Source organism: Saccoglossus kowalevskii, chromosome 10, assembly GCF_978046115.1.
Source record: "Saccoglossus kowalevskii chromosome 10, keSacKowa6.1, whole genome shotgun sequence".
Lineage (NCBI taxonomy): Eukaryota > Metazoa > Hemichordata > Enteropneusta > Harrimaniidae > Saccoglossus > Saccoglossus kowalevskii.
This window is the reverse complement of record NC_140650.1, coordinates 4,003,318-4,291,675: the sequence shown is the minus strand read 5'-3', so window position 1 is coordinate 4,291,675 and position 288,358 is coordinate 4,003,318. Positions and strand designations below refer to the sequence as shown.

Genomic DNA, 288,358 nt, shown 5'->3' with positions numbered 1-288,358 from the left:
ATTAGTTTTAGGGCAAATAATTGTGCATATTAATTAACTAATTGGCATAATTAATTTTCAGCTTTTCTACTGATATCTAAAGTACTAATCATCACATTTCAATGAATCTAGAATTATGCAGACCCAATTAGTTTCCGGTAAATATTTGTGCATATTAATCACCTAATTTGCATAAATAACCAACTTTCACACTGATATCTCAGGTACTAAACATCACATATCAATGAATGTACATGGATGCTGTAGGACAATAGACAGACCTGGATAATTGTGGGTTAAAATCTGTACATATTAATTACCTAATTTGCATAATTAACCAATTTTAAGCTTTCACACTGATATCTAAAGTACTAATTATTCCATTTCAATGAAACTTAGTACAAAGATGCTCTAGTACAATGTACAAACCTAATTAGTTTGGGGTAAAAATCTGTTCATATTAATTCCCTAATAAGCATAATAATTCATAATTTTTTGGTTCTAATCACATTTCAATTAAACTTGGAAACATAGATTTTCTGTTACATTGCGCAGACCTCATTAGTTTTACACTCAAATCTGTTCATATTAATTTTCTGATTTGCATAATTAGTTTTCAGCTAAGTAATTTCGAATTATATTTAATGTGTCTCCAATACTCTCAGCACATGGGAGTTCTTTCTAAGCTTTCTTTGATTACATTTGATTTCACTCATAACATGAGGTCTGCTTTATTCGTCACCCCAGGATCAGATGTCACTGAATATATGGGTTAATTACATACAGGTACTAATAATTGAATCAATAAGTAATACACAGTGCAGTTGCCAACTATTGTTGCCATTCATAAACTTTTAAGCACACGTTTCAATCAGATACTGAACAATTTTCATTTTCTCACCTGCCTAGTAGTATCGTGTGTATTGTATCAGTCTAGGTCTGGATTTTGACAAATCTGTATTCAATATGCAATCTCATTTCACTGGACCTTACTCTGACCAGTCTCTTTCTATATGTCCATTGAACTCTCTGCAATGTATACTGTAAATTCATTAATTATTCACTGTTATAATTTTACGTTTTTTTCTCTGATAAATATGAGGGTGCAATAAGCATTTAACAAACTTTCCCTGTTCTGTAAGTTCTGAATCTCGCATTGTGAAATGACATGACACATTGTAAAATTGCAATTCAAATACTGGAATCTCGCATTGTGGAATTACATGACACATTGTGAAATTGCAATTCAAATACTTGAATGTCGCATTGTGAAATGACATGACACATTGTGAAATTGCAATTCAAATACTTGAATGTCGCATTGTGAAATGACATGACACATTGTGAAATTGCATTTCAAATACACGAATCTTGCATTGTGGAATGACATGACAACTTGTGAAATTGCAATTCAAATACTTGAATCTCACATTGTGGAATGACATGACAACTTGTGAAATTGCAATTCAAATACTCAAATCTTGCATTGTGGAATAACATGACTATTCGTGAAATTTCAATTCAAATACTTGAATCTCACATTGTGGAATGACATGACGCATTGTAAAATTGCAATTCAAATACTCAAATCTTGCATTGTGGAATGACATGACACATTGTAAAATTTCAATTCAAATACTCAAATCTTGCATTGTGGAATGACATGACACATTGTAAAATTGCAATTCAAATACTTGAATCTCACATTGTGGAATGACATGACAACTTGTGAAATTGCAATTCAAATACTCAAATCTTGCATTGTGGAATGACATGACTATTCGTGAAATTTCAATTCAAATACTTGAATCTCACATTGTGGAATGACATGACGCATTGTAAAATTGCAATTCAAATACTCAAATCTTGCATTGTGGAATGACATGACACATTGTGAAATTTCAATTCAAATACTCAAATCTTGCATTGTGGAATGACATGACACATTGTAAAATTGCAATTCAAATACTCAAATCTCACATTGTGGAATGACACGACACATTGTAAAATTTCAATTCAAATACTCAAATCTTGCATTGTGGAATGACATGACACATTGTAAAATTGCAATTCAAATACTTGAATCTCACATTGTGGAATGACACGACACATTGTAAAATTTCAATTCAAATACTCAAATCTTGCATTGTGGAATGACATGACACATTGTAAAATTGCAATTCAAATACTTGAATCTCACATTGTGGAATGACACGACACATTGTAAAATTTCAATTCAAATACTCAAATCTCGCATTGTGGAATGACATGACACATTGTGAAATTGCAATTTAAATACTCAAATGTCCTATTGTGGAATGGCATGACGCATTGTAAAATTGCAATTCAAATACTCGATTCTTGCATTGTAGAATGACATGACACATTGTGAAATGACATGACACATTGTGAAATTGCAATTCAAATACACGAATCTCACATTGTAGAATGACATGACACATTGTGAAATTGCAATTCAAATACACGAATCTTGCATTGTGGAATGACATGTTTATGGCATCAAATCGCATAGCATACCATTAAATGGCATATTCTAATTTTGGCAGGAATACGACACCATAGACGGACAGATACTCACCGAAATTTTGTTAAGCTCATTCTTTATTTTTAGTATCATCCAAATAAATCTCATAATGAAATTTTCTTTTAAATAATTCACTTTATCGCTGTATTCTTTGTTAATGATTTTTTGCCGTTCATCATGGTAGATTCGCTCAGTTTACTTTTAAATAATTCATTGACGTTACTAATATTAAATTCGAATTAGTGAGTTGTAAAACTTGTAAAAGATTTTGAACAAAACTGTACCAATTATCCAATTCTGAGTTTTTACAATATTCAAAAGCTGCATACAAATCTACATTATTAGTTTAATAATAACCGTTGATAATATTTATTATTATACATCTGTCACCGTATCGCCATAAGTTACAGCGTGCCGTAATTTTGCGGTATTGCACTTGGTAATTTCTTCCTACCATATAAGGAAATGCGAATTCCAAATATGGAACGATTACGCACGTAGGCGTCCTCTAATAAAAACAAACATGGCAGCCACCAGGGTTTGACCGGACCCCACACAAAGAAGTTCGCTCAATCTCTTCTAAACTTTTCGTATTTCGTCATTCCAATGATGTATAATTGAGAGAAACAGATGAATAATAGTAAGGTTATTATGAGGACACCGAAAAGTATGCACGAAGACAGTGCAGCAGGAGTATCGACCGACGCACAGCCATATGTGAATAACAGCCAAGTTCACTCCAGCATATTGAGTCTTTTTCTGAGTCATATAATTTTAATATTGCCAAGTTAAATTTGCCACTTGTTTGGATAAAAACAGCTAAAATAGTTAAATGAATTAACACACTCTAGTTCAATTTCATTTAAATAAAACTGAAAAGTATATATGAGACATGAAATTGAACAAAGCGCCCTCTTGTGGCGATTTTTGGTAATTCTGATATTTTTCTGTGAAATGATTTTTCTGACTTTGTGAAGTGCCCAATTTTTATGGTTTTATTATTTTTGATAATACAATGATTAGATTTAATAAGTTTACTGTGTGGATTCCCGAAATAAAAGAAGAGAATATGGCATTGAACTCTACCACTTTGTGTTTGTGTAATATTCCTGGGCGTTACGTGTGCTTAGGATTGTTACCCTTTCCATTGAAAACAATAACTTTAGATTTATTAATATTGACTTTTAGTTTCCAATCGTCTCAGTATTTTTTGATGGCATCGATGACGTTTTGCAGTTTCCCCAGTGACTTGTTGAAAGAAGCAATGAATCATTTGCATTAGTTGCAAGTGAAATTAATCTCAAATTGTTCGATGGTTGTAGAATCAGAATAAGTTATGTAATTGGAATATCAGCGCCATGTCATTCAAGAAGCCACAATTGAATAAATGTTATTGAAATTATCCAATAGGCGCCCGATGATGCAGTGCTTCTACAACAAGTGTCTGGGCTTCAAGTGGTTCTATAGATTTGTCACACTAATTGTAGACAATGAAAAAATACCCATGGAATCGAAAAGCTGTTGCTGGTGAAGTCATTGAAAATGTAAAAGAATTTCAGAACGTAGACCATATGCGACTACAAAAAGTAGTCTTTTATCCAAGCCAGAACGTCAAGTAACCACAGCATGTCTTGGACAGATTACTGAGTAATGTAGATTAGGAAGCAACAAATTTACTAAAGATTATCTACATCGGAAAAACAAATACACATAAGTTCTTGGGCGTTGATATATTTTTAAGAGAATGGTTGAAGTACGGGTATAAAAAAAGCCATGTACATATGTATAAAATTTCGAAAACAAGTTCTCAGTAATTGTGATCTTTGAAAACAAACGATCACCATTGTAAGATTGCGAGAAGCTCATATTTGAAGTCAATACGAAGCCACTTATACGATTGTACGTGATTGGCTACCCAATCAGAGAGGATATCGTTTGTTGCTAGGCTTCTTAATATTGGCGTATCAAATTCCGCCTTGTATATATTCTTTGTCTCAACTGTAATCTTGTACACGACCCAGTGATCACCGGACGATTCTGTGCCATTTGATATTGCAAGTACAAAATGTATTCATGTATCCGTTAATTAGTTTATAACTCAAGTTTATATGAGTACAAAAAACAAACATAAATATTCCCTGCCATGTAAAATAAATATTGCCAGTCTGCTGAAGGGATAAAGTGAGCACCTGGCTATACTTATCCATATATTAAATGAGTTGATTAATACGTGCCATGTCACCAACAATCATCTTGGATTAGCATTCGGTCTCTGTAACAAGATATTTTTGGTTGATAGGTTTTTGAAAAAACGTAAACATATATCTTTATGAAAGTTCCATGAACCATAATATTCGCAATATTAAGCCTGTCGTGTGTGGAAATGCATATAGTAAAGTCCCTGGATGTAATCTGAATATATTTTTTACATCAATGAATCATGGACAAATACTGCGGCCATGTGCATCTATTCTCATGCTGAGACTTGGATAAACAATTGGTAGACACCGGCTAGAAGATATTATAATCAAAGTTGGAAGTGCGCCCTCCAACATCAACAAACTATTTATATTGTCTACGACTTTGGTTATGCGCGATGTAGAAGGCGTACTACTCGATTGTTACACGTTTCACGCATTTCAATGAAATGTGAATAAAATATTAAATTTACGAACACTTACATACTGACTATCTTCGTAAGAGAAATAAAGCTTCCTGATAATTAATAATACGGCGTGGAAAGCATTAATACTAGCCCGATTGCCATACAAATCAAACTAAATACCATCAAAAACAAAGCACGTTTATTTTATGTTCTAACTTTTGTGTAATAAACCTCCTGTCCTCCGCCGTTAAACATTTCATCGAAAAAACTCACATTTGTGCAAAGAGAAAACTATTTCTCAGGCAAGTATTATCCGAGATATCAAACAAATATATAAATCCCACGCAGAATGGTTAGATCGCCACCCAGCTATAATTTAAAGTAAAACTAATCACTACTTCATGACCGGAGTTCAACAATATGGCGGTATTCCAGAGTACACCTCGCTTATTAAACGTCAGTTTCATTGTGCAAAAAACAGAACATTGCTGCAATGTAGTATGTACTGGTTTTATTGGTTATTGAAATGATGGTTTTCGACTTTCCAGCTAATTCCCCCCCCCCCCACATTGCAACTCATTTTTCGTCTTTCCACACAACTTTATTCTATTTTCCAGATTACTTCTTCAACGTATTTTACGACTTTCCATCCAACATTTGTGACTTTGCAGCGAACCTATGCCACTCGCACTTTGACTTTTCAAATAACTTCAAAGCTGACTACTGCAACTATTTTCTAATTTCCATACACGTTTCACAACATTCAAACCAATTCTTATGCATTTCAATTTGCAGAATATCAATAAGAATTTAACATATATTAAATATGTTTGACGCTGAGTTGATTCACTCTCTAGCACGGTGATCAAAGTTGTAAAGCTCTGTATCAAACAAATTATGCTAAATTGATATTCCGGCTATACATATTTTAGTTTGTATTTGTTAGGTATAATATCTAAGTTATTCTGGTATGTATTATATTTTGGTGTAACTGTTCTATAAAAGTGTACATTGTAGGTCATCCTCGTGCCACGGACCTACACAGCATAGAAGTCATTCATAACTTGTCTTATTAATTATGTATACAATTCTTTCGAGATCTAGTATTATTGTCTCATCAAACTCAGATAACATTTTAATGATTAATTGCTGACTAGGATTTGTATCATGATGGTCAAATAACCCGAACGATGCGACAATGTAGAAAAAACAACGTTTTTAAGGTATGCAAACATTCAAACGCAATACATGTAACTATCAAACGCAGTCTTAATCGAAGTAGGCATCGCTATTTGTCATAACCTTGACAAATATATGACCTTAGTTGTTGGCATATAGAAACGCGCAGTTGTAAAGTCGGTAAATTTAATAAAAGCCAGTTGAAAGCAGCCTATAGATGTTCACGTGAGTTGACTATAAAATATTAAAAAACAGCGTGCAAAGTTGGAAAAAAACGATGGAAATGTTGGCGGAGTTCCTTGTATATATTCAAGTAAAGTCATTATCATGACAACCCCGCAGTTAAATTTCGAAAACATTAAGTAAATATTCCGAGAATGCCTCATATATAGGCAGATTATCACAACAGTCAACCGAAAAATTGACAACAAACTGCTTACAAAGTTATGAAAAGCTATTCAAAAGTTGGTAGTTTCTTTCGGGATTGTTACCTGTCATATCATATTAACAAGTCCCATAGTTGACCATGAGAAAATGTGAATAAATATTTTGTAAATTGCTGTTAAATTACCGTAGTGTTACGCCAACTATGTAGAGGTCATAGGTCAGTCTAGAAGGTACTTGTGCAAGAGATATCGATTTGAAGCATCCAAAAACATGAATTAGCCGTCAATTTGGCCTAAGTTCAAATAATCCGTCGGGCGACAAATATTCAAAATAAATCACAATGCGGCCTGGTTAGTAATTGCATGGAAGACTTTTTGAGTAAACGACTCGTTGACATGGAAAAGATATACGTCAACGTTCCTGCATTTTTTTTAATCATTTATAGTCGAAAATATTGGCATTTTTGTAACTTATTTAATTAATGGAAAGTTTTCAAATTCTTTCTAATTTTCACGAACAAGTTGTTAATGCTGTCGACACATAGTGGGTTTTACGCTGTTAACGCACCGTGCAAAGTGATTGCAAAGTTGGTAGATGTATTTGTATATATGATCTAAGTTGTTGGCATATAGAAACGTGCAGTCGTCAAATTTAATAAAAGCCAGTTGAAAGCAGCCTATAGATGTTCACGTGAGCTGACTGTAAAATGTTAGAAAACAGCGTGCAAAATTGTAAAAAAAAAACAACGAAGAAAATGTTCGCAGAGTTGCTTATATATTTAACCTAAGTCACAAGACACTTCGCGATGAGCGTCTTTTGCGGTCAGTAATATTTACGAACATTTTTGTTCACTATTGGCGATCCGTTCTGCTAGGATTGCCCTTAAAATCAATTTTGTGTTTCTGAGTGTGTGGTTTCCGGTGTTTTCACGTATTAATTCTTCTGTGATTGTTTTGGCTTGGCCTATTTCCCTCAAACTTGACAGGCAGGTCACACCATCACCCTAGTTATTAGGTAAAATCTGAAGAAAAATATTGGCCTATCGTTGCCATAGTAACAGCCAAAAAAACTGGATAGCTTCGTGCTAAATGAATCTCCTCCTACAAATTTAGGATAAAACTCTTCAGACATAGCTCATTCTACTCAGCTTGAGTGTGGGCACTAAGTTACTATTTGAATTTTTGATATCTATTTTCATTACCGACAAATTTGACTCTTCTGTGATATTTTTGGCTGGGCCGTTTGGTTCAAACTTGGCGGGCAAGTCACACCTTCACTTTAGTTACGTTGTAAAATCTGAAAACAAATTCTCGCGCACCGCTGCCATAGCAACAGCCAAAAACTGATTTTTGAATACTTTCGCCCCAAATTTATTACCTCCTACCAGTCTTTATATTATTATAAATAGCAGTGTTTATATGATCATGTTTTTGTTTTTTTTATTTTGGCTACGTTGCGCACTGGTTAGAGATCACCGGCGCCAACATTGTTACACTCTATCAACGTAATCCCAACGCAACATTAAACTATGAATGAACTGTAAATGCTGCCTTCAATCATGGAGCTTTTTGCCTCCATGTTTCAATCTAGAATATACTATCGCAAAACGGTTGGAAATAATAAATTTAACAGCAGAATACGTCCTAGCAATAAAATAAAGTGACTTCTAAAGACTGAACGTTTTTTTGCGAACCTTGTATACGGGGCCCGGTTTTAGTTATAAACCGACGTTAGCTGCACGTTCATGTCCTACCATGGCAACAGCCGAAAACATTATACTTGTTTTTGAGCGGAGCGGATGCCAACCAGCCTACCGGCTTGTTTTATAAACTGGCTTGGTAATTCCCACCACCAATAGTAGACCATGTCACAGCATTTCAAGTACTTTTCCAACAAATCCAAAATCACTCGATAATTTTGTTTACTTTACATTTGTACTATGATTACATTTTAGGTTTTGATAATTTTATGGATACATGTACACTCACAAAAATACACCCAAAATAAGTGAATTTTACGATGGCCGATACGGTTCATCACTATTCAAAATTCTGAATTCAAATTTTGTAATTCAAAATTCGTCATTCAAAACACATTTTTTCAAAATGCATAATTCAATATTCAAAAGTGATAAGAAGTAAGAAGAACAACCATTTTATCCAGGTCCTCATGGCGTGGGTAAGTTTTTTTTCCATTTATTTCATACTAGTAATCAATCAAAGACTATAGAGAAGAATAGTCTTTGAATCAATGTTTTTGGATATCATGTTGTATGTTAATGTTTTTAACTAGCAGCATTTTCTCTCATAACTACTACTAATACCAACGATACTTGATTTATAATCTAGATGTTTTTTCTTTCTATTTATCCCAGAGACTGCTAGAATACACTCCAGCTTTGGGACATCACCCACAAGATAGAAATTATCTAATTTATTGGTATTTCTCCCTTATTTACACACATGAAGAAATAATACATGCATTATTTCTGAATCATGGTTTTGTGTTGGGTATATCCCAACTTACGAGAATTCTACATCGCAATGGAATGGTTAGAAGACATGGGAATAATGCAGCATCAATGGGTGACATAATAGAAGCAATTCGAGCTGAACAAAACGGAAGCTCCGAGTGTCTGGGATATAGATCAATGTGGAAGAGACTAGTTCATGACCACGGTATGAAAGTGAGCAGAGATACTGTAATGCAAGCCATGAGGATATGTGATCCAGAAGGTGTAGTTCGAAGAAAAAAACATCGGTTGCTCAGGCGAGAATATGTGAATCCTGGATCGAATTTTTCATGGCACATTGATGGTTATGATAAGTTAAAACCGTATGGTTTCTGTATTCATGGTGGTATTTGTGGATTTAGCCGTAGGATCTTATGGCTTGAAGTAGCATCCACAAACAATGATCCTACAGTTATCGCTTCTTATTTCCTGACTTACATCGATCACTTTGGACATGTGCCTCGTGTCATAAGAGTTGACTATGGAACCGAAAACAGTACGATAGAACAGATGCAAATATATTTTCGGTATAATTCAACTGATTCTCTGTCAGGTGAAAAAAGCTTCATGTATGGAAAAAGCACATCCAATCAGCGCATTGAAGCCTGGTGGAGTATATTACGTAGGCAGGGGGCTGATTGGTGGATACGTCTGTTTAAAGACCTTCAGGACAAAGGGATGTTTGATTAAAATGACCCAGTACATGTAGAATGTCTACGATTTTGCTTTATGGATATACTGCGTAAAGAGATGGAAAAAGTGGCATCATTGTGGAACATCCATCACATTACCTGCAAGAAGAATGCTGAGAGTTTAAGTGGCAAGCCAGATGTATTGTACTTTCAACCTGAAACAGTTGGATGTTGTGATTATAAAGTACCAATTGATAATGATGACGTGGCCACCCTGAAGGAAATATATCCACGTGATCCTTCACCATACGGTTGCTCACCTGAATGTTTAGAGTTGATTGATACTTTGGTTCCGGGAGTGAAAATGCCCACAAATGTTGAGGATGCCTTAATACTATATTTAACATTAGTCGAACAAATTAAAGAATACCACGACAACTAGTGTAATTAAGACACAATATTTAAAATAAATCTGAATAGTCTATTATTCGCATCAAAACATAACTCCCTCTCTCTATAATGCAATGATAGTAAAAACAGTCTCCATGGAACTTTTAAACTGAGATTATATAGGTTGATAAGACAAGTTGCAGGCACTGTTTGCATTGTATATACATATATAACAACAAACAGATATTGTACCAAAATGATTTATTAGAAAACAACTAATAATACAAATGGTTAACAATAAACAGTAATTCAAACTACAACAGCAAGGCTTTCTTTTAAATTTGAGTATTCCTCTATGTGAACCAATTCAATGTTCAATCAATAACAGTGGATACTTGCTAGCAATACTACAGTTTGCAGTTGTCTTCATTTACAATGTTTTTTTGAGTCTCCATAAGTTGCTGTAAATCCTTTTCAAACAAACTGCTTTCTGGCATTATAGTATAACTTGTATTGTTGAAACCAGGAAATGATCAATTTTATAAAAAATATAAAACAGTACAACTTTAACAATTACTAGCAGAAAGTAACTAATACAGTGGTGTTACTTTATCAACTTGATGTTTTAGCATATACCCCCATTGACTGGTGTAGCAATTTAAAAAGCAGATGTTTTCATACTTCAGATCTAAATGATTGCTTAAAATGATAGCCGTGAAAATTTTTTAAAAAAAGTTATAAAAAATGTATGTACTATAAGGACAATAGGAGATGCTGCAGGTCACAGTTTGGTAAGAAGTAAATGAAAAATATAACTCGGGGGGATCAGTATAGGAAGCAGTACAGGGGAGTGAATATCATTTGAAGATAATATGCAAATTTGGCAATTAGCATAATACAATAGTACCAACTAATCAGATCTTGCATCCCCATAGTGTTTGTGTACCATGTATCATCCCAATCGCTTTTAGATATTTCAGTGATTTTGCACAGATGGACAAGAATCAAGAATAATAATACCAAAATGTATTGTGAAACTAAGACTACGAATCCTAGTGATCCTTGCCCCATTTTGTTTTAAAAGTGCATGTAATATGAAAACAAACAGACTGTTCTATTATATGAGATAAAATGTATCTAATATCACACCAGTATAAGAAACATGTAATAAAACACTTCTTTAGACTGCACAGGGTTCTTTTACAAACTGTCATGTTCAAATAATAAATGTGATTTTGACAAATTTTGACCTGAAGCATTAAAATCATACTAAGCATAATACACTTCATATGCATAATATAATAGTTTTGAGCATGAACTGAAAACATGATGCTTTGTCACATTTAAACAAAATACATTACATATAATTTTTAGTTAGAAATTGTTGTTAATGGTTGTTAGAGAAATTATTGACCATTTTATTTACCACCAAAACAAAGTTACATTAAGCAAGTTATTTTGCGGTTGATAATCTTAAACATGTCCAGTGGAAAAACCACTCTGCAAAATGCTCATGATATATATAGTAGAGCAATATAAAGATATGTATGTTTTTTCCTGTTCCATGACCCAGAGCATATAATGGATAACTATTATATTAGACTTGTGTAAAAATAAATAATTAACACACATGGTTTCATCCTAAGTATTATCATTTCAAAACTCAAAATTCACAACTCAAAATTCAGAATTTCTAAAAACTTGCCCAAAATATTATGAAAGTTATGAAAGATTCAATTTGGAGCATGAAACTTTTATATAACAAAATACTTGACATTATTATGCATCTGTCACTGTAACGCCATAAGTTACAGCGTGCCTTAATTTTGCGGTACCATATTAGGAAATGTGAATTCCAAATATGGAATGATTACGCACGTAAGCATCCTCTAATAATAAAAACAAACATGTCCACCATCGGGGTTTGACCAGACTTCACACAAAGAAGTTCACTATTTCTGTTTTAAACCATGGTGTATACTTGGAACGAAAAGATGTATAATAATGAAGTTTTTACGAGAATACCTCAAAGTATGCACTCATACAGTATGCCACGCATCAAGCTCTGCTGTACTGTCTTTGTGCATACTTTGAGGCATTCTCGTAATAACCTCATATTTTACTCAATTATGGATCCGTTAAATAAAACATAAACCATATAATGCTGATTAGAATCAGTAGAATGAAATGTCTTCTTAGTCATAATAGCACTATATATGCAGCCTTAATGTGTTACTATAAATCGCTGAATGGCTAGACTGACAACAAAACAATTAACTGTTATTTATGCAGCTAATATGGATTGAAACAATAACAATAATTCAAAACACAATTACTGAAACGCTGACAAGACTTCAATCACTGAAGGACGCACTGATGAAACATATTAAACGCATCTGTTTAGTATATTATAGTGGTTCATGGAATCCTTTATATGGGGTTTTCTTTTATCACTCATCATCTGTAGTATTATGGTTAAAGGATCTTCAACCTCATCATCATCAATATTCCAAGCATCTTGTTCTGTCATAAATTCAATAAGAGTCATACCTACAGACCATACATCAGAGGCAGTCTTGGCTTTTTCTTTATGGAGAAGGCATTCTGGTGCCATGTAAGATGGGGTACCAGCACAATAGCCAACCATAGTGTTTGAGGTGACACTTTGAATGGATTTTACCTTATCCATGCCCATATCACATATTTTAGTGAGATAAGTGGCTGCTGCAATCACAACATTTGCTGGTTTAATATCCTGGTGAACTATAGGAGGCTTTAGTGTATGAAGGTATGCCAACTCTTGCAAACATTGCTTGGCAATGTTGTTCTTGTTTTCTGTTGAAAGTTTCATTATTTTTTTGATATCATCATCAAATGCACAATCTTCCACATTATATCCTTCAATATATTCTGATAAAAGATATATTCCAGAAGGCTCATAGCACACTGAAATCAACTGAACAATATTTGGATGGCGAATTCTCTCATTTACTTTGATTTCATTCTTCACAATTTTCAGCATCTGCCTTTTCATGCGTTTTATTTGCATGTATTTAATTGCAACTGGAGTCCCTGTCCATTCACCTTGGTAAACTGTGCCAAAAGCACCACGACCAATTTCACCAGTCATCACAAATTCTTCTCGTGTAATTTCAGGAATAGCTCCATTATCAGTAGATGTGTCTGCTGAACATGTATCCATTGTATAGCTGCCACTGCATGATCGTTTATAGGGTTGTTTGAATTCCACTATCTGGATTGGTTTTGATATGTCAGCTACATTTTCCTCACCTTCGCCAATGGTGATCTTGCACTGATAGACTCCTGGATTATGTACTGCAATAACACACAGATGTTGTCCATACTGCATCAGTTGACCATCTCTATACCATGAGTACATTACGTCATCTCTACCATGGTTGTTTGTTACTATGCCTACAATGAATTCATTCCCATCATAACCAAATATCTCATTAGGATGGTGAAGAACTATATCATCTTTAATATTATGTGCCGGATAGGAGGTATAAATGTGACATTCATCATAAGCGGCATCTAGATATGTAGTCTGTCCAATTCCAATTACTATGTGTGTAACCCTGAATCCATAGTTCATGGGATCATACTTATTGAAATCCTTGAGAGCAGGACAGTTAACTTCAGTAAACTCTCGACAGGCATCGTCCGCCTGCACGGTGTTGTTCCGTTCGGACATTCCTCCCTCTACAACACCGTGCGGTAAATCTATTCACAACCGTGTATGTCACGTGGTTGCGCGATAGAAAATTTACCGACCAATAGAAAGCTTTGTTACAATGACTGCCAGAAAGCGCCTCGACGTCTAAGCCAACACAGCTACCACTGTGTGCAGCGACATTTATTCTCGGGTCAGGCATTTTCACCGCCTGGCAACCATCATGGTGAAAACAAAGGGTGTGCTTAAACCGAAGAACGAAGAATGTATATGTTATGATTAAACAGCATGAACGATGAGTGCATGTAAATGTATTAAACTGTTATGATTAAACAGTATGAATATTCTGTCTTCGTTCTTTGTTTTTCGTTCTTCGGTTTAAACACACCCGACAACAAATTTTCGGAAAACGGTATTTTGGGATGGTTGTTGACACCCCCCTGAACAGTGTAACAAGATTACCCCTACATATGCAACATATTTAAATTTGGTGGTTTAGGATGTCTTCAAAGTTTGTGCAGTTTTCTCGATTTTAGCTATTTTCACCGGCTTTTCGACCGGTGTTTCACAGCAGCTCACCCGGCAGCTCGCACAGAGCCCATATAAATACAATGTAGAGTGGTGCGCGTCTTAAATAGCAACGTTGAGCGTCTCGTGAATTAGTTCCGCCTCGAAGATTTTGATAGCTTGGCCAAGCGCGTTGAAGAAAGAAGCAATATGATTGGCTGTTGGTAAACTGATTCTAAACTGTGAGGGCATTGTCACATACACGTAGTCCTAATGAAATACTTCAAGGTGATAGTGGAGTGCTTCGCCGGAACATTCACCTTGAAAATTCAAGATGCTCGACAGGATGATCGCTGAAAACAGTTTAGTGTAACTACTTTATCACTATATCTTGACTCATTTGTTGTGGAATACCTGATGTGGAGAATACTGTTGTTATCAATTATTTTACCTTCAGTTGATAATGGAAACAAATGGTGTGAATTGCTATCCAAATTACCTTCTTTGGTACTGCAACCACTATCTGTGAGCTCTCTTACATCAGTACCACCTGCTCCAGGTAGACTTTGCTCCTCTGCACCTATACCAGTAATAGTTTCAGCCACATTTGTTTTGCCTTCATCTACACCAATACATCCAATAAGGCTATGTATCTCTGTACCTATACCAGTATTAGCTTCGGACTTGCTAATCTCTTATTCATCTACACCAGTACATTCAATAAGGTTTTGCATCTCTGCACCTATAACAGAGTTAGTTTCAGCCACACTTGTTTCTCCTATAACTCCACAAATACCACTACTGAGATTTTGTACCTCTGTACCTATACCAGTATTAGCTTCAGCCATGCTAATATATCCTTCATTTACACCAGTACCTCCACTAAGGCTTTGTACTTCAGCACTTACACCAGTATTAGTTACTCTGACATCTGACTCTGCTTCTCCAGTCTTCTGAGAGTCATCTATGTCTTCATCTGCCTCCTTAGACTTGGTCATCAAATACATAGTATTTCTCGAAGTGAACAACCCATGCACTTTTAAGTAATCATTATATGTGCCTGGCCCACCATCCTGGTCGACAAACATGCTAATTTTTCTACCACAAAAATCGCCCAAGACATACTCCATATCATCAATCTTTCCAAAAGTTGAAATTCCATTTGGAAAAAATACCTCAATAGATGCTTTTAGTATCATTTCTAATTTCTAATGAAGGCATTTCAATATCACGTGTCCCCCCATCTTCCCGCATGTAAATCTGTTTGTATGCTGAGTTGTACTTTGTCTTCTTGTAGTGTTTCCAACCTACTCGTATTCTGGCACTTTTTTTTCTTGCAATACTTGATTGTATATTTTCTACCTGTGAAAAAATGTGCAAATATATTATTTTGTAACAAACAATGAGATGTGAGAGCTTACATTAGATTTAACATCAAAATCAATAACAGCGACCTCTCTAGTCATGTCGCAAACTTCTAGATTACACACTTATTTAATGTATATATATTGTTACTGTTATGTAATGCACTTTTAATACTCCTGTGTTGTTGAATAGTAATTGGTCAAAGTGTTGCATACTGAATAGATTTCCAGTTCAATATTTAAAGTTGTATTATCTTCTATATTTAGTTGAATCCAGCAATTTGCAACATTTGCAAGAAATCCAGGGAAAAGTGTATGGGTTTTGCCCTATAAGTGGCAATAAAGTTAATCTTATTCCATAATGCAACTTAGAGTCAGGTTGCACATTAAAATATGGAAAAATGACAGCAATACACCAGTTCAAAGTTGACTCTTGGTTTGAGACCCCCTACGTTGCTAAGAACTCTATATTTTAAAACCGACGGTTTTCAGGCATTATACCAGTAGAACATATATTTTTTTAAAAACAAGCATTGTTAATGCATACTGTAATCCCCGTTCAGTATTAGCTGTAGTCGAAGTAAATGTTCAGTATAAGTGACATGTAAAAATGAAAGATCAATGTTTTTTAACACTAACACAGATTATAGATTGTGTTACTGTCAGTATAGTACCTACGTGGAAACTGAATTGCTTTGAACTGAATTGAACTATATCTTATAGAGGAAATAGCGTGAAAATTAAAACACAGTCAGTCGGGTATTGTTGTTCAAGTATCTCCAAAAGAAATATGGCTTGCATTGTAACCTAATATGTAAGGTCATCATACAAAGTTTGATTGAAAATGTCCTATACAGCTTTGAACTGAATCATGCCATATTGCCTTGTTCAGCTCCAAGAAACAGTTCCGGACATATTACAGAATATGATTTTACGTTTTTTTGACAAAATGGCCACCATTTCGACAAATTTGATCAAATCTCAAGACAAAACATGTTATTGTGTTACCTTGCAGTATACTACCTATGTACAAACTTTTTACTGAATCAGGAGATATCTTTCAGAGGAATCAGCACAAAAAGGGAAAAAAACAAAATGGCAGTGAGTCGGCCATCTTGGACCGAATCTCGAAGAAAAAAGTGACGTGCACCTATAACCCAATATGCATGATTACCATAAAAAATTTGATTGAAATCACCCTGTACAGCTCCGAGAAACTGTTCCGTACACGTTATAGACTGTGATTTTATAATATTAAACAAAATGGCCGCCATTTCGACAAATTTGATCAAATCTCAAAACAAAACATGGTGTTGTGTTATTTATATACAAACTTTGAACTGAATCAGGCCACATCTTATGGAGGAATCAGCATGACAACGGAAAAAAACAAACAAAATGGCTGCCAGTCGGACATCTTGGACCTAATCTTGAAAAAAAAGTGACGTGCACCTATACCTATGCATGATCACCATACAAAGTTTGATTGAAATCACCCGAGAAACAGTTACGGACATGTTTAAATGTCAGATTTTAGCAAATTTGAGGGACAAAATGGCTGCCAGTCAGCCATATTTAAACGAATCATAATGAAAATCGGCCAGCATATGTAGGTCATCATACATTGTCTGTATGCCAAGTTTGATTGGTCCGAGAAATGGCTCTAGATGGATGCACAGACCGACGAACAGAACCCAAATTAATAGTCCCCGCTTTTTGACTTCGTCTGAACGGGGACTAAAAAATAGAAGAAAATACAACTTTAAGTTAAACATTGTTTAGTTTATTAAAGTTACAGGTATACTTACTTTATTTACACTTGCTACTTTGTTATATTTGCTTTGGCATGTACATTTTGATTTATTCTTTTTCTCCCTTATGGATTTGAGTAATTCTCTGAATCTCTCAGTAGACTTCTTTTTCTCTGTAATATGTGATTATTACATATTATACGTCTGTGTGACATTGTAAATGGATCATAACATTATATTCATATTGTCTGGGGATGAGATATTCAGTCAAACATAGTTCACATATTTACAAGTTTACAAGTTTTCTAATTTAATTCATTAAAATATAGTTTTTTCATTCTCTTTGTATATGATAAATTTGCAACCATGCACGGCACATTTATTGCATAATTACCTTTAAGAACCAAGTAGGTCCTTCCACTCTTGTTCCAACCTCCTGGAGGTTCACAGAATTTCCCATCTTCTAGGATCATCACAGTTCCAACTTTATCACCTGGGTCATGATAAGTCAACCCACTAGTTTCAGGAAACACTTGTTCTAATATACACGAAAAACAATACATAACAACAGTTTTATGTGAATATGGACATCATCATTAGGAAAATGTGCAAACATTGTATGCCATATTGACATGCTATATAATATGTCTATGTGGATAACACTGGAATGTCAGTTGTATTTAAATCAAATTACATGTAATACCATAACTATAACCATGTTGTCAAAGTTCATGAGTCAGAATTACACCAGGCTTCACACACCCCTCCCCTACAGTCATGCAAAACAGGGACAATACTCACTCACTAGGGTCATTCCTACTTTTCCATCTACTATTGGTAATGCCATTTTCTCACCATCACTATCACTAATGCACACTGTTTGGGACATACTGTCAGTTTAAACCACTATGTTTAAACAGGTCTGTAGAGGAATGAGAAATTCAGGTTGTAAATTATTCTGTTATCATAGCTGTAGGTCAATTTCATGGTAAAGTTGCCTTTCCACCAATTTTTCAAACTTAATTGGCTATCAAATCATACCCAAGAATGAAGTATATAACATCTCTACTATCTAAAGCTATCCCATTTTATGTTTTTGGTAAAAGAAAAACTATAAAAATAACCATGTTTCATTTTTCTTGTCACTTTTATCATACTATTAGTAATTTAATTTAAGACCTCAGAGCACTGCACTTTGACATGCTAGACTGCAGAATTTGTTGCTGTATTTAGTACCTGTGTCTAATTTGCCCTGAATATGACGTGGCAATGATGTCCCATAAGTCACAACTATTAGGGATTTGTTTACTGTGTATGTAAATTATACATGTTTCTAGAAGGAGTTTTTGTTCTTGCTATCTAGTAGAGTGTTCAACTTCATCAGAGACCAATATAGTGTTTGAGTTTCATTTCAATTGTTTCTTCTGTGCTACCCAAGAATTTTGTCCTATAAGTCACAAAAATTGTATTTGAACTGTAAGATGTCAATAAAAGGTGGCACCAAGAGACAAAGGAGAAGGCAAGCATGGTTGGAAAATATGGGAAAACACAAAGAATGTAAGAAAAAAACAGCCACAATACCATAGGCACTATGAGGGGAAGAAGAAATGGCAATGTTCTTAAAAGAGAGAAAAGATAAAAAAAAGAATATGAATCAGAAAACTAGCATGATATGACACTTAATGCAACTGATGGCTAATAACAAATTAAATGCTTTAAACTAATCAGTCAGGCAAATCATAATCTTATAATGAGAAAAAGACATAATTTGGTACAGTAAGGACAAAATCAAGTTATTTTTCATACTTTTTTTCCCTAAATAGGACAGTTGACAGTAAAGTCTTTAGTAGTCATGGTATTTCTACATTTCTACATTTACTAATCTTGTCTGATTGAATTAAATGTTAATGCCTATAAATGTATTAATTATAAATTTGTGTGCAATGATTTAGTACAAAATTCAGCAAATTGGAAGAGATAGCATTTTTATGATTTTGTGGGGATAGCGTTCCATCAGTCACGTTGTTTTGTTCTATCGGTCACACAGAAAAACTTGATAATATTAGAACCAGAAAGAGTTATTTTTCTCAAAATTAGTATTCCTGCTGAGCTAAACCTACTAGCTTGTGAATTGGCTAAAAACCAAAGCCACATTCCTTGAACTGAGATAGCATTCACATAATCAGTGGACTCAAATAACCTGGTCCGTAAATGTCCTATAGTCACAATAGGATTCTGGGCATGCTCCAAAAATATGAATAATTTACCACTATACAATTTTGGAAATATTGATCAAATGTCCCATAAGTCACAGTGAAAGTGACCTGTACAGTACACATATAGCATAACCTGTCGCGTAGTATTGCGTACTTTGTAGAGCAATGAATTTAATGCCACAATAAAGCTACAAGTATGCAACAATGACGCGATATTGAAGCCACCTGTTATGCTATATGTGTACTGTAGTTATGATCACCCCATAGTTACCAAGTTTTCTAAAAACAAATATCTGTGAAACCCAAAACATACCATGAAAGTCAAATGCCTAAAAATCATTGTGTAGGCAGGCGAAGAAAATGTTTCAATTCGAGGACTGTTTCAATGTTACTGATTAGGACCAAGATAAAGTAGTGTGTAGCGCTATATATCATAATAAAAACTTTTGTTGAATTTAAGGGTTTAAGTTTGAGGTATTTTGATTTACCAGTTTCACGCCTAATCCGTTAGAGTTGGCAACTTTACCACTCACAGCTTATGGTTTCAGCAATTCACCTCACTGCCGAAACCTTACACCTCCGTCCCCCCGGCCCGTCCCACACTCAAAAACCTAACACACACTTATTTAGAATATCCGACTTTGTCAGATAGCATTTTACTGCAATCTGATTGACTCTCACAAAATGTTGCTTATGGTACACAAGCAGACGACTGTCTCAACATGATTTATACCGAAAATCAAAAGAATACACAAGTGTAGAACAAGAAAACCTTATAGTTACTTACCAATTTTGTTAAATTCACGTTATATTTTAGCGTGGCACTCCTCCTTTAGTAGATCTGTAAAGCTTGCACTCCGGGCTTTCACTGCGTGAATGCAACGCTATCAGTCACATGTGTGCTAGTGAAGCGCCCTCTTACGGATAATTACAAAATGTTTGAATTCTGAATAATGAATTCTGAATTTTGAATGATGAGTTTTGAAATCAGAATTTTGAATAGTGATGAACCATATCGGCCATCGTAGAATTTAGTATATAGCCTTGACAAAAAAAGCATAATTTTTTTGTCTTAATATTGCATATTTTTTTTCTATCTGTGTAACTTCATGTGGATTGTGGGGTTATGATTCGTGACTGGGTTATATCCAAAATAAGTAAGAAATGCCAGGCTATGCAAACAAATCAATCACAGGAAACGAATACGTAAGTAATAAACGCGTAAAAGTAGTTTATTACATCAATACAGTATATCCACTGATACACCGGAGAATTTACCATAAAGAGCTATGTAAACAAATTTTGAACGCAACAACGTGGTAAAGACAAGCGCTAAAACACTTGCGCGTCCTATTTATAGGCTCGGTGGGATTCTGAACCCTAGGCGGGAATGTCCCTCATTGGTCGAAAGTTACCATTATAGAAATGGGTAATAAAGTGGTGTTTTCTATCACGTTCGCACTTGTGTCACCAACATTTCTATTTATAGACGTGGTTTAAGACAAAAATGGTGCATGTAATCAAATATATAAAAGTACTCAAACACAGTATTTAAGAAACTTCGATAATACAATAATCAGTGTTTTCAATAATAACGATCAAATGCTTAACACGACATGGATACCCTGATGAGATTTAAAGTTCAGTTCACAACTAACGGTTTTGCAATATTAGAGGCTGTGAACTTGTCCATGGAGGCTGCAAATTATTAAATATTGTATTCACTGACATTTATTTTGTATTTACATTTGCAATGAGTTCCACAGTATCTTTTTCTTACTGGTGTTTCTACAGTCACTGTGTAATGTTTTTGTTTTGTCGATTGTTGTCAGTTGTTTGTTTTGTGTTCTTGGAATTTTGTACAAAAATCAACAGCGGTTAGATAGGTATGTTATTTCCATTATATAGTATATTGTAGACAGTACTTGTATATTTTGTTATCCAGCATAAATATCAGATTGTTCGGAAGCATGAAATTGTAATGTAAATTTCGTTCATTAATGTTGTAAGATGGCGCTTTCTCCGGGGCCTTCAGAGTCCCACTGGCATGTTGACTATGTTCCGGCCCGTTTACTTACTTGTTGTCAGTGTCTGAGTGGTATATACGTATATACAAAATACGACCAAGTGAACGTCAGAATATCAAAAAAACAGAAACCTAAAAATCAGTTGCCCATGCCAAGAGAGCCGCAGAACCAAAACAATCTGTCAGCCGTCGCCGTCCACAGCAGCGATATGATTTTACACATCGAAATTGAGAATCGCAGGTGTAGACAATATGCATAGAAATGAACACTAAATACATCTATCCCGGCCAGCAATTGAATCATCATGAGTGACGTAACTGGCATTTCCATCTATTTGCTTCTATTCCCACTATCCTAAAACGCTCAAGTGAATGTTGTCAAATTCGCGAGTGTGCGTATTTTCGTACAGTGGCGTAAACATTGCCACAATCAAAGACGCACTGAACAGAAAGTCAATTCTGGGCTAGTACCATTGTCAAATTCTGGGGAGTACAGGACTATTTATATGGGAGACGTTACAATAAGGAACTATTAAAATTGTTTGATTTGCATATCAAAATCCTTTATTGGAACAGAGCATATTCTATATTTACCAAAAAACAAAGTTATTATGTTTCTAGACACACAACAGACTCGAAACAATAGAAACCGTCCGATCCGAGCGACCTGCGTTCTTGAAAATCGAGTCTTATCGCCCTTGCGTTTCCGAGCAAAAAAATGTTTAGGCCAAAAACGACCGATTTTCGCCCAATCTTGTATGAATTTTTCATAATTCAGCTAATTCAGTCCAGCGGTTAGATAGAGTATTTATTAGAGACGCCCAGAGAACCAACATTTGGGACGTGAATCGCTCCGGCGACGAAAAATCTGCGAAAATAGCCAAGGGGGTAAGGGACTGCATTTCAAAAACATATTTTATATATAGGGTATATAATTATCCCTCAGTGGATTATCCCTCGTTGTGCGTTTGCATAATACTGGCAACCATGTCTCTCGAACGCTACAGCAGTACGGAACTGAGCCGTTTTCTTCAATTTCGCACTCGCACTTGAAATTATTCGTTATCTGACACGCTCAATGGATTCTATGATATCAGTGGTTAATAGTTTGGCCATTCTTAGTGTATGTTTATAATAATACAGCAAATCTGCAGTGTTTTATTATCCAACACTGTTTTTCGTGTTTTTCTCGAGATTAAGTTTTGATTCAGTATGGCTCATTGGAACCACCCTCAAATCAAATGCGATCGGGCTATGACATTCAAACTTGCACTTATAATTTTTTTAAGTAAAAGCTTTGTCACCGAATCTGTTAAAAGTATGAAATAATCAGGGGACAAAAAAAATCGCTCGTTAAAACTAAGATAATTTGGAAGAAACGACCGGAAAAAATTCAACAGAATTGCGTCTACATTATATGAGCCTTGTAATCTGTATACTGTATATAACATCAGCACGTTCACGCAATATATTCCCATTCACACACACAAGCACACACAATACAGTGTGCAGTGCCCGGGGGAGCTACTTGCATAGAAGTGCAATATGGGTATGTGCCGCCCGACTGGGGTGCCATTTTACGTTATTTTGTTTAGAAGTGGGTAGTCATTTATCAATGTTTTGGTTTAGAAGTGTGTAGCACTTATTTACTTTTTCACAGGTCCTTATATTCAAAGCCAAATACCGGAGAAGTCTGAATGCATTGCCGGGTGCGCTCACTGGTTGCGAAAGTTGTGAGCTGGGTGTGTTTTTTTTCGCTGAAAACACTTGTGTTTAAAAGTGGGTATATAAATAGAAAAAAAAATGGTTTAGAAGTGAGTATGGTTTACGAGAGGTGGGCTTCACAACCTCACCCACTTAATGTGGAAGTAGCCCCACAGCGGTCATTTCAACATAACACGTATACAAAAAATAGACAAACTTGGAACTCCCTATTCTACATGTGTCGGGGATGGGTTCGAATGATCATTTATTTCCATTCAATATTGCTTTAGTTACATTTATTGCGTGTTACGCGACTCTTCGCTTACGAGTACATTAATATTTCGTGCGTCCGTGTTGGCGCCTGAGCGTTGTTACATTGTTTAAAATTTCTAGTTGGTCGCGTGCGGCACACTCTCTCTCTTTTCTGTCTCATCTTAGCAGCAGTGTATTTTGACGTGTACGTTTCACCGCTGAATAAAGATCCATTGATAATAGATCTGCTTCCTATCTATTTCGGGAAACCATCAAGTGTTTTGTGGGACACACTCAAGCTTATATATTTTCTCAACCACAAAATTGGTGCCGAGACCAGGATTCAACCTGAATTCAACGGTTTCCGCGAAATAGACCAGAATTTCTCAAGTCAGCGTTTTCAACCAGTTTGCACCACCTCGTCATTTCGACTCAGCAACTATGGTTAAATTACAAAGTTTACGGAACAAACGGAACAAGGCAAAGATAATTCTACTCAAGGCGATAGAACCCACGGAGGCGATGATTCACGAACATGGACAACAACGAGATCCACAACTCGATTACGGGGAAATCGCCGATTCTCAAGCTCACATCAAACGACTCCTAGACCTCCTCATAGCAGCCGATGAAAACGTCATCGACGTAATCGATCCTTCCGATGATGCTTTCAACGAAATCACAGATTTTCAAACGGATATTGCCAAAAGATATGCACGAATCGCGAGGTTCATCGAAGACTTCAAGATGAAACAACGGCACTCGGCAGTCGCGACATGGACGAAAACTAGCCAACCCGACGCTACTTCGCAACCCCGTCTAAAAACGGTACAACTTCCGCGCCTGGAAATGAAAGAGTTCAACGGCGATCCTCTCAAGTGGAGTGAGTTTAACGACGGATTTAAGGCAACAATTGACTCTAACCCACAGATCAGTGAAATACAAAAATTCACTTATCTACGGTCTCTCGTCACTGATGAAGCCAAACGACTAATCGATGGTTATCAGACTACTGAAGCAAACTACAAGTCAGCCTACGCTCTATTAGAGAAACGCTACGGTGATACACAATTAATTGTACAAGCACATATGGAATCATTGTGGTCTCATCCAGCACCGAGTTATAATGCGACATCGCTTAAAGACTTCCACGATAGCCTTGAAACCACTGTGCGATCGCTCAGAGCTCTGGGAAAGCCTGAATCTGGATACGAAGAGCTACTAATTCCCCTTCTACTCAAAAAGTTACCTGCCCAATTTCGACGTGACCTTGCTCGATCAAACGGTGATCAAACATGGACATTGGCAACTTTCAGCATAGCGATGATACGCGAGATACGCGTACTCGAAGTCGGGCTGGACGAGGACGATGTTGACGATACATCATACCCTTCATCTATCTCTGCATTTACTACCAGCAGTCAAACTACTGGAGGTAACCAAATAGCAACAGTGCAAGGTAATGATCAATACAAATCGAAAAACAAATCGAAATATAACCGACACAATGCTGCTACACGATACAATGACCGACGACAGACATCACAGCGTGCGTCCAAACCGCCACACTGCATATACTGTAGAGGTAAACACTACACAACTGACTGCCATGTTTTAAGCTCTCGACCCGACAGATTCAACTTTATACACGAAAATAAACTATGTTATAACTGTCTTGGCTCACATCTAGCGCGTGAATGTCGCTCTCAGTGGACATGTCGCACCTGCAAGAAAAAACACCATTCCTCTATACATTCGGACTCCTCGACCAGCGCAGCGCAAAAAACTTCTGAAACTCACGTAAACTTTGCGCATGCTAATTCATATCGGCGACCGTTTCTCGACGGGCCGTCAAAAACGGACCCAGCGCCACCTCCGCGCGTGCTTCTCAAAACAGCTCGAATTACTACTATTGGTAATGGTAATTCTCAGGTCGCCACAGTCCTATTTGACGAAGGGGCTGACAGGAGTTTTATAACCACTAAGTTCGCTGCCTCGATTAAAGCGGACACTAACTATTTGGAGACCCTAAATCTCAAGGCATTTTCGAATAGCAAAACTGGGTATAAAACCATACCACGAACTACAGTCCCTCTCCTACAACGAGACGGCTACAAAAGTCCCATTGACTTGCTCATCGTTGATGAGATTTCTGATAATCTTGACAATAACGTTACTGGTGACCTACGTAACATACCACACTTACGAAACCTACCTCTAGCGCATCCAATCACAAGTGACACCACACTGACTATAGATGTACTTATTGGTGCGGATCGGTATTGGGACTACGTAGGAAACCACATTATAAGGGGAACCAGTCCTGTAGCAGTTTCCTCTGCCTTTGGTTATTTATTTTCGGGACCAGTCTATTCAACTAAGAGAAGAGGCCATAATACGAATACATTTCATATTTCCTCGATCAAAACACCAGACCCCGAGCTCGATAAACTTGTCGCCAACTACTGGGACCTCGAAACGGTAGGCATCCATGACACCATCAAAGTAAGCGAAACCAAAGCCACCCATGATGAACAACATCGCCAATTTGTTGATAATTGCTTGTCCAGCAAGGACGGAAGGTATATCGCTAAGTTACCATGGCGACTAGATCATGATATTTTGCCGACAAACTTACAGTCAGCCACCTCACGCACCAGAAATATGATCAACAAATTGCCAAGCGAACTTGTGAAAGTTTACGACACCATCATACAAGATCAACTTAAGCAGGGCTTCATCGAGGAAGTCACCGACGACGATCGAGAAATCGGACACTACCTGCCTCATCGATCGGTCTCGAAGGACAGCGAGTCCACTCCGATCAGAATCGTATATGATTGTTCAGCAACTTCAAAACGGGATCAACCCAGTTTAAATCAATGTTTAGTCACCGGACCGCCACTGCACAACTCGCTGACGTCGATACTAATTCGATTTCGCTCAAACCCAATAGCTATGACGGCAGACATTGAGAAGGCATTTCTGCAGATACAGCTGGATGAATCCGACAGAAAATTCACTAAATTTCTGTGGTTAAGCGACCCGACTGACATTGCTAGTCCCTTCAAGACGTACCAATTTAAGGCAATATTGTTCGGCGCAACCAGTTCACCTTTTATTTTAAACGCGGCACTGCGACATCTGACCGATTCATATTCCGATAATCCTACTGCAATTAATTTGCAAAAGAATTTATATGTGGACGACGTGGTTACTGGCTGTGATACACCAATGCAAGCGTTGCAGTTTTACGAACAATCCACTGAAATGCTCGCTACACGTAAGTTTAACTTACGATCATGGAGTACAAATGACACCCTCTTAAAGAAAACTACGAAAATCGACGGTCGTTCAAGTGACAAAGAAACAGTCTCAATTCTCGGTATTCTATGGAATTCCAGTTCCGATTATCTTCAGGTAAAGAAAATGAAATCTCCCGATTTTGGAAAGTTTACTACCAAACGAGACGTCACCTCTTACAGCGCGAGTTTATGTGATAGGTATTTTTGATGGTTAAAAACCTTTCACTTAGGTAACCGGGATTCGGTCGTTTCCACGCTAGGCTGACAAAAGACACACACAAGCTTCGTTCATGTTCCCAAAACGATTCTCTGCCAAGTCCCTGGTTTTTCACCCGAGACAGCATTAAATCCATCTTTATTTCTTGTCACCCCTTAACCAATTACAATCAGTATAAGAGACTCCAAGGCCTTGCCTTCCAACAAACAACCAATCACATGAAAGTTTTACACATCACAATCAATTAATTACTCGTCAAGCTGTCTAGAGAAAACATTTCTATACATTGTCAACACTAACTAATATTGATGGGGTAATAATCTCGCACTAACATTCCATCAAGGTACTACCTTTTTTAAACTCGCAAACAACATTGGTTTAGAATTACAGCTACTGTCTTGTATCTTAAAAACTGCAGAGTCATAAGATGTTTTTGGTTGATTTCGACCAGCTCGCCATCTGGTCTTGTCATTAACCTTTATCAGTATATGTCATGACAACCACTGTCAAACTGACTGAAATATAAATCATGATATTTATACGATCCATTGGGATTGTATTCTCCGGTTCACGTCCGAGCAAAACTACTTATTCAAGCCCTATGGTTAAACAACAGTGATTGGGACCAAGCCATCGATTCTAAATTTCTCCTACAATGGCAAGGCATCGCAGCGGATCTCTATCAAGTAACAAAGAACAGCGAAATTCCACGTAAGTACTTTACAATACAACCTAAGAATGTCGAAATTCATGTTTTCGCAGACGCCTCAGAACGTGCTTACGGTGCTTCAGTATACTTGGTCTCTGAACACGAATCTACACTTGTTATCGCGAAGACACGTGTCACTCCCATTGGTAAACAAGCGTTGACATTACCACGACTCGAGTTGATGGGAGCATTGATCGGAACACGGCTTGGCCAGTTTGTATCTGAATCCCTTAAAGACAATTTCAATATTACCAAACGCCTTCTGTGGTCGGACAATCAGATAACACTACACTGGTTGAACGGGCGAGGGAGACAAGATGTCTTTACTAAAAACCGCGTTTTGGAAATCACATCCCACCATCAAGAGTACCGCTACGTACCCACTTCACAGAACCCAGCTGATCTCTTAACCAGGGGAATTTCTCCGCGTCAACTGAGTGAGTCTCGTGTTTGGTGGTTTGGCCCCGATTGGTTAACTAATAGCGCATTATGGCCGAAATGTGAATTGTTTCCTATCGAAATAACCGAAAGTGTCAACGAACAATTGGATCCTGCGACTGCGCCAAAATGTCTCACAGAAACTGCGATACATCATATGTCAACTGTCACTAAGCCAACTTTGCTGCAAACAGAATTCGGTGACATACTACCCGCTACAAATATGCGTGATACTCCAGTGAATACTGACAATTTTCCGCGCCAAGTTGGATTCAGTATTGACAGTATATTTCAAGTCAATAATTATCGCGATCTCTCTCATTTATTACGAATTACGGCTCTTGTACTACGTTTCGTACATAATATTAAAGCAAAGCTAACTCGACGGCCATTGAACATTTCTAGTCTCAATGGAAACGCACCAACTGCGTCCGAGATCAATGACGCTGAGCACAGGTGGTTGAAAGCTGTTCAACACATTCACTACTCGGACGAAATACTCTATTTACAGCGCCAGGCGAAACAAGTTGGACCACTTTGTAATCAACTCAAGTTATTTCTCGATGATGACGGGATTCTACGAGCAGGAGGCCGACTCCAGAACACATCCCTTCCCTATGATAGTATCCATCCAATTTTACTACCAGGGAAACACGCTTTCACGTCAGCGGTCATACGTGATACCCACCGTCGTTTACAACATGCAGGACCAAATGCAACCGCAACCAGTATACGCGAACGCTATTGGATTATATCCATTCGCCGATATGTGAACATAGAACTCAATAAATGTGTGGTGTGTAAGCGAGTAGATGGGCCAGCCTATTCCAAACCGATCCCCGCTCCACTTCCTACTTTCCGAGTTCAAGAAGCAGACCCCTTTTCCGTGTGCGGTATCGACTATACAGGACATTTATTCGTCAAAGATCCTATCTCAAAATCAGTTGTGAAAACCTATATTTGTCTGTTTACGTGTGCGATAACACGAGCAGTTCACTTGGAGCTTGTGCCAGACTTAACAACAACATCATTTATTCAAGCCCTCCGACGTTTTTCAGCTAGACGTAGTACTCCTAAATTAATTGTTTCGGACAACGCCACTACGTTTGTATCGGCCGCCAATGAACTCAAAACCCTGATATCCGATCCTGCAGTTCAGCGATACCTGACAAATCACCGAATCAACTGGAAATTTACTCCCAAGCGATCTCCTTGGAATGGGGGATTTTTCGAGCGCATGATAGCCATCACTAAGACTAGTCTAAAGAAAATTCTCGGTCGCGCCTGTGTAACTTATATCGAAATGGAAACGATTGTGACGGAGATCGAGTCAGCAATCAACGATCGTCCCCTTACACATCTTTCTACTGACGACAACGATTTAAATCCACTTACGCCCTCCCACCTGGTCAACGGAAGAAATATTTGCTGTTTACCAAGGCAAACAGTCATCAATCCTAACTCCAATTTCGCCACAGATCACCAGTCAGCCAACCGGCGCTATGCGTATTTAACTACCTTGCTAACCGCATTTTGGAAAAGATGGTCTAACGAATATATCGTTTCACTGCGAGAACGACACCTTAATCAACACAGAGGAGTTAAAATCAACACTGTACGGGTCGGCGACATAGTACTTATTCACAACGATGTGCGTAAGCGGGTACATTGGCGTATGGGCCGTGTGACAAAGTTGTTACCGGGAGCCGACGGTATAGTTCGTGCTGTGGAACTAGCAACCAAAAACGGTTCCACAAATCGATCTATAACTCGACTGATTCCATTGGAATTGTCTACTGAATCTGAGACCGAATCACATCTAACCCGAGATTTGATGATTTCGAAACCCAATATGAATATTGATCAACGAGATGAACAAGCCGGGAGAAGGTCACACACAAGCAGTCCCGCCGGGGACGGTGACCAAAGACCACACGCAAGTAGCTCCAATGGGAGCGGTGGTGAATCCATCCAGCCACGACGATCGAAAAGGGCGACGGCTCGCATAGCTGAACGAAGAATTGAAAATCTGATCCAGCGTGATCTTGTGTGACATTAATAATAATAACTTTTATTTTATAATCGACTTTATGATGTACTTTCGTTCAAACTGCTTTGTATGTAAACTATATATTTGCGTTATTCATGCACATTGTTATTATCTTTATCGCTTTATTATCACGGAAATGAAACGTGTCTCATTCGAAAATTATGCTAGACGCATCTTTCGCGGCGGGAGTATGTCGGGGATGGGTTCGAATGATCATTTATTTCCATTCAATATTGCTTTAGTTACATTTATTGCGTGTTACGCGACTCTTCGCTTACGAGTACATGAATATTTCGTGCGTCCGTGTTGGCGCCTGAGCGTTGTTACATTGTTTAAAATTTCTAGTTGGTCGCGTGCCGGTCGCGTGCGGCACACTCTCTCTCTTTTCTGTCTCATCTTAGCAGCAGTGTATTTTGACGTGTACGTTTCACCGCTGAATAAAGATCCATTGATAATAGATCTGCTTCCTATCTATTTCGGGAAACCATCAAGTGTTTTGTGGGACACACTCAAGCTTATATATTTTCTCAACCACAAAATTGGTGCCGAGACCAGGATTCAACCTGAATTCAACGGTTTCCGCGAAATAGACCAGAATTTCTCAAGTCAGCGTTTTCAACCAGTTTGCACCACCTCGTCATTTCGACTCAGCAACTATGGTTAAATTACAAAGTTTACGGAACAAACGGAACAAGGCAAAGATAATTCTACTCAAGGCGATAGAACCCACGGAGGCGATGATTCACGAACATGGACAACAACGAGATCCACAACTCGATTACGGGGAAATCGCCGATTCTCAAGCTCACATCAAACGACTCCTAGACCTCCTCATAGCAGCCGATGAAAACGTCATCGACGTAATCGATCCTTCCGCTGATGCTTTCAACGAAATCACAGATTTTCAAACGGATATTGCCAAAAGATATGCACGAATCGCGAGGTTCATCGAAGACTTCAAGATGAAACAATGGCACTCGGCAGTCGCGACATGGACGAAAACTAGCCAACCCGACGCTACTTCGCAACCCCGTCTAAAAACGGTACAACTTCCGCGCCTGGAAATGAAAGAGTTCAACGGCGATCCTCTCAAGTGGAGTGAGTTTAACGACGGATTTAAGGCAACAATTGACTCTAACCCACAGATCAGTGAAATACAAAAATTCACTTATCTACGGTCTCTCGTCACTGATGAAGCCAAACGACTAATCGATGGTTATCAGACTACTGAAGCAAACTACAAGTCAGCCTACGCTCTATTAGAGAAACGCTACGGTGATACACAATTAATTGTACAAGCACATATGGAATCATTGTGGTCTCATCCAGCACCGAGTTATAATGCGACATCGCTTAAAGACTTCCACGATAGCCTTGAAACCACTGTGCGATCGCTCAGAGCTCTGGGAAAGCCTGAATCTGGATACGAAGAGCTACTAATTCCCCTTCTACTCAAAAAGTTACCTGCCCAATTTCGACGTGACCTTGCTCGATCAAACGGTGATCAAACATGGACATTGGCAACTTTCAGCATAGCGATGATACGCGAGATACGCGTACTCGAAGTCGGGCTGGACGAGGACGATGTTGACGATACATCATACCCTTCATCTATCTCTGCATTTACTACCAGCAGTCAAACTACTGGAGGTAACCAAATAGCAACAGTGCAAGGTAATGATCAATACAAATCGAAAAACAAATCGAAATATAACCGACACAATGCTGCTACACGATACAATGACCGACGACAGACATCACAGCGTGCGTCCAAACCGCCACACTGCATATACTGTAGAGGTAAACACTACACAACTGACTGCCATGTTTTAAGCTCTCGACCCGACAGATTCAACTTTATACACGAAAATAAACTATGTTATAACTGTCTTGGCTCACATCTAGCGCGTGAATGTCGCTCTCAGTGGACATGTCGCACCTGCAAGAAAAAACACCATTCCTCTATACATTCGGACTCCTCGACCAGCGCAGCGCAAAAAACTTCTGAAACTCACGTAAACTTTGCGCATGCTAATTCATATCGGCGACCGTTTCTCGACGGGCCGTCAAAAACGGACCCAGCGCCACCTCCGCGCGTGCTTCTCAAAACAGCTCGAATTACTACTATTGGTAATGGTAATTCTCAGGTCGCCACAGTCCTATTTGACGAAGGGGCTGACAGGAGTTTTATAACCACTAAGTTCGCTGCCTCGATTAAAGCGGACACTAACTATTTGGAGACCCTAAATCTCAAGGCATTTTCGAATAGCAAAACTGGGTATAAAACCATACCACGAACTACAGTCGCTCTCCTACAACGAGACGGCTACAAAAGTCCCATTGACTTGCTCATCGTTGATGAGATTTCTGATAATCTTGACAATAACGTTACTGGTGACCTACGTAACATACCACACTTACGAAACCTACCTCTAGCGCATCCAATCACAAGTGACACCACACTGACTATAGATGTACTTATTGGTGCGGATCGGTATTGGGACTACGTAGGAAACCACATTATAAGGGGAACCAGTCCTGTAGCAGTTTCCTCTGCCTTTGGTTATTTATTTTCGGGACCAGTCTATTCAACTAAGAGAAGAGGCCATAATACGAATACATTTCATATTTCCTCGATCAAAACACCAGACCCCGAGCTCGATAAACTTGTCGCCAACTACTGGGACCTCGAAACGGTAGGCATCCATGACACCATCAAAGTAAGCGAAACCAAAGCCACCCATGATGAACAACATCGCCAATTTGTTGATAATTGCTTGTCCAGCAAGGACGGAAGGTATATCGCTTAGCATACCATCGCTAAGATCATGATATTTTGCCGACAAACTTACAGTCAGCCACCTCACGCACCAGAAATATGATCAACAAATTGCCAAGCGAACTTGTGAAAGTTTACGACACCATCATACAAGATCAACTTAAGCAGGGCTTCATCGAGGAAGTCACCGACGACGATCGAGAAATCGGACACTACCTGCCTCATCGATCGGTCTCGAAGGACAGCGAGTCCACTCCGATCAGAATCGTATATGATTGTTCAGCAACTTCAAAACGGGATCAACCCAGTTTAAATCAATGTTTAGTCACCGGACCGCCACTGCACAACTCGCTGACGTCGATACTAATTCGATTTCGCTCAAACCCAATAGCTATGACGGCAGACATTGAGAAGGCATTTCTGCAGATACAGCTGGATGAATCCGACAGAAAATTCACTAAATTTCTGTGGTTAAGCGACCCGACTGACATTGCTAGTCCCTTCAAGACGTACCAATTTAAGGCAATATTGTTCGGCGCAACCAGTTCACCTTTTACTTTAAACGCGGCACTGCGACATCTGACCGATTCATATTCCGATAATCCTACTGCAATTAATTTGCAAAAGAATTTATATGTGGACGACGTGGTTACTGGCTGTGATACACCAATGCAAGCGTTGCAGTTTTACGAACAATCCACTGAAATGCTCGCTACACGTAAGTTTAACTTACGATCATGGAGTACAAATGACACCCTCTTAAAAAAAACTACGAAAATCGACGGTCGTTCAAGTGACAAAGAAACAGTCTCAATTCTCGGTATTCTATGGAATTCCAGTTCCGATTATCTTCAGGTAAAGAAAATGAAATCTCCCGATTTTGGAAAGTTTACTACCAAACGAGACGTCACCTCTTACAGCGCGAGTTTATGTGATAGGTATTTTTGATGGTTAAAAACCTTTCACTTAGGTAACCGGGATTCGGTCGTTTCCACGCTAGGCTGACAAAAGACACACACAAGCTTCGTTCATGTTCCCAAAACGATTCTCTGCCAAGTCCCTGGTTTTTCACCCGAGACAGCATTAAATCCATCTTTATTTCTTGTCACCCCTTAACCAATTACAATCAGTATAAGAGACTCCAAGGCCTTGCCTTCCAACAAACAACCAATCACATGAAAGTTTTACACATCACAATCAATTAATTACTCGTCAAGCTGTCTAGAGAAAACATTTCTATACATTGTCAACACTAACTAATATTGATGGGGTAATAATCTCGCACTAACATTCCATCAAGATACTACCTTTTTTAAACTCGCAAACAACATTGGTTTAGAATTACAGCTACTGTCTTGTATCTTAAAAACTGCAGAGTCATAAGATGTTTTTGGTTGATTTCGACCAGCTCGCCATCTGGTCTTGTCATTAACCTTTATCAGTATATGTCATGACAACCACTGTCAAACTGACTGAAATATAAATCATGATATTTATACGATCCATTGGGATTGTATTCTCCGGTTCACGTCCGAGCAAAACTACTTATTCAAGCCCTATGGTTAAACAACAGTGATTGGGACCAAGCCATCGATTCTAAATTTCTCCTACAATGGCAAGGCATCGCAGCGGATCTCTATCAAGTAACAAAGAACAGCGAAATTCCACGTAAGTACTTTACAATACAACCTCAGAATGTCGAAATTCATGTTTTCGCAGACGTCTCAGAACGTGCTTACGGTGCTTCAGTATACTTGGTCTCTGAACACGAATCTACACTTGTTATCGCGAAGACACGTGTCACTCCCATTGGTAAACAAGCGTTGACATTACCACGACTCGAGTTGATGGGAGCATTGATCGGAACACGGCTTGGCCAGTTTGTATCTGAATCCCTTAAAGACAATTTCAATATTACCAAACGCCTTCTGTGGTCGGACAATCAGATAACACTACACTGGTTGAACGGGCGAGGGAGACAAGATGTCTTTACTAAAAACCGCGTTTTGGAAATCACATCCCACCATCAAGAGTACCGCTACGTACCCACTTCACAGAACCCAGCTGATCTCTTAACCAGGGGAATTTCTCCGCGTCAACTGAGTGAGTCTCGTGTTTGGTGGTTTGGCCCCGATTGGTTAACTAATAGCGCATTATGGCCGAAATGTGAATTGTTTCCTATCGAAATAACCGAAAGTGTCAACGAACAATTGGATCCTGCGACTGCGCCAAAATGTCTCACAGAAACTGCGATACATCATATGTCAACTGTCACTAAGCCAACTTTGCTGCAAACAGAATTCGGTGACATACTACCCGCTACAAATATGCGTGATACTCCAGTGAATACTGACAATTTTCCGCGCCAAGTTGGATTCAGTATTGACAGTATATTTCAAGTCAATAATTATCGCGATCTCTCTCATTTATTACGAATTACGGCTCTTGTACTACGTTTCGTACATAATATTAAAGCAAAGCTAACTCGACGGCCATTGAACATTTCTAGTCTCAATGGAAACGCACCAACTGCGTCCGAGATCAATGACGCTGAGCACAGGTGGTTGAAAGCTGTTCAACACATTCACTACTCGGACGAAATACTCTATTTACAGCGCCAGGCGAAACAAGTTGGACCACTTTGTAATCAACTCAAGTTATTTCTCGATGATGACGGGATTCTACGAGCAGGAGGCCGACTCCAGAACACATCCCTTCCCTATGATAGTATCCATCCAATTTTACTACCAGGGAAACACGCTTTCACGTCAGCGGTCATACGTGATACCCACCGTCGTTTACAACATGCAGGACCAAATGCAACCGCAACCAGTATACGCGAACGCTATTGGATTATATCCATTCGCCGATATGTGAACATAGAACTCAATAAATGTGTGGTGTGTAAGCGAGTAGATGGGCCAGCCTATTCCAAACCGATCCCCGCTCCACTTCCTACTTTCCGAGTTCAAGAAGCAGACCCCTTTTCCGTGTGCGGTATCGACTATACAGGACATTTATTCGTCAAAGATCCTATCTCAAAATCAGTTGTGAAAACCTATATTTGTCTGTTTACGTGTGCGATAACACGAGCAGTTCACTTGGAGCTTGTGCCAGACTTAACAACAACATCATTTATTCAAGCCCTCCGACGTTTTTCAGCTAGACGTAGTACTCCTAAATTAATTGTTTCGGACAACGCCACTACGTTTGTATCGGCCGCCAATGAACTCAAAACCCTGATATCCGATCCTGCAGTTCAGCGATACCTGACAAATCACCGAATCAACTGGAAATTTACTCCCAAGCGATCTCCTTGGAATGGGGGATTTTTCGAGCGTATGATAGCCATCACTAAGACTAGTCTAAAGAAAATTCTCGGTCGCGCCTGTGTAACTTATATCGAAATGGAAACGATTGTGACGGAGATCGAGTCAGCAATCAACGATCGTCCCCTTACACATCTTTCTACTGACGACAACGATTTAAATCCACTTACGCCCTCCCACCTGGTCAACGGAAGAAATATTTGCTGTTTACCAAGGCAAACAGTCATCAATCCTAACTCCAATTTCGCCACAGATCACCAGTCAGCCAACCGGCGCTATGCGTATTTAACTACCTTGCTAACCGCATTTTGGAAAAGATGGTCTAACGAATATATCGTTTCACTGCGAGAACGACACCTTAATCAACACAGAGGAGTTAAAATCAACACTGTACGGGTCGGCGACATAGTACTTATTCACAACGATGTGCGTAAGCGGGTACATTGGCGTATGGGCCGTGTGACAAAGTTGTTACCGGGAGCCGACGGTATAGTTCGTGCTGTGGAACTAGCAACCAAAAACGGTTCCACAAATCGATCTATAACTCGACTGATTCCATTGGAATTGTCTACTGAATCTGAGACCGAATCACATCTAACCCGAGATTTGATGATTTCGAAACCCAATATGAATATTGATCAACGAGATGAACAAGCCGGGAGAAGGTCACACACAAGCAGTCCCGCCGGGGACGGTGACCAAAGACCACACGCAAGTAGCTCCAATGGGAGCGGTGGTGGTTCCCACTATCCTAAAACGCTCAAGTGAATGTTGTCAAATTCGCGAGTGTGCGTATTTTCGTACAGTGGCGTAAACATTGCCACAATCAAAGACGCACTGAACAGAAAGTCAATTCTGGGCTAGTACCATTGTCAAATTCTGGGGAGTACAGGACTATTTATATGGGAGACGTTACAATAAGGAACTATTAAAATTGTTTGATTTGCATATCAAAATCCTTTATTGGAACAGAGCATATTCTATATTTACCAAAAAACAAAGTTATTATGTTTCTAGACACACAACAGACTCGAAACAATAGAAACCGTCCGATCCGAGTGACCTGCGTTCTTGAAAATCGAGTCTTATCGCCCTTGCGTTTCCGAGCAAAAAAATGTTTAGGCCAAAACGACCGATTTTCGCCCAATCTTGTATGAATTTTTCATAATTCAGCTAATTCAGTCCAGCGGTTAGATAGAGTATTTATTAGAGACGCCCAGAGAACCAACATTTGGGACGTGAATCGCTCCGGCGACGAAAAATCTGCGAAAATAGCCAAGGGGGTAAGGGACTGCATTTCAAAAACATATTTTATATATAGGGTATATAATTATCCCTCAGTGGATTATCCCTCGTTGTGCGTTTGCATAATACTGGCAACCATGTCTCTCGAACGCTACAGCAGTACGGAACTGAGCCGTTTTCTTCAATTTCGCACTCGCACTTGAAATTATTCGTTATCTGACACGCTCAATGGATTCTATGATATCAGTGGTTAATAGTTTGGCCATTCTTAGTGTATGTTTATAATAATACAGCAAATCTGCAGTGTTTTATTATCCAACACTGTTTTTCGTGTTTTTCTCGAGATTAAGTTTTGATTCAGTATGGCTCATTGGAACCACCCTCAAATCAAATGCGATCGGGCTATGACATTCAAACTTGCACTTATAATTTTTTTAAGTAAAAGCTTTGTCACCGAATCTGTTAAAAGTATGAAATAATCAGGGGACAAAAAAAATCGCTCGTTAAAACTAAGATAATTTGGAAGAAACGACCGGAAAAAATTCAACAGAATTGCGTCTACATTATATGAGCCTTGTAATCTGTATACTGTATATAACATCAGCACGTTCACGCAATATATTCCCATTCACACACACAAGCACACACAATACAGTGTGCAGTGCCCGGGGGAGCTACTTGCATAGAAGTGCAATATGGGTATGTGCCGCCCGACTGGGGTGCCATTTTACGTTATTTTGTTTAGAAGTGGGTAGTCATTTATCAATGTTTTGGTTTAGAAGTGTGTAGCACTTATTTACTTTTTCACAGGTCCTTATATTCAAAGCCAAATACCGGAGAAGTCTGAATGCATTGCCGGGTGCGCTCACTGGTTGCGAAAGTTGTGAGCTGGGTGTGTTTTTTTTCGCTGAAAACACTTGTGTTTAAAAGTGGGTATATAAATAGAAAAAAAAATGGTTTAGAAGTGAGTATGGTTTACGAGAGGTGGGCTTCACAACCTCACCCACTTAATGTGGAAGTAGCCCCACAGCGGTCATTTCAACATAACACGTATACAAAAAATAGACAAACTTGGAACTCCCTATTCTACATGTGTCGGGGATGGGTTCGAATGATCATTTATTTCCATTCAATATTGCTTTAGTTACATTTATTGCGTGTTACGCGACTCTTCGCTTACGAGTACATTAATATTTCGTGCGTCCGTGTTGGCGCCTGAGCGTTGTTACATTGTTTAAAATTTCTAGTTGGTCGCGTGCCGGTCGCGTGCGGCACACTCTCTCTCTTTTCTGTCTCACCTTAGCAGCAGTGTATTTTGACGTGTACGTTTCACCGCTGAATAAAGATCCATTGATAATAGATCTGCTTCCTATCTATTTCGGGAAACCATCAAGTGTTTTGTGGGACACACTCAAGCTTATATATTTTCTCAACCACAAAATTGGTGCCGAGACCAGGATTCAACCTGAATTCAACGGTTTCCGCGAAATAGACCAGAATTTCTCAAGTCAGCGTTTTCAACCAGTTTGCACCACCTCGTCATTTCGACTCAGCAACTATGGTTAAATTACAAAGTTTACGGAACAAACGGAACAAGGCAAAGATAATTCTACTCAAGGCGATAGAACCCACGGAGGCGATGATTCACGAACATGGACAACAACGAGATCCACAACTCGATTACGGGGAAATCGCCGATTCTCAAGCTCACATCAAACGACTCCTAGACCTCCTCATAGCAGCCGATGAAAACGTCATCGACGTAATCGATCCTTCCGATGATGCTTTCAACGAAATCACAGATTTTCAAACGGATATTGTCAAAAGATATGCACGAATCGCGAGGTTCATCGAAGACTTCAAGATGAAACAACGGCACTCGGCAGTCGCGACATGGACGAAAACTAGCCAACCCGACGCTACTTCGCAACCCCGTCTAAAAACGGTACAACTTCCGCGCCTGGAAATGAAAGAGTTCAACGGCGATCCTCTCAAGTGGAGTGAGTTTAACGACGGATTTAAGGCAACAATTGACTCTAACCCACAGATCAGTGAAATACAAAAATTCACTTATCTACGGTCTCTCGTCACTGATGAAGCCAAACGACTAATCGATGGTTATCAGACTACTGAAGCAAACTACAAGTCAGCCTACGCTCTATTAGAGAAACGCTACGGTGATACACAATTAATTGTACAAGCACATATGGAATCATTGTGGTCTCATCCAGCACCGAGTTATAATGCGACATCGCTTAAAGACTTCCACGATAGCCTTGAAACCACTGTGCGATCGCTCAGAGCTCTGGGAAAGCCTGAATCTGGATACGAAGAGCTACTAATTCCCCTTCTACTCAAAAAGTTACCTGCCCAATTTCGACGTGACCTTGCTCGATCAAACGGTGATCAAACATGGACATTGGCAACTTTCAGCATAGCGATGATACGCGAGATACGCGTACTCGAAGTCGGGCTGGACGAGGACGATGTTGACGATACATCATACCCTTCATCTATCTCTGCATTTACTACCAGCAGTCAAACTACTGGAGGTAACCAAATAGCAACAGTGCAAGGTAATGATCAATACAAATCGAAAAACAAATCGAAATATAACCGACACAATGCTGCTACACGATACAATGACCGACGACAGACATCACAGCGTGCGTCCAAACCGCCACACTGCATATACTGTAGAGGTAAACACTACACAACTGACTGCCATGTTTTAAGCTCTCGACCCGACAGATTCAACTTTATACACGAAAATAAACTATGTTATAACTGTCTTGGCTCACATCTAGCGCGTGAATGTCGCTCTCAGTGGACATGTCGCACCTGCAAGAAAAAACACCATTCCTCTATACATTCGGACTCCTCGACCAGCGCAGCGCAAAAAACTTCTGAAACTCACGTAAACTTTGCGCATGCTAATTCATATCGGCGACCGTTTCTCGACGGGCCGTCAAAAACGGACCCAGCGCCACCTCCGCGCGTGCTTCTCAAAACAGCTCGAATTACTACTATTGGTAATGGTAATTCTCAGGTCGCCACAGTCCTATTTGATGAAGGGGCTGACAGGAGTTTTATAACCACTAAGTTCGCTGCCTCGATTAAAGCGGACACTAACTATTTGGAGACCCTAAATCTCAAGGCATTTTCGAATAGCAAAACTGGGTATAAAACCATACCACGAACTACAGTCACTCTCCTACAACGAGACGGCTACAAAAGTCCCATTGACTTGCTCATCGTTGATGAGATTTCTGATAATCTTGACAATAACGTTACTGGTGACCTACGTAACATACCACACTTACGAAACCTACCTCTAGCGCATCCAATCACAAGTGACACCACACTGACTATAGATGTACTTATTGGTGCGGATCGGTATTGGGACTACGTAGGAAACCACATTATAAGGGGAACCAGTCCTGTAGCAGTTTCCTCTGCCTTTGGTTATTTATTTTCGGGACCAGTCTATTCAACTAAGAGAAGAGGCCATAATACGAATACATTTCATATTTCCTCGATCAAAACACCAGACCCCGAGCTCGATAAACTTGTCGCCAACTACTGGGACCTCGAAACGGTAGGCATCCATGACACCATCAAAGTAAGCGAAACCAAAGCCACCCATGATGAACAACATCGCCAATTTGTTGATAATTGCTTGTCCAGCAAGGACGGAAGGTATATCGCTTAGCATACCATCGCTAAGATCATGATATTTTGCCGACAAACTTACAGTCAGCCACCTCACGCACCAGAAATATGATCAACAAATTGCCAAGCGAACTTGTGAAAGTTTACGACACCATCATACAAGATCAACTTAAGCAGGGCTTCATCGAGGAAGTCACCGACGACGATCGAGAAATCGGACACTACCTGCCTCATCGATCGGTCTCGAAGGACAGCGAGTCCACTCCGATCAGAATCGTATATGATTGTTCAGCAACTTCAAAACGGGATCAACCCAGTTTAAATCAATGTTTAGTCACCGGACCGCCACTGCACAACTCGCTGACGTCGATACTAATTCGATTTCGCTCAAACCCAATAGCTATGACGGCAGACATTGAGAAGGCATTTCTGCAGATACAGCTGGATGAATCCGACAGAAAATTCACTAAATTTCTGTGGTTAAGCGACCCGACTGACATTGCTAGTCCCTTCAAGACGTACCAATTTAAGGCAATATTGTTCGGCGCAACCAGTTCACCTTTTACTTTAAACGCGGCACTGCGACATCTGACCGATTCATATTCCGATAATCCTACTGCAATTAATTTGCAAAAGAATTTATATGTGGACGACGTGGTTACTGGCTGTGATACACCAATGCAAGCGTTGCAGTTTTACGAACAATCCACTGAAATGCTCGCTACACGTAAGTTTAACTTACGATCATGGAGTACAAATGACACCCTCTTAAAAAAAACTACGAAAATCGACGGTCGTTCAAGTGACAAAGAAACAGTCTCAATTCTCGGTATTCTATGGAATTCCAGTTCCGATTATCTTCAGGTAAAGAAAATGAAATCTCCCGATTTTGGAAAGTTTACTACCAAACGAGACGTCACCTCTTACAGCGCGAGTTTATGTGATAGGTATTTTTGATGGTTAAAAACCTTTCACTTAGGTAACCGGGATTCGGTCGTTTCCACGCTAGGCTGACAAAAGACACACACAAGCTTCGTTCATGTTCCCAAAACGATTCTCTGCCAAGTCCCTGGTTTTTCACCCGAGACAGCATTAAATCCATCTTTATTTCTTGTCACCCCTTAACCAATTACAATCAGTATAAGAGACTCCAAGGCCTTGCCTTCCAACAAACAACCAATCACATGAAAGTTTTACACATCACAATCAATTAATTACTCGTCAAGCTGTCTAGAGAAAACATTTCTATACATTGTCAACACTAACTAATATTGATGGGGTAATAATCTCGCACTAACATTCCATCAAGATACTACCTTTTTTAAACTCGCAAACAACATTGGTTTAGAATTACAGCTACTGTCTTGTATCTTAAAAACTGCAGAGTCATAAGATGTTTTTGGTTGATTTCGACCAGCTCGCCATCTGGTCTTGTCATTAACCTTTATCAGTATATGTCATGACAACCACTGTCAAACTGACTGAAATATAAATCATGATATTTATACGATCCATTGGGATTGTATTCTCCGGTTCACGTCCGAGCAAAACTACTTATTCAAGCCCTATGGTTAAACAACAGTGATTGGGACCAAGCCATCGATTCTAAATTTCTCCTACAATGGCAAGGCATCGCAGCGGATCTCTATCAAGTAACAAAGAACAGCGAAATTCCACGTAAGTACTTTACAATACAACCTCAGAATGTCGAAATTCATGTTTTCGCAGACGTCTCAGAACGTGCTTACGGTGCTTCAGTATACTTGGTCTCTGAACACGAATCTACACTTGTTATCGCGAAGACACGTGTCACTCCCATTGGTAAACAAGCGTTGACATTACCACGACTCGAGTTGATGGGAGCATTGATCGGAACACGGCTTGGCCAGTTTGTATCTGAATCCCTTAAAGACAATTTCAATATTACCAAACGCCTTCTGTGGTCGGACAATCAGATAACACTACACTGGTTGAACGGGCGAGGGAGACAAGATGTCTTTACTAAAAACCGCGTTTTGGAAATCACATCCCACCATCAAGAGTACCGCTACGTACCCACTTCACAGAACCCAGCTGATCTCTTAACCAGGGGAATTTCTCCGCGTCAACTGAGTGAGTCTCGTGTTTGGTGGTTTGGCCCCGATTGGTTAACTAATAGCGCATTATGGCCGAAATGTGAATTGTTTCCTATCGAAATAACCGAAAGTGTCAACGAACAATTGGATCCTGCGACTGCGCCAAAATGTCTCACAGAAACTGCGATACATCATATGTCAACTGTCACTAAGCCAACTTTGCTGCAAACAGAATTCGGTGACATACTACCCGCTACAAATATGCGTGATACTCCAGTGAATACTGACAATTTTCCGCGCCAAGTTGGATTCAGTATTGACAGTATATTTCAAGTCAATAATTATCGCGATCTCTCTCATTTATTACGAATTACGGCTCTTGTACTACGTTTCGTACATAATATTAAAGCAAAGCTAACTCGACGGCCATTGAACATTTCTAGTCTCAATGGAAACGCACCAACTGCGTCCGAGATCAATGACGCTGAGCACAGGTGGTTGAAAGCTGTTCAACACATTCACTACTCGGACGAAATACTCTATTTACAGCGCCAGGCGAAACAAGTTGGACCACTTTGTAATCAACTCAAGTTATTTCTCGATGATGACGGGATTCTACGAGCAGGAGGCCGACTCCAGAACACATCCCTTCCCTATGATAGTATCCATCCAATTTTACTACCAGGGAAACACGCTTTCACGTCAGCGGTCATACGTGATACCCACCGTCGTTTACAACATGCAGGACCAAATGCAACCGCAACCAGTATACGCGAACGCTATTGGATTATATCCATTCGCCGATATGTGAACATAGAACTCAATAAATGTGTGGTGTGTAAGCGAGTAGATGGGCCAGCCTATTCCAAACCGATCCCCGCTCCACTTCCTACTTTCCGAGTTCAAGAAGCAGACCCCTTTTCCGTGTGCGGTATCGACTATACAGGACATTTATTCGTCAAAGATCCTATCTCAAAATCAGTTGTGAAAACCTATATTTGTCTGTTTACGTGTGCGATAACACGAGCAGTTCACTTGGAGCTTGTGCCAGACTTAACAACAACATCATTTATTCAAGCCCTCCGACGTTTTTCAGCTAGACGTAGTACTCCTAAATTAATTGTTTCGGACAACGCCACTACGTTTGTATCGGCCGCCAATGAACTCAAAACCCTGATATCCGATCCTGCAGTTCAGCGATACCTGACAAATCACCGAATCAACTGGAAATTTACTCCCAAGCGGTCTCCTTGGAATGGGGGATTTTTCGAGCGTATGATAGCCATCACTAAGACTAGTCTAAAGAAAATTCTCGGTCGCGCCTGTGTAACTTATATCGAAATGGAAACGATTGTGACGGAGATCGAGTCAGCAATCAACGATCGTCCCCTTACACATCTTTCTACTGACGACAACGATTTAAATCCACTTACGCCCTCCCACCTGGTCAACGGAAGAAATATTTGCTGTTTACCAAGGCAAACAGTCATCAATCCTAACTCCAATTTCGCCACAGATCACCAGTCAGCCAACCGGCGCTATGCGTATTTAACTACCTTGCTAACCGCATTTTGGAAAAGATGGTCTAACGAATATATCGTTTCACTGCGAGAACGACACCTTAATCAACACAGAGGAGTTAAAATCAACACTGTACGGGTCGGCGACATAGTACTTATTCACAACGATGTGCGTAAGCGGGTACATTGGCGTATGGGCCGTGTGACAAAGTTGTTACCGGGAGCCGACGGTATAGTTCGTGCTGTGGAACTAGCAACCAAAAACGGTTCCACAAATCGATCTATAACTCGACTGATTCCATTGGAATTGTCTACTGAATCTGAGACCGAATCACATCTAACCCGAGATTTGATGATTTCGAAACCCAATATGAATATTGATCAACGAGATGAACAAGCCGGGAGAAGGTCACACACAAGCAGTCCCGCCGGGGACGGTGACCAAAGACCACACGCAAGTAGCTCCAATGGGAGCGGTGGTGAATCCATCCAGCCACGACGATCGAAAAGGGCGACGGCTCGCATAGCTGAACGAAGAATTGAAAATCTGATCCAGCGTGATCTTGTGTGACATTAATAATAATAACTTTTATTTTATAATCGACTTTATGATGTACTTTCGTTCAAACTGCTTTGTATGTAAACTATATATTTGCGTTATTCATGCACATTGTTATTATCTTTATCGCTTTATTATCACGGAAATGAAACGTGTCTCATTCGAAAATTATGCTAGACGCATCTTTCGCGGCGGGAGTATGTCGGGGATGGGTTCGAATGATCATTTATTTCCATTCAATATTGCTTTAGTTACATTTATTGCGTGTTACGCGACTCTTCGCTTACGAGTACATTAATATTTCGTGCGTCCGTGTTGGCGCCTGAGCGTTGTTACATTGTTTAAAATTTCTAGTTGGTCGCGTGCCGGTCGCGTGCGGCACACTCTCTCTCTTTTCTGTCTCATCTTAGCAGCAGTGTATTTTGACGTGTACGTTTCACCGCTGAATAAAGATCCATTGATAATAGATCTGCTTCCTATCTATTTCGGGAAACCATCAAGTGTTTTGTGGGACACACTCAAGCTTATATATTTTCTCAACCACAACATGAATAATTTTGCGATAATCGGGGTGAGGGGGGGGGGCAGTGATGTGTCGATGGATTGAAGCTCGTAAACCAGACAGCGACGGCTTGCTGTACTGCACCCCATCTTGTTTGCGAGCTGTAGCGTAAAATTCCCAGTAGCAAGTCGGCGAGCTCAACGACAGGAAGGTCTTCAAAATATTGTTGGCGCATGCCCCTTGTATTCAAGCCATTCTAGCAAGAAAACACATACTCCCCATTTAGTCTGCTGTGAAGTATTTTTTTTCATTTTCGAGCACATTTAACTGGAATTCATCGACATCGATAAAACGGATCATCGTGTTTGCCTTTGGTGAGCTACGTTTATTTACGCGTTTGACGTCGTTATGGCGGGAATGACATTTTTCATGTAAACTAAGAACAAATAATTATTTTTCATATAGCTCAGAGTTATTCACTTTCAGTTTTGATTTTAATCATTTCACCCCATAATTTCCCTTAATATTAAATTCCAGTCTCTTTATTTGTTTTCCGAACTCAACATTCTATTCCTATGCATGATACAGGGCCTTGATGCTCAATAATGCAATACATTATCGCGAATAATCTGTGGCAATGACGTCATACAATTCGCTGGTATTGACAATGTTATAATATAATATTTAATAATTTGGTTCACTTTATTCAAATTTGATATAGTTCCTCACTGTATTTTTGATAGCACTTATTTACGTTCTGATTGCCAAGTGGTGGTTCTTATTTTTTATACATGCAACATATATAATCTCTGTAGTTTGTTTAGACATCTAAGATTCTACATGCACAATGCCTGAGATTACACCAGTAAAGGTTTATATGAGAGAAATTTGTCATGCATTTACTTTTTAAACTCATAATAATGCAAATACTTTTTTTGACTCCCATGTGCGAAGCACAAAATGGGAGTCTTTGCAGTTAGTGTGTCTGTATGTGTGTGTGTATGTGTGTATGTGTGTATGTGTGTATGTGTGTGTGTGTGTATGTGTGTCCGACTGTTCCACTGCTATCTCAAGAACCATACATCGGTTTTTGATGAAACTTGGTGCATAGATGCTCTGGGCCAATGCGCAGATTTGATTAGGTTTTGGTAAAAATCCATGCTCGTTAATTACCTAATTTGCATGATAATTAGCTAATTTTTAGCTGTTCTATGACTGTTCCACTGATATCTAAAGAACCACTCATTGGATTTTGATGAAACTTGGTACATAGATGCTCTGAACATATGCGCAGATTTGATTAATTTTTGGTAAAAATCCGTGCATATTAATTACCTAATTTGCATGATAATTAGCTATTTTTTAGTGGTTCCATGACTGTTCCACTGATATCTAAACAACCACTCATTGGATTTTGATGAAACTTGGTACATAGATGCTCTGAACTAATGCTAGGTTTTGATTAGTTTTTGGTAATAATCCGTGGATACTAATTACCTAATTTGCATAATGATTAGTCAATCTTCGGTTTTTCCACTGATATCTCAAGTACTAATCATCACATTTCAATGAAACTTGGTACATAGATGTCATACGACACTGCACAGACCTGATAGTTTTTAAGGTAATATCAGTACATATTAATTACCTAATTTGCATAATTAATTAATTTTCAGCATTTGATATAAGTAGTTAGCATTACATTTCAATGAAACTTGGTACTTACATACTCAAGGACTATGCAGAGATTGATTGTTTTCGATAAATATTTGTGCATATTAATCACCTAATTTGCATAATTAGTTAATTTTCAGCTTTTCCACAGGTATCTCAAGTACTAATCATCGCATTTCAATGAAACTTGGTACATAGATCCTTTAGGACTATGCAGAGACCTGATTTGTTTTAGGGTAAATAATTGTGCATATTAATTACCTAATTTGCATAATTAATTTTCAGCTTTTCTACTGATATCTAAAGTACTAATCATCACATTTCAATGAATCTAGAATTATGCAGACCCAATTAGTTTCCGGTAAATATTTGTGCATATTAATCACCTAATTTGCATAATTAACCAACTTTCACACTGATATCTCAGGTACTATACATCACATATCAATGAATGTACATGGATGCTGTAGGACAATAGACAGACCTGAATAATTGTGGGTTAAAATCTGTACATATTAATTACCTAATTTGCATAATTAACCAATTTTAAGCTTTCACACTGATATCTAAAGTACCGTAAAAACTCCAAAATTTCGACCGGTTTTAAATAATTGGTGTTCGATATGTGACGTGTTTTTATAGTCAAAATTAAGGTGCATTTTCGGACGGTCGAATTTTTCAGAATAGAAATCAGCAAATGAAAAAATGGGATGATAGACAGTGTGCTTCATTAGTTTTTAAAAAATGCAATGTCCGTCAATTGACGTAAACTTCCTCATGTTTCACGGTAAAAGCAAAGGTCGTGGCCGAGTTGTAACTCAAAATCTAAACAAAGTCATCAATCAGTGAGTATTATGACAAGCAAAACAAAACATCAAGACGCGGAGAAGAGGTCAGCACAAAACTAATAGGTCAAAAGACAAAGCTGTCTCGCACTACCTAGAAAAACTTGCGAATGTTCGAAGTACAGGTACCCATTGGACAAAAGATGCATGGAAGTTTAGCAAACTATCTCCCCGACCCAGTGCAATGTATCCGGTTAGAATCAAAGCTCACGTGTCCCTTATTTGAGGGACCAAATTCTGCCGTAAATTCGCCCTTGGATTAAAAAATAAAATGGGATTTAAGAAAATAAAATGGGACTTTTAAGGTGTATTTTGGCGTCATTTTTCGGACATTTCAATCAATCCTGCCGGCTAAAATAGAGTCTAAGTTTTACCGTAGTCATTGACGTTTGTCTATTCAAGAGTACACGTGTATGATTTTTATCTAGCCCTGAGTACAGTCCTGTAGGTTGGCCTCCTTCCGTTGATCATTCGGCCCCCACAGTCCTGAGAAGTCGCATAGACCGGGGATTCGACACTATTGTGAAAGAGTGTATCGGGCGATTTAGGAGGCATTCAGCTTTGCAGTTAAAAAATAAGCAGGTCGATACGTCTAACTATTCTAAATACCTTAACTGGAAGCGAAATTACATAAGATTTCCCACTAGGGTTGATCAAATCGACATTTTCCAACGTCAACCGAAAATATACGCCGCCATCTTGTTCTTGACGCATTCATAAACAAAACGTTGTTTCGTTGCGTAAAACTTGCTTTCGCCAACGTTCCAGTGCTGTAGGTTCATTTTTCGGCCACAAAAAAGGTATTTGTGATCGCTAGATTAGTCGATAGATGTTTTAGCTGGTTACAATCATGAAAACTGCAGAACGATTCTCCGCCATAAATTTGTAGGCGGGTGTCGAATCCCCGGTCTATGCGACTTCTCAGGACTGTGGGGGCCGAATGATCAACGGAAGGAGGCCAACCTACAGGACTGTACTCAGGGCTAGATTTTTATCGTGACTAGCGTGAGCGGGTAAGCTTCCTTTCGAGAATGAGCTGTTATCACTGTGAACAATGTTAAATTATTCTTCAGATGACCAGTTTATTTTTTAAAAACAACTAATTTTTTTATTTAAAAAAAATCATGCCGTTTTCGCATCAAAATCCAAGCCAAAATATCGTACTACAACACCAATTTCTTCCGCATTGCGTTCAATAACATTAACATATTTAAATAAGCTATGGTAATTTGAACACGTTGGCATCATCCAGCTTTTTGATTGGTTAATTAGCGATTTGACCTATTTGACCTAAGAGAACATGGCGGATATCCTACAGCATCAAACGTTTATACGAGACCGGAATCATTCGCTTACGATAAAACTAAGTTGACTTTTATTTGTATTTCATAACCATTCAACAAATTTATTTTGTGTACATTATTATAATCACTACTGAGTACAGTAATAATCAACAATTCAGAAACGCAGCATGCCGAGATTTTTGTGTTCGTTTTTATTTGAAACTTCGTTTATTTAGAATATATTTTCGTTACCAATAAAATAAAAATCTCTCAGTCAATCAGAAACCCGGATTCATGCCTTCGAGGAAGGTCCCGCTTGAACGCTCACATCGTTTTTTTTTTCGTTTGGGGGAAAACTAAAACTGGTCGCAATTTTCGAATAAGAATGAGTCGGCAATTTTTAGTGGAGTCGAAAATTTGTAGGTAAATAAAACACAGAAACCGGCAAATAAATAGGCGATCGAATTTTTAGAGGGGTCGAAATTTTGGAGTTTTCACGGTACTAATTATTCCATTTCAATGAAACTTAATATAAAGATGCTCTAGGACAATGTACAAACCTAATTAGTTTTGGGTAAAAATCTGTTCATATTAATTCCCTAATAAGCATAATAATTCATAATTTTTTGGTTCTAATCACATTTCAATTAAACTTGGAGACATAGATTTTCTGTTACATTGCGCAGAACTCATTAGTTTTACACTCAAATCTGGTCATATTAATTTTCTGATTTGCATAATTAGTTTTCAGCTAAATAATTTCGAATTATATTTAATGTGTCTCCAATACTCTCAGCACATGGGAGTTCTTTCTAAGCTTTCTTTGATTCTTTTTGGAAAAACACTGTAGCGGGCAAGACCTCTTTAACTTGAGCATACAATCACAATTACCAATCATTGGATGGAATATAAAGTATTTTTGAATTCCGTAAAATCTGTATTAGAAGCCGCATCCCTAATAGAAGCCGCATCCATAATAGAAGCCGCATCCCTAATAGAAGCCGCATCCCTAATAGAAGCCGCATCCCTAATAGAAGCCGCATCCCTAATAGAAGCCGCATCCCTAATAGAAGTCGCACCCATTTTTTTTGAACAATTTAGAACAAAACATTCACCATTTCTCATATGTGAAGATGCTCTAATAGAAATTACACTCCCTCTGTTGCATTGTAACATTTTAATAGAAGCCGCGTTTTCTAATACAGATTTCACAGTACATGGTTACAACTTTGCTGAAGTCTTGGAACATATGTAATAATAGCAGAAGGTCATGTCTTTGCATGAATATTTTTTACTAGGCTGTCTTAGGCATGTGTCAGCAGTGTTGGTTACTTATTTGTGTACTGAAACGTAATGTATTGTAGCCATTCTATTATGTGAACATAACACTAATATACTGCATCACTTGTGAAGATAACTTCTATACCTTACAAATGTAATGGTATTCTTCCATAATGTGCAAATCACTTAATTAATTGGTAAAAGTTAATAAACAACAAGACTAGAGAAAGGGCCTCAGAATTTAATTATTTTGTTACAGCATATATTCATAAAGTACTTAATTGGTAAAAGTGCAATATACAACACAGTGGCACTCACCGATTACCTTATGGTAATATGTTGTTCGTATCACTGATTCCTAGTGTGTTGTATACAATATTTCCATCCACTGCATATATCTGTAGAATTATTTGACAATATATGTTGTTGAATTCCCTTCAGATACAAACAAGAGATAGAGCGACTACGTTGAATGCTTGGAATGAACCAAAATGATAGAGAATTCATTCATGATTCGTATCGAGAAGTGAGAGCCAGATGGAAACACAAGAGATGATTGAGTAGATGGATTTCTGCTGGTTTATGTTGAACAGTACTGTTATTTCTATGTAACTACGACAACAGAGAAATACAGTGGAAATAATAATATAAACATGAATTCAAATGTTGATATTCAATATGAATATATATATATATATATATATATATATATATTAATGTTCTGATGCAACAATAATTATGGTTTAATTCTTTTATAGAGACATTTAAGTATGACGTGTCAATATGTTGGCATTTAAACTGAAATGAAATTTGTATAATAATGATTTTAAACAATTATTCAATTTCATAAGAAAAACAATTTTCAGACCATATGATGTGAGCTGCTCACCTATGTAATGATAACCCAACCCTTTGCTATGATCTTCCCACACTATGCTATGAACTTCCCACACTATGCAGTGATCTTCCGACCATATGCTATGATCTGCCCCACCTATGCAATAATATCTACACCCTATGCTATGATCTTCCCACACTAAGCAGTGATCTTCAGACCATATACCGTGAGCTGCCCACCTATGTAATGATAGCCCAGCCCTATACTATGAACTTCCCACACTATGCAGTGATCTTCCGACCATATGCTATGATCTGCCCCACCTATGCAATGATATCTCCACCCTATGCTATGATCTTCCCACACTATGCAGTGATCTTCAGACCATATACTGTGAGCTGCCCACCTATGTAATGATAGCCCAACCCTATGCTATGAACTTCCCACACTATGCAGTGATCATCAGATCATATGTTGTGATCTCCCCCACCTATGTAATGATATCCTCACCCTATGCTATGATCTTCCCACGCTATGCTGTGATCCTCTGAGCCTCTGCCGACCTCTCTGCACCACCACAACCGACCTCTCGGTACTGCATCTGCCGACGTATCTGTACCGCATCACCCAACCTCCCTGCTCACCACACCAGTCCTCCCTGTACCACCTCTCCCGACCTCCATGCACCGCCTCTCACGACCTCCCTGTACCGCCTCTCCCGACCTCCCTGCACCGCCACACAGGCGTCCCAGCACCGCCACATCTACTCTCTGTATCTCTATGGTGCACACCGCCTCTCACGACCTCCCAGCACTGCAACAGCAGACTTCTCTGTACCGCATCTCCTGACCTCTCAGCTCCGCCACACCAGACCTCCCAGCACCGCGTCTCTCGAACTCCTTGCACCGCCACACCCAACCTCTCAGGACCGTCCCTGCCGACCTCTCTGTACAGCATCAACCAACCTCCCTGCATGCCACACCAGACCTCCCTGTACCGCCTCTCCCCACGTCCCTGTGTTGTCTCTCCCGACCTTCCTGCACTGCCTCTCCCGAACTTCCTGCACTGCCACACCAACCTCCCTGCACTGGCGCTCCCGACCTCTCTGCAATGCCTCATCCGAATTACCTGCACCACCTCTCCCGACCTCTTTGCACCGCCTATCCCGACCTCCCTACACCACCTCTCCCGAACTTCCTGCACTGCCACATCTACTCTCTGTACCTCTGTGGTGCACACTGCCTCTCATGACCTCTTTGCACTGCAACACCATACGGTACTTCTCTGTACCATATCTCCCGACCTTCCAGCTCCGCCACACCCGGCCTCTTTGCACCGCTTCTCCCGGCCTCCCTGCACCGCCTCTCTTGACCTCTTTGCACCACCACACCCGATATCTTGGTACCGCCCCTGCCGACCTCTCTGTGCCGCATCTCAAGACCTCCCTGCTCTGCAAGACCAGTCCTCCCTGTACTGCCTCTCCCGACCTTTCTGCATCACCTCTTCCGACCTCCCTGCACCACCACACTCAAACTCTCGGTACCGCCTCTCCCGACCTTCATTCACTACCATTCTCAACATCAATTCAACGCTATAACTCAAATTCTCGGCACCGCCTCTCCCGACCTCACTGCACCGCCACACCCGAACTCTCTGCATCGCCTCTCCCTGCTTCACCACACCCGACCTCCTGCACCGCCTCTCCCAACCTCCCTGCACCGTCACACACACACCCTGTATCTCCGCGGTGCACATCGCCTCCTCCGACCTCCCTGCAGGCCACACTCGACCTCTCGGTACCGCATCTCTGTCGACCTCTCTGCACCGCACCTCCCGACCTCCTTGCACTGCCTATCTCGACCTCCCTGCACCACCACACCCGACCTCCTTGCCCCGCCTTTCTCGACCTCTCCGATCCACCACATCGGACCTCCCAGCACCGCCACACCCGACCTCACTGCACCGCCTCTCCCGACCTCTTTGGACCGCCACATCTGATCTCTTGGTACTGCCTCTTCCGACCTCCCTTTACCGCCACACCCGACCTCCTTGCGCCGCCGCTCCCGACCTCTCTGCACCGCCACACCTGACCTCTCGGTACCGCCTATCTCGACCTCCCTGCATTGCCACACCCGACCTCTCGTTACCGCCTCTCCCGACCTCGCTGTACCTTATCTCCCGACCTCCAGCACCGCCTCACTCGACCTCCCTGCAGCGCCACACCAGACCTCTCTGCACTGCCTCTCTCAACCTCCATGCACCGACTCACCCGGCCTTCCTCACCGCCACACCCGACACACCGCCTCTCCTGACCTCCCTGCACCGCCTTTCCCGACCTCCCTGCACCGCTATACCCTACCTCTCAGTACCACCTCTCGGTACCGCCTCTCCCGACCTTCCAGCACCGCCTCTCCCGACCTCACTGCACCACCTCTCCCGACTTCCCTGCACTGCCACACCCTACCTCTCAGTACCGCCTCTCCCGATCTGTCTGCACTGCCTCTCTCGACCTCCCTGCATCGCCAGACCCGACCTCTTGGTACTGCCTCTCTCGACCTCCCTCCACTGCCTCTATCAACCTCCTAGCACCGCCACACACGACCACTCTGCACCACCTCTCCCGACCTCTCTGCACCGCCACACCAGACCACTCAGTACCGCCTCTCCCGACCTCCCTTTACCGCCACACCCGACCTTCCTGCACCGCCACACTCAACCTCTTGGTACCACCTATCCCGACGTCTCTGCAACGCCACACCCGACCTCTCTGCACTGCCTCTCCAGACCTCTCTGCACTGCCACACCCGACCTCTCGCTACCGCCTCTCCCGACCTTCCTTTACCGCCACACTCGACCTCTAAGTACCGCGCCTCCCGACCTACCTTTACCACATCTCCCGCCTTCTTATGACCGACTCTCTTGACCTCCCTACACCACCACAACCGACCTGAGTAAACTGGCTGGTGAAACACTTTTTCTTGCTTTCGTCACAAACATGAAAAAAAACATAAAACATTTTTTGTGTATTTTATTCTAGTGATGTCACGCATCTATAGTACAAAGCGTGCTTATTCGTTTCTTTTTTTAAGTTTATATAATGTTTTAAAATTGGCACGTATTTTTGATGTACGAATGACTTTGTGGTCGGCACATAATGGATGTAAAGTATTAAAACGGCGTACAAAGTTGTGCAAAGTGAGTGCAAAGTTGAATGATTTGCGTGTATATTTCAATTAACTTTTTGTCATATCTAACCATGAAGTTATAAAGTAAGAAAAGTGAATAAATGCAAGTTAACGTCCCGTATATTAGCAGAATGCCAGATGAGCTGAGCGATATATGTTCTAAAACAGCTGACTAAAAAGATATGCGAAACATTTGTACAGTTGGTGTGTTTGCTAATATATTTGACCTAAGTCATTGTTATATCGACCCCGCAGTTAAAAATATAGAAAAAATGAGCCAATGTGTTGGAAAAGCCCTTTATATTAGAAAGCGTAATAATGTTGGCGGATTTGATTGTATATTTATCCTAAGTCATTATCATGACAACCCCGCAGTTAACATTAATTAAATGTTCCTCATATATAAGTAGATTATCACCACAGTCAGCCGGAAAATCGACAACAAACTGCTTACAAAGTTGTGAAAAGCGATTGCAATGTTGGTAGTTTCATTCGGGATTGTTACCTGTGATATCATATAAACAAGTCCCATAGTTGAACATTCGAAAATGTGAATAAATATTTCGTAAATTGCTGTTAGCTTACCGTAGTGTTACTCAAATTATGTAGAGGTCATAGGTCAATCTTCAAGGTACTTGTGCAAGCGATATCGAAAAACATGTAATAGCCGCCAATTCCGCTTATTTTCAAATAATCCATGCAGATGTGTTGATAGGTGCCCGACAAATGTTTACAGTAAAGCACAATCGGATGTGGTTAGTACTTGCATGGAAGGCTTCCTGAGTAAACGACCTGTTTAATTTATTTTGATTTTGTTTCATCACACACATGGAAAAGATAAAAGGCAATGTCCCTGCAATATTTTTTACTGTGATGTCAATCATTTATAGTAGAAAATCGTGGCATTTTTGTAACTTTTTTAATTAATGAAAAGTTTAAATTCCTTCTAATTTTCACGAACATGTTGTTGATGCTGTCGGCACGTAATGGGTTTTACGCTGTTAACGCTCAGTGCAAAGTTGTTCACAGAGATTGCAAATTTGTGCGAAGTTTTTGCAAAGTTGGTAAATGTATTCGTATATATGACCTAAGTTGTTGGCATATAGAAACGCGCAGTTGTAAAGTCGGCAATTTAATAAAAGCCACATGAAAGCAGTCTATATATGTTCACATGATCTGAATGTAAAATGTTAGAAAACAGTGTGCAAAGTTGGAAAAGCCTCTGCAGTTAAATTTGGACGACAAACTGCCTACAAAGTTGTCAAAAGCGATTGCAAAGTTGGTAGTTTTATTCGGGATTGTTACCTGTGATATCATATTAACAAGTTCCATAGTTGAACATTCGAAAATGTGAATAAATATTTCGTAAATTGCTGTTAAATTACCCTAGTGCTACTCCAAGTATGTAGAGGTCATAGTTCAATCTAGAAGGTACTTGTGCAAGTGATATTAATTTAAAACATCAAAAAACATGAAATAGACGCAAATCCAGCTTAATTTCAAATAATCCATGCATCTGTGTTGTTAGGTGCCCGACAAATGTTTAAAGTAAAGCACAATCGGCGTGGTTAGTACTTGCATGGAAGTCTTCCTGAGTAAACGACCTGTTGAATTTATTTTGATTTTGTTTCATCACACACATGGAAAAGATAAAAGGCAATGTCCCTGCAATATTTTTTACTGTGATGTCAATCATTTATGGTGGAAAATCGTGGCATTTTTGTAACTTTTTTAATTAATGGAAAGTTTTTAAATTCCTTCTGATTTTCACGAACATGTTGTTGATGCTGTCGGTACGTAATGGGTTTTACGCTGTTAACGCACGTGCAAAGTTGTTCACAGTGATTGCAAATTTGTGCGAAGTGATTGCAAAGTTGGTAAATGTATTCGTATATATGACCTAAGTTGTCGGCATATAGAAACGCGCAGTTGTAAAGTTGGCAAGTTTAATAAAAGCCAGTTGAAAGCAGCCTATAGATGTTCACATGAGATGAATGTAAAATGTAAGAAAACGAATGAAATGCCAAAAAACATAAAGTAAACGTCTCGAAAATACCTCATATATTAGCAGATTGTCACAATAGCGAGCCGAAATATAGACGACGACCAACTGCTTACAAAGTTAGTACAATCATTTGTTATAGTTACCTGTGATAACAAGTACCAAAGTTAAAAGTTCGAAAAAGTGAATAAATACTTTGTAAATTGGCTTTAAATTACCGTAGTGTTACTCGGAGCATGTAGAGGTCATAGATCAATTCTAGAAAGCGCTTGTGCAAGTGATACCAATTTTAAAACATTCCAAAACATGAAATAGCCGCCAATTCGACGCAATTTTAAATAATTCTTGCAGCTGTGGTTAGGTGGTCGCCCAATGTCAAAATTAAAGCACAATCGGGCGTGGTTAGTACTTGCATGGGAGATTCCCTGAGTAAACCAGGTGTTTTAATTTTTTTCCTTTTTGCTTCATCACACACATGGAAAAGATATAAGGCAACGTTCCTACATTCGTTTTTACTGTGATGTCAATCCTTTATCGTATAGAATCTCAGAACTGTTGTAATTTTTTTAAATTAATGGAAAGTTTTCAAATTCCTAATAATTTCCAGAACAAATTGTAGATGCCGTCGGCACGTACTGAGATTTAAGCTGTTAACGCACCTTGCAATGTTGTGCAAACTGATTGCAGGGTTGATACATGTATTTGTATATATGACCTAAGTTGTTGTTTATTTAATAAAAGCCAGTTGAAAACAGCCTATATTAGCAGATGTTCACAGCGTGCAAAGTTGGAAAAAGCGATTGAAATTTTGGCGGAGATGCTTGTATATTTAACCTAAGACATTGTCATGACAACCCCACAGTTAAATTTCGAAAACATTAAGTAAACGTCCCGTAAATGCCTCATATATAAGCATTTCCTAATGTGAATTAGGAAAAACAAGATACAGACCCGATATAATTTGCTTGGCCTAAAGTCGTGTACGAAGTAGACGGTCCAATTAAAGTTCGGAAGTTTGCACAAATGGCTTAAATTGCCTAGACTACCTAGAGTACAGCTTGTTGGTGGGACAAGCTTATGTCTACACAGTTTTATCTCCGTGTCGTGAAGACATGTGCAAGCAACCTCTGACCTCCACGTGTAGCCCTAAACACGACGTCAACAAGCGAATTTGTGTAAATAATTTACGCTTGTTATACGCTTACTTTCATGTGATCACTTTATAATTTTCCTTTAACTTATATTATAACGTTAATGGTAGCAATAACGTAGTGAGTCATTTATGTAAACACTGCATTAAATCAACAGCTGAAGACAGTATTTTAAATGAAATGTTAAAAACAAATTGTCTGCTAATTCCATGTATACAGAAATTATTCAATTTTAGTTTAGAGAGTGGCACCTATCCAACAAGTTGGTAATCCGCCATCTTATTACCACTGCACAAATCAGGCGACAGGTCAAACCCAGCCAATTATAGAGCAATTGATATATCCAGCTGTCTGTCAAAATTATTCACAGTCATTATGAATCTCAGATTGACAAACCACTTGGAGAAACACAAATTAATGAATGAGGTACATTTCGAAAAAAACAGACGCACAAGTGATGCAATCTTTCTTCTTAAGACAGCAGTGGAAAAAATACTGTATGGAAAAAAGAAACGGGTGCTAAGTGTAAAAGAGTATACAGCTGTTTCGTAGACCTAATTAAAGCATTTGACAGTGTCTCAAATGATGCTTTATTTCTAAAACTACAAAACACTGACATAAATGGCAATTTCTACAACATAATAAAATCAATGTACACTGATCAAGAATATAAAGTAAAGCTAAATAGTGGTATCACAGAGGGATTTCATCCAACAAGTGGTGTCAAACAAGGGTCCAAAATGACACCAATGCTTTTTAACATTTTCATGAATGACCTCCCTGGTATATTCGGTGAGAATGTAGATAACCCTATCATGATTGACACTTTTCCCCTAAATTGCATTCAGTTTGCGGATGACCTGGCAATTATTTTGACGGTCTACAAAACTGTCTGAACAAACTAAATGATTACTGTACAAAATGTACTAAAGTGATGATATTTAACAATGAATAGAAATCGTTTAATAAAAAATATATATTTCAAAATAAATAATGAAGAGATAACATCTGTTAAGGAGTTTTGTTATTTAGAAACCATTTTCACATCAAATTGTAAATTTAAAATAAATCAGTCAAACCTAAACGTCACACTATACTAAATCATAAAATGATCTCTACAAAACTAAGCCTTAAACTTTTTTATCAACTCATCTCTCCAATTTTGTTATATGGGTCAGAGATTTGGACCAATGAAATTACGAATAAAAACAATTACTTGGAGCAAGCATGCAACCACTTTTACCGGTTTATTTTAGGTGTTAGTAAAGTAACACCATTGATTGGCATAAAAGGCGAAATTGGTAGAATTCCTATAAGGATTAAGGCAACTTTATCGCTAATTAAATATTGGCACAGATTGTCATTGTTACCTGAAAATCATATTCTAAAAAGTGCACTAAAAGAAACAGTGTCCTCAAACTCAAGCTGGATAAAACATGTTAAAACAATTCTTGGACATGCTGACTTATCTGAAGTAAAGAAAATATATAATGTGGGAAACATCACTGAATTAACATAATTGTTGTAAGAAAAAATAATATATACAAATATGGAATCAGCAACTTTGTCATGTCCCAAAAAACAGGAATTCAGGACAAACATTAAGAACATATAATTTGTATAAAATGGAATATGAATTTGAAGGAGATTCAGGACATCAATTTGAGAAGAATGGTTACAAAGTTTCGACTTAGTGACCATAATTTGGAAATATAAATAATTTCCCATACAGGGTTATTCACTCACAGTTTATAGTTCAGTTCTATTTCATGTCCTCCTTATCTGGTTCAACAAAAATGCACTTTGACTGGTTCATAATTTTCATCCGATCTCTTCTAATGTCTTCATCACAACCGTCGCATACTCTCGACCTTTCTTTATTCCGAGTTGCTTCCAGCTTCCCCAATTAACTCTCACGGCGGGCGCCAACCGTGACATCTCTTCCCATTTTGGTCTGATTCTGCATGCCTTCACCCTCTTTACTGGACCTATTTCCGCATCAGCCGTCTGGGCTTCCTTTATCTGATCACTGCTCACCTTAGGTTGAATTCTGACAGCCCGTACCTGGGTCTCTATTTCCGCTTCCACCATCCTGGTGTCCACTATTCCTTTTCCCATATTCACCTTTTCTGTGTCCCTCATGCAAGTGGGAGTATCCTGCAATGAACTGCTATACTCTCCGGCCCTGGAAATCACAGCGCTATGTTTCCCCTGCCAACCACATTTCCCGCATGGTCTCCTTATAACCCGTCAGTTTTCCCGTGGATTTTCCCTGGTCTATAACCTTATACTCGGATTCCCCAAGGACTTCGATCCACCTGGCGAGTTTTCCTCCTGGACACTTAAAACTCAACAACCACCTTAGAGCTGCATGATCAGTCCTGATGGTGAATTTCCTACAGTACAAGTACTGCCTGTAGTATCTCACGAAATTCACCAATACCAGTAATTCTTTCCTTGTGACGCAATAATTCCTTTCCGCTTTACTCAGCGACCTGCTGCCATACCCTATCACCTTTTCCTTTTCATCCTGGATCTGTGATAAGACAGCACCAATACCTGTTTCACTTGCGTCTGTATCCAGCACATACATGTATCTCCTGTTTCCTGTGGATACGCTAGTACAGGGGCAGACATCAGACACTCCTTTAATACCTGGAAAGCAATCTCGCATTCTGTATCCCAGTTAAACACTTCATTTTTCTCCGTTAATCTGTGCAAAGGTACTGCTATTTTGGCAAATCCTTGTACATATCGGCAGTAGTAGGACGCCATCCCCAAGAAACTTCTTACATTCTTCACACTTTTTGGCGTTGGCCACTCCTTTATGGTTCTCTCGCTTTGTCTGGATTCGTCGCTACACCATCTTTTGACACTATATGACCCGAATACATTACACTGGTTCTGCACAGGTCACATTTCTTTGGCTTGAGTCTTAACCCGGCTACCAGCAATCTGTTCAATACTTCTTCCAAACGCTCTAACTTCTCATATACATCTCTGCCGTACATAATAATATCGTCTAAGGTCTAGGAACTACAACTTGGTTCAATAATACTGGCTTTTAGCATCTTTCTACTTCCAATGCAGGTCTCTGCACCACCTGTTGATATTGTTTTCTTGACAGCAGTGTTTCTGATGCCCCAGTATCTATTAACAATATCTTTGCAATCCACCTCCTTTGTCTGCCGCAAATATCCGGCCTGTCGCCCTAGTATAGTCATTTATGGTAGGGAGGGGTCTACTTTCCTTTCCTGGGGGGTCCCTGTATCTGGTTCCTCTAGTTTCTTTTCCCCTTGCTGTGTACCCTGCCCCTCCTTCTCTGCACCATTTTTACTGCTTATTGGGGTTGCCTGGGCCTGTCTGCATTTCCGACCCAGCCCTGGTCCCTGGGGTTAGTTTTGATGCATTTCCAGCGTATCTTCTTGGTGGGGTGGTACAGTTTCTCTTTATATGCCTCCGTCCACCACATCTGTAACACTCAATTTCTATCAGGCGCCACCTTTCTGGTCCTTCTGGTCCCCCACTGCATGGCTGTTCTGCTATCAGGCTTGGTTGAAATTGTCCTACCCCATTTCTTTCATTCCTTCATTCAGCTCCATCACCTCCGAGTCACAATCAGCATTCAGCACTCTGCTAAATTTGGGGTACTGCTCAGCTAGGCTTTGTTTCTCTGACATCACGTGTGACTCAGTCTCCAATGCAGCCTGTATCGCCTGGTCAAATGTTTTTGGATTTACTCTAAATATACCGTCTCCTATTTTTTTCTCAGGGATTGCATTTTTGAAATACTGCCTGCCCAGCCTTTCTTGGGAAGCAGGGTCCATACCTGGGTAGGTCATCTCTGTTAAATCACGTACAGCTTCACCCAATTTTTGCAAACATTCATCTTTCTTCCGCTGCCTAGACCGTAGTTCTGCCGCATAGGTATCTGCTTGCCCACCAGAACCAAATCTCCTCCTGTCCAATCCTGTGACTAACTCTTGGTATGGTATTTCTCCACCATCTGTTTCTCGGGTCAGCACTTTCTGCGCCAAACTGGACAAACTCACTGCTAAATACCTGAACTTGTGTACCATATCCCAAATATTTACAATTGCACTTTGCTCAAAATAGTCTTTGTAATATCTCCATGGCGTTTCACCTTTAAATTTTTCTGGAATTATGCTAGGCTTTGTCACAGGATACATGCCCCTCTGATGGAAAGCCTCCTCTCCTTTCAGTGCTTTTTCTTTGGTCTAACTACCAGCTCTGGATCCTCTTTTACCTCCTCAAATAAATCTGAGGTGGGGTTTGTCAGCCATCTGCCAGTTGATTGTGCCCGGGGGCCCAAGCCATAAGTCATCTGCTCTGTCAGCTGGTCTCCCTCTCAATGCTGATCGGTACCGTGATGTGGCTGTATCCAGCCTCCATGGTATATCTGTTTTCTCTGCTACTGCTGATTCACTCCGCTTTTCCGCTGTAACTCTACTGCTAGTCAACAGGTCAGCTTTACTCATTTCTTGGGTCCCATAGCCAGAGGTTGGTGTCACCTGTGGTGGCAGCTCCTCTGCTTTACCCTCTGACTGCACAACCCCCTCTTTTTCAGTCTCCACTGGATCTTTAAGCTCTGCAGTATCACCAGCTGCTGCCTGTGCAAACTGTATTTCTCTTAATGTATCAACAAAAATTTGCCGATAATTTCTTTGCTCTGTATCAGCTACTGGTTCAATCTGGATACTCTCTACCGCAATCGGCTTTGCCATTTCTGGATCTGCTACTGGTTCAGTCTGGATACTTTCTACTGGAATCTTTCTCTGCCATTTCTTGATCTGTAACTTGAGTCGCCTTGATCTGCTTTCTCTGGTTCACCTCCTCTGCACCAGTTGTATCCCACCGCTGCCACCAATGTGACGTTAAATGCGGGGGGCCTTTATGGGGCTACACCGTATTCAGGATCGGGGAGCTTGTCTTTAATACCGGTCTAATAGTCTTTGTCTTTGGTAGCGTGCTTATCTTATAAGTCTCCTCCCTCTCAGCTCGTCCGCTGTCACAGGGTGGGGATCGTTTGGTGAATGTATATCACCACAACTGAGACTGTGCAGAGAAAGAAATATACCAGTAACGATTATAACAAATTAACACAACACAATATATACGGTTTCCTGTACTTTAATAAACAAATAACAGGGATGCTGGTCACTGGAACCAGCAAGGAGGGGGATACACTGTAAAATAAAATAAATTAGAGACTTGATCGATGCTGCAGGGAACACTCCACTCTCCATTGGACAGCAATGTGCAATGTTGCGTTCCTTCGTATCTGGCACACTGTCGAAGCAGCTGCACTACAATTTAAACTCGTGCTCTGTGTCCAGGGAGTATCGGCAACTGCACTGCTATCTGCTGCTACTTGTAGCACTGGTACAACGGGAGTAGTTCAGGCAGTGAGCTTCAGTGGTTCCTGTTGATCAGCAGGGATTACTGCACAGCACGTCTGCATATGTACCCCTGTATAGGGTACAGCTCACTGGAGTCAGGAATCAGCATCACAAGATGTTACAGGATCAGGTCACCTTCCTGACTAAAGATTTTCCCTTATGTCTCAACTTAAATACCCTAGCTAATTTATGGCCATGCAAATAATAAAATGTATATAGCCGACAAATCAGTGTACAGAGGATGCCAATTTTGGTAGTGGAATAAACTACTCTTAATCCAAGCTCTACCAATTTAAAGTAGGAGACTCGGGTCAATGATGTCATATCTATTTTCATTGCCAACAACACTGGGTTCAGCACATTCCAAGGTATTTCACAATCACCATGTCACTGTCTGAACCATACCATTATGCCACAGGGAGAGACAGAATGTATGTATCTCAAATTCTGCTGACAACACAATCCAATGACTGTATCAGCAGTCTTAAAAATAAACATGTGCAATGGGTTGTTGCAAAGTATCCAAACATGTGCGCTTTTCATTCACACAGCCAGGGCTCTGTACTTTTAACTTACAATTTATGTCACATTATATATTACAGGACTGAGTTCGATATGACAACAACCATGACTTAAAATCTTTTAATCACTTTTTACGACTTTGTCCGCTATTTCTCAACATTATATGTTGAGGGCGTATTGAGTTTTAACCCGACTTTTGACTATTTTTTTAACGTTTGCGTAGTTTTGTAGGACAACCTCTTACGTCAAATTTATAATCACATCTACCAACTTTTCATTCACAGCTTTGCACTCTATTTTATTAACATATTGCGATTGGCTGGTATAACGATTTGCTCAAAGTAGCATTCACACGACTTCTAATCGCGTTTTCTAACATTTCGTTCGATATGACAACAACTTAGGTCAAAATTCCAAGCCATTCTAACAAATTTCCAATCGCTTTTCACAACATTCAGTTGTCAGCTGTTTCAAAAAGATTGGAACCTTCTTTTATCGAGTAAAAATATTTTCTTTATTTTAATGCAAATAAAGCTTTTTTTAAAGCAAGGGAGTCGTCATCTGCACATGCGTCAGATGGCCATAGCGTGTCATTGTTTACAAACAAGCGTCTACCCATGAGCCTTTGCTTTTTTAGCGTGTGTTGTTATCATCGCTTGGAGCTCAATTCTCGCGCGTGATGACAAAAAAATAAATAAAAAATGAGTCCAGTTGCTATGCTTTGTTCTAATTGTCTCCCATCAAGAACTTGACCGGCCACTTAATGTTCTAAAATGTTTTTGATAGTTATATCATGAACCTACCAGTCAATTATATCAATTGCAGTTGTATGTTTTGGCAATTGAACTATGACCTAAACTTTCTTATGTAGTATGATAATATAAAGTTATTTTCAAGACTTTTACTTTCGGTTTCGTACTTCACAACATTGCACACTTTTGTATTAACATAGTTTGGTTGGCTCATATGCTACTAAGGGGCATTTACTAGACTTTCAATCGTCTTCAAAATTTAACTCTGGCGCTCGATATGACTTAGGTCAATTTTCCGAACAAATATAACAACTTTTCAATTGCTTTTTATTGTATACGATGTTTTGAGAGATTATGGTCTTTTTATTTATTTTTATTTTTTAGCCGCCTTTATAACAAATGATTTAAATTAGGTGCAAATCTTGAAACTTTTTGAAAACTATTTTCTCTATATATTCGACATGAGTTTTAGTGAAAAAAACAAAAAACATGCATGTGTTGTGACAAAACTCCAAGCACATATACATTCACCCGCAAGTTTGCTTTGGATGTCCACTTTGCAAGGCCCTATGGAGCATCATAACATTTTAGAATGGTCACTTTATCACTCTGCTGTTAGGTGTCAGCTGAATTTTATTCAAATTAGTGCAAGACTTGTGGACACATGTTAACTAAAAATGAACTACTGTGGAATACTTTATTTTCGCTGGAATTAATTTTCACTGAAAAGGCTTTTTGGGCGTTTTGTGTGGAATTTATTTTCACTGATTTTTGATGAGTTTAATGTGAAGTATAGGAAAAAAAAGTATATTCGCTGGATTTTATTTTCACAGAATCATCCCTTCAGCGAAAATAGCGAAAATAAATTCCAAGTGAAAATAAACTATTCTACAGTAACTTTTGCTAGGTTCACATATCATTTTATCGGAACCGAACTATTGTTACTTATATCATGTGCGTTTATGCCTTGAGACTGACCGAACGAGAGCAGAGTTTCACCCAGTTTGTTCAGAGCCAAAGGGAACAGCTATTAGGATTGTACAAACCAGTTTACCTAATCATAGCTACCAGAAAGTCCGTAGAAATAATAAATTCCATTTATTACTCGTTAGGCAGAGTAGCATGCTTACCAAATTGTTTACATAGTGACATACTTTGTGTCCGCCTTATCCATAGGCTCGAAGGGGGTGTCGTAACGCTGTTAGACTAAAGACAAGTCCCAGTCAAGAGGATTAGCTAGCCCCTTAGTGCATGGCCCCTTCGAGCGGAAAGACTAAAACAGTTGTATCATAATAGAACACGAAGCAGTTTCAGATAAAACTGGGAATAAAACTGATCAATATCCAAGAATTGTTGATATAGATTTTCCTTGATCAAAAGTTATAGGGAACAATTGGCTACCTCGCTAATAGAGGGACTGAGATGATCAATCACACCAATCAATGTACGGTCTCCATCTGGATTCGTACAAACGTCTGGTGCAGTCCGACTGTGCCAAAGCAAGGAACTTGGACAACTCTGCAGAAAAGCCTAGTGCTTGCACACGTTTATTGACAGCCTCCACGCATGAATATGGAATAGCGCAGGGCTCATCGGTAGAGTGCCGTCCGGTTGAGACAACAGATCCGGAACATCCGGCAACTCTATGGGTGACTCAACTAGAAGTTCCAGCAACATTGGAAGCCAGACCTTTGCAGGCCAATTGGGCGCCACCCAAGTCAGAAGACAGGTGGGCTTGAGTCATAACTTCTCCAACAATTGGTTGGAAGGGTAGAAAACCGTAAGCGTCCATGAGACTCCAAGAGACCGATAAAGTGTTGCTGGTGAAAGCGCTCGTCTCCAGGAGTAGTCACACGTACGTCAGGAGCTTGGCATTCCAGTGATTCACAAACTGAACTATCTAGGGCCCGTCCCATAGACAAAACGACCAATCCGCCACCCATTGGGGGGTCTGCCACTCAGTGTTCTGGAACTGAATACGTCTCGAGAGGACGCCCGCAGTGCTGTTGCGTATCCATGGGAGGTGGTAAGCAGATAGCTCAACCTGGTTATCCAGGCACCAAAGGAGAATCTCCTCCGCTAGCTTCGACAATGTGGGGGAACGTGTCCCTCCCCTCCTTCTTGATGTACGTCACTACTGAGGTGTTGTCTGTCAGAAGCAGGACATGTGTTGGTGTGCGACTTCCTAGGACAATCTGCAACTCCAATCAATAGATGTGTCAGTCCAAATATGCGGACGGCCACGTCCCCTTGGACCTGAAGGTCCCTCAGATAACTGCCCCATACCTGGGATGACGCATCTGTAATGAGAGTCAGTGAGGGAGTCGTCTGATCTAGTCGCCCAACTCATGGAGGAGAATCTGCATCAACCACACGTGCTCCACTAAAACCTCCCTGTCTCGGTTGTATAATAACCAGTTGTCGAGATATGGGTTCAGATAGACCGACGTCCGGTGTAGCAGCTTGGTACACTGGTGAAGACGTACAGTGTCGTGCACAGACCGAAAAGGAGGGTGGTAAATGGGGGTTCCCCACTAGGTGTATCGCCCATTTCTCCAGAAGGCTTGCTACTTCGGATCGTCCCCGTCTTGACCTCATACCTCGGCCAAAGACCTGAGGGAGGGTGAGGATTCAGAGGAGGAGGAGACCGAAGAGGAATCTGATACCCACGCATTACTACTTTGAGTGTCCAGGGATCGGAAACTCTCCTGCGCCAAGCTGGTGTGCTGCATAAGACGCGATCCCACAGGAAGGAGCAGATGGGGGTTTGGAGCAAGTGATTCCCGAACTCCAGCCTCCAGTAAGGAAGGACGAAGAGGGAGAGACTGAGCCCGAGGACTCCCGGGAAGGAGATCCGGAATCATACCACCATCCATGTCCAGGCAGCTGGCAAAACCTTCAAAGTGACTTCGCGATCCCCTGGTCCCCAGAAGTGTCAGAACGCCCACCACCAACGCCATGTTTCATGGGCTTTCTCTGACTCTTCCTACTACTAGTCTTCTTCTGCCCCTTCCAAGGAGAGCATGTGCACTTTGATCCACGCTGGTTGTGGCCTCGAGCGGAGGACTTACTGCCTCGGCTGCCTTGTGATTTTGGTTTGAACTGTTCACCAGAAGGACTAGTTACCTTGGCCAACAGGGACGATTGTGTCAATTGGATACGCTGATCCTCAGCAACCACCAAACCATTCCCTGCATCCACTAACCGGCCACTAAATAGCCGGTCATGCCTCCAAGACCTTCTCCGCAGGCGATCAAGCTTATCTCCCGCTGGCAGGAACAGGCCCATCTGCCTGAGGATCGAGGTTCGTTGCTGGGTCTAAGTTCAGCCCGTAAAGCCTGATGCACTAGTAGGCACTGGTGCCGGTCAAATGACCATGCAACGTGGCCGATGTGCACTACCCACCTTAACAAAAGTATGGGTATCGGGATCAGGACGAGGAACCCGTGGACACAGCTGTGATACTGCATGAGCGGCCCACACTGAGGACCGATCAACGGTTCGTGTAGCCCCAATGGGGTATCGATTCACCCAACGGAAGGCAATAGATTTGACCGCTCCTAAACCAGGTTCAAGCTGTTTGTCCTTATCTCCCAAAGGGCACCAATCCCGCTTCATCGCCCTCTGCGCCCCCTCCATAGCTTGGCGCCCAGTGGAGTTGGCCAGCAGATGTGGTCTCCACACCCGGCAGTGGGAGAGGAGAGTGCCAATGAAAACGGGTACAAAGGTGACTCCCCCATCCGGGGGGTTTACAACCGGCCCCGTATGAAACAAGAGTCTCGCAGCCATTACTGCCCAGTTCACAAGCTGCGACCTTAACTGCATATTAGCAAGGGACATCTGGGCTTCTGTTGGTTGGGTGTCCTGAGCCTGCCCGGACAAAGTGGGGACGAGAAACGACAAAGTGGTAGCTGCACCCCATAAGGGGGATGGCATACCACCCTGTACAGGAGTACCAACACTGGAGTCCCCTTCCCTCGCAGTCATAAGTGGAGGTACTCTGCACGGCTTGGAAAGACGCAGGAAACAATGCCTGGTCAGCCCGAGTCTGAGGGTGTGTGTGGGGAATACAGAAGAGGACACAAAAGGCGATCCGTTCCAGGGAGAGGGCCCCCTCTATAAAAGAAGTGGACGCTCCCTTTCCCACTGAAGTGAGTTGCCCGAGCCCCCCCCCCCCCCACTGACCCTCTAAAGGAGAGATCACGGGAAGAATGGTACATACCTGACCCTAGCCCTGGTGGTCGAGGGACAGGCAGTATCTCAGCCCGTGCCCCCCCTCACTCACTTGTGCCTCCCCGGTCCACCCGAGTCCTACCTTGAGACTGCAGAAGGGAGCTGACTTTTGAAGCCAGATTACGCATCCACCATGGGAGAACTGGTCACCTTGACTAGTACCGGTAAATGAAGGCAACAGGACCTGTCCCTGTGATTGTGCAATCCACTCCGGCTGCATCAGTACCGATAAAAGTCTCGGTTCAGTCTCTGAAGGCCGTGCCAATTCCACCTCGGAACTCATTGTTGATGTCAGCGCCCCAGTGGGAACCCGCTGTTTATCAACATCGGTCACCGTGGTGACTGGAAACTCCGATCTCCAAGCAAAAGCGTTTGGCGGTGTTGGTTAGCCTCGGTAATATCCAGTGGGGAAACTAACTCCACGTTGGGAGAATTTAGATCCACCGCCAGTGTTCCCGCACTATCGACCGACATCTCTGTTACCTCAACAGTAAACAATTCTGAAGGTTTTGTCTCAATCATCGACCCAGCTACCTCGGGCAGGGAGTCAGATCTTGACAACTCTCCAACAATCTCAGCAAATACCAAGTGGAGGGAGAGACATTACATAGCTAGCTTGCGGCCGGGGATTTCCCCCTTTTATTGCGACTACCAGCTTTCAATCGCTAGCCTTCAGCTTTCCACCTCCCCCAATGCAACTACCTTTTAGGATCCCATCGATTGCCGAGACCCTCTAGGCAATGCCCCAAGTCCCTGACATAAACATTTGTTTAAGGCAGGATGAGCATGTCTTATGTCCCGACTGTTGAATCAGAACATACTTCTTTTTTACGACTTAGGCATATTGCAGTCTGAAAAAATTACGAGAATGAGATAGTGAAAAAACAAGCACGAGAATTCAGAATCAGGTGAATAAAAACTGAGCCAGCTATTCAACTAACACAGGTAAAAAAGGTGGCCCATAATAATGGAAAGCCTTTACCATAATGGAGTTGATCACTAACACTAGATTCCTAGGTAATCTCAGTCATAAAACTGTAACCTGCACTATTGTCCATGCGTCGCAATGGAGCTGAAAAATATCTGTACTCGTTGGTCGCAGAAACAAGAGAGAATGGTCAGATCAGGCCTCACGAGTGTGAGCATTTTGAGGGTGACCCCCTTAAGAGAGGCCTTTTTCTATAGGGAATGCTACCCTAAGGTGTTCTTTGTGAACAGGGTATATTCCTTAATAGTTTCCGATCAGGGTTGTAATCTGTAGTTAAGCCTAACGAGTAATAAATGGAATTTATTATTTCCACGGACTTTCTGGTAGGTGATATAGTATACTCCCTCTATCACTTAACAATATCATATACCAATATTAGTAACATAAAGAGATTTCCACTGAAACCTTGTGAGGTCTGTGAATTGTCACAAAGTATCATTGAAATCGAAAGATTGGTTCTTGAGATTTTGGTAGAACACATACAAATAGACAGATAAATACAGTTACATACACAGATGAAATGCAACAACTCCCATTGCACACAGCAATCAATTACACATCTTTTCATATGCAAATTACTGCACTCGTTGCAGGCAAAGAACATGCTATATAAACAAATACAAAAAAGATGACCAAATGGACCACAGCTCCACTGTCTGTGTAGAGTGTCTTCCTCAAAACAATTTGATAATATTCTATATGGTGATATATTGTCACTTTGTATGGTTATTGCTATGGCTATTTCTAATTGTTAAAAACTTCGTACAAACCAAACCAAGTATCAAAGTAATTAAGCTAGTTTTTTTGAAGAAAACATTGAAAATAGTATTTTTTACTAAAAACGACAAAAATATTTGCTAAAAAAGAGAATAAAAAAAATGGTCACAAAATCAAGAAACCAGAGGTATCAAAGCAAATGAGATGGTATTTTGAAGAAGTTGTCGGGAATAGCATTATTTAGCAAAATGACAAAAATATATTTGCTAAAAATAGAATTTGAAGATATCGCTACAAAATGAACTAAGCTGCCATAAGTTTACCTAAAGTGAAAACATACCTAACATAAAAAAGATGGAGTTGGTAGTTTTCATGAAGTCAAAGATTTTTTGCCAAAAAAACAAAACTGATAAAGGTCAATCCAATACACTACTAATATCAGCACTGTAGATAAATAGTGTCATTTGTTCTAACAAATTTCAGCATTTTAATAGTGTTTAGTACCTAATTGCACAATTCGTGACAGATTTACTTCTCATGAACAAATTCTAAGGCAACAAAAATCAAGTCAAATGGTTCATCATTTTTTTGGAAGTACCGTAAAATCTATATTGGAAAACACACCTATTCTCTTTGAACAATTGAGAACCAAAGATTCTACATTTTTCATATGCTCTAATTCAAACCACATCCCTCTGTTGCATTGTACCATTTTAATGGAAACTGTGGCTTCTAATACACGTTTTACAGTTGTGACCCACATATATTCATTTAGACATCCAGACTGCAGATACAGCATCATCGGTATAGCCCAGTGGCCTTATGATCTGTAGAGCTAAAAATTTTACCAAAAAGTTCATAAAAATAGCTAAACATGCACCAACAAACCACGTGTGATGTTCATATCAAGTTTGGTTGAAATCTGCAACCAGTGCACTGCTGTTGTACATGAATATAGAAAAATTGGTCAATATATACATGTAGGCCTTTTGTTCATGCTTCACACAAATTGGGGCTAATGTATCCAACATTGAAATTCACATGGCAGACTTCAAAACACAATCTACTACTCAATCAGTCTAGTCGAAGCAATTTACAGAACACTACTGGCTGTGAAAAAGAACTGCTTGAAGTCACTGCAACAGTGAATCCAATTTGTATCTGTATATGCTATATCCGCTAAGGTATGTGGATTTATCAAAAGGGGTCACTGGCCAATTATACTCAGTAATAATTCTCCTGTACATAACATGAAAAGTTATCTCCCATAATACATTGCATATATGTGCAGTAACATGCTCAGTAGTGCAAAATTTGAATGCAGCACAATCTAAGAATAATGCTGTGAGTGAATCTGTAAACCTGGCTATCAAGGGTTACAACATGTCAAATAGTTCTACTATGGATTCAATACTAATAACATGTGTCTACATATCAAAGACTTCAAATTCAGAATTATGGTAATATCTTAATTTATTCACACAGAGAATATAATAATAGCATAATATTTATATCTCTCCATAAAGTAGGGTTGAAACTATCAATATTTCATTAAAAATCACATAAATATTTAGTAGGATTTCAAAATTATACAAACTTCTGATAGAAAAATAAAAAATTTTAAAAGTTGGGAAGATTAATATTTCTATCTAGTTCAACATTTGTGCATGATAGATCCAAGATTACAGTGGATGGAAAACCGGTATTTAAAAACTTTGAAATAATAAGTACATTATTCAAAATAGCTCAAATTACATTAAAATTACTGATAGTTGTCAGGGGTTTTTCTATATAAAAAAAATGCAAGAGGGAGCACTGCAATTCAGCGGTGCCACCAAGTGGGGGAGATAGGGTTCTCCCTATCAGGGTGTGGAGTTTTTGATAATTTTCTCCCTATCAGGGTGTGGAATTTTTGATAATTCTAAGTTAAAATGGAGCATTCCATAGCTTACTTGGGGCCAAAATTACTATCAGACAGGTCACAGTTGGAGACTGTGGCCACAATCAGAATTTTATGGTTGCCAGAGGATCTGCTCCCCAGGGTAAGGGGGCGCATGGGCATGGCATGAGGGCGCTGCGCTTCTGTTCCCTTGTTTCCCATTTAATGACAAGATACATCATATCCTGTGTACAGGAGACTAGACAAACATGAGTACTTTACACAACACAACGTTTAAGGAAGGTATATAATAAAACCTGTTTATGAATAAAATATTCCTGAAAATGCTATAACAGTTTTGGATGGATTTAGTGCAGTACATACAGTAATATATGGAGGGAATTGCAGATTTTGAAATACATGGAAGGAATGGTAGATATTGAATACAACTTTATCTGGACAGAATGCATGCAAATGATGCAAAATATTTCAACAAATTAAACAAAAAAACCTGATGCATGTGTACAGAAACAAGTTCATCTTCATTGATCGAATATCACACTCAAAGGTATTGGTTGTGTCATTCTGCAACTAAAAACCACTCTAGTTATTTTTAGTAATATTTATGGTTTTATTTTAAATCTTGCTTCCTGCAGTAACTAAAACATGTGGCATCAGTCAAGTACCAAATCAAAATTCAGCCTTTATAAGTATATTTTTGTAATATATATATAATACATATACACACATTTACATTTCTTAAAGAAAAAAAAAATTATAACAACCATGGAGCTCCATAAAACAAACAAGTTTTTTATATTTGAGACTCAAAGAAATAATTTAATAAAATTATCTTCCGAAAAAATACATAAAATCATCAATTCATCTCTGAATATATACAAATTAAGTCAAGTTTGAATAAAAATATTTATTATTATAAGTATTTGGTGTATGTGTTCCTAACTGACTGCATCCAGTCTATTCTTCTTCCTGTCAATTGTAAATACTACTCGTGAAACTGACATGTAAAACACACACAGGATTATAGAGTACTGTGGAATACTTTATTTTCGCTGGAATTAATTTTCGCTGAAAAGGCTTTTTGGGCGTTTTGTACATGGAATTTATTTTCACTGATTTTTTGATGAGTTTAATTTGAAATATAGGAAAAAAAGTTTATTCGCTGGATTTTATTTTCACGGAAGCATCCTTTCAGCGAAAATAGCGAAAATAAATTCCAAGCGAAAATAAAGTATTCTACAGTAGTTTGAAAAGATAAGTACAACTGCAAGTCAGTGTTTTCATCAGCTGCAGATATAGTCTCATTGTGGACCCCCCTCCCCAAAAGCAACAACAATTCAAAGATATCAACTTTGATTTCTTGGAAAGAAAATATATATGACACACTGTATCAAAGAAACCAAACACTAGTTTATGAGACAGCATCCTCAATGAAAGATACTGTTATATTAAATAACATTGTTTGGTCACATCTTATTTGGTAAAATATTGCTATGGTGACCAATAAAATAATGCTGAGCAAGTCTTGAAATGACTTCAGTACTATGGTTGATGAAAGACTTTAAAGAAAGCAAAGTAGATGAACTACTGCAAGGAAGCTCTGACTTTCTTTAACGCATCATGAAATTTACGACTGCTTTTCTCCCCAGATAAGTGATGGAAATTGGTTGATTGCTGCACCGCTAACAAATGTAAATCCTGATCCTGAAATTCCATTATGCGTTGTCTTAGAAGCAACTGTAATTCTGGGTCAGCCTCAAAAGAGAATCGATGTTCCTTAAATACTCTGATTTGATCAATTAGTCTTGCAATACACCTGGCAAATAATAATCAGTTATATCAGTAAATAGACACATCAATTCTTGTTGTCTGTTAACCAATTGATAAGGTTGAAAATTGTTCTCAACATCTTATGTTGCATATTGTAACTAAACATAGATCTTTAACCCTTATCGGTTAAGTCAATATAAAAGTACATGTACATGCAGCTAGACTGTTATAGTTTGTAAAGCATTTTTAGGTTTGAAAGTGCTGTGCAACAGCATTTGCTCAAACAAAATGGCCACCAATCTGTCATTTTTAATCAAATCCGTGAAACATAATTACATGTATCAAGAATCCATTATGTTTAATATATGTATCAAGTTTCAATGAAATATGTCCATAAACGACAGGATTTGGTTTGATTTTAATTGTTATCAGGGTCTTATGATGGCCATCTTGAATGAGATTGCAAAACAAATACACAAGATGTATGAAGTATGCATGAACGCAATCATTGCAGGCATTTAACAGATACAGATAGGGAAGGATGCACAGAGGTCAATCTATATTGAAATAGGAACACTAATGACTTGATGAACAAGTCATTGAAAATGACACAGTCCCTGTTAAATTAAGTTCTCTTTGTGCTCGTCATATTAAAGCGGAGGGGTTGTCGCGAGCGTGTCCTTGAAACTTGAGTTCCAAGTGGCGTATACAACAGATTGTTTATTTACATCACAACACATGTTCCATGTAGTAATAATATGGCCAAAAATAAAACCAGCCGTTATTCGGCCATCTTTGATCTGATTATGAAACACACTGATATGTATGATGTATGTGCCAAATACGAATGAAAATGGTACATAAATTGTGGAAATATAGTACATGTAGTATTGCCAAAAACTTAGATGACTGTCAATCGGCCATCCTTGACCAGATTTTGAAACAAATTGTCATGGACATGCATCCTAACATGTATATGTATAAAGTACATGTATGTGCCAAATTTGAATGAAAACTGACAGAGCACGTCCAAGATACTAAATAAAAAAAACAAAAACAAAATGCCTGCCAGTCGACCATCTTTGATCCAATTGCAAAATAAATCATCATGGACATGTATCCTAACATGTATAATCCATGTACCAAGTTTGAATGACAACTGACAAAGCATGTCCAAAATACAACATTTTCAAAAAACAAGATGGCTGCCAGTCGGCCATTTTGAATCGAATTGCTAAACCACTGCATGTGCATATGTCCTACATAAAGTACTAGGCACATGAAAAGAATGCACGGAATCGGTCCAAGGGATTCTGAGATACGACTCCGGACCGACACACGAACGCACAGACGAAGGAGACCGAATTATAAAAAGAAAGACTACGTGAAGTAAGCAGCATGTATTGCTTGTATTTGTCAGTATTTCAAATAAACAAATTGTGACACACTCACTTCATTTTAGTCCACTTGTACATTCCATTGGCAAGTGTAAAGCTACCAATCTCTAGCTGCTGTATATGCATCAAAAATAGAAATGTACATGGCAGGGTTGGTTGATCACGATGACTTTCACCTTCAACTAAACACTGATTGTCACTTTGTAGGAACATCTTGGCAGCAATCAATTCCTGCATTATGTTCAAAGCCTTGGATGGAATGTTACGCCAAGCCTGCAACAAAGTAATTTTTGTTTTTTTAAACCCCATTTCTGATCATCAAGCACATCATGTAAACCTTTTTATGATCAGGGTTTTTTTTGTCAAAATTTTAGAAAAATTCAAAATTAAACCACAATTTTGTGACAATTACAATACAGAAACGTTTTTTTCTACTGTTAAACAAGACAACTTTTTAAATTGCAATAAATTTAGATGTCGATTGAAAAACTACAGCCATTTATACTGTAAATACTGGTCTGCAGTAACAATTTCTCTAGCCACAGAGTGTGCCAGGGACTTGCATAACATTTTGTCTTTATGAATTAAGCGATTTACAGTAGTCCATTATTACTTTACTGTCAGGCTAATCACAGCTTAAACATTAGAGCAGGAATACAATATGTTTTATTATTGTATTGTATGGAAAGTTCACACAGAAAGCACATTATGGATGTTCACTATTTTTGAATGCACCAAGTTTAAAACTGATATATAATATTTCTTACCGGTACTTGTCTAACAATAAGGTTTTCTAAGCCATCTAGTATTTGAACTGAAGTATCATAGTTTCTTACATCATAACACATCTTAGCAAGGTAAATAAATTTAGTCACAATTGCAACCTGTGCCTGTAATTAAAAGAGAAATATATTAATAATAGACAAAATAAATTTGTAATTGAAAAGTGATATCTATGCAAGTTTTCAGTGTTATTCCAGTTGTTAGACCAGCATTTGAAGGCGCGAGTGTTCTCACAAAATTTAGACATGATAAACATTTGAGTACTGTAATTCTTGAATATAAATAGATAGTGCATTGTACATTGTTGACTTGTCACATTGCATCACATTCTACAGTAGCACATATGCTGAAAACATCAACTCACTGTCCAGACTTTACAACAAAATAAAGAAAGTTGCATTTCTGATGTAAATTGTCACTGAATTAATTCATACATAGCCGAAATACTATTAAGACAATTACCATGACAATAACCAGTATTTGTCCATGTTGCCACAGCAATAGCAAGCCACATAAAAATTGGTGACAAGCCATGTATAAAACCAGTCAGGAAACATCACATCACATCACTCAGAGCAATAGTTGTATTAATCTATTTTTGCCTTGTCACATTTTGTGTATCACTGTTACTGAATGCAAATTAAAAACATACAATTTAAACAGCGATGACAGCTTGTGAATTAAATACTAGTAGATAAATTTAATAATCCACTAATTAAATAGTTTTTACAGTAGATGACTGACCTTTGTAGAGCTGCAACACAACACCTCAGATGATACCCAATGTGAGACACTTCTAGAATAGTCCAGTAATGTAAGAATCAGGTGACTATCATGTAAATGATCTTTGAATAGATTGCTTAAATTCATCTGATCTCCCTGATCTGTCTGATCCAAATCAACTCGACTACTACTTAATGATTGAGATACTCTTCGGAATGTGAAGTTAGATGTGCTATCCACTCCAACACCATGTGCTCTTGAATTCATGTAATGGATGGGATGAACTTTCCGGAACAATTCCTGAAACACACAGTTTAAACATATCATACAGCAGTAATGTAAACATAAATAAAAAAAATGAAATTTTAAAAACATCAAACATCTCAATCACTGATAACTAGATTATTTGCTGATAAAATGTTTGAACATTTTCTATGACTTTTTCAAACTTTAAGTTTGTTTTTTGGACAAAACAGAATGATAGACTTGAGATCAAGAACTATGATAAATAAACAAAATTATGAGAATAGTTATCTTTAAGATGAACATAACCAATGTACCTGCTGCATAAGTGTGAGTTGATATGCCAAGGACTGAGTGAGATGCTCACTGAGTGAAAACCAATCTTTCTCCATACACTGTGTTGGAAGATACACTCCAGATGCCTGGCCTTTAGTTTTCTCTTTACTCAGACATGATGTCACACCAACTTTACTGCGTTCCTTCTTGGAGATAGACAGTGCTTTCTTTGGCAAGCCCAGAGCAATTCTGAAAGAATGTGCCTGAATATAGAAGCAAATTGAATTATTAATAACATCACTATAAGATATTTATCAAATGCATATTTCCACAGTATGACATGGTGAAATGGCAGTGTTGACAGTGGAACTATTGCTGAATTAACATTGAATACATGTATAAATATATCATTGCGTTGTTGACGCCACGGTGTTCTATTCACCTTGTGTATGCTGTATAAGGATTATGCGATTCATGATATTTGCGGGAGTTCAAGCAAAGATTAATTATCATATAATTTACATTCTGAAAAACACAGCATACAAGAAGACAAGAGTGATGAATGTCTTTTTAAGATTGTGGTTTCTTTCAAACTTACTTTTTTTGGCGGTGTTCTTTCAGCACCTTTCAGCGTCTTATCCACATCACCAACAGAGGAGTCATCAAAAACAAATACACCATCCGTTTTTTCCTCTACTTCATTTTGATGTTTTTCTAACAACTGTAAAAGGAATTCTCCTTGTGGATCCACGGGCACCACCTGTAATAAATCATAGACTATTATGTACCTGTACATATGTAAATCTAGAGGCATGATGGGTAAAGTCTCAGTCTATATGCATGTGTGAAATTTGATAACTAGTGGCCATTTTGAATTCTATCTAGAAAACACACAGAAGGGCATCATAATGTCTAATGTATGTACAAGGTTTGAACAAAATCTGTTTCTATACAACAATATACAGTTCTGGAATGACATAAATGCTTATCAAGCAACAAATATATGTTCATATGTACAACATGATCAGTCAGTGTGGTGATGTATGCATGTATTATCTATAAATAGTACAATATTTATATTGTCTGTAGGGAGTCAATACAAAGCTACTTTCACACTCTAAAACATATTGGTCAGACCAATCAGAGAGCAGCTTGTTTGTTGAAATATCAGATTCCAACTTGTATATATGTATATATGATTTGACTTAACTGAATGTCACATCACTCCATAAGCTCACCTTATATTTGATGAAACTGACTAGTTTTTGTGTAAGTTCAATATCTGGTCTGAAATCCACTTGATAGAAACCTTCAATCCATACCTGTAGGATATCTATAGATCTACAATGTACTTTCATTCTATTGTCTTGTTGTTCCACTGATACACTGTATGTAAATAAACACAATACATTTAAACAACTGTCAATATGTAGCAAAATAGTCAGGTTGCAAAGTAAAAGAAACAAGCACCCTGTCGACTGAGATAGCTCCGCTGCTAGCAATGCACATTTCAATTAAAGAACTGAAGACATCATTAGAAAATGAACAATATGAATAGTATCAATGCAATGGGACTTGCTGTTTTTAACAAGAAGTCGAAAATATCACTTTTTACCAAAAATTACAAAAATATTCACCAAAATTAGAGAATTGAAGATATCATCACAAAATGAACAAATCTGAGAGAGGTCCACATGTAGTACCTATATATGTAATATCAAAGCAATCGGACTTGCGGTTTTTAACAAGAAGTCAAAAATATCACTTTTTACCAAAAATGACAAAAATATTCACCAAAATTAGAGAATTGAAGATATCATCACGAAATAAACAAATCTGAGAGAGGTCCACATGTAGTACCTATATATGTAATATCAAAGCAATTGGACTTGCGGTTTTTAACAAGAAGTCGAAAATATCACTTTTCACCAAAAAATGACAAAAATATTCACCAAAATTAGAGAATTAAAGATATCATTACAAAATGAACAAATCTGAGAGAGGTCCACATGTAGTACCTATATATGTAATATCAAAGCATTTGCACTTGCGGTTTTTAACATGAAGTCGAAAATATCAGTTTTTACCAAAAATGACAAAAATATTCACCAAAATTAGAGAATTAAAGATATCATTACAAAATGAACAAATCTGAGAGAGGTTCACATGTAGTACCTATATATGTAATATCAAAGCAATCGGACTTACAGTTTTCAACAAGAAGTCGAAAATATCACTTTTTACCAAAAATGACAAAAATATTCACCAAAATTAGAGAATTGAAGATATCATCACAAAATGAACAAATCTGAGAGAGGTCCACATGTAGTACCTATATATGTAATATCAAAGCAATCGGACTTGCGGTTTTTAACAAGAAGTCAAAAATATCACTTTTTACCAAAAATGACAAAAATATTCACCAAAATTAGAGAATTGAAGATATCATCACAAAATGAACAAATCTGAGAGAGGTCCACATGTAGTACCTATATATGTAATATCAAAGCAATCGGACTTGCGGTTTTTAACAAGAAGTCAAAAATATCACTTTTTACCAAAAATGACAAAAATATTCACCAAAATTAGAGAATTGAAGATATCATCACGAAATAAACAAATCTGAGAGAGGTCCACATGTAGTACCTATATATGTAATATCAAAGCAATTGGACTTGCGGTTTTTAACAAGAAGTCGAAAATATCACTTTTCACCAAAAAATGACAAAAATATTCACCAAAATTAGAGAATTAAAGATATCATTACAAAATGAACAAATCTGAGAGAGGTCCACATGTAGTACCTATATATGTAATATCAAAGCAATTGCACTTGCGGTTTTTAACAAGAAGTCGAAAATATCAGTTTTTACCAAAAATGACAAAAATATTCACCAAAATTAGAGAATTAAAGATATCAACATAAAATGAACAAACCTAAGAGAGGTCTACCCAAGGTACATATACACCAAGTATCAAAGCATTTAGGCTTGTAGTTTTCAAGAAGAAGTCGAAAAAGTAAAACATTGACACGGACGACGACGACGGACAATCACTCATATGATAAGCTCCGCTCGACAAAGTCGACAGCGGAGCTAAAACCCAGTATGACTTTCTATAACATATATTCTGGCTGCTTTTATCAATCATTAAAAATGTAACTACTGGTCTCACCACTGATATTATTATTTGTAGTATCAGTGTGCATTCTGATACTAACAATACTTGATGAAACTTTGGCTACAAATATGTGGAAGGTTACAATAATTTATACTGGTGGTGGAAAGGTCAACAATGCTGATTGTGTGCCAACTCACCTTAAAGCACTGAGAAATTTGTCAGTGATAAATTTGAATAGATCTTTGGCAGTAGCAAAATAATTATAGGTGTAGAAAAAATGATGTAGATATCCTTCCAATAATGCTTGCCTGAAAACAAAAAAAAATGAATATTTATAAGTAACAAGTTTCAGTCAGCTTTCAGTATGATACTCAATAATAATACATAATTATGATCTTATCAGAGATAATTTCATTATGAAACACTACTACTTTATCAAAACCAGATTCTCAAAAATCATTAATATTAGATGTTTTAATTACTATTTTTTGACATCACAACAATAGCGTTTTAATTTTGTTTCAATGAACTGAATATTGGTTTACACATGGCAGGTATCAGAGTGTTTGTTGCTTTAACCTTTTCACCACCAGACTTTATCACCCAATTTTTTCTGGATATTTTTTTCTTATATTCTTCAATATTTCTGAAAATGAACCCTAATTTTGGAGGCAACCGAAAAAATTTGAGTCAATTTCAAAAGTTTACTTAAAAAAAAAAATGTGTTTATTTTTGTGCAAATCTGCTGAAGGAAAGTGCAGACTATATATGGGACTATTTTGTGAATTTGTGATTAAAAGTGGGAACCGGTGGTGAAAAGAGAGAACTGGTGGTGAAAAGAGGGAACCGGTGGTGAAAAGATAAACATAATGCAGTTTCTATGTAAAACATCAGATGCTGAGATGTCATCCTGTTTGTGGTGTAAATATGTAAATCCAATACTGAAGTACCTACCTTGCAAAGAGAAAAGAAAATAATCCAGATGGTGTACCGGCTTGTAACATTCGTCCTTCTTTTGTTGAGTGGAATACTAATAGTGGATTGTCATCACTTGGCAACAGTTGCATTGGCTGATTACAAGTACTACAAAAAACACATAGTAAGCAACATTTGACAAGTACATTCACAATAATAAAGACATAGAATTGTATTTCCATCAAACACATTGAGGACACAGTGAATAGTAAATGTATGATGCTGTCATATCTTGATCAGAAAAGATATGTATAATATTTTTAAATTATTGACAATATAATGAACAGAAAGGTAGAGCAATAAAACATACACAACACAACTAGGAATGAAAAAAGTAAATATTTCCATAGAAAAGTTTAGTGGTAAAAGCGGTTACCATGGAAAGACTACAATTTATTATTACATAATTATCAATCTTAATAACTAATGAAACTTAAATGGAAATATAGACAACAAAGTGAGTTGGTAAAATCAAAATATTATAACTTTACCAAGTTGCAAATGAGTGGAGTAGTACATGGTCCAATCCCCACTGTTCAGCATACAACATCTCAAGATGACGCTTGGCACTATCCAAGAAATCTATTTTCTTGTTCATCTCAGAAATCTGTTTTCCAACCTTACCAACCATGTTTTTCTGATCATTCCCTAAAGCAGCAAATAGAAGATAATCAGTTCAATCCATAGTAAATGCATGTTTGCTGAATTTAATTGGTGATCTGAACAGAACATGTCATCTACAAAGTGACTTTCTCTCCTGGATATCAAGTAATAAATTCTTCCAGTGTCCAACTGTTGAAACAATAAATTTGTTGAAACAAATAATATGAGACATATGCATAGTGTATTTATATTCAGTTGATTGGTCAAAAACTCTGACACCTGGTGTACATTTATAGTTCAATGTTGACTGTCATCTCACAAATAATAGGATGTGCTTTATGCATAATCTATAAATATGTGCATTTCCAAAATACATGTGTAGATGTTATATTCAGCATAGTGACACTACAAAATATGCACGCACACAACACAGGTGATGTCACTTCATGTAAATCCAATTGGCAAAGACACAAATAATCACACTACAAGTGACTAATAGTACAATATCAGATATAGTCTCATACAATGAAACATTATATGCATCCAAACCAAAGTCATAATATGTTATTTTATTTCTATGATACCAGATCAGTTGATTGGTAGTAATTGATGTATTTAGTATCAGTAAGACAATATCCTAGTTTATCTTAAAGCAGTGGCTGATTGGATGATATATTTAGTATCAGTAAGCCGATTGGATGATATATTTAGTATCAGTAAGCCGATTGGATGATATATTTAACAGTAGCAGCTGAAAGGATGCTTTTTTTTTATTAAAATCCAATATGACTAGATGCCAAAAAATAGATTCAATTACTGTGAAATGTGACAAAACTATTGATAGTAGGTTTTCAGTATAACAAATTCCCAGAGAATACATTGTTTGGACATATAGCAGTAGCTTGGGTATTCTAACACACTGCAATATCACTGCTATTAATGGAACATGGAAGTACATGGAACTGGAAGTACATGGAAGTACATTAAAGTACATGGAACTGGCAGAATAAGGGTTAAAGACATATTTTGATTTTGGCCGAACAGATACATTATGTTTTCACAAGCAGACTGACAGATGATATCATTACATGCAGATTAACTTAAAGTGAAAAGTTGAGAAAATTAAACACACTGCAAAGGTGATGTTGGCAGAAATGACCGTGCAATGGCATATCTGTGCTTCACAATATAAAAATGTAAAAACAGAACAAACCTGGTTCTGTTATTATCCGCAGCAGATAAAAATGAATGGATGGACATGAATAAATATAACATCATTAGTACACAAACAAACATGGCAAATGTATTTAATATTATAAAGCTATCGCCTGATATTACTTGTCTGTACAGCTGGTATATATGAGTAAACTAAAGAGTGATTACAACACCACAAGTAATATCAGGTGATCATCATTTCATCACATGACCAACTCTGAGAACCAAAAAGCCGTCTAAAGCGCATCGATTGACCCACATTTTAAATTACGAATATTACTCGTATATATTGATGGTCATGTGATAACATACAATTTTTATAACATCATTAAGTACAGTAACAAACATGACAAAGACAACAACAAACTTTGAAAGATTACCCTCATAACAAACAGCATTACATGGGTGCGATGCATGGTATATTTTTTATTAAGATTAACCCCAACACTGTTAGCACCTTAATTGGTTCTTTTGTATAATTTGAGAAAAAATTCAATTGAATGTTAGAATAGCAACATTACCATAATGAATGAGAGATTATACCACAATATAATACAAGCATATGTTACAATACACGCACAGAACATAAACAATGTACTGATTTTACCTTTTCCCTTGTGTGATTCAACCAACTTGTTGTAAAATTTCTCTGATTTTGCTTTCATTCTGTACTCCATCATAAGTTGTTGTTCCACTTCCTGTAATGACAAATCACTTCACACTGTAGATGACATACAACACACACAAATGATTACCGGTACTAGTAAGCATCAGAAATTGTTATCAATCTGAGCCGTATTGGGAAAGATATCAAGAAAACAAAAATTACATTGAAAACATTACGTCTTGCACTGGAACCGTATGTATACAAGACTGGTTAAGTGTGGCAGAAAAATTTACGACGCCAGTTGAATATATGTTTATACATGTATCAAAACCCAATTTTGCCTTCATACCATATTTATCCAAAATGGGTTAAACAAGCCATGCATGGCACAGTCCCTGTTAGTTATCGAATTTAAGATATATAGTTTTGTTTATAGTAATATAGCTGGAATATAAACAGGAATATGATTATGATGATTGTTTAACATTTAAATGATTGACATTTGTATCTGATCGTCAAACGAGTATTGAGAGATATTGCTCTGGAACAGCATTAATTAAAACAAAATTAGCCATTTTTAATACATGTATAATGAATATATAAAATTTGAACATAGTCAGTCAAAACATGTCAGAGATATGGCTCTAGAAGCCCATTCATTAAAACAAAATGGCCACTAGTCAGCCATTTTGAATCTGGTCTAAAAAAATAAAATAAAGTGCATCAGGAACCTGTAATGTCTAATATATGTACCAAGTTTGAACAAAATACATCCATAAATGCCAGAAATGCTTGATATTTGATGATTTTTTTAGCACAAAAATGGCCATCATTCGGCCATTTTGAATAGGATCGTCAAACCAATATATCTGTATATCTATGACATGATGTATAATGAATATTTAAAATTTGAACATAATCAATCACAGCAAGTTAAAAATATGGCACTAGAACCACATTCATTAAAACAAAATAGCCGCCAGTAGGCCATTTTGAATCTTATCTGAAAAACAAAATTATATGCATCAAGGTCTTATAATGTCCTACGTATATACCAAGTTTGAACAAAATCCATCTGTAAACAGCAGAGAAATGCTTGATTTTAATAATTTGTTAGTACAACAAGCAGCCTGTCGGCTGAGATAGCTCCGCTGTTAGCAATGCACATGGCAATTAAAGAACAGAAGATATCATTAGAAAATGAACAAATTTGAGAGAGGTCCACATGTAGTACCTATATGTATAATATATCAAAGCAATTGGACTTGCGGTTTTCAACAAGAAGTCGAAAATATCACTTTTTACCAAAAATTACAAAAATATTCATCAAAATTAGAGAATTAAAGATATCATCATGAAATGAACAAATCTGAGAGAGGTCCACATGTAGTACCTATATATGTAATATCAAAGCAATTGGACTTGCGGTTTTCAACAAGAAGTCGAAAATATCACTTTTTACCAAAAATTACAAAAATATTCACCGAAATTAGAGAATTAAAGATATCATTACAAAATGAACAAGTCATTGTCAATGACACGTCCCCGTTCCGTTCATATTTGAGTGACATATACATTCAAAGCAGATCATGACCGAAATGCACCTGCATATGTACAACACATTGTGCTAAATCTGAACAAAATCCATCCATGCATGACTGAGATCCGGTTCTGGAATTGTGAAAATACGTGATTTTGATGCATTTTCGGCCTTAAAATGGCCATCATTCCGCTATTGTTAAGCAGATCATGAAACAAATGCACATATCTATTTGTGACATGATGTACCATGTGTGTGTGAAGTTTGAACTTGATCAATCCAGACATGTCTTGGATACGGATCCAGAACTGAATTCTTTAACAAAATGGCCGCCAGTCGGCCATTTCGAACTTGATCCGAAAAAAAAAAAAGACGTGCATCAAGGTCCTATTATGTTTAATGTATGTACCAAATTTGAACAAAATCCATCCATGCATAACTGAGATATGGGTCCGGAATGGTGAAAATGTGCGATTTCAATGCATTTTCGGCCTTAAAGCGGCCCCCATTTGGCTATCGTTAATGAGATCATGAAACAAATGCACATACATATTTGTGACATGATGTACCTTGTGTGTGTGAAGTTTGAACTTGATCAATCCAGACATGTCTCGGATACGGATCCAGAACTGAATTCTTTAAAACAAAATGGCCGCCAGTCGGCTATTTCGAACTTGATCCGAAAAAAAAAAATGACGTGCATCAAGGTCCTATTATGTTTAATGTATGTACCAAATCTGAACAAAATCCATCCATGCATAACTGAGATATGGGTCCGGAATGGTGAAAATGTGCGATTTCAATGCATTTTCGGCCTTAAAGCGGCCCCCATTTGGCTATCGTTAATGAGATCATGAAACAAATGCACATACATATTTGTGACATGATGTACCTTGTGTGTGTGAAGTTTGAACTTGATCAATCCAGACATGTCTCGGATACGGATCCAGAACTGAATTCTTTAAAACAAAATGGCCGCCAGTCGGCTATTTCGAACTTGATCCGAAAAAAAAAATGACGTGCATCAAGGTTGTATTATGTTTAATGTATGTACCAAATTTGAACAAAATCCATCCATGCATAACTGAGATATGGGTCCGGAATGGTGAAAATGTGCGATTTCAATGCATTTTCGGCCTTAAAGCGGCCCCCATTTGGCTATCGTTAATGAGATCATGAAACAAATGCACATACATATTTGTGACATGATGTACCTTGTGTGTGTGAAGTTTGAACTTGATCAATCCAGACATGTCTCGGATACGGATCCAGAACTGAATTCTTTAAAACAAAATGGCCGCCAGTCGGCTATTTCGAACTTGATCCGAAAAAAAAAAATGACGTGCATCAAGGTCCTATTATGTTTAATGTATGTACCAAATTTGAACAAAATCCATCCATGCATAACTGAGATATGGGTCCGGAATGGTGAAAATGTGCGATTTCAATGCATTTTCGACCTTAAAGCGGCCCCCATTTGGCTATCGTTAATGAGATCATGAAACAAATGCACATACATATTTGTGACATGATGTACCTTGTGTGTGTGAAGTTTGAACTTGATCAATCCAGACATGTCTCGGATACGGATCCAGAACTGAATTCTTTAAAACAAAATGGCCACCAGTCGGCTATTTCGAACTTGATCCGAAAAAAAAAATGACATGCATCAAGGTCCTATTATGTTTAATGTATGTACCAAATTTGAATGAAATCCGTCCATGCATAACTGAGATCCGGGTCCGGAATGGTGAAAATGTGCGATTTCAATGCATTTTCGGCCTTAAAGCGGCTGCCATTTGGCTATCGTTAATGAGATCATGAAACAAATGCACATACATATTTGTGACATGATGTATCTTGTGTGTGTGAAGTTTGAACTCGATCAATCCAAGCATGTCTCAGATACGGATCCAGAACTGAATTCTTTAAAACAAAATGGCCGCCAGTCGGCCATTTCGAACCCGATCCAAAAAAAAAAATGACGTGCATCAAGGTCCTATTATGTTTAATGTATGTACCAAATTTGAACAAAATACGTCCATGCATAACTGAGATCCGGGTCCGGAATGGTGAAAATGTGCGATTTTGATGCATTTTCGGCCTTAAAATGGCCGCTATTCGGCTATCGTTAATCGGATCATGAAAAAAATGCATGTGCATATGTCCCATATAATGTGTGATGTATGAGTGAAGTTTGAACTTAATCGGTCCATGCATGTTCGAGATACAGGTGATCACGGACGCACACAGGGCAAAACATAAGTCCCCGTTTTCGGACTGCGTTCGAACGGGGACTAACAAATCTGAGAGAGGTCCACATGTAGTACCTATATATGTAATATCAAAGCAATTGGACTTGCGGTTTTCAACAAGAAGTCGAAAATATCACTTTTTACCAAAAATTACAAAAATATTCACCGAAATTAGAGAATTAAAGATATCATTACAAAATGAACAAATCTGAGAGAGGTCCACATGTAGTACCTATATATGTAATATCAAAGCAATTGGACTTGCGGTTTTCAACAAGAAGTCGAAAATATCACTTTTTACCAAAAATTACAAAAATATTCACCAAAATTAGAGAATTAAAGATATCATTACAAAATGAACAAATCTGAGAGAGGTCGACATGTAGTACCTATATATGTAAATATCAAAGCAATTGGACTTGCGGTTTTCAACAAGAAGTCGAAAATATCACTTTTTACCAAAAATGACAAAAATATTCACCAAAATTAGAGAATTAAAGATATCATTACAAAATGAACAAATCTGAGAGAGGTCCAAATGTAGTACCTATATATGTAATATCAAAGCAATTGCACTTGCGGTTTTCAACAAGAAGTCGAAAATATCACTTTTTACTAAAAATCACAAAAATATTCACCAAAATTAGAGAATTGAAGATATCATCATGAAATGAACAAATCTGAGAGAGGTCTACCCAAGGTACATATACACCAAGTATCAAAGCATTCAGGCTTGTAGTTTTCAAGAAGAAGTCGAAAAAGTAAAACATTGACACGGACGACGGACGACGACGACGGACGACGACGACGGACAATCACTCATATGATAAGCTCCGCTCGACAAAGTCGACAGCGGAGCTAAAAATGGTCACCATTTGGTCATTTTTAATAGGATCGTCAAACCAATATATCAGTATATCTATGACAATTAAAATTTGAACATAATCAGTCACAGCAAGTCAGAGATATGGCACTAGAACCACATTTATTAAACCAAATGGCCACCAGTCGGCCATTTTGATTCTTATCTGAAAACAAAATGATGTGCATCAAGGTCCTATAATGTCCAACGTATATACCAAGTTTGGACAAAATCCATCTGTAAACAGCCGAGAAATGCTTGATTTTGATGATTTTTAAAACAAAAATGGCCGCCATTTGGCCATCCTGAATCAGATCGTGAAACGAATTGATGTGCATATGTATAATATCATGTATGATGTATGTGTGAAGTTTGATTGTGATTGGTCTAGGCATTTCTAAGATACAGGGATGGACGCACGCACGGACACAGAGGTCAAAACATAAGTCCCTGTTTTCGGACTGCGTCCACGTGTATACAATTACAAATGTATACCATTATATCAATAAAATTGGCCCAGGCAAGTTTGAGAAATAATGTTGAAGACAAAATGTTCCCTAGCCTGTTAAATTCCATCAAAACCTCCTAAATAATTGAAGAAGATGTGTGAAGCAACATGTGTTGCCTTTATTAAACTGTAATTTGAGAATGGGTAGAACAAACTAGAAACAAATGACACAGTTTAAGACATGTCGACTGTCAGGTCACCAAAATGAATTATATCTTGTTTTGTTTGAACGTAATCAGTCCAGGCATGCATAAGAAATGTAATTGAATAGTACACAAACCATATTATTAAAGTCTTTGTTTCAGATATCAATGAGAACCAACTAGCTTGCTGTGATGAGTTGAATGTGAAATATAGGGAAAAAAGCGTATTCGCTGGAAACTATATTCACTGAATTTTACAGTATGTTAACTGTATATATTTAGAGCTATCTGATACTGTTACAAACCCACAGGCCTTTCATTACATGTCACACAAAGTTTAGGTTACAATGGAATGTTGTGGGCTAGCAATGCAAGACTTCTTATAACCAAACACTATTGTCCTAATAGAACTATGCTCTATTTTTTGCAGCTTTCTTGTTACCATTGTTCTCTAGAGACTTCACGATTAACACCTGGACTACAAATTTGCCTGCAGACATCTACATGTATAATGTTATACAGGTTTACTGTTCAACTATTTCACACCTAATTAAAGTAGTAACAGACACTGCCTGTGCCTTCACTGGTATTGCCAAAGATAAGGCAAAATCTTATTATCTAGTTATAATAAATTTTATGCAATCCCAAAGACTTACTTTTTAACAGACGTGAGTACACAATTTTAGTTTCCAGTGACTAAAACAAGCAATATCAAACATAATTTTGTTCTAATAATTAACATCAAAATGAGTGAAAACAAAAAATATGTACATGTACTTTAAGCCAACAAAAATGAAAAATACAAATTCTACTCACAGCAATTTTAGCTTCAATGCTTTGTTGTTTATCACCAGATTCTCCTAACTGACAAGTATAGTCCACTATGAGAGGGTCAACAGCTTCAGTTTCAAAGAATACTGCACTATTAGGCCTTGATTTAGCCATTTCTATTGCCCTGTCTATGCTAGAGCTTGGCAGAGAGGAACTAGACTCATCCGCATTGGCAGCTCCACGGCTTCCTGGTCTGGACATCCCAGATGATGCACTACTACTAGCAGCACTGTTATGTCGAGATATAGTCCGAGAAAAAGCTCGTCGAATTCTTCCTTTCTTAGATCCTGTACTAGAGTCCGAATCACCACAGGAGCTGCTACGGCGGATGGTAGTAGGATTTGCAAGAGGTGATTTTCGGAATCGCCGCTCACTAACCTCTGGAACATTTGGTTCTTCCAGATCAGATCCATCAGAGTGATCGGAAACACTCCTGACCCGGATAAACCTGGGTCCGGAGCTAGTACTATTGAGACTAATGGTGGATTTGTTCAAATCATCAGATTTCATACTATCGTTCAATGCCTGTTCAGCATAGTTGATGTCAGAGTCAACAACACGTTGTCGTGTCAGTGGAGGATTCTCCGATTTTCTATTTTGTGGAGCATCTCTAGGTGATGATTCCTGTGAACTCGGCTCACTTTTACCATCACTCTCAGTTGACAGGCTCTTGATCAAGTCTGATAAGTTTTCTATGGCACTGCTAGATTTCACAACATCATCACCGCTATCCTGATTATCCTCCTCTGTTTCCTTAGCAACAGGAACTTTAGCTTTTTCACTTAACCTTCGTTCTCTCTCACGTGAAAACAACTTGGCATCAGCTACAACTTTAGATTTCATAACAGCACTACAAGTCGACGGTGTTGGCGACACTGAAGGTTCATAATCGCACCCACACAAAAGATCATCTATATCACCATCATTTGAATCAGTATCAAAATCTACATCATCATCATCATCATCGGCATCTTCATCTTTGTTGACATCTCTTGGTGAAGAAGTGGCTGTGACTGAGGCAGTGTTGTCAGATATATGTTCTGTAACTGTTTTGGTCAGCGTTGTTGGTCTTGGACTGTGTGGCCTATGGGAATACAAAATGAGGCATCAAGTTGTAAGCATGCATAGCTCTTGAAGTGAACAATTGAATGATTGGTGTAATTGAAATGATCCTAGGCCAATAAAAACCTTTGTCACAAAAATAAGCTGAAGAAAGAGTAGTTGTTTTCTCATTGTTAAACGGCATAGCACCATGACTGTTGCTAGTGAATGGTGGAGCTGCCAGTGTTTTTTCTCAAAGGGCTTACAACAATACAGCGATGAAAACACCCACTTCATAATAGTGTTATAGTGGCTCTACTGTGTAATAATCTTACCTTTAGTGAATGATAGTTTTTAAGACTCTCATGTGATTGTTTCTGTTCATAGATTAAATAACTTTTGAGGTAAATATACAACACTTCATATTTTAAGATTATGAATCATTGCAGAGCAGCCAAAGAAGCAGTTTTCAAATAATCTCAGTTCTATATCCCAAATAAATTGGCATACTTCCAAGCAAGATTTAAACTGAGTGACTTAATATGATTCTTCTTGGAATATGCCAAGACATGTGGTTAATTTGCATATGTATATGATTACAATAGAAATAATTAATATATCTATAGTCTCTATTGTTATCTTGAAAGTTCAAGCATAGTACTAGCTGGCCCAGTATGGTAATACTACCATGTTTAAAAGTCTGTGTCTTTTTATCTAGCATGTTATTTTAGCTAATTTAGCTAGTCTGTAATTTTGCTAATTCAAACTAAAATAAAAGTAGTATATTCTTACAATGCAATTTGTTTTGACAAATTACAATTATGTTTATTTTGAACTTTGAGCCAAATTTGCTAAAATGGTATGTAGCTATTTCAACGTGTTTTACAGTAGCTGAAAACTACAGGCTGGCATGAACTCCACATGTCCTTAACTTACACAATTTGAACTGGGACTATATTAATTCAAATAAGAGTTGGCGACTAGTCATGAAAATATATATCTACTATTTTACAATTACAATAGAGCTACGTTTATACAATGTACTTGTGCTCTATATTTGTACATTTCTAATATAATATTATACAGTGTACCGGTATATACTAAATATAGTGTCCATTACCTGGACATGAGCCAAGAAGGAGAGGGAGTCAAACCCTGGGTATACAGTAGAGTTATCCAAATTAGTGTGAAAACAGTGAAATACGGCTACAGCTCTGAAATGTGAAAATTTGAAAGTAGTGTATGAACAAAAGAATGACACGCATTCCAAATGAGATGAGAAATTGAAATTACTCAGGGGTAACCTTGGAGGTTGCTTGTAGCCTATGGGTGACAAAAGTCATCAAATAGAAAGCTCTATAGCTATCAAAAATAAAGAGACATCTTTAAAGACACCAATCAGTTGAAATGAATGCAGAAACCCAGCCATGCATGTCTTTCTTTACAAAGTGAATGTGATGATACATGTATAGTCTATATTACCTCCTTGGGTTGATAACTAAGATACATGTACAGTATCTAATTGTAACACAGTAAGCAATATGCAATATTTGCACTGAAACCAATATATCATATGCATTATTTCAAAGTTTTTTACTATATTTTAGTAACACTGAACAAGATAATTAACAATTTAAAATTGATTTCTATAAATGACTCGTCGATTTTAAGTAAGCTTTTTCTTCTGCAATGCACTATATAAATTTCTGTAATAGGTGTTTTTCTGTTGAACTGTGAGATCATGTGTATTGTGTGAAAGGACAAACGCCCGTCCCCCCCCCCAATTTTGATACAATGCAGAAATACGCCCAGGGGGTCTTTTCTACACTTATAATTAAAAATTATTATATTATATTTTTTGGTCGTTGTATTAACAGTTGACTTCTTTGCAGTCTGTTGTGATTCTGATAAAAATCCTTGAAAAATAAATATCGATTGCATAAAATAATGGGTAAGCACAAAATAGTTATGACAGCAAAATAGGTAATTTCACGTTCTGCCTTCAGGGCAGCACGTTCACGCTGTTTAATACGCAATTTACATTTATTTTTAAAGATTTGTTATCAGTCAAAAGTCTTCAAAAATGTATATGTCATGGCCCTGAAAAGGGCCTTTTGGTTTGTGCTTACTTAGAAACGATTCAAGCAAATCTTACAGTATATGGAGAGCTGCGAAGCAAGTGTCGTACGCGTTTGACAATGAAACCAATGTTGCAATATTCTAGAAACCCGTATCCGAGAGAGTGGTTGAAATCCAGTTATTTTAGCTTTATGAAATACTTGGTAGCAGCTTGCGAATCCATAACTGAGGCCAGCAATTTTGAAATGTCACGATGAAGACTGCAAACTTTTTTACCATCTTACATCACAGCTATTGCATTTCTGTCATGATAACTATTCTTCTGTCATTGGAGAATAAAAATTCTTCCTATCTCAAACCCACCGCGATATCCATATAGTGAGACATTCAACTCACTGGAACTTGCTGAATTATAACTTTCACCGAGATTGATGAGCTACTCGTGTGATAAGAAAGCAATGTTGACCTGACCTCTATGATGAAACACTAGTAGTTATGTCATTCTTAGCCAATCAGTAAAGCAGATGCTTAAAGGTCAAAGATGATTGACAGACTGTGTGCATTGTGTGCCATTGTAGCAGTCATGCTAAGTCCAAATTGTGTGGGATGACATCGACGAACTTCAGGATGAAGTTGTAGAGATTTATACGAACATACAAATAGAGATCTGGGAAGTTTTTTTAAAACAACTATGAACTTTCGTAAATTTTTTTGTGTGAATTTGTATGACTGTTGATCCGGTATTTGTCAAAACTGGAAATAATTTTCCACAGTTTAATGGCCGACTGACTACATATGGCTGACAAGATGGCTGACTACATACATATTACTGATGAAAAATTTAATATCTAGAGAATGAAAAGTGATATAAAAAAACTGTAAATTGCATTCTCCTACATTTGTGGAGCTTTTTTCTTTATAGTTCATTATATTGTTTGGATTGATGTTTCCTTTAAAGTAATTAGGCTGATTTGGACTAGAATAAAATAGTTTTTATTCAGAACACATCGTAATCGATCAGGAATATTCTGCGTGGACGCCTAGTGCCGGTGACAGTTATACAAATTAAATTCAGTTTGCATTGTTTACTATAGCTGTTTATAGTGTTTTAATCATTATGATTTACTTATTTTTTTGTTTTGCATCAGGAAAGTACACATTTGTTGAAAATGAAAAAAAAATATTCAATGTAATGACAAAAATTGTAAAATGATGTGGAATCTCTTTTGTAAATAAAAAATATCCTTGTAATTTTCTATTAATAATTTATGGAAGTTAATTTATTGAGCTGTACATGAATTGGTTAGCAAAATTTAATATACAAGAAGATTGCCCGTAGAGTATTTGCTACACTGAAAAGTATGAATTGCAAACACCTTCTGGCACCTCTTCGATACTTGATATTATCCTTGCCACTAATATTTATCGACTTAGTGGTTGTGTGGAATTTGAAATAAAACAGTTCACTGACGAGAATCCAAATTCTCACTGATAATTTGTGAGAATTATCAAAGGGCAATAAAAATTTGCAAGAAAATGCATGGATGAGAACATGAAGTCTTGCCAAAGTGCGAAAAGTATGCGCTTCTCACATTTTAACAATTTGAGGTGCGAGTGGCAGTAATAATACTGAAGTCAATTTAATGTTACTGCAAATCAAGTACGCAATAGTTCAAATAAATTCTTTATGCTGCAGGAATTTAAAATTTGCAGTTGTATTTTTGTGTCAATCGTAGCAGCTGCACCTCCACCATCCCCTCAACAATAATTCCTGCTGGACAGGGCTTCGCGATCGGCAGTCAGCTGCACATTTAGATTGCCGGAGCAATGACGATCAAGATGGTACATGTCTGGCCGTGTTTTGTGCAACTTACAAGAAAATATGGTCAAGAACACGTCAATAAAAGGAAAAATTAAATTAATTTTCCCTCACTTTACATGACAGAACAAGTTTTTTTAGCCATCAAAGGAAATTGAAAAATTTACCGGAGTATCTAACCACCGTTTCCGGGCATTTTCCCTGGCCAACCTTTGATTGAGATAATTGTCTTCAAAATTAAACCCATGCGACGCAACACTACTTTTTTTCTTCTACATTGGAATTGTTTGTTAATTATTTTCTCTAATGAGTACGCCACCGGCCAACATAAAAGGCTAGCTGTGATTGACTGTAGCTTATAGGAATAAAATTTATATAGGAATTGGGTCAGATCCTTGTTTGGCATTCGCAATTACCAAAACTTTAAAAAAATAAAATAAAAACAAAAATAAGAAAAAAATAAAATAAGAAAAATAAAAGTGAAAAGAAAACACTAGGAAATTATTTAAATCAGATTGCACCAGAGGGGGCTATATGCGATGACCAACATATTACCTTTTAGGAATCCTGATTGGTCTTCGTTGATTGACAGCTTCATAGAGTTTCTCCAACAACTCATCCTCCCAATACAAATCACAGAATTTTTCACTGACAGCACTGCTGAATGTGGTCCACTTTAAGTTGGCTAAAGATGTTATATACTCAGCTGTCAACAAAACAACAATACTTGTCACTTTCTCCTATCACATTGTGGATTATGTGAATCATAAGAACATAATGTATAATGTAACTTACTTTATTTATAATGAATCAATGAAAATCAAATCCTCCAAAAATATCTTTTTTTTTATATACAAGAAGTTCACATTTAACTCATCAAAAATCAGTGAAAACAAACATCATGCAATTAATTTTTCAGTGAAAATTAATTCCAGCTGAAATAAATCATTTTACAGTCTTTTTTAAAGAATGTTGATCACCAGAATGAAAACCAATGTAGTCATGTTTTCCACATTATTTCTACTGTTACAAGTAACACAAAATGCAAATAAAATGGTTTAGGGTTAGAGTTAGATTTCAATTAGCAAGATGAAATCTGAATCTCATCTCCTGATTAGTACTTTTTTGGAAGAATTGTTTGCTTTAAAAAGAAGTGCATAAACTTATGTAAATGACAGAGGTGAGTCTATGGTCAAATAAATTTCAATGGTCTAGCATACAACAAATATAATTTTTGGTAAATGTGCAGACTTTCCTATTTCACCAAGATTTATTTATTGTATTAATCTGAAACCAACAATAATATTCATAACCTGCATGGCTTGGTTGACTACACTATACAATTTCTTTTCTAAGAATGTAGAATTAATTCAACAGTTAACACTAACTGTGTGACCAAACACAACGACTCCCAAAGCCAGCTGCTATTGGCTAAAATAATGTGGAAGAACTCTGTTAATCTGCTGACAATAATAAAGCAGTAAACTCACCCATAGCCAAATCTTCAACTCCATTTTCCAAGTATCCATCAAATGCAAAGGCTTCCCTGATACGTTTGATCACTTTTTTCAGAACAGAATTACTGGATAAAACATCCATTAGATGCTGGTCATTAACAGAAGTAATCTCCTCAGCACTGGACAGACTGGCTTGCATGTGTACTCCACTGTCTCTGGAAAGAGACGACATGGATGTTGGTGATGATGGTGAGATGGGTTCAGCTTTAGTGCTTTCAAGTGGTTTGGTATCATCCAATTCCTCAAGGATATCCCTTCTGCTGTGTAATCTGTGTGTTCTGTGTTCAACTCTTTTCCGTGTTCTCTCCTTATCTCCAGATTTCTCTGAACGAGGACTGTCTTTATCTGATATTGATAACTCCTTCTCATCATGTCTTAACTTGTCATGTTTTTGGCGTGGACTTGGTTCACTGCTCTCTGAATCACTAGCAATATGTCCTGTAGATTTAGTTTTTCGATGTTGTTTCTTAGTCTGCGTTCTGTCTTTTTTCTTTCTGCTATATTCCTGATTTTTCATGTCAAATTTTCCACTGCTCTTTAGTTCATTGTCTGAATCCGTGTCTGATGTTGGTGTCAACTTGCTAGTGTTAGCATGACTTTTACTTGTTTGCCCGACAGTGTTTTGTTGTAAATTTTTAAGTCTCTGACTACCCTGACTGTCAGTTGGACTACTAACACTACTAGACACAGCAAATTGTCCAAGCATTGGGTTGAATTGTAAGCCAGTAGGCTGAAATGGCTGCATGCCAGCAATCTGTTGCATTCCAGGGTACTGCTGGTTTGGGTTTGGTTGAAATCCTGGAAAGGGTATCCCCACTGGCACAATGTGGAAGAGACCGCTGATTGGATCCTGCTGTAGCGTCACTTGAAAAGGAAAATTTTGAAACATTCCAGGCATAGGATACTGAGGCGTATTTTGTGCAGGGCTATTTGTCATCTGTCCAGGAATTTGTGCTGGACTGCTCTGTTGGAAATTAGGACTATGTTGAGGTACTACTTGTGGAGGGATAGTTGCAATCTGTGGTACCTGCTTTGGAAGGTTCTCACCAGGTTGTACTGTTTGAGTTGGCAGGTCGTGTTGTGGATTTGTTATTGTCTTTTGAATTGTTGCCTGGCATTCATTCTGGAGTGGTGGTGGATCAGTATGACCACTCTCAGCTACATTTGACAATGTTGAGTGTTCAGCATTATCATTTTCAGGAATCTTCTCAGCTTTCTTGTGTTCTCGCTTTTCCCTGTGTTTTCCGCTATCATCCTTTTTCCGTTTACTTCTTTCTTTCCTGCCATTCCTATCATGTGATGAATCCCTGACCCCAGACTTGGAATGGTGCTTAGGAGACTGTGATCTTGATCTTGACTTCTTTTTCCCTGACCGGTCTTTGGACCCCTTCTCTCTACTGTGATCTGCAGCATCTTTCTCTAGGTCAGACACCAGGCTGGCAGGTGGTCTGGACCGAATTAATTCCATTCTCATGGCTTTCACCATTTTTTGTTTAAACTTATCTGGTGAATTAGATACTTTGCGTCTACTCAATTCTGTTTCTGCTGCAGTGTTGCTATTCTCCTCATGTAAAATAATAGGAGCAAAATGCGTGTTCTGTGATGAGAATGCATTGGGAACATTAAATTCAGGCAATCTAGTCCTACGATTTAAAATTAGACTCTGTGAGTTGGTGAAATCAACAATGCTATTGATCTTTTTATCATCATCAACATTCTCACCAACATTATTGTTTCGTTTACTAGGAATTGGTCCTTGCATGGGTGACAGTGTTCCTTTACTGCTGGATGGTGAAACACTACTATCAGTGGCACTGTCAATCCTCATAAAAGAAGAATCTTTCACCTCCACAAATCCTTTTCTCGGTAATAGAGGACTTTTAAATGCTGAGGGTCTTTCTGGAGATCCCAGATTCTGATACCCCTGTCCTGGCTTCAGAGGTGACACATAATTAACAAACGTTTCTGGGGTCCTTCTTTTTGGTTCTGGTTTTTCAACATTGATCGCCACAAAAGATGATGAATTACTTTCCAATGACATTTCAGACATATTAGATGGAAGGAATCTTGGTAGTGATTTTTCAGGAAATTCCAATGATGGGCCACATGTCTGTAAATGAATGGTTTCTTTCCATAGCTCAAGACAAACTTCTAAAGACTGAACTCCAGTTTCGTCTTCATGTTCATCACATACTTTAAGAACATAGTCAATATCTGGCCTATCATCCGGATCATCCTGAGTCATTCTAACAAACAAGCTCTCCAACTCCTCAGAAATGTCAGGTTGTTCTGTTGCGGGAAGATTCCAATCTGCTGCTGCCCACAACATAGCTGCTACACCAAATAAGCAACTCTGTTTAAAAAACAGAAGAAAAAAAAATACATCACAATCTTCACAGTACAAAAGTATGCCCTCTAGTGGTAAACAAAAGAAAATGTTTATCCAGCAGGAAACAATTACAGACTATACATTTCATCAAATTGTATTGTGTTACAAACATTATTGTGAATTATACTGTAGATAATATTCATTTTTCTCATTTTGAAGCACGATATCTACATTTTTATTACAGACAGAGAAAGAATATAAACAGCCAAAGAAAATCTATAAATCACTCTTTCTTAAAACTAGCATGCATTCACTGATTTTATAAATAGGAAGGCCTTTTAGAAACTACATGTATTTTATTTTGTCCCAAGATATAAAGCTGTATAGTTGATTTGATATGTGGCTTTATCACTGGGCAATATTGTCGGCAAATCAAAACACTTACCTTTTCATTAAGAATTCCTTGGTCTTGTAATTCAGGTGCAAGGAACATAGATTCTAAGCTACTACTGCCCGATATGCTTTGAAATGATACAATACCACAGTCACGAATTATCGTTGATGTCAGTGATATGTATGAAGCTACAACAAAATAAAAATGATAACATTTAGTAGGTAGTCATGATAGTTTCGGTTTCTAAATCAGAAGACCCACAAGGACAAAAAATATGAATATCATTTTGATACACACAAGGACCAGAAACATGAATATCATTTTGATACACACACGGACTAGAAACATGAATATCATTTTGATACACACAAGGACTAGAAACATGAATATCATTTTCATACACACAAGGACTAGAAACATGAATATCATTTTGATACACACAAGGACTAGAAACATGAATATCATTTTGATACACACAAGGACCAGAAACATGAATATCATTTTGATACACACAAGGACCAGAAACATGAATATCATTTTGATACACACAAGGACCAGAAACATGAATATCATTTTGATACACACAAGGACTAGAAACATGAATATCATTTTGATACATACAAGGACCAGAAACATGAATATCATTTTGATACACACAAGGACCAGAAACATGAATATCATTTTGATACACATAAGGACTAGAAACATGAATACATTTACCGTATTACCCCGGGCACGTGCCCCTCCTTGGGCAAGCGCCCACCCCCCTGTTTTCACAAAAGTTACATGTTGGGGACATCCTCGGTTAAACGCCCAGGGTGATTTTTAGCCAAGAACGGGGTCAACAATAAAGTTTTATTTGTCAAAAACGAACACGTTTGGTTTATTTAAATAGTGTGTTTGTTACGGTAGTTCTCTTTTTGAAGTGTGTGGTGGCCCTGAAAAGGGACGTTTTGTTTGTGTTTTTACGTAAAAACTCATTGGAACTTAACGACGTAAGATGAACCATGCAGCATGTGGCGCACACGTTCTGCTTTCTCTTCATTCACGATGAATCCAATATTGCAATAATCCATACCTTGGTGAGTGGTTTGAAGCACTTAGCTTTGGTTTCAAAACGTAGCACTTCGCTAACTGTGAATTCATAACGGAAGAGCATCGCCAGGCGATGGACGCGGGGCTTTTTGGCAACGATCGCAAACGTATCCGTGTCCAGCCATTGGTTGGCCATGTAGAGGTCAAAGTACGCGTTCTATTTTTACGTGTTAAGTTTGGCTCTTCCGTTTCACCCCCTCCGGAATGTTCTACTTTCGCAGCCTAATCGCATGTTTTTCAAAAAACGTCGAAAAAACAAAAGAATTAGTAGAAATGTTCCTCTTTTGGGCAGACTATTGATAGAGAATAATTTCTTTATTGCAAAAATGCTGAAAAACCGCGAGTTTTTTGCTTTAGTTATTTTTTTATTGGCAAAAAACTGCGAACTCGGCAAAATTGGTTGTACAACTTCCCTTTATCATATACACCCAGCGACACCGATGCCAGCTGACTGTGACCATAATGAGACATGCCGACGATGGGAACTTGTTGCATCATAATTTTGTCACATGTGTGGGTGCGTGAATAAATCATGTTAATGAGGACGACCAGAGTTTATTTTCAGTCTGTTTTTTATGTATCGCCATTTGGATATGTTTATGTATTCACAATAGTTTGTAAACATTTCACATCAGTAATAAAAGGTTTATTTGTTTCATAACCCTGTCTGCTATTCTTCAGTAATTACGATGCGATGTATCAATACGTGCGTGAATAAAATTATGCTAATGAGGTCATCGCCATCTTGGATTACAAGCAGTAGTTTTTCCCGGCAGTTTCGACTTGCACTGATCACGGTTACTAAAAAAGTAACCGTGCATTGATTACAATACTTACCATACTTTGTAGCCAATTTCAGTGAGTAATACAACTTCATTCGCTGACGTAAAACAAGTTTTATTCTTGAAATTCGACCCTGTGTCTTAGTGTTCCCACAGTTCTTGACTGAGAGCTCACGTTTATTGAAACCTCGCATAAATCAAGAAATAAGTACGTGTACAAAGTGTACGAAAGCATTCCTTTATTTGACCTTATCATACGATCACAAACACAACTTTTTAAAATCTTTTTTGGGGTGGTCCTCGGGTAAGCGCCCACCCCCAATTTTCCCCGATTTTGTATGTTCAGGCCCCTGGGCGCGTGCCCGGGGTAATACGGTATTTTGATACACACAAGGACCAAAAACATGAATATAATTATTTTTATACATATACACACAAGGACCAGAAACATGAATATGCTTATTTTCATACATATACACACACAAGGACCAGAAACAAATACCAAATACAGTAGACGTGATGGTGGTAGTAAATGGAACACTATTTGGAATTGCATAAACAAGTTCATTGGTTATCTCACTCTCAACAAGATCTTGGTGCAAATATTGAAACATTCTCAGATTGTAAAAAAATATCATAAATCTAACTTTCTGTACTACAAGTTTACATATCACACATGTAATTTACTGAAAACATACAAATTTACATATTTAAATTATCAACATATATTTCCATATAGATCTGTACCTTTATTTTACACAAAAATGTGTCAATATCCAATTTGATCATTCATAAAGCTGACAGGTAATATTTCAAGCACAGCTTGTTAAATACTTACGCAGCACTCCACTGCTTTTCTCTAATGTTATAGCACATTCCCTGCAAAGCGCCCACAGTTCCTCTTCATTTAACGGACCATTTCTGACTTCCAACACACACTTCACAGATTTAGAAAGATCCTTATGTGTAGATTTGAAATGTAATTCTTTATCCAACTTTTCATCAGTGCCAAGTGCATTACTCATTTCCCCTTCATTAAGAGATATGGGCACAAATCCCATGGTGTCCTCTGTTGGTGATAAGTATTGGTCTTTCTGGCTTAAATATGTCTCAGACTGCTTTGGCTTGTCAATACTGTATCTTTTAGGAACAGGAATTTTACTTGATATGTTTTTACCATCCTCAGAATCAATTTTTGAAGTTGTTTTAGTCCTTGTTTTATTCTCACTGCTGTTATCATTATCACTACTGGTTTGACTTCTGGGTGAACTTTCCTCACTTAGATTTCCGTTCACATTCTTTGGCGTGTACAATTTGTTTAAGATTTCCTGGGCTCTTTTGGACAGCTGGTCAAAAGCAGCAAGTGTATTCCCTGAGCTGGCTTGTTCTCCATCTGTTTTCTCTGTATCCTCATCACGGACACACTGTGTATGTGTTCTGGATAGTCTTTCTGGTCTTCTATTATCCATCCTATGTTCTATTACATTGCCTCTTTCTGTTAAATATTCTTCAATATCATCTACTCCATTGAAATTGGCATTAATAAAGTCTTCATTGATATCACCATTCAGTTCAACATCATTTTCTGAAACATAAACAAAATGTGAAGCATATTTTCACTTGTTATCATCATATATTGCCAAAGCAGTGTTAAATATATTATTTACATCTTTCATATGGGACATCCATGTACATGTATACTTTTTGTATGAGTACACAGACATCCATGACGATCAACCCAACAATTCTCCCTAATGCTAGGAGGGAAACACTCTACTATGCCACTCTTCAGAATATTTCATTTTTCTTCAAACTTCCTACATTATTTACAACAGATTACTTTATATTATACATGTATTCTCACTTGGAGTTTATTTTCACTGAAAGGGTATAAATACAATTTATTATTTATTTTTCTTCCGTGGTTTGTATGTAGTTTTATGACAAATGAAATCAAATAATAACTTGTGTCAAAACAAAATTGAGTTTAATGAAAGATGCATGTTTGCTTACCAGAAAAATGTACATTATCCAGTGATTCTATAGACAATATTCGTAATCCAATAGATGATAGTTTGTAGCAGATATGTTGAGCGTCTTGGCCATGTAATTGTTCATCACAAATACGAAGTACTTCATTCAATGTGGGTCTATCTCTGATGAGGTCTAAGCACATACATGTTATTAAATCATTTAGTTCATCGCTGATTTCAAGTTCCAATGTATCAGGTAAATTGTACTCTATCGCTGACCATAAAGTGTTGCCAAGGGAATACAGGTGACCCTGTAAAAAAGAGAAAAAACATTGAAGGATATGCGAATATACTTCACTCCATATGTTGAGATCAGCATATAACACTATAGTTGCAATGACAGACATGTGTTGTTATTGATGGTGAGTCAAATGATTCAATGGCAACCAGTCACATGTTGCAATGACAGACATGTGTTGTTATTGATGGTGAGTCAAATGATTCAATGGCAACCAGTCACATGTTGCAATGACAGACATGTGTTGTTATTGATGGTGAGTCAAATGATTCAATGGCAACCAGTCACATGTTGCAATGACAGACATGTGTTGTTATTGATGGTGAGTCAAATGATTCAATGGCAACCAGTCACATGTTGCAATGACAGACATGTGTTGTTATTGATGGTGAGTCAAATGATTCAATGGCAACCAGTCACATGTTGCAATGACAGACATGTGTTGTTATTGATGGTGAGTCAAATGATTCAATGGCAACCAGTCACATGTTGCAATGACAGACATGTGTTGTTATTGATGGTGAGTCAAATGATTCAATGGCAACCAGTCACATGTTGCAATGACAGACATGTGTTGTTATTGATGGTGAGTCAAATGATTCAATGGCAACCAGTCACATGTTGCAATGACAGACATGTGTTGTTATTGATGGTGAGTCAAATGATTCAATGGCAACCAGTCACATGTTGCAATGACAGACATGTGTTGTTATTGATGGTGAGTCAAATGATTCAATGGCAACCAGTCACATGTTGCAATGACAGACATGTGTTGTTATTGATGGTGAGTCAAATGATTCAATGGCAACCAGTCACATGTTGCAATGACAGACATGTGTTGTTATTGATGGTGAGTCAAATGATTCAATGGCAACCAGTCACATGTTGCAATGACAGACATGTGTTGTTATTGATGGTGAGTCAAATGATTCAATGGCAACCAGTCACATGTTGCAATGACAGACATGTGTTGTTATTGATGGTGAGTCAAATGATTCAATGGCAACCAGTCACATGTTGCAATGACAGACATGTGTTGTTATTGATGGTGAGTCAAATGATTCAATGGCAACCAGTCACATGTTGCAATGACAGACATGTGTTGTTATTGATGGTGAGTCAAATGATTCAATGGCAACCAGTCACATGTTGCAATGACAGACATGTGTTGTTATTGATGGTGAGTCAAATGATTCAATGGCAACCAGTCACATGTTAAACAATAAAGACTTTTAATATTAAATGGTCTGCACTACAAATAACCAAGTATTATGAAAAAAACATTTAATTATGTGTGCCCAGGAAACATGCGACCATATAAAATGAATTGCAACTCAGCAAGAAATTAATTAGAGAATGCGGACAAGTCAAGAAAGGTAATGAGGAATGCAAGAGTTATGGGGTAAACACATTTAATGAGTTTGCTTGAAAGGTGGCTTCCACAATAAGTGTTGGGTATGTTGTCAAAATATTCTCTTTGACCATGCTGAGTTAAATACACCTACTCAAATTTTATAGGAATAGTATTTCAAGAGTACACAGCATGGCATTTATCAGAGTAATGTCACTAAAAGAGACTGTAATCTCAATTGTAAGGCAGAATAGACTTTATACAACACGCATGTCTATAATTTGGATTAATAATTATAATCTGATAGTATAATCTGATTATTTCACTAGTACCAAGGAGATTATTATGTATGCATTAAGCATTACAGTATGCATTTTAAGACATTATAATTCTTGTGTGGACACATTAATTCAATGCACATGCTAGCAATTACATTATGAAGGAAATAGAGAAAATTAAAATATGAACTGGATCACATTTCATTTACTGCAATGTACATGTACATGTACTGTACAAACATACACACATTGTATAATAACTACATGTACTTGAAAAAGTACAAAATTTGTATGTATTCTAGTTTCATTTTTAATTTTGAACCAAATCAACATAGTTTCCATTGACAATTTTTTGGGGGAAAAATATAGAATTAATTATATAAGTATATTTTGTGAATTGTGACAACAAAGTTGACTCTGGGTGTTTTTAGAAAATAGTCATATCACCTATACATTTGTAACCATGGTACACTGTACAAGACAAAACAAAGCTAATATTAAATAGCTCAAGTTCAGCAATATGCAGTACTGAATTTATATTCATGATTGTCCTACAGAAATAATATAATTATGTGTTCAGTAATTGGGTTAATTTTTGTAACAAGCATGTGACAGGCATAATTAGACAGTACACCAAGATGAAACAATTTATTAGTACAAAATATACATGTATGATAAACAATTTTATAAAGGGTTTGATACAGGTATGTTAGGGTTAATAGTGTACTACCTAAAAGGGTTTGATACAGGTATGTTAGGGTTAATAGTGTACTACCTAAAAGGGAACCCAGTAATAGCATACATGACTAAATATGTCAGCCTAATCACGGTTACTAAAAAAGATAAGTAACTGTGGCCTAATTAAGAACGACCGGACCTGACCTGACCTGACCTACTACTATCAATTTGTAAAAACTTATAATCAATATCAACTTGATTTAATACCAGAAACACACAATATTAGACAGATTAATTTTACAGACGTGTTTGACAATACATGGAAATTTCAAGTTCTTTGAGAAACTCCTCAAGAAGGCAGGAATGCGCAACTAAGAACTAGCAGCTTACAAAACAGCCATTGATAAAAGTTACTTGCATCAAGCAGAACACAAAATCCCAAATACAATTAGAGCTTCAATACATTAACCTGCTATTATATTTTCTAAGTGATTCGCCAAGTACAGTGTGCTCTCTTCACACTAAATAGGGATTAAAACCAGGAATAGCTATAGAAATGGTCACATACTTTTCTATTGACACACATCTGTGAATACATTGGTAGTATTATTTTCAGAAGACTCAACTGTAGTTGATTAGTAGTAGTAGTAGTGGGTAGGGTTTACATATGTCAGCCTAAGAGTGGTGCAACACACAGTACAATGCCAGACACACTTTATACACTGATTTATAGGCATTTCAAGTACAGTTCAACTTGATTTATATCCATTTTTATGTTTACAATATCAGCAGTACAAAATACAACAGCAGCTCAGATACTGTTTATTCTTGACACACCTACTTTCATTAGATTTATGATGTTAATAACCTTAGACGAGATTCAAGAGATGTTTTTATGATATTCTTTATTAAAACAGACATACCAGTTAATTGTACTATAATGCTGTAATTTGTCAATGTTCTTTAATCTTTTTTGACACATAAAAATTATATGATACGACACTATGCATGAGTTGAGAGTATCCATGATTTCATGATCTATAAACTACAATGTACAAGTAACACTGCCATTTTCTATGATTTGCCTAATTAATTATTAAACAACTTAAGAAGGTAATTAAAGCTATTACAGTTTGCTTTTTATCAAGTAAAAAAAGGTTGGTAATAAATAACCAAAACAAGAGTTTCAAATCACCAGCCTGTAGTATTCATCACGGTGGATTTATTCAAAACAGTATCATGTAGTGAATACAGTTTATTATAGGACACAAGCATGTATCAGTAGAACAATTGCACATAACTTTATATGTATGTAGATTGTTGTAGTTGAAAACAACTTGACAATCACAGGCATACATGTAGTTACTGTCTTTTACAAAATTCACTCAATCTTGTGCTTGTATGTTATCAAATGCTTTACAAATTATATGTCAGTACCCAGTTAGCTAGTTACAGTTGCAACCTTCCAGATCGTGTTCAAATGACCATCACAAGTTTTCCCATTAGCGTGTTTTTACTGAACTGTTAACCAATCTGCATCGATGATATCAAGTTGCGGTGTGACATCAAAACCCTCGCTTCACGCTACAATGACGACAAAAAAAACGACAACAACCAACCTCACCATTAACGAGCAAACAGCGTTTACCCACAGGCTTTTGTGAAGCAACATTCCCAACTAAATAAGACATACACATTGTTATTTTTTATTAGCAAAGCAGAAAAGAAACATACTTGGCAAGCTTGCTTTGACTAAATACTATTTTAATGATCGCGTCCCTAAACTAGCAAACACATGAAGAAAATTAAAACACACTAAAATCAGGCAAAATAATGTCAATAGAGTTCTATACAATATAATATCACCAAGAATTTATGAGGGTAAGTACACAGCAATTTAAGATTACCAGTAGCTGTATTTACATATTACATGCATATTATATACTATTCAAGTATAAGTGTTATAAATAAGCAAACAATTGAAATATGACAAACAAATTTGATATAACATGTTGAATGTGGTAATGTCTATAATGAATTTCCATCCAACACAAAGACTGCTTTACACATAGGATGTTCTATTATCAAAACATATTATGTAAAGGCAAAGGTGCCTAATGTTTACATCACGTCAATAGTCGCTTACCTGTCAAACTACTTCACACATATACTGGGTACATTGAGATACTGGCATACATGAAGTGTGTAACGGTCAGGAATTCAGACTACACAAGACGTGACAGTTCCCATAGTATGGACATGCACACGTTTTTACTATTGACTACAGCAGAGATCAGGCAGAGTGGGGTCATAGGTCAAACCTCGCCTCATTTGTGCATAATCCAACATACAATAAGAAACATGTCTACAATGATCCCAGACATCGACGCAAAAAAGAACGCAAGTTAATTCTTTTTTTTTTTACCAGAGTGAATTATTTCATGTATGGGCTGTTTTCCAAGAACCATGATAAAAATAACTACTACAGTGTCACAATTAATTACCACATTGAATGCACAATACGTATATCAACATTTGTTAATACCTCTTTCAAAACATGATTGGTACATTCACCTTTTCTGGATTTTTTTATGTGCACTTTTCACATTGTATAAATTTATTAAATTCTTAAAAACACAACACAAATTAAATATAATTTACTTTTATCAATATTTATAAGAACTCAGGAAGACAGTAAAATAGAAACAAGACAGGTGATGAACTATTATTCAAGTTTCATGTATTAAATTAAATATTATAAATACATTTTGTATAATGGCTGCAACTGCAAAATGACCACAGTTTAAACTCATTTCAAGTATAAGAAAAAACTGCCATGTATCAAGCTGTTTAAATACATTGATACAGAAACATACATGTAGTTGATTTGTATCAATTTTACACCCAAAATGAACTTACCCTGTATAACATATGGAAATCAAAACACAATATTTAAAACCAGTATAATACAGACTGTATATGTAGTAGCATACTGCCCAGCCCCTTTTCCCAGCGTTGTAACCAACTTGCATATGAATAGTAATGAATTAGTTTATGAGTATGTTAGTGTGCCCTCTAAGATGAAATGATGCGCCTCTGACGTACATAGATGTGTTATTTGTTATCAGCTGTTTATGCATATTCCCAGGCACACCAAATGATGCAACAAAAAATCATACATTGTGATACAGTAATCTTGAAAAACATCTAACTATAGTAATGGAATTAGATAAAATGAAATTCACATTTTATAAACTAAATAAATGTAGAACACAGGAAACTAAGTGCCACATTTAGTTTGTGCCTTCAGAAGCGCCCCACAACAACATGCCATCTTTATTTTTTCTCTCAAGCAATCATCAAGGTGACTCAACTTGATTTTTGGGATCCCATTTCCAACTCAAGGTCCCTACAAAATCTGTCCAGTTGGAGGACACCCTGCTTACAATGTATTACAATAAATACAATTACCATATCAATAACATCTATTTTGTTCTTTTTGTACAAATGCTCTGAGAAAAACACTGATATATCCAGTCTAGAATTTCACCCCAGAGACCATTCTTTCCTCAACAGGTGTTGATTTCGTTAAGTGTATATATATATACAACATAAACATCTACAATCTGAATGGGTATTCACCAAACGCATTATCGATCAAACATCTTATCCTCAGAAAAGCAAATCATAGAAACATACAAAGACTACAGTTTCCACTCCAATATTGAAAAACAAATGCTTTGGGTGTGAGTCAGATACACAGGACTAATGCGGTGACTGTGTAAAATTTTACAGAGACTGACAGTTTCTTGCCAAACTGGTGAATTTTAATTACAAAGAATATACGCTGGTGATGCAGGATCTAATGATGTAAACAGTATTTGTGTACTGGTGATAGAGAAGGAGCTCATGATGTAAGCATTATTTGTGTGCTGTAGATAGAGGGGCTGATGATGTAAGCAGTATTTGTGTACTGATGATAAAGGACTGGCTCATGATGTAAGCATTATTTGTGTACTGGTGATAGATGAGAAGCTCATGATGTAAGCAGTATTTGTGTACTGATGATAAAGGAGGAGCTCATGATGTAAGCATTATTTGTGTACTGGTGATAGATGAGAAGCTCATGATGTAAGCAGTATTTGTGTGCTGTAGATAAAAGAGGGGCTGATGATGCAGGCAGTATTTGTGTACTGATGATAGAGGAGCTCATGGTGTAAGCAGTATTTGTGTACTGTAGATAGAGGGGCTGATGATGTAAGCAGTATTTGTGTACTGATGATAAAGGAGGAGCACATGATGTAAGCATTATTTGTGTACTGGTGATAGATGAGAAGCTCATGATGTAAGCTGTATTTGTGTGCTGTAGATAGAGCGGCTGATGATGTAAGCAGTATTTGTGTACTGATGATAAAGGAGGAGCACATGATGTAAGCATTATTTGTGTACTGGTGATAGATGAGAAGCTCATGATGTAAGCATTATTTGTGTACTGATGATAAAGGAGGAGCTCATGATGCAAGCAGTATTTGTGTACTGATGATAAAGGAGGAGCTCATGATGCAAGCAGTATTTGTGTACTGGTGATAGAGAAGGAGCTCATGATGTAAGCATTATTTGTGTGCTGTAGATAGAGGGGCTGATGATGTAAGCAGTATTTGTGTACTGATGATAAAGGACTGGCTCATGATGTAAGCATTATTTGTGTACTGGTGATAGAGAAGGAGCTCATGATGTAAGCATTATTTGTGTACTGGTGATAGATGAGAAGCTCATGATGTAAGCAGTATTTGTGTACTAATGATAGAGGAGAAGCTCATGATGTAAGCAGTATTTGTGTGCTGTAGATAAAAGAGGGGCTGATGATGCAGGCAGTATTTGTGTACTGATGATAGAGGAGCTCATGGTGTAAGCAGTATTTGTGTACTGTAGATAGAGGGGCTGATGATGTAAGCAGTATTTGTGTACTGATGATAAAGGAGGAGCACATGATGTAAGCATTATTTGTGTACTGGTGATAGATGAGAAGCTCATGATGTAAGCAGTATTTGTGTACTGGTGATAGATGAGAAGCTTATGATGTAAGCATTATTTGTGTGCTGTAGATAGAGGAGGAGCTGATGATATAAGCAGTATTTGTGTACTGGTGATAGATGAGAAGCTCATGATGTAAGCATTTTTTGTGTACTGGTGATAGAGGAGGAGCTGATGATGTAAGCTGTATTTGTGTACTGGTGATAGATGAGAAGCTCATGATGTAAGCATTATTTGTGTGCTGTAGATAGAGGAGGAGCTGATGATATAAGCAGTATTTGTGTACTGGTGATAGATGAGAAGCTCATGATGTAAGCATTATTTGTGTACTGGTGATAGATGAGAAGCTCATGATGTAAGCAGTATTTGTGTGCTGTAGATAGAGGAGGAGCTGATGATGTAAGCAGTATTTGTGTGCTGTAGATAGAGGGGCTGATGATGTAAGCATTATTTGTGTACTGGTGATAGATGAGAAGCTGATGATGTAAGCAGTATTTGTGTGCTGTAGATAGAGGAGGAGCTGATGATGTAAGCAGCAAATGCATTGTATTTGGAGGAGTGTTCTACTTACATGTATGGTACAGACTGTACATACATGTAATTATATACATGTACTCAATAATTATTAGGAAATAATAATTTATATTCAACATTTAAGCACAAGCGCTTGAGGAAATATGGCATATTGAATGGACTGAAAATCCCAATACAGAATTCATATCAAACATGTAAATAGTGAAAGAAAGATTGCTTGGCATTTATATGAACTGTAATAGTGGTTAGATCAATCATTTTGACTCTGTGAAATACCGTCAACCTGTCACGGAATATTATTATATTGTAATAAAATTCATATTATTCAAATGATTTAGGAAAACAGATTGAGTTAAGAACTCTCATTTATAAGGTAATAAAATATTTAGTGATGCATGTTGTCCACCGGTAGGATAATAAAAATATAACATTAAAAGTCAAATTATACAGTATATATTTGTTCACATGTAGAGTGAACATTTGAATATTGAAAACTCTGACAGAAAGGATATTGAGTTATGATTAAGGAGTGCTTGGATAATGCCACCTCCTGTGGTCATGTATTGGTGGGCATGGGTAGATACTTTACTGTCTAACACAAGCTGATTGATAAGTATAAATTATAGAATGACAAACAACCTACACAAGGTGTTAAGTTCATGAAGCGTGAGGCCAGTGACATGAAAATCTAGTTTAGTGTGTTTCTATAAACAGCTTTTAACATGGATGGCTTCATGCAAAGTAAGGTGTATTCCTTGAGGACTTTGTCAATCATAATCAATCATGTCATTAATGCTGTTACCAGTATTTTTAGCATTAGTGTAGATTTTGATAATTAACATAACCTTTGTTACGAATAGAACAATAGAATAAAGTTCTATGCCTTCCATTATCAGTTCCGAATAGTTATACTTTATTCTATACTTGTACAATGTATATCCTGGACCTGATTGGAAGAAACAGCCCAGCTAAGTTAGGAATATACAATAGATACAATTTCAGTATTTTGTGTGTAAACTTCTTTCATAACCTTCTATTGGTACTTGTCACCCAGTGTTAATTTATGTCAAAACAAATATTGGTATAATATTCATCCTCACTCAACCCAATGTAGTGATTGTCCATATAATTACTGATGTGATAAGTATTTTTATCCCATATGAATTGAATGTTTACTCAATTTCTATATCTTGTACAAGTAAACTGATTTTTTTCTTGTGTGCAAACAAATGGCAAAGTTTTTGTTCATCCAGTGTACACCCAACTAGTGCATCTCATTAATATGCATGGTTTACAAACATAACTGAACTGGGGGTAAATAGTTTTAAGTTGAGCCACTTTCTTTATTTGCTATTTACAAACAGTTTACACACAGCTGATAAGATGTGTGCACTGCTGCCTTTCTAGACAGGAAGTACAGCAAAGACAAAAAAATCGTTTTTGAACAACAAATTTTGAATAAACAAAAAAGTACATGAATGTACCACTTCAATGTAATTATATGTTAACAGAATAAAAACTTACAATAAATTTCTGTAATATATTTTCTTGGCTTTGTCATTGAAAGGTGTCTGACCACGGGGTTACTTTCCTAGTCCAGAAGTAATGCAGTTACATTGGAGGAGGGGGCTCCCTTTTACAAAATATGGTTGCAAACAATAAAATACGGTCATTAGTGGTGGCTATGCATTGCATGAAAATTCTGGTAACAGGCCACAAACTACATGTAAAGGTTGATCAATGATAAGAATATGCTTGGACCTGGTTTATATAATCCATTTTTCAGAGGAGTTTTCACCAAGTAGGCATACTTGCATGCTTAGGTTTTTCTAAATTCGTAAATTATGTTACATGTAATAAATCTGTCTAAATACTTGGTTGTTTTATCTAATGTGCTCATGCGAACAAAATGCACGGCAACGAAATAGTAGCGTGCCCCCCCCCCCCCGAGCCGACGTCTTGACATCGGATAGTGGGCCAGTGTTTCACGCAAGGCAAGGGTTGACTTTTTCGTACGACTTCGGTAAAAAATAAAAGTATCATCTAAAATCTAGGTAGTTTTTATAGATGATAACAGTGAGTCCGGTTACAATTAAATTTTGAAGAGATTCATCTACAAGTATAAGACCGGAGGTTACTGCGACGGTAAAACTCTGTTTTGCGGGATTTGATTTTTAATAGCACAGGAAATGCTACATGCCGGCATACATCACTGGGTCACATTTTACAATTATTCTATTCACACCAATTAAAAAACAGGGCAGCTTCCTTCATTAATGTGCAAAATATGCAAAGAAGGAGAGGGTTGTCAGTAATTCTTTAGTTTAGTTGTCATTCACTAATTATGGACGAGATAGTAAGCACGCGAAAATTTCCAAGAAAAAGAAAGCGAGGAAGAAAGAAGAAAAACGTCAAAAGAATGATCACTCCTGTCAAAAAAGAAAGAGACGATGCTGGGTTCGTACAGAACGGATTTCCCCGTCGAAACCAGTGTCAGCCATGAAGTGGGCGAAGAAAGTTTTACCGTGACACTGATAGTCCTGTTCAAAACGTTCGAGAGATGTCTGTATCTCGCAGGAAAATATTGTTACCTTCCGACGTAGAAGAAGAAAGTGAGAGTGAATGTCACGGCCGATCGTTTGAAGACGGCGAGATTCGACTCGTCGACATGTCACTGTTGAATGGCGCCCTAGAAAAAGAGATTTGTCAATTTTGCAAAGTAGGCAATATCTCAATAGTGGAGCGCAGGCGTCACGGTCTAGGCAGTCAGTTTGAATTTCTTTGAACGCAAGGAGATTGTATTCGATCGCAACTGAGCCAGCCTAGCTTCCCGTCATCCCGAAAGAAGGGGTCAGTTTTCGAAATAAATAGAAAGGCTGCCATTGGAATGCGAGCGACTGGAAAGGGACGGCGCGCTCTGGTGAAACTGTCAAGCTATTAGGGGTTACCTCAACCAGTAACAGGTACACCCTTTCGCCAGCATGTACGAGCTGCCTCCAGGAGACTTCGAAACTCGTGGCATCATGCTTGAACTAATAAGTTTACAAACACAACGGCCCAAAAATAAATACGCTGTATTTGCAAACACTTCAACTGCCAAGTGTAGTGTCTGTATTGTTTGTTACTCGCAAACAGAACCGCCCACTTTGCATAATCCAAGCTTTAATGAATGACGTCACCGTTCGTTATCAGCACAGACCGTCACAAAACTCCATAGCGTGAAAGAAAACGGCAAAAAAACAAAGTTTTTCACAGATATAAATGTCGGTTCATGATTTTTCCCGAAAACAACTTTCAAAGCATTTCATTTACAATTAGCCCATGTAAATTTTGCTCCTAAAACGGGAGTTAACGTTGATTGAAGTTTGAAATCATAAAAGTGCCGATTTCTCGGTGTTCGGTTTTTGGCAATTACCGTTGACCTAATTTTAAATGGCGTTTCAGTGAATAGCGCTACGATGTCGCCGTTTAACTTTTCCTACTCTTGGATATGTTGGCTTCATATCCGTATTTGCATATTTGCAAAATTCTATTGCGTGTTTTCACAAACCTCGTGCAAACCACCGGTATACTCTAACTTTAACACCAAAAAACGTGCTTGAAATTTGTGATTTTCGGAAAGAAAAAAAAAACTTAATGCAAAAAATAGAAATACGGATTTAAACTTCATGACCTTTGCTTCAAAACAGTGTAAAGTTTTTGATCGCATGAATGACTGTAGAGATGACAATTAAAATTTTATTCACGTTAGTTAAATTATCAGCCCCGCTGATTTTCAGAATCATGTGACGCTAAAACAAACACAATGTTCACAAAATATTAATAGTAGGAAAATACAAGACAAGAGCTTTCTAAACATTTATAGATTGTATGGTTTCTTGTAAAATTTAGTCCGATTATAGGTGTTTACATTTTTCATGCAAAAAAACTATCCTGCTACCTTAAATTATACAGTGTGGTCCAGTCACAACTGTTGGTACTGAATTCACTGGGTGCCTACTAGTCAGGATACAATCCCACATTATTAGAAATTGCCTTTATTGAAGATCTAACAAGTATGGTAACCAACAAAATGACTGCCATCATTTTGTCATCAGAAGTCTTAGATGCACCAGTAATGATATTTGACCTCAGATACTATAATAGCTGAATGTAGCAAGTTTCAGTGAAATCAGCTGAGGCACATCTGGGATCAACTAACATATGTTTACATATGTGAAGGAAAAGGCCATAATTACAACAAATAGAGGACACTGGTACAGCCATTGTTATTGTGCTAAACTTGAATATGAATGCTGAGAAATCTATTATTTGAAGCAGCTAAAAATGTAAATAAATAAATATCTTATTTTTTAGATGACACTCCATAGATTTACTGTTCTCACATGTACAGGTTGAGAAGAATGTATTTTCAAAATAAAAGATATGCAAACAATTTTAGTTTTATGTATTCAGCAAATGCATTAGGGGAATCGTTCAGAGTTTCCTTTGTCTTTACACTGTCCTCATTTGTCAGCAAATCTAAAGTAACACAGGATATTAAACATAACCATTAAGTACATGTAGCATTGAATGAAGTACTTTCAACATGTCAACTGTAACTCATTAATATTTCATTTTGAACATTACCAGATTTATGTCAAACATTTAAAATTATTAGTATACAAACATACTTTTAGTGACACTGCTAATACCACCAGTATTTACAGTCACCTACTGGGTAGTGAGAATATTCATCTAACAATCTATCCCAATAGTCAATCTACACCAAGAACTGGCTAAAATTAAAGCTAATCTCATATGTTTGCAACTTAGCTAAACCCAATCGCGTTCTCACATGGAAGAAAACATTGGTTAGCTCAAGCTAAGGATTACCCAAACTTGTTAAGAATATACAAAAATCTTCAGTCTTTTTAACTATGGTTACTAGTACAGTATAACTAGGAAGGTATACATGTTAGTTCTATGGTTATAAAACAATACCAAGGCAAATTCAAAAAGTGACGATTAAAGAATAACAGGAAGTGGTACAGAGTCCCCTCATCAGCTCATTTTTTTCCCCCAAGAAAAATGTCCCTAGATGTGCTCGCATTGATTGTCATTTTGGAAATGTCATACCAAAATGAATAGTTATGAATAGTAAATCTACCAAATGAACATTAAATACAACCGCATTTTTACTGTAATCAGCAAGTGATATTCAACCTACCACACATCTTTTTGTGCTTGTTTTCAAAACCACACAATTATTATTATTTTGGCCTAATGTAATCAAAATTACAATATTAAAATTGCAACGATTTTAGCAGAGAAATATCAAGATTAACGTGAGAATATAAAATTAATAAATAATACACTGATAAGAATCACACCAACATTTGAAGAATACAACAGACACACAATATCAATTTATATATTAATTATTTGTTCATTACTATAACCATACATCATGCCCCCAAGTATGAATAAATGTGGAGCTGCTAATACTAATCTGCTATCAAATTAACAAAGAGAACACAAAATTGGAAACACAATGTACATAAATCAAACTAATACGCAAACATGGTGGATACAATAGAAACAAAAATAGGAAGATATTGACATATGCAAAGGTGTACAAACATAGAGCTTTATATTTATTATTGGGAAACAAGAAAATGCCTACTGATAATGACAATTACCACAACACTAAGGGACAACATCAAAAGTTCAATGTAGGATAAAAAACTTAATTCCTTTAGTTTTTTCCCAACCACCCCCACCCCCCACCACTAAAACTTAATTGTTAAATATTGATCATGGCGTCAGACTACATTCACCATTAAATACAAATTGATAATCGGACACACTAAGAAAGAAGTAAAGACTCACCATAAGCTAACCATAGACTTGTACATCATCCAGGTAGGCTACCAGGTAGGTATTAATTATATGTAAGGTGTAACCCTGTATCAAGTAACCCTGCCTTGGTACATACCTACATTATTTCTCAAACTGTGGTCACCTTCTTAAATGACACACTTTGATATAGTGAGAATGACAGACAACCTAGGGGGTCTCAATAAGGACAGGCTACCTATCAATCTTGAGGTAAACAAACCCACCTGCCTCTTCAAACATTATTTAACTAATTTAGGGCAGGACATTTATGATATTCTATGATTTAATTCAGTAAAAGCAGCAGTGTATCATATTTTCATGGCACGTTATAATTCTGTGGTGTAAAACTGTTTGATACAGATTTGCTAAGTATATTAGTGTAATAGTACAACAAAACAATACAATATGCAATTTGATAACACTATACAATATTTGCTAGTATTTTTACTTTCATGTAAATGCTGTGTTAGAACATATAACAGATGACAGTACAAGGTCAGTACACTTGTACAACAAAAATCAACATACATGTATTAGGCTAACACATAGACCTCTATAGGAGATACAGTCATAACAGGAATACAGTACAATAGGTCATTCATTGAGGGAGTCACAACCATAAAGCCTTGTTCCATAAAAAACAAATGCACAGTGCTCGAGAACTTCATAAAAATATAAAGCACTATTTCCAACTTGATTAAATAATAACAATCTTAAGAAACTCTGTAATTATCCTTAAAGACTATCCCCCTGACCTTGAATCGCCTACTTTATAAACCTCAATAAAATGAAGAGATACTTTAAAGTTTTAGCAACAAAAAAAAGTATCAACACAAAGACCATAAAATTGCTAAAAAGCTTCATCCTTGAGACTTGGGACTTAATTCATGTGGAGGCAAGCAGCAGAGAGGCAAAAACCAACAAACAGTAATCAGACAAGGAGATTGCAAAATGATGACAGTCATCAGGTCAATAAATGAATATTAATAACTAACTAGTTCAAGGTGGACACTATTGTCAAACTTCCTTTGAAGAGTCACAGTCACTAGGCACTGTGCGTTTGAATATCACATACCAGTAAATAAACAATGTGTTTCATACATGTAACATGGGACCCAGGTAAATGGCGAGAAACATTTTGTAATAAAACCTTTACAAGTCCCCATTTTGTTCACCAAATCAGTTAAAGAATCTTTGTTGTAAATAGAGAGCAACATTTTCTCTAGAAATATATAAAGTTATTTGTCTTGTCAATAAAAATATGATATTTATATATGGATGGTTATTTTGAATTAATTCTGATTATTCAAGGAGTGGTGTTTATGCAAGACAATAAGCCATACTGTAGGAAGTGTGATACTGCATTGTTAGTGACTCATACTCACTGCCCCCAACTCTATTACATTATAATAAAGGACTGTTTTACAATGTTTAGTTGTTGTAAACATCAAGGTGACATTACATCCATGTAACAGTGAGGAAATGACGTCTTCACAAAAACCGTTTACTGTACACAACATGGTAAAAGATTTGATAAAAACACAAAGAGGAACTGAAAAGAAAATATCCAGATTCTTCTTCAGAATGTCTCATGGTTATGTTATTTGTGTAATGCAATAGTTTCGTCAGGATCAAAGTTCTTTATAACAATACCGGGTAGTTGTTGTTGAGCATGTTGTAACAGGGCTGTCATTATAATACATATAATCAATCATAGAAGTGAAGGCATGTCTAGCCTTAAATTAAGAAGTGAATTACAGTCTTACCTTGAGTGAGTTGCCAAACTTTTTGAATTCAGGAGGAAAGTAGCGTTGATCGGGAACAACTGAAATGAATCAAACAAACAATGTGAGACTTGTGGACTGCCGACTGCGTATGAGTCAATCTATTGTTACTTATTTCTCAGCAACACAGGAATTTTAGATTCTAACTATGACAATGTTCAGATGTGTACATGTATGTTATCTTAAACTGTCGCTTAAGATATTGCAGGATGTCAGTTTTGGTTCAGTATTTTTTACCATACACCATACAAGAAAACTATTAATATTTCATGTTCTTATTGCAAATTGTTATATGTATATGATATGAATAAGATCCAATGGAGGTATAAGCTCAATTTTTTTTTTTAATTTGTAATTCCCATATTTTTTTTTATTTTTATTTTAGGTTTTACAAGCAGTTTTTTTTTTTTATATCATATAGCAAGAAATAAAACAAACAAAAAATAGTCACAATAAACAAAAAACAAGCAGCCCATCGGCTGAGATAGCTCCGCTGTTAGAAATGCACATTTCAATTAAAGAACTGAAGACATCATCAGAAAATGAACAATATGTATAGTATCAAAGCAATCGGACTTACAGTTTTTAACAAGAAGTCGAAAATATCACTTTCTACCAAAAATGACTAAAATATTCACCAAAATTAGAGAATTGAAGATATCATCACGAAATGAACAAATCTGAGAAAGGTCTACATGTAGTATCTATATATGTAATATCAAAGCAATTGAACTTTTGGTTTTTAACAAGAAGTCGAAAATATCACTTTTTACCAAATATGACAAAAATATTCACCAAAATTATAGAACCCAAGATATCATCACGAAATGAACAAATCTGAGAAAGGTCTACATGTAGTATCTAAATATGTAATATCAAAGCAATTGAACTATTGGTTTTAACAAGAAGTCGAAAATATCACTTTTTACCAAAAATTACAAAAATATTCACGAAAATTAGAGAATTGAAGACATCATCACAAAATGAACAAATCTGAGAGAGGTCCACATGTAGTACCTATATATGTAATATCAAAGCAATCGGACTTGTGGTTTTTAACAAGAAGTCGAAAATATCACTTTTTACCAAAAATTACAAAAATATTCACCAAAATTAGAGAATTGAAGATATCATCACAAAATGAACAAATCTGAGAGAGGTCCACATGTAGTACCTATATATGTATTATCAAAGCAATTGGACTTGCGGTTTTTAACAAGAAGTCGAAAATATCACTTTTTACCAAAAATGATAAAAAAATTCACCAAAATTAGAGAATTAAAGATATCATTACAAAATGAACAATTCTGAGAGAGGTCCACATGTAGTACCTATATATGTAATATCAAAGCAATTGCACTTGTGGTTTTTAACAAGAAGTCGAAAATATCACTTTTTACCAAAAATGACAAAAATATTCACCAAAATTAGAGAATTAAAGATATCATTACAAAATGAACAAATCTGAGAGAGGTCCACATGTAGTACCTATATATGTAATATCAAAGCAATTGCACTTGCGGTTTTTAACAAGAAGTCGAAAATATCACTTTTTACCAAAAATGACAAAAATATTCACTAAAATTAGAGAATTAAAGATATCATTACAAAATGAACAAATCTGAGAGAGGTCCACATGTAGTACCTATATATGTAATATCAAAGCAATTGCACTTGCGGTTTTTAACAAGAAGTCGAAAATATCACTTTTTACCAAAAATGACAAAAATATTCACCAAAATTAGAGAATTGAAGATATCAACATGAAATGAACAAACCTAAGAGAGGTCTACCCAAGGTACATATACACCAAGTATCAAAGCATTCAGGCTTGTAGTTTTCAAGAAGAAGTCGAAAAAAGTAAAACATTGACACGGACGACGACGACGGACGACGACGACGGACAATCACTCATATGATGGGCTCCGCTCGACAAAGTCGACAGCGGAGCTAAAAATAGAGAAATTAACAATTCATTGAAAATGACACAGTCCCCGTTAAATTTTTGAAAGTTGTCTTTATTCTCAAATTAAAGCGGAGGGGTTGTCGTGAGCATGTCCTTGAAACTTGAGTTCCAAGTGGTATATACAACAGATTGTTTATTTACACCAAAACACGTGTTCCGTTCCTTTGATCCAATTGTAAAATAAATTGTCATGGACATGTATCCTAACATGTATAATCTATGTACCAAGTTTGAATGAAAACTGACAAAGCATGTCCAAAATACAACATTTTCAAAAAACAAGATGGCTGCCAGTCGGCCATTTTGAATCAAATCACTAAACCACTGCATGTGCATATGTCCCACATAAAGTACTAGGCACATGCAAAGAATGAACAGAATCAGTCCAAGGGATTCTGAGATACGACTTCGGACGGACACATGGACGCACAGACGGAGACAGAATTATAAGTCCCCGTTTTCGGAATCCGTCCGAACGGGGACTAAAAAAAACTTATTTATGTTTTGTGCATATGCAGTGACCATGAGTTGGCACACAAAGATAAAATAATGGCGTTATGTTCTGCTGTTGTTGTTAGTAAATACACTGGTACATGTTGCTGTTAGTAAAACAACTTAAAACATGCTGATTGGAGAAAATCTCAAAACATGACGTCACAGTGTAACATCCTATATATATATACCTACATTGGATTAATTAATATATGTTAATACTTCCTATTATCTGAGTATTGGACTTTACACAACTATTGTATTGTATTATGTACATCCCAAATGAAAGATATCATATCTTCACCTTATGTGACCTTATGACATGTATTTGTGTGCTTATAGTTTTGTTTTCACATCCATGCAGCTGAACTCGTTATGAGTTGCTTTGTTATAAAGATTATTACTATATTAAATATATTAAAACATTATAACTCAGTTATGTTTAATTTGCTATGTACAGTTAAAGTACAATACACAAGTCTGAAGGTACATAAAAGACAATAAAATTAAACATATATAAATAGCTTTGGGATTATATTAGAATTCCCCACAGATGGTATTGATTCATAGACATTAAAAAACACAAAGCAGATTAAATTGATAAGACCTGTATTTTTTATTTGACCTGACAAAATTTATTGCTACACATGCTGCAGGATAGGAAAGGGATTGCTGTCACATACATCCTTTGATGATATAATGAAGCACTGTATATAGTGGATTAATTAATTAAATTAAAGAAACCTGATACACATTGTTAAGTTATCTTGACAGTACGTCATATATAATTAGGCTACATATAATTGATGCATATGCAGTCAATAAGGAATTTTAACCTTTCTGAGTAGAGTTACAACAGTCAAATGAGATACAACTAGACTTGATCATTGTTACAAACTCTTTACATGAATTAAAGTTGCAATGTGGATAGTTTTAAGTATTTGGGCATGTTTAATACTGGTACTGTAAAATCTGTATTAGAAGCCGCGACTTCTATTAAAATGGTACAATGCAACAGAGGGGATGCGGCTTCTATTAGATCATCTACACATATGAGAAATGATGAATTTTTGGTTCTCAATTGTACAAAAAGATTGGGTGCGACTTCTATTAGGAATGCGGCTTCTAATACAGATTTTACGGTAATTCTTTTATCATGACAAAATGTTTTAGAAATAAACATATCAATATTTATTTGATGAAATAATGTGTGCACTACAGATTAACATTATATACAGGTAATTCAAAGAGAAGGAGAAGGAGTGAAGACTGCCAATAAAAAACATTTGTATTTTACAATAAATATTGCCATTTTATTGCCACATTGCCATTTTAATACATTTCCTGCTGAAAACCTATATAGGTAGCCAAAATGAATGAGATAAACTGGCGTTAGCAGGTGATGTGTTGGCAACTACATGTATACTTTTGGTATTTGGTAAAAAGTCAAGTAATTGCATGTGAATGTAGCAAAATGGCAGACATATCACAAACGATACTCACAAAAATTGTGAATGTCAAAAAAAGGAAAGCTATTTTTGATCCATATAGTTGACACTGAACTACATGTGCATTGTGTTAACATTGAACTTGGTACTTACATCAATAGCTATTGTCAATATGAAAATTTTACCCTAGGGAAATGAATGCAGGACATTTAAAGCATTATAAATAAGATACAGTACACAACAAGTCATCCAAATAATTGCAGGGTCAACTTTGACATACCAATACCCGAAGACGACCATTGCCATGGTAACCGGGAAGTATTTGCCTGATTTATTTAGTACAGTATGGATCTCACAGTTAGCATCAAGTTATTGAATACAGTATTGAACACTTCATTATTCTAAGTTGAAAAGCACAAAAGAAAGTGTTAAAAATATACCAATTATTACCGGTGAAAGAAATATATATTGAAACCTTGAAAGGTCATTTCAATTATGTCAGATAAGAAATCACGTACATGTACCTTTTGAGAAAAGATATAATAAAATTTTCAAAGCTCAAAACACTGTTATTGTCTACTATTGTGTCATTACTGATTTGGGAAATATCAAAAAACTCACGCTACGCTTCATTTCATTTAAACATCACTAAAAAATGCCTCAAAAGTGTAAGTTAATTGAATAGTGTTTGTAAATTTCAAGTTTAATGAGTTAACATGCAACTGCGTTTGAAAGATATCTATTGCAGAATTACTAAGAAAATGTTAAAGATGGATACACACTGACAAAGTGAGTGATTCCCTTATCAGTTTGTGACTTAACTAAAAGTTGGGTAATTGGGGTAAATATTTTAGTAAGACATGTTTATGCAATTCATACAATAAGGAATATCATTTGCAATAAATTATCCTCTTTATGGAGAGCATAATGGTAATATGCTGAGCAAATTTACTGCAATCTTTATTGAAAAGAATCACTTGAAAGCCCTAGGGCACCACAAAAAACATGTTTAGGGTATAAATTACAGATGCTCAATGTTCATATAAATCAAAATAACATGTAGGGGTAAAATTAGAACTCCACCGTAGTTTTTAGATGCCAACTTGTACTCAAATGACCTAAACAGAGGCTGAGGCTGCAAAGAAATCAAGTATTGGCCATAGAGGGCGACAAACTCAAAACAAGCAGCCTCTCGGCTGAGATAGCTCCGCTGTTAGCGATGCACATTTCAATTAAAAATTTCAATTAAAGAACAGAAGATATCATTAGAAAATGAACAATATGCATAGTATCAATGCAATGGAACTTGCTGTTTTTAACATGAATTCGAAAATATCTTTTTTCACCATAAATGATTGTGGTTTTTAACAAGAAGAAAATATCACTTTTTACCAAAAACGACAAAAATATTCATCAAAATTAGAGAATTAAAGATATCATTACAAAATGAACAAATCTGAGAGAGGTCCACATGTAGTACCTATATATGTAATATAAAAGCAATTGGACTTGCGGTTTTTAACAAGAAGTCAAAAATATCACTTTTTACCAAAAATGACAAAAACATTCACCAAAATTAGAGAATTGACGATATCAGTACAAAATGAACAAATTTGAGAGTGGTCCACATGTAGTACCTATATATGTAATATCAAAGCAATTGGACTTGTGGTTTTTAACAAGAAGTCGAAAATATCACTTTTTACCAAAAATTACAAAAATATTCACCAAAATTAGAGAATTGAAGATATGATCATGAAATGAACAAATCTGAGAGAAGTCCACATGTAGTACCTATATATGTAATATCAAAGCAATTGGACTTGTGGTTTTTAACAAGAAGTCGAAAATATCACTTTTTACTAAAAATGACAAAAATATTCACCAAAATTAGAGAATTAAAGATATCATTACAAAATGAACAAATCTGAGAGAGGTCTACCCAAGGTACATATACACCAAGTATCAAAGCATTCAGGCTTGTAGTTTTCAAGAAGAAGTCGAAAAAGTAAAACATTGACACGGACGACGAACGCTGACGGACAATCACTCATGATAAGCTCCGCTCGACAAAGTCGACAGCGGAGCTAATAAAGAAAGTCACCAAATAAGGTTAAGCAGCCATTGACAAATTGACAATATCTGCAGTTGAGAAAAAGCATATACACAAGGAAGAATTTGGTACAACAAAATTGATTGGTTTGAATGTTAGATATTAGATTTAAGTATCCAATCAGACACAATGTTATAAGAAGCTTCACAATAACTTCCCATCTACAGGGGGTCAGAATGCTGATAATCATTGGTTTGTACCCTGATAGTAACACCTGGTGTACAGTTGACCTAAACCAATCAAAAACATATCTTTTAAGAAACTGCAAGTCAGCAGAAATTATCCATATTCTGACTTAGTAATAACAATAAGATATTTTATGAATAGAGCCATTTGGGTTATAGAAGCTGCTTATAAAGATGTGAGCATTCAGTAAATTATGATACATTGAAAAATGAATAGATGATATTAATACATTCAGAGAGGATGAATTATCAGCTTAACAGCGGTACCGTAGGTAAATCAAATAGGGCACACATAGCTCATGACCCTTAAGGTAGAAAGCATATCCATGATAGTGACATCAACACAATCTGTCTATAATTAATCAATCATTTCAGTATTAGTAAGTTTCTTTTTATTGTAAATCTGTTTTGTTTTGTTTGTTTTTTGGAAAAAAAGGAAATTAATAAATAACGTGACAAGTTATGTATTAACAGCAGTTTTATAGACAACACTTATCTGTCATTATAAATCTACAAATTATGCTATGACAAAATATATAATTTGTAGATACACATGTATCAAGATATTTTATGGAGCTATGACACCAACAAGATTGGTTCCTTTCACTGAGTTACATACATTAATATTCTAAGAACTATATATTGTGGGGACCTCATATATTTATTCAATATTTTTCATCCATATAATTGAACATCATATATATGCATTATTATTATTTGAATAGAATTCTACATGTACAAAATGTAATTTAAAGAATCATAAAGACAATGATAATTATCATTTATTGTGGGTATATTCATGCCCCAACATAGACAAACAGACATATATGGATTGGATGTCAAGTCCTTGTTGGCAAAAATTGTGTCACAGTTGTGCAACGCCATCCAAATAAATCTATTTGTTTACAAATCATACAATGACTACACAAAGTAAAATTAAAATTGGAGGTATTCTCACAATTATGTATGCTTATATTATATTACATGTATCAGAGCAAAAATGTTTTAGCACATTGCTGCTTTATTACATTCAAAAGAGACATTGATTTGGGTTACACACCATACAATTATATTCCTCAGCTCACTCACACATAAGTACCAGTAGTCATTGGACATTAGTATAAAATGACAGTATAGGAATTTCCAAAGCTGTGAATAACGTATGAAAACACCAGATGGCTGCCATGTGTGTGACAAATACCATTCTCTAATACTCCATCAGCAAATATTTTGAATTTACTCATTTCCGGATTGCTTTAATTACATTTGAAGTACTAGAAAACAGATTTTTTTTATCTGTTTGTTTTTTATTTTGTTAAATGTGAGCCAGTCAGACGCTAAAAAATAAATATGAAATTTCCCAATCTGTCCACACTACGTGAATATGCATTAGTATTTAAATATAACAAAGACAGCATATGTTATTAATCTTAATACGGTTTCAAGGGGAAAATGTGTCAAGCATTTAACTCACGCTAGATTAAGCACATTTTATGTGTTGATCCTGACCTAGCAGAATGAATTTAATCCAGAATTCTTACAGAGCAGTTATCACATTTTAAGGCGTTTTTTATTTTTTAATTTAAGATCTGTTTGAACAATATTCAAACTATATTGTAAAATATTGTGAAATTAGAACAATAAATCATGCTATTTATTGTATCTGCTATATCAGTAGCACATGTGCTATGTGAATTAAATAACAGTTTCTATGGTTGAAGTAAGTAATATATTAACAGTATAAAACAAATGTAATGTATGGTATATATGCACTTCTAATAGAAAATATATGGTACCGGGTAGCACTAAAGTATGAAGTGAATAAGCAATATACAGTCAAAAACTAACCACATTTAGTTTCAAATTTGAGTCCCAAGGAAAAACATTGTTGAAATTATTTGCATAAAAATAATATAAGAGAGAAAAAAAAAAGAGTTACCAACAATATTTAAAGTGAGACTTTATAGACTTTGTGTTACTCTTATTAAAAGAAAACCTAGAATCATAACTACATGTACATGTAGCTTAAGCTTGTTTTTAAAACCATCATACCACTGGTATATATGTAAATTATGCAAATTAATTTACTAACATGGGAAAATGAGTTTAAAATGTAATAAACTGACTTAGCACCCAGTGAATGTTAAAATTAGTCAAAACTGAAAATTTACACAAATTTTGTCTGTTGGCTCAAAAATTAGTTTTCATTTCCAAAAATATAGAATTCTAAGAAAAAAAGTGCCTAAAAAATTTGGTGAGAAAAGTCTGGTGGTTAATATGTTAAGGGCATATTAATATATGTTTAAGGGCATATTATTATATGTTAAGGGCATATTATTATATGTTAAGGGCATATTATTATATGTTAAGGGCATATTATTATATGTTAAGGGCATATTATTATATGTTAAGGGCATATTATTATATGTTTTGCATAGCAAGTGAAACAAATGTTTACAAAATATACTCACATTTTATCACAATAATATTTATTAAGAGTCTAGGGGGAAACAGTCAAAGGAATGATCTCCATCATTATCTTCATTGATAAAAGTTTTCAATCGTATACAGACTGTTGACGTGAAGTGATTCCATCATGTGTTGCTGCATAATTTGTATTCTTTCTAACTGGTAATTAGCCATTTTTGAATGGTAAACAAATTGAGGAAGAAGTATTTAACACCTTTTACAGTTATATCAACTTATTGTCAAAACACAGTTAACCTATTCACAGCCCTACTAACAATAGACCAGTTTTTTATTGTTGAGAAAATAAAAAATAAACATAATCAAAATAACTAGGTTTCATAACTAGACACAAGTTGAGGTGCTTTGGAAGGGTGAGCTCTGAGTTGAACTTAACCCCAAAAATACCGGTAGAAATCAAACAAATGATGATGATCAAAGATGAATGCTAAGCCTGTTGATAACATGTACACACTTGGAAAACATGTAAAAATTGGAAAACGTCTCATCATACTCCTACCTTGGTGTTAAAATCAATGCTACTGGTAAACTGAACAGAGCTCAAGAAGACCTTAGTCACAAAGCAATGAAGGCACTTTTTAAGCTAAAACAATTACTCTATGCAGACCCAAATATTCCAATCAAAACACATCTGAAATTGTTTGATGCTATGGTTAAACCAATTTTACTCTACTGTAGCGAAATCTGGGCAAGCGATATTATTAATATGCACTCAACAGACTTGTTTAAACAATCCTTGCCTATGGAAAAATTACATCACAAAATGTGTAAGTACCTACTACAAGTAAACTGTAAAGCCACAAACTTGGCATGTTTACTTGAACTGGGAAGATATCCACTTATCATCTCAAGCATCAAACGTATGGTTAATTACTGGCTGAAAATAAAACATATGGATGAAAACACTCTGATCTCTGAGGCCTACAAACTTGGCACCAATTTGGACAAAGAAAACGTCAGTAATTGGACCACAGGCATAAACAAATTACTGAACCTTTTAGAAATTAGTGATGTTTGCGAAAAAAACTGTATTATCCCATTAGCTACAAAAAAACTAAAAAATATGTTTGAGAAACATTGCACAGAAACAATGCATAATGACAATAAAGGCACTAATCACAAAAATAAACTTCATACCTACAGACAGCTGAAAACTGATTTTGCACTTGAAAAATACCTTGAAATTATTAAAAACCCCATCCACAGATCATCTATGACTAAACTGAGGATAAGTGCCCACATACTTCAGATTGAAGTTGGGCGATATCACAACATAGATATCTCAAATAGAACATGCCCTGTCTGTGACTCAAATGAAATTGAAGATGAAGAACACTTTCTCTTCAATTGTAACCTGTACAAATTTGAAAGAGATGCTTTGTTTGAAAACGTAAACTTATCCGGTAATCTGAAAGCACTTCTCAATAACAAAAATTCTGAAATCGTCCAAGCAATTGCCAAGTTTATCAGCGACTGTTTCACTAAAAGAGAGAATTTCATGAAAAGCAATTTACCAGCTGCCTCAAAATAACACCAAAAAATATTTATATAATAATATTTTCACAGTATTACTATTTATTTCTTTTTATTATTATTACTTATGTATTTTATTGTTCCTTATATCCTTATTGTATTCTAATCTAGATCCCAGAAGGGATACGATATCAATAAAGGTTGTTACACTATCTTTCAAACAACAATTAATGTTGTATAGGCCTTATGACCTTGCAAATAGACTAAGTTATGTAACAACCATCTTTTGTCACAAATCAGATAGATCTGCTGACCACTTTTTTCATCTGATGTAATCAAAATAAGGGAATATTTCCTGTCACCTTAGTTCAATAATTAGCCTTATGGTATGGGTGGTGAATATTACATGTTTGTTTGTTTGTCAGACGTTTCAGCCACAACAATTTCAGCCCTGAATGTTTTGGTAGCACCTTTTTCAAAGACAAAGGTTTTTTTTGTGTGAATGTGGGATGGTTTGTACATTGAAGAATATATTCATTACCCAGTATTTTGTTAAATCATAACTGGAAAAACAGAATTCTTTTTTTGAGTTTTAATAGGAAGTCTGTGGTTGAAACTAACTTCCAGAAAAATAGTTAATGTTATTGATTACAGACTATAGTCACTACTACAATGTTGACAGAAAAGAACACAAGAGGGCAGTACTCTGAGATAAAATGAACTAATAAATTGAAACATCAGAAATGCTTTAATTCAAAAGTAGGTTGCTTTTCAATAATATTGGTTTAGTGCCACAAGGGGTATAATTAAAACCACAGTCCCTCAAGACTGTGTAAAAACTATTCAGTTCAGTAGAACATGCCTCCAAGTTATAATAGTATGGTTAAGCTCTAATAAAGATCTTTCATTGCCACCTCTAGGCATAGATACCAGAGTAATTAGCATAGTTTAACTTGGCAACAATACAAAACTTGCTTACTCGTGCATGAAATCTACAACTATTGTAATCCTACTGTCAGAGGGTTTATCAATCTGATTGTTCATTTCACACAATGGATAGGCATTTCATCGTACCTGAATCGGTAACAATGCAGGCGACTGCTTTGCTGTATGCACTATGTGTTGTTCATTGTCTCCATGTTATGCATCAAGTCAAGGTTTACATAGTTATCTACCACGGGTAGTCATCAAAGCTTCAATCAATTATATGGTATTTCACAAAGTACTACCAGTGGCCAGTCCTTCCCCAGTGTATGCTATGCACACTACTATAAATGTATGTTGTAGGGCTAGCTCACTCGATTGCAACATACTGTAGAATAAACAAAGTACTACCAGTGGCCAGTCCTTCCCCAGTGTATGCTATGCACACTACTATAAATGTATGTTGTAGGGCTAGCTCACTCGATTGCAACATACTCTAGAATAAACAAAGTACTACCAGTGGCCAGTCCTTCCCCAGTGTATGCTATGCACACTACTATAAATGTATGTTGTAGGGCTAGCTCACTCGATTGCAACATACTCTAGAATAAACAAAGTACTACCAGTGGCCAGTCCTTCCCCAGTGTATGCTATGCACACGACTATAAATGTATGTTGTAGGGCTAGCTCACTCGATTGCAACATACTCTAGAATAAACAAAGTACTACCAGTGGCCAGTCCTTCCCCAGTGTATGCTATACACACTACTATAAATGTATGTTGTAGGGCTAGCTCACTCGATTGCAACATACTCTAGAATAAACAAAGTACTACCAGTGGCCAGTCCTTCCCCAGTGTATGCTATACACACTACTATAAATGTATGTTGTAGGGCTAGCTCACTCGATTGCAACATACTCTAGAATAAACAAAATAAATAATTCCATAAAATCAATTGTTTTATAAATCTACTATGTAGACCAGGGTACTTTATTTATTTATTAGTACCGGTATTATTCAGACCTGTAAGCCTCAGCTCTTACAAGGACTTGCACAAGAGAAAAGATCCATCATTCCAAGGTTAAATCACAATTCTTAATTGCGATAACAAGATAGGAATTCATTTCATGTATTCTCTAATGTACACTGAACACTGTGATATCATTCATATCTGATAGGGCACTATTTTGTCTAACCTAATAATGCACATTTGGTGGTCTTATTTATACCACTGAGTGAACAGCCTGGTATGAGGCTAATCACTGTACCATGCATGATTACAAACTACGGTACATAAGAGTTAACCCTTAAAAATTCACTTCTCTATTTTTAAGTTTAGCTGCAAATAATATTTGTATCATACATATGATAAAGCTAGTATTTAAATATTAAAGTACGGTGTTCAGTATATGTTGTTTTAGGGAACTTTTGAAAGTTATTCTATTAGTAATTTGTTTGATTGGCTCAGGTAGAGAATTCCAATGTTTTACGGCTGTATATTTTAAAGTATGTTGGGAAAGTGAAAGATTCATCCTGGGGACATAGTAGTTATTACCTGATGCAAGTCGTGTTGGATATAAATGAGGTAGAGGGGAGAGATAGTCATTGATAGTATGGGCATAGCGGTTGCTTTTCAGATCATAAATGAACAGACATATCTTAAATTTACACAACTTGTGAATATCAAGTATGCCCAGTTTTTTAAATAGAGGAGCAGTATGTGCATTGTAAACAGCAAATGAGATAAGCCGTACAACTATTGAAAACAATAGACAGGTTTCAGGTTTTCCAGGTGATAGACCACTATGCAAGTCATACTGGTAGTATCAGCTCATGTACAGAGTAGAGTTGCTTTACATCTTATATACATGTTGAATGAATGCAGACAATACCAGTACACAGTATTGCAGTCAGCAGTGTAGCTAGCACCATGATGATTGCCAGGTGGTGAAAATGACGAGATGTTCGCTTACACGAGAATAGGAGTAATCTTGTTATACTGTTCAGGAATGTGTCAACAACTAGCCCAAAGTACAGTTTTCTGGGGTTTTTGAGTGTTGTTTTCACGGGATGCGGTTGCCAGGTGGTGAAAATGCTTGAATTTTCGCTTCAGATATAATTATTACAGAAATATGGGAATCAGCACAGTGGCAACTATCAATAAACTGATGCCAAGATATGCAAGTATTCTACAAAATCACAGCTAATTCAATATTAACATGATACTGGATAGATTATTACCAAATAAATTGACAAAATTAAAATCAATGTTTACTTTTATTGAATCAGAACATCAAACACCACATATGAGTTTGGTCCTTTTTTGGTGAGCAATGTACAATTACAGGTATGATATAACTGAGGCATATTTATCCAATGACAACATTAGCACTAACATTTTCTAAACCTAACCATCTGCCTAGGCTGTTCATCCATGCATCATTTCTCCACTCCACAATAATCAACTGCTGCCATTTTTTTGATAAAGGTTTTATTTAAATATGGGACTGCTGGCAATTTGTATATGTACTCACTCATTTCTTTGAAAGATTTTATTTAAAATTTTAATTATATGAGGTTATTACAAGGTGAGGATACCTCAAAGTATGCACCAAGACAGTACAGCTGGAGTATCAACTGACGCGCAGGTATCCTTGTAATAACCTTATTATACATAATTTTTCATAAAGTCAGGAAAATTTTCAGTGTGGAGTCCGGTCAAACTCTGGTGGCAGCCGTGTTTGTTTTTATTATTATTAGAGGATGTTTACGCTCGTAATCATTCCATATTTGGAATTTGCATTTCCTAATTTGGTACAATGTAGGATGAAAATACCCCGTAAAATACCACAAAATTACGGCACGCTGTAACTTATGGCATTACGGTGACAGATGTATAATAATATTAATTAATATACACATACATTGTTGATGACCTACTGTCAGTTCACAACATTTCATCTATTTCCTTAGATGATTTCCTTCAATCTTTATGAACACATGGTAGGTTACAAATTCAATGTTTATTTGTTTCAATTTTTGATTCAAAATGGCTGATCATTACATGTTTTTCATTTATCCACACTCGTTTCTCCAACACACTAACTGATTTTTAGATACAAAGTAAAGCCATGCATATGAAGGTTTCAAAAATGTCATACATCAGACAGATCAGTTCAAGATGAAACCCACTTGAATACATATACAGAACATTGAAATACATTAATCTACTATGTTGCTCAGTTCAAGATGAAACCCACTTGAATACATATACAGAACATTGAAATACATTAATCTACTATGTTGCTTATATCTCTTGAAATCTGCGTGTAACTATATTATTACTTCTCCCCATTTCGGTCATGTGACCTATTGTTCTGGACGTTTAGTTTTACAATTTTTGTAAATGCACATCTTTGTCTTATGGTAATTGTAAACTGACCACACTTGTATTCATATGTAGAGTGGAATTTCTACAGTTGCATTTATAAGCTAAGTGTAATTGCTACAGATAACTGTGGCATATTTTGTAAATGTCTACGGATATTGTAAATCAGACATTGCACCTTGGCTAGGACTGAGCGGCTTTAGTCAAGGTGCAATATCTGAAGTTGACAAGGAGACTTTTACCTTAATTACATAAAAAGTTGGCCAAAAAAGGGGTTTGAACCCACAAAATCAACTACAGCAGATTTGAATATCTGATAAAGGTTTCTGGGAAAAAAACAGCTATTAGAAAGATTATGTCAATGTTGGATGCATTGAATTATTCTTGATTAAATGACAAAGCATACAATACATCTTGTAATCATGTAAAGTAACATATGCGCAGCGCTGTGCACTGGTAAGGCAACAGATTCTTTTTTTTTTTTCATGACACACTGTCTAAAACACTCACTACAAAGTGTGGGTTAACAAATATAAACCCACTGCTCAAGTAAATTAGGTAATTTACAAACAATTTACAAGACTCTGACCAAAACTATGAGTTTATATCTGTTAACCCCAAGTTTCTTGTGTTTTTTTCTAATACATACACCTAAATGTACTACATCATTAAAGTACAAGCAAAGACGTTTCATATTTTACACTATTGCAGTAAAGGACAAGCATTATTATGATTTATGTCATCACGGTACAGCTGATTTTCAGATTTAAGTTATGAGAAATTAAGAACGATGAAAAAAACAATTTACGAGGGATCTAACAACCATTTAACAGATTACATGGATATAACAAAAGACCATTACAGGTAGTTATGTTAATAATTATATGCAAATTATGCCTTATAAACATTCCAATTGTTGGAGAAAACTGACTAGCTGCTTCATTCATAGTAGTTATTCAAATTTGCATATTTTAATGCGTATGTTGACAGTGCAATATATATTAACTAATATGCCCCTTGTTCCTATGGCAACAAGAGATTAACATCTGTAAAACATGTGTTTAAAATAATATATTCATATATGCTGGTCAGTCGCCAATGGAAAATTAATTTTAGGGCTAACACAAATTATGACACTTTTTTCACCAATGGGTAAACAAATTTTGAACCAAATATAATTCTTGGAATCAGTCTATTTATTAAATATCTGTTTACTACATAAATTTGAAAACTACTAAGATCTTTTCATCATTTGGTAAGTAGTGAAATGCATCGCTATTTGGTAAGTAGTGAAATGCATCGCTATTTGGTAAGTAGTGAAATGCATCGCTATTTGGTAAGTAGTGAAATGCTTCGCTATTTGGTAAGTAGTGAAATGCATCGCTATTTGGTAAGTAGTGAAATGCATCGCTATTTGGTAAGTAGTGAAATGCATCGCTATTTGGTAAGTAGTGAAATGCATCGCTATTTGGTAAGTAGTGAAATGCATCGCTATTTGGTAAGTAGTGAAATGCATCGCTATTTGGTAAGTAGTGAAATGCATCGCTATTTGGTAAGTAGTGAAATGCATCGCTATTTGGTAAGTAGTGAAATGCATCGCTATTTGGTAAGTAGTGAAATGCATCGCTATTTGGTAAGTAGTGAAATGCATCGCTATTTGGTAAGTAGTGAAATGCATCGCTATTTGGTAAGTAGTGAAATGCATCGCTATTTGGTAAGTAGTGAAATGCATCGCTATTTGGTAAGTAGTGAAATGCATCGCTATTTGGCTAAAATACAATGTAGTATTAGCCACTGTGGTTAAAACTATTCCAGCCTCAGCGAAAACTGAGATATGTAAAATAACCACTGATTAGATATTCTGCTTAGACAGGAAAGACGACTTTGTAAGTAAGTACTAAGATTTGAAATGCAATAAAATGACATTATTCATGCTGAGAGACACACTAACATGTTTTCAACATATATTTCATTATCTGTGTGCAACATGCGTATGTACATGTTTTTATTTTATTTACTTTCACCTTCCTAAATTGAGTTTTAATCAAACATAACGTATTAATAAATATATACCTCAATCTCACCTTGATCACATGACAGCATTTTATTTCATATATATAATTATAGTAATGGAAATTAGAATGTTACTAATACACATAAAGTGAAGATACTGCCAAAAACATCAAAACAATGAAAATCATTAATTTAATCGTTAAAAGTAGAATGACACTTTTTTGTCCCCTTTTTGTGGTCAACAGGTTATACATGTATATCACCCATATAGCTTATTCACATTAATAAATGGTATACAATATGAAGAAATTTGGTAGAAAAACACTTTTGAATTTATAGATGAAATTATTTTCTCAATTTTTGACAACTGGATATGATGTCATACTTTACCCATACTCCTTTGCTGAAGAATCAAGATGGTGGACTACATAAATTAATGAAAAGTTAAATATCTAGAGAATGAAATGTGATTTGAAAAAGCTGTAAATTGCATGTTCTTACATTTGCCAAGCTTTTTCATCTAGGAGTATTAAGTTAGACTTGACTTTTACTTCAAGATTGTTTGAGATGCTATCAATTGGGATATTCGTTCAGGCGTGAAGTGAAAGATGGTTATAATATAAAAATGAAAACTCGTAAAATAGCAGCGGGATAATAAAACACACCTGTATTAAACTGATTTGATCTATCAAGAAATAATATATTATTTACAAGCAGGAAATAAAGCTGCCTAGAGTGGAAACACAGTCCATGTGGCAACGATCGATTACAGATTACAGAAAAATTTGTTGTTGAGGTCATGTCCGGGCATACGTCCAGGGGGTCTTTCTATACATTTGTAATAAATAAAATTACAAAAATCTTTTTTTGTTCATTGTATCAAGAGTTTACTTTCTTGCAGTCTGTTGTGATTCTGTTAAAAGAAAACTTGAAAAATAAATGAGAATTGGTTAAAACTGAGGTGAATGCAAAATACGTAATTTCGCGTTCTGCCTTCAGGGCACGACTGTTTACATAATTTACATTATGTGTCAAGATTTTTACTATTTCTTTATTTCGTTTATGTCACATTATAAGCAATAAATTATTTGACATATTTATACTTCTAATGTTGCATATTGTTCATTTATTTCTGTTGCATGTTTTCATTTGCCATTCTATTCCTCATCGCAGTTCGATCTTAGTGTTGTCAATATTAGTAAATTTTCATTTTTATGCAGGGGATGTCCGGGCATTCGCCCACAGCACACCTATTTTTTGGCAATTTTCCATGTTCAGGACCCTGGGCTCTTACCCGGACGACAATAAGTGCCTTGGCACATGACTACAGTATTAGTAATATTTATACCATAGGCATTTCATGAGTGTTTGCAACAATTTTTGTGCACAAAGTAGTTTACATTTTTTTTCTAGATTTTGACAGCATAGGTATCAAAATAAAACCATATCATAAGGAAATCTGCAACAATATTTTACAATTTTTCTTAACTCACAATAAAGGATTTTCAGTATATTCAATGTTATTTTATGCCAAGTAAAGAAAACTTCTGCCTCAAAACTACAATACTATTGTTGATGTTAGCATTGTACCATAGTAATTAAAATTTTAGTAAAACCCATTATAACACATCAATATCAAATTTTAACTGAATTTAATGAAGTGCATTTTGACATTATAATAAAAACCCAAGCCATCAGCTATATTGTACATCTATAATACAAATGTAGGTTAGAAGTAATTTAATATTTTCAATATTTGTGTGAATTATATATTGTGATAATACAACTAGAATTGTGTACTTGCAAAAAATGATTGATTCATAATGAATATTCATGGATTTGGAGTCATACTTGTCTCACACAATGTAAAATGACTAATTTTTACTGGGTTTAAATTTCACTGATTTAGCATTTCTGGCATATTCAGTGGGTTTTAAATTCACAGTTTTATCATTTAGATAACGTGTTTTATGTTCAATTTTACATATTCACTGGGTTTTAATTTAGCACATTTTCCAGTCAGCGAAATAAGCAAAATTAAAACCCAGTAAATAATTAACCCTTTTATAGTAATATCATAACAGCTATATAAATTAAATTATATGTTTTTGGTGACCATACCAACCATTTGTGTGTGGGAGAGGGGAGGGTAATCAAAGTTTACTTAATGTATGCTAGTTACAAATTATTCATGTTTATGCAAATGCAGTCAAAATTCAACATGTATTTTCTGATTTCATTTATTTCCTTCCATGCAGTGAATGACTAGCACATTATTATATTCAGAAAATAAACTTAGATGTCATTTTTCACATCTGTTGTTAAACCATGATTATGTACTAGCAAATTATCAAGACATTCACACAGACTATGGTAACACAAGGAAGATACAAAGACACAGGTCCTATATTTGTTGGTCAATTTGCATGACTTTACTAGTACATGTATGTCTAATAAACATTTCAAATTAAATTGTCATTTAATAAAACAGTGAATATGAAAATTATGGAAAACAAGCAGCCTATCGGCTGAGATAGCTCCGCTGCTAGCAATGCACATTTCAATTAAAGAACTGAAGACATCATTAGAAAATGAACAATATGTATAGTTTGTATAGCAATCGGACTTGCTGTTTTCAACAAGAATTCAAAAATATTACTTTTTACCAAAAATGACATAAATATTCATCAAAATTAGATAATTGAAGATATCATCACGAAATGAACAAATTTGAGAAAGGTCTACATGTAGTATCTATATATGTACCGGTAATATCAAAGCAATTGAACTTTTGGTTTTTAACAAGAAGTCGAAAATATCACTTTTTACCAAAAATTACAAAAATATTCACCAAAATTAGAGAATTGAAGATATCATCACAAAATGAACAAATCTGAGAGAGGTCCACATGTAGTACCTATATATGTAATATCAAAGCAATCGGACTAGTGGTTTTTAACAAGAATTCAAAAATATCACTTTTTACCAAAAATGACATAAATATTCATCAAAATTAGATAATTGAAGATATCATCACAAAATGAACAAATCTGAGAAAGATCTACATGTAGTATCTATATATGTAATATCAAAGCAATTGAACTTTTGGTTTTTAACAAGAAGTCGAAAATATCACTTTTTACCAAAAATTACAAAAATATTCACCAAAATTAGAGAATTGAAGATATCATCACGAAATGAACAAATCCGAGAAAGGTCTACATGTAGTATCTATATATGTAATATCAAAGCAATTGAACTATTTGTTTTTAACAAGAAGTTGAAAATATCACTTTTTACCAAAAATTACAAAAATATTCACCAAAATTAGAGAATTGAAGATATCATCACAAAATGAACAAATCTGAGAGAGGTCCACATGTAGTACCTATATACGTAATATCAAAGCAATTGAACTATTTGTTTCTAACAAGAAGTTGAAAATATCACTTTTTACCAAAAATTACAAAAATATTCATCAAAATTAGAGAATTGAAGATATCATCACAAAATAAACAAATCTGAGAGAGGTCCACATGTAGTACCTATATATGTAATATCAAAGCAATCGGACTAGTGGTTTTTAACAAGAATTCAAAAATATCACTTTTTACCAAAAATGACATAAATATTCATCAAAATTAGATAATTGAAGATATCATCACGAAATGAACAAATCTGAGAAAGATCTACATGTAGTATCTATATATGTAATATCAAAGCAATTGAACTATTTGTTTTTAACAAGAAGTTGAAAATATCACTTTTTACCAAAAATTACAAAAATATTCACCAAAATTAGAGAATTGAAGATATCATCACAAAATGAACAAATCTGAGAGAGGTCCACATGTAGTACCTATATACGTAATATCAAAGCAATTGAACTATTTGTTTCTAACAAGAAGTTGAAAATATCACTTTTTACCAAAAATTACAAAAATATTCATCAAAATTAGAGAATTGAAGATATCATCACAAAATAAACAAATCTGAGAGAGGTCCACATGTAGTACCTATATATGTAATATCAAAGCAATCGGACTAGTGGTTTTTAACAAGAATTCAAAAATATCACTTTTTACCAAAAATGACATAAATATTCATCAAAATTAGATAATTGAAGATATCATCACGAAATGAACAAATCTGAGAAAGATCTACATGTAGTATCTATATATGTAATATCAAAGCAATTGAACTTTTGGTTTTTAACAAGAAGTCGAAAATATCACTTTTTACCAAAAATTACAAAAATATTCACCAAAATTAGAGAATTGAAGATATCATCACGAAATGAACAAATCCGAGAAAGGTCTACATGTAGTATCTATATATGTAATATCAAAGCAATCGGACTAGTGGTTTTTAACAAGAAGTCGAAAATATCACTTTTTACCAAAAATGACAAAAATATTCACCAAAATTAGAGAATTGAAGATATCATTACAAAATGAACAAATCTGAGAGAGGTCCACATGTAGTACCTATATATGTAATATCAAAGCAATTGCACTTGCGGTCTTTAACAAGAAGTCAAAAATATCACTTTTTACTAAAAATGACAAAAAAATTCACCAAAATTAGAGAAGTGAAGATATCAACATGAAATGAACAAACCTAAGAGAAGCCTACCCAAGGTACATATACACCAAGTATCGGCTTGTAGTTTTCAAGAAGAAGTTGAAAAAATAAAACATTGACACGGACGACGACGGACAATCACTCATATGATAAGCTTCACTCGACAAAGTCGACAGCGGAGCTAAAAAGAAAGTAGATAACTATGCTATGAACACATACCGGTACTTACACTATGCACTAATACATGTAACTACCAGTGTACCACTTGAATATTTACAGGTATTAGTGAGAAATCCAGATTAATGCCACGTATTCCACACGTAACATTCACAGTTGTCCCAATTTTGAACCTTTCATCAGAACACATTAAAATGCTCACACTCACACACACAAAATAGGTTTAAACATAGAACTTCTAAGGTCTATGGTTTAAAGGTACAACTTTCGGTTTATAAATATTATGTTATCATTTGTCAAATAAATAAGTATGCTCACCAAACTAATTTTCACTAAAAAGATATATCAATCAATCATTCAGGAAGCTGATGAGTCTCGGTTATTATCCTAAAAAAATCTCAGTTATCTTAAAATTTAGTTTGATATACTGGAAAAAATAATATATACTGGTACCCTTGTTAGTTATTTTTATTGAGAAGAAAAAGATATACCAGGTACTTTGGGCTATCTATTATATTAATTCACTTATATTGTTCATGGAATAACTCTTTACAATAGAAGCCCCTATAATCAAATATTGCACCTTACAATTCATTGCATTTTAACAGACAATTATGGAGCAATAGTGCCATGGTAACATTGAACAGCATTCTGGTACATGTATGTGTTACAGTAAAAATAAAAGTGGGGAAATATTATTCAAAAATTGCTATTTGTAGAAAAGTTGAACAAAACAAAGCATTTATGCAGAGTAACATTTTTATTACTTTTTAAAAATCAGCATTTTAAAATAATTCCCCTATTAGTCACATTAAGTAATTTTTTTACTCCATGTTTTCAGTCAACAATAAGAAATTTTGTGATTGTATATTGTGTGAAAGACAATGTCATTATAATATAATAAGCTGGTGACCCCAAATTTCGTTATACATGTATGTGGGAAATGGAATGAAAAACCTCTAAAGAATTGCCTAATTGTCAGGACGTTTTTTTTTCAATAACAGAACTATTTCATACTAGAAAATACTGTGTTGAAATGATTATAAATTTTGAAATGTTTTTAACCCCATAAGAATATAATTGCAGTAAAAACAAACAAATAAGCATCACTAAACACTGTGTTGAAAGTGATACACACATTTGTAAGTATTACTGACATATCCCTTATATGGACAATATGTGTCACATTTACATCACATTGGAACACTATCCCTTGTTTACTATGAACACACACAATGTAGTATGTGACGGAAATATAATCGTGTCCCTGAACAACAGATTGCACAGTCACAAACCTCACAACATGCTTCTCACTAGCATTTCAAACTGTTACCTTTCACTAAATTATGACTACAAGCAACAGGAAAGATTTAAACCATATTTGCTATATTTGGAACACATGTAAATTGATTAAGGTATAAGGTTATGGTCGGAATAAATAATGTTCTAATGATTAAGCATATAATAAATACAATTTATGTGCACTTAAATTGGAGATGAACCTCTAATTTACAAGTAAATATGAAATATAAAAAAGGTCATCATGAGAAAATAGTATGCACTTAGTGGTGCATATACACTGTACATGTATATAATCAATATAATGCCTTTGTGCATAATCAGATATAAAATATCAATATTGCTTCAAGCAATACTACACATTATCTCCGGTATTATCCGTGAATGACCATGAGAAAGAGAACGATTGTTAAAAGTAAAGACCAAGACCTATGAGAGAGGCATTGACCACATGTTGGGATTACTGTAAAATGTCAATCAAACGATCTGTTTTGCTGAATTATTGACTCAAAACATATATATATATTTTATGATTTCTTACAGAGTACATGTACTATGTAAATTTTAATGTACACAGTATATAACTGGACTAATATCATTTGGGAATAGAATTGCCCATGAGTTGGTTCTATGTCGAAAAAAAGTAAGATATCACGAATGAAAATAGTTTCACTATCAATATCGATCATGAGTTTATACTACAAAGCGACAAACACTAGAAAAGTAGCAGAAAAAAAGAATGTTATCCCTGGATTCAGAATTTCATGAAAAATAACAAATAATAACACTGTGTTTAGGATCAAAACATATCACTGTTAGTATAGATGAGTATTGCAGAGTTCGGTTTAGGTCGCTATTTTGAATTATTAAATATCGGTAACAATGTTTCAAACCCCCAAACCACAGTGAAACTTAACCAAAAAAAACACACACTAATTTCACCACAAAAGAGTATAATCCTACTGTACCGCATTGGTGATTTCAGCAATTGAAAATGGCGTCCCTATGATAGATCAATTACATACCCTTAAACTACAACAACGCCAAGATATCGTGTGGTATGGGACAAATACCACAAATTATTGACAACACTAAAAAACAATACGACAGAAGTAGATAACATAAATATGCTTATAATAATCTTTAATATTTTTTATAATAAACTTGTATATTATTATATATCACATATTAATAAAAATTAACTCAAAGCAAACTTTAATAACCTAAATATGCAAAATAACCCTGAATATTTAAGGTACTTAACATAATATGTTGTGTATTAGAATGTAACAGTACTTAGACAACAAAATGACAGGCGGCAGTGAATGGGATGTTTACAAGCCATTATGTGCAGCCGGTGGACTCAATATCCAATTGATTTTTTTTTAAATAGGCCACTTTAAAACCAAAATACTTTGTGATGTTTTTATTGTCTCGTAATTTTTATTACACTGTTTAGTGTATGAATCGGTCATGTTACAAGACAGGGACATTAACTGTGTTGCTTGCCTGCCAAAAAGCAGTTTAATGGTATAAGTTGATGGGACCACAAGTGTAGGGAATGAGGACAAAATTACCCACCTTCAATTGAGTCGATAAAGCACACGTTGCCAGTCGTGTTGAAAGCAAGAGTTTCCGGAGCAATACACAATGTAGTAAATAACTCCATTGATGTTTTCTGAATTGAATCTAGTGCTTTACAAGTTTCCATGCATACTGCCCATATTTCGGCCTCAAAGAGGCAGGCCTCTCTAAGCTGCAGTACATCTGACAGGGTGACCAGTTCTTCATCTTCTTGCAATGTCGGGAGTGGGTCAAACTCCAACAAACCTACGGCAGACAACGCCATATCTAATCGTATCCCCTTGGTGAATTTAACCACGGAAATAAATCACAGTTGTTAGTGTAGTTTGTTTGGTTTGACACATCTGGGCTTGACCTAACAACACATTTTATCGCGATAGATCCTAAAAGAAACATGGCAGCATCAAAGTAAAGTACACCTATTGAGTAAACGTACACCGGATATTATAATGGTGTTTTCGCCAAAACACGACAGCTAGGTGACACATCGTCATATTTTAGTTAACACATTTTTCATTCGCTCTTCATTATAACGAATACACGCCGTACCATCGTGCCATTGTCCGCAGTATATCGATCACGAACCAGAAAAACGACTTGTGGAGCCCGGTGCCACAGTGAGTGTCCAGCAATACCAAACGTCATTCACTTTCACATATCAGATTGTAGCTATTACAAGCAATAACCAAGGTTAAACTCCACAAACTGAGTCTATCTTCATGTCAATGTACAACACAAACTGTGAACATTTAAAACAACACAGTCAACAACGGGGTTAAATCACAATAGTGGCGGTGGTCCCGCTGTCATCGACATTGTCGGCGTAAACTACTGCACAGTAAACATGTATCATCACATCTCCAGCCTTGTGACGCTTATAAACTCAAATCAACGATAGTTAATACGTGGCTGTTAGAAGTACTGCTCAGACTATTGATAGTATGTGGCAGATCGTAGCAACATACCAGTTAAATTTGCCACCACAGACAAACATCTGAGATCACGAAAGCCGTCTTGAGACGCACAGACGAGACCGCTATTTACGAATGGTGCATTGTGGGTATTTTTTTTATTAAAGTTGCCCGAATCTGTGTTCAATGCAAATATGACGCATGCCAAACGGAACGGATCAATTTAATTTATTAATGGCACAAGACAATAATTGATGGTCGCACTTATTTTTAATCGTCTCGGCTGAATGATTTTGAAGTGACGCAAAATATCGATGTGGGTGATCTCCTGAAGAGAATGAAATACAACTTTCCATGATAAAAAGTCAAGCATATGTAAAAAAAAAAAAATTCCTCCAGCCCCATCAGTCTTCAAATGGGAACGTTAAATTGTAATATACTTTATTTTAGTTGGAATTAATTTTCGCCGAAAATACTTTTTTGGGTGTACGGAGTTTATATTTACTGATTCCTGACGAGTCGAACGTAAAATATAGGAAACAAAATGGATTCGCTGGATTTTATTATCACTTCAGCGAAAATAGCAAAAATAAATTCAAAGCGAAAATAAAGTATTACAGTAATAGAATAGAATAGAATAGAATAGAATAGAATAGAATAGAATAGAATAGAATAGAATAGAATAGAATAGAATAGAATAGAATAGATAATTCAATATGACATGTAATAGATGGTCATAACAGAATGACACATATTGTCAATTTCAAACCATAATGCTCAGTATCGCAATCAAAACACGTGTGACGTCTTCACTCTGTTTCACGCATTGCGTCAATAATGTGCACATGCTTATATGTTCCCCAGGTTTAATCTAACATCGGATCAGAAAACCTTTCATTATCGTTCAGTAGACCTAGAACGATATTTCCATCGGTATAAGAAAGTGTATCACAATCTTGAGTTTCAAGAGTATTGTAAATTCCTACATGGTGCGTAACGCTTGTATATAAGTGACATTGATCTCTGACCGCATTGTAAATAATGTACGCAAATTACGTAAGAATTGTTGTATCTCGAACTATACTCTCTTCGAATAAATGAATGTAGTGTAGACTTTGCTTTAATTTACTCATTTTGTGTTGAAAAATATGTTCATATTACATCGAGAGTGACCGTAAAAGTGTTTTTTTGTTACGAGGCTTCGATAGAAAACGAATAAAATTTTGTTTTACATGTGGTCTGATTTTTTTCTGATACCTTACGGGAAAAAAATATTTAATTTATTGATTGAATGTTTACGAGAGATATAGTAAATATATATTTACAACATCCTTGTAGTAATCAGTTTTTGTAGTTGGTGAACTGATAACAGAACGTGTAACGGCAAGAAATAAAGACATTAGCAAACAAAACAAAAACGGAAAATGAACAACGCGCTTTTCATTGAAAGTTTGTATACAAAATGTGTGGTCAATCCGATATTATGTTTGTGGGACAAAGGAGAAAATGATTTATGTAAATATTGCCGTAAAGTAAGAGACATAACTGTGCAATATATATCACGAATGTATTAATTCTATGAATATATGAAGGATTAATTGTTTAACCAATATTCGCCAGGTGTACCTACGAATTTAATGTTACTTGACATAGATTTGCGTGTTGAGATAAAATACCGAAATAATTATCAAAGTTAATTTTATTATTCAGATCGCTAAATACCCAAATACACCAAATTAACAGTACCATATCGAGACGAAAGAAATTCAACCAGCGATCAAGTTGACAAGTAACTTATTTTATATGCTGTATGTAATATAAAAATGTATATCAGAATAAATAAAAATGACTAATTGTGTTATGTGTATTAAGGGCGACGCTTTGGGTATAAATGGATGATTGAATTATTTACTTGATCCATACATATTTCAGCTGAGCAGTGGAGTCAATCTGCCAGTTTGTTACTCTCATAGATGAGCCGTCTGTCCTCCAAGCAAACATCAATAAACTTTTTACGCTGACTGATAACAGACTCAGTCTAATAGTAATTCTAATAAAACGGAATTTATGGTTGTAGGACTATAAAACAAAGAGTTACAAACAGGGAATGACGGGGTTGGTCGTGACAGCCAGAATAACTTTTTAAGGTTTTATTATTGCCCCTAGCCTCTAAGCTAACTTAGAAAGAACACACCGAGCTAATATGTAACAGAATTTCACCGAAAACTTTGTGTTTATAGGATTGCTATAGGCCATGTAGAATGACTTTATTCTAGTTTGTTGTGATTTCATTATCGCAATACAGACAGACATGTCTTTATACATAGCAATCAGAGCGGCAAGATTAATTCAGGGCGATAAAATGCTTCACAGGGGAAAATTTTCACAAAATGGTCGTCCTTTCAAAATAATAGGAAACTGCACAAAGCAGTGATGACGTATACAATAACTGATTTGTTGAATGCATCTGTTCTCACTAGAAATAATATACTTGTATATTTCACACAGTTTTCAGTATAGTACGGCTATGAAATTCATAATTAATTGTTACCAACAAAATTAAATGAGAGTACTTCGATTGAATCTCATAAACTTTGTACAGCCAGCTTAGAAAAAATGGAAACCATTTTAAGATGCGATTGTATTTTAATTGTATCAATGTGATTGACATGTTTGTGTTTGTCGTGGAATTGTATTAAATATCTAGATATCGCCCTCTCTGGATATAAGTACGCAAGTATGCAACAAGGGATAAATAATAACCCCAAGCAAGCCAAGCGTGCACAAGGTGGTTCCGATGGTATCCAAGCGGTTCATCAATAGGTGTTCTCAAAATGTTCACAGTTAGATGATACAGTAACGATTACTAAAATGACATTGTTCTCAGCTATGTGGGCACTACCAGTGTCATTAGTGAGTGTGAATAAAACGTGAAACTAAAAGAGTGACTATGATGATATAAAAGAAGGAAGAAGATTGGTTCAATATTAGTCACAACTGCAACCTGCTTGTTTTCATTAAAATTCAAGAGATACAAGCCCACTCATGAACGAATTGTAGGCCGACGACATAGACTGAAAATATCATATATTGTGATACTTTTTGTGTCCTGCATTTAAAATCAATCTGGTTTGAAAAGTGTCAAAAAAATGCAAACTTAAGGCAAAGTTTCTCGGAATACATTACACTGTAACACACAATAGAAAGCTATTTCACCGTGCCATGGGACAGTAGCTTAATGATTGTACATAATAAACCAATGAAAACTACCATGCGATTTATTAACAACTTTTTTCAACATTATGAGAAGGTTTCTACCTTAGAGTTTAGAGAGCATTTCCGAATGGAATTGTGCCAGTGACCGTGAAACACAATTACAATATATACAAATTTACTCGTTTGTAATAATTGAATCCGCCCTGTGCAGGTTATATAAATCATCATGACTGACTCCTAACCACAACGTTTCCAGCTACTTTGGCTGAATTTTAACTCAATGTCACATTCAGTCAATGTCATCATATCATGAATATTATTATTATTTTTGAGATATTTCAATCAAATAGGATACCGAAAATTCGTTTTTTTTTGTTTGGCAGATGTTGAACAGGAATGTAAAATAAAGTTGGCGAACACGTCCTCGATAATCTATTTGATACACAATGCAGACCATTTAGCAACATCCGGGTCTGCTGAGGATTTTCCAGCTCGGTGGGCGTTTCGCGGAGTTACAATATTTTTCAGGGATATTTTTAAAACTTGTATCGACGTTCGAAAGGATAGGCCCTCACCGTTTTTCCCATAACAGCGCCACAAGTGATAGATTACAGAAATCAATCTTTTTTACTGGCGTTGCTGGCATACCACGGTGTCATAATATTAGTAGGACCACAGTGATAGAGGGATTGTGGTAGGACCTAATGCATGATGCCGAAAGTTTGCACACCCTGGTACCTTCTGGGGATATTGCTGTCCTATATAATGACAATGATTTCCAATTGAATATTTTACCGCAGTTTTTGTTGAATCTGTTTTTTTTTTTTTTGGAACTTTTGAAAGAACTAGTTGCATTGTTTATTGTAGTCGAGAAATTCCCAAAATATATACTAGTACTTAGTAATTATAAGGGTGTGTGACTTGTAAATCATGCATATGGTCTCATGTCTCATTAATTTTTTCATAGCTTGTATTGTTGAATTCTAGTATTTTAAGTATTTTAATTAATGTTAAGTAATATAATTTGATTACTTGTGTACGTGAACAGTATGGGAGAAACAAATCTTGCATAACCAATATTACATTTGCTATAATCCTTTGTCACTGCTCATCATTCTTTTACTATAACCATTAGTACCTTCCATGCTATAACCATTAGTACCTTCCATGCTATAACCATTAGTACCTTCCATGCTATAACCATTAGTACCTTCGATGCTATAACCATTAGTACCTTCGATGCTATAACCAATTTGTATATTTTGAAATCCGAGTTCTGTTTAAAAACTGTAGTTGTATTACACATACTCACTAGTAGTTACACTAGTGTTGAAACAATGTGTCGGTAATGCCGATAAAAAGGGGACGTTGATATAAAACACACTTAGCATTCAATTACATAAAACCATGGAAGGTACCTTCCATGATAAAAGACACTAAACAATAATACAATCGCTATCACCATGCACATGGGTGTGCACATGTACCGGTAAAATGATCCACGTTATTTATAAGAATGTTTATTTCCACGGTCTTAGTTATTCATTAGTTACACAAATCCACCATCCAACGTATTCCGATATATTGTTTGTATTATCACAGTGCATCTTTCTAACTACACATGATATAGCACAGACATACATGTCTAGAAACCACTATCATATACAAGTAATAATTGTAGATGAGTCTTGATATACATACCTCACTTATGTTGAATCCAACCACGAGTACTGAGTGTAACACAATAAACAATAGTAATCATTCGAGCTATTGCACTGTTCACGTATAAAACTTACGTATAACTTGTAAACAGCAAATAGTTTTATAGTGAATATTCACGAATCATCATATTGTCAGTATTACCACTTGAAGAGTTGTAAGTACGGAGAATGTTAGACTATAGATTTATTTACCGGAACATGCGAAGTCGAGTGTGATTCAACCAAGGATCAAAAACTCTCTCCATGTGTTTGAGTGGGTGCATGGTCAATCCACAGGAGATTCTGAATGATGTGGGCAGTTACTCTGTGGACCTGCCCCATTTCCTGTTGAACACTGAACCCATATCCGGATACACTGTGTCAACACATCATGTACGTAAATTACCGTACGTAAGATGTAAATCAGTGACTGTCTGTTACTATGGCAATGCACACATCGTCTAAATATGTGGATTGCGAAACAAATAAAGAAAGGAAAAAGCAATATAAACTAATTTTAAATTAATTCTTGGTTTCATAAAGTATTGTGTACAGTCATATGCTGCGTACGCACCACGTGACGGGTGTTACATTCAGTCGCCCATTAACTATTAGTTAGATTGTTTGGTAGCCAAAACATTGTCTGGTTGTATATTTACTGTGTTCTTACATAATGTAAAATACTTTATTTTAGCTGGAATTAATTCTTGCTGTAACTACTGTTTGTGTGTTTAATTTCACTGAATTATTGCTTCAGCGAAAATTAATTCCAAGCGACAATAAAGTATTCTACAGTACTTGGCCACTGCACATGCCAGGCTTCTGAGTTAGCACAAGTCGATAAATTTTTCAACGAGTCACACGGCACATAACATTTTAGTGAGCAACACACATGACATTTAAGCACAAATTGAACAATTTCACGAAAATATTGTTCTCGGTATCAGTACTACAGAGTATACATGTACTCGTATTCTAAAGCAAGAATAAAGTTAAACGATGTGAGGGCGCTATTACTTTAGATGAGTCAATGGCTTTGGCGATAAGACATGTACTTGACTAAATAACAAAGTGTAATCATCCACGGAGCAGAAGTTGACAGATGTCACAATAACAATAATATCTAAGTGAGTTCATTCTCTTCCTTTTTTCAGCTCTGGCGATCACCGAACTGTATCATTCACGAAAATTGTAATTATTTAGTCATTTCCCATTGTTTTTTTCCAAATATCACTGGGGTACCTTTGGACAAAAAATCAGTTTTTCGCCCCCCCAAAAATAATTCGTACTGAATAAAAATAGAAGATGGTGACAGTATCCAAATCTACAATTTTGAACAAAAAAAAATAAAGGTTTTTTTCTAATATAGGTCAACAAAAATATTCTGCTGTCTCAATAGTTCTACCTCTAATTAAAGTCACTAAAGGCTGAACATACGATTAACTAGATCAGTAATTTTTATTTATGAGTTTGTTGTTTTTCACTACTACATAGATACAGTAGTCTCAATTGCCATTTTGAGTGCTTGCTAAAATTGGGGTAAAATTATTCACATTTTCTGTAAGTTTCATTAAATTCAATCTTAATTTTGGACCAAACAAAATGTGACATTGCTTCTAGTTTTTGATTCAAACATTGTATGTGGAAACACAGGGACTGTGGTGGAAAGCAAACTATAAATGGAACTATTTTGTAGATTGTACCTGAAGTTGGCGCCCAAAGAGTTAAACAATTACACCAACATTGGAGAAGATTTGTTAACAATTTTGAAGTAGACAGTTATAAATTTATCGCCCTCCATCATATGAAAAAACAGCTTTGTTTCACAATGATTTGTAGTACATGTATCAGAATAAAACTATCTTTTCCTGCAACCCTCAGAATATATTGTGAATTAATGCAAACTCCAAAGAGTTTTTGGCTTTGAATCACCAAGGGCAATGGCCATGGCCAATGTGATTCTAACCAATGGCATCCTCTCTCCATCAATTGTCCATCACTTATCAAAACAAGTAATTGGTCAAAGCAAGTCTGTGATATAGCTTTGAACGCACAGCAGAAGTCAAATAGCCCCTGATTTCAGACTTTGTCTAAACAGGAACTAAAAATGATATACCGGGGTACGCTATATTTCTATCTACTGATCTCTCTACTTCTCGTTTCCTCTTTCTGTCTATGTCTGTCTGTTCAACCTTCCATCCATCAGCCTGTCTGTCTGTCTGTTTGTCTTCCATCTTTTCTCCATCTTTTTCTCTCCCTCTCACATAAACACACAACAGACATTAAGTTTACATAATTTTAAACTTTATTCTGATCAAAACACAAAAAAACACTAATCAGTATTTACAGTGACTAGTATCAGAATGAACACCACAGTAATTATTCAATAAGATATTACGGCAAAAACTTAAAGAGCTGTTGGAGCCATGAAGTATAAACACATGATACCAGCACCATTGATACAAATACACAGCAACTTGGTGAAGGATAAGATGGTGTCCATTATTCCGTCTTTGGTGTTACAGCTGCTGCAGTAATTGCTTTTCTTTTGTTCAACCTGCTCTTGATGACCCAGTATATAAGAAAGGAGCCAGCAAATGTTGCTATGACGCACTGAAAGATGGAGACTCAACATGAATACACATACCATCAAGGAAATGCTATTCTAAATAATAGTTCCTATTATGATTAAATGTTAATTTGACATTTGAAAGCAATCAACTGTGTAAGTGATATGGTTGTAATAATGAAATATGTGGATAACGTGTTGTGTCAAGATTGAATAAAATAGGTCTAGTGATTTGAGAAATGCTACACACTGTTGATGTGAATCCATGTTCATTTGCAGCACGATTCAAAAACATCAAACTAAATTTAAACATACCAACATTTAGATACACTAAAAATTAAATACATATATTTTGCTATAATTCGCACAAAATTATTATTGTGTCAAAATCCCAATACAAATTTCAAATTATCTCAGATTGCACAAATCATGGAAGGAAAATAAGGCATTTTTCTCACCAACTTTCTTTTCGATAATGTTAGTTATTGCATTGCATTTGCTCCAATGGAAGCACATATAAACCATTAATTGCATGCTGGATCATCAACATACAAGTTATGTCTTATGAGAGACACACTTAGCGCTTAAGCTACTAATAGAGTAAATATGGTATTTATAATTTAAATTATAATGCCCCGTATGTTTTCAAATGAATATCATAAATCATAGAAATGATAAACCCATGGAATATTGAACAACATGTGTTAGATGTTACTATCAGACAATGCAATGAGGTGAGGATCCTGCCAGTTTCCATCCGCTATCCTACATGTACAACAATATTGTTAGCGACTTTTACAAAATTTTGTTTTCATGAATGCCATAAAATAAACAAATACCAAAAATTGTTAGCAATGAAAATGAAATGGTTTAAGTAGTTCATACCTAATCCTTATGAATTAATAAGTTGTATTGCTTGTAAAAAAAAAGCTAATTGTACAGCCTAGATATACAATACCATATTTTCTTTATTAGTAACACATGAGCGAACAATAATAGCAGATAAATTTACAGCAGGCGCAAACAAGACTTATATGGGTAACTTGCATGGGACACTCTTTATCAATGTTGTAATATCTTTATTAACCTCCCTAGAGGCAGCTTAGCCACAGTACCACTGGTACCTGGACAAAAATTAGTTAGTCCAAAATCAAGTAGGCCAAGAATTGTGTGAGATTGTCACAAAATGTAGCAAATTGTTTTCATAACATTAGATAGGGCCAATAATGCAATGTTCATAAGAACTTTCTAAGGGAGTTTGCTAACTTCCCATACTCCCCCTTGTTTGTGCTCGCTGTAATAATGAGATTCACTTTTAAAAGAGCAAATACGATGTGTGTATTTTTATTAACTTACATTCCTTTTTCCCAGCACAGTGTCTGAATTAAAATACTTCTTTAAACCCGTATAGTGGGCAAACTGAGACTCATCTGCCATTCCTCCTGCCATTATTGTATCTGTAATTCAGAGATAACACATTCAGCTATTGGTGAAATAAACAATGCTTCATAAAGTACCAATAAGTTTCAGCACTGCATCTCAAATAATGTTAATATGGTAATGAATTAAACCAAAGTTTAGTAATAGCTTGCAGTCGTATTGCATCAAACACTGATCAGCACATGAAGAATCTGTTATTTTCCATATATGCACAATATATTAATTATTTAATTAAGATTTAAAATATTTTGTGATGGAGGAAATTGTAATGCTTTCAGAGCAAGCTTCATTAATTTAGTCACCAATTTTCCAAATAAAAAAGTGTATTAAGTATTCATCATTGTGCTCTCTAAATAGATACTTTTGTTTTCACCTTCATCTATCAAAAACTTTAATACAGTATTTGTGTGTGTGTCGTCTTACCCATACCATCCCCGAGTTTCTGATGATTAATCCCTAATTCGTACGAATTCGTTTTACAAATTGTATTTTATTTGGACTACACTTAGTACACACAAATCAATATGTATATACCTACTTTTCATAACCATGATTTTGTAATTGACAGTATATCTAAACTAACACGATACGGTTTTCAATATACTCGTTAGCTACATTTGTATTAAGGCTACATTTGTATACCACAGTACTAACATTGCACTGTGTGTGTACGTGAGCTGAGACTGGGTCAGCACACTACCAGAAATAAAGCTGTAATTGGAGAAATGGGGAGAATAATTTGCACAATGGATGTTTGGAGGAGACGAACGTAACTACACGTGGACACAATGTATGAACAAAATCTACTTACGCTGAAGATCTAACAAGCCGGCTTTTAATTTTCACACGTAACTTCACCCTGCACGTTCAAAGATGGCGTACGAAAATCTCGATGGCTCTTTGACTTTTGACCTCGTACGAGATCACGCGAGAACTGTTATGGCGACCTCCAGCTGGACATGTGCGGAGCCGGAACAGAAATACCATTTCTGATAAAACCATATTCATCGATAGCTGTCAGTATCCTTTAGTATCTGATCAGTGAGTATATATCTTGCCTGTTAGTGTTATGTGCTCGTACGTTACTTGTATTTTAATTTATTTCGTCAAAATGTGGTTCTTAAATTCGGTCACACTGCATGGCACAGTGAATACTACAAAATAATACAACTATATGTATACATCTTGGACTTACACCCGCTTCGTGTACACATTATTTACAGCCTACACGGGACTGGTATATAACAGTCCCAGTTTGCGTTACCAGTGAATGTGATCATGGTATTTCGTCATTTAGTTGAGTAAATGTCGTGTGACCACTGTCTGATTGTAGTGCTGGCGAATTATGCATGTGAAGTTGATAAACCAGCTTTAAAAATCATCACGATTACACAATAATTGAAAATAAAATCATTGTTCCAAAAGATATCATGGTAGATACTGTTACTGTATTGCGTTGTCAATGGTTGATAGACTATATGGTTGTCATTTGTTAACATATTATCAAGCATTAAATGGTGTGTTGATTGATAGTTATACTACTGATTGAGGTATGCAAATGGCGGACCACACTCTTAGAAAAGGACAGAGAGGCGGACAAGAAAACAATAGAATGTGGACGCTTACACCACTGAGGGCACATGCGCTATACAATTATGTTTTCTCTGTTTTTGACCAGTGATTTTGCAAGTCAGCCATCTTTTGATTTTTACCTTGCCCGTACCATCAAAGATGGAAGGGAAAGGTATATTAAGGGAAAAATTTTGTCCGGCGTTGTCATTGTTGTTGTCGTCGTCGTCTTCGTTAATAATTGTTATTGTGTGCATAATAACTTTACTAATTCTATTCCAAACTTCATCAAACTTGGTCACCTTATTCATCAGTATAAAGTCTTCCCTGAGTTTGAACAACAGATGTTCTGTATGAAAATATCATGCAAAAATTGAGAAAATCTGATAAAATATACATATCAAAGGTCAATCCGATGTCAGTGGAAATATGCATTGTTGTATGTGTTCAATGAAGCAAATGATTTATCTTGTAATAATATCCTTGGTAATGTATCTCAGAATCCCATACTGGGTTTCAAAACCAACTCATGGAGAGATTGCACAGTCTGATACACATTTGCAAACCTACCAATAAAATCTTTACAGAAAACAAGATGTCAGAAAATCAATATAAGCACTCCTATGAACTGGGTGCCAAACTTTGATCAAGATCTGAAGCTAATAGAAAATCTGTTTAGTTTAAAATTATCAAATCAAAAACAATACATAAAGAATACATAAAAAGCAAAACATTTCATCCACATTTTAAAAAGAAAATTGTTCTAAAATATATGTATTCTGTATTTGACAAACAGTTCATTCGACAAATGAAAACTCACAGGAATATGTTTCAGCTATTAGAACAGAATGATAGAGTTTTTATAATACTGGTTTAAAAACGCACATCAAAGATTGCAGTGTTTGAAGATGTAGATTCTCAGGAGGCAACAGTACTGTTGACTTCTCCCTCCACTGGACACCAACTAACTATTTAAGTTGATTTGCATACAAAGCAGAGCTTGCAACATGATAGCTATTTATAAAGGGTGATTTTTTTTACTTTTCATATAATACAGTAGTCACACAATGAGGCAGTTCATATTTGTCTCAGTGAATCATTAATTTTTGACAGACACCTGTACAAAATACTTGGACAAAAGCCAGCTAAGATTTTCTGTTATCTTGCATGTTTTATGAATCTATTCACGTCTAAATGCAGCACTTTTTTTTTGCGATGAGGCATTTGTTTTTATACTAAAATATCTGAATTAATTTGAATAAAGCTGGAAATTATGTCCCTTAAGATAATTAAACAAATAAGGCACCAATGTTTTTGTAAGATATTTACATCTTTAAAGGACATTCGGTAGACTGATTCCCCACTGTTGGTTCAACCCCAAAACTTGTTTGTATTCAAAATTAATTATGACAAAGCATATTTATATTGAAACAAACTATGATAAAGGGAATTATATTATATAACGAAGGGCAAGGTCACCAGAGTTCAACTATGTTTATTCTGGTGATGGTTCGTAGTCTGGGTTTTTGACCGACTATTTTTCAGGTCATGGAGGTCGGTCATGGAAATTTGTTACCATCTGTATTAGCACTCCGTACTTTGCATCCGCCCTTTGCATTTTTCATAACTCTTACATAAATTTACCTCACTGATCTATTTTTATCTGTTCTTGTATACAGTATTAATCCCTTGTCAGTGTGCTACTGTGATTCTGCCCGGGGTTACCAGTAGTAGTTACGAGTAGTTAGCTGTGAGAGACTGGAGGAACTTTGTCATAGTACTGTGCCCATTAATAATTCTTTTGTCGATTGAATGATGCAGCATCATAAAAAAGCTGTGCAATCTGTGGTCGCAAAACATCTACATGTACATTTAGAAGATACATTTAGAAACAAAATGTCACTATTTTAGACCTCAGTAGTTAATAAAATAAAATGCTTAGATCAGAAATGTCTTGCTTCAACTGATTGATGTTTATAAATGCACACAGAAAAATTCTTTACATGTAATGTACCGAAACCAGTTTGGAGTGCACATCCTAAATCTATAAAAGAAATATGTTTGTTCAAATATAGTCAAACAATTACCTGTCTGAAAGGTCAGGAAATATCTGCAATTTTAATAATCTACATGTAATCTAAATTGTGTTTTTTTAGCTACTTTTGAGATAACATGGCTGATTCTGAAGAACAGAACTTTCCACGTGGAATTCTGAAAAAGAAAGCTACTGAAAATGTGTCGGTCGCATTGAAAGATACCAAAGTGAAATTGAAAGAAAAACATCAAGATGATTTATTTAAAGTAAGTAAATATCAGGGTTATTAATCTACTCTGAGCATGAGTGTAATATTCACACCAAACTAATTGCATATTTTCATTCTCTTTACATTTTTTAAGTCAACAGTATAATAGAGACTGTACATAAGTATTGACTGCTGTGTGTATTAAGTCACTTACATGTATAGGGAGAGTAGACAAAAAAAAACATGTAAATGCACCATGTAATTATTATAACATACTATTTTCCTTATTTGAACATTGTGTTACATCATTGCTACCAGTGTTCTCCCCAGGCCAAAACAGCGTCGCGGGCCGCGTCGCGTTCGGATTTGCCTGTGACGCTATGTGTTTCCTCCGGGATGCTATTATTTATCCCGTCTTCTGATTTCTTCAGTCTCTCACAGACTGTAAAGTTTCCTGGCTAACTAGTTAAATCTACAAATGCATTGTATTAACGCCAATTTCCCAGGATAATCCCCTGTTGTTTCTCATTGGTTGGATATCGTTTTAAAAAAACAGCAGTTCTATAAAAACAAAGCCGTAAGCCCTGGTGTCAAATGCATTTAAATGAATAGTCACACTTGGGGTAAAAAACCACATGTTTCCGGTGTGTACGAAACGTATTTTCATTATTATTTTTTAGAAATGTAGTCGTACTATTATTCTAGGTTTTGATTTTTATCAGTATTTTTGATATTGTATTTGTTTTTTGAGATCAAAATGTGAAAAAATATATATTGATAATGTAAAAAATTTTGACCTTGTGATTGTGAATCCAAGATGGCGTCATCCACGTAAGATCCGATGAGCGTGAACTTCCCACTCGGATCGCATAAATAATATATTTATCAAGAAATCAAGAATTCTAATCAAGAAACGTGTGGAAATTGGAGTGACACTTGTGTTATTTCTTGGAGGAAAAGCCTCAATTTTACGTGGTATAACATTGGCGACAATTCGTAATTCAGAACTCTGTTGTCTCGACTTGTTCACAATTGTGTTGAACAGACAACATCGACGATTAAAAAAAACACATAAAGATGGATAATTCCAGCCAGAAAAACTATTATTGCTCGAACATAGTAGCGTGAGTATCGTGACTCATAACAGTTGTTGTACTTAACCGGAAAACAACAGAAACGGAAAACAAGCACTGAGAATCATCAACCCAATGTTTAATTTACCGGGACCAAACAAGGTTTTATAGAGTAGCTGATTGCTGGGCCAAGCAAAAAAACACAGAAAACTCTGTATTTATGTGGGACATTTGCAATACTAAACATGCAGTGCACTTTTATTGTATACAGATTGTACGTAAAATAAATAGAAAAAAAAAGGAAAAAAAAACTGGTCTTGTTTTTTTTCCCCCCATATGACAAACAATATTTAATTTATGTTAATTATATGCTAATTATTATGTATATTAGCCGCGACTCTATGGAAAATTTCTGGGAAGAACACTGATTACTAGTATACATCATTGGCCCTGAATCTGTATAACCTTGTTACATTATACTATGTAGTGAGAATTTATGCAATATTTCTAATGTTGTAGGAAATGTTGAAATAAAAGTCTAATATGTTATAAATGAACTACAATATTTCAGAGTGTATCAACTTCAATCGACTCAATATGCTGCTTGCACACCAGCTGGTGTTTGATATAAAACAAGCAAACATGGATGGTATCACTATTGATTAAACACCTAATACATAGTCATAGTACTGTAAAAACTCAATTAATTAATTCATGCACCCAATTTATTTTCAAAAAATAATTAGTAAATGTATACTTTTTTAATTGTGACATTAGTAATAATAGTAGATATGAGAAGTTGTTATAAATCTGCATCACTGATTTCAGAGATTAATAAAATGAAGGATTTTAAAGTTATTGGTATGTAAGTGATATGCAATGAAGATCACACACAAGATGTCACATATATTGTGATATTATCACAAAATCACAAAAGAAACTTCATTTCTAGAAATCCTAATTATTGAGTTAGTCGAAGCATGTTAATAAGAGCATTTTGTGATATCTCGCTCATTTCTGTTTACATAACATTTCCAAGCACTCACCACATTCTGTGATACTCTTTGTTATAACTGATTGATGTACACAGAATAGGATTGCTTTCAAACGTGTTTGCTTCATCCTATAACATTGTACATGGTTATGAAAGTTGCATACATGTACATGTACTCTATCTTATGAAGTCTATAATAAACATAATATAATAATATAATAAAATATGCAACGTTTTTTTCTCAAGAAATGGTTCATATCATGCTTACAATTTTTTGTTTGAAAAGTGATAACGATAAAATAGTGTCACAAGTTGCTAGTTCAACCATACTAAGTGAAAGCTACTCCAAAGTAATTAAGACTTCAATAGATGGGATTTGTTTTGATACAACTGTATAATGATTGCCAAGTGCACAGTTGCAAAACATTCAAATATTTTTTTATCAGAGTACTGCAGTCAGGGGCAAGAAGAGACGGATAAAAGATGATAAAAAAAGTGACGATGGAGGAAAGAAAAAGAGAAAGAAAACTGACAGTAGCATCAAAGTAGGACTGGTAAAAACAGTTCCAACATTATCATACAAGGTAACTAAGTAGAACTCTCACACCTGTGTATTGAAATAATTTACTTTCTTGTTAGTGTTTGTGTGAGTCAGGTTTAACTCTATGTGCTAGTGTTATACATGTACATGTAGTATGGTGAATGGATAAATATAAAAATAACAGTTTTTGTTCTCTGATTCTTCAGATTGGTGTTGTTGAACTGAGTTGATTGTTTCAAACTTCAGGTTTCCATATGCAGATTTCAGCTTGTCCAAATTTAACATATCTTGCAATATTTTGTGTTCATAAGCAATATTTTTGAAAATATTTTCTTTACTAATTTTCAGAATTTAAGAGAGGGTATGCTTTTACTTGGAGCTGTGAAAGAGATTCATGAATATGAACTGATCATTAGTCTTCCACACGGTTTGACTGGTTATGTTGCCATCACTGATATATCTGATGTGTACAATAGGTTATTACAAAGATTTACCGATGGGGATAGTGAAGATCTTGTCAAAGAGGTAAATTCATTAATTCATTTCTTTTACTCACTTTCATACTTTTTATGACAATGACAATTCGTTTATTGCCTTGAATTTTTTCTTAAATACACACTCACAGAAAAAAATAATACTATGTATAAATATGCAAGGAAAGGGGAAATACTTGAACCAAAGCAGTCAAATATATTTCCCTCTTTTTAAATTAGTTTGTAGATTACTTCTATGCTAGCAGATTTGACAGATTGTTACTTATCCAAATTAAAAATAAATTTAATACAACTAAAGATATACATATTTCTACGTTTATTTTTCCAAATTATTTAAATCGGCTAAAACAGTGGCATGTAATTTATACTACACTATCAATATAGTTATTCAATAATTCACATTTATATACTTTTTTTAAATAAAGAACAATTGAAACAATTTTGAATGTTACTAGGAATACCATTCCACAATTTTGCACCACTATGAGTCAAACACATAGATTTTAATGTTGTTCTTTTATAATTGATTATGCTATCTAGTATTGTAACTATGAACTGTAATTATCAGTGAACATAAAATATTTTCTGAATATGAGCTGGAGGCAGAGAATGATATGCCTTGTACACTGTAACAACAGTATTCAATACAATCAAATCAAAAATTTCACCAAGTGAATAAAAAATAGGATTGGTATGACTTCACCACAGACCTCAGCACTCTTTTTTTGTTTTATGTTCTCTGTGTCAAAGCTGTCATCTGAATCGCTCTAATATCATTATTTGCATCATGGGACATACGTGTTGTCATAGTTTGATTTATGATGACTGGCAGCCATTTGTAAAATGACCCAAACACTACCATGATACATGTATGAATAAATATTGTGCAAATCTTTTTTTTTATGGTTCTAACTTAAAATGGCTGATAAATTTTTCAACATTAAGTAATCTGCACTGTGCCTTGACTAACGGTGTTTACATCTCATTCCTTGTTTTTTTAACACAGGATCTTCCCAGCTTAATGGATTACTTCAACATTGGTCAGTATGTCAGCTGTGCTGTGAAAGAACTCAATACAGCTGTAAAGGGAGTGAGAAGAACGCAGCTGACATTACTTTCTAGAGTAGTTAACCAGACGTACACACCTTCAGTATTGAAGTATGGACAGGTATATAACAATTTAATAATCCGCTGCAAGGTCATATCTATTTTGCTCATATTATTTTCTGAATGCCAACATGTATTGAGATAATGCTTGTTTTATTAGTCCCCATTCGGACACAGTCCGAAAACAGATACTTACATGTATGTTTTGACATGCGTGCATGTGTCTGGACCTGTATCTTAGAAATGCCTGGACCAGTATCTTAGAAATGCCTGGACCAATCACAATCAAACTTCACACATACATCATACATGATATTATACATATGCACATTAATTTGTTTCACGATCTGATTCAAGATGGCCGAATGGCAGCCATTTTTGTACAGAAAAATCATCAAAATGAAGCATTTCTTGGCTGTTTACAGATGGATTTTGTTCAAACTTGGTACCGTAAAATTCCTAATTGAGGCCGCGGCTTTAATTAAAATTCATTTTTCAATGGACGAATTGAGATGCGTGAAGTCTTGGTGCGGCTTTAATTAGAGCATTCACTTTGGTAACAGTGGGAAATTGTTTCAAAAAACAAAGGCCAGAAGGGATAATGATATGCTAATGAGATGCATGACACTCGATTGCAACTTTGTTGCGATTCTAAGGCACTTTCGGATGTTTACACATAGACAAACTTCTACACAAACAAAATTTCACACTGTATAACATACTGCACAATAAATAATATCTACAAATATATTTGTATGCATTTGCAGATTACAGTACTATATACTACAATCTCTTGAATAGACTAATTCGTTAGCACCGGTATAGGTCACAAGTAAGAGACAGCCGACACAGTCGATTGCGGTATGTTCGACATCCGGCAGAGTAACTGGTACATTCCATGTTTACTAGTAATTTAAACATCGGGAAAATAAAAATAAAAAAAGTCAATCGAAAAAAAAATGTTCGCATGATAACAAAAAAAATACTCAGTATAATATTTAATGTAATATATATTTATTTTCTTATTTTTTTTGATAACGAAAAGTATATTCTAAAAAAAGTCAAAACAAAAAGGAATGCATTCTTAGTAGCAAATGATCACAGTAACGGTCATGCTGCGTTTCACACAAGTGAATAACTTACTTGTTTTCGAAGTGTTACAATTGCTGATTATTACTCAGTTGTGATTACAATAACGTACAAAAAAATAAATTCGTTGAATTGTTGTGAAAATTCAACTTAGTCTCACCGCAAGCGAATGATTTCGGTCACATATAAACGCCCGATCTGATACGATATCCACCATGTTTGTTCAAACATCTTTAGTGACTTGAAACTGTTTTGTTGACCTGATAGGTCAAGTCGCTAATTAACCAATCGAAACGCTAAATTACCATAGCTCATTTAAATATGTTAATGTAGTTCAGCGACCTCATGGTAAACGAAACACGGAAGAGATTTACCGTTGTTGTAGTGCGATCGTTTGGCTTTGATTTTGATGGGAAAACAGCATGATTTTTCGGCTGATCTGCACTGGCTCGGAAGATGAATTCTGATTGGCTAAAAAAACAAAAAAACTTGTGGCGTTGAATGCACGTTCATTGTCAGTATTGTTATGCAAATTCAAACTAGCTAATCATTTACAACCTTCCGAGCCAGTGCAGATTAGCCCTGATTTTTTTTTAAAATCAAGAAATTAGTTATTTTTGGAAAGATAAGCTGAGCATTGAAGAAGAATTTAACACTTTTTACAATAATAACAGCTCATTGTCGAAACGCAGTTTACCCAGTCATGCTACCCACAATAAACCTGTGCTCTTGAATAAGCGTCAATGACTACGGAAAACCTTAATTAGACTCTAATCTTAGCGTCAGGAATCATTGAAATGTTCGAAAAATTATGCCTTAATTTAAAATTAAATGGTATATCTTTTCTGAAATATGTGGTGGATGTTTGGTTTGTGAAAGTTTGGGGTGCGGCTTATATTGGAGACTTTTTCCTGGAATCAAAACTTGTCAATTTCAACATGAAACAATGTCTCAAGTTAGGGGTGCGGCTTCTATTAAAGCTGCAGCCTCAAATATGATTTTTACGGTATATACATTGGACAATTTAGGAGCTTGATGCACATCATTTTGTTTTAGAGATAAGATTCAAAATGGCTGACTGGCAGCCATTTTGTTTTAACAAATGGGCTTCTAGAGCCATATCTCTGACAAGCTTTGACTGATTATGTTCAAATTTTTTATATTCATTATACATCATGTCATAGATAGACAGATATATTGGTTTGACAATCCTATTCAAAATGGTCGAATGGTTACCATTTTTGTGCTAAGAAAATATCAAGCATTTCTGGCATTTATGGATGGATTTCGTTAATACTTATAACATACATTAGACATTACGAGTTCCTGATAAACATCATTTTATTTTTCAGATTAGATTCAAAATGGCTGACTGTTGGCCATTTTGTTTTAATGAAAGGGCTTCTAGAGCCATATCTCTGACATGCTTTGACTGATTATGTTCAAATTTTATATATTCATTAATTATTATATATTATGTTATAGATATATACATGTATTCAAAATGGCTGATTTTCTCAATGTGGACATGTACTACTCGTTTGACGATCTGATACAAATATCAATCATTTTAATGTTAAATAATCATCATAATTATATTCCTGACATGGTTATATTCCAGCTATAATACTATAAACAAAACTCTTAAATTTGATAACTAACGAGGACTGTGCCATGCATGGCTTGTTTTGTCAGGTTTTATCAGGTGTGGTTAAAAGTCAAGAAGATCATGGTTATATGATAGACTTGGGAATAACTGGTGTACAAGCATTCCTCAATCATAGATATGCCAAAGTGTACATTGATATGAAAAATAATGGTAAGTATCTTATGATTATAATTTCATATTTTGCTGCCTCAATTAACATAACTTGATATACTGGTTTTGTAGTAATAGTCATCTGTGCTTATGACAGATAAAATTGCATCTACATACCGGTATGTAGAAATAAAAGTGTGTCAAAATAAGTTGTACTTTATTGAAATGGTAACCCAGTTTGGCTTATAAGAACAAAATAATTTCAAGCCCTATAATGTAAGCCCTGCACATGGCCCTGAATTCATTCAATCACACAAAGATATCTCAATATGCATTATGGATAGCATCTCTAACCAGCATCAGAAAGGCTACAAGCTTAACTCCTGTGATTGGCTGCCTACTGTAAAAATAAACATGTAGCCATACAGGTTTTGAAAAATAGTTTCTAGGGTAAAGAAATGTAAACGCTTGGTTTGATGCTGTACATAAAAAGATGTCTCTGAAACATAGATTATACTTCTTCATGAAAAACAGTGAAATAGATAAAAATGATAGGATTTATTTTTAAAATGTTGATAAAATGATGCTATTGAAAACATGTTGTTTACAGGTCAGTCTTTACTAGTTGGTCAGCCTGTAGAATGCTGTATAAAAGAAGTAATGTCAAATGGAAGGTCTGTCACTCTGACAATTAATCCAAATAAAATTACAAAGACTGTAGCAAACAAAAAGAAGTATCCATACCTGCATATGGTCGTTCCTGGTACCAGGGTAAAAGCAACAGTGACTGAGGTGAGTACATTGCATTGTGGTACAGAATTTAGAATCAGGAATTAGGGTATTATGTGTTGGGTTGATATTAGCCTGTTAAAATATTATAATGGCAAACAGAATGATATGATGATGTATGTATCATGGTCAGTAGTCTCCCATAATTCTCTGTTTTAATCCCAGGGTTTGACAGTCACCTCTTTATACCAGACTGAGTCACATTAGAATGTATATTATGTATATTTCTGGCTTGCATGTGTGAAAATAATTTCCAAAATTTCAAATCTGTTCACCTTTTACAAAATAAACCTGCATGCAATTAAATGATTTAATTTGTCTATGCTCAATAGAGAAGATTTCTTCCTTTATTGTATTTGCAGTCATAAACAATATTAACTTTATTTTAAATGTATCTTTTTTTGCCTCACTTAATGATATTTGTGTTGTCTTTACTTACTTCTAGGTGCATGAAGACTTGTTAAAAGTTGATTTTCTTGAATATAGTGGTTTCATCAATCATTTTCACCTCCCACATTTCAGTACTAAGTGCAGTCATTACAAGAAAGGACAGGAAGTAAGCTTACTTTTTACCTATGACATATTACGTGGGTTGTGCAATCATTAACTCCCTATTATACATATATATTCTCAACTTCTGAAACTTGGCTGTGCAAATAAAAGGTGAATATTGATTAGTGAATAGAAGTGGAACTTTTGATAATATATTATATTTTTCTCTTATTGCAGGTCACTGCATGTATTTTGTATAACAATGCGTCAACAAAGACGGTTGGTTTGTCACTACAAACATCACTGTGTGAAAAACTTGAGAAATCATCTTTACATCACAATCTTAGAATTGGAAAAATATGCAAAAAAGCTGTAATTAAAAAAATAGATGGTAACCATGGTATTCTTCTACAACTCAAGATTGTACAATCCTCTGAGGTCTATGTTCTGGTAAGAATTGTATTGTAAGATATCATTTATTTATCATGGCACCTAATTAATTGTAAACTACATTGCTATTTGGTAGAATAACTACATGCTAGTTAGTAAAATAACTACATTGCTAGTTAGTAAAATAACTACATTGCTAGTTAGTAAAATAACTACATTGCTAGTTAGTAAAATAACTACATGCTAGTTAGTGAGATAACTACATGCTACTTTATCAATTAGTCATCACATGGGGGTTATTGAATTAGCTTCTTCCTCATTGCAGGAATAAAAAGGGTAGCTAAATTAGCTAAAATGGTTATCACTTTCTCCATTTGTCTTGCTAATTAATTATAACAGGATATTGTTTGTTTTCATGAAGCATACACAAGTGTCTGACAAAACTATCGAAGGTAGTTTAAAAGAACATTTTACGGTTGGGTCTAAAGTGATGTGTCGTATTATTGGCTATAATTATTTGGATGGTTTGGTATTAGCATCTATGAAGTCATCTGTCATTAGTCAAAAATTCTTGACATACAGTGATATTAAAGTTGGTATGAAGATTGAAGTAAGTAACAACTCTATTGTCTTTGGTTAATACATCATTTATAGTCTTGTTACAGAAATATTGAATATACAATTTTTTTTTAATTTTTTTGTTTACTTTAATGAAGAAGCAATTTTCAGTCAACTGATGACCCATCAACCATGTCACCTTGAAACCAAGCAATCAATTATCCGAGTTAGCATGCATCAACCATGTCACCTTGAAACCAAGCAATCAATTATCCGAGTTAGCATGCATCAACCATGTCACCTTGAAACCAAGCAATCAATTATCCGAGTTAGCATGCATTAGCCATGTCACCTTGAAACCAAGCAATCAATTATCCGAGTTAGCATGCAACCAGTTATCTTTCATTCCAATCGTTCTGTAAATTATGGTTGTTGTCATCCGAATCATATAACTCGTCCATTAGTTAACTCAAATAGTTTGTTAATTCATCAATTGAAACATTGGTTTGCTTCTCCTGTGATGCTACAAACATTAATTCTATGAATTACATCAAGCACTTGGATTCCAATTTCAGAGTCAATCTAAACATATGTGTTTATTCACATTTCTCACAAATTGACTACATATTTTTTCTCAAGGCTAAAATAAAAGCATTTTATAAGTCTGGCTTGAATGTGGAAGTATCAGATCGTATTCAAGGTTTCATCCCTCGTTTACATATTGATGATGTTCCATTGACCAATCCACTCAAGAAATACAAAGAAGGTGATAAACTGTTGTGCAGAGTAAGTTTACCTGGTAGTTTTTTCTCTTTCTTGCAAATCTTTCTAAAGCCCTCCTGGTTTCTTGAACAAATAATATCCCTTCTGTCTTCTCTAACCCATCATACCCTTTCTGTCTTCTCTAACCCATCATACCCTTTCTGTCTTCTCTAACCCATCATACCCTTTCTGTCTTCTCTACCCATCATACCCTTCTGTTTTCTCTAACCCATCATACCCTTCTGTTTTTTTCTAACCCATCATACCCTTTCTGTCTTCTCTAACCCATCATACCCTTCTGTTTTCTCTAACCCATCATACCCTTCTGTTTTTTTCTAACCCATCATACCCTTTCTGTCTTCTCTAACCCATCATACTCTTTCTGTCTTCTCTAACCCATCATATCCTTTCTGTTTTCTTTAACCCACCATACCTTTTCTGTCTTCTCTAAGCCACCATACCCTTTCTGTTTTCTTTAACCCACCATACCTTTTCTGTTTTCTCTAACCCATCATACCCTTTCTGTCCTCTTTAACCCATCATACCCTTTCTGTCTTCTCTAACCCATCATACCCTTTCTGTTTTCTCTAACCCATCATACCCTTTCTGTTTCCTCTAACCCATCATACCGATTCTGTTTCCTCTAACCCATCATACCCTTTCTGTCTTCTCTTACCCATCATACCCTTTCTGTCTTCTCTAACCCATCATACCCTTTCTGTTTCCTCTAACCCATTATACCCTTTCTATCTTCTCTAACCAATCATACCCTTTCTGTCTTCTCTAACCCATCATACCCTTCTGTTTTCTCTAACCCATCATACCCTTCTGTTTTCTCTAACCCATCATACCCTTCTGTTTCCTCTAACCCATCATACCCTTCTGTTTTCTCTAACCCATCATACCCTTTCTGTCTTCTCTAACCCACCATACCCTTTCTGTTTCCTCTAACCCATTATACCCTTTCTATCTTCTCTAACCCATCATACCCTTTCTGTCTTCTCTAACCCATCATACCCTTCTGTTTTCTCTAACCCATCATACCCTTCTGTTTTCTCTAACCCATCATACCCTTCTGTTTCCTCTAACCCATCATACCCTTCTGTTTCCTCTAACCCATCATACCCTTCTGTTTTCTCTAACCCATCATACCCTTTCTGTCTTCTCTAACCTATCATACCCTTCTGTTTCCTCTAACCCATCATACCCTTTCTGTTTCCTCTAACCCATTATACCATTTCTATCTTCTCTAACCCATCATACCCTTTCTGTCTTCCCTAACCCATCATACCCTTTCTGTTTTCTCTAACCCATCATACCCTCTGTTTTCTCTAACCCATCATACCTTTGCTTTCTCTAACCCATCATACCCTTGTTTTCTCTAAGCATCATACACTTTCTATCTTCTCTAACCCATCATACCCTTTCTATCTTTTCTAACCCATCATACCCTTTCTATCTTCTCTAACCCATCATACCCTTTCTGTCTTCTCTAACCCATCATACCCTTTCTATATTCTCTAACCCATCATACACCTTTTGTCTTCTCTAACCCATCATACCCTTTCTGTCTTCCCTAACCCATCATACCCTTTCTGTCTTCCCTAACCCATCATACCCTTTCTGTTTCCTCTAACCCATCATACCCTTTCTGTTTCCTCTAACCCATTATACCTTTCTATCTTCTCTAACCCATCATACCCTTTCTGTCTTCCCTAACCCATCATACCCTTTCTGTTTTCTCTAACCCATCATACCCTTCTGTTTTATCTAACCCATCATACCTTTCTGTTTTCTCTAACCCATCATACCTTTCTGTTTTCTTTAACCCACAATACCTTTTCTGTTTTCTCTAACCCATCATACCCTTTCTGTCCTCTTTAACCCATCTTACCCTTTCTGTCTTCTCTAACCCATCATACCCTTTCTGTCTTCTCTAACCCATCATACCCTTTCTGTTTTCTGTAACCCATCATACCCTTCTGTTTCCTCTAACCCATCATACCCTTCTGTTTTCTCTAACCCATCATACCCTTTCTGTCCTCTTTAACCCATCTTACCCTTTCTGTCTTCTCTAACCCATCATACCCTTTCTGTCTTCTCTAACCCATCATACCCTTTGTTTTCTGTAACCCATCATACCCTTCTGTTTCCTCTAACCCATCATACCCTTCTGTTTTCTCTAACCCATCATACCCTTGTTTTCTCTAACCCATTATACCCTTTCTATCTTCTCTAACCCATCATACCCTTGTTTTCTCTAACCCATCATACGCTTTCTATCTTCTCTAACCCATCATACACCTTTTGTCTTCTCTAACCCATCATACCCTTTCTGTTTCCTCTAACCCATCATACCCTTTCTGTCTTCCCTAACCCATCATACCCTCCTGTTTCCTCCAACCCATCATACCCTTTTCTCTCTTCTCTAACCCACCGTACCTTTTCTGTTTCATCTAACCCATCATACCCTTTCTGTCTTCTCTAACCCATCATACCCTTTCTGTCTTCTCTAACCCATCATACCCTTTCTGTCTTCTCTAACCCATCATACCCTTCTGTTTTCTCTAACCCATCATACCCTTCTGTTTTTTCTAACCCATCATACCATTTCTGTCTTCTCTAACCCATCATACCATTTCTGTCTTCTCTAACCATCATATCCTTTCTGCCCTCTTTAACCCATCATACACCTTTTGTCTTCTCTAACCCACCATACCCATTCTGTTTTCTTTAACCCACCATACCTTTTCTGTTTTCTCTAACCCATCATACCCTTTCTGTCCTCTTTAACCCATCATACCCTTTCTGTCTTCTCTAACCCATCATACCATTTCTGTCTTCCCTAACCCATCATACCCTTTCTGTTTTCTCTAACCCATCATACCCTTCTGTTTTCTCTAACCCATCATACCTTTCTGTTTTCTCTAAACCATCATACCTTTCTGTTTTCTCTAACCCATCATACCCTTTCTGTTTTCTCTAACCCATCATACCCTTTCTGTTTCCTCTAACCCATTATACCCTTTCTATCTTCTCTAACCCATCATACCCTTTCTGTCTTCTCTAACCCATCATATCCTTTCTGTCCTCTCTAATGCATCATACACCTTTTGTCTTCTCTAACCCATCATACCCTTTCTGTTTCCTCTAACCCATCATAACCTTTCTGTCTTCCCTAACCCATCATACCCTTTCTGTTTTCTCTAACCCATCATACCCTTCTGTTTTCTCTAACCCATCATACCTTTCTGTTTTCTCTAAATCATCATACCTTTCTGTTTTCTCTAACCCATCATACCCTTGTTTTCTCTAACCCATCATACGCTTTCTATCTTCTCTAAGCCATCATACCCTTTCTGTCTTCTCTAACCCATCATATCCTTTCTGTCCTCTCTAATGCATCATACACCTTTTGTCTTCTCTAACCCATCATACCCTTTCTGTTTCCTCTAACCCATCATATCCTTTCTGTCTTCCCTAACCCATCATACCCTTCTGTTTTCTCCAACCCATCATACCCTTTTCTCTCTTCTCTAACCCACCATACCTTTTCTGTTTCATCTAATCCATCATACCTTTTCTGTCTTCTCTAACCCATCGTACCCTTTCTGTCTTCTCTAACCCATCATACCCTTCTGTTTTCTCTAACCCATCATACCCTTCTGTTTTTTCTAACCCATCATACCATTTCTGTCTTCTCTAACCCATCATATCCTTTCTGTCCTCTTTAACCCATCATACACCTTTTGTCTTCTCTAACCCACCATACCCTTTCTGTTTTCTTTAACCCACCATACCTTTTCTGTTTTCTCTAGCCCATCATACCCTTTCTGTCCTCTTTAACCCATCATACCCTTTCTGTCTTCTCTAACCCATCATACCCTTTCTGTCTTCTCTAACCCATCATACCCTTTCTGTTTTCTCTAACCCATCATACCCTTCTGTTTTCTCTAACCCATCATACCCTTTCTGTTTCCTCTAACCCATCATACCCTTTCTGTCTTCTCTAACCCATCATACCCTTTCTGTCTTCTCTAACCCATCATACCCTTTCTGTCTTCTCTAACCCATCATACCCTTTCTGTCTTCTCTAACCCATCATACCCTTTCTGTTTCCTCTAACCCATTATACCCTTTCTATCTTCTCTAACCCATCATACCCTTCTGTTTTCTCTAACCATCATACCCTTCTGTTTCCTCTAACCCATCATACACTTCTGTTTCCTCTAACCCATCATACCCTTCTGTTTCCTCTAACCCATCATACCCTTTCTATCTTCTCTAACCCATCATACCCTTTCTGTCTTCTCTAACCCATCATACCCTTTCTGTCTTCTCTAACCCATCATACCCTTTCTGTCTTCTCTAACCCATCATTCCCTTTCTGTCTTCTCTAACCCATCATACCCTTTCTGTCTTCTCTAACCCATCATACCCTTTCTGTCTTCTCTAACCCATCATACCCTTTCTGTCTTCTCTAACCCATCATACACCTTTTGTCTTCTCTAACCCATCATACCCTGTTTCCTCTAACCCATCATACCCTTTCTGTTTCCTCGTACCCATCATACCCTTTCTGTCTTCTCCAACCCATCATACCCTTTCTGTCTTCTCTAACCCATCATACCTCTAACCTGTTTTACCCTTATGTCTAAACCAAATGTATTAGATTTTATATAATGCTTTAATTGATTTTAATAGCATTTTTTGTATGTCAGAGTCTATTAGAGTATCTGTAAGCTGCATTGAAGACTTTGTATGTGTTTCTAATATGGTAATTATTTTCAGGTTTTAGAAGTTACTCCAGCGGCATCTCATCTTGTCTTGACACACAAAAAGACTATAATCAATTCAGATCTACCTGTGCTGAAATCTTATGAGGATGCTAAAGTCAATGATGATGTCCATGGTACTGTAGCAAACGTCAAGGACTTTGGAGTCTTTGTGTCATTTTATAATAAAGTGAGAGGTACTATCAACATTTAATTGCTTTTCTTTTCATTTTCATTTTAAAACCTAGCATCTTGTGAAATATTAGATTGAGTTGAAATTATGGTTATTTGTAGTAATCTTATCAGCACTTCTTTATTTGCTCATGCTATTTCACATGTATAGGTTTAATACCCAAGCAGTTTTTATCTGACCAACCTATTCAATCTCCTGATAAACTGTTCTACAAAGGACAAGTATTGAAATGTAGAATTAGATCATGTAAACCTGAAGAAGAAAGACTTGGACTGACTTTAAAAGTGAGTATGCTTGATAGGAATAACTGTACTCGCTAGATAACTGAATAATGTATTTTTACAGTAAGTGTCAATATTTAAAGGGTGGTGGTAATCGTGCTGTGTCCAGTTCGATAAGGGAATCTTTGTGACATACACAATGCATGTAAAATACATTGTTTTATGGGTAATTCTAGTCTGGGATGACCACTGCCCTTTAACATTTAATAAAAATGCATTAAAGGTTTATTTAATCAAAACATCTACAATATATAACATACAAGGTGTCAGAAGAGTAGGTTTCAAACTGATGTATGTGATGACTAGATCCAGTGTAATAATTTCTTTACATCATGGTTCACCAATTTATAGTTACAATGGATGATGTTTTTTTTTTGTGAACTAGCAGCTTATATTGAAGTGAATTGTACACATCACAGACTTGTACACTCTCGGACACTCTCCACTGTCATGTTTTTTTGGATTTCATTAGATTTGTAGATTGCAGTAGATCAAATTAAAAATGCATATGTGCAATGATTTCATGTTATAAAATTGACTGTATTTGCTCTATTAGAAGTACATCTATAGAAGTGTGTAACAGTTGCATGTTTACTATACTTGGTTACATAAACACACTTCCAAGGTACATGCACTTCTAATAGAGTAACTACAGTCAATTTTATAACATGATACATCTTGTCACACAACCAAATTATTTGTGATGTAAGATAAAGGACAGTGTGAATATGAACAATACATGTATGATATTAAATAGAACTTTTATCCTTTGTTTAAGACTGCAAGCCATATGAATATAGTGGTGGATGTACCTGATGATTTTAAAGTTGGGAAAGTGAGTATAAAATATATGTGTTGGGTGTTGTGCATCCAGAGACGATAAAGTATTGTTACGATGGAGAGTAAACGTTCATGTATTGAACTGCGTATTGCACATAGGTAGTGTATTCAATGTAGTTAAGACCAACAATAATAAAACCATGGGATATGCACATGATGACAGTACTACTGCTTTAACTAATTATATTTGAAAATTATGCAACGACAAGACACATTGCACATCAATTTTTTTTTGTTTGGGGGGGGGGGTCTATGTATATGTAATATGTCTGTTTGGCAGCCATCATGTTTTTTTTCATTTCACTTAATTTTTACTTTGATCATCCTGTAGTCTAACCATATGAAAACACTCAACGGCCAAAACAAATCACATGCTGCTATATAAATACTAGTATATAGCTCTTTGGAAAAAAAATACTCACTAAAACTGCAGAATTAATTTGCAAATACATGTATCCAGTATACATTAACCTGTTACATTGTATCCTTTCCTGGGTATATTAACAGCTGCTACACATTGTTTTTCTTTTTGTTTTTTCTCAGTTAACAGACGTCATGGTTACGAACTTAATGCCCAATGGGTTACAAGTTGCCATCCTGCCATCACGTATACCAGCACTTCTTCCCAAGATGCACCTCTCTGACAGCGTAGAAAACTGTGATGTGTTGTTTAATTGTTATCAACCTGATGATGTCATCAGTGATGTCATGTACTTATCCAAGCAACCAACACTTGTATCCTTTGTAGATTCATTGCGGACATATCGGTAATTTGCTTAAGGTAGCGAGAGGGGAAACATAATTTATAGTTTAATGGAGTTTAGGACTTTCCTCACCAGTTACTAAGCATGCAGTTATGGCAATGTATATGTTTTCAGAAAGCTGAGATATAGCAGAATACGATCATATATGTTTCGTCTTGATATTTGCTCAGGGGATTAAGTTACGATTGTTCCCGTTAACCTCCTAAACGGAGAGTTTTTTTGCGGGATTGGCCGTTTCTCGGTGTTTTTCTATGTTTCTGATCTTTTCACTGCTGCTTTATAAGATAATGATCTTTGAGAATGCGTCTCGAAATTTTTATGTGCCCCATAGTTCTGGAGATAAAGCCTGTTGAACTTTATGGACTAAATTTTACGAACGTCTTCCTGTTCCCAAGGCCGTAACTCAACGACAACGGCTCACATAAACGTCCATGAGACATCATATTTTAGCCCATTTTGTGATGAGTAGATTGTGTAATTTATACATCGTTAGCGTAAAGAAAAGTGTTGAAAGATGACATCTTCAATAGTTATGATAGTCAAAAATTGGTTTCCGTAAAAACTCAATAAAACGTTTTTTTTCGAATTTGGCCACAGATAAACAGCTAATTAATGACAAAATGTCAACCATTTCGATCATACTTCGATAAATATACAAGTATCTGATATGTGTGGAATGTTAGATCGTGAAAAATTGGTTGGTTGTTTTCTAAAACGTGACAAAACTTAGCAGTTTCTTCGAAAGTGGGTGCTAACTTGAGCAAGATGGCGACCGCACAATTAATTTATTCAAGTCCCTTTGTTATGTTGAACAGCGTCAACAGTACAATCAGTTCTCTAAACATAGGGCGGGCCTTCGTGACAGCATATATTTACTTACGGGGTATACATGCATTCAAGTACAGACATGTTTGCATTACTCTCAGCCTATGGAGAGTGTACCGTTATCGGATTTGTTATAATCAGTTAGCTCTAAGTCAGCACTACCTGATTTGGCCGATACCCCGCCCGGGCGATCTTATGGAGGATTCGATTTTTTTTTAGAAAAATGTGGACCAAAAGATCACCCGGGCGATGTTATGGCAGATATTACGAAGCCCATCTTGTCTGAAAAAATATCCCTGCGCTGATAAAAATGGGCTCAGAAAATGTTTAGAAAAAATAATGTTTCGCGTTGACCAAATATAATCATTCAAAGTATAAATTCAAAGTGTTTTAATACGTTGGTGAGAGGTCGCATTTTACGTAAACAAGAACATGCACTAAGAAGGAAAAGCAAGCCAAAGTCGAAACGGGGTGCATCATGGACATGACATGACACAACACACGATGCGACAACTGAGTGAACAGTGACATCATTTTGGGGTGCAATTGAACTTCAAGTACTTCTTTGCGAAACTTGCTGTGCAGCGATGCTGACATCAAGTGTGTGTTGACCGAAGTTTGACCCCAATTCACGCACTGAACTGGCGCGTTACCTTGGCAACCTTTTTCTTTCGTGGTCCGCGCGTCGATCTAGTAAACTTATATCCGACGGTACTGTAATTACGCAACTTGTATGCAACTCTGTACTTTGAATATATCAACATCGTTTACTTGGTGCACTGCTTTTCTAATTACGCAAATTTGTTACAATATTGTACCAGCTCTGAATATTTCAACTTCGTAATGTATAGCTTTCATGATAACTACGCAAAATTCATTTTATCTTTTACTATTGTTAGGGCACTGACCCGGGGTATTGGGTCTGTGAATATTTCAATATTACTGACTTGATAATGCGTCGCATTCGTAATAATTACGCAAACATAAACATGGGCGCATTTAAATCATTAAAAAGGATAGCAGTCAGGTGTCTACGGAAAGTCAAGAAAATAGTTTAAATACTTCGAACCACCCAGCTTGACCCGTCGACAGAAACCGCTATATCCACTGTTTTTTTATCGGTGTCACCACTCTCGTTTATCTCCGCCAATTCTGTTTTGAGTTTTCTTATTTCATCGGCGGCATCTTGAAATTCTTGTTCTAATAGTCTTTTAGCAACGTCTAAAACTTTCCGAGTGTTTTCTCTAAATGTGGTTCCAGATATAATAGAGAAGTCGGTAATTCCATATAGCTACTAAATTTACGCATTGCGCGACTACCCTTTCCAATGCCACAAGTCGCGATCACCGGCTTACGATTCACATCAAAAGAATGTCCACTCTTTTTTGACGCAGGAAAAATGTCAGTCACAGAGTTACATTTTTGATTCCACTCTGTGGGCTGACTGTAATATGAGCCCAGGTTATTTTCATTTAGATATCTTTTAACGGTGTCGGACATTTGTCGGCGGCCAGTTTTTTTTTCATCTTAGAACTCCTTCCCATGATATATTAGGTTATTAAAACACCGAGAAAAGCTTGAATACGATAGCGTAATGTTTATCTGTGCTTCGATCGCATAACGGACACTTCTTATAGATTACACAGGATATAATAAAGCTGGATGGTCAACAAATCAGTATGCAAATTAAATCCTTTGTCTTCAGTCCGTCACTCAACATGATATGTAAATGCAGGAAGGACATGTTCACCTACAACTAAGTTTCCGGGAATAAATTGAATTACTCAACAAATGCATCGCGCACTGTAAATTCGGACCAAAGATAAAGAAAGTACACAATATAAGGTTGCATAATCCGGGATTTTTAGAAAAAAGTTTTTTTTTCTAGTTTTTCCCCTCTCGCTACCTTTATTAGTTTTCTTAATTAGCTTGAATGAATTAAAACATGGTTAATGCCTAATGGTTATGAATTTCAATGTCTAATAATATAATTCATTCATACATAGAGCTGTACTCTACTGGATTCTGCTGTAAATTGGCCCTGGGCTTTTTTTGGCAGTTTTCAGTCCCCGTTCGGACGCAGTCCGAAAACGGGGACTTATGTTTTGACCCCCGTGTGTCTGTGCGTGCGTGCGTGCGTGCGTGCCTGTGCGTGTGTGTGTGCGTCCGTGGGTCTGTGCATGCGTCCGGACGTGTATCTTAGAAATGCCTTGACCAATCACAATCAAACTTCACACATATGATTCAAGATGGGCGAATGGCGGCCATTTTTGTGCTAAAAATCATCAAAATCAAGCATTTCTTGGCTGTTTACAGATAGATTTTGTTCAAACATGGTATATATATTAGACATTATAGGACCTTGATGCACATCATTTTGTTTTATGATCTGATTCAAGATGGCCGAATGGCGGCCATTTTTGTGCTAAAAATCATCAAAATCAAGCATTTCTCGGCTATTTACAGATGGATTTTGTTTTAAACTTGGTATATACAATAGACATTATGGGACCTTGATGCAAATAATTTTGTTTTTCAGATAAGATTTAAAATGGCCGACTGGCGGCCATTTTGTATTAATGAATGTGGTTCTCGCGGCATATCTCTGACTTGCTTTCACTGATTATGTTCAGATTTTAAATATTCATTATACATCATGTTATAAATAGACAGATATATTGGTTTGACGATCCTATTCAAAATGGCCAAATGGTGGCCTTTTTTGTGCTAAACAATCATCAAATATCAAGCATTTCTGGCATTTATGGATGGATTTCGTTCAAACTTGGTACATATATTAGACATTACAGGTTCCTGATGCACATCATTTATTTTTTTGATCGGATTCAAAATGGCTGTCTGGCAGTCATATCTCCGACTTGTTTTGACTGATAATATTTTCAAATTTTAAATATTCATTATACATCTTGTCATGGATAAACAGATATATTGGTTTGACTATCCTATTCAAAATGGCCGAATGGTGGTCATTTTCGTGCTAAAAAAATCATCAAATATCAAGCATTTAGGGGTGGATTTCGTTCAAACTTGGTACATACATTAGACATTACGGGTTCCTGAAGCTCGTCATTTTATTTTTCAGATTGGATTCAAAATGACTGACTGGTGGCCATTTTGTTTTAATGATTGGGCTTCTAGAGCCATATCTCTTAAATGCTTTGACTTATTATATTTAAATTTTATATACTCATTATACATCATGTTATATATATACATGTATTCAAAATGGCTGATTTTGAATGCTGTTCCAGAGCAATATCTCTCAATATGGATAAGTACTTGTTTGACGATCAGATACAAATGTCAATCATTTTAATGTTAAAAAATCAGATTCCTGACATGGTTATATTCCAGCTATATTACTATAAACAAAACTATATATCTTAAATTTGATAACTAACGGGGACTGAGCCATGCATGGCTTGTTTAAGGTGATTTTTCAATATTTTGGCATCATTTTTCAGACTTTTTAAACTTTCCTGACACCTAAAATTTAGTCTAATTTAACTTTTATCGTAGTCATTGATGCCTATTCAAGAGTATGTTTAGTGTGACTAGTGTGAATGGGTAGGCTTGGTTTCGAAAATGAACTGTTATCACTGTAAACAATGTTAAATTATTCTTCTAATGCTCAATTTATCTTTTGAAAACAACTAATTTTTTGATTTAAAAAAAATCATGCCGTTTTCCCATCAAAATCCAAGCCAAAATATACTACAACATCGACAAATCACTTCCGCGTTGCGTTCAATAACATTAACATATTTAAATGAGCTATGGTAATTTTAACACGTTGGCCGTCATCCATCTATTTGATTGGTTAATTAGTGATGTGACCTATCAGGTCAAATTACACCTTCCCAGTTCAACTGGGTATCCTATAGCCTAGAGCATCAAGCATTTATAATTTGCGACCCGAATCATTCGCTCACAATAAAACTAAGTTGAATTTTATTTGCATTTCTTTACAATTCAACAAATTTATTTTTTGTATGTTACCGGTATTATAATCACTACTGAGTAGTAATAAAAATTGTGAAATGAAGCGTGGCCGGATTGCGCTACCACAATCATTTGCTACTAAGCATTGCAGTTGTGTTCGTTTTTTATTTGAAACTTCTCTTTGAATATACTTTCAGTACCAATAAAATTTAAGAAGAAATAATTCCGGTCTTATGTTTTGACCTCCGTGTGTCCGGACCTGTATCTTAAAAATGCCTTGACCAATCACAATAAAACATCACACATACATCATACATGATATTACAAGATGGCCAAATGGCAGTCATTTTTGTGCTACAAAAACATCAAAATCAACCATTTTCGGCTGTTTACTGATGGATTTTTTTCAAACTTGGTATATACGTTGGATATTATAGAACCTTGATGTACATCATTTTGTTTTTCAGATAAGATTTAAAATGGCTGACTGGTGGCCATTTTGTTTTAATAAATGTGGTTCTAGTGTCATATCTCTGACTAGTTTGACAGATTATGTTCAAATTTTAAATATTCATTATACATCATGTCATAGATATACAGATATATTGGTTTGACGATCTTATTAAAAATGGCAGAATGGTGGCCATATTTGTACTAAAAAAATCATCAAATATCAAACATTTATGGATGGGTTTTGTTCAAACTTGGTACATACATTAGACATTATGGTGTTCAAAATGGCTGATTTTGTTTTAATTAATGCTGTTCCAGAGCAATATCTCTCAATACTCATTTGACGATCAGATACAAATGTCAATCATTTTAATGTTAAACAATCATCATAATCATATTCCTGACATGTTTATGTTCCAGCTATATACTGTAAAAATCATATTTGAGGCTGCAGCTTTAATAGAAGCCGCACCCCCTAACTTAAGACATTGTTTCATGTTGAAATTGACAAGTTTTAATCCCAGGAAAAATCCGAAAGTGCGCTTTCGGAATCGCGACAAAGTTGCAATCGAGTGTTGTGCATCTCATTAGCATATCATTATCCCTTCTGGCCTTTGTTTTTTGAAAAAATTTCTCACTGTTACTGAAGTGAATGCTCTAATTAAAGCCGCACCAGGACTTCACGCATCTCAATTCGTCCATTGAAAAAATGAATTTTAATTAAAGCTGCGGCCTCAATTAGGAATTTTACGGTAACTATAAACAAAACTATATATCTTAAATTCGATAACTAACAGGGACTGTGCCATGCATGGCTTGTTATCATTGCAATATGACAATTTTAGATTGGATAACAACAATTAGTCACATATTGCATAGCTCGATAACGATTTTTTTTTAAATATTGCTATTAAAGAAGAGTAATATTTCTGTCAATTTTGATAACCATTTTTGGTCATAAGTACAAAATGCATTTTCACTGAATGGATGTGCTTGGATGGCACACCTTATTGGCATAAATTAGCATACAATTAGCATAAAATTAGCATACAACCTTAGTTTCGTAAATTCACAATTACTCTGTTGTTTTGACGTTGTAAGTTTGTCTCCTGATATCACCTGTTCGTTGAGCCGATTGGTAGTTGTGGCGTCCTAGGCTGTATGATCCACTAATCTTCTGCTTGTGAATAATGGAGCCTATGATATCAGGTGATAGTCGCCTCACTTCAATGTTACATGAGTCACATCATCAGTGTAATAAACATAAGTAGTTGGTCTCAAAACATCTTTTTGTCAGTGGTATGTCATAAAAACTTCACTGTATTGCCGAATACATTCAAATGTTGTATCAGTATTGAGAGATAATGTGATTCGTTGACATATGTGAATGCCACAGTCATCATCCAAATCAATGTTGACATGTGATAATGACATAAATGAAGTGAAATATACAAGAAGTTATGCAAAACAAAGTTGCACTTTTAATTATGTGGACCTTAACCTTTGTCTACAGACTGTTACGATGAAGACATCTTTGATTCAAGCTGTCAAAGACAACCAGTGTGTGACTAACTTCAGTGATTTATATGTGGATCTTGTACTCAATGGATTCATTAAACAGATTATGCCATATGGTGTATTTGTAGGTTTTCCTAATAATATTACTGGACTAGCTCCCAAGCTGGTAAGTTTATTCACAACCCTCACTTGTATATAGATTATATGGATAAATTAATCTTTATTTTTTCTGGTTTAATTTCAGATGTTGATTAAATTCGGCAATTTATTTGTCCAAAATACTGTGAAATACTTTATTTTAGCAGGAATTAATTTTCGTTGGAAAAGCTTTTTGGGTGTTTTGTATGGAATTTATTTTCACTAACTTTTGTTGAGTTGAATGCGAGACATAGTAAAAAAGTATATTCGCTGGATTTTATTTTCACTGAAGCATCCCTTCAGCGAAAATAGCGAAAATTCCTAGCTGAAATAAAGTATTCTACAGTAGCTGACTTTTAATTGAAACCACAAAAATAGAATGTGTTGTGGTGCATACATTAGTTTTAGTCCCTTCTTTGTAATAAGATACTGTTTTGTTGAGTTATAAAAAAGAAAAAAAAACCTTGCATGTTTTTAAAACAACACATGCCCAGTGAAGGGAATCCAGTATTGTAAAAAATATTTCAGATTTTTTTAGCTGATGTTGTTGGTTGCTGGTAAATGTCTTGATTTTTTTCAACGACAGTACATGGGAGATATATTCGTGGATGATGCTGGAGTTCCTTATAAGAATGGACAGTCAGTCAAAGCAAAAGTTTTAGAAATAAATACTGAAAAGAAGAGATTTATTGTGAGTTTACGACCATCACATTGCTACAAACATACTGATGGTGGTGTCACATTACTTGAAGAATATCTACAGGAGAGAAAGAAAGCATGCAAATTGCTCAAAGAAAGTAAATATTTTTTTTGTTTTTCTGTTCACTGCAATATCCCGTGTTATACATGAAATCATACATAAAAACAGGACAAATAAAGGTCACATAGTATTCGTAGTATTTCAGGGTATTTCCGTGCTTCATAATGTGCTATTACACATTTGGTGATTTTAATGAAGTAAGGACATCTCAATGCAATATTACACATTTGAAACAAATTAAAATTAAATCATGTAATTTTTGGCGCATACATTTGATCCTCGCCTTTCACACGATACCTTAGATGTCACAGTAATCAATTAGTCACCATGTTGATAAACAGCTTGATATCCATCCATTGATGTGTTGACCCATCTGTACATTTGCCACTCTATTCAATATTAATAAAAATTAAGTTGACCTCTCTTCCCAGAAGTCAACAAGATGACTCAATTTGATTTGGGAGGATTCTATTTTGACCCAAAACAATCCTCCTGTGACAGTGTAGACTGGTGGTGAATTATGTCTTAAAAACTCAGGAATGTGTCTAATTTCTTGGAAATTTATTTATTGATTTCCTTGAGTGCCATGTCAAATGAAATATCTTTTGTAGTGGGTTTTGTGTCATATTTATGTTAACTCAGTTGCAGACAAAAAGAATATATGCCAGTTATCAATAGGAGATGTGGTAAAAGCAACAGTCAATGATGTACAAGGAAAAGGAGTGTTACTGAGTCTTGAGAATGGATTGACTGCAGTGGCATCTACACAAAGCACACATGGTAGGTTACACCAATATTACAATAGTTGTCCGGGTAAGGGCCCAGGATCCTGAACATGAACATGGAAAATTGCCAAAAAATAGGTGTTGACCTATGCCCAAACATCTCCAGCAAAAAAAAAAAAATTCACAAAAATTTACAACACGCAGATCGAACCGCGACAGGAAATATTACCTATTATGAAATTACCTATTTTACTGTCACAGCTATTTCACATTCACGCCTAGTTTTAGGCAATTGACATTTATTTTTCAAGAAATGTTATCAGAATCACAACAGACTGCAAGGAAGTATAGAAAGTGTAGAAAAAGACCCTCTGGGCGTATGCCCAGACATGACCTCAATTTTTTATTGTATCAAAATTGGGGGACGGGGGTTTGCTCTGGCATGGGCGCTTACCCGGACAACTCCAGTATATTACACATATTCTCACAGTACAGAGAACAGCCATACTTATATCAGTGTGATATTGTGTTCTTGCCAACAAGATTGATAACACCTGGCATAAAAGAATTGTGTAGATACATAATAAATTTTCTGTTACGCTAATTTGAAAATTACACTGAAAGATATTAGTAATGTGTGGAAAAAACAATTTTGTAGTAATATTTTCATTAGTTAACAAAGTTTAATACATTGTAATTCACAGGGAGTTTCTAGCAATGTTTACATTTTCATGTTTTCCTACCATCCTTTATATCTTGGGGGGGTTATTCTGCAATTGAAACAATTGCATCATTTCGGGGACTTTGCTTATGGGAATAGCTCATATCCCCCCAAATCATTCATATTTTTCTTAGGTATATTTTGCGTGGGTTTTATTATTGTTAATTTTATTATTGTAATTACTAATACCTCATTAACGACTTCACAGGCAGCCCTCGCTGCGTCAATGTCTAAACTCAGTAGTTGCAGCCCCCGCTGCCTCTACCCATAACCTCTTAACTTCATGCAGCCCCCGCTGCATAACCATGGTGTAGCCGCAGCACTCGCTGCCTATACTTTCCAGTTGCAGTCATGCTGCAATCTGCCATTCCATACTAACATCATGCAGCTATGCTGCACCAACCAACATGTTTTCAGTCTTAGTCTAGTTTGTATTTTAGTTTAAAAACTGTAAGCCAGCTAGTTTACACCTGCTTTGTTCTACATTTTGGGGGTGGCACCAGGGACCATCTTATCAGTCTGTTATGCATTGTCTCACTTTTGTGTACAATGGTCTTGTGGTGTGCCCCCCTATTTGCCAAATAAATTATTGGTTCATGTACATGCTCTTGTGTTCGTGTCATAAATGGCTAAAAAGTGATATAATTGTCTTTTCAAGGAGTAAGCTGTGAGGAAGGAATGAAGGTAGAAGTGTGTGTTCTATATTTAGACTATGCTAATAATGTTGCTGCAGTCACAATGAAACCCTGTATTGTTCAATTTGCTATGAAAAAGACAAAACAGAAAAAGGTAGGTGATGTTGCTCAAAGTTAGCACAGATTTCAAATCCATGGTATCTTGAAAAATTACATTGTAATAATAATAAAAAAATAATCTTGAATGGCAGTTGATATTCTAAGTTCACAAAGATGAAAATGCACTGTTTGATTGAGTAGAACTTATCTGTATTCTTTCCATTTCAAATACCAATCACTTTTTCTATATTCTGTGTATTGTAACATGATAATTGATTGATGTAATTGTTTGACACTGATTATATTAAATGCTTGTATATTTACAGTTAGTGTGACTAACCTCAAATCAGCAACATTTGTAACTGAATATTAGCGTGGTGTTTTGAGTACCTGTACTGGTACAAAACAAATTTGTGGCCACAGCAAAAAGTTTACAGTATGACATATCACCATACAAAATTATTCCTATCAGAGTGTGCACTGCTTCACTATCATGTTTTATTTCACAACAGTACATAATTAATTTTGTCATGTAAACACTGAAATAGGTTGCAGAGATACAGAATGGAGAGGCTGTTGTAGAACTTGTCAAAAGTGATATTGTGGTTGTGTCTCTTAGTGATGGTAGACTTGCATTACTTCCTGGCAAAAAGGTAAGTACACTGTACATGTAGGTACTGTAAAATACTTAATTTTCGCTGAAAGAATGATTCAGTGAAAATAAAATCCAGTGAATATACTTTTTTCAGTGAAAATAAATTTCATACAAAACACCCAAAAAGTTTTTTCAGCTAAAATTAATTCCAGCTAAAATAAAGTATTTCACAGTAGGTCAGCTGAATTAGCAAGTCTGACATTTTAAAAAATTCAACAGAAACATTTATTTAGAACCTTTAATATAATACAAGTTTAGGGATTGAACTTTAGATTTGAGAGGACACTCATTTGCATGGACAGAATTGATTAAATACAAATGTACCTGTAACATAACATAGAGAATATCCAAGGGTAGCAAGGTCCTGTGAGTTATGTCAAGTAACTCTTATAGCTATGTACAGTGATATGTAAATCTCACACAGTGCAGTACATGCTTGGAAATGGTCAATTGTGTAACCAAAAATTAGCGTTCAATTTGCTGCATTTAAAAATGAAAAACGCACATACTACATGCTTCACGAACAAGCAAAGTCACTATCAAAAAATGATCTGAGATGAACATGGACCAGTATTTTCACAGACTCATTGATTTGCAATTTCTATAAATGTAAGTTTCTCTTGCAATTTTGTAAGCATATCGCAATTTGTGTTTTCATTGCATATCTCGCCCTTGCATATCACACCCGTGCATATCACACCCTTGCATATCGCGCCCTTGCATATCGCGCCCTTGCATATCGCACCCTTGCATATCACACCCTTGCATATCACACCCTAGCATATCACACCCTTGCATATCACACCCTTGCATATCACACCCTTGCATATCGCACCCTTGCATATCGCGCCCTTGCATATCGCGCCCTTGCATATCACACCCTTGCATATCACACCCTTGCATATCACACCCTTGCACATCACACCCTTGCACATCACACCCTTGCACATCACACCCTTGCACATCTCACCCTTGCACATCTCACCCTTGCACATCTCACCCTTGCACATCTCACCCTTGCACATCTCATCCTTATCACACCCTTGCATATCACCCTTGCATATCACTATCACACCCTTATCACACCCTTGCATATCACTATCACACCCTTGCATATCACACCCTTGCATATCACACCCTTGCATATCACATCCTTGCATATCACATCCTTATCACACCCTTGCATATCACCCTTGCGTATCACTATCACACCCTTGCATATCGCACCCTTGCATATCACATCCTTGCATATCGCACCCTTGCATATCGCACCCTTGCATATCACACCCTTGCATATCACACCCTTGCATATCACATCCTTGCATATCACATCCTTGCATATCACATCCTTATCACACCCTTGCATATCACACTCTTGCATATCGCGCCCTTGCATATCGCGCCCTTGCATATCGCTCCCTTGCATATCTCACCCTTGCATATCGCACCCTTGCATATCACACCCTTGCATATCTCACCCTAGCATATCTCACCCTTGCATATCACACCCTTGCATATCTCACCCTTGCATATCGCACCCTTGCATATCGCACCCTTGCATATCGCACCCTTGCATATCGCACCCTTGCATATCGCACCCTTGCATATCACACCCTTGCATATCACACCCTTGCATATCGCACCCTTGCATATCGCACCCTTGCATATCACACCCTTGCATATCACACCCTTGCATATCACATCCTTGCATATCGCACCCTTGCATATCACATCCTTGCATATCGCACCCTTGCATATCGCACCCTTGCATATCGCACCCTTGCATATCACACCCTTGCATATCACACCCTTGCATATCACACCCTTGCATATCACATCCTTGCATATCACATCCTTGCATATCACATCCTTGCATATCACATCCTTATCACACCCTTGCATATCACACTCTTGCATATCGCGCCCTTGCATATCGCGCCCTTGCATATCGCGCCCTTGCATATCGCACCCTTGCATATCGCACCCTTGCATATCACACCCTTGCATATCTCACCCTAGCATATCACACCCTTGCATATCTCACCCTTGCATATCGCACCCTTGCATATCGCACCCTTGCATATCGCACCCTTGCATATCACACCCTTGCATATCACACTCTTGCATATCTCACCCTTGCATATCTCACCCTTGCATATCGCACCCTTGCATATCACACCCTTGCATATCACACCCTTGCATATCACACCCTTGCATATCTCACCCTTGCACATCACACCCTTGCATATCGCGCCCTTGCATATCGCACCCTTGCATATCACACCCTTGCATATCACACCCTTGCATATCTCACCCTAGCATATCACACCCTTGCATATCACACCCTTGCATATCACACCCTTGCATATCGCACCCATGCATATCGCGCCCTTGCATATCGCGCCCTTGCATATCGCGCCCTTGCATATCACACCCTTGCATATCACACCCTTGCATATCACACCCTTGCATATCACACCCTTGCACATCACACCCTTGCACATCACACCCTTGCACATCACACCCTTGCACATCTCACCCTTGCACATCTCACCCTTGCACATCTCACCCTTGCACATCTCACCCTTGCACATCTCACCCTTGCACATCACATCCTTATCACACCCTTGCATATCACCCTTGCATATCACTATCACACCCTTATCACACCCTTGCATATCACTATCACACCCTTGCATATCACACCCTTGCATATCACACCCTTGCATATCACACCCTTGCATATCACATCCTTGCATATCACATCCTTATCACACCCTTGCATATCACCCTTGCGTATCACTATCACACCCTTGCATATCACATCCTTGCATATCGCACCCTTGCATATCACATCCTTGCATATCGCACCCTTGCATATCGCACCCTTGCATATCACACCCTTGCATATCACACCCTTGCATATCACATCCTTGCATATCACATCCTTGCATATCACATCCTTATCACACCCTTGCATATCACACTCTTGCATATCGCGCCCTTGCATATCGCGCCCTTGCATATCGCACCCTTGCATATCACACCCTTGCATATCTCACCCTAGCATATCTCACCCTTGCATATCACACCCTTGCATATCTCACCCTTGCATATCGCACCCTTGCATATCGCACCCTTGCATATCGCACCCTTGCATATCGCACCCTTGCATATCGCACCCTTGCATATCACACCCTTGCATATCGCACCCTTGCATATCACACCCTTGCATATCACACCCTTGCATATCGCACCCTTGCATATCACACCCTTGCATATCACACCCTTGCATATCACATCCTTGCATATCGCACCCTTGCATATCACATCCTTGCATATCGCACCCTTGCATATCACACCCTTGCATATCACACCCTTGCATATCACATCCTTGCATATCACATCCTTGCATATCACATCCTTGCATATCACATCCTTATCACACCCTTGCATATCACACTCTTGCATATCGCGCCCTTGCATATCGCGCCCTTGCATATCGCGCCCTTGCATATCGCACCCTTGCATATCGCACCCTTGCATATCACACCCTTGCATATCTCACCCTAGCATATCGCACCCTTGCATATCTCACCCTTGCATATCGCACCCTTGCATATCGCACCCTTGCATATCGCACCCTTGCATATCACACCCTTGCATATCACACCCTTGCATATCTCACCCTAGCATATCTCACCCTTGCATATCTCACCCTTGCATATCGCACCCTTGCATATCGCACCCTTGCATATCGCACCCTTGCATATCACACCCTTGCATATCACACCCTTGCATATCTCACCCTAGCATATCTCACCCTTGCATATCTCACCCTTGCATATCGCACCCTTGCATATCACACCCTTGCATATCACACCCTTGCATATCACACCCTTGCATATCACACCCTTGCACATCTCACCCTTGCACATCTCACCCTTGCACATCTCACCCTTGCACATCTCACCCTTGCACATCTCACCCTTGCACATCTCACCCTTGCACATCTCACCCTTGCACATCACACCCTTGCACATCACACCCTTGCACATCACACCCTTGCATATCACATCCTTATCACACCCTTGCATATCACCCTTGCATATCACTATCACACCCTTGCATATCACACCCTTGCATATCTCACCCTTGCATATCACACCCTTGCATATCACATCCTTGCATATCACATCCTTGCATATCACATCCTTATCACACCCTTGCATATCACCCTTGCGTATCACTATCACACCCTTGCATATCACACCCTTGCATATACACCCTTGCATATCACATCCTTGCATATCGCATCCTTGCATATCACATCCTTGCATATCGCACCCTTGCATATCGCACCCTTGCATATCACACACTTGCATATCACACCCTTGCATATCACATCCTTGCATATCACATCCTTGCATATCACATCCTTATCACACCCTTGCCTATCACACTCTTGCATATCGCGCCCTTGCATATAGCGCCCTTGCATATCGCGCCCTTGCATATCTCACCCTTGCATATAGCGCCCTTGCATATCGCGCCCTTGCATATCTCACCCTTGCATATCTCACCCTTGCATATCGCACCCTTGCATATCGCACCCTTGCATATCGCACCCTTGCATATCACACCCTTGCATATCACACCCTTGCATATCACACCCTTGCATATCACACCCTTGCATATCTCACCCTTGCATATCGCACCCTTGCATATCACACCCTTGCATATCTCACCCTTGCATATCACACCCTTGCATATCTCACCCTTGCATATCGCACCCTTGCATATCTCACCCTAGCATATCACACCCTTGCATATCACACTCTTGCATATCGCGCCCTTGCATATCGCGCCCTTGCATATCGCGCCCTTGCATATCACACCCTTGCATATCACACCCTTGCATATCACACCCTTGCATATCACACCCTTGCATATCTCACCCTAGCATATCTCACCCTTGCATATCTCACCCTTGCATATCACACCCTTGCATATCACACCCTTGCATATCTCACCCTTGCATATCGCACCCTTGCATATCTCACCCTTGCATATCGCACCCTTGCATATCACACCCTTGCATATCTCACCCTTGCATATCTCACCCTTGCATATCGCACCCTTGCATATCGCACCCTTGCATATCGCACCCTTGCATATCGCACCCTAGCATATCGCACCCTAGCATATCGCACCCTAGCATGTCTGGATTATTTTTATTTATTTTGTTTTTTTTACAAGCATCTAAATGACGGTGTAAGAATGAGATCTGCTTTTCTACAAGAAGGACAGGAAATTGATATTGTACCCAAAAAGTAAGTACCACAATATAGATTGTTTTACGTATTCATTCTGGTTTGCTTCATTTGCTTATGTCATATTTGCATGAGCATATTTGCTTTGCTAAAACCATATTTGAAATAAGTGCACTAAAGCATTTTTATTGTGTGCTGCATCATTAAAAAATTGTTTATAGCACAGAAGCATTTTTTCAAATTTCAGGTTTGTACGCAACAGTCTAGTTGTTGTGCAAAACATGTCTAAGATGTCACTGAGTGCCGGCAACATGAAAGAAGAGCGAATCAAAGAAAATAAAGAAAAGACGCGTCATCATCATTTTAGAAATCTTGGAGAAAAACTTGGGATTGAATTGGGGACTAAAGTAACTGCAGTGTAAGTATTGAAATTCTACTATAATGAAATTGACTTGTTTAAATTATGATTATGAACACATAATTTCTTGCCTTGAATGTCTGTTTGAATACCAGGTGTTGTCATGGGAATAATGTAAAATTATATAATAGTAAGAAGGCATTTGTAATTGTCATGTTGATCATGTGAGAATAGCCTTAAGGAAATGATCACAATCATTCAATCAGTTTCCGGCCCGATATCCACAGAGCTCCAGGGAGGTACAATGTACCATGTCCTCCAAAGAGCTCTGGGGAGTTCCAGGATTTCACTAATTAGCTTTTAATGAGGTCACCTGGAAACTGTCTTTTTTTCCGTTCGAATACAAACCGGTTCAACTAGTCAAGTAGATAAAGTAGCTGCCCTGTGTTTGAAAAATTAATAAAAATTGGTTCAAATTTTAGGGAGCAGAGATTTCTTTTCTGTTAGAGATTGCCAATTTTTATTTAGTGACAGTGCGTCCAAGTCAATGAAAGCGTCTTAATTATATTCACGCAGTTTGATCTTGATTGTTTGACGTAATGGTATTTTACTCAGGAAACTGTGTCGGCAAAGCACAAGTTTTTATTTCAGTGTGATCCACTATAATTTATTTTTATTTCTTGGAAATAATTGTTCATAATAAAATCAGTGCTAGCTATAACGCAAGGCGTCCTATGTTTACATCGGCAAAGCAACATGATACAGCAAGCAATTTTGTGAAATCGATAAGACGCTAAGAAATAGGTCAGCAGAACATTAGCTACAATGTCTTAAAAATGTACAAACGTTTAAATGTATTCACATTTATGTTGCATGAATTTGCATATCGTGCAAAGCTCCTCAGAACTCCGGGGAGCTCCCCGGAGCACAAAGCAGTTCTTCTGAGCTCCCCAGAGTTCCGCAGATACCGGGTCGGAAACAGCTGATTTGATTTTGATCATGCACCTCCCTTAGTCTGAACTTTCCTGGTAGAGAGTAGTTAACATGGACTGGCTAAATCATCCATGGATGAGGCAAGTATATACAGAAATATATGGATAGTTCATATTAAACTATAGTGGTAAAACGCTATTGACCTTTTGAATGCTGTAGTCAATTTAATTCATTATTCACACATTTTAAAACCTCCAAAATGGGAAATTATTTCCATTTGGTCTAAAAAATACATAAAAACAGGCAAAAAATTTGCACCAACATTTTACTGAGAAAAATTTACAAAAATTAATAATAATAGTTGTACACAGCTTGTTAAATTTCTTTTTTTTTTTTTTTCTAGTGTCAAATCTGTACGAGATACATTCATGCATGTAACAGTGAAAGAAAATATCCAAGGAAGAGTGCATGTCAGTGAAATAATGGACAAACCTACTAATGTAAGTCTATTAATGTATGTTGTCAATTTTCAACTATTTTTGTCTTACACTGTAGTTATAAAACTACGTACATAATTGCTTTGAGACATCACATTTTGGTGGAGCTCTTAAAGATTTGTTCATGACAAATATTTACAATTTGCAGGTAAAAAATTGTATTTTTGATTTGTTTTGAAAACACCATCCCATCTGCTGGTGAAAAGGTTAACTAGCCGAGTAACAAAAACTTGACCAGTAACTCCCCTTCGCAGAGTAACTAGGCCCCCAACCAGTAACTAGTCAAGTAAATAGATACTAGCCCACAACCAGTAACTAGTCAAGTAAATAGATACTAGCCCCCAACCAGTAACTAGTCAAGTAAATAGATACTAGCCCACAACCAGTAACTAGTCAAGTAAATAGATACTAGCCCACAATCAGTAACTAGTCAAGTAAATAGATACTAGCCCACAACCAGTAACTAGTCAAGTAAATAGATACTAGCCCACAACCAGTAACTAGTCAAGTAAATAGATACTAGCCTACAATCAGTAACTAGTCCAGTAAATAGATACTAGCCCACAACCAGTAACTAGTCCAGTAAATAGATACTAGCCCACAACCAGTAACTAGTCAAGTAAATAGATACTAGCCCACAACCAGTAACTAGTCCAGTAAATAGATACTAGCCCACAACCAGTAACTAGTCAAGTAAATAGATACTAGCCTACAACCAGTAACTAGTCCAGTAAATAGATACTAGCCCACAACCAGTAACTAGTCCAGTAAATAGATACTAGCCCACAACCAGTAACTAGTCCAGTAAATAGATACTAGCCCACAACCAGTAACTAGCCAAGTAAATAGATACTAGCCCACAACCAGTAACTAGTCCAGTAAATAGATACTAGCCCACAATCAGTAACTAGTCCAGTAAATAGATACTAGCCCACAACCAGTAACTAGTCCAGTAAATAGATACTAGCCTACAACCAGTAACTAGTCCAGTAAATAGATACTAGCCTACAACCAGTAACTAGTCCAGTAAATAGATACTAGCCCACAACCAGTAACTAGTCAAGTAAATAGATACTAGCCCACAACCAGTAACTAGTCCAGTAAATAGATACTAGCCCACAATCAGTAACTAGTCAAGTAAATAGATACTAGCCCACAACCAGTAACTAGTCAAGTAAATAGATACTAGCCTACAACCAGTAACTAGTCCAGTAAATAGATACTAGCCTACAATCAGTAACTAGTCCAGTAAATAGATACTAGCCTACAACCAGTAACTAGTCCAGTAAATAGATACTAGCCTACAACCAGTAACTAGTCCAGTAAATAGATACTAGCCCACAACCAGTAACTAGTCAAGTAAATAGATACTAGCCCACAATCAGTAACTAGTCCAGTAAATAGATACTAGCCCACAACCAGTAACTAGTCCAGTAAATAGATACTAGCCCACAACCAGTAACTAGTCCAGTAAATAGATACTAGCCTACAACCAGTAACTAGTCCAGTAAATAGATACTAGCCCACAATCAGTAACTAGTCAAGTAAATAGATACTAGCCCACAACCAGTAACTAGTCAAGTAAATAGATACTAGCCCACAACCAGTAACTAGTCCAGTAAATAGATACTAGCCTACAATCAGTAACTAGTCAAGTAAATAGATACTAGCCCACAACCAGTAACTAGTCCAGTAAATAGATACTAGCCCACAACCAGTAACTAGTCCAGTAAATAGATACTAGCCTACAACCAGTAACTAGTCCAGTAAATAGATACTAGCCCACAACCAGTAACTAGTCCAGTAAATAGATACTAGCCCACAACCAGTAACTAGTCCAGTAAATAGATACTAGCCCACAACCAGTAACTAGTCAAGTAAATAGATACTAGCCTACAACCAGTAACTAGTCCAGTAAATAGATACTAGCCCACAATCAGTAACTAGTCAAGTAAATAGATACTAGCCTACAACCAGTAACTAGTCAAGTAAATAGATACTAGCCCACAACCAGTAACTAGTCCAGTAAATAGATACTAGCCCACAACCAGTAACTAGTCAAGTAAATAGATACTAGCCCACAATCAGTAACTAGTCAAGTAAATAGATACTAGCCTACAACCAGTAACTAGTCCAGTAAATAGATACTAGCCCACAACCAGTAACTAGTCCAGTAAATAGATACTAGCCTACAACCAGTAACTAGTCCAGTAAATAGATACTAGCCTACAACCAGTAACTAGTCCAGTAAATAGATACTAGCCTACAACCAGTAACTAGTCAAGTAAATAGATACTAGCCCACAACCAGTAACTAGTCCAGTAAATAGATACTAGCCCACAACCAGTAACTAGTCCAGTAAATAGATACTAGCCTACAACCAGTAACTAGTCAAGTAAATAGATACTAGCCCACAATCAGTAACTAGTCAAGTAAATAGATACTAGCCTACAATCAGTAACTAGTCCAGTAAATAGATACTAGCCCACAACCAGTAACTAGTCCAGTAAATAGATACTAGCCCACAACCAGTAACTAGTCAAGTAAATAGATACTAGCCTACAACCAGTAACTAGTCAAGTAAATAGATACTAGCCTACAATCAGTAACTAGTCCAGTAAATAGATACTAGCCCACAACCAGTAACTAGTCCAGTAAATAGATACTAGCCCACAACCAGTAACTAGTCAAGTAAATAGATACTAGCCCACAACCAGTAACTAGTCCAGTAAATAGATACTAGCCTACAACCAGTAACTAGTCCAGTAAATAGATACTAGCCCACAACCAGTAACTAGTCCAGTAAATAGATACTAGCCTACAACCAGTAACTAGTCCAGTAAATAGATACTAGCCTACAACCAGTAACTAGTCAAGTAAATAGATACTAGCCTACAACCAGTAACTAGTCAAGTAAATAGATACTAGCCTACAATCAGTAACTAGTCCAGTAAATAGATACTAGCCCACAACCAGTAACTAGTCCAGTAAATAGATACTAGCCCACAACCAGTAACTAGTCAAGTAAATAGATACTAGCCCACAACCAGTAACTAGTCCAGTAAATAGATACTAGCCTACAACCAGTAACTAGTCCAGTAAATAGATACTAGCCCACAATCAGTAACTAGTCAAGTAAATAGATACTAGCCCACAACCAGTAACTAGTCCAGTAAATAGATACTAGCCCACAACCAGTAACTAGTCAAGTAAATAGATACTAGCCTACAATCAGTAACTAGTCAAGTAAATAGATACTAGCCCACAATCAGTAACTAGTCAAGTAAATAGATACTAGCCCACAATCAGTAACTAGTCAAGTAAATAGATACTAGCCTACAACCAGTAACTAGTCCAGTAAATAGATACTAGCCCACAACCAGTAACTAGTCAAGTAAATAGATACTAGCCCACAATCAGTAACTAGTCAAGTAAATAGATACTAGCCTACAACCAGTAACTAGTCCAGTAAATAGATACTAGCCCACAACCAGTAACTAGTCCAGTAAATAGATACTAGCCTACAACCAGTAACTAGTCAAGTAAATAGATACTAGCCCACAACCAGTAACTAGTCAAGTAAATAGATACTAGCCTACAATCAGTAACTAGTCCAGTAAATAGATACTAGCCCACAATCAGTAACTAGTCAAGTAAATAGATACTAGCCCACAACCAGTAACTAGTCAAGTAAATAGATACTAGCCTACAATCAGTAACTAGTCCAGTAAATAGATACTAGCCCACAACCAGTAACTAGTCAAGTAAATAGATACTAGCCCACAACCAGTAACTAGTCCAGTAAATAGATACTAGCCCACAACCAGTAACTAGTCCAGTAAATAGATACTAGCCCACAACCAGTAACTAGTCCAGTAAATAGATACTAGCCTACAACCAGTAACTAGTCAAGTAAATAGATACTAGCCCACAACCAGTAACTAGTCCAGTAAATAGATACTAGCCTACAATCAGTACTAGTCTAGTAAATAGATACTAGCCCACAACCAGTAACTAGTCAAGTAAATAGATACTAGCCCACAACCAGTAACTAGTCCAGTAAATAGATACTAGCCTACAACCAGTAACTAGTCAAGTAAATAGATACTAGCCCACAATCAGTAACTAGTCAAGTAAATAGATACTAGCCCACAACCAGTAACTAGTCAAGTAAATAGATACTAGCCTACAACCAGTAACTAGTCAAGTAAATAGATACTAGCCCACAACCAGTAACTAGTCCAGTAAATAGATACTAGCCTACAATCAGTAACTAGTCAAGTAAATAGATACTAGCCTACAACCAGTAACTAGTCCAGTAAATAGATACTAGCCCACAACCAGTAACTAGTCCAGTAAATAGATACTAGCCTACAACCAGTAACTAGTCAAGTAAATAGATACTAGCCCACAACCAGTAACTAGTCCAGTAAATAGATACTAGCCTACAATCAGTAACTAGTCAAGTAAATAGATACTAGCCCACAACCAGTAACTAGTCCAGTAAATAGATACTAGCCCACAATCAGTAACTAGTCAAGTAAATAGATACTAGCCCACAACCAGTAACTAGTCCAGTAAATAGATACTAGCCTACAATCAGTAACTAGTCAAGTAAATAGATACTAGCCTACAACCAGTAACTAGTCCAGTAAATAGATACTAGCCCACAATCAGTAACTAGTCAAGTAAATAGATACTAGCCCACAACCAGTAACTAGTCCAGTAAATAGATACTAGCCTACAATCAGTAACTAGTCAAGTAAATAGATACTAGCCTACAACCAGTAACTAGTCCAGTAAATAGATACTAGCCCACAATCAGTAACTAGTCAAGTAAATAGATACTAGCCCACAACCAGTAACTAGTCAAGTAAATAGATACTAGCCTACAATCAGTAACTAGTCAAGTAAATAGATACTAGCCCACAACCAGTAACTAGTCCAGTAAATAGATACTAGCCTACAACCAGTAACTAGTCAAGTAAATAGATACTAGCCCACAACCAGTAACTAGTCCAGTAAATAGATACTAGCCCACAATCAGTAACTAGTCAAGTAAATAGATACTAGCCCACAACCAGTAACTAGTCAAGTAAATAGATACTAGCCTACAACCAGTAACTAGTCAAGTAAACAGATACTAGCCCACAACCAGTAACTAGTCCAGTAAATAGATACTAGCCTACAATCAGTAACTAGTCAAGTAAATAGATACTAGCCTACAACCAGTAACTAGTCCAGTAAATAGATACTAGCCCACAACCAGTAACTAGTCCAGTAAATAGATACTAGCCTACAACCAGTAACTAGTCCAGTAAATAGATACTAGCCCACAACCAGTAACTAGTCCAGTAAATAGATACTAGCCTACAACCAGTAACTAGTCCAGTAAATAGATACTAGCCCACAACCAGTAACTAGTCCAGTAAATAGATACTAGCCTACAACCAGTAACTAGTCCAGTAAATAGATACTAGCCCACAACCAGTAACTAGTCCAGTAAATAGATACTAGCCTACAACCAGTAACTAGTCAAGTAAATAGATACTAGCCACAACCAGTAACTAGTCCAGTAAATAGATACTAGCCTACAATCAGTAACTAGTCAAGTAAATAGATACTAGCCTACAACCAGTAACTAGTCCAGTAAATAGATACTAGCCCACAATCAGTAACTAGTCAAGTAAATAGATACTAGCCCACAACCAGTAACTAGTCAAGTAAATAGATACTAGCCTACAATCAGTAACTAGTCAAGTAAATAGATACTAGCCCACAACCAGTAACTAGTCCAGTAAATAGATACTAGCCTACAACCAGTAACTAGTCAAGTAAATAGATACTAGCCCACAACCAGTAACTAGTCCAGTAAATAGATACTAGCCCACAATCAGTAACTAGTCAAGTAAATAGATACTAGCCCACAACCAGTAACTAGTCAAGTAAATAGATACTAGCCTACAACCAGTAACTAGTCAAGTAAATAGATACTAGCCCACAACCAGTAACTAGTCCAGTAAATAGATACTAGCCTACAATCAGTAACTAGTCAAGTAAATAGATACTAGCCTACAACCAGTAACTAGTCCAGTAAATAGATACTAGCCCACAACCAGTAACTAGTCCAGTAAATAGATACTAGCCTACAACCAGTAACTAGTCAAGTAAATAGATACTAGCCCACAACCAGTAACTAGTCCAGTAAATAGATACTAGCCTACAATCAGTAACTAGTCCAGTAAATAGATACTAGCCCACAATCAGTAACTAGTCAAGTAAATAGATACTAGCCCACAACCAGTAACTAGTCAAGTAAATAGATACTAGCCTACAATCAGTAACTAGTCAAGTAAATAGATACTAGCCCACAACCAGTAACTAGTCAAGTAAATAGATACTAGCCCACAACCAGTAACTAGTCAAGTAAATAGATACTAGCCTACAACCAGTAACTAGTCAAGTAAATAGATACTAGCCCACAATCAGTAACTAGTCAAGTAAATAGATACTAGCCCACAATCAGTAACTAGTCAAGTAAATAGATACTAGCCCACAATCAGTAACTAGTCAAGTAAATAGATACTAGCCTACAACCAGTAACTAGTCAAGTAAATAGATACTAGCCCACAACCAGTAACTAGTCAAGTAAATAGATACTAGCCCACAACCAGTAACTAGTCCAGTAAATAGATACTAGCCCACAATCAGTAACTAGTCAAGTAAATAGATACTAGCCCACAACCAGTAACTAGTCAAGTAAATAGATACTAGCCTACAACCAGTAACTAGTCAAGTAAATAGATACTAGCCCACAACCAGTAACTAGTCCAGTAAATAGATACTAGCCTACAATCAGTAACTAGTCAAGTAAATAGATACTAGCCCACAACCAGTAACTAGTCAAGTAAATAGATACTAGCCTACAATCAGTAACTAGTCAAGTAAATAGATACTAGCCCACAACCAGTAACTAGTCCAGTAAATAGATACTAGCCCACAACCAGTAACTAGTCAAGTAAATAGATACTAGCCTACAACCAGTAACTAGTCCAGTAAATAGATACTAGCCCACAACCAGTAACTAGTCCAGTAAATAGATACTAGCCTACAACCAGTAACTAGTCCAGTAAATAGATACTAGCCCACAACCAGTAACTAGTCCAGTAAATAGATACTAGCCTACAACCAGTAACTAGTCCAGTAAATAGATACTAGCCTACAACCAGTAACTAGTCCAGTAAATAGATACTAGCCTACAATCAGTAACTAGTCAAGTAAATAGATACTAGCCCACAACCAGTAACTAGTCCAGTAAATAGATACTAGCCCACAACCAGTAACTAGTCCAGTAAATAGATACTAGCCCACAACCAGTAACTAGTCAAGTAAATAGATACTAGCCTACAATCAGTAACTAGTCAAGTAAATAGATACTAGCCCACAACCAGTAACTAGTCCAGTAAATAGATACTAGCCCACAACCAGTAACTAGTCCAGTAAATAGATACTAGCCTACAACCAGTAACTAGTCCAGTAAATAGATACTAGCCCACAACCAGTAACTAGTCCAGTAAATAGATACTAGCCTACAACCAGTAACTAGTCCAGTAAATAGATACTAGCCTACAACCAGTAACTAGTCCAGTAAATAGATACTAGCCCACAACCAGTAACTAGTCCAGTAAATAGATACTAGCCCACAACCAGTAACTAGTCAAGTAAATAGATACTAGCCTACAATCAGTAACTAGTCAAGTAAATAGATACTAGCCCACAACCAGTAACTAGTCCAGTAAATAGATACTAGCCCACAACCAGTAACTAGTCAAGTAAATAGATACTAGCCTACAACCAGTAACTAGTCCAGTAAATAGATACTAGCCCACAACCAGTAACTAGTCCAGTAAATAGATACTAGCCTACAACCAGTAACTAGTCCAGTAAATAGATACTAGCCCACAACCAGTAACTAGTCCAGTAAATAGATACTAGCCCACAACCAGTAACTAGTCAAGTAAATAGATACTAGCCTACAACCAGTAACTAGTCCAGTAAATAGATACTAGCCTACAACCAGTAACTAGTCCAGTAAATAGATACTAGCCCACAACCAGTAACTAGTCCAGTAAATAGATACTAGCCTACAACCAGTAACTAGTCAAGTAAATAGATACTAGCCTACAACCAGTAACTAGTCCAGTAAATAGATACTAGCCTACAACCAGTAACTAGTCCAGTAAATAGATACTAGCCCACAACCAGTAACTAGTCCAGTAAATAGATACTAGCCCACAACCAGTAACTAGTCAAGTAAATAGATACTAGCCTACAACCAGTAACTAGTCCAGTAAATAGATACTAGCCTACAACCAGTAACTAGTCCAGTAAATAGATACTAGCCTACAACCAGTAAATAGTCCAGTAAATAGATACTAGCCCACAACCAGTAACTAGTCAAGTAAATAGATACTAGCCTACAACCAGTAACTAGTCCAGTAAATAGATACTAGCCCACAACCAGTAACTAGTCAAGTAAATAGATACTAGCCTACAATCAGTAACTAGTCAAGTAAATAGATACTAGCCCACAACCAGTAACTAGTCAAGTAAATAGATACTAGCCCACAACCAGTAACTAGTCCAGTAAATAGATACTAGCCTACAACCAGTAACTAGTCAAGTAAATAGATACTAGCCCACAACCAGTAACTAGTCAAGTAAATAGATACTAGCCTACAATCAGTAACTAGTCAAGTAAATAGATACTAGCCCACAACCAGTAACTAGTCAAGTAAATAGATACTAGCCCACAACTAGTAACTAGTCAAGTAAATAGATACTAGCCTACAACCAGTAACTAGTCAAGTAAATAGATACTAGCCCACAACCAGTAACTAGTCAAGTAAATAGATACTAGCCTACAACCAGTAACTAGTCCAGTAAATAGATACTAGCCCACAACCAGTAACTAGTCAAGTAAATAGATACTAGCCTACAATCAGTAACTAGTCCAGTAAATAGATACTAGCCCACAACCAGTAACTAGTCCAGTAAATAGATACTAGCCCACAACCAGTAACTAGTCCAGTAAATAGATACTAGCCCACAACCAGTAACTAGTCCAGTAAATAGATACTAGCCTACAACCAGTAACTAGTCCAGTAAATAGATACTAGCCCACAACCAGTAACTAGTCCAGTAAATAGATACTAGCCCACAACCAGTAACTAGTCCAGTAAATAGATACTAGCCTACAACCAGTAACTAGTCCAGTAAATAGATACTAGCCCACAACCAGTAACTAGTCCAGTAAATAGATACTAACCTACAACCAGTAACTAGTCCAGTAAATAGATACTAGCCCACAGCCAGTAACTAGTCAAGTAAATAGATACTAGCCCACAATCAGTAACTAGTCAAGTAAATAGATACTAGCCTACAACCAGTAACTAGTCCAGTAAATAGATACTAGCCCACAACCAGTAACTAGTCAAGTAAATAGATACTAACCTACAATCAGTAACTAGTCAAGTAAATAGATACTAGCCTACTATCAGTAACTAGTCCAGTAAATAGATACTAGCCCACAACCAGTAACTAGTCCAGTAAATAGATACTAGCCCACAACCAGTAACTAGTCCAGTAAATAGATACTAGCCCACAACCAGTAACTAGTCCAGTAAATAGATACTAGCCCACAACCAGTAACTAGTCAATATTTACATCAGTGTGACCTTCCATTTTTCTTCTTTTCAGGGTCAATTTCCACTTAAGCTTTACAAACAAGGTATGGAAGTAACAGGCACTGTGATTGGATACAGAGATATCAAATTTAATAAATTTCTTCCTATTAGTCACCATAATCTAAAAGAATTTGGCTTGGAAATATCACTGAAAAAAAGGTAACAATTGTCTATTATTAGGTTGTACCAGTAGTTGTAGTCCAAAAGTAATTTATGTTTGCATGGGGTCAGTTTTGTTCATTGTCTTTGTTTTTACGTGGTAAAAAATGTAATAATATATGCATGTTAATTATTGTTTTGATTTTTTGACTTTTCAACATGTCATCAACTGTTCAGGTGTGCCTTAGTGGATTTCATTCAAACTTTATGATGATTGTAACTGATGCTAATTTTAAAACTAGCAAGCTGATGGCATGTTTGGTTATATTTTCAAGTCTCTTTGACATTCCTTGACTGAATTCATTTTAAATTTAGTACAAAGACACTGCATGACAATTGGTGTTTTTGTTCAGCTGACATTTTTTTGTCATATGTCGTTATAAGTTGACACTTAACATGGTTATTAAGATGAAATAAACATCAAAAAAGTTATTTGATAATTTTATTATATCCAATAATTTTTTATTTTTTTTTAGCTATTTACAAGAGAATACTGGTACAGAGTCTGCCAACCAAGAGTTTGAATATACTAAAAACTTTGACAGTCTTCTTGATAGATTTAAAGAAGGGCAAAGCATTTATTGTTATGTGGAAAAGGTACACACGTTCATATTCACACTCTCCATTGCTCTACAGTAAAGTTATCATCTTGTATTCAATAACTGTATTGCCTAAGTTTTTATCAGTATGCTTGTTGAAGTCTTGATATTGATGTGTTTAATACTTTTCATACTGTGTATCACCACTGATATCTATATTTTGTTTACTGTAACCTGGCATTCCTTATTCAACTTAAAACCGATAGAAAACATGGTAGTTTGCAGAGATAGAAAGGTCAAATAAAGTATTAATTAGACTCATTTCTACCACTTTCCAAATTCATTACTGAATTATGTTTATTTGAATGATTGTTTGTGTTAATCAGCAAAATTGCATTTCTTGTTTTTAAATTAAGCATATAGAGTATCGCCCTCATCAACTACGAACTGATGAAATGCACTTCATCCAAGTATGCAACTGTCAATGTTATTCACAGTACAACTTCAGTCCACGTACCTAGTTATGAAAAAAAGAATGAAATTTGAAATCATCATAGCACATTATGACCGGTAAAACCATTACTTATTACATGTAATAATATCATATTTTACACATTAGGATTTTCTGTTTTTAATTTCAGTATGAAAACAAATTTCTTAGAGTGGATATAACACCCAGAATGCGTGGAGTGGTTTATTTTCTTCATCTTTCCAAGAATTGTCATGACTTGTATTCCCCTGAGAAACACTTTAAACCTGGACAGGCACATAAAGCATTGGTTATGAAGATTGATAAACAGCACAAGAAATTAGACCTGAGTCTAGATGGTAAGAGTGTTCAATAGCAATGATACCACAAACATTACCACAAACTATTGATATGGATGAGTATTAAAGACTTTGTTTCAGAATGTTGATAAATATAGTTTGTGTCACATGTCATGAACTGTTGGTTGAATATCAGTTAAATAGTATAAACTATTTAATAAATTTGATTTGTAATGTAGATTACAGCTTAGTTAAAAAAAATAAAACTGCACTGTTGGTCATTTGGATATTGTCACTTGTAGTAAGTAAATAAAGCCTTTGATATGTCCATTATTAAAACAAGTGTATTGTTTGCTTTGTTAATAGGGACTGTATCTAATGATTTGAAAGAGGGCGCTGTTCAGAATGGGTGGATTACTCATAAATATCCAACTGAACTTGGTGTCCAATTAGCTGGTGGTAACCATGGAAATGTGTTTATCACTGACATCAATGACAAATATTCTGATGATCCAATAAAAATGTTCAGAATAAATCAGTTTGTAAGGTAAGACACTTTGTATTGTTTTGCATTCTGAGCTTTTTTAGCATGGATGCCAATATTTGAATAAGAAGTCTTTGTTTTAATGGTGGTGGCATTGTACATTATTTATAAAATTAATATATTTGCTATAATAATTTGAAGTAAATGGAGAAGAATTTTTGACTCCCGTGTGCGAAGCACAAAAGGGAGTCTTTGCAGTTACCCTGTCTGTCTGTATGTCTGTCTGTATGTCTGTCTGTATGTATGTATGTATGTATGTATGTCACTTTTTTTGTTCCACCGTTATCTCAAGAACCACTAATCAAATTTTGGTGAAACTTGGTAAATCGATACTCTGGGATAATGCGCAGAGTTGATTAGGTTTTGGTAAAAATTTATGAATATTAATTACCTAATGATAATTAGCTGATTTTTAGCTGTTTCAAGACTGTTCCACTGATATCTGAAGAACCATTAATTGGATTTTGATGAAATTTGGCACATGGATGCTCTGAACTAGTGCGCAGATTTGATTAGTTTTGGGTAAAAATCTATGAATATTAATTACCTAATTTGCATGATAATTAACTGATTTTAAGCTGTTCTATGACTGTTCCACTGATTTTTGAAGAACCACTCATTGGATTTCAATGAAACTTGGCACATGGATGCTCTGAACTAATGCGCAGGTTTGATTAGTTTTGGGTAAAACTCTGTTAATATTATTAATTACCTAATTTACATAATGATTAATCAATTTTCGGCTTTTCCACTGATATCTCTATGATACTAATCATAACATTTCAATAAAACTTGGTACATAGGTGTTATATGACACTGCACAGACCTGATAGTTTTTAGGGTATTATCAGTACATATTAATTACCTAATTTGCATAATTAATTAATTTTCAGCTTTTGATATTTCGAGTAGTAATGATCACGTTTCAATGAAACTTGGTACATAGTTACTTGAGGACTGTGCAGAGACCTAATTAGTTTTTGGGAAAAATATTTGTGCATATTAATCACCTTATTAGCATAATTAATTAATTTTCAGCTTTTCACCTAATATCTCAAGTACTAATCATCACATTTCAATGAGACTTGCGACATTTTTTCTAGGACTATGCAGAGACCTGATTAATTTTGGGATAAATAATTGTGCCTATTAAATACCTAATTTGCATAATTAGTTAATTTTTTGCTGTTCTATGGCTGTTGCACTGATGTCTAAAAACCACTCATTGGATTTCAATGAAACTTTTAAAGAGTACCCATCACATTTCAATGAACCTCAGACTATGCACCATATTAGTTTTTGATAAATATTTATGCTTCTTAATCACCTAATTAACATAATTAATTAATACTGATATCTCAAGTATTGATCATCGCATTTGAATAAAACTTGGTACATAAATGCTCTAGGACAATAGACAGCCTGATTAATTTTGGGTTAAAATCTGTTCATATTAATTCTCTAATTAGCATAATAATTAATATTTTTTTGGTTCTAATCACATTTCAATGAAACTTGGTACATTGTGCAGACCTTTAGTTTTACACTTAAATCTGTTCATATTAGTTACCTTATTTGCATAATTAGTTTTCAGCTATTCCATCAATATCTCAAGTATAAGTAATTTTGAATTAATTTTTAATGTGTCTCCAAAACTCTCAGCACACGGGAGTTCTTTCTAAGCTTTCTTTGATTTTTTTAATTTTTAAATGTGTAATATTGAATTTTTTTCAAACAATATACAAAATGCTCAAACTGCAAAGAAAGATTTTGCCAACATTGGAGCAGACAACAATCTACAGTGAACAATGACAAGGTATGTGGTTGACAAGATGCACTAACAATTCTCAGTCAGAGTTTTCACAGTTTGCAAGTTTCCAAGAATGCAATCGAGCAGATCTTGCAGGTGTGAGCAGGTCACAATAATCAGATCTTGCAGGTGTGAGCAGGTCACAACAATCAGATCTTGCAGGTGTGAGCAGGTCACAATAATCAGATCTTGCAGGTGTGAGCAGGTCACAATAATCAGATCTTGCAGGTGTGAGCAGGTCACAATAATCAGATCTTGCAGGTGTGAGCAGGTCACAATAATCAGATCTTGCAGGTGTGAGCAGGTCACAATAATCAGATCTTGCAGGTGTGAGCAGGTCACAATAACCAGATCTTGCAGGTGTGAGCAGGTCACAATAATCAGATCTTGCAGGTGTGAGCAGGTCACAATAATCAGATCGTGCAGGTGTGAGCAGGTCACAATAATCAGATCTTGCAGGTGTGAGCAGGTCACAATAATCAGATCTTGCAGGTGTGAGCAGGTCACAATAATCAGATCTTGCAGGTGTGAGCAGGTCACAATAATCAGATCTTGCAGGTGTGAGCAGGTCACAATAATCAGATCTTGCAGGTGTGAGCAGGTCACAATAATCAGATCTTGCAGGTGTGAGCAGGTCACAATAATCCGATCTTGCAGGTGTAAGCAGGTCACAATAATCAGATCTTGCAGGTGTGAGCAGGTCACAATAATCAGATCTTGCAGGTGTGAGCAGGTCACAATAATCAGATCTTGCAGGTGTGAGCAGGTCACAATAATCAGATCTTGCAGGTGTGAGCAGGTCACAATAATCAGATCTTGCAGGTGTGAGCAGGTCACAATAATCAGATCTTGCAGGTGTGAGCAGGTCACAATAATCAGATCTTGCAGGTGTGAGCAGGTCCAATAATCAAATCTTGCAGGTGTGAGCAGGTCACAATAATCAGATCTTGCAGGTGTGAGCAGGTCACAATAATCAGATCTTGCAGGTCTGTGCAGGTCACAATAATCAGATCTTGCAGGTGTGAGCAGGTCACAATAATCAGATCTTGCAGGTCTGAGCAGGTCCAATAATCAGATCTTGCAGGTGTGAGCAGGTCACAATAATCAGATCTTGCAGGTCCAATAATCAGATCTTGCAGGTGTGAGCAGGTCCAATAATCAGATCTTGCAGGTGTGTGCAGGTCCAATAATCAGATCTTGCAGGTGTGAGCAGGTCACAATAATCAGATCTTGCAGGTGTGAGCAGGTCACAATAATCAGATCTTGCAGGTGTGAGCAGGTCCAATAATCAGATCTTGCAGGTGTGAGCAGGTCACAATAATCAGATCTTGCAGGTGTGAGCAGGTCACAATAATCAGATCTTGCAGGTGTGAGCAGGTCACAATAATCAGATCTTGCAGGTGTGAGCAGGTCACAATAATCAGATCTTGCAGGTGTGAGCAGGTCACAATAATCAGATCTTGCAGGTGTGAGCAGGTCACAATAATCAGATCTTGCAGGTGTGAGCAGGTCACAATAATCAGATCTTGCAGGTCTGAGCAGGTCCAATAATCAGATCTTGCAGGTGTGAGCAGGTCCAATAATCAGATCTTGCAGGTGTGAGCAGGTCACAATAATCAGATCTTGCAGGTCTGAGCAGGTCCAATAATAAAGGAATTTCTGTTTTGTCTGTCCTCGTATACAGTTCTAAATCTTGTTGTTGTCATGTGCCTCGTAATGATTTTTTTTGTTGACTCTCACAACAAATGATTATTAATAATTTGACAAATTCACATTTCTGTATTTTCATCAATTTTGATCAGAATTTGTTAGAAATGACAATTCTTTCCACGATTAAGATCAAAATTTGACAACAACCAAAATGTTTGATTTGTAAACACAGATGCTGTATTCTGGACTGTAAAGATGAAAAGCATGTCACATTATCGTTACGTCAATCAAGAATAAATCATAATATTGTTTCTGTGCCGGATAAAGAAATTAGAAATCTCTGTGATTTGAGTGTTGGAGATATTGTTAAAGGATATGTAAAGGACTACTCTGAAGTTGGCGTATTTGTCAGGTACATATAAATTTAAAGCATTTGAATTAAAAGATGCACTTTGGCGACAATTTTGTAATTGACATCAGTCTGTAGTATGTTCTGTTGATATCACAAAAATCAATTGTCTAATTTCAATTAAACATGGATGAAAATTTATGTATATTAATTACCTAATTTGCATAAATTTCAAGGTATTGCTGCATAACAATAACATATTTCTATGAAACATGAACATCATTTATGGAAATTTATGCATATTCATCACAAAGTTTGCATAATTAGCAATTTCTTTCATTATAATACATCTAAAGTTTTCTACTATTATCAGCTGTGCTTCTGTAGATCTAATTGCTGACAGTCGTCTTTAACTCTCTGAGCAGCAAAAAGAAACATTGGCCACATCCACAAAGAAGTTGCATTTATAGTCTGCTCTTTTCCACATTGATGAACACTTCTAAATTTCTGATCAAAAGCTAAAAATAATGCCACATTTTGTTTGTTAGGTCCAAAATTAAGATTAAATTCAGTAAAAATTACAGAAAATGTGAACATATTTTCACTATTTTGAGTGGGAAAAAATTTGCGAGTAAATCAGCTCTCTGTTATTATGTACACACAAATTGAGTTGTTTAAAAAGATTTCTGAGTACTCACTACAAAATATGTTCACTTTTAGCCTATCTAAAGAGTTGAAAGGTCGAATTCAACTGAAAAATTTGTCTTCATATTATGTGAATAAATCTGCTGAAGCATTTTATTGTGGTAAACTAGTAACAGCCAAAGTTTTGAGGTGAGTACGGTTTCAATATGTATGGCATACAACACTTATTTCACAACACAAAGTGACAGTAGCTTTGAGTAACAATTGAACTAAAATATTAACAAACATGTCGTGATGTTGAAATAATTTTGTAAATGTGTAGTCACTGAGTTACTGAGAAGTGAATTCAACCAAACAAAGCATGTCTCACACTGTTTTTATCATCTGCATACACCAATATTTGATCAGTGTAGGAAATTTGTCCAGATTACATACCAGACATCAGGGCTGGTAACTTTCAAAAGTTACAAGCCCTGCTAAAATGTTACCAGTCCCGCACATTTTTTTCAATTATTTTCGCACACACACACACAAATAAACACAAGTTGTATACAATATACTATGCACGGTTTATTTTAACAACAAAGTAGCTGTAGAGAACATGATATATCAGATGTCTGTGTCACTGTTGCTCTCGGCTAGATCAGAAAAATCTGAACCATAGTCAGAATTTAATCCAGCTACCAAATGAGCATTACCATCTGTTACAGCCTCGGAATAGCTTGTCTAACATGTCAACACTTTTACCATTCAACATTTCGATGATTCTATCAGCAGGAAGTTGCTTTGGTGGTGGAGCATTCTTTGCTTCGAATATCGATTTGGCTCGTTTATGACCAATTGACATTTCATGGCATGTAAGGGCATCATGTTTTAAGTTGGTACATCCCTTTCCGTACTTACGGAGTTTGTCTGGTATTTTGCGGTTTGATAACGGCCCGTAAATAGCCCGGCAGATACGGCAATACACCGTATGATACCGGTGTCATCGGTGACCAGCCATTCTTTGAACACCGTCTTCCAGCTTGGAACTATTTTGCGAGTACGTTTTGACTGGTCATACTCCTTATTTGCCGCAATTCTATCGATGCTCGACTTCTGTTTCTTTGTTGGAGGGTCTATCCCCCCAAAACGATACATGTTGTACGCGAAATGAAAACTTTGTAAACAAACTACGCAACGATAGAACTGGTCAGGGGTCACCTAAAGTCTCACTGCACCATGGGAGATAGGACCTGACCCGAGGTCACGTACCTATTATTATGTTAATAAGTCAATGGATTCCGTGTTGTGGGTTGAGAATGCATGTCGGCAAGTCGCGATGTGAGACGGCAATGCAATATTTTCATAGTTTTGGCTGATCACGTTTCTGTTTAAAATGTTTAGAGCACATATAAAGAATGGTAGCTTGTTTTTATTTTAATTTCGGCGGAAGAATGTGGTAACATGTTACCCGACCACCGGACAGAGAAGTTTGAAGTTCAACCAGTCCGATACGAAAGTTACCCGTCTCGGGCGTGCGGACGGGCAGGAATTTCCTACACTGATTTGATTTGTAGCTTAATTTATCAATGTGGTCTCTGTTATTTGTAAATCAAACCTGGGGTGTGCTCACTAAGGAAAACAATTTTAACACATTTTTGAACCTTTTTGTTACTCTGGTGAGTCACCATATAACATTGTTAGGTAATGCCATAGTATATGCTTGCAAGAGGATGAATAAGGTTGACTTAAATGTGTGACAATATCTGAATGACTTTATGATTCTACCATGTCACCTTAATTTGCATCCATAGCCTCATTGATATCACCAGGAAAACGAACACTAGAAACACATACAAATATTAGTGTAATTTTGATAATAATAATAATGTAAAAATTCTAGTCTTTAAACCAAAAAATTTTAATTTTATTCAGCATATTAGGTGCATCACTACAGAATTGGAAGCATGTTTTTGTAGAAATAAAATTTGTAGCAAATTGCAGTTTTTAAAACATAAGCCCCTAATACATCAGACTGCTTTATTAGCTTTATTCGGACGCAGTCCGAAAACGAGGACTTGTGTTTTGACCTCTGTGCGTGCGTGCGTGTGTCCAGACGTGTATCTTAGAAATGCCTGGACCAATCACAATCAAACTTCACACATACATCATACATGATATTATACATGTGCACGTCAATTTGTTTCACGATTTGATTCAAGATGGCCAAATGGCGTCCATTTTTGTGCTAAAAGTCATCAAAATCAAGCATTTTTCGGCTGTTTACAGATGGATTTTGTTCAAAATTGATATATACGTTACACATTGTAGGACCTTGATGCACATCATTTTGTTTTTCAGATAAGATTCAAAATGGCCGACTGGCGGCCATTTTGTTTTAATTAATGGGTTTCTAGACCCATATCTCCGACTTGTTTTGTCTGATTAGGCCACACTGATTTAATTTTATGGATGACATCCTCTGGAGACCCCAAAACTAATGCGAGAGGGCGAAAAAAAAATATCCTGCCAAAAAAAAAAAAAATCCTGCTATTGAACCACAGAACACAATGTATCAAAAAACAACAAGAAGTCTTTATTTGTAGAAGGCACATGTTGATATACGCATCTCGTACTGTATTACTGTCACAGGTATAACCATTTCAGACAAGCTCTAGTACATGTAGTCATGATGAAGTACCTTCAGTCAAAAACACTGCATTCAAGGTACAACATGAACATCATTTTCAGTACAAGTCAAGGTGGAATGTACATATCACTACTTTATGACATTAACTAACAAAACATTGCAATGATACAGAAATGTCCTTGCTTGCTCCTCTCTACACAGTAGGGGTTAGCTTTAACCAATCTCTCGTATAGCTGTGTAAACGTCACATCTCCCTTGCGGACGTCAATTGCGTACCAGTCTACAACAATCCCTCAGTCTTTCCTCTGAACTTTTATGCTCGCGTATTCCCGACAACGCAATACGCATGTGCAGAAGATCTTTTACGACAAAATTGGCACGTTTTTAGATAGTCCAAAAAGAGTTTTACGACAAGCCAGCGCTTTGCTACAATATGAGTCGGCAAGTTCCGGACAGAAAACTGATCTGTGGAGACTCGTCGTCGGAGATTTTTTTTTTTTTTTTGGAGAACAGGCGAAAACTAATGCGCGGGTGGATGTCATCCATAAAATTAAGTCAGTGTGGCCTTATGTTCAAATTTTAAATATTCATTATACATCATGTCATAGATAGACAGATATAATGGTTTGACAATCCTATTCTAAATGGCCAAATGGTGGTCATTTTTGTGCTAAAAAATCATCAAATATCAAGCATTTCTGGCATTTATGGATGGATTTCGTTCAAACTTGGTACATACATTAGACATTACGGTTCCTGATGCATGTCATTTTATTTTTCAGATTGGATTCAAAATGGCTGACTGGTGGCCATTTTGTTTTAATGATTGGGCTCCTAGAGCCATATCTCTGACTTGCTTTGACTGATTACATTCAAATTTTATATATTCGTTATACATCATGTTATATATATACATGTTTTCAAAATGGCTAATTTTGAATGCTATTCCAAAGCAATATCTCTCAATATGGACAAGTATTTGTTTGACGATCAGATACAAATGTTAAAAAATCATATTCCTGACATGGTTATATTCCAGCTATATTACTATAAACAAAACTATATATTTGATAACTAACAAGGACTGTGCCATGCATGGCTTGTTGTTACAGCATTGATGTTGACAATAGTAAAATTGAACTGAGTATTCATCCGGAACACACTGGACTACCAGATCAGCTAGAAAAGCGGTACAGAGGTAGTCTTAAATGCGTGGGTGACAGTGAAAGAAGAAAATATGTTGAACAGAGAAAGAAGCAAAAAAGAAAGCGACAAGACTCTGAAGAATCTGACAGTGGTATTGATGGTGTGTTGAAGGATGCTGACTCAGACTCTGAAGTTGAGGTGAGACCCCCCCCCCAATAAATGTCTTGAATTTAAATTTACCTTTACTCTTTCTTGTTTCCATGTGTTAGCATGAGCAGTACACCACTTTTTTGCACATATCTAGGCGTGCTGCATTGCGTTCTCTGTAGACAAATTTGAACAAAAAACTGCCTCAGTGCCCTGTTTTTGAAAAACAATTTGGCAATAAACATTTTATTACAATGCCTAACAGATATAATTATGTAATTTTCTCTGTAGATAATCACTTCAAAAATGAGCAACACGTCTAAAGTTGCTCGGTTAGAACTAGCAGGCTTTTCATGGGATGATAAAACATTCACTGCAAATTTAACACAAAGTGCTAAAGAAATGTCAGGTGACAGTGACAGTGAAGATGATGATACAAATGAAGAGGTAGGTCAAAAGATTGATTTTGTCATGTTTCAGTTTTTATCTACATTGGTGATTGTGATCATTGTGACATGTCGTATCTGATACAAGTTCCATGTGGATCATACTGCTGATGTAAAATGCATTGTTTGTTTGTTTGTTTGTTACCATTCACAAAATTAAATAAGTACCCGGTATGTTAAAAATGTCAGATGTTTTTCAAAAAGTTTGATATAGCTAATAGAAAATTATTTGCTCAAAATTTTGCACTAAAATTTTGGCGAGAACTTTTATGGTGCTCTAGGGTTAAAGGCAGAGTACTTCAACTTTAACATGTGCTTTAATCAGTGTATTCAAAATACCAGTTATGAAGTTATACACTGTTTGCCTTTAATGGCAATGTGATCTCAGCTCTACTGTGGTACTGTAAATTACTTTATTTTAGCTGGGATTAATTTTTGCTCAAAAGACTTTTTCAGTGCTTCTTATGGAATTGATAAGTTGTATGTGAAACATAGAAAAATATGTATATTAGCTGTATTTTATTTTCATTGAATGATTCATCAATTAAAATACTGGTAAGGAAAATTAATTCATAGCGAAAATAAAGTATTTTAAGGTCTGATAATATGTCACTATATTTTCATGCAGTAGCAGTGACATGATTTGCAATTGTGACATCACCATCTGATTTATTCTAGCTTTCTGAACTACCAAAACATACCTCGTTTAATGAATGGTCAAATTATGTATAACTGTATTTATATTTTTGTGAAAGCTATGTGGTTAGTCTGAATGTTCTTAGTGTATACATTGAGTTCAATTCATTATGCATTTTTGCCGATTGGGATTTGTGACGATCGCTGATAGAATTTCATGTAGAACGAGCGAAAACATACACATAAAATAAATTATTCTGTGAAGTTTCGGCTATAACTGAAATACAATAGGATATCAAAATATCTATATACTATAGGATATCGTCTATATAATGTATAACCAGAAATTTTACAATTCCATAGAAACAAACAAATAAATTTAACCCTCACAATTATATATTAAAAAATATATACCGGTAATCAGAATCAGGGAACATGTCATATGTCAAATATTAAGTAATTATTTTTTTTTTAGCCACTGAAAAAGAAAACAAAGAAAGAAAGACAGCAAGAAGAAAAAGAAGAAGAAAAGTTTCTTTATAGAGTAAGATTTACATAAAAGTACAAAGTAGTTACATGAAAAGTAGCTGCTTGTTTCATGTTTAAATAAAAAATCAATAACATACATTTTAGAATATGTTTTTCAAGTAAAAAGTAACATTTCTTGATATATGCATGTTTCTTCAGACTGAGTTGTCACTCATGGATCAAGACAGAGCACCAGAAAATGTTGATGACTTTGACCGGTTGGTACTGAGTTCTCCAGATAGTTCCATGATTTGGATACGATACATGGCATTTTATTTGCATACTACAGACATAGATAAAGCAAGGGCAGTTGCAGAGAGAGCACTGAAGACTATCTCATTCAGGTAACTATCAGAAAATCTTGTTTTAATCTACTTGTGATGAGTTGACACAAGTTGTAAATATTTCTCATGATTTTACTATATAATATTAGATATATTACACTTTCAAAAACATTGAATTGTTCAGCGACCAGCTGGTGATGTGTTCAGCGACTAGCTGGTGATGTGTTCCGCGACCAGCTGATGTGTTCAGCGACCAGCTGGTGATGTGTTCAGCGACTAGCTGGTGATGTGTTCAGCGTCCAGCTGATGTGTTCAGCGACTAGCTGATGATGTGTTCAGCGACTAGCTGGTGATGTGTTCAGCGACTAGCTGGTGATGTGTTCAGCGACTAGCTGGTGATGTGTTCAGCGACCAGCTGGTGATGTGTTCAGCGACCAGCTGGTGATGTGTTCAGCGACCAGCTGGTGATGTGTTTAGCGACTAGCTGGTGATGTGTTCAGCGACCAGCTGATGATGTGTTCAGCGACCAGCTGATGATGTGTTCAGCGACTAGCTGGTGATGTGTTCAGTGACCAGCTGGTGATGTGTTTAGCGACTAGCTGATGATGTGTTCAGCGACCAGCTGGTGATGTGTTCAGCGACCAGCTGATGATGTGTTCAGCGACTAGCTGATGATGTGTTCAGCGACTAGCTGGTGATGTGTTCAGCGACCAGCTGGTGATGTGTTCAGCGACCTGCTGGTGATGTGTTCAGCGACCAGCTGGTAATGTGTTCAGCGACCAGCTGGTGATGTGTTCAGCGACCAGCTGGTGATGTGTTCAGCGACCAGCTGGTGATGTGTTCAGCGACCAGCTGGTGATGTGTTCAGCGACCAGCTGGTGATGTGTTCAGCGACTAGCTGGTGATGTGTTCAGCGACCAGTTGGTGATGTGTTCAGCGACCAGCTGGTGATGTGTTCAGCGACCAGCTGGTGATGTGTTCAGCGATCAGCTGCTGATGTGTTCAGCGATCAGCTGGTGATGTGTTCAGCGACCAGCTGGTGATGTGTTCAGTGACCAGCTGGTGATGTGTTCAGTGACCAGCTGGTGATGTGTTCAGCGACCAGCCGGTGATGTGTTCAGCGACCAGCCGGTGACGTGTTCAGCGACCAGCCGGTGACGTGTTCAGCGACCAGCCGGTGACGTGTTCAGCGACCAGCCGGTGACGTGTTCAGCGACCAGCCGGTGACGTGTTCAGCGACCAGCCGGTGACGTGTTCAGCGACCAGCCGGTGACGTGTTCAGCGACCAGCCGGTGACGTGTTCAGTAACCAGCCGGTGACGTGTTCAGTGACCAGCCGGTGACGTGTTCAGCGACCAGCCGGTGATGTGTTCAGCGACCAGCCGGTGATGTGTTCAGTAACCAGCCGGTGATGTGTTCAGTAACCAGCCGGTGATGTGTTCAGTAACCAGCCGATGCCTTTCCTGATGATATGAAATCCAACTCATCTTTGAAAGATATATTCAAAAATTAATTTAGTTTAAAATTAGTTGAACTATGTATGAACTTTGCCCCTAAAAAATAACATGCCAAGTATATGCCAAAAATTGTTCTCATTTTGATCGATTGTAAAATAAAAACTTACCTTGAATAATTCAGTGTGTTTCATAAACTATCAGGATTACATTGTAGTAGTCATTATTAATTATTTCCAATGTGATATTTTATTGCAGAGAGGAGCAAGAGAAATTGAATGTGTGGGTTGCATATTTAAATTTAGAGAATCTCTATGGTACTAATGAGACCCTGGTAAAGTTGTTTGAACGAGCGCTTCAAATGTGTGACCCTCTAAAAGTCTTCAGATCTATGATTAACATATACACCAAGACTCAGAAACTAGAGGTATGTGTTACTCGATAGCAAGCAGTAAAAACATTTGCAGTATTTGCAGAATAATGTTGTTGGGAGCTGGTTTATATATTTGTGGGTGGTTTTATCAATCCACTGTTTCAATCCCTCTGTCTGTTATGTTAAACCCTCTGTCTGTTATGTTAAACCCTCTGTCTGTTATGTCAAAACTCTGTCTGTTATGTTAAACCCTCTGTCTGTTATGTTAAACCCTCTGTCTGTTATGTTAAACCCTCTGTCTGTTATGTTAAACCCTCTGTCTGTTATGTTAAACCCTCTGTCATGTTAAACCCTCTGTCTGTCATGTTAAACCCTCTGTCTGTCATGTTAAACCCTCTGTCTGTCATGTTAAACCCTCTGTCTGTTATGTTAAATCCTCTGTCTGTTATGTTAAACCCTCTGTCTGTTATGTTAAACCCTCTGTCTGTCATGTTAAACCCTCTGTCTGTCATGTTAAACCCCCTGTCTGTCATGTTAAACCCCCTGTCTGTCATGTTAAACCCCCTGTCTGTCATGTTAAACCCTCTGTCTGTCATGTTAAACCCTCTGTCTGTCATGTTAAACCCTCTGTCTGTCATGTTAAACCCTCTGTCTGTCATGTTAAACCCTCTGTCTGTTATGTTAAACCCTCTGTCTGTTACGTTAAACCCTGTCTGTTACGTTAAACCCTGTCTGTTACGTTAAACCCTCTGTCTGTTATGTTAAATCCTCTGTCTGTCATGTTAAACCCTCTGTCTGTCATGTTAAACCCTCTGTCTGTCATGTTAAACCCTCTGTCTGTCATGTTAAACCCTCTGTCTGTCATGTTAAACCCTCTGTCTGTCATGTTAAACCCCCTGTCTGTCATGTTAAACCCCCTGTCTGTCATGTTAAACCCTCTGTCTGTCATGTTAAACCCTCTGTCTGTCATGTTAAACTCTCTGTCTGTCATGTTAAACCCTCTGTCTGTTATGTTAAACCCTCTGTCTGTTATGTTAAACCCTCTGTCTGTTACGTTAAACCCTCTGTCTGTTACGTTAAATCCTCTGTCTGTTACGTTAAATCCTCTGTCTGTTATGTTAAAGCTCATAATGGATTCCCTGTCTTGAAAAAATGTCTGCTTGACATTCAATGCACATACACAATACGCCCCTGTGTGCACAGAGCACAATACGTGGACATGACATGATGAAGTCACTGAGATTAAATGGAATCCATTTGAATTGCATTTGGTTACTTACTGGTATTTCCACCAGTTCAAAAAAAGTGTGTTACTTGATTCGGTTTGAAACCTCTGTTGATTAGTTAACATGATTTTGAACTAGATTAGTGCCAATGGGAATACTGTACCAAACTTTATTCAAAGAGCTTACATGAACAAAATGCGGGCTTTGCTACAATATGGTATTCCTAGTACTTATTGCTTAGCTTTGTATCAACTTTGCCTGAAATGTTTACTCTATTTACTCAAAACTGAGCTTCAATCAATAGAAATGACAATGCCAAAATTGCATAATACAACAAAATTTATTTCGTTCTAACTGCCTGTTTGCTTTAGTGTTTACATCTATGGCATACTTTGTTTATTGCATTTTTAGTCCCCGTTCGGACGAAGTCCGAAAACGGGGGACTTATAATTCGGTCTCCGTCCGTCTGTGCGTCCGTCCAGAGTCATATCTCAGAGTCCCTTGGACCGATTCCGTTCATTCTTTGCATGTGCCTAGTACTTTATGTGGGACATATGCACATGCAGTGGTTTAGCGATTCGATTCAAAATGGCCGACTGGCAGCCATCTTGTTTTTTTGAAAATGTTGTATTTTGGACATGCTTTGTCAGTTTTCATTCAAATTTAGTACATAGATCATACATGTTAGGATACATGTCCCCGACCGTCCGTGAGTTCCTGAGTCTGTCCGTCCGACCGTCCGTCTGTCCGTGCGTCAGTCTATCCAACGTCATATTTCAGAATCCTGTGGACCGATTCCGTTCATTCTTTGCATGTGCCTTGTACCTTATGTGGGACATATGCACATGCAGTGGTTTAGCGATTCGATTCAAAATGGCCGACTGGCAGCCATCTTATTTTTTGAAAATGTTGTATTTTGGACATGCTTTGTCAGTTGTCATTCAAACTTGGTACATAGATTATACATGTTAGGATACATGTCCATGGTGGATCAAAGATGGTCGACTGGCAGGCATCTTGTTTTTGTTTTTTTATGCGGTATCTTGGACGTGCTCTGTCAGTTTTCATTCAAATTTGGCACATACATGTACTTTATACATGTTAGGATGCATATCCATGACAATTTGTTTCAAAATCTGGTCAAGGATGGCCGATTGACAGCCATCTGACTTTTTGGCCTTACTACTATATTTCCACAATTTATGTACCATTTTCATTCGTATTTGGCACATGCATCATACATATCAGTGTGTTTCATAATCAGATCAAAGATGGCTGAATAACGGCTGTTTTTATTTTGGCCATATTACTATGACACGAAACACAATCTGTTGTATACGCCACTTGGAACTCAAGTTTCAAGGACACGCTCGCGACAACCCCTCCGCTTTAATATGACGAGCACAAAGAGAACTTAACGGGGACTGTGTCATTTTCAATGACTTGTTTTAGTTTTTTTAAGCTCCGCTCCGCTGTCATCCCACATGACCCAGCGGAGCTGTTGGTATGGGGGTCTCTCCGGCGTGGTTTGTCCCGCATGAAGTTTTTCTTCAAATGATTTCTTCTTCAAAAGTACTTGACCAATTACATTCATATTTGTACCAAAGGTACTTGGGTGGTTCTCTGTTGGATTTGTTAAATTCGTGTCAAAATATGGAAATTTGGATTTTTAGTGAATATTTTTGTCATTTTTGGTAAAAAAAAATGTTGTTTTCGACAACTAGTCCGAAACTGTAAGTCCAATTGCTTTAATATTTGCAGCAAAGATACGTGGGGTGTTCCTCTGTCAGATTTGTTAAATTCGTCTCAAAATATGCAAATTTGAATTTTAAGTGGATATTTTTGTCATTCTTGCTAAAGAAAATGTTATTTTCGACAACTAGTCAGAAACCGTCAACCACAATGACACTTTACTGATTCGTGTTCCATGATAATGAAGACGGCAGAGCTATTTCGACCGTCAGGTCGCTTGTTTTCTAGTTTGGGTTAAAATTTGTGAATTTGAATTATCTAATGTGCATATATATATATATATATAAACAGTAAAACCTGTCAAAACCGACCCCTGGATAAACCGACCTACTGTTAGAACCGACCGATTTATGTAGCCCCGAAATTTATCCATAGACGCGTATGTTAAAACAACCTGTGAAATCCGACCACTGTTTACTCCGAACACCGACCGCATTGATCGGTCCCAAGTCCAATATTCACACTGAATACATCGACCATCCGACCATTTGCACCACATCCGCTGTCTAGTAATTCGGTCTGCCCGACCTAAAAAGTGTGCATTGTGTCCAAATTCCGCGAACGTCACAGAAACAATACCAAATCTCACACTACAAGTAACGTCCCGTGTAAAACAATGGCAACTGATTACATTTTTCACACCACACGCCCACGCATAGCGTGGTGTCTGGACAGTATAATGACCCCGGATATAAACAAATGATCGGGGTCATCACCTTCAATTGCGGTGAAGCACACTGCATTATCACTTCTTCAACGCTCAAAAGACATTGAGTTTTCTTCTTTCCATAACGATTCTGATCGACAATTTTGTGCTTTCGAATGTTTCCGTAAAGGGGGCTTCAAGATTGAAATTTATGATGACGAAGAAGCAGACGACAACAAAGAATTCGGAAACCTTATTTAGCAAGTTGCAGACCCGCAAAACACAGTGTAGCGTTGTAGAATACCTCCACTTTGATGAACGTATACCGACTGAAGCAATGTATGATGGCGAGTGGGAGCAACAGATTGTTGAGAATTTTATTGCAGACAAAGAAAACCATGAATCTATAGACAACAATGACATAAATTGCAACGACAGTCAAATTATTGACCCCCACAACGACAGTGACTTGACGCATGGCGATGTGCTAGACATGTTGACAAGATTACAGAACAAAGACTCCAGTTACTTGACAGATATCCAAAATTTCATAATTCGAACGGAAAACAAAATCGTTGAAAAAAAAAGATGTTCTTTAAAGTAGTCAAAGCTTGATGATTTTTTACATCGTAATTTGATTCATTGACTCACAGTCCCTGTTGAGGGACTGTGATTGACTTAACAGCAAAATCGACTATCTGCATAAATTATGATAATTACATGTAGCTCACGTGAACATACGTTGTGATGTCATCCAAAATGGACGCCTTCAGTTACGATACGCAATACTTACCCGGTCTGTTCGAATAGTTATTTTAATGTTAATTGATGTCATGTACATACCATAATATTTTTGTCTTGTTTGGTAAATTATTTTATTGAAACAATACAATAAATGCACATTGTAAATACATGTAGAATCACCGGAGGCAAACTCCGATGTCTTTCATTTGTCCCGTGTTTACAGCACATGTAATTGTTGTTTCAATCAAAGTCACGCCCACCCTGAATAAACCGACTCCCTCTGAAAACCGACCATAGATCCCAGTCCCAGTCATGGTCGGTTTTGACAGGTTTTACTGTATATCTATATATATATACATATATATATAAATAGTGGTATACCGTAGTTGTGGGATAACAGAATAATGGGCATGGAGTGGAGTGGAACATACTTTGGTGCCTCAGAGTGTGGTCCCCTAACTCCATGGACACTCAGTTTGGACAACTCAGTTTGGACAACTCAGTTTAATGCTATTCTAGCTGTGTAATGTACTACCATATATACAGTTTTAGGTTTGGGAGAATTGTTTTTTATTGGATGGACACAGTATAGTTATCTTCAACTGAAAACTAGTACAGATGGTTGACTTCCTGATCTGCCCTTGTACACTTTGCCCAAATAAATACTGCATTTCTCCGATCATAAGCCCAGGGGCCTGAACATGTAAAATCGGGAAAATTAAGGGATGGGCTTATACTTTCATTTCAATCAAAATGTTTTACCAATTATTGACAATGTAATTATTTAAATGCAATGCGGAAGTGAATTTCCATAATGTTAATCAGTTAGCAGTGATTTTGACAAAATAACAGCGATTTTTTTCCCCCCCTAAAAAGTGGTAATTGGCAATTTTCAAAAAATAAACTGAGTGTGAAGGAAGTATGCAAACACCTTTCACAGTCACTAACATTTGGGAAAAGTAAAAGTTAAACAATTAACCAAACTACTGTACTTGGCATAATTTTTATGCAATGAAACATATACTTTTCACATGTATATTTTAATAAATGTCTTTGTCGCCCAGCAAAAACATCATGGGATTATAAAATTGGGTATGCCCTCAACTCGTTAAATGTCTAAAAATAGAGGGGTGGGTTTATACTCGGGGAAGGGTTTATGATCAGGGAAGTACAGTAAGTGAATACATTATATCAGATGAGTAGTGAATTAATTAAGTGGTCTAGGTGATTACATACATTGAATATTAGGGCATTTTTTGATACATTTCTAGGAAGCTGAACAGCTGTATAGCACTATGGTCAGAAGATTCAACTTTCACAAAGATGTTTGGGCCAGTTATGGAATGTTTTTAATGAAAAGTGGAAAACTGGATGCTGCCCGGAAAATTATGCAGAGAAGCTTTAAGAGCTTAGATAAATCCGATCGTAAGTATTATGGGATAAAGGGGTTTTGAAATGTTGGATATGTCTAGGGTATATTGATATGTCTAAAAATAAAGATCAGTGATTTGAACAATCTGATTAAAATCTGATGTATTGTACGACTTGATTTGATTTTGTTTGTACTATATATTTTTATTATTTTGTAATTGTTAGTCCCCATTTGGACGCTGTCCGAAAACGGGGACTTGTGTTTTGACGTCCGTGGTCCAGTGCGTGTGTCCAGACCTGTATCTTAGAAATGCCTGGACCAATCACAATCAAACTTCACACATACATCATACATGATATTATACATATGCACGTCAATTTGTTTCACGATCTGATTCAAGATGGCCGAATGGCGGCCATTTTTGTTCTAAAAATCATCAAAATCAAGCATTTCTCGACTGTTTACAGATGGATATTGTTCAAACTTGGTATATACATTAGACATTATAGGACCTTGATGCACATCATTTTGTTTTACGATCTGATTCAAGAATGGCGGCCATTTTTGTGCTAAAAAATCCTAAAAATCAAGCATTTCTCGGCTGTTTAATAAAGGATTTTGTTCAAACTTGATATATATGTGGGACATTATGGGTCCTTGATGCAAATAATTTTGTTTTTCAGATAAGATTCAAAATGGCCGACTGGCGGCCATTTTGTTTTATTGAATGGGCTTCTAGACCTCAATATCTCTCAATATGGACAAGTACTTGTTAGACGATCAGATACAAATGTAAATTTTTTTTAAGGTTAAAAAATCATATTCCTGGCATAGTTATATTCCAGCTATATCACTATAAACAAAACTATATATCTTAAATTTGATAACTAACGCGGACTGTGCCATGCATGGCTTGTTAATTATAGTACACTGAACATATAGAAATGACATCATAATAAAAGCTCGCTCTCTGCTTTTTGCATTTCAAATTTTAAATTCATTTTGATTATTTATATTGATTATTTTACTTGAATAATAATATGGTTTGGCTTCTTCTGTATTTAGCTAGAGACGTAAGAATAAAACTGATTACTGGTATATTGTCTTTCTACCTTTGCAAAGTCCTAGGTTTGGTGGGACCAGAAATGCAATTGACTTGTACACTGTTCATGAACTAACAACTGTATTAACTGAGGTCTTGCATGAGTAGATGTATGTATGTCATCAGTGTCACTCACTCGTGAAATTGAACATTCAGTGTAGCCTTTGAATATGACTGCAGGGTTGTAATCAACACATGGCATACTGATTGAGCTGTGGAAATGAAATCAACATTTTCAAAACCACGCATTTTCTGCTATTTGTTTGGTGACCCAATTATCCCTGTGTAGAATTGTTACTCAATCTGTCTGTTCACTAGAGTGGGACACTATGTTATTTAAATGTTGGTGTCTATCAAGATAACGACAATGGAACAATAGTATTGAAAAGACGACAAAAATAGAGAAACTAAATATACTATCTCATCGATATACTCTTTTAAAATCTTACCACTTCAAAAGAAAGCTGCAGTTAAATGGAAACAAAATTCTTTGGCTCAAAATTCTACATCAATTGTGCAATCTAAGATTTTCAAGATGATTAAATAATTCTTAAAAAATAGAAGTGTTTTTTCACAAATAGTTGACATGTTGAGCTGAGTCACAATAATGTTACTTGTGTATAAACAAAATAGCCATTCTGTTACCTGGCTATATTGATATATGATATCTTGTTTTGTTTCAATAATACTTCTTACATAGATGCCTTAGGACAATGCACAGACAGTTTGTTTTGGTTTATATTGATGTATATTAATTACCTAATTTTCTTATAATTAGCTAAATTTCACCAACACTAGGGACGGTGCAAAGACCTGATTACCTTTTGGTTGGAATCCATGTGTTTTAATAGATTTTCTCAAACTTGGTACATACCAGGAATAAGCCATATAAATTAAAATGCAGCTTAATAATTACCTAGTATATGTTAACCATTTTTAGGTATTCCACAGATATCTTGATTACCCTGCATCAAATGAAATTAAACTTCGTATATTGGTGTTTTTGAATAATCCACAGATACTTCAGTGTTGAAATCCTTGCATATTAATTACCTACTTTGTATAAATCGGTTTTGTGACCATGTTTATATGTATAACTAATATTTCAATCACTGTTGCAGACTAATGCTATAATGGAGGCATTTGACAAGAGATATGAGTAGTGACTGGAATGATATGCATAACTGTAATATCTTTAGTACTGTTGTAGATAGGGACATACTATAATTGTGTTGTCAGGCAAGATATATGATTAAAATAACATATCCACTTTGAACCACCCAGATCATTGCATATTTTGAAATGCACGATTTGCTCTATTAAAATAACATGTGAATGTAAATAACAAAGGCAAGTCCATGGTCAAAATACCTCATCACACAGGTTTCTTTCTAAGCTTCTTTGATTTGTCAGTATAATTAACTTCAATATTGTGGATCCGATTGCTTTAACATGCTTCTCAAAGATTAGAGCTAAACACATTAGTCATCAGGCATCTTGTTTAAAAAGGTAATCTTAAATTTTCAAATAAGCCCCTATTTCAACTTCATATGCCGCCAATACTCTTAACACAAGAATTCAGGAGTAACACAACTTTTTTTATAATAAAAATTTGCTTTCAGGTGTAAATAATGTGGATGGCCTTAAAAATGTCTTAAAGGGGCACCTTCCAGTTAAGCCTAATCCCACAACAAATTTACTTTCTGAATTAAAATAACAATGGATAACAAAAGATAGATTAACATTGTAAACAACATAAACAATAGTGTCCCATGATTCTTTGGTGCAATCCATGGCATTGAGCGGGTTCCCCTTTAACTCTTAAAAATCTTTTTGCTGAGATTTTGAAAATGTCTGAAAAAACAGTTCACAATATAATATTCTGATTTCCTTTAAACAGGAGATAACCCATTGATGATTGTCAGGTACCCATGGGTGATTGTCAGTAACCCATTGAGGATTGTCAGTAACCCATTGATGATTGTCAGGTACCCATGGGTGATTGTCAGTAACCCATTGAGGATTGTCAGTAACCCATTGATGATTGTCAGGTACCCATGGGTGATTGTCAGTAACCCATTGATGATTGTCAGGTACCCATGGGTGATTGTCAGGTACCCCATTGATGATTGTCAGGTACCCATGGGTGATTGTCAGTAACCCATTGAGGATTGTCAGTAACCCATTGATGATTGTCAGTAACCCACCCGTGATTGTCAGTACCGGTAACTCATTAATGATTGTTTGTTCACAGATGTGGAAATTATAGTGAAATTTGCACAGTTTGAGTTCAAATTTGGTGAGCCAGAGAGAGGACGTACTATGTTTGAGAATGTGTTAAGCAACTATCCGAAGAGGACTGATATCTGGTCAATATATATTGATATGGTAATCAAGCAGGGTCACATTGACGCTATCAGGTAATGTATTCACCATCACAGTCCCTCCACAACCGGTTATGAAACTGTCAGATATCTATTGTTACAATGCGTGTTTCGGTTAATCTGTTGTTTATTTAACAGCTTAATCGTTGTTTATTTCGGTAGCGGTAAAATACGGACATTCTGCCATCTTTCCCCAACATTAACATAAAATTAGCATATCCGATGATGTAATTTCTCCCACAAAGCATTGCGTTTCTTTAGTGCGCATGCATACTTTTAATTTTTTCATTCGTGTCAACATAGTCTTTACTTCTGTGATCTCTCTAAAATAGTACTGTAATGTGGAAATCCTACGATGATTTCGTCGATTTTGACGATGAAAATGTCGATTGGCCATCAGATTTAGAGGAGAAAAGCCGTGATGCTGAGTCTGATTCAGATTACGAGCCAACAGTGGACGAAGCAATGGCGGGCGACTATACAAAATCGCTGTCGTTTCAGGAAACAATATACACAAAATAAGAATAAATGTGAACAGAAAACTAGCATTACTGTCTATCAGTAAATATTGATGAATATATGTATATAATCAGCGACGAAATCACGACATTTTTAAAAATGAAACCGATCTACCGAGTGGCAGCCATTTTGTTTTACACACAAAAAAACAAACGAGTCGCGAAATAAACGATTTCAATTTTAATATATGTCCTATAACGCAATAAACTGAATTAACCTGGTTAAATCCTATTCAATTTTAAGATAATTTGAAAAATTATCATTATATATTTGATAAAGTGTCAACAATTTGGATCAAAACTACCGACATCGTCATAACACAAATGCAATGACCGATTCTAAAACTGCCCCTGAAGTTTTCAGTCACAAATCATTTGATACCTCGGATAAAAACGACATACACTACCTAATATTCACTCAAGATGTTCCTGACAACTAAATAAAATCAAATAATAGCGTCAATTACGAAATATATTTGAAAAAACTATTACACTACGTTGATTTCTCTGACTCGACCAATGACAGACCTCAGTGTGAGCACTTCAGCGTGAACTATGACGTCATCACTTCAACTGGAAGGCCCAAACGCGCATTGTTTCTCGATCTAAGCTCGTTCACACATTTTGACAATAGCGTTTCATAACCAGTTGTGGAGGAACTGTGGCACCATGTGCTCATCGAATGCCTTACCATTCCAACGTTCATATATGTTGAGAAGATTACACCATCTTTTTATAGTGATTTTATTATAACATTGTACTCAAAACACAATTTCCATATATAATGAGCACTTGAGGTAATCAATCCTGTCATGTGTTAATAGAATAGCTACTATTAGGGATTGTGTAGTTTGTAATTATGTATGGATGCTAAAGCAGTGAGAAAATATACAGTGTGGTGTAAAACATGATCTACTGGGAGAAAACAGACAGAATATATTGTGCCATTTTGTTTTAATTAATGGTGTTCCAAAGATGTATGTTTTTGTATTTCTGACATGCCTCGACTGATCATGTTCAAATTGTGCACATGCCTTGTATGTAATGTCACACATATGCACATGCAATTGTCAAATCGAAGGTAAAAATGCATCTCGGGGACTTGGGCATATGTTTATGACTTGTCTAAATATTTTGCCAAGCAAACTCTAACTGTCCTATAAATGTGGGATTATTAGTATTTACTAAGAAGTAAATTAAAAGGTTTTCTCATGCAATGGTGGCATAGTATTAACCTTTGAACTGTTAATGTAGACTCAAAATGTGTGTTATGTTAGACAAGATTTGTGTATTAGTGCTAATACTATTAATGGATACTGAAAGGATAAGTCATGATATTAAGCATAACAATTTTGTAAGCTTATAATGGCTGTTGTATGTACCATGTAAGACTATTGATAAATCTGTGTGATTTATTCCAGGCAACTATTTGAAAGGGTAATCCACCTTAATCTTTCCCCAAAAAGGATGAAGTTCTTTTTTAAGAGATACTTGGAATTTGAGAAGAAATATGGAGAGGAAAGCACAGTTGAAAATGTAAAGCAGAAAGCTATGCACTATGTTGAGTCAAAAGTCAGCATTTCAGAATCTTCCTGAGATGTATCAAAATATCCAACCCAGTCTGCCGGAAATTTGATTTGTCTATTCCTACAAACCCACTCAAACTTATGTATGGAATTAAAGAAGAAATTTTGTTTGTTTATACAGTAATGTATCATACACATTGATGTCTTGTGTAACCTAAAACTTGTTTATCTTTGGTTTGTTTATGTCGTTATAGACAACTCACTTTACAATAAAGACAATAAGTGTACTTGAATGAAGTGACACACTGGGATGTAACTTTATTTAAAAAAAAATAATAATAAATGAATATTCTTCTGAAGTTAGTTGTGTATGTAGATTTAACATACTAGAAACCTTGATCTTGTGGACCTTAATTTTAGTTTTCTGAGAGACTTGATTGTTAAAAACAATTCAGCGCACAATGTATGCTTATTATACATTCAGCAGAGACAAGATAAAGAAATGCTGATTACACTTGCAAATGTATTTGCTGTGTCACTGAATGGAGGAAAAGTGGTAAACCTTGGAAATAAAAACTACTAATATAGCAAAATGACTGAGATACTACTAATAATTATTTATAATCTAACAATATTTTTAGGGGGGTTGATGTCAGTGGTCATAAGTGATTACTGCCAGTTTTGTATCAATTCAAGTCTCAGGAGACTTGATTCTTTGATCTGAAGTGTTTTCTGATGTCAACCTAAGAGGATATCACAGGATTATATATATTCATCACATCCATATTTCCACAGTCCCAAATTAGTGATACACCATGAACTTGACAAAATTAACAATTTTTACTTTTTATAATCAGACTGTATATATGATCAATTGTAAAAGGTTTCTTTAACACATTTGGCACTTATACATACTGCAATCCAAATTACAAGTGAATGTGCTTAGTTGTTCAGTCAGTAGTAAATGTTTATCAAAGAGTGATATCTGCAAATTAGATATGTACATAATTTAGATCACATTACCAGCAAATATTTTATTTATGTTTCTGCACCATGTACACAAATCCTTGTTGGTAGTAAATATGCATCTATATCACATCTCATTGGAATTGGATATAGGCATAATTAAAGGGGCACATAACCAGCAAGTAATTTAGTAGTAAATGTGCATCTATTAGATCACTGGTAATTAGATATGTGCATAATTAAAGGGCACATAACCAACAAGTAATTTAGTAGTATATGTGCATCTATTAGATCACTGGTAATTAGATATGTGCATAATTAAAGGGCACATAACCAGCAAGTAATTTAGTAGTAAATGTGCATCTATTAGATCACTGGTAATTAGATATGTGCATAATTAAAGGGCACATAACCAACAAGTAATTTAGTAGTATATGTGTATCTATTAGATCACTGGTAATTAGATATGTGCATAATTAAAGGGCACATAACCAGCAAGTAATTTAGTAGTAAATGTGCATCTATTAGATAACTGGTAATTAGATATGTGCATAATTAAAGGGCACATAACCAGCAAGTAATTTAGTAGTATATGTGCATCTATTAGATCACTGGTAATTAGATATGTGCATAATTAAAGGGCACATAACCAGCAAGTAATTTAGTAGTAAATGTGCATCTATTAGATAACTGGTAATTAGATATGTGCATAATTAAAGGGCACATAACCAGCAAGTAATTTAGTAATATATGTGCATCTATTAGATCACTGGTAATTAGATATGTGCATAATTAAAGGGCACATAACCAGCAAGTAATTTAGTAATATATGTGCATCTATTAGATCACTGGTAATTAGATATGTGCATAATTAAAGGACACATAACCAGCAAGTAATTTAGTAGTATATGTGCATCTATTAGATCACTAGTAATTAGATATGTGCATAATTAAAGGACACGTAACCAGCAAGTAATTTAGTAGTAAATGTGCATCTATTAGATAACTGGTAATTAGATATGTGCATAATTAAAGGGCACATAACCAGCAAGTAATTTAGTAGTAAATGTGCATCTATTAGATCACTAGTAATTAGATATGTGCATAATTAAAGGGCACTTAACCAGCAAGCAATTTAGTAGTAAATGTGCATCTATTAGATCACTGGTAATTAGATATGTGCATAATTAAAGGACACATAACCAGCAAGTAATTTAGTAGTATATGTGCATCTATTAGATCACTGGTAATTAGATATGTGCATAATTAAAGGGCACATAACCAGCAAGTAATTTAGTAGTATATGTGCATCTGTTAGATCACTAGTAATTAGATATGTGCATAATTAAAGGGCACATAACCAGCAAGTAATTTAGTAATATATGTGCATCTATTAGATCACTGGTAATTAGATATGTGCATAATTAAAGGACACATAACCAGCAAGTAATTTAGTAGTATATGTGCATCTATTAGATCACTAGTAATTAGATATGTGCATAATTAAAGGACACGTAACCAGCAAGTAATTTAGTAGTAAATGTGCATCTATTAGATAACTGGTAATTAGATATGTGCATAATTAAAGGGCACATAACCAGCAAGTAATTTAGTAGTAAATGTGCATCTATTAGATCACTAGTAATTAGATATGTGCATAATTAAAGGGCACTTAACCAGCAAGCAATTTAGTAGTAAATGTGCATCTATTAGATCACTGGTAATTAGATATGTGCATAATTAAAGGACACATAACCAGCAAGTAATTTAGTAGTATATGTGCATCTATTAGATCACTGGTAATTAGATATGTGCATAATTAAAGGGCACATAACCAGCAAGTAATTTAGTAGTATATGTGCATCTGTTAGATCACTAGTAATTAGATATGTGCATAATTAAATGGGCACATAACCAGCAAGTAATTTAGTAGTATATGTGCATCTATTAGATCACTAGTAATTAGATATGTGCATAATTAAAGGGCACATAACCAGCAAGTAATTTAGTAGTATATGTGCATCTATTAGATCACTGGTAATTAGATATGTGCATAATTAAAGGGCACATAACCAGCAAGTAATTTAGTAGTATATGTGCATCTGTTAGATCACTAGTAATTAGATATGTGCATAATTAAATGAGCACATAACCAGCAAGTAATTTAGTAGTATATGTGCATCTATTAGATCACTAGTAATTAGATATGTGCATAATTAAAGGGCACATAACCAGCAAGTAATTTAGTAGTAAATGTGCATCTATTAGATCACTGGTAATTAGATATGTGCATAATTAAATGAGCACATAACCAGCAAGTAATTTAGTAGTATATGTGCATCTATTAGATCACTAGTAATTAGATATGTGCATAATTAAAGGGCACATAACCAGCAAGTAATTTAGTAGTAAATGTGCATCTATTAGATCACTGGTAATTAGATATGTGCATAATTAAAGGGCACATAACCAGCAAGTAATTTAGTAGTAAATGTGCATCTATTAGATAACTGGTAATTAGATATGTGCATAATTAAAGGCACATAACCAGCAAGTAATTTGGCAGTAAATGTGCATCTATTAGATAACTGGTAATTAGATATGTGCATAATTAAAGGCGCACATAACCAGCAAGTAATTCAGTAGTAAATGTGCATCTATTAGATCACTGGGAATAAGATATGTGCATAATTAATGAGATAACTTGACAATAGTCAGTAAACACATTGAGGGTAACTGGAATATCTTTATTCTTGTACACAATATCCTGTTAGTTGTAAATATGCATCAATAATAGATTACATATTTCCATAATGTTTCATCCAGCTGGAATGAAACAATTCCTCACACAATATGGATACCATTAATAATACACATTAACTGTGCATAAATCATTTGGGAACCAAATATTGATATATAGTGCATAAGTCAATTATGGCATTAATTTGCATAATTTTAAAATCTGTCTTCTATTTTACCAAATTCCTTGATCAGTTCTGAAAAAATCTCCCACAGAAAATTGTGAAATATATCATAGGTCAGTTTGGATTCTACAAAGTGCGTGAAGCGAACTTGACATATATACCGACAAAAAAGTACTGGTGAAGGATGATAACATTGTTCAGTCTATTTCAATGTGTCGTAAGGCATTCTCCATAGATTTCTAGCAGGCATGCTGCCAGGCGTGCTTAGGTCAGTTTTCTACTCATTGTAACTGCTCATCACAAGCAAAGTCATCCAGGTGGACACAATTAAGTTAGGTCGACCCATGACGCTGGTGAATGAGCGGAAGGGGAATTTACAACATATTAAATAATGCAAATATAAATGTAATAGACTATGGGGTTCCACGCTAGAAATACATAAGGCTAACCATGATGGCTCTGTAGATTTTCAGTCATGTGATAGCATTCTGGAATTGAATGAGTCAGAAAATCAGTTCCAACCACTGTCCTCTGCTCAGTGTACTGTACAGTGGCATTTATTAGACCACTGCAATCTCAAACAATAAAGCTGGTATTGTGAGGGTAGCAGCATTGTTTACCCCTCTGAGAAAGAAGCAGAGTGATTGTTTAATACTGCCTCCACTTACTGTGCAGCGATTTGTTGGACAGGACGTAGTTTCTATTGTCCTGAGCTCAGCTGGACCAATGACATGGACACCTCGTAATATTGATGCTTGAGTTCTGGGAGAGTTATGAAGACTGGTAATTGGCACATTCTAATAAGACATGCCTGTGTTTTATGACTCAGTATCATCAGTGTACTATCCTACACTGTGTGTACAACGACCGGAGTGGACAGTTTTTAATGAGTCCTTAGCTTTGGTGGTGCATTCATTACACACTGTCACCGATCCCCATGTTCCCTTATTACATTCACCCCATGTTTTTTCAACCAACCTAATGCAAAATGTTGTCACGCTATGTACTAATTAGGGAAATGTCACGCGATTATTAGGAGCTGCATTTATAACGAGAAAATGTATACAGAACAATATCAAGCTAATCAGATTCACCAATTATTATTATTATTATTATTATTGGATTTTGATTGGACCCTACTTGTTAACCAACTTACCGATTCGTGTGACTCCGCTGAGGCGGTCTGTATCAGTAACGTTCTTCAAAAACAAAGATATCAATAGGTGAATGCCAGTAAAATTATGCAGACAAATGGCAGGAAGGTAATGCAAATGTGGCTTGATACAATTCTCCATCTTAGATGCAACAGTTATCGCCCAGACAGTAATAGTGCCAGTAATGGGAAGGTAGGGTGATTACACACCAGCTCTGTGTTTCCCCGATGACCGCTAAGCCAGGACCATTGGTGAGGACAAACATGATAATACAGGACGTACGGGCACTGTCACAATATTGACCATCTGCCTTCTTGCTTATAATTTTCACCTATTTCTGGTGGACAACTGCAGTGCAGGGGTGCATCTGATTATTGACCTAAACTGACTGAATCAGTATATTCAAGAATATACCATTTTAAAATGGAACCTCCAGTCAACGTACGCTGCTGTGTATACAATGACTAACATGGATAGAACACATAGACTCATACCTGCATGTTGTAATTCACCCTGAAAGCCATCAATACATGATATACCAATTCAACATCTGAATGTTGCAACACACATTTTCACAAAATTACTGATCTGTTCAGTCATGTGGATACACAGCTACACGTTCAACTTAAATTCATATTTTGGTTTTTGAAAGACTGGTGGGGAATTGTGCAACTAGAATATGTTCTCTAAACAATCAAGATCCCACATGATAGGTTTTGGAGGCAAGCTCTTAGACGAAAAGCCCGTTTTATTTGATAGGCTCAGTTGCAGAGGCATCAGTGTTAAAACATAGTTCCTCAGATTTGATATTTTTGGTGAAAGTAAGCTCTTTCCCTCGCTTAACAAAGTACTCTCCAGTTAAGTGTTAGCAGACAAAGAATATCGTTTTGGCTCATTTACTTCCATTACCAGAACCAGGGGTGAGGTAACACGACTAGCATTACCAGTGAATATTTACTTTTCCTTGTCTATTGTCTGATGCAAATCGTTTATGTCACAATGTAACACCTGCTTAGTGAGAGGGTCGGCAAGGGGTAAGCTGTGATTATTGTTTTTATTTTCGTAATAATGTAATTTATTAATTAAAAATACAAAACGTAAGTTTGTAGACATGATCAAGGTGTAAAATGTAATCAACTATTTTATTCGTCCGTAATTTGTACGAAGATCTTATTTTTTGTAAGCGTATAAAGCATTTCCCACATTAAATGCCGCAATTCGTACGCAATTTCCAATTTTGATTCTTAAACACAAATTATCAAATATATTATAAAAATGTAATTTGCAATTTTCTTTATCTGTAAAGTGTTAAAAAAACTAATTTTTATTTCCTGTAACCTGTACCAGCTATCCCGCCCCTTGCCCCTCTATTGATATTGAGGGTGTTCTTTCACTGCTAGAATGGGATAAACAAGAGAATAGTACTGGAAATGAAATACACGTACACCAAAATATCAAGTTAAATCTCCTGGCTTTAATACCTCTCAAAATAATAATAAGAAACAAAACACAGAATAGTGCAATAAATAAATTCACTAAAATAGGGGATTGCCCAGGGAAGTGTGCATTGGTGACATTGAATAGTATTTCATATGAAGCAATTTAACAAGTCAGACGTATTTGTCGGGTTCTGATGAACTGATCGTACGATATGGCAGGTACATGACAATTTGACCACAAAACAGCACGACTATCGCCAGTCATTTCATACAGATCATAGTGACCTTAAATTTGCTCTCAGGATGTAATATTTAATGATATCAACTTAATACATGAACACAAATAGTATTTATGCCAAGATCGTTTTAATTTATAATAAGTGAAGAGAACAAAAAGAAACCATTGAACAAGGCATAAATACGTGCCATATTCATGTTAATTTTCTGTGGAAAACATGATACTAATGTGGCAAATGGTACTTTACATTACAAATACAAATCACGAATAAGAATATAAATCAACCATATGCAAATGCTGCATGGATGGATCTTACCAAACAGTGTCTCTGTGTCTGGCTCGCCTCTATACTACTATTTGTTTAGTGGGTATTCTTACTAATTTCCCATAACAACCAAATAGACATAGGTTAACTGACTTATCGCACCTTAGGGTGATTAATTCGTTTAGTTCACTTCCGGAAAAACTCAAGGTCAGTCGACCAAAAACACGCATTTCAGTTATTATGAAATATCACAGGGGAAATAAATATATTTGTGTACACTAGCAGATGTTTCATTCAATTCAATTAGTTTAATCAATCTGTATTCAAATAGAGACTTGGATTATACTAACCTCTGTGCCATGTGCATTAGCAGTTTTCAAATGTGTTCCATAAATACCATAGGAGTTGAAGGAACCCGACCTCTAAACCGAACACGATAGAATGCCGATAAGTACGTATAATGATGTGAACCTTAGTTGGCTGTGCTGTTATATAATTGTGTTGGCTACACTGATTGACTATACATTCGATGTGTGATGTAATTGTATTAGTCGTAGTATATGACTTATATGTTTAACATGCCGTTAGTTGAACTCCAGTATTCGTGATACACTGTGATAGTAGTACTTACACCCAAAAAAACAAATATGTCAATTGCATGAAATATTGAGCATGGTTTCAATTGAAAATAACACTGATAAATATAATGCACACAAACGGTAATATGTGTTCTACGTGTAGCGATTCGTGTGGCAACACACCTAAGCAACGTTAGTTGTCTTGTATGATATAATCGCGTCGCCAAAATGGGTCAGACAAGGTCGCTTACAATCCCGTCATGTCGAATTTTCAGGCGACGATTCCCATTACCAGGTGCTTTGTTTTTATTTATTATTTATAGTTTAATGATAAATTTCAATTCTTGATTTTATTTCATATTTTTCGGAGGTAATGCAATTTTGGCAGTTTTTATATTTGCTATATGGCCAGTGCGATATTTCTTGTCATGTAATTTTATATTTGCTATATGGCCAGTGCGATATTTCTTGTCATGTAATTTTATATTTGCTATATGGCCAGTGCGATATTTCTTGTCATGTAATTTTATATTTTATATTTGCTATATGGCCAGTGCGATATTTCTTGTCATGTAATTTTATATTTTATATTTTCTATATGGCCAGTGCGATATTTCTTGTCATGTAATTTTATATTTTATATTTTCTATATGGCCAGTGCGATATTTCTTGTCATGTAATTTTATATTTTATATTTTCTATATGGCCAGTGCGATATTTCTTTTCATGTAATTTTATATTTTATATTTTCTATATGGCCAGTGCGATATTTCTTGTCATGTATTTTTATATTTGCTATATGGCCAGTGCGATATTTCTTTTCATGTAATTTTATATTTGCTATATGGCCAGTGCGATATTTCTTTTCATGTAATTTTATATTTTATATTTTCTATATGGCCAGTGCGATATTTCTTTTCATGTAATTTTATATTTTATATTTTCTATATGGCCAGTGCGATATTTCTTTTCATGTAATTTTATATTTGCTATATGGCCAGTGCGATATTTCTTTTCATGTAATTTTATATTTGCTATATGGCCAGTGCGATATTTCTTGTCATGTAATTTTATATTTTATATTTTCTATATGGCCAGTGCGATATTTCTTGTCATGTAATTTTATATTTTATATTTTCTATATGGCCAGTGCGATATTTCTTTTCATGTAATTTTATATTTTATATTTTCTATATGGCCAGTGCGATATTTCTTTTCATGTAATTTTTATATTTGCTATATGGCCAGTGCGATATTTCTTTTCATGTAATTTTATATTTTATATTTTCTATATGGCCAGTGCGATATTTCTTTTCATGTAATTTTATATTTGCTATATGGCCAGTGCGATATTTCTTGTCATGTAATTTTATATTTGCTATATGGCCAGTGCGATATTTCTTGTCATGTAATTTTATATTTGCTATATGGACAGTGCGATATTTCTTGTCATGTAATTTTATATTTTACATTTTCTATATGGCCAGTGCGATATTTCTTTTCATGTAATTTTATATTTTATATTTTCTATATGGCCAGTGCGATATTTCTTTTCATGTAATTTTATATTTGCTATATGGCCAGTGCGATATTTCTTTTCATGTAATTTTATATTTTATATTTTCTATATGGCCAGTGCGATATTTCTTTTCATGTAATTTTATATTTGCTATATGGCCAGTGCGATATTTCTTGTTATGTAATTTTATATTTGCTATATGGCCAGTGCGATATTTCTTTTCATGTAATTTTATATTTGCTATATGGCCAGTGCAATATTTCTTGTCATGTAATTTTATATTTTATATTTTCTATATGGCCAGTGCGATATTTCTTGTCATGTAATTTTATATTTGCTATATGGCCAGTGCGATATTTCTTTTCATGTAATTTTATATTTGCTATATGGCCAGTGCGATATTTCTTGTCATGTAATTTTATATTTGCTATATGGCCAGTGCGATATTTCTTGTCATGTAATTTTATATTTGCTATATGACCAGTGCGATATTTCTTGTCATGTAATTTTATATTTGCTATATGGCCAGTGCGATATTTCTTGTCATGTAATTTTATATTTTATATTTTCTATATGGCCAGTGTGATATTTCTTTTCATGTAATTTTATATTTGCTATATGGACAGTGCGATATTTCTTGTCATGTAATTTTATATTTTATATTTTCTATATGGCCAGTGCGATATTTCTTGTCATGTAATTTTATATTTGCTATATGGCCAGTGCGATATTTCTTGTCATGTAATTTTATATTTGCTATATGGCCAGTGCGATATTTCTTGTCATGTAATTTTATATTTTATATTTGCTATATGGCCAGTGCGATATTTCTTGTCATGTAATTTTATATTTTATATTTTCTATATGGCCAGTGCGATATTTCTTTTCATGTAATTTTATATTTGCTATATGGCCAGTGCGATATTTCTTGTCATGTAATTTTATATTTGCTATATGGCCAGTGCGATATTTCTTGTCATGTAATTTTATATTTGCTATATGGACAGTGCGATATTTCTTGTCATGTAATTTTATATTTTACATTTTCTATATGGCCAGTGCGATATTTCTTTTCATGTAATTTTATATTTTATATTTTCTATATGGCCAGTGCGATATTTCTTTTCATGTAATTTTATATTTGCTATATGGCCAGTGCGATATTTCTTTTCATGTAATTTTATATTTTATATTTTCTATATGGCCAGTGCGATATTTCTTTTCATGTAATTTTATATTTGCTATATGGCCAGTGCGATATTTCTTGTTATGTAATTTTATATTTGCTATATGGCCAGTGCGATATTTCTTTTCATGTAATTTTATATTTGCTATATGGCCAGTGCAATATTTCTTGTCATGTAATTTTATATTTTATATTTTCTATATGGCCAGTGCGATATTTCTTGTCATGTAATTTTATATTTGCTATATGGCCAGTGCGATATTTCTTTTCATGTAATTTTATATTTGCTATATGGCCAGTGCGATATTTCTTGTCATGTAATTTTATATTTGCTATATGGCCAGTGCGATATTTCTTGTCATGTAATTTTATATTTGCTATATGACCAGTGCGATATTTCTTGTCATGTAATTTTATATTTGCTATATGGCCAGTGCGATATTTCTTGTCATGTAATTTTATATTTTATATTTTCTATATGGCCAGTGTGATATTTCTTTTCATGTAATTTTATATTTGCTATATGGACAGTGCGATATTTCTTGTCATGTAATTTTATATTTTATATTTTCTATATGGCCAGTGCGATATTTCTTGTCATGTAATTTTATATTTGCTATATGGCCAGTGCGATATTTCTTGTCATGTAATTTTATATTTGCTATATGGCCAGTGCGATATTTCTTGTCATGTAATTTTATATTTTATATTTGCTATATGGCCAGTGCGATATTTCTTGTCATGTAATTTTATATTTTATATTTGCTATATGGCCAGTGCGATATTTCTTTTCATGTAATTTTATATTTGCTATATGGCCAGTGCGATATTTCTTGTCATGTAATTTTATATTTGCTATATGGCCAGTGCGATATTTCTTTTCATGTAATTTTATATTTGCTATATGGCCAGTGCGATATTTCTTTTCATGTAAATTTATATTTGCTATATGGCCAGTGCGATATTTCTTTTCATGTAATTTTATATTTGCTATATGGCCAGTGCGATATTTCTTTTCATGTAATTTTATATTTTATATTTTCTATATGGCCAGTGCGATATTTCTTGTCATGTAATTTTATATTTGCTATATGGCCAGTGCGATATTTCTTGTCATGTAATTTTATATTTGCTATATGGCCAGTGCGATATTTCTTGTCATGTAATTTTATATTTGCTATATGGCCAGTGCGATATTTCTTGTCATGTAATTTTATATTTGCTATATGGACAGTGCGATATTTCTTGTCATGTAATTTTATATTTGCTATATGGCCAGTGCGATATTTCTTGTCATGTAATTTTATATTTTATATTTGCTATATGGCCAGTGCGATATTTCTTGTCATGTAATATTATATTTTATATTTGCTATATGGCCAGTGCGATATTTCTTTTCATGTAATTTTATATTTGCTATATGGCCAGTGCGATATTTCTTGTCATGTAATTTTATATTTGCTATATGGCCAGTGCGATATTTCTTTTCATGTAATTTTATATTTGCTATATGGCCAGTGCGATATTTCTTTTCATGTAAATTTATATTTGCTATATGGCCAGTGCGATATTTCTTGTCATGTAATTTTATATTTGCTATATGGCCAGTGCGATATTTCTTTTCATGTAATTTTATATTTGCTATATGGCCAGTGCGATATTTCTTGTCATGTAATTTTATATTTGCTATATGGCCAGTGCGATATTTCTTGTCATGTAATTTTATATTTGCTATATGGCCAGTGTGATATTTCTTGTCATGTAATTTTATATTTTATATTTGCTATATGGCCAGTGCGATATTTCTTTTCATGTAATTGTATATTTGCTATATGGCCAGTGCGATATTTCTTGTCATGTAATTTTATATTTTATATTTGCTATATGGCCAGTGCGATATTTCTTGTCATGTATTTTTATATTTGCTATATGGCCAGTGCGATATTTCTTTTCATGTAATTTTATATTTGCTATATGGCCAGTGCGATATTTCTTGTCATGTAATTTTATATTTGCTATATGGCCAGTGCGATATTTCTTGTCATGTAATTTTATATTTGCTATATGACCAGTGCAATATCTCTTGTCATGTAATTTTATATTTGCTATATGGCCAGTGCGATATTTCTTGTCATGTAATTTTATATTTGCTATATGGCCAGTGCGATATTTCTTTTCATGTAATTTTATATTTTATATTTGCTATATGGCCAGTGCGATATTTCTTGTCATGTAATTTTATATTTGCTATATGGCCAGTGCGATATTTCTTGTCATGTAATTTTATATTTGTTATATGGCCAGTGCGATATTTCTTGTCATGTAATTTTATATTTGCTATATGGCCAGTGCGATATTTCTTGTCATGTAATTTTATATTTGCTATATGGCCAGTGCGATATTTCTTTTCATGTAATTTTATATTTGCTATATGGCCAGTGCGATATTTCTTTTCATGTAATTTTATATTTGCTATATGGCCAGTGCGATATTTCTTTTCATGTAATTTTATATTTTATATTTTCTATATGGCCAGTGCGATATTTCTTTTCATGTAATTTTATATTTTATATTTTCTATATGGCCAGTGCGATATTTCTTTTCATGTAATTTTATATTTGCTATATGGCCAGTGCGATATTTCTTTTCATGTAATTTTATATTTTATATTTTCTATATGGCCAGTGCGATATTTCTTTTCATGTAATTTTATATTTGCTATATGGCCAGTGCGATATTTCTTGTCATGTAATTTTATATTTGTTATATGGCCAGTGCGATATTTCTTGTCATGTAATTTTATATTTGCTATATGGCCAGTGCGATATTTCTTGTCATGTAATTTTATATTTGCTATATGGCCAGTGCGATATTTCTTTTCATGTAATTTTATATTTGCTATATGGCCAGTGCGATATTTCTTTTCATGTAATTTTATATTTGCTATATGGCCAGTGCGATATTTCTTTTCATGTAATTTTATATTTGCTTTATGGCCAGTGCGATATTTCTTTTCATGTAATTTTATATTTTCTATATGGCCAGTGCGATATTTCTTGTCATGTAATTTTATATTTGCTATATGGCCAGTGCGATATTTCTTGTCATGTAATTTTATATTTGCTATATGGCCAGTGCGATATTTCTTGTCAGGTAATTTTATATTTTATATTTTCTATATGGCCAGTGCGATATTTCTTTTCATGTAATTTTATATTTGCTATATGGCCAGTGCGATATTTCTTGTCATGTATTTTTATATTTGCTATATGGCCAGTGCGATATTTCTTGTCATGTAATTTTATATTTTATATTTGCTATATGGCCAGTGCGATATTTCTTGTCATGTAATTTTATATTTTATATTTTCTATATGGCCAGTGCGATATTTCTTTTCATGTAATTGTATATTTGCTATATGGCCAGTGCGATATTTCTTGTCATGTAATTTTATATTTGCTATATGGCCAGTGCGATATTTCTTGTCATGTAATTTTATATTTTATATTTTCTATATGGCCAGTGCGATATTTCTTGTCATGTAATTTTATATTTTATATTTTCTATATGGCCAGTGCGATATTTCTTTTCATGTAATTTTATATTTTCTATATGGCCAGTGCGATATTTCTTTTCATGTAATTTTATATTTTATATTTTCTATATGGCCAGTGCGATATTTCTTGTCATGTATTTTTATATTTGCTATATGGCCAGTGCGATATTTCTTTTCATGTAATTTTATATTTGCTATATGGCCAGTGCGATATTTCTTTTCATGTAATTTTATATTTTATATTTTCTATATGGCCAGTGCGATATTTCTTTTCATGTAATTTTATATTTTATATTTTCTATATGGCCAGTGCGATATTTCTTTTCATGTAATTTTATATTTGCTATATGGCCAGTGCGATATTTCTTTTCATGTAATTTTATATTTGCTATATGGCCAGTGCGATATTTCTTGTCATGTAATTTTATATTTTATATTTTCTATATGGCCAGTGCGATATTTCTTGTCATGTAATTGTATATTTTATATTTTCTATATGGCCAGTGCGATATTTCTTTTCATGTAATTTTATATTTTATATTTTCTATATGGCCAGTGCGATATTTCTTTTCATGTAATTTTATATTTGCTATATGGCCAGTGCGATATTTCTTTTCATGTAATTTTATATTTGCTATATGGCCAGTGCGATATTTCTTGTCATGTAATTTTATATTTTATATTTTCTATATGGCCAGTGCGATATTTCTTGTCATGTAATTGTATATTTTATATTTTCTATATGGCCAGTGCGATATTTCTTTTCATGTAATTTTATATTTTATATTTTCTATATGGCCAGTGCGATATTTCTTTTCATGTAATTTTATATTTGCTATATGGCCAGTGCGATATTTCTTTTCATGTAATTTTATATTTTATATTTTCTATATGGCCAGTGCGATATTTCTTGTCATGTAATTTTATATTTTATATTTGCTATATGGCCAGTGCGATATTTCTTTTCATGTAATTTTATATTTGCTATATGGCCAGTGCGATATTTCTTGTCATGTAATTTTATATTTGCTATATGGACAGTGCGATATTTCTTGTCATGTAATTTTATATTTGCTATATGGCCAGTGCGATATTTCTTGTCATGTAATTTCCTAGATTTTTACCGTATTCAGTAAGGTTAAGATTTTTGGAATGAATGTTATATACAGGTATTTTGTTATCATTAACCATTTAGAACACCAAGATCACGCGTGAAAACTACGCGATATCACGGGAATTGTGTCGCATAACATGTTCGTTCACCTGACTAAAGTGTTTGACTGGAATATAAATATTCTTTCAATTCACTATTTCTTTATTTGCTATATCAGATTGCTCAATATACTTCTAACATTAGAACTTTGGCCGAGTATTACGATGAGTTTAATACACGATATCAACGCTTGTAATATCGCACGTTATAGTTCATTGCAAGGACGTCGCTGAGTTATTAGCGACGAATCGCCCATGGACCTTGTCATACAGTTAAGAAGTGACGAAGGAGGTCTCGAAATTAGCGAGTACTTCACTCCATACGATACACCACTACAATCAAATAGTTTATGTTAACAATTGTTAATCTGCAACAAAACATGAATCAGCTATCAATATATTTTATATTTTATTTCCTGTGGGTTTTGAAGATTTGAGCTTTGAGTAAAAAATCTTCCTTAATTACCATTAGATTGAAAAAATAAGAACAACCCTGAAAAGAACAGATTATAGAGGATTTGGTGAATTCTCGTTCACGTTGTTTGTAAGATACAAAAAAAATGTCAAAAATCATAGTATAACAGATATGTTAGTATGGTCACATGTTCAGAGCAAAATGTATAATCTCCATAAATTCTATCTTCAGTGTGTTGTTTGTTTAGAATGGCATTAATTAATGTATACCGCGACATTGTATATCACTTGATTCAATGTACATCACCCTTATGTATATTTCATTCATGTTTACATTTTAAATTTATTGCTGCATAGTATGTTTACACATGATTCAATCATTAATTGCAGTTCAGTATTCTTCAGTTTATTTAGCTTGAATTGTCAGTTTTATATTTGCTTGATATACAATACATATGTCAATCTGTTTGCACACCATATCATATCAACCAGCAGACAGTTTTAAAATGTCTTCAACAATGTTGGTTATATTGGAACGTTCATTGAAAAAATAAGCTACGAACTGGTTCGTGCCGTGAAATACAGATATTTAATATACTTTGTATCTTGTATTGTCCGCGTATACGTGATGCCTCGAAAGAAAGTTTATATCAAACAAGAGAAATAATTGAAAGAAACGTCTCGTATACTCGAGGGACTGTGACAAACCCTATACCATTATCTACGGCACTGCGGTGTCTTTAACAATTGATTAATGAAGTGCATCGCCCCAACCTACAACGTTCTCATAATAACCTACAACTTCGCATTATTTTAAATATTATGATTTACACTAAAAATAGCGTACATAATTGTATATACATATAATTGTTGAAAACAATGACGTATATATTATGGAAACGTATAATAGTCATTTTAATTTATAAACATCTCCAGGAAATCTTACAATTTGATGATATTCAGTGAGTAGTTTTAAGTAGTTTGTATTTGTTTACCAAGAGAACCAATCTGAGTATAATTTTAAACTTTCAAGTTCTCCGCTACGTATTACGATAACGGATACGTTGATGTTTTTTTATTGATAATGATGGCAGATTTTGTAAAGACCTTTTGCTTACTATGGGAACCAATCCCGCTATCAAAAATACCATGCCCACTCGTGGCAGTGCTCCGCAATGTGGGGCCTAGACAAAAATTGTTACTTGACCACATAACCACGAACATGATGGATTTATATATATATATATTATAAATTATTCTATTTACATATGTACTTTGATAAAGAAATATATGTTTTATAATTTGTATTTGAATACACCGGCATATTGGGAAATGGGTGATACACTAGCTAGGAACTCAGTTTCGTCATTTATAAACAATAACGGACGTGAGGCATAGTGTTACGTGGGTTTCCAGTAGACCTTTTGAATCACATCCTGCGGCATGATGTTGTCTTCTTACACTACATACACGCTGTAGTCGTGACAGATGTTTTAAGATATTACATATAAACCCGTCTGCGTAGATGCTGTATCTCCATGCCCTGGGCATAATTTTGGTGTATTTACTTTATTCACACATAATGTATCTTTCAGTCTTTTAATCTACAAATCGATTCAGTCATTGCATTCTCGGCGAATAAATTGCAATATTTCACATTTGCCTGCATACATAGTGTTGTAGCAACCACAAGTACAGTACACTTGTGTAATTAATCACAAATGGGAGGGGAATACTAAAAGTGTGCATGAATACGCCAGCAACATGAATGCTTATTCAGAGTCAGTTTATGCATGCCATCAATGGGTATATATATATATATATATATATATATATATATATATATATATATATATATATATATATATATATATATATATATATATATATATTCCAATTTTCATGACTATAATTCACACATTTATACAGAACATTATTTTATTACACGTTTTTCCGAAATGGAACAAAATATCCAATAATTGACGTACTGGGGTAACAATATCACGTGACACATGTTTTCAGCAATGTATTCTATGTGATATGCACATACAAGGTCATCGAGAGAGTCTTATAAATAATACAGAACTAGCAGTTTATAGTGACGGACTTAATCATTAACACTACGATAACAACTTTCCGTTTTCGACATTGTAAAATTCAGAAATTTATATTAAGAATAATTAACAACGAAATGTATTCCCTATGCTCCCATAAATAATTATCATAATTACCGATTACACAAGAATAATATAGTAAAATGATAATTTGCTATATTCTCTATAATTTTGTTTTTTATATGTCTTGAATTATGACTGAAAGAAGGTGAATGAAATTACAAACTATGTAGTGTGTTCAACAACTCATGTATGAACAAAAATTTTAATCAATATGACTTTACTTGTTATAAATACTGCATAAAAACGAAAGCTCTGTCATGTAGTTCCAAAACATGAATATGGCTTATGTGGTAAAAATTCACTATAGGGTTTGCCTACCCGTGCATAGGAATGACTCTGCCGAAGAAACCACTAGATTGGTTCAACGGAGAAGAAGGCGGCAACAGCAAGGAACTGTGGAGTGCTTAGGACAGCATGGAGCACAAAAGGACTTCTTGGTTATCCACTGCATCTGTTTCTGAGTCCAGCCGTCTAGACTTGTCTTGCTACTGGATTTCAATGGTCTCCGATGAGAGAGTGAGGTCGACGGTGCGCAACTCTTCCTCACTTAAAACAAAGTCTCATCGCGCAAGTCATCTATCACCCGTAGAATGACTGGATGGTTCTCGTCGCATCGACGGACAACACATCATACATGAACCATGCATGTAACATTGCTTCTTACCTCAAGAATTGTCAGCACACGACAAATGAATTGCTTTTTTGTTTAGAATAACATTTTAATAGCGTTCTAATTAAAATGGATAATGTTGTTATTACAATTGCAAGTGTTGAGTTATCAACATTGATGTTAATGTTATCGAGAGGTTCCAAAATATAAATACACCAAAAACGTTCTTTCACCGTGTTGCGTGGGTTCCCAATACGTGCATGCCCATGTAATAGGGTCACGTGATAGGCACATTGCCCTGCAAAGGCGACATCTTCTATAGAAGGTAAATATCCAATTAAGTGTTTATCCATATATTTCTTCTGTTATTGCATTGTTCTGCTCATTTTAGCGTCAACTAAGTGCAAAAAGTTCGACACTGAATGTGATATGTGTTTTGTACAACCGGTTTTAATAGTAAAGTTCAGGTTTTACTCACCATGCAAGAATATATCGGCATACTATAACAATGTTTATAAACAAAGCTGCCATATTATGCATTTTTTAGTAAATATTCGACAATCACACTTTTTTTAAAACTGTAGTTTTTAAATAACTGTAGTTTTTAAATAAAATGAAAATGTGAAATTCATCCTTATTTTTGTATGGGTATACTGAAGAAATTTTACAATACAGAATACAATATGAATACTAACTGTGCAAATTATGCAAGTTTATGTGCACCTAGTGTTGTATCAGTTGTATCTTCATTTCAAAAATGTGCAAGCTGTTTTGCAAAGCTTTCATGCTGTTTACACATTAGAGAAATTTCTTTCTTACCTCAAGAATTGTCAGCACACGACACATGAATTCAAATACGTCAATAAAGTGGAAGTGGTATATTTTGGTCGATATTTTTGTCCAGTGAAGTCAAGTTATTATTGCCTAATACGTGCTTGGCGCAGTATACTTAAATTCAGCAATCAGTGAGCGTTCTTTTTTATGTGACACGACATAATTGTGTGTCATTTCTTCCTTCAGCAAAAAAAAAATATGGACCACGTCATGGGCAGTGAGTGTGTTACGTTTTAATTCAATGGTAAACTGACGGTCATATGACATTGTCCATGGGAGTTTAATTTAAATTTGGTAAATAAGGTCAAATATTTTCTTTTAGGAAAATCATTTGAAATTGTCTTCTCTAGATGTCAATTCCGTCAAATACAATCATTGATAATTACCTATTCTACAGTGTTATACAGAATCGTATCATATGAATAGTTTTAAAAGAACGTGAAATTATTCAATAGATCTGAAAACGCTCTAAACCAGTATTATTTTGAATGATTTCTTAGTTTGTTCTAATGGCCCATTAATTTAATGTTACATATTGTGACAGATTTCCTCTATTCTCAGTCTGATAGGATGTTACTGAAAATAATATAATAAATCACATATGCACATTTGATGGATGTACTTTTTAATGTTGTTTCACCTCAATATACCACATGGCTGATGAGCTTTTTTGGTGTTACTATGTCTGGCAAATGCTATATGATGGATGCTGTACCCCAACTCCTGCAATGCCCTGCCTCAAGATGTTCGTAAATTCCTGCCCAAAATAGTCTGGAATGCCCTGCACCAAAACGTTCGCAGTGATCTGCTTCTTGATTGCAAATATTCAGGCCAAATTAATTGTGGTACTCTTATCGTCAGTTGACATGTAATTCTTTTAGTTCCTTTCTTGCTGTGTACTTATCATTTATGCATCATAAATTTTAGTTGAACAGTGTAATTAAAAATATATCGGTAACTATCTCTACATCTTTGTAATTTTAGTCTGGGGCAAGGAAGCCAGGTAGTCCCCACGGACTTCCACGTATTGATTTTAACAACCAGCCACACGAGTAAACCTTCAGTCCCCTGGTGACTTTTTCTTTTATTAAGCAGCAAAGAATCACAAAGAATATGCAAATTCCGAATTTTCTATATACGCGTATGGATATCACTTTTCGATAAAATGATTCATTTTTACAGTGAGAAGGCGCGTATATTTGTAACATGAATGGTGGTTGTTTAAGGTCGACACAAAGGTCACTTTCAAAGGTTAAAAACTGAACAGTTTCTTTAAATGCATGTGATCTTAAATTATTTTCCTGCTATAGCAGTAATACAATTGTTGTATATATATATATATACCATCTTGTCTCACGAAATGAAAGTTACGTGAGTATTATATGTCCTGACATTTACAGTACACTGGAAACTACTTGTCTGCACGTAATTGAATTAGAATAATCTAGGATGTCAGACGCTGTTGTAATCATATAAAGAGACTAGGCGATTTCTTACATAACACCATCTGATCCTTACGTACATGTACATGTATAGTCTATCCCCATGACATCATTTCCCAGTCTACTAGTATGATTAACAGTAAAATTAATACAAAAATACAAACAATAAGCAAATATTTTTGATATTACTAACATGATATAAAGCTGGATAACATATACAATATAATTAAACCCAGCTGTGACGTCATTATCTGTTATATTTACTACTGAACACCAAATTGTCTGTGTATGCTGGGAAATGTAATTAGCCAGTCGGACTTGGCGTTGAATATATTTTCATTTGCATATCAGTCGTCAAAGACGTAATAATCTGATTCTGCGGTTGCGCAGACGTTACGATCGATCTAAGAAATTCACCGTTTAGATTGTCGGCGTTTTCTCGTAGAATCACCTGTAATTTATGAACATGTCTAAGAAATATAACATTTTTTTCTCTAGAAGGTATTGTGCATTACTTGAGACGAGTTATAGTGTATACTTGTAACCGGGAGGCAGTCATCGTATAACACGACCACATCAGTCGTTGGTCCGACCGTAGTCGCTGCATCGTGTATACGAAGCTAGCGCTGATAAATTGAATTTTGCACGATATTCCTGGATTTGTTGACGTCATATACCGACGTATAGTCCTTCTATTTATTTCATCAAAGTAATTGTATTACTCTTTGTGTATCGTACATACATTGGGTTTTATTAAATTCACCGTAAAATTTGTTGTTATATTTCGTTTTATTTACATGTATGTTCTGAGTGGCCCCAGTGCAGTGTGTAGTTTTTTTTCTTCTAAGAGCGCGTGTGTCGTGTGTAAACGTCACGGCTTCTGAAATATCGCCCGTAGCAAATTTATGCTACACAAATCTTAAAAGTGACAGACACTTTGGAAAGTATTATAGAATATAAATACATGCTACTCGTGAATGGAAACAAATGCTGGATGTTGTGATTAATTACTTCAATACAGTCTTTTACAAAATGCTGGTTTTATTTGGTATAATAATACAAATATTGACCCCAATCACGGTCGATATATCGATTTGTCGGCCCTTTGACTGAGGCAAAGCTGAAGCTCATTATTGTTATTATTTTGTAGCGTTGTCAATACCAGTGAGTTTGCTGTCATTATAAAGCAGTATCACAGTCACTGGTTCCTGGATCTGCACAATTTAAAACGTCATTTTTGAAATTCGTTTTCACAATCTTATAAGACAAAATAAAATAAAAAAAAAGAAACTAGTTATAATCCATCTCATGTTATTGTATTTTAAATCATTCCGAGTAGATGAGTGAATGATGTGGGATATGATGTAGCAGTGTAGTAATCGCTTGAGTGAACGGTACACGATATGCCGTCTCAATTGCCCGCCTGTGGTCAGGCACTACGCTACGCTACGCCAGTGTGTGTACCAGATCATCGCTGCGCAGCGTGGGTTTGGATCGAATATGGCTTGAAAGCCTGCAGGTATAAGCTATTCTATAAGACAAAAACAATAACCGTGACTTTTAATGTGACTATATGAATAAAACACACACCTGAGATCAGGGATACATTCTTTAGTTTATGCAAAACTTGACATTTATGTAGAGTCGCCGCATAGGTAATGCAAGTCACATCGTTCTTTCGTCGAAGTACTACAACTCACTACAAAAAGCAGAACAAATTCCCCAGTGTACTCCCAATAAGATGCACTATCAAAACACACAAAATATGTCATAAACTCAAACACAGCGTGCCGTCCCGCGGCAAAGTCCACGATTTTTAAGATGCAAATGGCGTAGCCGAGTGAAGTACTCTAGTATATAGACAGTGGGTGCAGCTGTGTTTTATTTACTGTGAAGCGCTCTCATATTTGGGAAGTATTTATATAAGTAGTGAAATAAGAGATGATGTTGTGTTCACTTCGACCCCTTTAATGGAATGAACATCGTAAAGGAATGTGCTTTTTATAACATTGTTTAAGTGTGAGTAACATTACATCGTCCATCTCTATCAGCCGTCAACACAGTCACGCGAAATCACGTTTTCTCTCCAGTAAGATCGTTAAATAGTGAAAGCAAGCATTGTTTTTACATGAATATTGTCATGTGTCGTGTTTCCTTGACAAGTATGGAGTAAATCTGATTGGATATCATGCTCAAGAAGTATAACAAAAATAAATATAGCTGCAAGCAGCGATTACCGGCTTTCGATGCTATGCCTGAGTTCGCACTGAATTGCATTTATGCAATATAGTTATGACATTACACTTCTGTAATATCTAGGGTAGTGGAGACATGTACTGCGATTCGTTTACTATATACTGTAGTCAAATCGATCACAATGTGTGTTGATCTAGTCACAGCCTGGTGACTATATATATAGCCTGATTACACTATATGAATTATATGACCATATATGGTCTTTTGAACATGTTAGCAATCTCTCTTGTTCAATGCCTTCAATATAGCATTGTCTCCATGTTTGTACTTGCAATAGTGCCTGAGATATTAAGGATATGCATATTTAATGAGTTCCATGACCATATATGGTCATTGAACATTTTAGCCATTTTTCTTGTCCAATGCCTTCAATATAGCGCTATTTCCATGTTTGTATATGCAATGGTGCTTGAGAATTTAGAGATATGCATATTTAATGAGTTCTATGACCATATATGGTCAACGAATATTTCGGTCAATTCTCTTGTCCATTGCCTTCAATATAACGTTAGTTCCATGTTTGTACATGGAATAATACTTGACATATTAGAGACATGCATATTTAATGAGGTCACATGACCATATATGGTCATCTCATAAGTTCGTCACATCTCTTATCCCATAGCTTCAATATTGCACTGGTCGCATGTACCTATTTGTAATAGCGCTTGAGATATTTCAAACAGAATGTACAGAGCCCTCCCCCCTTTCCCATGATGCTTTGCATGGTACAATAAAAAAAATGTGAAAAGACATTCTATAATCATTTTCTAAAAAACGGCTTGTCGCCCAGAGAAGCCGTTTGGAAAAATAAATACTATGACACACGATTTTTCAAACTTATACAGGGTTAGTGGATTAGTCAAAAATGATGCAAATGAGATGCAAAACAAAATTTCCGAAAATTCTAGAAAAAAAAGTCACGTGACCGCTAAAGTTTTTTTTTCATGAAATGTGTAGCCCTTGTCCCACTGCTGCTACCATAAAAAACCCGAAGCACTCAGACCCTCAGAAAGGTGTGCAATTCGGCATTGAAAATTTCGCCTTTAATCCAAGATGGCGGCCGAATGACGTCACATATCAAAAATCGGAAACTTTGACGTTTTAGAGAATTGCATATAGATTATGTGTGTAAAGTATCAGGTCAAGTGGGTAACCCATCTTTGAGAAGAAGAGTTTTGAAATTTTGAAAAACGGGAGAATAAGAATAAGAATAATAAACATTACAATAACAAAAGGCTTTCGATGCTGAAATGCATCGAGAGCCTAAATATTTAGGTGGGGGAACAATCCTTGCCGTTTGGTAACAGTGAACTATCGCTTTAACAAGCATATTTGCCTTGAACAGTTCACAAAGTACAATTAGGGATGCCGTACAATATATTGAGTTTTTATGAGGCTATTAGACAAAATGCGATCGTGGCCATGACAGTAGTCGTTTCTTCAATCTATCCGCATATCATTCAGCTTAAACATTCATGACCATTAGCTTAGTCTATTCACATTTCATTTCTACCTCAGTCTATATATTCATTGTGGTTTTTTTTCCTTTATTGTATAACAACATGGCCATTCTTTCATATGATAACCTATTCCAAAGTTTATACACACATGATATTCCTTCAGTCACATCAGCCATCCCTCAGACTGTACCTCAACTTAAACCAATATCGCATATCTCCCCGTCTATACCCGTATCATCCTTTCATTGGTTCATAACCACATTATCCTTTCATCGGTTCATACCCACATCATCCTTTCCTCGGTTCATACCCACATTATCCTTTCCCCGGTTCATACGCACATTATCTTTTCTTCAGTTCATACTCGCATTATACTTTCCTTAGTTCATACACATATTATCCTGTCCTCAGTTCATACCCACATTATCCTTTCCTCAGTTCATACCCACATTATTCTTTTCTCAGTTCATACCCACATTATCCTTTCCACGGTTCATACCCATATTATCCTTTCCTCGATTCATACCCACATTATCCTTCCCTCAGTTCATACCCACATTATCCTTTCCTCGGTTCATACCCACATTATCCTTTCCTCGGTTCATACCCACATTATCCTTTCATCGGTTCATACCCACATTATCCTTCCCTCAGTTCATACCCACATTATCTTTTCTTCAGTTCATACCCACATTATCCTTTCCTCAGTTCATACCCACATTATCCTTTTCTCGGTTCATACCCATATTATCGTTTCCTCAGTTCATACCTACATTATCCGTTCCTCAGTACATACCCACATTATCCTTCCCTCAGTTCATACCCACATCGTCCTTTCCTCGGTTCATACCCACAATGTCTTTTCCTCAGTTCATACGCACATTATTCTTTTCTCAGTTCATACTCACATTGTCCTTTCCTCAGTTCATACCCTCATTATTGTTTCCTCAGCTCATACGCACATTATCCTTACTTCAGTTCATACGCACATTATCCTTTCCTCAATTCATACCCACATTGTCCTTTCCTCAGTTCATACCATCATTTCCTTTTCCCAGCTCATACGCACATTATTCTTAACTCAGTTTATATCCACATTATCCTTACCTCAGTTCATACCCACATTATCCTTACCGCAGTTCATACGCACATTATCCTTTCCTCAGTTCATACTCACATTGTCCTTTCCTCAGTTCATACCCTCATTATCCTTTCTTCGGTTCATACCCACATAACCTTTTCCTCGGTTCATACCCACATTATCCTTTCCTCAGTTCATACCCACATTATACTTTTCTCAGTTCGTACCCACATTATCATTTCCTCAGTTCATACCCACATTATCCTTTCTTCAGTTCATACCCACATTATCCTTTCCTCGGTTCATACCCATAATATCCTGTCCTCAGTTCATACCCACATTATCTTTTCTTCAGTTCATACCCACATTATCCTTTCCCTGGTTCATACCCACATTATCCTTTCCTCAGTTCATACCCTCATTATCCTTACCTCAGTTCATACGCACATTATCCTTTCTTCAGTTCATACGCACATTGTCCTTTCCTCAGTTCATACCCTCATTATCCTTACCTTAGTTCATACGCACATTACCCTTTCTTCAATTCATACGCACATTGTCCTTTCCTCAGTTCATACCCTCATTATCTTTTTCTCAGCTCATACCCACATTATCCTTTCCTTAGTTCATACGCACATCATCGTTTTCTTAGTTTATACCCATATAATCTTTTCCCCAGTTCATACCCACATCATCCTTTCCTCAGTGCATACCCACATCATCCTTTCTTCGGTTCATACACACATCATCCTTTCCTCGGTTCATACACACATTATCCTTTTCTCAGTTCATACCCGCATTATCTTTTCTTCAGTTCATACCCACATTATCCTTTCCTCGGTTCATACCCACATTATCATTCCCACAGTTCATACCCACATTATCCTTTCCTCGGTTCATACGCACATTGTCCTTTCCTCGGTTCATACCTGCATTATCCTGTCCTCAGTTCATACCCACATTATCCTTTCCTTAGTTCATACCCACATTATTCTTTTCTCAGTTCATACCCACATTATCCTTTCCACGGTTCATACCCATATTATCCTTTCCTCGATTCATACCCACATTATCCTTCCCTCAGTTCATACCCACATTATCCTTTCCTCGGTTCATACCCACATTATCCTTTCCTCGGTTCATACCCACATTATCCTTTCATCGGTTCATACCCACATTATCCTTCCCTCAGTTCATACCCACATTATCTTTTCTTCAGTTCATACCCACATTATCCTTTCCTCAGTTCATACCCACATTATCCTTTTCTCGGTTCATACCCATATTATCTTTTCCTCAGTTCATACCTACATTACCCTTTCCTCGGTACATACCCACATTATCCTTCCTTCAGTTCATACCCACATCGTCCTTTCCTCGGTTCATACCCACATTGTCTTTTCCTCAGTTCATACGCACATTATTCTTTTCTCAGTTCATACTCACATTGTCCTTTCCTCAGTTCATACCCTCATTATCCTTTCCTCAGCTCATACGCACATTATCCTTACCTCAGTTCATACGCACATTATCCTTTCCTCAATTCATACCCACATTGTCCTTTCCTCAGTTCATACCATCATTTCCTTTTCCCAGCTCATACGCACATTATTCTTAACTCAGTTTATACCCACATTATCCTTACCTCAGTTCATACCCACATTATCCTTACCGCAGTTCATACGCACATTATCCTTTCCTCAGTTCATACTCACATTGTCCTTTCCTCAGTTCATACCCTCATTATCCTTTCTTCGGTTCATACCCACATAACCTTTTCCTCGGTTCATACCCACATTATCCTTTCCTCAGTTCATACCCACATTATACTTTTCTCAGTTCGTACCCACATTATCATTTCCTCAGTTCATACCCACATTATCCTTTCTTCAGTTCATACCCACATTATCCTTTCCTCGGTTCATACCCATAATATCCTGTCCTCAGTTCATACCCACATTATCTTTTCTTCAGTTCATACTCACATTATCCTTTCCCTGGTTCATACCCACATTATCCTTTCCTCAGTGCATACCCTCATTATCCTTACCTCAGTTCATACACACATTATCCTTTCTTCAGTTCATACGCACATTGTCCTTACCTCAGTTCATACCCTCATTATCCTTACCTTAGTTCATACGCACATTATCCTTTCTTCAATTCATACGCACATTGTCCTTTCCTCAGTTCATACCCACATTATCTTTTTCTCAGCTCATACCCACATTATCCTTTCCTCAGTTCATACGCACATCATCGTTTTCTTAGTTTATACCCATATAATCTTTTCCCCAGTTCATACCCACATCATCCTTTCCTCAGTGCATACCCACATCATCCTTTCTTCGGTTCATACACACATCATCCTTTCCTCGGTTCATACACACATTATCCTTTTCTCAGTTCATACCCGCATTATCTTTTCTTCAGTTCATACCCACATTATCCTTTCCTCGGTTCATACCCACATTATCATTCCCACAGTTCATACCCACATTATCCTTTCCTCGGTTCATACGCACATTGTCCTTTCCTCGGTTCATACCTGCATTATCCTGTCCTCAGTTCATACCCACATTATCCTTTCCTTAGTTCATACCCACATTATTCTTTTCTCAGTTCATACCCACATTATCCTTTCCACGGTTCATACCCATATTATCCTTTCCTCGATTCATACCCACATTATCCTTCCCTCAGTTCATACCCACATTATCCTTTCCTCGGTTCATACCCACATTATCCTTTCCTCGGTTCATACCCACATTATCCTTTCATCGGTTCATACCCACATTATCCTTCCCTCAGTTCATACCCACATTATCTTTTCTTCAGTTCATACCCACATTATCCTTTCCTCAGTTCATACCCACATTATCCTTTTCTCGGTTCATACCCATATTATCTTTTCCTCAGTTCATACCTACATTACCCTTTCCTCGGTACATACCCACATTATCCTTCCTTCAGTTCATACCCACATCGTCCTTTCCTCGGTTCATACCCACATTGTCTTTTCCTCAGTTCATACGCACATTATTCTTTTCTCAGTTCATACTCACATTGTCCTTTCCTCAGTTCATACCCTCATTATCCTTTCCTCAGCTCATACGCACATTATCCTTACCTCAGTTCATACGCACATTATCCTTTCCTCAATTCATACCCACATTGTCCTTTCCTCAGTTCATACCATCATTTCCTTTTCCCAGCTCATACGCACATTATTCTTAACTCAGTTTATACCCACATTATCCTTACCTCAGTTCATACCCACATTATCCTTACCGCAGTTCATACGCACATTATCCTTTCCTCAGTTCATACTCACATTGTCCTTTCCTCAGTTCATACCCTCATTATCCTTTCTTCGGTTCATACCCACATAACCTTTTCCTCGGTTCATACCCACATTATCCTTTCCTCAGTTCATACCCACATTATACTTTTCTCAGTTCGTACCCACATTATCATTTCCTCAGTTCATACCCACATTATCCTTTCTTCAGTTCATACCCACATTATCCTTTCCTCGGTTCATACCCATAATATCCTGTCCTCAGTTCATACCCACATTATCTTTTCTTCAGTTCATACTCACATTATCCTTTCCCTGGTTCATACCCACATTATCCTTTCCTCAGTGCATACCCTCATTATCCTTACCTCAGTTCATACACACATTATCCTTTCTTCAGTTCATACGCACATTGTCCTTACCTCAGTTCATACCCTCATTATCCTTACCTTAGTTCATACGCACATTATCCTTTCTTCAATTCATACGCACATTGTCCTTTCCTCAGTTCATACCCACATTATCTTTTTCTCAGCTCATACCCACATTATCCTTTCCTCAGTTCATACGCACATCATCGTTTTCTTAGTTTATACCAATATAATCTTTTCCCCAGTGAATACCCACATCATCCTTTCCTCAGTGAATACCCACATCATCCTTTCTTCGGTTCATACACACATCATCCTTTCCTCGGTTCATACACACATTATCCTTTTCTCAGTTCATACCCGCATTATCTTTTCTTCAGTTCATACCCACATTATCATTTCCTCGGTTCATACCCACATTATCATTCCCACAGTTCATACCCACATTATCCTTTCCTCGGTTCATACGCACATTGTCCTTTCCTCGGTTCATACCTGCATTATCCTTCCCTCAGTTCATACCCACATCATCTTTTCCTCGGTTCATACCCACACTATCCTTTCCTCAGTTCATACCCACACGATCCTTTTCTCAGTTCATACCCACATTATCATTTCCTCAGTTCATACGCACATAATCATTTCCTCGGTTCATACCCACATTATCCTTTCCTCAGTTCATACCCACATTATCCTTCCCTCAGTTCATACCCACACGATCCTTTTCTCAGTTCATACCCACATTATCATTTCCTCAGTTCATACCCACATTATCCTTCCCTCAGTTCATACCCACACGATCCTTTTCTCAGTTCATACCCACATTATCATTTCCGCAGTTCATACCCACATCATCCTTTCTTCGGTTCATACGCACATTATCCTTTTCTCAGTTCATACCCGCATTATCTTTTCTTCAGTTCATACCCACATTATCATTTCCTCGGTTCATACCCACATTATCATTCCCACAGTTCATACCCTCATTATCCTTTCCTCAGCTCATACGCACATTATCCTTACCTCAGTTCATACGCACATTATCCTTTCCTCAATTCATACCCACATTGTCCTTTCCTCAGTTCATACCATCATTTCCTTTTCCCAGCTCATACGCACATTATTCTTAACTCAGTTTATACCCACATTATCCTTACCTCAGTTCATACCCACATTATCCTTACCGCAGTTCATACGCACATTATCCTTTCCTCAGTTCATACTCACATTGTCCTTTCCTCAGTTCATACCCTCATTATCCTTTCTTCGGTTCATACCCACATTATCATTTCCTCAGTTCATACCCACATTATCCTTCCCTCAGTTCATACCCACACGATCCTTTTCTCAGTTCATACCCACATTATCATTTCCGCAGTTCATACCCACATCATGTTTTCCTCGGTTCATACCCACATTATCCTTTCCTCAGTTCATACCCACATTATCCTTACCGCAGTTCGTACGCACATTATTCTTTTCTCAGTTCATACTCACATTGTCCTTTCCTCAGTTCATACCCTCATTATCCTTTCCTCAGCTCATACGCACATTATCCTTACCTCAGTTCATACGCACATTATCCTTTCCTCAATTCATACCCACATTGTCCTTTCCTCAGTTCATACCATCATTTCCTTTTCCCAGCTCATACGCACATTATCCTTACCTCAGTTCATACCCACATTATCCTTACCTCAGTTCATACCCACATTATCCTTACCGCAGTTCATACGCACATTATCCTTTCCTCAGTTCATACTCACATTGTCCTTTCCTCAGTTCATACCCTCATTATCCTTTCTTCAGTTCATACCCACATTATCCTTTCCTCGGTTCATACCCATACTATCCTGTCCTCAGTTCATACCCACATTATCTTTTCTTCAGTTCATACCCACATTATCCTTTCCCTGGTTCATACCCACATTATCCTTTCCTCAGTTCATACCCTCATTATCCTTACCGCAGTTCATACGCACATTATCCTTTCCTCAGTTCATATTCACATTGTCCTTTCCTCAGTTCATACTCACATTGTCCTTTCCTCAGTTCATACCATCATTATCCTTTCCTCAGCTCTTACGCACATTATCTTTACCTCAGTTCATACCCACATTTTCCTTACCTCAGTTCATACGCACATTATCCTTTTCTCAGTTCATATGCACATTGCCTTTTCTCAGTTCATACCCTCATTATCCTTTCCTCGGTTCATACCCACATTATCCTTTCCTCGGTTCATACCTACATTATCCTTTCTTCAGTTCATACCCTCATTATCCTTACCTCATTTCATAAGCACATTATCCTTTCCTCAGTTCATACCCTCATTATCCCTTCCTCAGTTCATACCCTCATTATCCCTTCCTCAGTTCATACCCTCTTTATCCTTTCCTCAGTTCATACCTATATTATCCTTTCCCTCAGTTCATACCCACATTATCCTTTCCTCAGTTCATACCCACATTATCTTTTCCTCAGTTCATACGCACATTATCCTTTTCTCGGTTCATACCCACATTATCCTTCCCTCAGTTCATACCCACATTATCCTTTCCTCGGTTCATACCTACATTATCCTTTCCTCAGTTCATACCCTCATTATCCTTTCTTCATTTCATACCCACATTATCCTGTCCTCAGTTCATACCCACATTATCCTTTCTTCATTTCATACCCACATTATCCTGTCCTCAGTTCATACCCACATTATCTTTTCCTCAGTTCATACGCACATTATCCTTTTCTCGGTTCATACCCACATTATCCTTCCCTCAGTTCATACTCAAATTATCCTTTCCTCGGTTCATACTCACATTGTCTTTTCCTCGGTTCATACGCATATTATACTTTCCTTGGTCTACACACACATCATCCTTTCGACATTTTCTTACGCACAGCTTATTATACCCACCTTATCTTTTCTTTAGTTCATACCCTCATTATCTTTTCCTGAGCTCATGCGCACATCATCCTTTCCTCCTTTACAATGTGTCTAAACTACAACACATAGAATATGCCATGAGATTACTTTGTAGCTGCCATGGCGAACCGTGTTCTGTTTGCAGTATCGAAAAGACAAAATACAGCACATTAGATCTACTGTTGCCCACAATGCAGAATATTAACAGCAACCATAGTATATAAACAGTGGGTCCAGCTGTGTTTTATTTACTGTGAAGCGCTCTCATATTTGGGAAGCACTTCTATAAGTAGTAAAATAGGAGATAACGTCGTGTTCACATCAACATCTTAGATCGAATGAACATTGCATTGGAATGTACTTTTCAAACATTGTGCTGCAATTTGCTGCATTATGTCCATTTCTCTGGGTTTGGAGCTATATTCCCACTTAATTTACTGGGCGATTTGTAAATATCGTATAATAATCGTGTATTTCAAGAACAAATTCAAACATATCAAGCTAAATCACTTAGTATATATAAGGTTGTATATTATAGAATATGCACATTTTAGATATGTCAATAACACATATATAGTCCCACACATTAAGTGGATATTATGTGGAATACCAACAACTATATGGTAAGTCTGATCAATACATATGTCATATACAATCGGATGTAAAACATACACATATGTTCCAGATTCCGTTGACACTAGGTTGTTGCTCTTTGTTCTATAATAAACATTTATTTTTAGTAATCAAATCGTTTATATTAATGACCTTATGAATTTGTAATGCATCAAAGCGTCGTCAGATTGTTCAGGTTATCGAAATACAGGTTAGTATACTTCATTAGAGCTAAAGATCTATGTTTACAAGGTGTTATCAACTTTACTATTTTGTATAACATTGGTCTATATGCTAGCTGTTCCATATTATTATAAGCTCTTTTCTCTTTGACCTAATTCCGGCGATCTGCCGTTATACACGATGCATAATACAAATTAACAAGATACAAGATACAAGAGTTTTTCTGTTTTAAAATAGACGTTTTCTCAAATTCAGTTTTTCGGGGAGTAAATTTAAATAGCTTCAATAGTGTGTGTCTATTCGTTGTTCAAATGTATCTTCATTTCATCTGTTGACAGTAACAAGTCTGCTCAGTTGTTTCCCATGATAGATGTCCTACGATCATGAAACTTCCCACAATGATTATTGTGTTGCTGTATAGTCTACTACTATTTTTCTATTGATACACCAACTCTGACAAATACGATAACAATTATATATAACACAGCATATGCCTCGTAAAACATACCTGTACATTTATTCGCAGACCACTATGAATTGTACCGTAATATTCAAAGTTCACAAAATTACTGATAACTGAACAATCAAAGCCTGCAATGCAGCAGATACGTATACAATTGCTGATCTACGCTACCTTGCACAGGGTTGTCTAGCAACTAAATAACCCGGAATCTATTTCCCCGCCTCGTGTATTTTTGTGTTTGAATGTGTCAAATTCAGCTGTTTTTCCTAGAGTTTCAGTGCTGTGTAGTGGTAGTAAAGAGAAATGATATAAAATATAAAATAGTATTTTAAGATCTCTCAAGTATCTGTAAATCCCTGTAGAATCTTGTCAATTAAATTCTTTCCAGCGTCCCTGGACTTAATGAATAGCTACTGATATGAACTATGTACATAGACACATTGACGCCGCGTGTGCCGTCATTTTTTATAACAATTTTATAGAGGTTTGTATCAACATGTAATCTTAATATTTACAACTATTCATATTGGTTTCATGCAGCCGACCTTATTATCAATTTTTTTATCAAATTCGCCATATAATATCGCCCTATTAGATTCGCTTAGATTCAGTACGTTAAGCACCCGAGGGTCACGAACGTATATCAGCTTTTATACCCGTAACGCAGTGTGCAGCATTTTTTCTTGGAATTCAATTGATCTCCAATTTTTGTGAACAAGTCCAACGAACGAATTGGTTACATGTACAACTCTCACGCACACGTGGAAAGTCATACGTCGTTTATTTTGAGTAAACAATTTAAATAAATAAACAAACAAACAAACAAACGAAAAAAACTAATAAATATACTATTTAAAATTTAATGAGATTATGGAAGCGAATTTTGATATGCACACAGAAGATGTTAATTCGATTTGAGAATCACGTTGATGTGCAGTTTAATATGCTAGCATGATTAGAATGACATTTACAGTCTCTTGAGTTGAGTGGGTATTGGCAAAGATTTTCTTTAAGGGGTTGTACTTTGACCTAAACACAACGGTAACTCGAAAAAGATAGTAACGAGGCTTTATTTACCTGAATTCCGCAATATACGTATATGTGCTTGGCGTGATATATGAGTATCGTACGACTATAGTTTGTAAAATCACGTCTGCTGCATTTCTCAACTTTGATTTCTGCCGACAATTATGTTGAAAACGTCAGTTATTGTGACATTATTGAATCTTTTGAAACAAGTCATAACATTCATCCATATCGAAAAAAGCAAACAGGTATATATCCAGTAATTTATCATTTATGTAACTAGACCACAAATTTAATAAAATAAGACAATTTGACTCTGTATATGGTATGCATACCTTCTTATCAACGCACAATTACATAGCAAAACTGAATTACAAAATTGTATTGATAAATTTCATAACATGTTTAATTAAACGACTTTTGAAAACACGCGCCCAGCTTGGGTTGACATAAACCACTACATGAATATGGGAACAATGTAAACAACACTCAATGTTTCTGGAATGTTTCTCCGATTTGAATGGAATTTAGATAGTAGCGATTCTAATTTTGTTGACAACAAGATTACTACCAAAGTAAGCCTACTAATTTACTATGCACAACAAAGTTGAGTTGTTACTCGAATTGTAAATGTTGTGTTAAAGGCTCGGAAATAAATAGACAAATCTAGAAGTACATATTTGTAAACAACTCAAGAACATTTCCTATACAAATTTCAAAGCATGCAATTCGCCTTCATAATATTGATGCATTACGCACATTTTAAGTTGACGCCAAAATTACTTGTTTGCAATTGGTATGCACTGGTTACAATTATGCACTGGTTACAAATGGTATGCACTGGTCACAATTATGCACTAGTTACAATTGGTATGCACTGGTTACAACTATACACTGGTTACAATTGGTATGCACTGGTCACAATTAGAAAGCACTGGTTACAATTGGTATGCAATGGTCACAATTAGAAAGCACTGGTTACAATTGGTATGCACTGGTTACAATTATGCACTAGTTACAATTGGTATGCACTGGTTACAATTAGCATGTGTTGGTTATAATTATTATTCGCTGCCTATAATTACACTGTTCACTAGTGGCATGCACTGGTCACAAATTGGCATGCACTGGCTACAAATGGTATGCACTGGTCACAATTAGAAAGCAATGGTTACAAGTGACATGGACTGGTCACATGTGGCATGCACTGGTCACAATTAGAAAGCAATGGTTACAATTGGTATGCACTGGTTAGAATTAGCATGTGTTGGTTATAATTATTATTCGCTGCCTATAATTAGCATGCGTTAGTTACAATTAGCTTACACTGTTCACTAGTGGCATGCACTGGTCACAAATTGGCATGCACTGGCTACAAATGGTATGCACTGGTCACAATTAGAAAGCAATGGTTACAATTGGTATGCACTGGTTACAATTATCATGCGCTGGTTACAAGTTACATGGACTGGTCACATGTGGCATGCACTGGTCACAATTGCCATGTATTGGTCACAATTAGCAAGCACTGGTTACAATTAGCATGCAATGGTCACAATTATCATACCATGGTCACAATTGGGATGCACTGGTTATAATTGGCATGGACTGGTTATAATTTGCATGCCTTGGATAACATTAGCTTGCACTGGTCAAAAGTGGCATACACTGGTCATAATTGGAATGCACTGGTCACAATTGGCATGCACTAGTCAAAATTCAATGACAGTGCCATTACTGGTCAGGTGGGTGTAAAACAGAAACAACGTCATAAAAAATCAATATTTCAATAATGTATTCATAGTTCAGCAAACGACAGAACAAATTAGCATAAATTAGAAGCACCTTATATTACTAAATGTGAGTGAGTGAAAAAAATATGACGCAGCCAAGGAATTATGTAAGGTGTAAAATGTAAACTCAGTTCTATAACGTTAACCCTGATTCTAAAATACAATGTAATAATATCTTGATAACAGCACATACATGTAGTTTGAAAAGAATAGTTAAATTAATATGTGGTATATTTCAGAAAAAGTGGTGTCATATATCCTACGAGCTCACGCATCATAAACAGCAATTTTGTAGAATAATGTATTGATGCCCCTCGCTGAGTTAGATGTTCAGTTAATAATCTTGACGGATTGGATACGTTTCTAAGGGTGGCATATCTGTACGACGAGGGACATAAAAGCCAGGTCCGCTCCATAAAGTTGTTATCATATACCTTATATTATCCAATGAAAAATGCAATTGTTTTGAGTTACTGGTTTTACATTTATTTCAGTTATTAATCTTATTTGTGTATTTATTTAAACGTTCACACAACATCTAGTCTCCTTCCCATTCTAACCGCGTTTATAACCGCGTTTCTAGATTGGGGAATAAGAGGTGTATGATAATCAACGTTACAAATCATCTTAGTAGAACATATTTGTCTTCTGCTTAGTTTGATGTTAATAAATATAAAACAGAATTTCAATAGAAGGACATTGTGACGGTAATGTATATATAAAGTTGTATATTATAGAATATGTATAAACAGAGAGAAACCCAACACAAAATGCACGTATAATGGAAAGTACACTCTTGGTGTTTGGTGAGATCATGTCAAGGCGTCTACTGAATCCATATACTCGTTAATTGGCACGAAGCCTTAGATTGACTCTGTGAGATAAACTTATATTATTGTGACAATCCTGCTAAAAGCAATCTATTATCGCGGCGTGTCATCAGGGGTTACACTCTAGTCCGCTATTATTGTGTACATCATTTCAATCCGATACAGCAATGTGTCAATACAAGTGTACGATTAGATATTACACATACATGATAAAGTCTTTCTTTATTTATTAACAACTGAGACATCGATCTCCTTTCAAATTGTGGGTATATCGATTGTAAGCACGAGTTATTATTTTATATTTCAGTTAATCACCCAAACACATGTTTATTCTTACGTGCACGATAAAATGAGATTTTATTGTGTATCATATCTTTGGGGAGTTTAGAAATTTAAAGAAAATAGTATTCATTAGGACCGTGAATCTTCTAAAGCAGGAAACAAATATTTGCTGGCTAGTGTCTGTTTACGAGAATTATTAATGTTGCAATTACGTGTTACAGCATGTACCACAATGTGCATGTGCAGTCAGAGCGTGATTTCTACCTAGATATCGTGGGATAGAAGTCAGAGCGTGATTTCTACCTAGATATCGTGGGATAGAAGTCAGAGCGTGATTTCTACCTAGATATCGTGGGATAGAAGTCAGAGCGTGATTTCTACCTAGATATCCGAGTCGTGGGATAGAAGTCAGAGCGTGATTTCTACCTAGATATCGTGTGATAGAAGTCAGAGCGTGATTTCTACCTAGATATCGTGGGATAGAAGTCAGAGCGTGATTTCTACCTAGATATCGTGGGATAGAAGTCAGAGCGTGATTTCTACCTAGATATCGTGGGATAGAAGTCAGAGCGTGATTTCTACCTAGATATCGTGGGATAGAAGTCAGAGCGTGATTTCTACCTAGATATCGTGGGATAGAAGTCAGAGCGTGATTTCTACCCAGATATCGTGGGATAGAAGTCAGAGCGTGATTTCTACCTAGATATCGTGGGATAGAAGTCAGAGCGTGATTTCTACCTAGATATCGTGGGATAGAAGTCAGAGCGTGATTTCTACCTAGATATCGTGGGATAGAAGTCAGAGCGTGATTTCTACCTAGATATCGTGGGATAGAAGTCAGAGCGTGATTTCTACCTAGATATCGTGGGATAGAAGTCAGAGCGTGATTTCTACCTAGATATCGTGGGATAGAAGTCAGAGCGTGATTTCTACCTAGATATCGTGGGATAGAAGTCAGAGCGTGATTTCTACCTAGATATCGTGGGATAGAAGTCAGAGCGTGATTTCTACCTAGATATCGTGGGATAGAAGTCAGAGCGTGATTTCTACCTAGATATCGTGGGATAGAAGTCAGAGCGTGATTTCTACCTAGATATCGTGGGATAGAAGTCAGAGCGTGATTTCTACCTAGATATCGTGGGATAGAAGTCAGAGCGTGATTTCTACCTAGATATCGTGGGATAGAAGTCAGAGCGTGATTTCTACCTAGATATCGTGGGATAGAAGTCAGAGCGTGATTTCTACCTAGATATCGTGGGATAGAAGTCAGAGCGTGATTTCTACCTAGATATCGTGGGATAGAAGTCAGAGCGTGATTTCTACCTAGATATCGTGGGATAGAAGTCAGAGCGTGATTTCTACCTAGATATCGTGGGATAGAAGTCAGAGCGTGATTTCTACCTAGATATCGTGGGATAGAAGTCAGAGCGTGATTTCTACCTAGATATCGTGGGATAGAAGTCAGAGCGTGATTTCTACCTAGATATCGTGGGATAGAAGTCAGAGCGTGATTTCTACCTAGATATCGTGGGATGGAAGTCAGAGCGTGATTTCTACCTAGATATCGTGGGATAGAAGTCAGAGCGTGATTTCTACCTAGATATCGTGGGATAGAAGTCAGAGCGTGATTTCTACCTAGATATCGTGGGATAGAAGTCAGAGCGTGATTTCTACCTAGATATCGTGGGATAGAAGTCAGAGCGTGATTTCTACCTAGATATCGTGGGATAGAAGTCAGAGCGTGATTTCTACCTAGATATCGTGGGATAGAAGTCAGAGTGTGATTTCTACCTAGATATCGTGTGATAGAAGTCAGAGCGTGATTTCTACCTAGATATCGTGTGATAGAAGTCAGAGCGTGATTTCTACCTAGATATCGTGGGATAGAAGTCAGAGCGTGATTTCTACCTAGATATCGTGGGATAGAAGTCAGAGTGTGATTTCTACCTAGATATCGTGTGATAGAAGTCAGAGCGTGATTTCTACCTAGATATCGTGGGATAGAAGTCAGAGCGTGATTTCTACCTAGATATCGTGGGATAGAAGTCAGAGCGTGATTTCTACCTAGATATCCGAGTCGTGGGATAGAAGTCAGAGCGTGATTTCTACCTAGATATTGTGGGATAGAAGTCAGAGCGTGATTTCTACCTAGATATCCGAGTCGTGGGATAGAAGTCAGCGCGTGATTTCTACCTAGATATTGTGGGATAGAAGTCAGAGCGTGATTTCTACCTAGATATCGTGGGATAGAAGTCAGAGCGTGATTTCTACCTAGATATCGTGGGATAGAAGTCAGAGCGTGATTTCTACCTAGATATTGTGGGATAGAAGTCAGAGCGTGATTTCTACCTAGATATCGTGGGATAGAAGTCAGAGCGTGATTTCTACCTAGATATCCGAGTCGTGGGATAGAAGTCAGAGCGTGATTTCTACCTAGATATCGTGGGATAGAAGTCAGAGCGTGATTTCTACCTAGATATCGTGGGATAGAAGTCAGAGCGTGATTTCTACCTAGATATCTTGGGATAGAAGTCAGAGCGTGATTTCTACCTATATATCGTGGGATAGAAGTCAGAGCGTGATTTCTACTACCTAGATATCGTGGGATAGAAGTCAGAGCGTGATTTCTACCTAGATATCGTGGGATAGAAGTCAGAGCGTGATTTCTACCTAGATATCGTGGGATAGAAGTCAGAGCGTGATTTCTACCTAGATATCGTGGGATAGAAGTCAGAGCGTGATTTCTACCTAGATATCGTGGGATAGAAGTCAGAGCGTGATTTCTACCTAGATATCGTGGGATAGAAGTGTATAAATGACACTGTTAACAATGTCTACATCATGTGTTCATAGACGCCATGCAGCGATGTTGGACGCGTGCCTTTAGGACATTGCATTATAATACATATCGTTAACGTGTATACATTGTGATCACACTCCATAAATCATACGACGCAGTGCTGCTTCATTTTCTGAACCACGGGGATAGCTATTGAAAGTGGTAACGAAATTAGATCGTAACTTCATGGAAAACGTGGACGAAACAAAATGCGCTATAATATGGTACAAATAAATAAATAAATAAATAAATAAATAAATAAATAAATAAATAAATAAATAAATAAATAAATAAATAAATAAATAAATAAATAAATAAGTAAATAAATAAATAAATAAATAAATAAGTGATCACATTTCGTCCTTGATAGGAATATCACTCTACAGTTAACAGTGCACAACTCTCTTTTTCCCTTTCGAATTCAAACGTGGTTGTATTTTATGATTATGCAGAAACACTGTCTCTACACTGTATCAACTTACGAACATTCCGCGTAAACTGTAGTTTTATTTGAGTGTGATATTCAGAATAGTTACTGTCATACATACATGTATAATTTTATAATTTATTACACATCATATCCCCGATGATTTACCAAAGAACATTATCAAATCAAATTACATTTTTTTGGGGGAAGGTGTGGTGGAAATTAACTCCGTGTATGTGTTTTATTCATTCGCACAACGATTGATTGTTTCAGCAAGACGGTTATTCCTGCCACAAGGTATATTTATCACGTGTCCATGTTTCGATTATTGTAAAAAACACGTTTGTCTTTGCACACTAATAGTAACTGAGGTTATGTGGCGGTTATCACCGAAGTAAAAAATTCAATATTTATATCAGTCATTCGGCCAACAACAAAAATATATCTTTTTTGACAAAAAACAATTTGTCGTTAAAACGAACAGGATAAAATAACAAATTGTGATTTTTTCCACACTATTGTTTAATTTGTTAACAATAAATATTCCTCAATACGATCGTCCGATTCAAGTGATAGATTATTTTCTAATCATTGCTGTTTGGCGGTTGCTGCTTTGGACAGTGCGTATGTTTCTAAATCTGTTGCCATGTCGTGATCTGTCACGTGACGCCGACAGCGGCGGCCGGTCAGTAGCATTTTGGCGGCGCGACGGAAATCGCGGTTAAGATAGGCGTAGATGATAGGATTGAATATAGAGTTCACCCAACCAAGCCAAGTGAATATGCTGAACACCATTGGTGGCACGCATCCATGACAGAGCGGATCCGTTACGTTACAAATAAAGAAAGGCAACCAGCAAATAACAAACACACCCATTATAATACCTAATGACTTGAATGCCTTTCTTTCACGTGCTAATATCACTGTTAGTTTGCGACGATATGCCTGGCTGAAGTCGTCTGCACTGTTTACGTTGACAATGTTAACGCCATTACGAAAGTTTGATGCGTCCAGATCACTCACCTGCCTGGATTGTCGTTGGGCAGCGCGAAAAATACTAACATACGTACATAGCATGACAAGGAGTGGTACATAGAATGAAACACACGAAGATGTTACAGCATAAGCAAGACTCAGAGTGAAGGTACATTGATGGGCGAGTGGTATTTTGTAATCACCGGGACTGTTCCATCCCAGGAACACTGGCACAAACGATAACAGAGCAGAACATATCCACACGCCTGTAATCATACACGTCGTTCGCACGGCAGATCGCTTGGTGTCGTAAGAGAACGGAGAGGTTATCGCAAATAATCGGTCAACTCCAACAACACACAGATTTAGAATAGAGGCAGTTGAGTTCATAATATCAAGCGCAATCCAAACGGAGCAGACGTTTTGACTCCAAGGCCAGTATCCTTCGGTTAACTCCAGTACCAAAGCTGGTGGCATCACTAACATTCCCACGCAGAAGTCTGCTACAGCCAGACTTACAATGAAGCAGTTTGTTCTGGTCTGAAGTTTTTTGTTCATAACAACAACTAAAAACACCAAGAAATTTCCCAAAATTGTAAACAAGATGATTATTGAGATGCTTATTCCCAAGAGTAGTTTGCTGGATAGGATATCCTCTTTCTCGAAAAGAGTAATCGTGCTGTTTTCACTGGGCATCTCAATGGCTTGCTTTCTTCCACTCATACACAAAACGCGATTCGTATTACAACGTGTTTCAACATTAAATGAGCGAACTCTCAAGTCAACTATTAATGTACTGGCGTAAAAACACTGGTAATCCACATGTGAAGAATTCAAGCAATTTAAGACAAACAACGGTGATTTGATTGCCACGGTGAAGCGTTAACTGTCAGTAATGAGGAATGAGCACTGTCACGGTGTACTGCACTTGGTACATATGAACACCGCTAGAATCAATAATACGATGTAGTTGCTACCTCAACTGTTTTGTGCTAATGTAATATTATAATACAGCTACCAAATAGAGGTATACTACGACGATGTTAATGTACTAAAGCCAGACAGGATCAATAATATGGGTGTTTATGAACGGTAAGCTAACGTGCTCTAAATAAGGCCACCCAACTCAATATTGATAACATTGAAGATATAGCCAATCTATTATACTGAAGTTATGCTTAAGGTTCTTTGCTCTAATTGCATTTTTACCTGACTGGTTTGTAACCGAACAAATACCCCTGTGAATTACACGACAAAAAGTTTCACACCGTTGGTTGATATATATTAACAATAGTAGATATGTTATTGGGGCGTTTTCACTTGAACGCTATCGAAAAACACATTGGAGAATATTTCAATAAAACATAATCAGGTTGTGAGGCATTCGTTGCCATCTAGTGTGGCTGCTCTAGGGTTGATCTTAGTTGTTAGCGAGCGTAAATGTGATTCCCGGGAGCTGCAGTAAAGTCATTCTTACAATTGACTCTCGGTTAATTGCGTTGCGATGAGGTCACGAAGGGCCACCTGCGTACTGTCAAATGACACTTGAAACTGAAAACGTCCACGGAATTATTGAATACGGGAATCTGATTCTGTATCCTTGCTCCCACATAAAGAGAACTCTGTCTCGTCACGTTCATGATATAACCACATACGAAGCCATTCCCATTGAAGACAACTCATTGTTACATAATTCTCTACACCATCTACATGTCAACGTATTAGTTTAAACGGATGTCACATATGTTTATATGATACAGCGTACCTTCCAGCAATTCTGAAATGTGTTGTAATGTAGGACGATGATTTGCGTAACCATGACACACGTAACGCTCTTACACACTGACATTGCCAGCATTGTAAAACAATTTAGCAACACGCTAAAGCTAGTATTTATCCAAATTAAATTTGTCACCAAATCACTCAGCTATGGGCTTGTGCTACAGTTATGAGAAAACGTTGTCACCTGACGTGATGTACACGGAGTGATTAAATACAAATACTATAGCAGTTAAGACAACTTCAGGCCGCCCACATTAAAAATACTTAGGGAAGTCTGAAGAGATCAGGGGGTAGCTGAAATTAATTTCAGTTGTTGAGTCTCCCCGACTTAAAATAAACTGTACTGTTCAAGGGGGACTTGAAAGTTTGTTTAATATCAGAGGAAAGAAAAAAAAAATACAAAGAAAATCCTTATTCATGTACTTAAAACAATGTTAGTATCAACAACAAACTAACAATACACCATATGTTAATACATGGGTTGGATTCAAATGTTCACATTTTACAATAGAACAATACTTAACATGGCAAACCTGTAACATACTTTAAGTGATATACTGTGTTCGTCACAGACACCTGAGTAAAAAAACAATTCAAAAACATTAAAGTTTGGAAATAGTATGTGAACAGTCAATTTTATTTTTTAATGCACACAGCTTTGGTAATTTTTAATCAACACTGGGTACATCACTTTCCGTATTATTTTTGCGGGTTACACGAGCACCAAGGATTGCTAAGAAGTTTTAATTTTGTTTACTATCATATTCCAGACAATCTATTAACAGAAGGTACTGATAATAATGATTCATTGTTTCATCACCATAGAAAAATTCATTTCTCTTCCTGTGGGTCTAGATGCATTTTATAAATGAAATATTTTTTTTCCTCAAAAATTACAGATTTGAGACTTAAGTTTTTATACAAACAAATTTGCTGATTTATATTTCCAAATTTTGATATACTATGTGATAATGTGTGTATGGATCACAGTTCTGCCCATACATAGAAGCATATTACAGGCAAGTTCACAGTTTTCTACTCCTTTGTAATTATGATATTTAATATTGACATGAACATTTTTTGTGTTGGCAGGTAAATTGTTCTTTTACACATTAATTATTTCCATGTTTTATTTGGATAAATTACAAAAATGTTTTTGACAGTATGTGATGTTGTCAGAGGCATGAGCTAGATAGTTGTCACATACGACTTATTTACCACTTCCGTGTCACTGAGAATGTTCTAGAACCGTACTGTGTCTGGGTGGAATATTCTAGATTTTTTTAAGAAACTGGTTGAATAGGTAACGGAACACTGTAGGAGGCAATAGAAGGGAATGGAACATTCTAGAAATTTATAGTAAATTCCAGACTCATTATGTATGCTGATGTAATAGTCTATTTATAGACAGTGTGGGTATATATAGGGGAGTTGTTCAGCACTGAGTTCAGATCGGAGATCTCGTTGAATTGTATTGGAGTTTAAGTATCTAGTCATTGGAGTAATGGAGTTTTACCGCGTTATTGTACTTGATGTTTGCAGAGTATAATAATACCATTACCAGTTGAAACCTCATCTGTTGGCTCCGTGTTCGTATTTTACCATCGCCGCCAGGGAAGTCTTTCTGTTACTGTTGCCATTTTGGTAATTGAACCATCACACCTGTACTATACCAATTACGGTAATATTACGTTGCGTGTGACAATAGTGTTAGTATTTCGGAACATTGTCAATGTTCAAATTTTATAAATTCGTTTTACATCATGTTATAGATATATAGATGTATTGAAAATAGCCGATTAGTGGCCATTTTGTTATAATTAATGTTATTCCAGAGAAATATTTCTCAATATGGACAAGTACTCGATTGATGATGAGGTACAAGATGTCAGTCATTTTAATGTTAACAAAGCATCATTTGAATAAAAATCCATCTCTTCAGACCCCCTAAACATTTTTATTTTAAGCAGTCTAAGCAAAGTGTGTTTCCATAGAAACAATTCGTACTGCGTGTTACACGTGTTGCCTTCTATTTTGCGCAACGGATCTGCGTAACACAAATTCAACATGATTGAAAGTATAAACAATGCGTTTTTCAAATTACATGATATACTGTGTGTGAGAAACTCACTATCCAAGTAACGTCATAAAATGATCAGCTGTGCTTTTGACATTAAGACAAGGTCACGAGAGGGAGTACTTCTTCATGATTTGACTGTTATATCTTCAATTCACTTCGGTAACCACTTTCCTTTTTATGAGAACCATAAGAACGCCGAGTACTATATTACATGTCAAATAATTAAGATCTAACATAGCGTAACTATTACCACCTTGTCCAATAAGAATTTAAATTAAATAACAAATAATGGATGAATACAAACTAACGATGCACGATATTCTCTTTGCATAGCAAATGTGAGTATAACAGTCCAGAAACAATTGGAATAATATATCTAAATTTTTTCGAAGCTATCGTAATTAGATAAAATATAATTATATTCACGTTTCTCAAATAATACTACATTTATTGTAATATTGCAATCCCCCTATAACATGAATTGTTTCTTAGAACATAGAACACATATGCAATATCTAAGTTAGTAAAAAAAATACTGGTCGACATTCTCAATACTACATTAACTGTATTAATCTCTAAGTCCTTTATACAGAAATATAACATGAGCTGCATGAAATGTCCTCACAATAATAATACAACAACATGGATCATTTGTTTCTCAATTAATACTACATGTACTGTATTAATCCCTTATACAATAATATATTACAATTATACAAAAGTCTCAAAATAATAGTGAAATGATAACTAATAATAATATATATATATAAGCAAAATAAAATAGTAGCCAGATTTAGGCGGGAAACTACTTGTCACTTGTTATACCTGTTCACAACTCGTCTGATGACCTACATACTCTACAGTTTCTAAAAAGTTTAATCGTGCTCACACCATTACCTGAAGCTGTGCAGATGTAACTTGAAAGGTACGGGAAACTGATAATTTCAAAATCATTCTGCTTATCATACAGGTTAGTTGATAAACCATTAGTTTTAATTTAGAAGTACATACATCTCTGAATCGTGATGGTATTCTTGATGGTAAGATATTGTGAATAAATAAAATAAAGATACCTAGAAAACTCTAATAATTCAGCATATGTTTAAAATAATTACATTTTTGTTTAAAAATTAAAAACCACCAACTGTTAAGAATATTTCGAAATGTGTTTTTGAGATTTCATTTCATATGACAAATGATGTTGCGTAAATCAGGAATATATTTAAATTTCACCATAAAGCAATTAACATGTATTCAATTATATATATATATTATAGTTGCTAGGTAACGTTGAACAATAATTTCCCAATCCGTACTATCCAAGGAGTTTAGCTACTCATCATGCAATTATTACTTACAGTTAATGTATTGATTCATCAAAAAACAAATAATTTCGATTATTCAGCATCCAAATTAAATGATTTAGCGCTGTCTAATTGTAGAATACATATATGTCCTACGTATAGATCACAAGAGTCCCCGGCGGTCATACAATCACAACTCTCTTAAAACGTGCTTCACTTGCATTTTGGCTCGTTATCTCTCATCAAATTATCGCCACGAGGATGAAAAATAAAAAAAAAATAATACTCTTATGTCGATACTATCGCTGTACGCCTGGGTACATATTTTGCGGTATTCTCTAGATACCGTCATGTTATTCACAGCAAGGCGATTCTCTGACAACATTCATATCGCTTGCCTATAACCAAGTGTAATTTTTATTCTAACTCCCGTTAAATATTAAGCATCGTGTAGAGATGGGAATTTGTGACATGATTATTTAAATCTAAGATATTCCCAGAAGTTAGGACATTCATTATGAACATCTCGGCGATAATGCTCGGCCGATAATTTTCTGTGAATGTCTTTAAAATATTGTCCTTATGTCAGCGCACATCAGTATCATCTTGCTCTGGCATCTCATATACAGGTTTGGAAATATCACTAAATATATTGCTTTAATCATCATAAACGTAATAATGCATTCACTTAGTAATCAAAGCTAAACACAATTATTATACTTTAAAATTTGTATGAATTTTAATTAACTATATAGCCAATGAAATTAAGTAGTGGACTGGAATAATTAATGACTGAATGTATTGCAGCCTACTCATGAATATGTCATTCAAATTCACACATAGGACGCATCAATAAGTCCTAACCCAAACATATAGCACCATTTTCGTGGGTGATATCTTTTAAGTTAAACTCAATAACAATAACTGACCTCAATAACATGGTCATATCTCGTGTTCAGATAGCATCGTGTGTGTCATACCCCAGATGCCATGCAGACAGAGTTGTCATTCTCGGGATAGTGTAGGAAACTATTTTATAGTGTTGCATTCTCTACTATCATGGCGTCGATTGTTCCCTTTAGTTATCAACAATAGTGTTGGATTCTCTACTATCATGGCGTCGATTGTTCCCCTTAGTTATCAACAATAGTGTTGCATTCTCTACTATCATGGCGTCGATTGTTTCCCTTAGTTATCAACAATAGTGTTGCATTCTCTACTATCATGGCGTCGATTGTTCCCCTTAGTTATCAACAATAGTGTTGCATTCTCTACTATCATGGCGTCGATTGTTCCCCTTAGTTATCAACAATAGTGTTGCATTCTCTACTATCATGGCGTCGATTGTTCCCCTTAGTTATCAAAAATAGTGTTGCATTCTCTACTATCATGGCGTCGATTGTTCCCCTTAGTTATCAACAATAGTGTTGCATTCTCTACTATCATGGCGTCGATTGTTCCCCTTAGTTATCAACAATAGTGTTGCATTTCCTACTATCATGGCGTCGATTGTTCCCCTTAGTTATCAACAATAGTGTTGCATTCTCTACTATCATGGCGTCGATTGTTCCCCTTAGTTATCAACAATAGTGTTGCATTTCCTACTATCATGGCGTCGATTGTTCCCCTTAGTTATCAACAATAGTGTTGCATTTCCTACTATCATGGCGTCGATTGTTCCTCTTAGTTATCAACAATAGTGTTGCATTCTCTACTATCATGGCGTCGATTGTTCCCCTTAGTTATCAACAATAGTGTTGCATTCTCCACTATCATGGCGTCGATTGTTCCCCTTAGTTATCAACAATAGTGTTGCATTTCCTACTATCATGGCGTCGATTGTTCCCCTTAGTTATCAACAATAGTGTTGCATTCTCTACTATCATGGCGTCGATTGTTCCCCTTAGTTATCAACAATAGTGTTGCATTTCCTACTATCATGGCGTCGATTGTTCCCCTTAGTTATCAACAATAGTGTTGCATTCTCTACTATCATGGCGTCGATTGTTCCCCTTAGTTATCAACAATAATGTTGCATTCTCTACTATCATGGCGTCGATTGTTCCCCTTAGTTATCAACAATAGTGTTGCATTTCCTACTATCATGGCGTCGATTGTTCCCCTTAGTTATCAACAATAGTGTTGCATTCTCTACTATCATGGCGTCGATTGTTCCCCTTAGTTATCAACAATAGTGTTGCATTTCCTACTATCATGGCGTCGATTGTTCCCTTTAGTTATCAACAATAGTGTTGCATTCTCTACTATCATGGCGTCGATTGTTCCCCTTAGTTATCAACAATAGTGTTGCATTGCCTACTATTGTTCCCATTACTTATGTAACCATGGCACTTGTAGGCGCGATGACGGCATAAAGTTGGAAAGTTGAACACTATTGGGGGGGGGGAATGGGGGACAAGTTGCTCTCCTTACTCGCTCTCAAACATGATCTCGGCGATCATTTGTGAATATGGACTATTGAAAGTTATATAGGTTTGAATAAAAAGGAAGCGGTCATCGAGCAGAGTTGGTGAATCATTTTACTCTCGCGTGAATCCCAAAAGATGATAACTGGAAAAGTAACGCATCTTCCGGGTGTGTAGACGTCGTTCCGTTGCAGCAAATACTGCTGCTGTGAACGTTGCGAAGTGAGACTTTCCTACATATCTTAAGGTCGGACATATAAAAATCAAGACTCGAATGACTGCTGAAGGTCGGGACTAGAAGTACATGTGAGTTTGAGGAGTTCGCTGATGGAACTATTGTTGCTCATATTGCTGGAGATGCAGGTACATGTCGTCCGCAGGCAGGGTTGTCATACATTGTTTTCTTCAATGTTATATCGTATCAGTTTTTTTATAATTTTAATGCGCAGATTCTGATATACCGGTATATGTCTAAGGTAAATCGTTCGAAAATTGTGCTAACCAAATTAGATAAGGAATCCTCCAGATAAAGGTCCACACTATAAGCTAAATGAAGTGTGTAAACATGAGCCAGCTGCTAATTAATATTTATATTAAAAAGGTCTTGTTGAATTACATATACCATTATTTACTGAAAAAAGTGTGAACAAAATAAACCAGATGTATGTGTGTGGGAACTGTTTCTTACTTTTCGAACCTTAAGCTGTTTCAAGAGAAAATTGTGCTTAATATTTATCTGGTTTGGTGAGCAACATGTTGCTGACTGGATTTTTCTCATCCAAATTTTGCTCATCACTTATCTAGCAACGATTTATTTTGGGGTGCACTGAGCCATGAATGATGTACAGATAAACTTATTGAGATAGACTTAGTCATCAATAGTCACCATCAATACTATACTTACGGGTACGGGTGTATGATAATTGTGTCCATGGCAACGAATCATTATACAGCAAAGAAATAAGTGACACAATTGGTAATTTCATTGCATGTAATTTGCGTGACTCTCTATTTCTACCACAGGGTAGCTGCTAAATGCCTAAGAAAACGAAATTAAAAAAAGAAAAAAATACCCAAAACATAAACTCAAATGATAAACAAATGACCTGACATGTCTTTAAAAAGATGTAGAAAAATGACTACAAAATTATCGATTAATTCTTTCGACATAGAGCTTAGAACTGTGTTGGTCTTTGAAACGTAAATATAAATATTATGTCACAAATAGATGAAGAAAGATCTATTGAATAAATTAGATGAGTAATGTACAAGCGTCAAGACAGGCAAATAACAATGATTACAAACACGTTACTGAAAAAAATGCTTTGAACATTTCAAATGCTTAATAAATATCTATAATCTGAGAAATACACTCATTACTGAATTAAACAAAACATCTCCCAATTAGAAATCCAAACAGCAATTAGCTCTCCAGATTATGACTGCATAAAATGGTCAAATCATGCATAAATACACTTATTAAGCCAGTACAAAAAGCTATTTAACAGTTGCAAATTCTTAAGTCCTTGGGATTTTAAATCAGCATCTTTAAAAAAGAGGTAAATCTGACCCAGGAAACTATCAGGGGAAAAATCTTCTCTTCTCTGGGGTTCTCCACACGTGTCGGGGGGGGGGGGGAATCTCGTCTCGTCTCTCTATCGCGTCCCCTTGAGGTACGGGATCGAGAAAGTCACTTAAGCTTTACAGTCAAATAAGACACACACAACGAAATACGTTTCAACTCTCGTCTTAGTCGGTCAGTCGAGCACTCTATAAGACACAGCGCCCTGGGGAAAAGTCCCCAAGACTATCGCAAGGCTGACCCAAGACTCTCTAAGACTGTGTCAAGACTCGCCCCAAGACTCTCCAGGACTGTCCCACGACTGCGTCTCTCGTGGAGTACTCGCCAAGACCAACTCAAAACAATTTTATTCACTTTCAAAACTCTAACCAATTACAATGCAGTAAAAAGACTCTAAGGTGTAACCTTCAATCATACAGCCAATCACACTAAGTACTGAACACGTCACATCTTTTGATTAATCGTTCACTATATTAATAATTACGAATACTAACTGTCAGAAATAGTAGTCCGAATAGCGACGGTTATCTCGTAATTAGTTCCAAATCACTGAGTCGAGTTCCGTCCAAAACTTCACATGGCCTAAACGGTGCCAGACATAACACAGCCATTCAGCTAATTAAGTCGATTAACAGATACGCAAAAACAAATTCATCACAAAACTATCGAGTTATCACACTGCCTAATGAACACATAACAATCGACCAACCCTTTCAACTTGTCTGTCCCATTTCTTGCTTATTATATGTACATCTAGTATTACTCTTAAAGAGATATATTCATATATAATGTGATGACAAGAAACTGAAAGTAAATGTCTCAAAATCTGATTTTTAATAAATCTGGCAAATGCAAATGATAAACTTATCAAGACGATCTCAGTCACAGAGCGATGAAAGCTCTTTTTAAAATAAAATAAAACAGTTCCGAAATCAATATTCCAAACAAAACACTTTAAATGGGTTATGGTTCAACCTATCCCGATCTACTGCAGCAACATTTGGACCAGTAGCTGTATACTATAACAATGGTGGGCAACCAATTAAGGAATTCATAACAAATTTTGTAAATTGCAGATAAACTGTAAGGTTGGCAGATATTTTAGAATTAGGTAGACGTGAAATGTTTCACGTTTTTTACTCACTAGTGAAGAACAAGTATTGACTATGAATACAAATACAAAAACCAACGATGACAACGCACTAGTATATGAAGCATATATACTTGCTATAGAGATGGATTGTAAAGGCAAACGTTGTAAGTAAGTAAGGCAAATGAAGTAAGTTCAGAATGACTCAATTTATTATTTGTGTATTATGGTGCATGAGATTCATAAAATAGTTTTATCCGTGAGACCATCACCTAATTTACGTAAATATAAATATTCACTCGTCATATGCTTGTATCGTTCACAGAAATCTACCCGCAAATCATGCCTGAATCTAGTATTGCATACACCGTGTGTATGTACAACCTCGTGGTAAATCATATAAATTGCGTGATTTCTGCCTCTTCTACAATGTTAAAGTGCGGCGGTCGAGGATTTTACATACGTCGCTATGGGTCCCATATCGAACTAGACGCGACACGATGACCACTGCCCTTTAAAAAGTTCTACATACTCAAGTCTAGGAATAGTGGTGCAGGGAAATAGTAAATAACTTAAGACGAACTACAAGCTGTAGATTTTAACACAAGTGAAGAAATACGTGTCACGTCTCTGTTCACACAAATAAATACTTTGCAAAACCATAAAATTATTAGAATAAATGTAAAGCTTGCATGTGAGTCACGAAATTGATGCATTCAACGACATTCGCAACCCGTCTCTGTACTTTATCGTGTCTACTATTTTCACATAAATCCGAAGTACGTGCAATATGTGAATTTAATGAAAACAGTCATCACGTTTTATAAAGTATACCATCATATAAATACTAACCTTTATACAGCGTGTAGATTCAGTAACAACGTGGCATATAAAAATGAAAGTACGTAAAGTACTCTGGGCCAGGGTCGTCCTTACATTTATCTTATTTGACGTTTTATTATCATGTGGACGTACAAGTGGTAGTCGTAATTTGACGTTTTCTTACTTGGTTTCAAATCAATGACTTATTTTGCGAGTGATCTACAATGCTCATATGGGTGACGTTCACCTTGTGGCAATCTGTAAATTTGTAGTTTCTTTACAAATGTCACCTCGAAATGCAATACAGCGTTCAGTACATATGATACAACTGCTAACGGCATTAACACCATCAAGCGACAAAAACATCGTAAACAAATGTATTATGTACATCATTTTCTATTTTCATTAAATAATTAATCAATGTCATATGCTTATTTCAAGGGATTGCTTGCAAACTATCGTAAACTAAAATATATAGTAAATATCCCATACTTATTTGAAACACAGAGAGAGCTGTTCAGCTAACCAGCTCCTACCTGACTTGGCTTTACTGAATTCAAATAAAAAAAGTATTCCGCAGACATGGTGCTTTGTGTTTTAGTGTGATGTAAATGAAGATATAATGGTCGTACGGGTAATAAAAGTGATAGTTCTGATTGTAATGTGAACCACTTATCTATGGGTGATGTGTTTACTACTATTAATGATATTCCACAAAGGGAATCTATGGATAATGAGTGTAATATATATGGTTTGGAGTTATTGGAATTTTGTAAAAGTACCAACCTTAAAATTGTGAATGGCAGACTCTTTAAACAAACAGGGAGTGGAAATTTTACTTATGTTTCAGGTATAGGCACTAGTGTAGTTGATTATATTTTAACAAGCCCAAATAATCTCTCAAATTTTACGGGTTTTTCCATTGGTAATAGAATTGAATCAGACCATCTATCACTTGAACTTACCATGATGCTGTCTTCCAAGCATGAAAATAGTACTATTGATACTGTCCATCATAATACTGAGAATCTGAACAAACTAAAATGGGATACTAAAAAAGCAAATATTTATAGAAATAATTTTAATTCAGAGGGCATTAGAAATCTAAGACATGAGTTTTATGAGAATGTGATAGAAGGAAATATAGATGACGCAGCTACTAATTTAACTAATATTATTTATACTTGTGGAAAAGATATGATGTGCAAGTCAAAACAGTTAAATGAGTGTTTTCGAAATTTTTGGTTTGATAAAGAATGTTTAGTCACCAAACGTGCTGTCAGTAAAGCGCTTAATCATTATAGACATACAAAAAGTCAGAACAGTCTTGAATATTACCTTCTATCTAAACAATCCTATCAAAAACTCATTAAAGAGAAAAAAGCAGAATTTCAAAAGCTCAGAAGGGATAAACTAATTAACCTGTCTAAACAGAAAAACTCTCATAAATTTTGGCAGAAACTTAAGCAACATAAAATTAATGTTTCAGAAAATATTACTATGGAGGAATGGTCAAATTATTTCACTAATTTGTTTACCCCGGTTCTTGTGGAAAATGAAAATTACAATGATTTTTACGCTTCAATCGAAGATTATATGACTGATTTAGATATAGAGAATATTGGTATACCTGATGTAGATTTGGAATTAGCAGAATTTAACCAACCAATTACTATGACAGAGGTGAAGAAAAATTTGGATAAACTGAAGGCTAATAAATCACCTGGCCCAGATGGAATTCCTTCTGAGTTTTGGAAATTTGCACCTTTAGACATCTGTGATCTGTTGTACAGTATATATAACAAAGTTTTTGATCAAGGGGCGTTTCCTATAGAATGGAGCAGGGGACTAATTTCCCCAGTGTACAAAAAGGGTTGCAGGGATGACCCAGCAAACTATCGAAGTATAATGCTTTTGAATACTATAAGTAAAGTATACACAAGTATTCTCAGTGATAGGTTAAGTAATTGGTTGAATCGATATAATAAAATAATTGAGGAACAAAGTGGATTTCAAAAAGGTAAATCAATTTTGAATAATATTTTTGTTCTCTATACCCTTGTAGAAAAATATGTTTATACTCTTGGAGCTAGATTCTATTGTGCCTTTATTGATTATGAAAAGGCATTTGATAGAGTACACCATTGTTCATTATTTTATAAGTTGTCAAAAATTGGGATTAAGGGGAAACTGTTTAAATCACTTTATTCTATGTATCAAAATATTAAGGCTGCTGTGAAAAACCCAAAGGGAGTTACTGAATTTTTCCATATTAATGTTGGGCTGCAGCAGGGTTCTGTTATTTCACCTTTACTGTTTTGCTTTCACATAAATGACCTTAAGAGTGCCCTCCAACAAGGACGGGAATCAGTTGTGCATATAAATACTTTAAAACTTTTTTATTTGTTATATGCGGATGATTTGGTGTTGTTCAGCAGCACACCTGTTGGATTACAAAGATTACTTAATAACTTAGTGGATTATTGTCTAAAATGGAGACTGAATATTAATCTGAAAAAATCAAAACTAATTGTTTTCCGAAAAGGGGGTCGTCTGAAAAAATATGAAAAATGGTTTCTGAGGGGTAAAGAAATTGAAATTGTAGCAAAATGTAATTATTTAGGCATAGTTTTTTCGAGTTCGGGAAAATGGTTTCAAACACAGAAAGATATCTCGACGCGAGCTAGAAAAGCACTATTTTGTTTGGAAAAAAAACATTATGGGGTTGGGGGGACTGCAGCCTGATCTTGCATGCAAAGTATTTGACTGTAAAATATTGCCAATTTTGTTATATGGTAGTTGTGTGTGGGGAATGCGGGGTGTAATAGCTGACATAGAAAAAGTACAAAATAAGTTTTGTAAATTTCTATTGAGAGTTAGTTTCAACGCTTCCAATGCTGCAGTAAGGGATGAATTAGGAAGACACTCAGTTAGAGTCTATGTTAATATTGAAATGGTCAGATTTTGGCTGAAACTGATTCAAGAGGACGGCTCAACCATTTTAAAGGAATGTTATAATTATCTATACCATAGAGCAGAAGGGGGGTCTAGGTGTTGGGCTTTAGAGGTAAAAATATTTTATGTACATCTGGTTATGGACATGTATGGTATGAACAAAGAATTGATAATAGCAAGATGTTCTTCAGTGAATTTAAAAGAAGATGTTTTGATATATCTAGACAGAATTGGTGTGCAGAAATTAATAAAAATGTAAAGCTTCAAACATATTGCATGTTTAAACAAGATTTAATATATGAAAGATATCTTACTGCTATTTCGTTGGCTACTCCTATCTATTCATGTGCTATAACTAGACTTAGAATTTCCTGTCATCCCCTAGAAATTGAAAATGGTAGAACATTGGGTATTCCACGTGACCAAAGATTATGTCCATTTGGTTGCAGGGTCACAGAGGACGAATATCATTTTACTATGGTTTGTCCAAAATATGAAGCACTTAGACAAAAATTCTTACCAAAATATTATTTTTCACCACCAACCAAGATGAAATTCATTGCATTGCTACAGAGTACTAACTCGTATATTTTACTAAGTTTGGGTAAATATTTGTTTAAGAGTTTTCATTACAGAGAAACTGAAATGGAAGTATGATTTGAAGTATATGTATCTTGTAATTTTAAAGCGACCGTGTGTAATTTAAGTTTTGAAATGTAACAGTACTTTAGGCCGGTGGCCATATAGTGCGGAATAAATAAAATAAAATAATAATATACCATGAACATTGTGTATAATAAATCATCCAATCACAATTCATGATATAAAAATATTATAAAATTAATTCGTTTTGGTGGTATTCTATTTGTTGTATTATTTACGTTTGAGTAGCTTTTAACGGTCATTATTAAAATATTAAATGAATTGAAAGATTATTTGTGGGGTAGGGTAGGCGAATAAATACTTATATGACATATCTATGTAATCTCTTTTCTTAGTTAATAGTGCATAGCTACACAGTATTATATTTCATTTACCAGAACACTATATTGATTGGAGAAAGAGATGCAACAAACCATTTCCAAGTTTAGAATGCTTATGTAATGGAACTACGTGATGAGTAGTGCTTTGTGATATCTAAGATGGCGATGGTCTTGGTTTGAAAAAGATTCAATTTACCAGATTTAAAATCACAACATTATTTAGTGGGGCAAACCTCACAGAAAACACAGCCATGGGTGGTAACCAACAAACTTCACTCCAAACACAGCCATGGGTGGTAACCAGCAAACCTCACTTCAAACACAGCCATGGGTGGTAACCAGAAAACCACACTTGAAAAACAGCCATGAGTGGTAACCAACAAACTTCACTCCAAACACAGCCATGGGCGGTAATCAGCAAACCTCACTTGAAACACAGCCATGGGTGGTAACCAGCAAACCTCACTTGAAACACAGCTATGGGTGGTAACCAGCAAACCTCACTCAGAACACAGACATGGGTGGTAACCAGCAAACCTCACTCCAAATACAGCCATGAATGGTAACCAGAAAACCTCTCCAAATACAGCCATGGGTGGTAACCAGAAAACCTCACTTCAAACACAGCCATGAGTGGAAACCAGCAAATCTCACTCCAAATACATCCATGAGAGGAAACCAGCAAACCTCACTCCAAACACAATCATGGGTGGTAACCAGAAAACCTCACTTAAAACACAGCCATGGGTGGTAACCAGCAAACCTCACTTGAAACACAGCTATGGGTGGTAACCAGCAAACCTCACTCAAAACACAGACATGTGTTGTAACCAGCAAACCTCACTCAGAACACAGACATGGGTGGTAACCAGCAAACCTCACTCCAAATACAGCCATGGGTAGTAACCAGCTAACCTCACGGAAAACACAGCCATGAATGGTAACCAGAAAACCTCTCCAAATACAGCCATGGGTGGTAACCAGAAAACCTCACTTCAAACACAGCCATGAGTGGTAACCAGCAAATCTCACTCCAAATACAGCCATGAGTGGTAACCAGCAAACCTCACTCCAAACACAGCCATGGGTGGTAACCAGCAAACCTCACTCCAAATACAGCCATGCGTGGTACACAGCAAACCTCACTTCAAATACAGCCATGGGTGGTAACCAGAAAACCTCACTTCAAACACAGCCATGGGTGGTAACCAACAAACCTCACTTGAAACACAGCCATGGATGGTAACCAACAAACTTCACTCCAAACACAGCCATGGGTGGTAACGAGCAAACCTCACTTGAAACACAGCCATGATTGGTAACCAACAAACTTCACTCCAAACACAGCCATGGGTGGTAACCAGCAAACCTCACATAAAACACAGCCATGGGTGGTAACCAGCAAACCTCACTTGAAACACAGCCATGGGTGGTAACCAGCAAACCTCACTCAGAACACAGACATGGGTGGTAGCCAGCAAACCTCACTCCAAATACAGCCATGGGTAGTAACCAGATAACCTCACGGTAAACACAGCCATGAATGATAACCAGAAAACCTCTCCAAATACAGCCATGGGTGGTAACCAGAAAACCTCACTTCAAACACAGCCATGAGTGGTACCCAGCAAACCTCACTTCAAATACAGCCATGGGTGGTAACCAACAAACTTCACTCCAAACAGAGCCATGGGTGGTAACCAGCAAACCTCACTTGAAACACAGCCATGGGTGGTAACCAGCAAACCTCACTTGAAACTCAGCTATGGGTGGTAACCAGCAAACCTCACTCAGAACACAGACATGTGTTGTAACCAGCAAATCTCACTCAGAACACAGACATGGGTGGTAACCAGCAAACCTCACTCCAAATACAGCCATGGGTAGAAACCAGCTAACCTCTGGGTAAACACAGCCATGAGTGGTAACCAGCAAACCTCACGTCAAATACAGCCATGGGTGGTAACCAGCAAACCTCACTCAAAATACAGCCATGAGTGGTAACCAGCAAACCTCACTCCAAACACAGCCATGGGTGGTAACCAGCAAACCTCACTTCAAATACAGCCATGGGTGGTAACCAGCAAACCTCACTTCAAATACAGCCATGGGTGGTAACCAGCAAATCTCACTTCAAACACAGCCATGGGTGGTAACCAGCAAACCTCACTTCAAACACAGCCATGGGTGGTAACCAGAAAACCTCACTTGAAACACAGCCATGAGTGGTAACCAACAAACTTCACTCCAAACACAGCCATGGGCGGTAATCAGCAAACCTCACTTGAAACACAGCCATGGGTGGTAACCAGCAAACCTCACTTGAAACACAGCTGGGTGGTAACCAACAAACCTCACTCAGAACACAGACATGGGTGGTAACCAGCAAACCTCACTCCAAATACAGCCATGAATGGTAACCAGAAAACCTCTCCAAATACAGCCATGGGTGGTAACCAAAAAACCTCACTTCAAACACAGCCATGAGTGGAAACCAGCAAATCTCACTCCAAATACATCCATGAGTGGAAACCAGCAAACCTCACTCCAAACACAGTCATGGGTGGTAACAAGAAAACCTCACTTAAAACACAGCCATGGGTGGTAACCAGCAAACCTCACTTGAAACACAGCTATGGGTGGTAACCAGCAAACCTCACTCAGAACACAGACATGGGTGGTAACCAGCAAACCTCACTCCAAATACAGCCATGGGTAGTAACCAGCTAACCTCACGGAAAACACAGCCATGAATGATAACCAGAAAACCTCTCCAAATACAGCCATGGGTGGTAACCAGAAAACCTCACTTCAAACACAGCCATGAGTGGTACCCAGCAAACCTCACTTCAAATACAGCCATGGGTGGTAACCAACAACTTCACTCCAAACACAGCCATGGGTGGTAACCAGCAAACCTCACTTGAAACACAGCCATGGGTGGTAACCAGCAAACCTCACTTGAAACTCAGCTATGGGTGGTAACCAGCAAATCTCACTCAGAACACAGACATGTGTTGTAACCAGCAAACCTCACTCAGAACACAGACATGGGTGGTAACCAGCAAACCTCACTCCAAATACAGCCATGGGTAGAAACCAGCTAACCTCTGGGTAAACACAGCCATGAGTGGTAACCAGAAAACCTCTCCAAATACAGCCATGGGTGGTAACCAGAAAACTTCACTTCAAACACAGCCATGAGTGGTCCCCAGCAAACCTCACTTCAAATACAGCCATGGGTGGTAACCAGCAAACCTCACGTCAAATACAGCCATGAGTGGTAACCAGCAAACCTCACTCAAAATACAGCCATGAGTGGTAACCAGCAAACCTCACTCCAAACACAGCCATGGGTGGTAACCAGCAAACCTCACTTCAAATACAGCCATGGGTGGTAACCAGCAAACCTCACTTCAAATACAGCCATGGGTGGTAACCAGCAAATCTCACTTCAAACACAGCCATGGGTGGTAACCAGCAAACCTCACTTCAAACACAGCCATGGGTGGTAACCAGAAAACCTCACTTGAAACACAGCCATGAGTGGTAACCAACAAACTTCACTCCAAACACAGCCATGGGCGGTAATCAGCAAACCTCACTTGAAACACAGCCATGGGTGGTAACCAGCAAACCTCACTTGAAACACAGCTGGGTGGTAACCAACAAACCTCACTCAGAACACAGACATGGGTGGTAACCAGCAAACCTCACTCCAAATACAGCCATGAATGGTAACCAGAAAACCTCTCCAAATACAGCCATGGGTGGTAACCAAAAAACCTCACTTCAAACACAGCCATGAGTGGAAACCAGCAAATCTCACTCCAAATACATCCATGAGTGGAAACCAGCAAACCTCACTCCAAACACAGTCATGGGTGGTAACAAGAAAACCTCACTTAAAACACAGCCATGGGTGGTAACCAGCAAACCTCACTTGAAACACAGCTATGGGTGGTAACCAGCAAACCTCACTCAGAACACAGACATGGGTGGTAACCAGCAAACCTCACTCCAAATACAGCCATGGGTAGTAACCAGCTAACCTCACGGAAAACACAGCCATGAATGGTAACCAGAAAACCTCTCCAAATACAGCCATGGGTGGTAACCAGAAAACCTCACTTCAAACACAGCCATGAGTGGTAACCAGCAAATCTCACTCCAAATACAGCCATGAGTGGTAACCAGCAAACCTCACTCCAAACACAGCCATGGGTGGTAACCAGCAAACCTCACTCCAAATACAGCCATGCGTGGTACACAGCCAACCTCACTTCAAATACAGCCATGGGTGGTAACCAGAAAACCTCACTTCAAACACAGCCATGGGTGGTAACCAACAAACCTCACTTGAAACACAGCCATGGATGGTAACCAACAAACTTCACTCCAAACACAGCCATGGGTGGTAACGAGCAAACCTCACTTGAAACACAGCCATGATTAGTAACCAACAAACTTCACTCCAAACACAGCCATGGGTGGTAACCAGCAAACCTCACATAAAACACAGCCATGGGTGGTAACCAGCAAACCTCACTTGAAACACAGCCATGGTGGTAACCAGCAAACCTCACTCAGAACACAGACATGGGTGGTAGCCAGCAAACCTCACTCCAAATACAGCCATGGGTAGTAACCAGCTAACCTCACGGTAAACACAGCCATGAATGGTAACCAGAAAACCTCTCCAAATACAGCCATGGGTGGTAACCATAAAACCTCACTTCAAACACAGCCATGAGTGGTACCCAGCAAACCTCACTTCAAATACAGCCATGGGTGGTAATCAACAAACTTCACTCCAAACACAGCCATGGGTGGTAACCAGCAAACCTCACTTGAAACACAGCCATGGGTGGTAACCAGCAAACCTCACTTGAAACTCAGCTATGGGTGGTAACCAGCAAACCTCACTTCAAATACAGCCATGGGTGGTAACCAGCAAACCTCACTTCAAATACAGCCATG

The 288,358-nt window shown here is 36.4% G+C and overlaps 9 protein-coding genes and 1 long non-coding RNA gene across 12 annotated transcripts; 7 read left to right on the top strand and 3 right to left on the bottom strand.

The window, feature by feature from the left end:
- Positions 1-24,184: 24,184 nt before the first annotated feature.
- Positions 24,185-30,465, top strand: LOC146737834 (uncharacterized). The gene is made up of 2 exons (XM_085504828.1): positions 24,185-27,246; positions 27,882-30,465. Exons 1-2 carry the CDS (start codon positions 24,185-24,187, stop codon positions 30,463-30,465), a joined length of 5,646 nt encoding a protein of 1,881 aa, XP_085360954.1.
- Positions 30,466-31,118: 653 nt separating this feature from the next.
- LOC144357939 (uncharacterized) lies at positions 31,119-33,272 on the top strand. Its single transcript, XM_078011980.2, has one exon. The coding sequence runs from the start codon at positions 31,119-31,121 to the stop codon at positions 33,270-33,272; it is 2,154 nt and encodes a 717-aa protein (XP_077868106.2).
- Positions 33,273-33,340: 68 nt separating this feature from the next.
- On the top strand, positions 33,341-37,338 carry LOC102810344 (uncharacterized). Its single transcript, XM_085504827.1, has 2 exons — positions 33,341-33,959; positions 34,961-37,338. The coding sequence occupies exons 1-2, from the start codon at positions 33,341-33,343 to the stop codon at positions 37,336-37,338; spliced, it is 2,997 nt and encodes a 998-aa protein (XP_085360953.1).
- Positions 37,339-39,373: 2,035 nt separating this feature from the next.
- On the top strand, positions 39,374-41,527 carry LOC146737833 (uncharacterized). The gene has a single exon (XM_085504825.1). It carries the CDS (start codon positions 39,374-39,376, stop codon positions 41,525-41,527), a length of 2,154 nt encoding a protein of 717 aa, XP_085360951.1.
- Positions 41,528-41,595: 68 nt separating this feature from the next.
- Positions 41,596-45,653, top strand: LOC102807264 (uncharacterized). The gene is made up of 2 exons (XM_006816953.2): positions 41,596-42,214; positions 43,216-45,653. Exons 1-2 carry the CDS (start codon positions 41,596-41,598, stop codon positions 45,651-45,653), a joined length of 3,057 nt encoding a protein of 1,018 aa, XP_006817016.2.
- Positions 45,654-49,110: 3,457 nt separating this feature from the next.
- Positions 49,111-51,884, top strand: LOC146737832 (uncharacterized). Its single transcript, XR_014930755.1, has 2 exons — positions 49,111-49,675; positions 51,668-51,884. It is a non-coding gene; the product is annotated as an uncharacterized LOC146737832 (long non-coding RNA).
- A 20,605-nt stretch (positions 51,885-72,489) lies between these two features.
- Positions 72,490-145,080, bottom strand: LOC100378671 (kinase non-catalytic C-lobe domain-containing protein 1-like). 3 transcript variants are annotated; one of them, XM_078010137.2, is made up of 19 exons: positions 143,783-145,080; positions 119,634-119,692; positions 103,855-104,125; positions 102,680-103,426; positions 100,016-100,152; positions 97,215-99,594; positions 96,280-96,430; positions 90,771-91,869; positions 84,647-84,737; positions 82,713-82,869; positions 82,201-82,329; positions 81,444-81,554; positions 79,365-79,512; positions 78,725-78,886; positions 78,168-78,389; positions 77,629-77,907; positions 76,869-76,991; positions 76,157-76,374; positions 72,490-74,750 (listed from the first exon to the last, which is right to left on the bottom strand). In XM_078010137.2, the coding sequence occupies exons 1-19, from the start codon at positions 144,048-144,050 to the stop codon at positions 74,519-74,521; spliced, it is 6,984 nt and encodes a 2,327-aa protein (XP_077866263.1). In that variant the 5' UTR covers positions 144,051-145,080; the 3' UTR covers positions 72,490-74,518. The 3 variants fall into 3 exon arrangements, with proteins under 3 accessions (XP_077866263.1, XP_085360288.1, XP_085360289.1); XM_085504162.1 differs by lacking the exons at positions 119,634-119,692; positions 143,783-145,080 and adding an exon at positions 117,859-117,976; XM_085504163.1 differs by lacking the exons at positions 119,634-119,692; positions 143,783-145,080 and adding an exon at positions 108,566-108,682.
- Positions 145,081-151,899: 6,819 nt separating this feature from the next.
- On the bottom strand, positions 151,900-154,540 carry LOC102808059 (ATP synthase F(0) complex subunit k, mitochondrial-like). Its single transcript, XM_078010136.2, has 3 exons — positions 154,433-154,540; positions 153,538-153,638; positions 151,900-152,225 (listed from the first exon to the last, which is right to left on the bottom strand). Exons 2-3 carry the CDS (start codon positions 153,628-153,630, stop codon positions 152,115-152,117), a joined length of 204 nt encoding a protein of 67 aa, XP_077866262.1. The 5' UTR covers positions 153,631-153,638; positions 154,433-154,540; the 3' UTR covers positions 151,900-152,114.
- On the top strand, positions 154,517-227,605 carry LOC100376771 (protein RRP5 homolog). The gene is made up of 37 exons (XM_085504161.1): positions 154,517-154,662; positions 157,347-157,491; positions 159,947-160,084; positions 160,390-160,566; positions 161,542-161,703; positions 164,427-164,550; positions 165,101-165,282; positions 165,725-165,835; positions 166,009-166,221; positions 166,583-166,771; positions 167,359-167,505; positions 172,273-172,453; positions 172,600-172,733; positions 173,509-173,565; positions 174,114-174,305; positions 181,089-181,259; positions 181,818-182,028; positions 182,634-182,771; positions 184,096-184,226; positions 184,720-184,824; positions 190,086-190,159; positions 190,347-190,517; positions 191,794-191,890; positions 201,647-201,792; positions 202,269-202,389; positions 202,973-203,159; positions 203,466-203,646; positions 207,336-207,515; positions 208,173-208,286; positions 211,842-212,073; positions 212,314-212,469; positions 213,580-213,648; positions 213,792-213,976; positions 215,628-215,796; positions 221,382-221,535; positions 224,839-225,004; positions 226,908-227,605. The coding sequence occupies exons 2-37, from the start codon at positions 157,363-157,365 to the stop codon at positions 227,080-227,082; spliced, it is 5,469 nt and encodes a 1,822-aa protein (XP_085360287.1). The 5' UTR covers positions 154,517-154,662; positions 157,347-157,362; the 3' UTR covers positions 227,083-227,605.
- A 39,892-nt stretch (positions 227,606-267,497) lies between these two features.
- On the bottom strand, positions 267,498-268,852 carry LOC100376921 (D(1) dopamine receptor-like). Its single transcript, XM_006815274.3, has one exon. It carries the CDS (start codon positions 268,838-268,840, stop codon positions 267,968-267,970), a length of 873 nt encoding a protein of 290 aa, XP_006815337.2. The 5' UTR covers positions 268,841-268,852; the 3' UTR covers positions 267,498-267,967.
- Between the last annotated feature and the right edge of the window lie 19,506 nt (positions 268,853-288,358).

Excerpts from the sequence above, each read along its gene's own strand:
- LOC146737834 (XM_085504828.1), top strand. The coding sequence starts at position 24,185 with ATGGTTAAATTACAAAGTTTACGGAACAAACGGAACAAGGCAAAGATA. Across the intron at positions 27,247-27,881 it reads AGCGCGAGTTTATGTGATAG|TGATTGGGACCAAGCCATCG; the intron begins GTATTTTTGATG and ends GTTAAACAACAG.
- LOC144357939 (XM_078011980.2), top strand. The coding sequence starts at position 31,119 with ATGGTTAAATTACAAAGTTTACGGAACAAACGGAACAAGGCAAAGATA.
- LOC102810344 (XM_085504827.1), top strand. The coding sequence starts at position 33,341 with ATGATCAACAAATTGCCAAGCGAACTTGTGAAAGTTTACGACACCATC. Across the intron at positions 33,960-34,960 it reads CACTGAAATGCTCGCTACAC|ACGTCTCAGAACGTGCTTAC; the intron begins GTAAGTTTAACT and ends ATGTTTTCGCAG.
- LOC146737833 (XM_085504825.1), top strand. The coding sequence starts at position 39,374 with ATGGTTAAATTACAAAGTTTACGGAACAAACGGAACAAGGCAAAGATA.
- LOC102807264 (XM_006816953.2), top strand. The coding sequence starts at position 41,596 with ATGATCAACAAATTGCCAAGCGAACTTGTGAAAGTTTACGACACCATC. Across the intron at positions 42,215-43,215 it reads CACTGAAATGCTCGCTACAC|ACGTCTCAGAACGTGCTTAC; the intron begins GTAAGTTTAACT and ends ATGTTTTCGCAG.
- LOC100378671 (XM_078010137.2), bottom strand. The coding sequence starts at position 144,050 with ATGGCGTTGTCTGCCGTAGGTTTGTTGGAGTTTGACCCACTCCCGACA. Across the intron at positions 91,870-96,279 it reads CCAATCAGGATTCCTAAAAG|GCCACACAGTCCAAGACCAA; the intron begins GTAATATGTTGG and ends GTATTCCCATAG. Across the intron at positions 78,390-78,724 it reads AAAGAACACCGCCAAAAAAA|GCACATTCTTTCAGAATTGC; the intron begins GTAAGTTTGAAA and ends TTCTATATTCAG.
- LOC102808059 (XM_078010136.2), bottom strand. The coding sequence starts at position 153,630 with ATGGCAGGAGGAATGGCAGATGAGTCTCAGTTTGCCCACTATACGGGT. Across the intron at positions 152,226-153,537 it reads CTGTGCTGGGAAAAAGGAAT|TGCGTCATAGCAACATTTGC; the intron begins GTAAGTTAATAA and ends TCCATCTTTCAG.
- LOC100376771 (XM_085504161.1), top strand. The coding sequence starts at position 157,363 with ATGGCTGATTCTGAAGAACAGAACTTTCCACGTGGAATTCTGAAAAAG. Across the intron at positions 160,085-160,389 it reads TTCCAACATTATCATACAAG|AATTTAAGAGAGGGTATGCT; the intron begins GTAACTAAGTAG and ends ACTAATTTTCAG. Across the intron at positions 182,029-182,633 it reads ATGCAAATTGCTCAAAGAAA|TTGCAGACAAAAAGAATATA; the intron begins GTAAATATTTTT and ends ATGTTAACTCAG.
- LOC100376921 (XM_006815274.3), bottom strand. The coding sequence starts at position 268,840 with ATGTTAGTGATGCCACCAGCTTTGGTACTGGAGTTAACCGAAGGATAC.